General features: G+C 42.8%; 1 protein-coding gene and 1 pseudogene across 3 annotated transcripts; one reads left to right on the plus strand and one right to left on the minus strand.

Moving 5' to 3' along the window:
* Nucleotides 1-23402: 23402 nt before the first annotated feature.
* On the minus strand, nucleotides 23403-25091 carry LOC100403362 (mitochondrial nicotinamide adenine dinucleotide transporter SLC25A51-like; annotated as a pseudogene).
* A 19676-nt stretch (nucleotides 25092-44767) lies between these two features.
* LAMA1 (laminin subunit alpha 1) lies at nucleotides 44768-222423 on the plus strand. 3 transcript variants are annotated; one of them, XM_008979513.5, is made up of 63 exons: nucleotides 44768-44917; nucleotides 82456-82626; nucleotides 82823-82935; nucleotides 110600-110842; nucleotides 112637-112816; nucleotides 115524-115613; nucleotides 117613-117730; nucleotides 118693-118871; nucleotides 119546-119651; nucleotides 121579-121739; nucleotides 123169-123309; nucleotides 124543-124716; nucleotides 126207-126308; nucleotides 127592-127803; nucleotides 129352-129463; nucleotides 130584-130694; nucleotides 136570-136697; nucleotides 138162-138248; nucleotides 139264-139475; nucleotides 145151-145257; nucleotides 145862-146042; nucleotides 146657-146793; nucleotides 148390-148626; nucleotides 150253-150396; nucleotides 150911-151090; nucleotides 152299-152484; nucleotides 153350-153477; nucleotides 154118-154238; nucleotides 155731-155868; nucleotides 160999-161120; nucleotides 163361-163447; nucleotides 163714-163907; nucleotides 165574-165716; nucleotides 167999-168088; nucleotides 170593-170704; nucleotides 171930-172092; nucleotides 177643-177853; nucleotides 178024-178140; nucleotides 178267-178430; nucleotides 180610-180745; nucleotides 181556-181646; nucleotides 183157-183273; nucleotides 185599-185781; nucleotides 186094-186248; nucleotides 187878-188021; nucleotides 189191-189324; nucleotides 191078-191228; nucleotides 192286-192410; nucleotides 196846-196996; nucleotides 197717-197861; nucleotides 198341-198482; nucleotides 201450-201564; nucleotides 201753-201926; nucleotides 204205-204356; nucleotides 205354-205539; nucleotides 206956-207085; nucleotides 208529-208641; nucleotides 212953-213142; nucleotides 214885-215043; nucleotides 215574-215727; nucleotides 216836-216969; nucleotides 220920-221142; nucleotides 222070-222423. In XM_008979513.5, the coding sequence occupies exons 1-63, from the start codon at nucleotides 44845-44847 to the stop codon at nucleotides 222228-222230; spliced, it is 9240 nt and encodes a 3079-aa protein (XP_008977761.4). In that variant the 5' UTR covers nucleotides 44768-44844; the 3' UTR covers nucleotides 222231-222423. The 3 variants fall into 3 exon arrangements, with proteins under 3 accessions (XP_008977761.4, XP_035126483.3, XP_035126484.3); XM_035270592.3 differs by having other exon boundaries at nucleotides 180610-180700; XM_035270593.3 differs by lacking the exon at nucleotides 44768-44917 and adding an exon at nucleotides 80310-80430.
* The last annotated feature ends 2364 nt before the right edge of the window (nucleotides 222424-224787 follow it).

The following is a 224787-nucleotide window of genomic DNA, read 5'->3' on the forward strand; positions in this document are numbered from 1 at the left end:
CACGCCCGGCCGCAAGACTCCTTCTCAAAAAAAAAAAAAAAAAAAAAAATTAGTTCCTCAATCACATTAGTCAAATTTCAAGTGTTCTTGAGCCAGCCACAGGAGGTAGTGTTTACCTTATTGAACAGCACACTTCTAGATGATGTAAAAAAATTTAATAAAATTGTCTTACGTCCTTGATTTTAAAATCTCTGTCCACCTCTCTGGGGTTTCAAGCAGTTCTTTTTAGAAGCAACCAATGTTAACTTAGAGAAACCCTGAGGGAGACATCACTTGTATACTTCTTTTTTCCTTTTGAATTTGTACTAAGTTTATTATAACACATGAAGACAAAATAAAACTAATCACCTTTAAATTTTTTCATACAAAATTTTAACAAAACTTTTCATGAATGTAAACATCTTGGTGAAGAATTTAGTGAGTGCAAATGTCCACGAGGTTTTTTTGCAGGGGTGATAAAAATGTTTTAACAATATTGTGGCAATGATTATGTAACCAGTAAATTTGCTATTAAGTCATTGATTTGTACTCTTAAAAAATAAATGGATTTAACTGTATATAAATTATATCTCAATAAAGTTCTTAATAAGTTTACTCCATATATAGATTCATGTAGATATAGCTGTAACATACATATATAAACATAGACATAGAGAAAGTAACATACAGGTAATAAAAAAATAACTTCCTGATTATCTACTATATATTAGGCACTTATGGATATTATCTGTAATGATGACAACTTTTCCAGACAGGTAATAGGAATCCCATTTTACAGATTAAAAACTGCAACTCAGAGATATTGGGTGTAGCTGACAGTAAGTGACAGGGTGGAGAGTTGAGCTCGGGCCATCCAAGGCGTGTTCTTATCTGGGTCCACTTTATTGCCTCTAGTACGAGAATAACCCCAAATAATCTAGCCTGGAAGCCAGAATACCAGAGCTTCCTAGCGTTCTCTCCTGGGATGCAGGCCATAAAACTATGGCTCACATCTGAAAGGAGGAGAAAGAAGGAAGATTTAGACAGTGGTTCGTGCCTCGGTGTGACTCAGCGGGCAAACATCCCCCCTAGAAACAGTCTCAAGCTCTGAGGAATGTCTGCCCTCCCCCTCCGTGCACAGCCTGGGATTCCTGCTCCCTGGTCCGTCTGCCTCAGTCTCCTGATTTGGGTCTTCCTTCTACTCCCATGCCACCCCCAACATGTTCATTCCAAACCAGCCTTGCAACAAAGCCCTCCAGACGCCACCTACCTGAAGTCATCCCAGAGTTTACAGTTCAGGTAGAACTACAGCAAGCTCAGGACGCAGGGAACTACAAGAGCAAGTTCTCCAAAACTGGCACCTTTTGAAGGGATAAAGGGAATATGTACATGTGATGACTGCTTTTTACAAAGTTCAAAAGAACTTGGAGGAAGCAGTGTGAAAGCAAGAGCTGGAGGCTTTTCCAGAAGGTGGTAAAGGAGTCAATAGTTCCGCAGAGCCCTGCTGGGGCCATCTTCCTGAATCAGCCCACGCCGCCAGAAATCAGAGCCACACGATGCCCCTGGCTGTAGTCTTGATAAAGTTTGCCTTGTTATCTTGAAAGAGAAGACTTTGGGTTAGTTTGCTTTGCTTTGTTAAGGCTTTTATCAAAAGATAAGGCAAGCTGACGTAGGTGGTGGTTGTAGGTTCACCATTGCTAACACTGATAGGTTCAGGCAGACTGCTTGCCCTGACTGCTTCCTTTAGCTGGAAATCAGGGGGCACACTATGAACATGTTCACTGAGGACTTTCTCCTTCCTCCCTCTCTCTCTCTCTGCTCAGAAATGAGTAGGCTATACAATAACAGTATTAGAAGACGGAGAAATTGTCCCAGGTTTGCGCCCAGAATTGGCTCTGTGCAGCAAACTAGGAATCCTCAGGGCTATTTCTTTGCCCGTTTGGAACACTTGGGAGGCCTTCCAAAGAGCACCATATTAGTGCCCTCGAGCCATCTACCACCCTTCTGCGGTTCGCTTCACCTTGTTCTGCTACCTGTCTTATGATTTGCTCCCTTGCAAGGTATCTATTTAGTAATCAAGTGTGAGTTAATTTAATTAAATCCTAGGAAGGGATGGAGATAGAGTTCTTCAGTGGCTTCTTTTCTGTCACAAGGCCCCCAAACGCTCCGGGAAGCGCAGTAGTTAAAGTGGTGGTCTTTCTTGCTTACAGTTTAATCGTTTTTTTCCTTGCCTAATATTAAATAGTACTTTGATTAAAGGTCACTCTTGCACCTCAATAAATAAATAAAACTGCTTGCATTTCCCAAGTATGTTTATATTTCATTTTACATCACCAAGCAACCAAGCCATTTTTTCACGTGACACCCTTTAACTTTCTTTTCTTTTTCTTTTTTTTTGAGACAGAGTTTCGCTCTTGTTACCCAGTCTGGAGTGCAATGGCGCAATCTCGGCTCACCGCAACCTCTGCCTCCTGGGTTCAGGCAATTCCCCTGCCTCAGCCTCGAGTAGCTGGGATTACAGGCACGCGCCGCCATGCCCAGCTAATTTTTTGTATTTTTAGTAGAGACACGGTTTCACCATGTTGACCAGGATCGTCTTGATCTCTTGACCTCATGATTCACCTGCCTCGGCCTCCCAAAGTGCTGGGATTACAGACACCCTTTAACTTTCTAACCAAATGACTGGCATTTTATCCGAAACTTAACCTTGGGAATGGGGAGAAGAAACAATGTATTCATCAATGTGTTGGTTTCTTCTGCTTGATGCACAATCACTAAAAAGTCAGTGATACATGAACTCAAACTTCCTACTAGTCTGTCCTGGAAATCTTAAAGTCTACACTCCAGTGGATAGCATTCTTGTATTTAATGTTATGGGGGTGTCTTAATCTGTTTCTCTTCCTTATAACAGAAAATCTGAAACTGGGTAATATATAAAGAAGACGAATTCATGTCTTACAATTATGGAGGCTGAGAAGTCCAAGGTCAAGGAGCCACATCTGGTGGAGACTGTCTGCAGAGTCTCAAGTTGGGGTAGGGCAATCACCACTTAAAACCCCACCTCTCAATAATGAGACTTTGTGGGGCCAGGTGCAAGGGCTCACGCCTGTAATCCCAGCACTTTGGGAGGCTGAGGAGGCTGGATTACCTGAGATCGGGAGTTCAAGACCAGCCTGGCCAACATGGTGAAACCTCATCTCTACTAAAAATATAAAAATTAGCTGGATCTGGTGGTGGGCACCTGTAATTCCAGCTACTTGGGAGGCTGAGACAGGAGAATCACTTGAACCCAGAAGGTGGAGATTGCAGTGAGCTGAGATTGAGCCACTGCACTCCAGCCTGGGTGACAAGAGCAAAACTCCATCTCAATAATAATAATAATAATAATAATAATAATAATACTCTGGGGCTTAAATTTCAACATGAGTTTTACATGGGACAAATAACGCACCATAGATGGGGGAAAACAGCAAGCAACAGTTAAACATTTTAGTTAAATCTTCATGATTGCCTGTTGGGCTGATTATTCTCCACCTGCCCCTAGCTCCCTTCTCTGTCCTCTTCCGCCTGCTCCCTGCCTCCAGAGGATCCCCATGAATGCTTCACCTGGGCTCCCTGTCCAGCTTGCATCTGGTGGATTTAGCCTGCAGAGACACCAGCAACAGACAGAGGAGTGAGGAGGAGATAGCAGTCAGGGTATGTCTGCCTGGCTCCCTCCCTGCTTTGGCACCCTGTCATTAGCTCTGTCCTCCCATGACTATGCTGCCTTTATAAAGATGAGTATGGCTTCACCAGATGGAATTAGTAGTAGGGGCTTCCCAAACAAAGAAAAAAATAGGCCAGAAAGGAAGAATATAACCCATTGGGCTAAAAGGCATCACAGGCACCGAGGGACTCTGGGAACTGACACCAAAGGTAGGTCAGGCCTGGTTGCTGAGGGTCAGAGCCAGGCAGGAAGGTTTCAACTCACCTGGAAGACTGAGGTGGGAGCTTATTCTGTGGATGCATCTGGCAGCAGTTTAGGGGAGAGATTGAAAGAGATACCAGACACAGGATGTCAAAGAAGTGACTGCAGCCGAGCGTGGTGGCTCACTCCTGTAATCCTGGCACTTTGGGAGGTCGAGACGGGTGGATCACCTGAGGTCAGGAGTTCAAGACTAGTCTAGCCAACATGGTGAAACCCCATCTCTACAAAAATGCAAAAATTATCTGGGTGTGGTGGTGGGTGTGTGTAATACCAGCTACTTGGAAGGCTTAGGTAGGAAAAGTGCTTGAATCTGAGAGGTGGAGGTTGCAGTGAACTGAGATCGTGCCATTGCACTCCAGCCTGGGCGACAAGAGTGAAACTCCATCTCAAAGAAAAAGAAGAGAGAGAAGTTATTGTTGATACCCTTTCTTGAGCAGAAAGACTGAAAAGTGGGTGTTGAGAAGGAGATGGAATGGGGTTACATTATAGGACAAGTCCTATATTTAGAGAAGGGACTTGGAGCTATGGCAGAAACTGTTATTTGCCTACTTGGCAATTATTCAATTATGGCTTAGGTAAGGAAATTTGATTTTACTTGGTGTGAAGAAATTCCCCACCTAAAAAATTACATTGCCCAGCCTTGGAAGTAAACTAAACTGAAGCTGAATCTGGAAGTTATACCTTTTTTGATTTTTCTCCTGCTTGTTGCTTTAGCCCCAAATGCAGATGTGTTGGTTGAAACTCCAGCAATTGTACTGGGCCCTGAGGTGATATTCAGGTGAAGCCTCAAAGCAAGAATGATGGAGCAGAAAGAACGAAACACCCTGGGTTCCTGAAGATTTTCTGGAAAGCCCTTATCAGTCCTGGACTAGCTACCTTTGGTGCTCTTCTGAGTGAGGAAACAGACATGTTTGTGTTTAAGCCATGACTGTGCTGGGTTTTCTTTTACAGGCAGTTGAATTTTTTTTTTTTTTTAGACAGAGTCTTGCTCTGTTGCCCAGGCTGGACTGCAGCGGTGCCACCTCGGCTCACTGAAACCATCATCTCCCAAGTTCAAGTGATTCTCTTGCCTCAGCCTCCCACGTAGCTGGGATTACAGGCATACACCACCACACCCAGGTAATTTTTGTATTTTTAGTAGATACGGGGTTTCACTATGCTGGTCAGACTGGTCTCCAACTCCTGATCTCAAGTGATCCACCTGCCTGGATCTCTCAAAGTGCTGGGTTTACAGGTGTGAGCCACCGTGCCCGGCCTGTGAATTTTATATGAACTGATATAAAACTGAATAGAGTCAATGGCAAAGAAAAGAGAGGCCAGAAGGTGAGTTTGTTGACTGCAAAAAGAGACAAGGAATCAGAGCATGCTTGAGGTTAAAAGACAAACAATAAGGAGGAAAGTATTTTTGATACAGGTGGCTGAATGGCAATCAAGGGGATGTCCTCAAATCCACCACCTTTTTTTTTTTTTTTTTCTTTTTGAGACAGAGTCTCGCTCTTGTTGCCCGGGCTGGAGCACAATGGCACGATCTTGGCTCACTGCAACCTCTGCCTTCTGGGTTCAAGCGATTCTCCTGCCTCAGCCTCCCGAGTTGCTGGGATTGCAGGCACTTGCCACCATGCCCAGCTAATTTTTGTATTTTCAGTAGAGACAGGGTTTCACTATGTTGGCCAGACTGGTCTCGAACTCCTGACCTCAGGTGATCCACCTGTCTTGGCCTCCCAAAGTGCTGAGATTACAGGCGTGAGCCACTGCGCCCGGCCACCCACCTTTGTTTTAAAACCGCTTTGTTTCTTTAAGATCAAATTGAAATGCCTGGGTCCCTACTCTATCTGCCTCACCTACTGTGGGAAGTCTGTGCCTGTCGCCATCTCCAGAGCATCTGCTGGAGGGTTCCACCAGAGTCCCTCCTCCCTTCCTGTTCAGAACCCCTTGTCCTGAGGACCTCTCAGGGTCCAGGCAGCAACTTGCCGCTTTCCTCTTCTTTTCCTCCTCACCCAGGACACCGCCTCCTGCCTCATCTCACAGAGCTTCCCTAACACAAGGTGATTTCAGCAGAGTGAGGTTTTGAAGTGCAACAGAACATACCCCTGTTGCACAATTTCTCCACCTACAACTACAAAGAAATCACATTTGTTTGTGTGTGTCTGTGTGTGTGTGTGTGCGCATGCGCGTGCATGCATGCAGTAGAGATGAGGTTTCACCATGTTGGCCAGGCTTGTCTCAAGCTCCTAACCTCAGTGATCTGTCTGCTTCGGTCTCCCAAAGTGCTGGGATTACAGGCGTGAGCCACTACGCCAGGACAGGAAGTCACATTCTATGCCACTTCCCTCATGGCCCCACCTCCTGCCGTTTTGCTTGAACCCCTCTCTCCCTGCCAAGACCCTGCCCTCTCCTCACTCAGCTCTCTGTTCAGTCAAGGTATCTCACAACCTCATCTTCCCAGCTTCTCTATTAAGGAAAGACATAAGGGTTGCATCATTGCTTTAAAAAATATTCTCATGGGCTGGGCACGGTGGCTCACACCTGTAATCCCAGCACTTTGGGAGGCCAAGGCAGGAGGATCACCTGAGGTCGGGAATTCAAGACCAACCTGACTAACATGGTGAAACCCCATCTCTATTTGAAAAAAGAATTCTTGTGAGCAGGGAAATTTGGTTTTCTTTGTTGTAACCCTTGCCCATGGACATTACCTGAGGGAGAGTTCATCACACCCAAAGGGCTCATATGGTGTTTTACAAAACCAAAGGTACCTGAATACCAGATCTCCATCCTGGCAGCATAAAAAACAGGCTCAAGCTTTGAACTGAAGCTGTCTTTTAACTTGGGTCAGATCTCAGACTTAGGCAGCTTGACTCTGCCTCTAAGTGGAAGGAGGCAGTAGAACACTGCTGTTTTCATATGACCGGAGCAGGGGTCCAGGACTCACGGTTCCTGTTTCTTTTCCTGATACATATGACAAAGTGTTAATATCTCTTATACAATAAACACTTGCACATTAATAAGTAATTTATATCCTCATGGAAAAGTAGCCAAGCAAGTTATTCAAAGAAGAAAACATACATATGGGCAATGAATTTATTTATTTATTTGTTTGTTTGTTTTTGGAGAGGGAGTTTCATTCTTGTTGCCCAGGCTGGAGTGCAATGACAAGATCTTGGCTCACTGCAACCTCTGCCTCCCATGTTCAAGAGATTTTCCTGCCTCAGTCTCCCGAGTATCTGGGATTACAGGCACATGCTACCATACCCATCTAATTTTCTATATTTTTAATAGAGATGGGGTTTCACCATGTTGGCCAGGCTGGTCTCGAACTCCTGTCTTCAGGCAATCCATCTGCCTCAGCCTCCCAAAGTACTGGGATTACAGGCACGAGCCACTGCGCCTGGCCAAATTTATTACTTAACATCTCTTAGCATCATGTAATGACGATGTATACTTTTTATTATAGTGTTAGCAAAGGCAATACTTTAATGTCCACAATATGTCAGCGTGGGTGAGGGTGGAGAGGAAGTGGCTATTCTCATACACTGGTAGTGCATGTCCTTATTTTGGTTTGTCTTCATCTGCCTCCCAGGCCTTTGGCTGCTTGCCCAATGAAAAACTCCTGATACCACAAGAGTAGCTTTGAGTCTTAACACTGGAGATCATCTTGGCTTCCCCTGTGAAGGCCAGTCTTTGGCATGCGAATCAAGCTTCCCTAGCAGCTCCCCCCTACCCAAAAGGGAAGGGAAGTTAGCACTCCATGGCCTGTGAGAGACAACAGCTGGTAATTTCTCTCCCTCTTTTTTCCAGCACACTGTTCCAAGGCGCAGTCGTTCTCTATGACATTTCCAGAAACATTCTCCTTGCAAAGCAACTGAGTTTTTGCAAGAAGTTATGACCAGCTGTGTAAGCCATCTCTTCACTTTGCTCTCTTTCCTTCTGATTTCCTTTTTTCGCTCTTTCTTGCCCTCTCAAGACAGCACACCCCCAATAGAGTATTCATGCAAGCTACATATCAGACTCAGTTTTCTAAAACACTAGAGAGGTGGTAAAGTAGTATAACTTCTTCAGAGGGCAGGTTGGCAAAACACATCAAATTGTAAAAGAATGCATGTAATTGTTTTATTGTGGTAAAATAGAAATAACATAAAATCTACCATCACAACTGTTTTAAGTGTGCAGTGCAGTGGCGTTAAGTACATTCACATGGCTGTGCAGTCATCACCAGCATCCAGAGCCTTCTCATCATTGCAAACTGAAACTCCGTGCCCTCTAAACAACAGCTCCCCTTCCTTCCTTTCCCCAGGCCCTGGTAAGGACCAGTCTACTTTCTGTCTCTAGGAATCTGACCACTCTAAGTGCCTCATATAAATGAAACCACAGAGGGTCTGTCCTGCTGTGTCTGCCTTACTTCATTTGGCATTCTGTCTTCAAAGTTCAACCGTGTTGTACTGTCACATGTGTCAGAATTCCCTTCCTTCCTAAGTCTGAATAACATTCTAGTGTGTGTGTGTGTGTGTGTGTGTGTGTGTTTGTACGTACACTACAATTTGTTTATCCATTACTCCAGCAATGGACACCTGGGTGGTTTTCACCTTTTGACTATTGTGAATAATGCTGCTATGAACATGGATGTACAAACATCTGTTTGAGTCTCTGCTTTCAGTTCTCTGGGGTATATGCCCAGAATCCTATGCTTACTAGAGCACACAAAACTCTATGTTTAATTTTTTGAATAAACACCATTTCATGGTGACTGCACCCAAAAACATGTATATACTTCGTTTTTTTTAATTTGCTTTTTTTTTTTTTTTTTTTTTTTGAGACAGAGTTTTGCTCTGTCACCCAGGCTGGAGTGCAGTGGTGCAATCTCAGCTCACTGCAACCTCCACCTCCCCAGTTCAAGTAGTTAGTTTTCTTGCCTCAGCCTCCCGAGTAGCTGGGATTACAGGCACCTGTCACCGCGCCTGGCTAATTTTTTGTATTTTTATTAGAAACAAGGTTTCACCATGTTGGCCAGGCTGGTCTTAAACTCCTGACCTCAGGTGATCCACCCACCTTGGCCTCCCAAAGTGCTGGGATTACAGGCATGAGCCACTGTGCCCAGCCAACGTGTATATACTGTTAACACAGGAATCACTTCTAGTAAGTTACCCTAAGGAAATGAGAGACATCCGTAGTGCTTCTGCTGGATTAACATTTTAATATTCAATTTTCATTGATATTTGTGTTTCTCTGTTGATGTATTTATATAATATACATTTTTGTATATGTACCTACAAAAAGCTGAATACATTTTTAATGAAAGATATTTGTAAAAGTCTTAAGTGACATTCCAGATAAAATTGATAGAGCACTAACATCTTGTGAAGACATTTTCAAAGTCAAGCTGAGGAGTGTCAGCAAGAGATCTACACCTCACATGTTGTAGGAGCTAAAAGAGGCATCAGAGCAAAATTAGTCACACAGCAGTTGTATTCTTGAATTACCTTCAGAACATAATGTTTTAGGCATTTAATCTTACCCTATATGTAACAAAGAATTAGACTGGTCTTTGTCCTCAGTTCCTAGGAGGTAACTTCTACACTCTTGGAATTTCCAGAGTGATTGGCGTTTCTTTCTTATTCATGGCAGGTCCAAGGGACTACACCTGACAGTTCATGCTAAGAAGGTGACTTGTGGTGGCCCTCTCCATACTTTATACTGATAAGGTGGCTTGGGATGGGGACTGGCCTCAGAAGAAAGACCAACCATGTGATTACAGGATTGGGGCTTTGAGCCACACGATACCAGTGTGACCTCGGAAGAAGGGTGGGGACTGGAGATTGAGTCACATGAGCAACAATTCAATATGAAACACCAGTAAAACTCTGGACACTGAAGCCCAGGTTAGCCTCCCTGGTTAAGAGTACTCTGTCCAGGTCAGGGCACAGTGGCTTACGCCTGTAATTCCAGCATTTTGGGATGCCGAGGAAGCGATCACTTGAGGTCAGGAGTTTGAGACCAGCCTGGCCAACATGGTGAAACCACATCTGTACTAAAAATACAAAAATTAGCCGGGTGTGGCACATGCCTGTAGTCCTAGCTACTCGGGAGGCTAAGGTGGGATCACTTGAACTGGGAAGTGGAGGTTGCAGTGAGCCGAGATCACACCACTGCACTCCAGCCTGGGTGACAGAGTCAGACCCCTGTCTTAAAAAAAAAAAAAAAGACTATTCATATTGTACACGTCAATGTGCTAGATTGTTGGGGAAAAGGTGAGATGCATCCCTGAGGATGACAGGAGGTTTTGCATTTGGAATCCTTCCAGACCTCACCCTGTGCTTCTCTCTCTCCGGCTGGTTTTGATTTGTATCTTTTTTGTTACAATAAAACTGTAATTGTAAATATAGAGCTCTCCTGAGTGCTATGGATCATTCTAGAAAATTATCAAACCTGAAGGAGTCCATGAGGACCCCCAAATTTGTAGCCAGCTGGTCAGAAGTGAGGCAGCCTTGGGAATCCCCAAACTTGTGGCTGGTATCTGAAGTGAGACTGGTCTTGTGGAGGGCTGTGCCCTTACCTGTGAAGTTTGGCTTAATTTTGAGTGCCATAGTAGTTTGCCTTTTCATATTATCACTTTTGCTATTTTTTATTTCTTTTTTTGAGACAGGGTCTTGCTCTGTTGCCCAGGCTAGAGTGCAGTGGCTCGATTTCAGCTCACTGCAATCTCTACCTCCCGGGTTCAAGTGATTCTCCAGCCTCAGCCTCCCCAGTAGTTGGGACTACAGGTGCATGCCACTGTGTCCCACTGATTTTTGTATTTTTAGTAGAGGCGGGGTTTTGCCATGTTGGACAGTCTGGTCTCTAACTCCTGACCTCAGGTGATCCGCCTGCCTCAGCCTCCCATAAAGTGCTGGGATTACAGGCGTGAGCCACCGCGCCCGGCCTTTGCTATCTCATAGTTATATTTTTGATAAGCACTAGGGTTTGATGTTTATATGTAATGAGGAATACTAAGTAATGAGAAATTTATTCCTTGTTAGCATTTTTATGAAAACATTTGAATTTTAGGTCTAGATTAGCCGTAAGTAACGTGTATTTGGAGAAGTGCATAAATGTTTGTTTAAAAACGATGTTCTTCACCAACTTTTTTAAGATCTAAAGTTTGGAAAAAGTCTACAAACAGCTTTTGAAGAAATGCAGATAGTAAATATATACTAGACCATCTCTAGAGGATGTGGGATAGAAAGACATTTCCGGGTGGAAAGGACTGTTGAAGAAATGTGGTTTATTTGTTTATTTATTTATCTTTAGAGATAGGGTCTTGTTCTGTTGCCCAGGCTAGACTGCTGTGGCAGCATCATGGTTCACTGCAGCCTCAAACTCCAGGGCTCAAGTGATCCTCCTGCCTCAGCTTCTCAAGTAGCTGAGACTGCAGCCATGAGCTACCACATCCAGCTCTGGAAATCTGGTTTAGAAAGTCTTAGTTCTGGCTGCATGTGGTGGCTCATGTCAGTAATCCCAGCACTTTGGGAGGCAGATCACCAGAGGTCAGGAGTTCGAGACCAGCCTGGCCAACATGGTGAAACTCTGTCTCTACTAAAAATACAAAAATTAGCCAGGCATGATGGCAGGCACCTGTAATCCCAGTTTCTTGGGAGGCAGAGGCAGGAGACTCATTTGAACCCAGAAGGCGGAGGTTGTAGTGAGCCAAGATGTGCCACTGCACTCCAGCCTGGGCAACACTGTATCCAAAAAAAAAGAAAGTCTTGGTTTCCCAGAAAAAAAAAAAAAGAGGGAGACTTCTTCCCCTCCATCCACCCCTCTTTTTACCCCTGTTCTTCCAGAGCAGGAAATGCCCTATCCCATCAGTCAGGGTGTTGGTTAGGTCCCACTTGATAGTTGACAGGGCCACTGGGCACCAGGGGTCCTGTACTCATGGGGTCTTGCTCTGCTGTGCCCTGCAGTTAAGCTGCTAGGACTCTCAGGAAAACCCAGCTAGGCCTCTGCACTTCTGCTCTCTCTGATTTTTTAAAATATATATTTTATTGCATTTTAGATTTTGGGGTACATGTGAAGAACATGCAGGATTGTAGCATAGGTACATACATGACAATGTGGTTTGCTGCCTTCCTCCCCATCACCTATATCTGGCATTTCTCCCCATGTTATCCCTCCCCAACTTCCCACCCTCCACTGTCCTTCCCCTAATTCACCCCACTACAGACCCCCAGTGTGTGATGCTCCCCTCCCTGTGTCCATGTGTCCTCATTGTTCAACACCCGCCTATGAGTGAGAACATGCAGTGTTTGATTTTCTGTTCCTGTGTCAGTGTGCTGAGAATTATGGTTTTCAGGTTCATCCATGTCTCTACAAAGGACACGAACACATCATTTTTTATGGCTGCATAGAATGGTCTTCTCTTATACTAATTCTCCTGGAGCTCTCCACTTCCTCAGTCAGTGAGCTAAACTGAGCCTGGCTCCGTGTTGGAGGACTGGCCATCTCTTCTCTCTCTCTCTCTTTCTCTCAGCAGGGTGAGCATGCTTATTAATGTGATAGACAGAACTCTAAGAGTAATCTTCAGGGCCCTCTTCCTTGTGCGTGAAAACAGAATGTATTCACTCCTGTGATTACATTATGCTATATACCAAAGAGAGATTATGTGAGTGGCCCTAATCTAATCACATGAATCCTTTAAGCTTCAAAAGCTTTCTCAGGCCAGTCGTACAAGGGAAAGTCAGAGAGATTTGAAGCCTAAGAAAGCTCACTGTTGCTGGCTTGAAGATGGAAGAGATGGTGTATGAAGAGGACCAGAGAGTGGCTTCTAGGAGCTGACAACAGTCCCAAGACAACATTTAGCATGAAAATCGGGACTTTTGCCCTGCAGCCATGTGGAACTGAACTCTGCCAATGAGCTGAATGAGGCTGAAGGCAGATTCTGCCCCAACTCCATGGTTTCCAGAGAAGAGCCCCCATTTTTGAGACCCTAAACAGGGAACCCAAATGAGCGCACTTAGACTTCTGACCTTATTAACTATGAGTTAATAAATGAGTGTCGTTTTAAGCTGCTGGTTTGTGATAACTTGTTACACACAATAGAATGCTAATACAATGACCTCACTATTTAAACAGCATGAGCTACAGGGATTCCACTGAGCCTGTTATCTCGTCTATAAAACAGGAACACTAACACCAGATGCGTTTGTTGTGTGGTTTAAATGAGACAATAAATGTAGAAAAACACTTTGTAAAGTGCTAAGAAAAAAGTGTGTCGTATTATTATCATTACTGAGCATGTGCTTGAACTGGGCCCAGTTGGTGGCTTGGTGTCATCATTTTTATTCCGTTAAGAGTGGGGCAGTGTGGGTGGGACGCAGTGTCTCATGTCTGTAATCCCAGCACTTTGGGAGGCCCAGGTGGGCGGATCACAAGGTCAGGAGTTTAAGACCAGCCTGACTAGTATGGTGAAACCCCATCTCTACTAAAAATACAAAAATTAGCTGGGCATGGTGGCATACACGTGTAGTCCCAGCTACTTGGGAGGCTGAGGCAGGAGACTCATTTGAACCCATTAGGTGGAGGTTGTAGTGAGCCAAGATTGCGCCACTGCACTCCAGCCTGGGTGACAGAGCAAGACATGATCTCAAAAAAATAAAAAATGGAGTGGGGCAGTGTGGAGGTTGTATTTGAAGTCAGGGACAGGAAGGGGGACACTGGCCATGTTAGAAGTCTTTGTAATCCATACTTAAGACTGAATTTAACATATCAATTAATTAATTAATTAATTATTAATTCCAAAGACAAACTGCTCTCCTAGGTATTTTTTTCTTTTTTTTTTTGAGACCTGAGTTTTGCTCTTTTTGCCCAGCCTATGGTGAAATGGCGCAATCTTGGCTCACTGCAACTTCTGCCTCCCAGGTTCAAGTGATTCTGCTGCGGCCTCCCGAGTAGCTGGGATTACAGGTGCCTGCCACCAGGCCTGGCTAATTTTAGTATTTTTAGTAGAGACAGGGTTTCGTCATGTTGGCTAGGCTGGCCTTGAACTCCTGACCTCAGGTGATCTGCCCACCTCAGCCTCCCAAAGTGCTGGGATCACAGGCATGAGCCACCACACCAAGTCTCTTCTAAGAATGTAGTTCACAGCCAGGCATGGTGGCTCACGACTATAATCCCAGCACTTTGGGAGGCCAAGACTGGTGGATTACCTGAGGTCAGAAGTTTGAGACCAGTCTGGCCAACTTGATGATGAAACCCCATCTCTACTAAAAATACAAAAAAATTAGCTGGGTGTGATGGCGTTTGCCTGTAATCCCAGCTACTAGGGAGGCTGAGGCAGGAGAATCTCTTGAACCTGGGAGGTGGAAGTTGCAGTGAGCTGAGATTGCACCACTGCAGTTTGGCCTGGGCAACAAGTGAGACTCTGTCTCAAGACAAAAAAAAAAAAAAGTAGGTCACCTAAGAGGATTACAGCATCCTTTGGAAGTATACTGTTAATAAATGTTTAATTGTCTCATCCCTAAAAAGGTAGGAGGGAGATTGAGGGAGATTGTCTTGCCCTTTGTGTTTTAGGTGTCTGTGTCAAAGATGATCTTTCACAGGCATCTTCTTCCTTGTGTTCTGCCGGCGTTACTCCCCAGATATCCCTTTTCTGCCATCAGCAGGGCTTCTTGTGTCTCAGTGCAAGTTTTCCTTGATTTCACAGGTATGTTAGTAACTCTTTCTCTTTGCCCTCGGGTGTTAAGAGATGGTTCCATTTAACTCATGACTCTGGTGATCTTTCTGTTATATTTCCCACAATCTCTAAAGCCCACGCATAGACATGTTTCAACCAGTTACACACATAATGGAAGAAGGAGTAGCATTGTTAGGATTAGATTTTTGAGACAAGCAAAGACTAGCTCTCATGTTTCTTCAAGCATATTTTTTTCCCAGAAAAGGATCAAGATGTTTTGAAAATGAATTAAATATATAATTGCCCATAGCCTAATTTAGAAAACATTAAGATAACAGTAATAGTTTCTTTTTTTTTTTTTTTTTTGAGACAGAGTTTTACTCTTGTTGCCCAGCTGGAGTGCAATGGAATGGTCTCTGTTCACTGCAACCTATGCTTCCCGAGTTCAACCTCAGCCTCCCAAATATCTGTGATTACAGGCATGCACCACCATGCCCAGCTAATTTTGTATTTTTAGTAGAGATGGGGTTTCACCACGCTAGTCAAGCTGATCTCAAACTTCTGACTTTGGGTGATCCACCTGCCTCAGCCTCTCAAAGTGCTGGGATTATAGGTATGAACTACCTTGCTGGCCAACGGTAATAACTTCTAAATAAAATGTTTCATGCTTGCTTCTAAAAAGTGAAGAATATATAGGATTTTTTCATCAATGGAAAAAAAATAGGCTGGGTGCTGTGGCTCACACCTGTGATCTCAGCACTTTGGGAGGCCGAAGTGGGCAGATTAGGAAGTCAGGAGTTCGAGACCAGCCTGACCAACATGGTGAAACCTCTCTCTACTAAAAATACAAAAGTCAGCCGGGCATGGTGGTGCATGCCGGTAATCCTAGTTACATGGGAGGCGCTGAGTCAGGAGAATCACTTGAACCCAGGAGGCAGAGGTTGGAGGGAGTCAAGATTGCACCACTGCACTCCAGCCTGGGTGACAGAGCGAGACTCTGTCTCAAAAAAGAAAAAAAAAATCGGTAAATCGCGGAAGGAAATACATTTGAGTCTATCTCTCTCTCTAACTCTATATATATGCACTGTCTTTAGCTTTATGAATGTTTCTTTCTGTTATTAGGTCAATGTTTGAAATAAAAATACATTACTATCATGACTAAAATTATTTGGAAAGGTTTTGCTTTTTTGTTTTCTCATTTGATTTTTATTTATTTATAAATTTTGAGACAGAGTCTTGCTCCATCGCCAAGCTGGAGTGCAGTGGTGCAATCCTGATTCACTGCAACTGTTGCCCACTGGGTTCGAGGATTCTCCTGCCTCAGCCTCCAGGGATTACAGGCGCTTGCCACCACACCCAGCAAATTTTTGTATTTTTAGTAGAGATGGGATTTCACCATGTTGACCAAGCTGGTTCAAACTCCTGACCTCAGATGATCTGCTTGCCACGGCCTCCCAAAGTGCTGGGATTACAGGTCTGAGCCACGACACCAGGCCGTCCTCATTTAATTTAAATATACACATTATGTAATAGGCATGTCAAGAGTCTGTTCATTTAAAATCAAGGTTACCTAACATTTTGATGCATTCAGACATTTCTGAAAACTTAACTTGATTCATTTATTCATTAGCCGCCTTTATATTTTCTTCTTTTATTAAATGTGTTCTATCATTCCTTTAATGTGGTTATTGGTTTGTAACCTTGTTTTTTTCTATTTTGAATATAAGTGCTTCAAAGGCAGGCACCATTTAATACCTATCTCTGCATCTCCTATAATTCTTGGCACCATGTCTCACTCACCATGTTTTTATTAAATTCAACTTCAAAAAATCAAATCGGCCTGGCAAGGTGACTCACAACTGTAATTCGGGCACTTTGGCAGACTGAGGTGGGCAGAATACCTGAGGTCAGGAGTTCAAGAACAGCCTGGCCAACATGGTGAAACTACATCTCTACTATAAACAAAAAATTATCTGGGTGTGGTGATGTGTGCCTGTGGTCCTAGCTACTCGGGAGGCTGAGGCAAGAGAATCACTTGAACCTGGGAGGCAGAGGTTGCAGTGAGCTGAAATCATGCCACTGTACTGTAGCCTGGCAACAGAGCAAGACTCTGTCAAAAAAAAAAAAAAATGTGAAAGCAAATTTTGGTAGCATCAAACTGATCCGAATTAATTTAACTACACGCCAAAACACAACCAAAACATATTTAAAGAAGCAAAATAGGCTGGTCTCAATGGTTCACGTCTGTAATCCCAGCACTTTGGGAGGATGAGGTGGGCAGATCATGAGGTGAGGAGTTCAAGACCAGTCTGGCCAACATGGTGAAACTTCATCTAAAAAATTAGCTGGATGTGGTGGTGCAGGCCTGTAATCTCAGCTACTTGGGAGGCTGAGGCAGGAGAATTGCTTGAACCTGGGAGGCGGAAGTTGCAATGAGCCAAGATTGTGCCATTTCACTCCAGCCTGGGCGACAGGGTGAGACTCTGTCTCAAAAAAAAAAAACAAAAAACAAAAAAACGAAAGAAATACAATAAAATCTATCAGAAAACAAAGTAAAAAGCATAGCAAGTACATTAAAAAATTACCAGGCATGCAAAGAAAAAGGAAACTATAACCCATAACAACCAGTAAAATCAATCAACAAAAACAGATCCACAAATGACAAAGCTATGTGAGAATGTGATAGAAAAATGAAATATGTAAAAAAAAAAAATCCAAATGGAGTTTCTAAAGATGAAAAATACAGCGAATGTAATTACCAGCAGATTAGGCACTGCAGAAGAAAAGCTCAGCAAACTTGCATACAAAGCAACAGAAACTATATAAAAATAAGAAAACGAGAAAAAGACTAAAAATCATAAGAGATCAGTGACCTGTAGGACAATATCAAGCCATGTAACATACATATAATTTGAGTCCTGGAAGAAGAGTAAATACAGGGAGAATATAAAAATATTTGAAGAAATAATGGCCAAAATTTTCCTAGTTTCATGAAGGTGATACACAAACAAATCTAAAAATTTCAATGAACTCCAAGCAGAATATATAGGAAACCACACCAAGATACATCCTAGTTGAATTGCTGAAAACCAGCAATAAAGACAGAATTACAAAAGCAGGCAGGAAAACAAGATATATTGCATTCAGGGCAACAAAGGTAAGAGTTACAGCAAAGATATAGATACTCAAAAATAAGAGTTAACACTTTCTGACTCCTCATCAGAAAATATTTAAACTGAAAGAGCAATGTCCTTAAAGTGCTAAAATGAAACACCTGTCAACCTAGACTTCTATTCCTGATGAAAATATGTTTCAACAGTAAGAGTGAAACCAATTTTCCAAACAAGCACAAGCTGAGAAAATTCATCACCAGCAGATCTGCAATACACAATGCATTAAAAGAATTTCTTCCAGCAAAAGAAAAATGAAACAATTTGAAAATTTAGATTTGCACAACAGATTCCATAACCGAAATATGGCAAACTTGTGAGTAAAATAGAGATTTTTTTCTTTCGTTTTAAATTTTATTAGAAAAGTCTGTGCCTATCTAAATCAAAAATAACCATGTATTGAGGTTTATAATATACATAGGAATAAAATATGGGGCATAAATAATTTCTATACAGTGAAACAGCAATAACTAGAAAATCATAACTAAAAAGAAGTAGCATTAATAAACCATTGTTAGACATAAAATAGAATAATGGAGAATGCTGAGTCAAGCCAAGAGATGTCAGAAAAGAGAAAAAGAGAAACAAAGAACAGATTGGGCAAATAGAAAAGAAATAGGAAGGTACTAGGTTTGAACCCATCCATATTGAGAGTTACATTACTTTTAAATCCACAGATTTTCCAATTAAAAGGCAGAGATTGTTAGATTGGATAATAAAGTTAGCCCAACTGTATACTGTGAACAAGAAACTTACCTTAAACATGAAGACATGCCTAGGTTAAAAGTTGCAAACATGAATCAAATGAAAAGCATTTACATTAGACAAAGTAGATTTCAGAACTAGAAATTTGAGCAGGAATAAAAAGGGACATTTCATAATAATAAAGAGATCAATTCATTAAGAGAACATAACCACCACAGAGGTCCATATTTCTAGTAACAGAGTTTTCAACACACATGAAACAAAAACAGAACTGAAAGGAAAAATTGGCAAATCCACAAATATTGTTGGGTACTTTAACACTCTCTTTCCAACAATAAATACAACCAATAGACAATGAATAGACAAGAACCAACCTATCCACCAATGTGACCTAGTTGGCAATCATGAAATACTCTGCCAAACAACAAAATACAAATTTTCTCCAAATGCACACATAGCATTTATCAAAATAGGCCATATTCTGGACCATAAGACAAGTCTTAATAAATTTAAAAGAATTGAAGTCATACAAAATATGTTCTCTGAGTACAGCTGAATTAAACTAGGAATCAACAACAGACAGATATCTGAAAAATACCCAAATACGTGGAAATTAAACAACACACAAAATCAAAACACATCCAAATATGTGAGGTACAACTACAGCAGTTCTTAGATGAAAATTTATAGTGAAATGCTTATGTCAAAAAAGGAGAAAGTTATTGAATCAGTCCAAGCTTCTACCTAAGGAAACTAGAAAAAAAAATAGCAAATTAAACCCCAAAGTAAGCAGAAAAATGAAATAGGTGAAAGAGGACGCAGTAAAACAATAGAGGAAATCTATGAGACCAAAAGCTGGTTCTTGAAAAGATAGATGAACTTGAAAAAGCTCTATGAAGACTGACGAAAAAAGAGTGAGAAAAAATAAATTATTAATATCACGGATGGGAGTGGTGATATTCCTTGAAAACCTGTAGACATCAAGATGGGGCGGGGCACGGTGGCTCACATCTGTGATCCCAGAACTTTGGGAGGCTGAGGCATGCGGATCACCAGAGGTCAGGAGTTTGAGACCAGCCCAGACAACATGGTGAAACCCCAACTTTACTAAAAATACAAAAATTAGCTGGGTGCGGTGGTGCGTGCCTGTAATCCCAGCTACTCGGGGGCGGGGGCTGAGGCAGGAGAATTGCTTGAGCCCAGAGGGTGGAGGTTGCAGTGAGCCGAGATTGTGCCATTGCACTTCAGCCTGGGCAACAGAGTGAGACTCCATCTCAAAAACAAAGCAAGCAAACAAACAAAAAAACTCCTTAACAAAATTTCAGCAAATTGAATCCAATAATACATAAAGTGAATAAACATTATTACTAAGTAGAGTTTCTCCAAGGGATGTAAGGCCAACCTAACACATTGGAAAACCACAAGGCATGAACCCTCACCAGACACCAAACCTGCCAGCTCCTTGACCTGGACTTCCAAGCCTCTAGAACTGTGAGAAATAATTTCTGTTCTTGATAAATGACTCAGTTGGTGGTATTTCATTACAGCAGCACAGACAGACCAAGACAGTCACATTGTGTGATATGGGCTGTGGGTTTTTTGAAAAAGTACTTTATCAGGTTGAGGAAATTCCCTTCTCTTCCTCATTGCCTAAGAGTTTTTATCATATAAATGTTAATTATCCTCAAATACTTTCACTGTGTCTGTTCAGGGTGATCCTATGGGTTTTCCCTCATAGATTGTGCCATCTAAGTGTCCTCCTGTGATGGAACAGCAGAAGACAGAAAATTCACATCCACAAGCCTCCACTCCTCCATTTTTTGTTGTTTTTTTTTTTGAAATGGAGTCTCACTCTTGTTGCCCAGGCCAGAGTACAATGGCAAGACCTCTGCTCACTGCATCCTCTGCCTCCTGGGTTCAATCAATTCTCCTGCCTCAGCCTCCTGAGTAGCTGGGATTACAGGCCCCTACCACTGCACACGGCTAATTTTAGTAGAGATAGAGTTTCATCGTGTTGGCCAGGCTGGTCTCAAACTCCTGGCCCCAGGTGATTCCTCCTCCTTGGCCTCTCAAAGTGCTAGGATTGCAGACATTGAGTCATCGTGCCTGGCCCCACAAGCCCTTTTAGTAAGAGCCCTAATCCATTCATGAGGGCAGAGTCCTCAGAACTTAATCACCTCCCAAAAGCCCCACATCTTAATACTACCAATATGGGGATTAAATTTCAACATGAATTTTGGAGGGGACACAAATATTTAAACCACAACAGTGACTTCCGTCCAAAGAGTATAGTGGGGAAAAGGACAAGAAAGCAAGAGTAACTTCACAGTGGAGAAACCTGACCAACACTACATCAGCCAGGTGATCAAGATCAACATTAAGAGTCACAGCTCAGCTGGGCGCAGTGGCTCTCGCCTGTAATCCCAGCACTTTGGGAGTCCGAGGTGGGCAGATTATGAGATCATCTTGGCCAACGTGGTAAAACCCCATCTCTACTAAAAATACAAAAATTAGCAGTGTGTGGTGTTGCACGACTGTAATCCCAGCTACTCGGGAGGCTGAGGCAGAAGAATTGCTTGAACCCAGGAGGTGGAGGTTGCTGTGAGCCAAGATGGCGCCACTGCACGCCAGTCTGGCAACAGAGTGAGACTCCATCTCAAAAAGAAGAAAACAAATAAACAAACAAACAAACATCACAGCTCATGTAGACTGTGTGTGTGTGGGGGCGGGTATGATAGGATGTGATGAAAATGGCACTTTACCTCTGTCTTCTTCCTCCTAAGACCCATAACCTCAATCTAATCATGAGAAAAAGCATCAGACAAATTCCAGTAGAAAAACATCCTACAAAATTCCTGACCAGTACTCCTCAAAACTGTCCAGGTCATCAAAAACAAGGAAAGCCTGAGAAACTTTCATAGCCAAGAAAGGCTAAATAGATATGATGATTAGACATAATGTGATGTCCTGTGGGATCCTAGAAGTGAATAAGGATATTAGGTAAAAACCAGGGAAATGTGGACTTCAGTTAATAGAAATGTATTGATATTGGTTAACTAACTGCAGCAAATATACCATTCTAACGTAAGGTGTTCATAGTAGGGGAAACTGTGTACATGATGGGAGAGTATGTGAGAACTCTCTTATCTGCTTACTTTTTAATTAAAAAGTTACCAGGGCGGGGCACAGTGGCTCACACCTGTAGTCCCAGCACTTTGTGAGGCCAAGACAGGTGGATCACCTGAAGTCAGGAGTTCAAGATCAGCCTGACCAGCATAGAGAAATTCCATCTCCACTAAAAATATGAAATTAGCCAAGTGGCTCATGCCTGTAATCCCAACTACTTAGGAGGCTGAGGCAGGAGGCAGAGGTTTCGGTGAGCAGAGATTGCTCCATCACACTCCAGTCTGGGCAACAAGAGCAAAACTCCATCTAAAAAAACACACAAAAAAAGTTACCAGCCAGGCACAGTGGCTCATGCCTGTAATCCCACATTGGGGGCTAAGGCAGGTGGATCATGTGAGGTCAGGAGTTCAAGACCAGCCTGGGCAACATGGTGAAAACCTGTCTCAAATAAACATTCAAAAAAATAGCTGGGCATGGTGGTGTGCACCTGTAATCCCAGCTACTTGGCAGACTGAGGCACGACAATCACCTGAACCCAGGAGGCTGAGGCTGCAGTGAGCAAAGATCCCGCCACTGCATTCCAGCCTGAGCAACAGAGCAAGATTCTGTCTCAAACAAAAAAAGTTACCATTAAGAAAATGAAACGACCAGGAGAAAATGGAAAACCATGCCTGATAAAGAATTTACATCCAGAATACATGTAGAACTTTTCTATTTAATATTTTATTTAGGAAGAGTAATAACTGAATTAAAGAGAAAATAGGCAAAAGACTTGAACAGACACTTCACCAAAGAAGATCATGTAAATGGCAAATAAGCACAGGAAAAGATGCTCAGTATCATACCATATCATATCATTTATCATTGGTAAATGCAAATTAAACTTGGATGAGATACTATTACTAGAATTGTTGCTATTTTAAAAAAACTGATAGGCCGGGTGCTGTATGTAGCTCACGCCTGTAATCCCAGCACTTTGGGAGGTCAAGGCGGGTGGATCATTTGAGGTCATGAGTTGGAGACCAGCCTGACCAACATAGTAAAACCCCGCCTCTACTAAAAATACAAAAAAATTAACTGGTCATGGTGATGCATGCCTGTAGTCCCAGCTACTGGGGAGGCTGAGGCAGGAGAATCGCTTGAACCCGGGAGGTGGAGGTTGCAGTGAGCCAAGATCATGCCACTGCACTCCAGTCTGGGTGACAGAGCAAGACTCTTCCTCAAAACAAACAAACAAAAACAAACAAACACCTTTAACAAATACCAAATATAAATGAGGATGTGAAGCTACTCGAAATCTTGGAATTTTATATTGTTGATGGGAATATCGCTTTGGAAAGTACTTTTGCAGCTTCTTAAAGAGTTCATAGATACTTACAGTGCAATTCAGAAATCCAGCTCCACTCGAAGATTTGCATTTGATGTTCATAACAAGTTTATGCATGAAAACCGGTGGGTCATCTAAGTTGATAAATCATTTGAGGTACACTTATACAATGGAAAGCTTCTCAGCTATAAAAAAGAATGGACTACTGACTCACACGTCAGAATGGATGAATCTCAACAACATTATGTAAAGCGAAAGAGAAGATAAAGACAAACACTGTATAATTCCATTTATTGCTTTTTTTTTTTCTATTAGAACCTTTTATTCTGTTTTATTGATGCTTCAAGAAAACAGTTTTGCCCATAGGTCACTGTGGCCTGGAGTCATGACACCAACTTATATTTGGCCAATTAAGAAAGAGGCCCAACTGCATTCTTCTTAGAAGGTCTATTTAGTTGATAAATGGAACTTAACTGATTTTTTTTTTCATGTAACCTTTAACAAGAACTCATAAGTTGCATCGGTTATGACCCAAGAGATAAGGGACTGATGGTAATTCTGATAGGCACCTCCAAAAAGATTTATCAGTTTTTTGTTCAGTTCCAGCCAGATTTTATGGAAAACCTTGGGGAAGGAAAGACTGAAATTCCCCACCAATCTGAGACTGTGTTTTTCAACATTAACTGGAAAAAAGCAAGCATCCCAATGTGGCACCCAATAGACCTCTACAGAGAAAACCATTGACCAAATGAGCACTAGGAGTCATTGCGGTAGGCAGATGCTCCTTAATGGAACCTTAAGGCTGAAAAAAAGATATTGCTGACTCCATTCCAGAATGAATGGGCACCAAGCCTCAATAACATTCTCCAATTCCATGACATTTCAGTACCTTGAAAGCCTCATAAGTACTGGGGGTGGTGGCTCACACCTGTAATCCTAGCACTTTGGGAGGCCAAGGCAGGCAGATCACGAGGTCAAGAGATCAAGACTATCTTGGCCAACATAGTGAAACCGCATCTCTACTAAAATGCAAAAATTAGCTGAGCATGGTGGTGTGTGCCTGTAGTCCCTGGTACTTGGGAGACTGAGGCAGAAGAATTGCTTGAACCCGGGAGGCGGAGGTTGCAGTGAGCTGAGAGTGCACCACTGCACTACATCCTGGCTCCTTGAGACAGCAAGGATCTGTCTCAAAAAGAAAAAAAACGAAAGAAAGAAAAAAGAAAGCCTGATAAGTGCTGGTACATTCGTCAGGATGCTTGTGGTTTTAAAGCAATGTCTGAACTCTTTCCAGTGGAATGAAAATTGCTTCTGTTGTCCCTGCAAGCACTGCCACCACGCCATGGCTTGTAAACTCTGGAGCACTGAACTGTTGTGGAAAAGGTGGGATAAATTTTCATACAGACCAAATGTAAGTGCAAGTGGAGTTGCCTTGTTTTTTTTTTTTTTTTTTTTTTTGAGGTAGAGTCTTGCTCTATCACCAGGCTGGATTGCAGTGGCACACCATATGGGCTCACTGCAACCTTTGCTTTCTAGGTTAAAGTGATTCTCCTGCCTCAGCCTCTCGAGTAGGTGGGACTACAGGCTCCCGCCACCATGCCCAGCTTACTTTTGTATTTTTAGTAGAAACAGAGTTTCAGTATGTTGGCCAGGAGGGTCTTGATCTCTTGACCTTGTGATCTGCCAGCCTGGGCCTCCCCGAGTACTGGGATTACAAGCATGAGCCACCACGCCTGGCCGTGTAGTTCTGCATCAATGGGGGAAAGATTCCAGGATACACGTTTTGAAATCCATCCCTTCTCATCGGGTTTTGCCGTACAGCTGTTGTTGAGAGGGACCTTCTGAATGGGAAATGTGATTGGTACATGTTGAAGGCTGCACAGCAGCCACACAAGTAATGCTTCATTTCACCAACATTTGTAATATAAGGTGATATATCTTGTTTTGAAGATGTTAGTATTGGTGGCCTCTTTTCATGAGCTTCTGAATCCATCATGTTGCTTATGATCTTCCTTTTTCATGAAGGACTTTTTAAAACCATCTGAGCCTGGAGTTTTGCAGGATAATAGCTCTTTGACGATGTTCCCAGTTGCTTCCATTGTTATTATTCTGTTAAGTTACTCTTCTGGAGTCAATTTTGAGAGCTGGATTTCCCATCGCCAAGGCGTCCTGCAGGATGGTGAGTGAGCCAGGGCCCACGAAGGCACCTATAATTCCATGTGAAAAATTTGAAAGGGCTAGCTTGTAGTGACATAAAGCAAGACAGTAATTTCCAGAAAGAGTTGACTGGGAGCTGACTAGAAAAGACAGGAGGAAACTTTTTGAGGGTAAGGAAGATGTTTTCTATCATGAATATGGGAGAGGCTGTAATTGTTTACATTTGTCAATCTTACCAAATTATAAACTTAAAATTGCTTGATTTTCTTATCCATAGAATATACCTCAATAAGGCTGATTAGGAAAAGGAGCTTGTATCTGAGCCAATCACTGACGAACAGAATAGAATTACCTTGATCAACTTCAGTTTATCAAGATTCACTCCCGGGGGTGAGAAAGAGCTCATCTTCCCTCAAAACAGCACATCATCAACCTGGAAGGAAGGTAGGGTTACAACCAGCAGTGTCTTCTGCCCTGGGTCATCTACATGCAGGCTTTGGAGAACACAAATGTCCTCACTGAAATTATAGACTCTTCATCTCATAATTAAAATCCAACCTTTCATGAACAATAATTAACTACTGAACCAAATCTGTGCAGAATGTTAATGAAAAATAGCCATTCAATTAGAAGTCACACATCAAACAAAACCTCCAGCTCAATAAGCAGGCGGCCAAAGAACAGTAGATTAAGCTCCCCCAGAACAAGCTGTGACACTGTGACCAACACATGTGGTATGTGACCTTCTTTTAACTCCTCTTTTCCTTCGCTCCATATGGGTCATTTTATTTTCAGTCCTTGGCTGCTTAGCTTGTCCTTCTGGCTTTGAAGGGAGGTCATTTTTGGCCTAACTTAGAGAGGAAAGGCATATGCTGCTTAGCTCTTGAAATGTTTTTTTCTCCACTACATATGTTTTGTTTCCTTCTCTAACGTCCGTACTGAAATGTAAGAAGTCTGCCTTACACCGATGGATCTCATTACAATGGGCCTAGGCTGGTTCCAGCTTCTCACTAGTGTTTTATGCACGAGTGATAAAGCTATGCATAACTTCTGCTCTGCTACTAGCGATGCATTATTGGTACTTAAGGAATTCAGGCACAGATTAACTAAGACCTGGTATCAGTTCATTTGAAACATCTGATATTTAAGGAAGTCAACCTAATAGAAAAATAATCGGTGCATTCTTTCAGATTCCTCAGGTCCTAGATACTTTAGGAATGTAGGTAATCAAAAAACAAACAAGCCTGGCCTCGTTATCTCAGTCTCTTCTCTTTGTAAAAGCCCTCCATGAGTTAATAAAGACGTAAAGCTATGACCTGGGCTCTAAAGAAGGTTAATATGAGAATCTGTTTGAATTGCACTGTGTCTTGGAAACCTGTAACTAAAACTATTGTCCATTATGCTGATAATCCACAAATATATTCACTCTTAAAATCATTTATGCTTCAACGTTTGTCTTGGCAGATAAATGTCCATGTTTCCTTTCATTAGAAAATGAAAACCTTGAAGTCCTTAGCTGTCAGGAAACATAAAAGCTAAACATCTCGCAGAATTATAATGATGAGTGTAGTGTAGATACAATTGAAATATTTGCTTTTGTAAATGGTGTCCATCAGAGATCCTGGCAAAGGCTCAGGTCTAGAGACCTGGGCCCTCTAGCTAACATGACTCTAGACTCACTTCTTTCTTAAGACCCTTCTTGCCCCTAGTGAAGATCTCATTCCACATCTGGAATTGGTAATGCATTGTCTCAGGACACACTTGGAGAACGTCTGGAGCAGAAGGAAAAAAAACTTCCCCATTCTAGCATGGATTAGAGTTTCCTGAATTGGGGTCCTCAAGAGAACCCCCAAGCTGCTCCAATAATAAGCTTCCCTGTTTGCCGTGAACTCCATCTGAATAAGCCACCTTGTGGAGAGCGGTCCTGATTGTGCTTTGGATGCTGGCACGGCTTGATCTTGCCCATCCCAGTTTCTCTTGCTCTCCATTTCTTCTTCTTCTTCTCTTTTTGATTTGAGACTTGCTCTGTTGCCCAGGCTGGAGTGCAGTGGTGCAATCTCGGCTCACTGCAACCTCAATCTCCCTCCTGGGTTCCTGCAATTCTCCTGCCTCAGCCTCCCAAGCAGCTGGGATTACAGGTTCACGTCACTACACCCAGCTAATTTTTTTGTATTTTTAGTAGAGACAGGGTTTCACCATATTGGCCAGGCTAATCTCGAACCCCTGACCTCAGGTGATCCGCCTGCCTCGGCCTCCCAAAGTGCTGGGATTACAGGCATGAGCCACAGTGCCCCGCTCCATTTCTTCTTCTCCATGCTCACCTGGAGTTCCTAGACCTGAGTTCTGGCATGCATGTGTCTCCCGACAATGTCCTAGCATAGGCTACAAGAATTCCTCTGTGGTCCTCATTAGCACTATTTTCCTAATATTTCTGGTTCTTCTACACTTACAGGCACATAATAGGACCCCACTCTCATGGTTTCTTGAGGTTAGGTATGACCAGGTGACTTGCCGTGGCCTATGGAATATAAACAGAAACTTTAAGAGCCAGTGTGTGACTTACTTCTTTGCTTGCCTCAGTTAGAAGACTATGTTAAAATGAAGCTTCCATCAGCTTGGATCCCTGAGTTACAATAGTGAACAGAGCCCACTGCTAATCCACAATAATGGAGAAAGAGATCTCTGTGGTTTTATGCTTTAGAGATTTGGGACGTGTCTGTTTCTGCAGTATAACCTAGCATATCCCCATGTTATGTCCTCTCCTGGGTTGCGCTTTCATTTTTCTGTTTTTGTACTATTGTACAACACTTTCACATCCTGTATTTCATTGGCTATTTCAGGACTTAGTTTGCATTCTGTTTTTCATTTTACACCTTATTATCCATCATTATTCTTAGAGACATCACTATTCATGTTTACGACCTTTATCATCTTAGACTCATAGTTCCTGACCACCTTACCTTTAGAAATTTTCTTCTTCATGTCAGCAAAATCACTAAATCAAACCTTTCTTGCAAATTCCAAACTCCACACCCCTCTGCCTGGATTCATCTTGATTAAGCTACTCAAGGCATTGCCTGCCTGTTTCCTCACTGAAAAACAATGCGAATCAGTACCTTATCTCCTAGGGCCGCCACAGGGATTCAGTGAAACAATGCATGAAAGCCCTGCGCCTGATCTCTGGCATGTTACAGGTAGGGAGCTGCTGGCTCTAATCATTATTGCCATTATAGTGTGCTGTCAGCAACTGCTGTCTACCACACTCTAAAGACTTACTCTCCATTCTTGACATTTCGGATATTTTGTTCTAATTCTAATTTTGTTTTTAATTTGTAATTTTTGATCTATCAGCTTCGTCTGACAATGGAGGACTCCTCCTATGTTTTAGCTCCATGCATCCTGGCTATGGCTCCCCCTAAATCACTCATCCCTTAGCCTGGAGTTGACTACAGATGCATGAATGAGCCCAGGAAGGCCAGCAGAAAAAGCATTCAACTGAGCCTGTCTAGCTGGCAACTCACAGAATCAACTTGAGGAAAACAAACGATTGTTTATTGTTAAGTTTGAGGATTGGTTTATGAAACACAGCAAAAATGAAAGCACACTTTTTAGCTCTGAAACTTAAGCAGGTTAGCCAGTCTCTCTGAACCGCTGTTGTTTTACCCACAAAACAGGAATCGTATGGTGGGGCGCGGTGGCACGTGGCTGCAATCCCAGCACTTCGGGGGGCTGAGGCAGGTGGATCACCTGAGGTCAGAAGTTCATGACCAGCCTGACTAACATGGTGAAACTGTGTCTCTACTAAATTAAAAAAAAAAAATAGCTGTGCATGGTGGCGCCTGCCTGTAATCCGAGCTACTTGGAAGGCTGAGACAGGAGGGTCACTTGTACCTGCGAGGCAGAGGTTGCAGTGATTGTGCCATTGCACTCCAGCCTGGGCAACAGGAGTGAAACTCCATCTAAAAGAAATGGGAATCATGTTTATCTTGCATATAAGGATTAAGCAACTGGCATAGTAGTGGCTCAGCATAGGGCATGTCACTTATCTTTTCTGTAACTTTCTGGGGTCCTCGTGATGACCATTCTTTCCTCCTTTGTCCTTTCTCCTTCCACAAATGTCCCTATTCCAGCTCTCACCTTCAATGGGTCAATCCTGGAACCCCTTTTCGGGGAAGGCTCCCGCCATCTGCTAGGAGCCCTCTTGCCTTGCTTTCACTTCAGTTCTCCGTGACCTTTCTCTGCAGTCTCAACTTGGTAAGCTCCTGCACACCAGTGACTTTGAGATCCTCTGGCCTCAGCCACAATCTCCATCTGTCTTGAATTTCCAGCTGTTTTTCTAACACTGCCATTTGACTATCTGGTAACATCAAAATGACAACAATCAAACTGAGCTCACGATTTCCTCTCCCATTGGTTCACCTTCCACCCAACCACTGTTTTTTTATTCTCAGAAAAAAAATTTTAAGCCCACAATTTCCTTGATCATCTGCATCCAATTAGTCACTAAGTCATGTTTCTTCTTTTGAAATCTCATCTTCTTCCCCCTTCTTCATGCCCACTGCCACATTCCTCTTCTGTCTCCCACCTCCACCCACATGGCCACTTCCTTTCTCTTCATTCCACTCTTTCTGTTTACTGCTAGCAGGTAGATATTCCTTTTCTTAAAAAAATTTTTCGTTTTGTTCTTGTGCTTAAGAATTGATAATAGGCCGGACATGGTGGCTCATACCTGTAATCCCAGCATTTTGGGAGGCCGGCGGATCACTTGAAGTTAGGAGTTTGAGACCAACCTGACCAACATGGTGAAACCCTATCTCTACAAAAAATACAAAAATTAGCCGGGCATGGTGGCACGCATCTGTAATCCCAGCTACCTCGGAGGCTGAGGCAGGAGAATTGCTTGAACTTGGGAGGCAGAGCCAAGGTCATACCACTGCACTCCAGCCTGGGTGATAGAGTGAGACTCCATCTCAAAAAAATAAAAAGTTGATAATGATTTTACACTGACTCTGCTTAAAGCTCAAATTCCTTACCCCTGGTTTCCTCCTACACATGTGGTTTACCTGCAGGATTCAAACATATCTCCCACCTCTCACTAATTGCTCCATGCAAAGGGTCCTTTCTTTTTTTTCTTCTCTTTTTTTTTTTTTTGGACAGAGTCTCACTCTGTCACCCAGGCTGGAGTGCAGTGTCACAATCTTGGCTCACTGCAACCTCCACCTCCCAGGTTCAAGCAATTTTCTTGCCGCAGTCTCCTAAATAGCTGGGACTACAGGCATGTGCCACCATGCCTGGCTAATATTTTTGTATTTTTAGTAGAAATGAGGTTTCACCATCTTGACCAGGTTAGGCAAAGGGTCCTCCCTCCCTCCCTCTCTCCCTTTTTCTTTCTTTCTTTCTCTTTCTTTCTTTCTTTCTTTCTTTCTTTCTTTCTTTCTTTTTCTCTTTCTCTTTCTTTCTTTCTTCTTTCCCCTCCCTCCCTCCCTCCCTCCCTCCCTCCCTCCCTCCCTCCCTCCCTCCCTCCCTCCCTCCCTTCCTTCCTTCCTTCCTTCCTTCCTTCCTTCCTTCCTTCCTTCCTTCCTTCCTTCTTTCTTTCAGATAAAGTCTCACTCTATTGCCCAGGCTGGAGTGCACTGGCACAATCTCATCTCAGTGCAACCTCCACCTACCAGGTTCAAGCAATTCTTCTGCCTCAGCCTCCTGAGTAGCTGGGACTGTAGGCACGCACCAACACAGCCAACTAATTTTTGTATTTTTAGTAGAGATGGGGTTTTGCCATGTTGGCCAGGCTGGTCTCAAACTCCTGACCTCATGATCCACCCACCTTGGCCTCCCAAAGTGCTGGGATTACAGGCGTGAGCCACTGAGCCCGACCAAAGGGTCCTTTCTTAATACAGTATCTCCATAGACAGATCCTGAAGCAAAGATCAAAATACTGATGCTTTATGCTTTATTTGAGATAGGCAAATCCACAGCAACAAAGAGGAAAATGAAGAGTGAAGGAGGAGAGATGGGGAGAAACCTAGAGTGATGTGTGGCTGCCTGGTGCTGCTTCACCGGAAAGAAACCCAGCACGGGCTTGACAGGTGTGTCTGCACCCTGGACTTGTCCAAATGGGCTGCTAGGAGGAACTGGGCCTGGCAGAGGTACAGAGTAGAGAGAAACAGGAGAAGAGCCTCAGCCTGGCTCTCTCCCTCTTCTATTTCTCACTGGCCAAAATTCATCCCATGGGGAGTAAACTGCTCCCCACTTCTGGGTTTCATCATCTATCCCATTCAGTTGCTACTTAGGTTGCCAGATTATATACAGTGTGACGTGGTGTTTCACCTAAGTCCAGAAGTGTGGGGAGGAGGAGAAACTCCACCAACAGCCAGGAAGAAACCAGATAGAAGAGCCCAACAGCCCCAGGGTGGGGGCCCATCCGGTTTGCATCCCATACATCCTGCCTATAGCTCTGCTGCATCCAGACATTTCCAGTGTTGTCTCTATGCCCCTGCCAAAGTGATTCCCTACAACTTTTTCTGTTTTGTTGTGCCTTTAAAAACTAGACTTACCCAGCAATGACCCACTTCGTGGAGCTCTTCCCTCCCATCCACCTGTGGAAGACAGGTGCCGTCTGGCTTGTGGCCAGCAGCATCCTCCTCCCTCAGCACTCCCTTCTTTGTGTGGGGGAGGATTCCCCATGGGTGAAACTTTGTTTTCCTCTTTCTCACTCCCAGCTCCTATTGTGGAAGAGAAGGGAAGGTCAAGGCTTCTCCACCGCCCACCTGGGGCACACAATATAAGCTCAGCCAATCCGTTATTGGTTCTCCAGGCTTTGAGCCTAAAGCTGGTGAAACAAAGATGCAGTGAACATTTGCAGGTCAGACAGCTCCGGGTGCTGCAGTCTGCTTCAGCTAGACTGTTTTTGGTGGGTGACCTTGGCTGTGGATTCTGCTGCATCGTATCTGTGCCTCTCTTAGTTCCTGTTTTCCAAGCCCTGCTCTCCAAGTTCCCGTGGAGTCTGTGATCCCCGTTCTCCCTGCTGTGCTATCCCTCTGATTGACTTGCCTTTGTTTAAGGTGGCAAGAGGCAGCTTTTGTTGTGTATGACTCACAACTCTTTATACTTAGCAGGTTACATTACTTTCTGCCACCTTGGGACTTCTATACCATTTGGAGCTTAGCATACGAAACATGCTTAGCATAATGCCTGGAACATAGCAAATGTACAACTGCGACCAAACTATATTATTGTCAAAATCAACAAATATTTGTCAAGTTTCAGACACTGTGGGGGAGTGGAAAACAAAATAAACTGAGAAGAAGCATGGGTTTCTTATTTAATAGGAAAAACATGTCTATAAAATCAACAACAGTTGCAGCAGAGACTGTATTACACAGCACGTCGGGGCCACAAGGAAGCAAGTGGTTGGTAAGTTCTGGAACAATCATAGACGACTTCCTGGGGGAGGAGATGTTTGACTTGGGTCCTGAAGAAAGACCAGGAATTTAAAAGTGGGGAAAGGTGGGGCTGGGCATTACAGATAGTGGGAAATGCAGCTGAGCTCTAAATGGATGGGGGACTGCTCAGTGGGAGAGTGAAGAGTTTAGGGTAGGGAGTGTGATTGCCTGGCAATTCTAAGGGCCCCTTGGTGACCATGGAGTTGAAATGAGATGGGTCAGCATGATTCTCTAGTCACCTTCAGTGGCCATGGTGCAGTTGGCCATCTCCCATATTCTGCTTAAATCTCCAACTCCACCATGGTGAAAGTGGAGTTGGAGATTTAAGCAGAATAAGTGAGACAATGGGTGTCAAGTATGATTTGAAGATTCAATACACAGTAACTGTTGTTATTACCACTGTCATTAGAGGCAGTAACTACTGTGACTACTACTTTTTTTTTGAGACAGTTTGCTTTGTTGCTCAGGCTGGAATGCAGTGGTGCAACCTCGGCTCACTGCAACTTCTGCCTCCCAGGTTCAAGCAATTCTCATGCCTCAGCCTCCTAGGTAGCTGGGACTACTGGTGCCTACCAACATGAGTGACTAATTTTTTGTATTTTAATAGAGACGGGATTTCACCATGTTGCCCAGGGTGGCCTCGAACTCCTGGGCTCAGGCAGTCTGCCTACGTAGGCCTCCCAAAGTGTTAGGATTACAGATGTGAGCCACTGTACCCAGCCAGTGACTACTACTTCTAGCAAAAGATGCAGTTATACTCATTTTACAGAGGAAGGAAACTGAGTCTCAGAAAAGGTAATTGACCTGTTGAATGGTCAAATAGCTAACAATTTCTAGAGCCATAATTTTAATTTCAGTCTTCTGACCTTCACATATCCAAGGTATTGCTTCTCAAGATTAAATGAGATCCTTTAAAATGCTTTGTGATAAAAGAATATTGCCTTTTCAGGCAACTGATCCTATTAACTAGTAACATCTTCTACCTAAAATTTGAGTATTGTCCTTGCCACTAAGCCAATGTCAGATTTACAGGTTATTTAACTCAAATTTGGCTTCTTGATCACAGGTCAAGACACAAGTGAGCATAAAATGACACAAGTGAGCATCGTGAGACAAACATGAATAGAAGAAGCTCTTGGAGAACTGAAAGTTAAAATATTGTAGAGTATTTGTCTCCATTGGGAATGAACAGTAGGAGTACTTAGTTAAAAGCTGAAGGAAGCTCCAATAATAGTGAGTAGTGTGATGCAATTGTCACAATGACAAGTATCTTCATAAACATTTTTTTCTGATTTTCTAGATAATTGATGTCCTGCTATAAATTTCTTATTTGCTGCTACTGTTGCAAACTTCACTTTCAAAGTCTGACTTTCCTCTTGAAAGACTGCATTGTTACGGACACCCAGCAGGCAGAGGTGTCCTGCAGAGTCCCAAGGACAAATGCTGTCTACATGTCCGTATGAACAGCTGTCTTCTGGACCCCTCCAACTTGGCTTCCTCTTCCTCTATAAAAGAAAAACACACCCACCAAGTTCCCTAAGGATCGATTCCCTGCCAAAACAATTTTTTTTTTAAGTCTTTTTAGTTTTTGATATAGCTGGTTGCTATTTTATTGTAATCTCCATCCACTCCTTGGCTTTAGGGAGCTGCCCTTTCCTAGCTTGCATCTCCCCTCTGGGTCTCTAGTGCTTCTTGCTAAATAAGTAGACAGATAATTGTCCATCTCTTTGCATATGTCCAACTGCCTTTTGTAACCATGCGTTGAAAAGCTGCCTACCTCCATTAGAGCCCCACGTTATCGTTGGCAATTGTCCAACACTCTTCCTAACCCATGGTGTTGAAGATGATATCCTAGAAGAGACTAATTATTGATGCCAGGAACTACGCTAACAATGCTGTGTTCATTATGTCATTCGATTCTCACCTTTTGATATACATCTTATTTTTATCCCCATTTTATAGTAAAATGGGGATATTTTATAGTAAAGTGAGTAAACTGAGGACAAGAAAGTTAAATAATTTTCCACAAATTATCCAGTCAAGTAAATGTGACAGCTGGTATTTGGTCCCAGGCAATCTTATTCTGCTATTTTTTTTTTAACCACTGCTTTTTCTCATGTAAAATCTTTGTTAAATCTTATTTAAATGCATTTTTAAGATTATGCTCTGGAAATCGGCTATGTAAATGTAAAATACGATAAACCCCTTGAGATGCAAATAAATGTCAAAAATCAAACGCTTTCTGGTGCTGTGGCACATCCTGTAGTCTCAGCTGCACTGCAGGCTGGGTCAGGAGAATTTCTTGGGGTCAAGAGTTCTGGCCTGGAGTATGCTATGTCAATCAGGTGTCCACACGGAGTTACACAGCAGTATGGTGATCTCCCAGGTGTAGGGGCAACCAGTTTGCCTCAGGAGGGGTGAACTGGCAAAGGCAAGAAATGGAGAAGGTCAAAACGCCCGTGCCGATAAGTAGTGGGACTGTACTGTGAATAGCCACTGCACTCCCTCTTGGGCAATGTAGCAAGACCTCATTTTTTTTTTTTTTTTAGACTGTCGCCCAGGCTGGAGTGCAATGGCATGATTTCAGCTCACTGTAACCTCCACCTCCTGAGTTCAAGCAATTCTCCTGTCTTAGCCTCCCAAGTAGCTGGGACTACAGGCACACACCACCATGCCCAGCTAATTTTTGAATTTTTTTTTTTGAGACTTAGTCTCACTCTTCTCACCCTGGCTAGAGTGCAGTGGTGTGATCTTGGATCACTGCAACCTGTGCCTCCCTGGTTCAAGCTATTCTCCTGCCTCAGCCTCCTGAGTAGCTGGTATTACAGGTGCCTGTCACCATGCCCTGCTAAGTTTTGTACTTTTTAGTACAAAATGGGGTTTTACTGTGTTGGCCAGGGTGGTCTCGAACTTCTGACCTCAGGTGATCTGCCCTCCTTAGCCTCCCAAAGTGCTTGGATTACAGGCATGAGCTACTGAGCCTGCCCTAATTTTGTATTTTTAGTGGAGTCAGGGATTTGCCATGTTGGTCAGGCTGACCTCAGGTGATCCGCCCACCACGGCTTCCCATAGTGCTGGGATTATAGCCCTGAACCAACAGGTTGGGCCAGGCTCATCTCTTTACTAAAACAAAAAAAGAGTTTGAAGTAAAAAATAAAAAAAGAAAGCAGATGCTATCTGACATTCTCTATGGTCCTTAATGGCAGGTAGCTATATTAACATAAAAAGGTGCATTAGTACCCAATTTCAAGTGACTGACAGAAAGCCAACTCAAAATAGTTAAAGAAAGAGGAAAGTTTAGTGGTGTGTGGATATAAGGAAGAATTGAAAAAACAAGATGGTGCTGAGGCTCAGATAACCCTCACCTTAAATAAAAGTCTAAGATGGTGATGGTGATTTGCCAAGCCGCAGAGAGAAGTAGCCAGAGTGGGAGGAGTGTCCTAGGGATAAGGTCACATTGTGCAAATTGGATCTTCTTCTTTCTTCTTTCTTCTTTCTTCTTCTTCTTCTTGTTCTTCTTCTTTTTGAGACAGAGTTTCTCTCTGTTACCCAGGCTGGAGTGTAGTGGCATGATCTTGGCTCACTGCAATCTCTGCCTACCAGGTTCAAGTGGTTCTCCTGCCTCAGCCTTCTGAGTAGCTGGGATTACAGGTGCACATCACCACCCCTGGCTAAATTTTGTATTTTTAGTAGAGATGGGGTTTTGTCACCTTAGTCAAGCTGGTCTTGAACTCCTGATCTCAGGTGATCCACCCGCTTCAGCCTCCCAAAGTCCTGGGATTACAGGCGTGAGCCACTGTGCCTGGCCTGGATATTCTTCTGCTAACCACAGAGCCATGGGAGGTGAGCCTCAGAAAGTGTGAGGAAAAGTGGTTAGACCACCCCACAGATGTTCTGTATAACAGAGAAGCTACGAAATTTCAATTAAAAATGTTCTCTAAGAACTGCTGTCAAAGGTAAAGGCCTAAATCAAATGGCAATAATTGTTCTCATTTAATAAGGCAGTTCTGGGCCAAGCAAATGTGAGGCTTCTGATATTAATCATTTTACTCATGTGGTTCTATACTCTTGCAAACAAGTAATAGCAATGGGATTTTGAAGAGTAAAAATTTCCCTGACATTGAAGCAGATATATAACAATGTCTGAGGCAAAGAAAAGCCATGGATACTCAGAAAAACAATTTTGTGAGAAATATTGAAATGAGTACATAATATCTAAATCAAAATTATTTCAAAGTTAAGAAATTTGGAATTAGTTAGAAAGAGGCACTCTATTCAGGACTGGCACGCACTCAGGATAAGATTCAGCTTTGTTTGGTTTGTTTTGTTTTAAGATGAATTCTTGCTCTGTCGCCAGACTGGAGTGCAGTGGTTCGATCTCAGCTCATTGCAATCTCCACCTCCCGGGTTCAAGTGATTCTCCTGCCTCAGGCTCCCATGTAGCTAGGGCTATAGGCACGTGTCACCATGCCCAGCTAATTTTTGTAGTTTTAGTAGAGACAGGGTTTCACCATGTTGGCCAGGATGGTATCAATCTCTTGACCTTGCAATTCGCCCTCCTCAGCCTCCCAAAGTGCTGGGATTACAGGCATGAGCCACCTCACCCAGCAATCCTCCCTCAGCTTTGAGGGAGGATTTGTTTTCTTTTCTTCTGGAGTTGACTCTTGTGGAGTAGCTACTTTATTATTTAAGTTTAATACATTTCTATTTTTGATTTTAAAATATATCATCTGGCTGGGCGTGGTGGCTCACTCCTATAATCCTAGCACTTTGGGAGGCCTAGGCAAGCAGATCATGAGGTCAGGAGATTAAGACCATCTGGGTCAACATGGTGAAACCCCATCTCTACTAAAAATATAAAAATTAGCAGGGTGTGGTGGCACATGCCTGTAGTCCCAGCTACTAGGGAGGCTGAGGCACGAGAATTGCTTGAACCCAGAGGCGGAGGTTGCAGTGAGCCAAGATCGTGCCTTTGCACTCCAGCCTGGGCAACAAGAGCGAAACTCCGTTTCAAAAAAAAAAATATATATATATATATATATATATAATCTGTTGGAAAGCCATGGCAATTACTTTTGTTAGCTGCACAAAGAAAGAGCCTGGTTATTCAGGTTATAGAATATTCTAGGTTGCCATTATAAAGGACTCTATAATACAATGGCTTAAATCAAATACTATGCTTTTTTTGTTTTTTTTTTTTTGAGACAGAGTTTCGCTCTTGCTACCCAGGCTGGAGTGCAATGGCACAATCTCAGCTCACAGCAACCTCCGCCTCCTGGGTTCAGGCAAGTCTCCTGCCTCAGCCTCCTGAGTAGCTGGGACTACAGGCATGCGCCACCACGCCCAGCTAATTTTTTGTATTTTTAGTAGAGACGGGGTTTCACCATGTTGACCAGGACGGTCTCAATCTCTTGACCTTGTGATCCACCCGCCTCGGCCTCCCAAAGTGCTGGGATTACAGGCGTAAGCCACTGCACCTGGCCTCAAATACTATTTTATCTCTTTCAGCCATTAGGCAGTCTAGGCAGCCAGATGGCTCTTTTTCATAAAGTTATTAACTTTCCTCTCATCTTGTTGCTTCTCCATCCTCCAGAAGTGGGGTTAAAGGAGCGTGGCAGAACAGCGTCTGAGTTTAAAGTGAAAGGGGACACACCCAGTGTCTGGAACAAGGAGGTCATGTTGGGTGGCAGGGACTCAAGTTTTACATCTCACCTCTGCTCATGTCCTGTTCTCCTGAACCTAGTCAGAGCCTGTGATGGACCACATGTTTATGTTCCCTCCAAATTCGTGTGTTGAAGTCCTTTTCCCCAGTGTGGCTGTATTTGGAAATGGAGCCTCCGAGAAAGTAATTAAGGTTAAATGAGGTCTTAAGAGTGGGGCTCTGATCCAATAGGATTTGTGTTCTTATAAGAAGAGACACTCATGAAAGCTTGCTCTTTATCTCCACCATGTGAGGTCACAGTGAGAAGGTGGCTGCCTGCAAGCCAGGAAGAGAGCCCTCACCAGAAACCAAATGCTGCCAGACCTTGATCTGGGACTTCCAGCCTCCAGAACTACAATAATACATTTCTGTTGTTTAAGCCTCCCAGCCTGTGATATTTTGTTACCTGGGCAGACTAATACAGATTTAAACCTAGTTTTTACAGACTTAAACCTAGCAGTGCCCACCTGGGTGACTTAGTGGGTGAATAAGTGCTCAGAAGGAGAGGAGCCTGGATTTTGGGAGGCAACTGTCAGTCTGTCACCTAGGGCTATGAACAGAGTCCTGCCTATCACTTTAATTTGACCAAATGGTTCCCAGAGTTTATGGCACTTCTTACACAAAAACCAAAGCTTATAAACCTCATGAATAGCCATTTTGTCCCTCCCTAGATGCCAGGTTCTCTACTGCTGTCCTCTGAGACCTCTATTCTTCCTTCTCTTTTCTCCAGTATTTTAGATAATTTATTATCTTCCTTCTTCTGCTTTTTATTACAGGCACAGATGGAATCTTCAGGCTCTACCTCAGTGTTAATACAGACACTTATTTTCCCCCTTAACTTCATCTCCACTTGCTTCCTGGGCCACAGTCTTTGCCTAATGTATTAGTTCCCTGCTGCTATGTAACAAATTATCACACACTCCTTGACCATAAGACAATACACCTTTATTATCTTATAGATCTGGAATTCCGAAATCCAAAATGGGTTTCACCTGGGCAAACTCAAGGTGTCCTTACAGCTGGTTCTTTCTGGAGGCTCTAGGGGAAGATCTGTGTCTTCACCTTCCCAGGATCCAGAAGCTGCCCACATTCCAGGTCTCATGATCCCCACCCCCATGTTCAAAGCCAGTAATGGCTGGTTGAGTCCTTCTCACATTGAATCACTGAGTCTTCCTCTCCTACTCTCTCTTTCACTTATAAAGACTTCCAGCTACCCAGGAGGCTGAGGCAGGAGAATTGCCTGAACCCAGGAGGCGGAGGTTGCGGTGAGCTGAGATCGTGCCATTGCACTCTAGCCTGGGTAACAAGAGTGAAACTCCATCTCAAAAAAAAAAAAGACTTCTATTGATTATATTGGTCTGCCTGGCAAATCCTGGATAATCTCCCCATCTTAAGATCTTATTTAATCACATTTGCAAAGTGCTTTGTCATGTAATATAACATATTTCCAGGTTCCAGCCATTAGGACATGGGACATGCACCTTTGAGGAACCATTTTTGCCGCCCACCTCTAATTTGCCTTCATTGACTGCTAGTCCTTCCAATCCTCACCCCAGCCTAAAGTTAAGGGTCTCAACCACCTTATTTCTAGCTGTGAGACCTTAAGGAGCCTTTCCCATGGTCAACCCCTCCAGCTTTGTCCTAGATCAGACTCTGACACCATAACCAATTCTAGTAACTGACCTCTTGCCTCTATCCTTGTAACCAAGCCCCTAGCTTTACACTGTGGCTTCCCGCCTGGGTCCTGGTATGATGCTCCTGTGTCCAACTCCCTGCCTTGTATCTCAGTTCCTTTAGAACTAAGAGGCAGCTGGCTGGGTACAGTGGCTCACGCCTGTAATCCCAGTACTTTGGGAGGCCAAGGCGGGCAGATCGCAAGGTCAGGATATTGAGACCATCCTGGCCAACATGGTGAAACCTCATCTCTACTAAAAATGCAAAAATTAGCTGGGCATAGTGGCATGTGGCTATAATCCCAGTTGCTTGGGAGGCTGGGCAGGAGAATCAGCTGAACTAGGGAGTTGGAGATTGCAGTGAGCCGAGATCATGCCACTGCAATCCAGCCTGGCAACAGAATGAGACTCTGTCTTAAAAAAAAGAACTAACAGGCAGCCTTGCTGTACCAACTCTCCAGAGAAGCAGTCCTGTCCTGTATTCTGGGCACCGTCGCTGGATCCCTGCTATGTGGGTGTGAGGATATGGGAAAAACACTTGCCAGGCCGGGCTTCTTCATATGGCCTGTGACCACGCTCCTCTGAACGTGGCTCCCACAGCCTGCTCCGTCCCCAATGACTAGAACCTGGTTTGTCTACATGCAGGAGCAGGTCGGTCTAGCTGTGTTTCTGAAACTTTACTTCACATTAGAATTTGCTGGAGACCATTAGAAATATCTAGACATCCAAGCTGTACCCCATACCAACTGAATTACAATCTCTGGGGGTGGAAACCAGCATCAGTATTGTTTAAATTCTTTCACTGATTTCAATTTTCAGACAAGGTGGAGAACAAACAAGAAAGCAAGCTAAGTGCTGCCCAGTGTGCTCTGCCTGTCCGCAGCATTGGTGTCCTGGGGAGCTTGTTAGAAATGCAGGAACTCAGGCCTCCAACCCAGAGCTACTGAATTAGAATCTGGATTTCAACAGAATCTCTGAAGGGAATTGAAAGCTCTCATTTAGCTCATCCCAATCTGTGTGAGCCCTGGTTTTGAAAATGGTCATAATCAAGCTTTTTTTTTTAATGTTAAAAACATAATAGTATTAGTGAAATTACTGAAATAAGAATTTATACCCCAGCACTTTGGAAATTTGAGGTGGGCAGGTCACTTGAGCTCAGGAGTTCAAGATCAGCTTGGGCAACATGGCAAAACCCATCTCTGCAAAAAAAAAAAAAAAAAAAAAGTAATAATAATAATAATAACATTAGCCGAGTGTGGCCGTGTGTGCCTGCAGTCCCAGCTACTCAGGAGACTGAGGTGGGTGACCGTGGAGCTTAGGAGGTTGAGGCTGCAGTGAGCCAACATCATGCCACTGCAGTCAGCCTAGGTGAGAGAATGAGACCCTGTGTCTCAAAAAAAAAAAAAGAAAGAAAAGAAAAAAAGAATTCATCTTTATTGATCATTTGGCATGTGCTAGGCAGACTACTGGCGACTTCCATACATTGGCTCATTTAATGCTTACAATAAGCCTTCTTAGCCAAACCTTCCCACACTGCCCAATCGGCGCCTGGTCCTCCCATTCTTTATCTTAGCAACCAGATATTTCCCTGATAGCACTTATTAAACTTATGATTATTTTTTCTTTTTTCTGCCTTAACCGTCAGACTGCATGCTCCACATGGGTGAGAAATGTATGTCTTTCTCATTTCATGGTATATCCTTACCACTGGCACTTAGCAGCCACTTAAAACATGTTTATTGAATGAATGAAGTAGGCACTATTGCTATCTCTATTTTACAGATGAGGAATTTACCCAAGATGTCGCTGCTAGTAAGCGTGGGAAGAATGTGAACCATCACTAAGCCAGGCCTGAGCTTTTCTTGACTATCTACAATACCCACAACTGTTTACTTCTGTATGCTGTTTTTTCATTCCTTGTTTGTATATGTGCTTTTTTTTGAGACAAAGTTTCACTCTTGTTGCCCAGGCTAGAGTGTAATGGCACGATCTCAGCTCACCACAGCTTCTGCCTCTTGGGTTCAAGTGATTCTCCTGTCTCAACTGGGATTACAGGCATGCACCTGTAGCCACACCTGGCTAATTTTGTATTTTTAGTAGATATCAGGTTTCTCCATGTTGGTCAGGTCTTGAACTCCCAACCTCAGGTGATCCGCTGGCCTTGGCCTCCTAATGTACTGAGATTACAGCCATGAGGCATGTACTTATTTTCTATATATAATTGCAGTCAGAATGTTCATGTTATTTGGAATTTTGCTTTTCTTACTTAACATATGAGTTTTTTTTAATTGCAAAAGTTTCATAATTTAAAAATAGCTACACAATAGCCTATAACATTGATTTATAAATTACTTAACCATTTTAACTGTTGCTTGGCATTTAGGCATTTTTAATTGTTTATTATTTATAGGTGACTTTGAAGCAACCATCTTTTCGTGTCTAGTTGAGTTGAATTTTTACTTTCTCACAAAACATGAACATTCTTGTTATGCTCATTTTCAGCTTGAACAAGCCAGCCCTGCAGTTTCATGATGCTCTAGGTAATTTAGGTATTTTCCAAGCATGCTAAAGACTGGAAAAATTTGTACCGCAGGGTTTTAAAAGATGTGTAGAATTATGACATTTTGACTGCTGCATTTTATCCAAGTTTGTTCTGAATTCTTTCATTGAAATCTTTCTGTTTAATTCTGAGCAGTGATAAATAATGCCAATTTGCAAATTTGATGCTTCCTATTCACTCCCCAGATGTGCTGACCACTTGCCTCCCTTGAAATTACACATGTGAGATCCCTGCTTGCAGTTCAAAGATAAGTTTCCACTGAATTCCAGCCTGAATTTCTAGGAACCCAAGATATGGGGAGTCCCAGGATATGGGGACACCCCTTGTGATTCCTCCAGTTTGCTTTTGATCAACATCCTCTGTGATTTTAGCGTGGTGTTGTAAAGGGCTATGGACTAGAAACCAGACCTGGGGTCTAGCTCTAGACCAGACATTTGCTGACAGAAGAACTCACTTCATTATCTCTTGACAAGCATCTCAGAGCTGTGAGGATCCCAAAAGATAGTATGCCAGATCTTAAGACACACTAAAAGATACATATCTAGTGTGTAAATGTGTGTATAGTTACTTCAATGCAGAAAGGCTTATAATTCTGCATTTTATTAGCTATGTGCCTAATACTATAATATTTGATCATTTATTAAGTACTAAATTTACTTATTTAATAAATACTTAGTAACATTTTAATAGTTAAGAACATCTGCATTTTAAATTTAGTATTGTACTGTGTACTCACGGAACTATATTGCATCCTTTTTAAAGGACCAAACTATCCTTTTGTTCAGTACTTCCATGATTTTTAAAAATTAATAGATTGTGGCCAGGCGCGGTGGCTCTCGCCTGTAATCCCAGCACTCTGGGAGGCTGAGGTGGGCGGATCACGAGGTCAGGAGTTCAAGACCAGCCTAGCCAACTTGGTGAAATCCCCTCTCTACTAAAAATCCAAAAATTAACTGGGCGTGGTGGCGCGTGCCTATAATCTCAGCTACTCGGGAGGCTGAGGCAGGAGAATTGCTTGAACCGGGACCCGGAAGGCAGAGGTTACAGTGAGCCGAGGTCGCTTCACTGCACTCCAGCCTAGGATACAGAGCAAGACTCTGTCTCCAAATTAAAAAAACAAATAGATTGCCAAGTATTATAACTAAGTTCTACTTGTTAGATGTGTAAGGAAGTGTCCTCAGGAAAACAGGAATTGATAGGAGCTGTCAAATGTATTCACACACGTGAGAGAAAAAAAAAAGACAAAATGAGATCGAGGGATGATAATGAGACATTGTCCCTGTATGTTTATATTAAGAAAATGTGAAATTTGCAAAGTGTGCTATGAATACTTTTTTTGGGGGGACAGAGTTTCACTCTGTTGCCCAGGCTGGAGTGCAGTGGTGCCATCTCAGCTCACAGTAACCTCCGCCTCCCGGGTTCAAGCGCTTCTCCTGCCTCAACGTCCCAAGTAACTGCCACTGCAAACGCGGGCCACCACGCCCGGCTAATTTTTAAAAATATTTTTAGTAGAGATGAGGTTTCACCATGTTAGCCAGGCTGGTTTCTAATTCCTGACCTCTAGTGACCCATCCGCCTAGGCTTCCCAAAGTGCTGGAATTACAGGCGTGAACCACTGCGCCCAGCCAATACTTTTGATAGAATAAAAAAAAAAAAAGGAAATTAAAAATTCTTTAACAAGGACCATAATAGTAAAAAAACAAACAAAAACAAAACAAAAGAATAAAGTTGAAATCGCGTGTCAGGAGCACGTCCTCTTTCTCCAGCGGAAAGCGTATCTAATGATAATAATTAAGTCCAAGCGACCTTTCTTGCCTTCTTTAGGCAAACAAAGTGGGGAACAAGTTGCAACTCATTTTCAGAAAAAAATCCTCAAGTACTCTGCCCACGCGGAGAGGGCGGCGGGTCTGCCGAGCCTGGGTGTCGTCCCGAGGGTAGCCTCTCGCCCAGCTCCCGGCAGGAGCGCGTGGGTCCGGGCCCGGGGACTGCAGGGCCGCGGCGGGGCGGGCAGGGTCAGCAGGGCACATACTTTCTCGAAATCCACCCTCCTGGGCCCCCGCAGCCCAGTTTCTCCTCCCCTCAGCCCACCTTCTCCGCCCAACCCCTACTCGAAGCCGGGCGGCGGCCGCGGTGAGCCCGGCCTCCCGGACCTGGGGGCCGCGAGCGCTGGGTCCCCGCGGCCCAGCTGAGCACCCCCGGGGGAGGGGTCTGAGCAGCCGGGCCTGGATGGGGCGGGGCGGGGCGCAGCCGGGGGGTGTGTCCGAGGGCGGCTGGCGGGAGGGGCGGCCGGGACGCCAGGGGCAGCGGGGCCGGGGCAGGGCAGACTCGCGTCCCGCGGAGCCTTCCAAGCGGGAGGGCGGCTTTCTCCTCGGACCTACCGAGCGGCGGCGGCGGCAAGATGCACGGCGGCGGCTCGTGGGGCGCGCTCCTGGCCTCGCTGCTGTGGGTCGCCGCGCGGTGCCAGCAGAGAGGTGAGCCGGGCCCGGGTCCCTGGGTCCTTGAGTCCCAATACCCGGCAGGCTGGCGGGCTGGGGCGGCTGCAGACAAAGCCTGGCGTGTTGGGGCTGCTGGAGTCCGGGCGCGCATCCTGGCCAGTCTCTCCTCCGACTGGGAGCCTCGGACACGTGGGTCTCCCTCACCGGCTGGGGAGGGCGGGATAGGGGGTGCTTTCAGTGCCCCGGCTGCGCGGCAGGGGGTGGCGGGGCTGCTGGCCGGGAGACTGGAATGAATGGGGAAGGAGCTCTCCTGAGTCGCCCTCATTGTCCGACTGAGCTGTCTGGGTCGCCGCAGCCGGGGAAGGGCGGACTCCTCCCGGCCACTCGCAGCCGGGCTTGCTAGTAGGGAGAGATGCGGAGAGAAGCGCGCCCCTCGCCAGCCGTCCCGGGGAGGGGGACCCGCAGGCGGTGTCCGGGGGGCACTAATGCACCTTCCCGACCCGCGCGCGCTCTTTGTGCTGTCGGCGAAGTGTCCGGACCCGCTCATTCCCCGCGCGGGTTTGACCGTGGGCGCGCCCGGGCGAGGGACCGGAGGAGAAGGGAGCACCTTGTTTGAGCGTTACACCGATTGAGAACAGAAACTCAAAGCTAATTTTCCGTTTCTGTCCTTGCGGCGGCGGGGGAGGAGGTGAGGGGGTGGGGAAGAGAGAGAGAGGGAGAGGATTTTTTTCCCTTTGGGGGGACTATCCCAGTCCCCACGACACCCGCAGAGAGTAAATCTTCGCATAGTGGCTTCGCGTTGGCTAGGCAGTCACAAATATTTGTTGAAAACATCTTAAAGTATGCAACACCATAATAAAGGGCGTATTCCCACAAATACAAACTTCATTAAAAAAAAAAAAAGTACGGGTCAAAAGTAGTGGGCGGAATTCGCAATGCCCTCGTGGGAAACGTGTGTTTGGACATTGTGCTGAGTTGTGAGCTCTGCAGAAACGCGACCATCTCATTCATTGAAGCATTCATGATGGAAGCACTGGACCGGAGCTGGAAAAGCAGCTTTGAATAGCTGCGAGTCTGCTGCGCCGAGCCCGGCTGGGAACGAGGGAATTTACATAGTTATCAGCCAGAAGAAAGGAGCCTTTCGGGAGGGAGAGGAGCCTTTGACTCTGCGAGTGGACTCGTGTCTATCACGCTGCTGAAAGTGAACAAGTCCCGCTTTCCCACAGGGTAGAGAAAGAGCAGCTTGCCTCAGCTTATTGTTCCCGAAATTGAAAGTCTCAGACTGAGGAGATGCCCTGAGGGTTGTCCTGGCCCTTCCGGGCTCCGTACTTGGTTATGAATGGTGTTTGGAGAAAGTGGAACCTCACCGGGCTTTCCTGCTTTGAGATGCTGCGGAAAACCTCCCAGGGAAGGAGCCCTGGAATGTTTCCCTGTTTGCCTTCCGCACCCCACCAACCCTCACCCTTCCTAACTAGCCTCCTTGAGGGAGTTCTGATTAATTTTTATTTATTTAATTATTTTTTGGAGACGGAGAGTCGCTCTGTCGCCCAGGCTGGAGTGCAGTGGCTCCATCGTGGCTCACTGCAACCTCCGCCTCCCGATTCAAGCTATTCTCCTGCCTCAGCCTCCTGAGAGGCTGAAAGCACAGGCGCGTGTCACCACGCCCGGCTATTTTTATTTTTATTTTTTAAGTATTTTTAGTAGAGACGGGGTTTCATCATATTGGCCAGGTTGGTCTCTAACTCCTGACCATGTGATCCACTGGCCTCAGTCTCCCAAAGTGCTGGGATTAAAGGCGTGAGCCACCGCGCGCGGCCTGATTTTTTTTTTTTTTTGAGACGGAGTTTCACTCTTGTTTACCCAGGCTGGAGTGCAATGGCACCATCTCGGCTCACCGCAACCTCCGCCTCCTCCTGGGTTCAGGCAATTCTGCCTCAGCCTCCTGAGTAGCTGGGATTACAGGCACGCGCCACCATGCCCCGTTAATTTTTTATATTTTTAGTAGAGACAGGGTTTCACCATGTTGACCAGGATGGTCTCGATCTCTTGACCTCGTGATCCACCTGCCTCGGCCTCCCAAAGTGCTGGGATTACAGGCGTGAGCCTGATTTTTTTTTTTTTTTTAAAGAAAGATTTTATGCCCCATGAATAACATGAATAACTAGTAAAGTTGTGTGTTTTGGTGATAATACAATAATCCTTACTTGCAAATCACCTGCCAGTTAGCTGTCTGGTGCTTACTTTTTGTGTGACTATCATTTTCAGTTAACGTTCAGATTGTTAGAAGTTCCCCATCATTTTTGCAGCTTCTCTGAGTTACCCTGCAACCCACAGTCTATGACCTGATGGCTCACTTTCTTTTGAAATATAACCTGTTTCAAGTGAGCTCCTCCTAAGTATTGAATATGAGGTATTGTGTTTGTAAAAATAATGTGATAAATTCATAGCTGGCAATCACATAATATTATATTTGCTGCATCACTTTCGTTTGAAACCATCCCCCTTTCTTCCTAAACAAAATAGACAATTCTCAGTATAGAAAAAAAAATCTGTGAGTAAAAGAAAATTCACTTCATTCTCATATATGACAGTATTCAAGTTTAGCAAGTATGTACTCCACAGTAAATTATGCATGCCTGAATTGATTTCGAAGTTGCATTTTTCTTTTCTGTTGCTGTATTCTCTAACTAAGGAACCATGAAAGATATTGATTGTAGCAATTGGAAACAAGCGTACGTGTAATAGAAGCATCATTGCCCATCTCCTGTGTAACCTGGATTTCAGCCCATTCCTTTTTCCCCCTCTTCTTTTGCAGACATTAAATATAAAGCCTACATCTGTAGTTAATCTAGCGTGATTGAGAATTCAGATACAAGATTAGAATAAATAACATATACCGATCTTTAGCGTCTTGTGCCACTCTTAGAATTGCACTGCTTTATAAACTCGTATCATAAAATGTTTCTGGGACCATTTATTTCAAGGTAATGATCCTTGAAACACCGTACCATTTTATACTAATTCATTCATAAAATCCAATGGAAATTCATTTTCATTGGAAATTGTCATGGAGAAATAACACAAGCTCTATCTTTAAGCTTCAGGTGTTTAATTCTCTGGCTTTACTAGCTATGGCAAATTGGGCACATAACCTGTGTTTTAGTTATACCATCTGTAAAATGGGAATTATAATAGTGCCTATCTAGAAGGGATGTTAATGATTAAATGAAATAATGTGAGAAAAGTTCTTAGACCTCAACAAGCATGCTTACCTATGTTCATCATTATTACTATTTTATAAATAACTAATATTTTTAAGCTATATTCTCCAAAAAGCATAACTGTTTAGAAATTTGGAGTCTGGATTTGGAATCAAATAGTCTTGGGCTCAAATGCCAAACTTGTCACTTTGATTAGCCACAGCCACGGCTAAGTTTCTTAGCTTCCCTGAATGTCAGCTTTCTGGCTATAAAATGGTTAAATGATAGCTGAAACATATTAGCACAGTGTGGGGCGTGTCATAGGCATTCACTGCATGATGGTTATTACTGTTATGCCTATTGTACATGCTTATCATCCTTGACATTCTCTCTCTTTCATTGCTGAAATCCATTTGGTCATTAAGTCTTGTTGATTTTACCTCCCGAAAATCTGTGCAATCTCTCTCCCATTTTTTATTCCCACTGCTGGCTAGGCTTAGGAATTGTTTGTTTTTCTCAGGAAGTGGTGTGATGGTACACTCAGCAGGCCAGCAGCCTCACCTCTTCCCCCTCCTTAACCTAGCCATCGCTGAGAAGTTTCTAGAAACACCATTTCGATAATCACTCCTACTCTTGTTTGAAATCCTTTCCATTTCTCACCATTTCTTTATCAAATTACTTAATGTTCCCCAATGTGGCTGACTTTCCTTCCTTTGTGTTTAAGCAAGTGGTCTTCTTCTGTGGTGTGCCCTTTCATTCCACCATCCATCTCCTGGGCCCACCCCATGGGTTTAGATTAATGTGCCCCAAACCCCTCACTTTATAAGATGCACAACATAACAATATTCTGCTGCATCACGTTGTGGGTAAGGCAAGGAGGCTGGGACCCCAGCTGGCCTGCTGTCTCAGAGCTGAGAAGCATTATCTGGTACACAACTGCACCTATTTGTAGCTAACCAGTGTTTCCTGGCACATGTGCTATTAAGTCCTGGACAATTCTTTCATCTGGGTTCTAAAGAACCCTGGAAGATCTTCCCAGCCCTCTCTCTGCTGAGGTATTTGTTAGACCCCTTCCCTGGATTCCCAGGGCTTTCCCTGCTCAATGCTTTTGTCTTGCTTGTCATAGGGTCAATAATTGGCTTGCTTATCTGTCTCACCCTCTTGCTCAGGCTTCTTAAGCGCAGGGACTGCTTTATTCATATCTGCCTGTTCATTGCTTTGCAGTGTTTCTAGCAGCTGGTAGCCACTTCTCATTGTTGAGCTAAGTTGAAATGAATATTTTTATTTAGGAATCAAGTAACTTTAAAAGTATTTTGAATATATAATCTACATTTATGGTACAAAATGGAACAGGTACTCTAAGGTATGTCGAAAAAAAGTTAAGACTTTGTCACCCTCTTTTGAGGTAACCACTGCCTTCAGTTTTTTGGGTAAGCTTCTAAAGGTGTTTCTTCAGGTCACTTTTATTTATTTTTTATTAATTAAATAATTAATTTTTATTTTTTCTTTGAGATGGAGTCTCACTCTGTCACTGAGACTGGAGTGCAGTGGCACGATCTCGGCTCACTGCAACCTTCACCTCCTGGGTTCAAGCCATTCTCCTGCCTCAGCCTCCGGAGTAGATGGAACTACGGGCGCCCTCCACCATGCCTGGCTAATTTTTGTGTTTTTAGTAGAGATGGGGTTTCACCATGTTGATCAGGCTGGATAGTCTCGAACTCCTGACCTCAGGTGGTCCACCGGCCCCAGCCTCCCAAAGTGCTGGGATTACAGGCATGAGTCACTGAGCACGGCTCAGGTAACTTTTCAAAGCAAGCTACATCATAAAACCTACTACTTCCCTAATAGCGTAAGAGGGGCACCAGTGATTTCCTGACAAAACATGGATGCATGGAACAGTATCCCTCTCTCCACTGCCCTCCGCTCATACTAACTTCTTCACTGGACCTTGTGCAGGATATTGAACACATCACTTAGTAAATGTATATATTTGCAAACTTTTGACCTTGCAACTTGTCCTTTGGAGTAGGTCTCTGACAGAAAGGTATTATTAGAGCAGTGTTTTACTAGATCTTTTGGGGTTTAAAAACTTAATTGATTTCATGCCGTTGTACTTCTTCTAAAAGTATTGTTTACCATTGTATTAATAAGCTATTTTTAAGCCCTAGAGAATTTTTAAAAGTATATTTTAGAACCTTATGATTTATGATAGAGGAGTTTGAGAATAATTCTATTAGACGTTAAGGATAAGTTAATATATTGAACAATAAGTATGACTTATTACTGGAACGCTATGGCAGGTACAGAAAAACTTTATTTAAAAAAAATTGTGTGTGTGTTTTTTTTTTTTTTTTTGAGACAGAGTCTCACTGTGTCACCCAGGCTGGAGTGCAGTAGCCTGATCTTTGCTTACTGCAACCTCTGCCTCCTGGGTTCAAGTGATTCTCTTGCCTCAGCCTCCCGAGAAGCTGGGACTACAGGCACATGCCACCATGCCTGGCTAATTTTTTGTATTTTTAGTAGAGACAAGGTTTCACCCTGTTAACCAGGACAGTCTCAGTCTTCTGACCTCAGGATCTGCCCATCTTGACCTCCCAAAGTGCTGGGATTATAGGCATGAGCCACCGTGCCCAGCTAAAAAAAATTTCTATTGAATAAGTCTATACGTTGAATATAAAAATTAATGGATAGCAGCTGGACAGAACTCTGGAACTTAGACCTAAGTTGAAGTTTTTCGTTACATTCTTCAGAAATGTTTGGATGAAGAAGATAAACTGTCATCTCCTAAGAATAATGTATGTAGGTTATTTACAAGTTTGCAAATAATTATTTTACCTTTTTTATTTCAAAAAAGATGAATATGCATCCACAGACAATTGAATAAACCAAGGCATTGCAAAATTAATGAGGAGAAAAAACGCTTCATAGAAGTAATTTAGTTACGGTCATGAACTTTGGTTCTGTTGGAACATGTCTATCAGGGAGCTATTTCAGCATAAAATACCACGCGATAGCTGGGTTCATTGTATTTTCATGTCCTTTATACCAGGGGTGACAGTCAGTGCCCAGAGTAACCATTTGATAATAAATAGCACGGAATCTTCCCACTTGTGTCTTTGTTTTCTCAAGGCTGGCTCCTTTCCTTGGGTTAACTTGTTCTTAGTCTTGCTTGGGGGCAAGAGGCAGACAATGGAGGCAGTGAGAATCCAAATCAGCTTGGTGGTAACATTCTTGCCTAGGTAAGCATTTATCTGGAAGTGTTCATTCAGAAATGGTGGCAGAGAAACAACCCGAAATCAGCAGTGTGATTTTAGTGTGTGTGCACATTTTTTTTTTTAATCAACGATTTGAAGTTTGAATCTCTTCATTCCAGAAGTTATCTTTGAAGTCTGATCTGCTGGCCCAGCAGGCAGTATGACTGACATTCTTGTGCCAGAGAACCTCCTGTATTGCTGGTGGGAACGTCAGTTTTAGATCCATGTGTATTTATGGAAAGTGCCATCTTTTCTCATTCCTGAAAGTATTTCCTGCATCTTGTTCCATTGCTCCATAATTTCCTGCCAGAACCTTAGGAAATTATGTCTCTCTGACCCTAACAGTGTTAAAGAAGATAAGTAAATTTAGCAGATCATTTTTAGTTAAAAGAGAACAATTAGAGGCGGGAAAAAACCCTCGTGCCACTGTGTTGATTATGATACACCATCCTTTTTCCTTTGTTCTTCCTTTGATGTGGAGTCTCACTCTGTTGCCTAGGCTGGAGTACAGTGGCTCGATCTCGGCTGACTGCAACTTCTGACTCCCCGGTTCAAGCGATTCTCCTGCCTTAGCCTCCTGAGTAGCTGGGATTATAGGCGTCTACCACCATGCCAGGGCAATCTTTATATTTTTAGTAGATATGGGTTTTTGCCATGTTGGCCAGGATGATCTTGAACTGATCTCAAGTGATCCGCCTGCCTCAGCCTCCCAAAGTTCTGAGATTACAGGTGTGAGCCACCAAGCCCAGCCTACACCACACATATAGATGTCTTCCAACCTTTTGGTAATGACAGAATTTTACTCACAACAAGTGGAATCTTGTTATCTCCAGCCTAGGACAAGGAATTCGTTCCTTCTCCTGTTGGCTGCCGTCCCTGTTCTGCTGTTCTTGGGATTCTTTCGGTTACATAGTCTTCATCTTCCTTTTCTGTTTCTCTTTTTCTGTACCCCCTTATCCAAATTGTCTCCCTGAATTTTGTTTCTTTCCTTGAAACACTTCCTGTTTTTTTGTTTCACTTCCTCTCTGTTACCACTGCAAATGATCACCAGTTATAGTGTAACTGGCGGCTCTTACTGGGTCTCTGATGCTAGCTCGCGTCCTTTCGTTGAATCTAGTCCTGCACTGCAGTTAGAGAAATCTTGCCAAAATACTGCCTTCATAATGTGCTCCCTCAGCTCCTGCCCACCTGCTGCAGCCCTCCGTAATCCCTCCAAGTTTAGTTAAAGCTACCCTGCCCTTCTCCACACCTTTCTGTAGCTGAACTATTAGCTTCTATTGCAGGGATCTCCTTCCTGTCTAACTGTATGTGGTATATTGACTTGCAGCTGTGTGATTTTGTTACATGACTCTCTCACCTGAAATGTACTCCTGTTTCCCACCTAAAATCTAACCCGATCACTCATACACAGGCTGCGACATACCAACCCTAGGATGGCCTCAATGTGATGGCCTGTTTCCACTGTCTCACTTCTGAATCTGGATTGTATTTTGTGATAAATTTGGGTTCCCACCCAGCCAGAGTTGCCATCTGGTCCTCTTTTGAATGGCATGGAGAACGCCATGAGCCAATATCAAAAAGAAGGGACATTTCTGTTTCGAAGATCAAAACCTTCGCTCCCAGCATTTCTTTGAATTATGCAAACAATTCCAGGGTGGTTCTAGTGTTAAAACCTGGGTCATTAGTAGTGGGAGGGCAGTAACACTGAGAAATTCCCCACAGGTAGTCAGGTTGCCTGAGCAACCACAAAGCCAGTCCCGGACTCTGGATAACAACCCCAGCCCTGGCCTCTCTCTGAGTAGGAGGTCCTTCAGACGCTTAGATTTTGTTCCATCCAATCAAATGGATTGCAGTTCATTTGATCTGGGTAGGAACCAAATCTGTGTTTCAAAAAACCTTTTCTCATACTGTATCCAGAGGTACAAGGGCCTTTCCAGTTGGTCTTCAAGCAGACCTTTTGGGTTTCTAGTTTAAATAGTTGTTTCTAGAACTCTTCTTGACACTGCTTGCTTTCTGTCTCTGCAGCTGTGTCCTGTGCTGGGCTAGCACTCTTTCCCCACCCCTCAAAATCCACAGTCTGTCTTCTCAGCCCTTTTATCTGAGTCTCCAACTCTGCCATTTCTACCTTTGCTTTTTTTTTTTTTTGAGACAGAATCTCACACTGTCGCCTGGGCTGTAGTGCAGTGGCGCGATCTCAGTTCACTGCATTCTCTGCCTCCTGGGGTTCAAGCAATTCTACTGCCTCAGCCTCCCGAGTAACACACACAGGCCTCCCAAAGTGCTGGGATTACAGGTGTGAGCCACTGCGTCCAGCCTCTACCTTTGCTTTTGTACAAAATAAATTTTTCCGACTCATTAGCACTTCACTGCTGGCTTCAGGGGCATACTTTTGTTCCTTCTAGGAGTTTGGAGTGGGGAGAATTGGAGATAATGCATCCACATGTGAATGCTTTGGAAACTCCCAGCTTTTTGGTTTAAAAGGGAGTTAGCATTTTTTTTTTTTTCCTCTGAGATGGAGCCTCGCTATGTCACCCAGGTTGGAGTGCAGTGGCACAATCTTGGCTCCAACGTCTGCCTACCCAGTTCAAGCGATTCTCTTGCCTCAGTCTCCTGAGTAGCTGGAAGCGGCTGCCACCACACCCAGCTAATTTTTGTATTTTTGGTAGAGACAGGGTTTCACCATGATGGCAGGCTGGTCTTGAACTCCTGACCTCAAGTGATCTGCCTGCTTCAGCCTCTCAAAGTGGTGGGATTACAGGTATGAGTCACTGTGCCCAGCTGGGAGTTAGCATTGATTGACTGATTGAGAGTCTTGCTCTGTCATCCAGACTGGAATGCTGGAGTGCAGTGGTGTGATCTCAGCTCACTGCAACCTCCACCTCCCGGGTTCAAGCGATTCTCCTGCTTTAGCCTCCCAAGTAACTGGGACTAAAGGCACATGCCACCACACCTGGCTAATTTTTGTATATTTAGTAGAGACAGCGTTTCACTGTGTTGGCCAGGCTTGTCTGGAACTCCTGACTTCGTGATCCACCTGCCTTAGCCTCCCAAAGTGCTGGAATTACAGGCGTGAGCCACCTCTACTGGCCATAAGTTAGTATTTTAAAGAGTTAACACCTCATTGGAGAGGAGAATAGTATTTCCTTGTAGGATTATTGTCATTTGTATTCAGTTTTTTAAACTTTTTTCATGCACTTGCTCATTCATGTATTCACTCATTCATCCACGCATTGAAGACATGTTGGGACCTTCCTCCACTCTTCCAGGCCCTGGGTCAAGGATGTTCAGAGGTAGTGTGTCTGGAGAACCCTGTTCTCGGCTGCCTTCCTCGCTGTGAATCCACAGCACTTCTTGACATTCTTGGTGTATTTGCTTTTGAAGTCCAAGGAACTGAAAAGTACATATATCAAAAGGAATTTTCTCCATAAGAAATGATGATCAAGGAAGGAGGTAAGGAGTTAAAGTCACAGGAGTGGACATTGCCATCTACGTTCTGCTTGCTCATGTTCATGTAAGTTAGGAGTGAAATGATAGGCCAGGTCTTGGGTGGAGGAAAGCGGGGGAGGAGGGACAGAGGTGTGCAGCACTCACTGGCTGCATTATTGGAGGAGCGGGGTCAGCTTCTACACCAGATGCCACTGTTGGTGAATGGCTGTTTCCCTTAGGCTTCCTTTTCTCCATGGAGAACTCAGAGTCATCTGCTTGGCAAACCCTTCTGTGTCTGTCAGAAGAGCAGACTCAAACGGTGACACAGAAGTTCCCTCTCTGAGCTGCACATTAAATTTCAATAATACCAATACCCAGGTCTTACCCCCAGGAATTATATGTCCTGTCTGGGATGGGGGTCCTATCATTTGCATTTTAAAAACACTTTTGGCCAGGCGTGGTGGCTCATGCCTATAATCCCAGCAGTTGGGAGGCTGAGGCAGGCAGATCATGAGGTCAAGAGATCGAGACCATCCTGACCAACATGGTGAAACCCTGTCCCTACTAAAAATACAAAAATTAGCTGGACATGGTGGTGCGTGCCTGTAGACCCAGCTACTCAGGAGGCTGAGTCAGGAGAATCGCTTGAACCCAGGAGATGGAGGTTGCAGTGAGCTGAGATCATGCCACTGCTCTCCAGCCTGGCGACTGGCGACAAAGCAAGACTCCGCCTCAAAAAAAAAAGAGCTTCCCAGTTGATTCCACTGCACAGCCAGGGTTGAGAACGGCTCAGTTAACATTATAAACTTTGTTGGTGAATGCAGTTTATGCAGCAATGCAAGGAGGCAGGATCTGCAGCCACTCCTCTCTCTTGTCTGTAGGATGCAAATTGTAACATTGATCCTGTCTTGCCTGCCACAGACCACAGGCTAGTTCTCTGTACATAACAGATGTGGGAATACTCAGGCCCCAACTGATTCTCCTCACTTCATGTCAGTTTGAGGATATTCCCACAGCTCTGTGAAGTGGGGATAACAGCACCCACACACCTCAGAGCTGTGAGCAACCCCTGCATTTAGATGGAGCCCACGTTGGATCAGTGAAGTGGCTCAGGGAAAGCCAGTTTCTTCTGTGTCCTCATTGTCCCTTGTATAGTGTTTTTCAATGGGAAAGTTCTCACTTGATGCTTCATTGTCGTGCTCGTGTTTAAATGGGCTTCCCCACACTTTAAAGACTAAACTGCTGACTTACTCATTCACCAAGACCCTTCTTTCTTTGAAAAATACTCCTGATCAAATATGACATTTAGAGTCCTCATGTTTGGGGATAAAGTCTGTTGTTGCAGAATTGGGTGTTGATCTATCTGGTGTTGCACTGAATTGTTCATTCTTTAATAAATTCATCCAAAATTTAATAAGTGTCTTGCACATTCAGGCATTATTTTGTGCCACATCCCTTCTTTCTCAGCACCTTTAAATGAACAGGTCTCAGCAGCCTTTTCTCTGAGATTTTCCAGGCCCCACTGTCTCCCATGATAAAACCTGCTGATCTCCCTTGCACCTTCTCACATCTCATGACTCCAGGGTCTAGCTGTCTTTATTCACCTACTGTTCCTGTCCTCTTCTGCTCTTGTCTTTTTATATTTATTTATTTTTTAGATGTAGTATCACTCTGTCACCCAGGCTGGAGTGCAGTGGTGTGATCTTGGCTCACTGCAACCTCCACCTCCCAGGTTCAAGTGATTCTCCTGCCTCAGCCTCCCAAGTAGCTGGACTACAGGCACCAGCCATCATGCCCGGCTAATTTTTGTATTTTTGTAGGGATGGGGTTTCACCATGTTGGTTAGGCTGGTCTTGAGCTCCTGACTTTAGTTGATCCACCTGCCTTAGCCTCCCACAGTGCTGGGTTCACAGGCCTGAGCCACTGCACCTGGCATGCTCTCATCTTTAATTAATGGTTCATTATGCATTTGCTTTCCTGGCCTGCTTCAGAAGTTTTCCTCAATATTTGGCTTATTATTGCTCTTCCACCCAACAAAATAAGAGCCATTTTCCTTTCTACATCCCTGTCATGCACAGACACACGTGCACACACACCCCCCTCCTACACATCCGTCTATATTGACTTACAGACCAACTGCCTACCTGGCTTCCCTGCTGCAGGCACTTGGAGAGATATTGCACTAACCCCAACAGAGCAGGACGAGAACCTGGGCCTGGGTGTGGAACAGGTTCTTCTGGAAGGACCAGTCCAGCTGCACGTGCTGGGATGGTCTAATGTAGCCCGTAATGTAACAGTTTGGAAGAGCCCAGAAAGATGTTGGCATTGGAAGTTCCCCTGAGTTAATGGACTGTGAGGCTGACTTATCCCATCTCTGTCGAATTGCTTTAATGGCATCCCAGTCTCTACTGAGTGGGACTTCCAAGGCCCTCTGTGATCTGACCCTGCTCAGACCTCTCCACACCACTGCTAACCATATCTTGGCCATTCTGTGATATCTGTGGTTCCACCAGATCCACATTATTCGTGGATAATGTGGCCTTTATTTCACCTGTGGCATTCTGACTTATTCCAGCCTGTCATTCTCCTAATTGTTTCCATAACGATTTTTCTTTACATCTGACTAGTACATCATTTTGCAACTATTTGTTGACTTGCCTGTCTCTCCTTAAGGGCTGAGAATTTTGCCTATATTTCTAACACCTAGCACAGTGCCTGGCATACAATGTAGATTCTGTAAATATTTGTTGAATGAACAGATCCCAATACAGACAAACAGTGGAAATCTATTAATAGTGGGTATTGTTTTGAGACCAGAGAGATGGGCAGAGGGGGTTAGGGAAGTCCCTAGTGAGGAAGCAGAGTGATGATCTCCTGGGGAAGGGCAGGGGCTGGCTCCAGAGGGCTAGAGACCTCAGTGGGTCACACAGGCAGGATTTTTTTTGGGGGGTAGGGGGTGGAGTCTCGCTCTGTCACCCAGGCTGGAGTGCAGTGGTGCAATCTTGGCTCACTGAAACAAACGTCTACCTCCTGGGTTCAAGTGATTCTTCTGCCTCAGCCTCCCAAGTATCTGGGACTACAGGTGCCCACCACCATGCCTGGCTAATTTTTTTTTTTGTATTTTTAGTAGAGATGGTGGTTCATCATGTTGGCCAGACTGGTCTCAAACTCCTGACCTCAGGGGATCCACCCACCTTGACCTCCCAAAGTGCTGGGGTTACAGGTGTAAGCCCCGGCACTCGGCTTCAGGCCGGATTTAAAGACAGGGAATAAGGAATAATCTAGGGAATCAGACTAAGAAAGAGAATGGACAGACCTTTTTGGAACCAAGGCCTCTGCTCACATTCTAAACCAGAGTACATGGTCAGGAGCAAGCCAGCAGCAGAAACAAGAAGTTCAGACATTCTCTGCACTCATGAGTGCAGTCCAAATACGGATACAGAAAATCCACAGAATCTGGTAGCCAGGAGGACCCTGATGACTTGAAGACATTATTAATTTGGCACGTTCTCATCTACCCAAACAATACAAAGGAGAAATGGATTACATTTTTTGTAATGGGATTATTTACTGATGATGAGTATTCCATTCAGCCTTGAAACTTAGATTATATTCAACAAAAACTGATTTCTAGATTTAGAGCCACTGACCTCTAAGCATCTCAAGCCAGAAATTCATCAGTACATGTAGTCAACAAGTATTTGGTACAAGGTGGACCTTGTACCCCAGACCCCATTGCTAGGAGTCAAGCATGAGAAATTCCAGGAATCCTACTAAGTGTGTTCCTCAGTTCAGATTTGGGAGAGATTTCTGTTTCTGAAGGTCTCAAATACCTATATCGCTCCACTTATTTCTGTGGGGTAGTATCATTGTCAACAGAAGGAGAATTCTAATTAAACACTGTGCTTCTACTGCATGAAGTCTCCTTTTAAAGAATATCACTTCAAAATACTCTGTGTGGCTGCAGACTTGTTGGCATTTGCTGAGTAGTGATATTTTTATATATAGTATTTTTTTTTTTTTTTTTTTCGAGGAAACTCTACCTGCATGGCTTTAAAGGACTTTCTTTAAGTGAGAGAACAGCTGTTCTCCTCCAGGCATTCTGGGCTAAGACATCCTCCTCCTCTCAGGAACAGAACAAAGGCATACAGAATTTATGTCACAGATGGATTTTTGTTTGATAAAAATCACTTATTACTGAATGAAAGAATGGCCCATTCTCTTTAGAAATATGAACATAACATCTCCTGTGTCTTTAGTGGTTTCTAACTTTGTTGGTTTAGCTTTAATTATTATAATTGACAGAATTTAAATGGGCCTCATTTTATATGATCAAACTTTCCCTGAAAATTGTGTGTAAGATGGCTTTCTCTAAAGGGAATCAAATTCAATGTTAAAGTAACTCCAAAATAATATTTGAAGGAATCAGCTAATAAAGAAAATAAACAGTTCTTTGCTTGCTATTGTAGGGGCCAGATGTGGTGGCTCACACCTGTAATCTCAGCACTTTGAGAGGCCGAGGCAGGAAGATCCCTTGAGCCCAGGAGTTCAAGACCAGCCTGGGCAACCCCCGTCCCTACAAAAAAATAGCAATTAGCCAGGTGTGGTGGCATGCATAGGTAGCCCCAGCTACTTAGGAGGCTAAGGCAGGAGGATCACTTGAGCCCAAGAGGTAGAGTCTGCAGTAACCTATGATTACATCACTGTATTCTAGCCTGGGCAACAGGGTGAGACCATATCTCTAAAAATGAAAATATAAATAAAATGTGTATCCACTTTTTGATGGGTAATGGAAGCCACTGAGGAAGATGGAGTTACACGAGGATTGGTTAGTCCCTGCAATCTGACCACATAGACAATCACAAGAGAATAACTTGGATCCAACACGACCTTCCACAGTACATGTTATGAACATACAGCAGTGACTAGCATGCAGATGCATAACAAGTTCTAGGCCATATCCTTCAAACTGATAGTCACAGCTTTCTGTCTTTTTGGGTATTCAGACTTCTCTCTTGGTGATTGGCAGCCTTCCTAATGCTGGATACAGGACATTTCAGGGATCAAGCTTTAGGTTCCATCACCTTCCTTCAGGATGTGAGTTTCAGGCTCCATAAATTTACAGCAGGTACTTACAAGAGTGAGGAGAATCTCTGTTTTAACAGCTTCATCGTAATATAATTATATACCCTAAACTTCTGCCAGTTGTAAGCGTACAGTTTAATGTTTTTAGTAAATTTAGAGTGCTGTACAGTTGTCACCACAATCTGGCATGAACACTTACAAAACTGCAGAAAGTGTCATCATTTTCATTTGTACCCAGCCCCTGCTCCCACCCTTACTCTGGCCCCCAGCAATCATCTGCTCTCTGTACTTTGAGAAGTGCCTTTTCTGGAAATTTCACATACATGGAGTCATACAAAATGGAGTCTTTTTTTTTTTTTTTTTTTTTTGAGATTGAGTCCAGGTCTGTCACACTCCAGTTCTGTTGCCCAGTCTGGAGTGCAGTGGTGATCTCGGCTCACTGCAACCTCCACCTCCCGGGTTCAAGCGCTTCTCCTGCCTCAGCCTCCTGAGCAGCTGGGATTACAGGTGTGAGCCACCGTGCCCAGCCTAATTGTTGTCTTTTTAGTAGAGGCAGGGTGTTACCATGTTGGCCAGGGTAGTCTAGAACTCCTGACCTCAAGTGATCTGCCTACCTTGGCCTCCCAAAGTGTTGGGATTACAGGCGTGAGCCACCATGCCCGACCATGCCGTCTTTTGTGTCTACTTCTTTCACTTAGTATTTCCTGGGTTCATCTATGTTTCAGCATATATCAACAGTGTTCTACTTTATTGCTGAATAGTATTCCAATGTGTAGTTACACCACGTTTTATTTATCCAATCACCAGTTGATGGACATTTTGATTGTTTTCAGTTTTTTGGAGCTGTCTGGAATAATGCTGTAAATGTTCACATACAATTCTTTGTTTAGGTATAGGTTTCATTTCTCTCGAGTGAAATTCCTAGGATTAGAATATGAATCGTGTGGTAAGTTTGTGTTTTCCAAAGTGTCTGCACCATTTTGCAGCCCTACCAGCCGTGTCTAATTGCTCCAGCTTCCCCATATTTTTGTTGTTTTTTTTTTTTGTTAGCCCCCGACTCAGACAGGTGTGAATCACCATGGTCTGTGCTTACCGAGCTAATGCTAAGAGTGCTTCATGGCTCTCTGCAGTAAATAAAAGATTTGTTTGGGTGACATATGACCAATGAGAGTTCTGTAAATATGGGTTTTAATGAACATTATGTGGCAATGAAGGCTCTTGTATTGTAGAAGCACATATTCAATGAATTCTATTTTTTTTTTTTTGAGGGAAAAAGAGAAAAAGAAGGGGAAAAAAAGAAAAATAGGGAAAAAGGAATATTACTTCATTCCCAAAATGGGTTTCAATAATGGCCGATCAATATTTTGAGTGTTTAAAGGGCTTAATGCATATTTTATGTGTTTAAAATGGAGACCTCTATTGTGTTTATTTGTTCTGGCTCTGAGTTCAAGTGCTGGATATCGTTATCAATTTGTTGTCTCGTTGAATCTAAATCTCATTATGTGTCTTATGTATCTGGGTGTTAAGATCTCTTATTGTTACATTAATCCTTTTACCCTTGCATCCTTGTAGCTTTGAAATCTGTTTTATTAAGTGTGAGAATTGCAACTCCTGCTTTTTATTTATTTATTTTTGCTCTCCATTTGGTTGGTACGTTTTTTTTTTTCCAACCCTTTATTTTGAGTTTATGTATATCTTTGGATATACCGTTAGATTTTGTCTGTATCTTTTGATTGGGAGATTTGGTCGATTTAAATTTAGGGGTGCTGCCATTTGATATTAACTGGCTATTTTGTCCTTTCGTTGATAAAAATTCTTCTTTATGTTAATGCTCTTTACTTTTTGGAGTATTTTTAGAAAGGGTCATACTGGTTGTTCCTTTCTGTGTATAATGCTTCTTTTAGAAGTTCTTGTAAAGCAGGCCTGGTGGTAATAAAATCTCTGAGTACTTGCTTGTCCCTAAAAGATTTTATTTTTCCTTCAAATGTAAAGCTTAAATTGGCAGGATATGAAATTCTGGGCTGAAAGTTCTGTTGATTAAGTATATTGAATATTGGCCCCCACTCTCTTCTAGCTTGTAGGGTTTCCGTTGAGAGATCTGCTGTAAGCCTAATAGGCTTACCTTTATGGGTAACTTGATCTTTCTCTCTGGCTGCCCTTAATATTTTCTCCTTCGTTTCGATCTTGGTGAATCTAACGATTATGTGCCTTGGGGTTGGTCTTCTTGAGGAATATCTCTGTGGTGTTCTCTGTATTGCCTGGGGTTGAATAGTGTCCTGCTTTGCTAAATTAGGAAAATTTTCCTGGATAATATCCTGGAGAGTATTTTCCAGCTTGAATTCATTCTCTCCGTCACATTCAGGTATACCAATCAAGCGTATATTAGGTCTTTTCACATAGTCCCATATTGCTTGGAGACTTTGCTCATTCCTTTTTATCCTTTTTTCTCTATTCTTGTCTTGTCGTTTTGTTTCATTAAGTTGGTCTTCGACCTCTGATACCCTTTCTTCTGCTTGATCCATTCGGCTGTTTAAGCTTGTACATATTTCACTAAGTTCTCGTGTTGTATTTTTCAACTCCATAAGTTCATTTGTATTCCTCTCTATATTGTCTATTCTTTTCAACATTTCATCTAACCTTTTTTCCAAGTTCTTAGTTTCTTTACATTGGGTTAGAACAAGTTCCTTTAAATCCCAGAAGTTTCTTATCATCCACCTTTAAAGCCTACTTCAGATAATGGAACACAGTCCTTTTCCATCAGGGCTTGTTCCGTTACTGATGAGTCCTTTTCCATCAGGGCTTGTTCGGTTGCTGATGAGTCCTTTTCCATCAGGGCTTGTTCCCTTGCTGATGGGTTCTGATTTTGAGTATACTCGGCCTTCTTAGGCTGTTTTTTTCCCTTCATTGTAGATGACCCGCCTTTCTAATTAGGTTTCTGAGTCGACGTCCGACTTACTGATTTCCAGTGCTGGGATCCCAGCAACCCACTGTGGCGGCCTAAATAGCAGCGATAAGACTGATGGTGCTCTTCTGCCCGGGAATCTCTGGTCTGGCTTCCCTCTTGAGTCCGCAACAAGCGGCTCTGACTTCCCGGAGCTCCAACCTCCGGTCAGTAGGGGAAGCAGTCCCGTTGGCTCTGCATGAAGAGCTGCTGCTCCAAGACTTCGGCAAGACCGCTACGGCGGCCACAAGAGTCGCACTGGCGACCCGTGGGGCTCCTCCACTGGGAATCGGCTAATCCGTGAGTGATGAAAATTCGTCTAAAAGTGTGGCGTCGTCCCGTTCTCTGAGCTTTCACTGGGAGCTACAATCCTGAGCTGTTAGTAGTCGGCCATCTTGGATCGATCTCCGGCTGTCCCCCATATTCTTACCTACACGATGTGTTACCTTTCTGACGATAGACATACAATGAGTTCAAAGTGGTATCTCATGGTATTACTTTGTATTTCTCCAATGATTAATTACATTGAGCCATCTTTTCAGGTGCTTCTTAGCCATTTGTATATCTTTGGTGAAATAGCTATTCAAATATTGTGCCACATTTTTAATCAGGTTGTTTGTGTGCTTAGTTAACAGTTTTGCATACTTTCTGGATACACATCCTTTATCAGACATGTGATTTGAAAGTATTTTCTCCCAGTCTATGATTGTGTTTTTATATTCTTAATGGTATGTTTGGTAGTGCCATATATATATATTGATGAGGTTCATTTTATCAATTGTTTTCTTTTGTGGATTATTCTTTTTGTGTCATATTTGAGAATTATTTGCCTAATCCAACATCTCAGATTTTCTTCTAGAAAGTTTATAATTTAGCTCTTACATTAAGGTCTTATGATCCATTTGAGTTAGTTTCTATGTATGGTAAGGAATCAGGGTCTAAGTTCATTTTTTGCATATAGATAATCCAGTGGTCCCAACAACATTTGTTGAAAATACAAAATTGCCTTTGTACTTTTGCCATAAATCAATTGACCATAAATATAAGTATATATATTATATATATATATATATATTTTTTTTTTTTTGAGACGGAGTTTTGCTCTTGTTACCCAGGCTGGAGTGCAATGGCGCGATCTCGGCTCATCGCAACCTCCGCCTCCTGGGTTCAGGCAATTCTCCTGCCTCAGCCTCCTGAGTAGCTGGGATTACAGGCATGCGCCACTATGCCCAGCTAATTTTTTTTGTATTTTTGGTAGAGATGGGGTTTCACCATGTTGACCAGGATGGTCTCGATCTCTTGACCTCATGATTCACCCGCCTCGGCCTCCCAAAGAGCTGGGCCGAGCTTGAGCCACTGCGCCCGGCCATAAGTGTATATTTTTAGACTCTACTTTGTTCTGTTGATCTATGCATCTGTTTTTATGCTAATGTCACACTGTCTGGACTTTGGCTTTGTAGCAAGTTTTGAAATAGGTAATTGTAAGTCAGTCAGCTTTGTTAACTTTTTCTGAAGTGCTTTAACTGTTCTAGGTCATTTGTATTTCCAATCATATTAGCTTGTCGATTTCTACCAAAAAAAAAAAAAAAAGCCAGCTGAGATTTTGATAGCAGTTGGCTGGAATCTACAGATCAATTTAAGGACAATTGTTGTCTAACAATATTGAATCTTCCTGTCTATGAATAAGACATGTCTTTTTATTCATTTAGATCTTCTTTAATTTCTCACCCCAAATTTTTATAGGTTTTCAGTGTATAAAATTCCTATCATTGAATTTTTCTTGAATTTCTTGAATTTTCTTGAATTTCTTTTGTTCAGTTTTTTGTTCAACTATTTTGTTCCTTTTGAATAGAGAAGACTGGTGTGGATGGAGAGCTGATCCAGCCATTCTGTGCCTCTCCTGTTTCCAGGATTTCGTCATTACAATTTTGGCTGGTCCAGCTATCGGTTGCATGAACCCTAGTGGGACTAAAATCTCAGGCCAGCCCAGCTGTGAGCTATCCCCATTCATTTTCTACCAAGGTCACTTCTTTTGCTGATAAGATCGTTAGGCATGTGCTTTCACTCTGCTCCAAGTCAATCCAGCCGTCTCCATCAGTGGAGCTGCTGGCTTTCACAGCTAGCTCTGCCTTAGGAAACTCCTCTGCGGATGGGCTGGGGTGACAATAGAGACGCCTCTGCTGGAAGGCCGCTTTCTTCCATGTGTCTTACCCAAAACTCTAGCAGCTTTTTCTAAAGAAAAGCTTCCCAGTTTGTTGTTTGTCTTCAGGAATTTTCAGAGCCTTGAAATGGTTGTTTTGGAAAATTTTGTTCACTTACATAATTTTTTGGGGTGGGAGAGAATTTGTCAACTCTTTTATTATGCCATAGATGAAAGTTGCTCTTAAAAATATATATATGTCTATATATAAAATATATATTCAAGAGGGAGAGAGTCAGTCTTGCTCGGTTACCTAGGCTGGAGTTCAGTGGTGTGATCATGGCTCATTGCAGCCTTGACCTCCTGGGCTCAAGTGATCCTCCCCACCTCAGCTCCCTGAGTAGCTGGGACTACAGACATGCACCACCATACCCAGCTAATTAAAAAAATTTTTTTTTTTTTGTAGAGATGGTGTCTCCCTATGTTGCCCAGGCTTGTGATATACTCCTGGGCTCAAGCAGTCTTCCTACCTTGACCTCCCAAAATGCTGGGATTACAGGTGTGAGCCACAATGCCCCACTCTAAAATATTGTAATTGATATAGAGACCTTGACTACCAAGAATTTCACCATTAACAACCCACTGATTTTACTAATATCCCATTGCTATATTCTCCCTGGTAATTAACGAAGTGCTGGTGTCATAGAGACAGAGAGAGCAGGGCGCCTCTGGAATGTGGGCAGTATTCCCAACTGGAGTACCAGCTGACTGCCCAGGAAGATACCTCACCTGCTTTAATTCTAGCTGTTTAACCTGTGTCTCTCTGACACACATATATACCATAGCACAGTCTATACTGAAGTATTTTCAAGCCATTTAACTGGATTTTCCTGTTTAGTCAAACCTCAGTTAATATCCCCAATTTGTAGTTGTCAGCACACTCAAGTAAAGGAGAATTCTGTGGGAATTGCAGTCCCTGAGAGGAAACAGATGCCAAATTCAAAGCAGTGCTATGTGGGCTGCTTGGGCCCATAGCTCCAGAAGCTAAAAGAGAGCTGGCACTCTCCTGGAAACCAGAGAGGCCCTGCAACTTGCCAACCTTCTTCAGAGCTGGAGCCTGGGGGCTGGAGACAGGAAGCGGAGGGCTCCGGGACAAGACGGGTAGAATGTGCGATCCAGAACTGAAACGAAAAAAACTCACTGATCTGTATGTACAACGTAGTGGAGTGTGCAGTGAGGATAGAACATTTGAGTGCTACCTGTTGGTTTTAAAAGAAAATGCGTTAAAGAAGACTCATATAAACGTGGTTTTAAGAGAGTGACGTATTAATGTGGTCTGGCCTGGGTTTTGATTCCTTCATTACCAAAGTGTGGACATAAAGCAAATTTTCCCTCACTGTATTATCATAATAAAAATATAGGGAAGAACTTCAGAAAGCAAAGGAAACACATTTTTAATATTTTATTTTAATGAGAGCCGGGGGTGGGGTTGGGGGGGAAAGAGAGAGAGAGAGAGAGAGAGAGAGAGAGGGAGAGATGTCCTGAGGTAACCAGGGAACAGCTTGTCATTTTCTACAAAAAAGCCAGCCAAGGGATTTTGCCAGAGTTGATGGAATCTATTTGGGGAGAATTGCTATCTCACAATGTTAACTCTTACTATCTACAAAAAAGAATTAGAGCTTCTTCAGCCAGGTGTGGTGGTGGGCGCCTATAATCCTAGCTACTCAGGAAGCTGAGGCAGGAGACTTGCTTGAACCCGGCAGGTGGAGGTTGCAGTGAGTGGAGATCACACCACTGCACTTCAGTCAGGGCGACAGAGCAAGACTCCATCTCAAATAAATAAATAAACAAATAAATGAAAGAACTTTTTAAATTTCTTAGAAAAATTTTTGTAGGTTTTCAGTGTATTGGTCTTGAATTTATTTTGTTAAAAATTTTTCCAGCTGGGCGCAGTGGCTCAAGCACTTTGGGAGGCTGAGGTGGGCAGATCACGAGGTCAAGAGAGCAAAACCATCCTGGCCAACATGATGAAAGCCTGTCTCTACTAAAAAATAAAAAAAATTAGCTGGGTGTGGTGGCGCACACCTGTAGTCCCGGCTACTTGGGAGGCTGAGGCAGGAGAATTGCTTGAACCCAGGAGGTGGAGGTTGTAGTGAGCCAAGATCGCGCCACTGCACTCCAGCCTGGCACCTGGTGACAGAGCAAGACTCTGTCTCAAGAAAAAAAAAAAGAAAATTTTTCCTATTTTACTGTTTTTGAATAAAACTGAGAAATGTATTGCTCTGGGCACTGCCTGTGTGGATGGGGCCTGAGCTGCACTGCTTTGACTTAATAGATTTCCCAGGTTGTTACTGAGTTGAACTTGTTCATATGTTGCCTCTTTAATTTTGGAAACCTTGAAGTTTTTCCTCTTAACAGTCAGCCAAAAACCTTTGTTTTAACTGAAGTACCACATTACCTGTAAACATAGTTGCCAAACGTCTCCAAGACTGAATGAAGAGTGAGGAATCTGGAGTTCTGGTTAGTGACAGAAAGCTGCTGGAAGGAGTGAAATCTTGAGCCAAGTTTGGCTGAATTGATTAAACTCAGGGTGTTTGAGCTGGAAAAAAGGCCTAGGAGATCATCTAATTTTTTGAACTCAATGCAGCATCGCTTAGGAACTTGTTAACTCGAAGCATCTCAGCCCGACTCCAGACCTACTGAATCAGAATCTGCTGAACCAGATCCCCAGGGGATTTGCACCTACTAAAGTTGAGAAGCCCTTGGCTGGGCACAGGGGCTCACACCTGTAATCCTGGCACTTTGAGAGGCCGAGGCGAGTGGACTACCTGAATTTAGAAGATTAAGGCCAGCCTGGGCAACATGGCAAAACTCCGTCTCTACTAAAAATATAAAAAAGTAGCTGGGCATGGTGGTGCACACCTGTGGTCCCAGCCACTTGGGAGGCTGAGGCAGGAGGATTGCTTGAACCCAGTAGGCAGAGGATGCATTGAGCTGAGATTGTGCCACTGCACTCCAGCCTGGATGACAGAGAAAGACTGTCTCAAAAAAAAAAAAAAAGTTGAGAATCCCTGCAGTAATTCTTAACCTCTCTTCCTTGTGCATAAGTAAATCTTAGTTATCAATGCTGTGAATGATAAAGAGTCATCTTCCACCTACCTTAATTTTATGGTATTATTAATGCTAGCATATTTCCTAGTGCTGTTCTCATATTGTGCACACCTCTCACAGAGAACTGTAATATCTTTTCCACCTTTGCCAAGACTTGCTGTGCTTGCAGGTGGACTTTGGGGGAAAAGCAGAAGGTGCTACACTGATCCCTACTAAATGTGCTCTGGTCTTCTTTTGGCCTCTGATGAGATTCCTCTAATTCCATGACTCAGCGTGTGTATTTCTCACACATTTGATGCCTTTTAAAATCATTATCTAGGTCACGATTTAAAATATTGAACAAGGAAGTATTGGGTACACAGAATGGGAAATCCAGGTCTCTGTTCCTCAATTCAATATACTTTATGTTGCTTGTGTCATTTTTAAAGATCGCTATTTGGGAAAATACACTCCTTCCCAGGTTTACCCCATGCGATTGCACCTGTGTGGTGAATGAACAGTGTGCTGTGTCTACAGGAAATCAGTTTATGTGGAGACCTTTGGGATGGGCATAGAAGAAGTTGCTTAAGGGAACACAAGTCGTAGTATGATATATGATGTATGTGTGTAGCAAGATATATATAGCATGGAGATGAAGAGAAATAGGGTTCAAGAAAGAGAGAAAGATCATTTTTGGCAAAAGCTGCTGCAAGTTCAGTACTCTGAAAATAAACTGCTTGTTGGGTTTTCCAAGACAAAAGCAATGGAGACCTTGCAAAGGGCATTCTTTTTATTTTATTTTAGTTTTGAGCAGAGTCTAGCTCTGTCGCCCAGGCTGGAGTGCAGTGTACAATCTTGGCTCACTGCAACCTCCGTCTCCCAGGTTCAAGCGATTCTCCTGCCTCAGCCTCCTGAGTAGTTGGTACTACAGGCACGTGCCATTATGCCCAACTAATTTTTGTATTTTTGGTAGAGACAGGATTTCACTGTGTTAGCCAGGATGGTCTTGATTTCCTGACCTCGTGATCTGACTGCCTCTGCCTCCCAAAGTGCTGGGATTACAGGCGTAAGCAACCGCCCCTGGCCAGCATTCTTAGTGATTCAAAAGAGCAGCTTCTCCATTGGAGCTAAGTGACTGTGAGGCACAGAATTGGAGACATTGAAGACAATTCTTATTATATATAACCTTAATCTAGTAATAGCCTTTTGAAAAAGAGAAACACTACCAAGTTTAATGTATATGTGTTTATAAAGAGATGGCTTAACTTCAGGGAAAAATGGTACTAGAACTGAGAAAATACAGTGTTATCAATCCCAGTGAGAATAATTAAGATAATTTAACTCCATGCACCTGTGATCAGAGGGTTTAGTTGTTAAATATATTTGTCTACCATTGGTGCATAAGGTGAAAGGTAACTCAAATGATTTCTTTGTCTGTAAGATGATCCTCTAGATAAGGACTGCAATAAAAGTAGCTCTAATCCTGTGGATCCAGCCACCTTGGGGTCTTCATGCTGGTGTTCTGTTAGACGTGGTGATGCATTTGACATTTCAAGTGCTAAATAATTTGATCAGAGGTGCTGGTCACTGCACATTTTTAAGGACAATTTCTTCTTGCATCTACCACTAGGCATGTACAGAACCAGTCATGAAAATTGAGGAGCCAGTGCAAAATGAAAATCTGGGACTCTGTTTAAATTACTAAACATTTCAAGACAGTTTCAGCGTAGCACTAAACCAAGAGTGATTGTGCAGGTCACGTACTCATGAAGTGGTCCTCAGCACATGCCCGGGATAGTGAAACAAGGATGCTAAAGTGTTAAAACATAAGCAAGTAAAATCTGTGCCATCAAGTGCAGAAGAGGCAGAAGAAAGGAGAAGAAATAACCAAGACGTTTACGGACTTGTAGAAAAGTTCATGGTCTTTGGATGTGTTTAGGCTGTTAGCAAACTGGTGTTTTAAGTATTTAAATAGAGGATATAAATATTGCAAGTGTCATAAATGAGCTAAGCAAAATTTAATATAGCTGAATTTTAATCCACCAGAGTTGTCATTATTCAACTTAAAGGCTGCACTTGCTTTTTTAGTTTTCACCTGTAAGGATTTAGAAGGAGAGAGGTACAGTAACTTCTCAGGACAATGGGAATGATATGAAATTTTAAATATATTGCATGTTGTGCTGCTATTGTGTTTTGCCTAATTGCAATAATAATTTTAATTAGGTAGAATATTCAAATTGCTACCCTTGGCAACAAAAGAGAAAACCGATTCATGATGAATGAATTAAGGTTCTTTTCTCTGTAACTAAACTTGAAATGAAAAATGAAAATGAAAAATCACAGTGCCATTGAATATGAATGTTTAAATGAACCATTGTGAGAGGAGTAGGTGGATACTGATAACACACTGTTTTTCTGCAGAAAATATTTGTGCCTAAATAAATATTCTTTTCACACCATGTGTTTATCTCATAGTAAAAATCTCTGTCTCTTTCAAGGACACCTTGAGCACATTGCTAGAGAAATGAAACTCTTAGCAAAACCCCACTAAATCCTTTGCTTGCCACCCCCTCTTGTTTTCTGATTAAACTTCTCTTCATCGCCCCACATGAGGGGAAAAAAAAACAACTGTGTTAAATACCAGATTCCCAAGAGTTTGGATTTGACTTTTCTCTCACTGTTTGTATGGGGTCTTTATTCTCTCCCTCCCTCCCTCCCTCTCTCCCTCTCTCCCTCTCTCCCTCTCTTTCTCCTCCCCACCTCCCTCCCCTCCCCTTTCCCTCCCTTTCCTTCCCTCTTCCCCTCCCCCCTCCCCCTCCCATTCCTCCTCCCCTCTTCCTTCCCTCCTTCCCTCCCTCCCTCTCTCCTTCCTTCCTTCCTTCTCTCCTTCCCTCCACCTCTCTCTGTCTCTCTCTCTCTCTCTCTCTCTCTCTGTTCTCTTTCTTTCCTTCAATATCTCTCCCTGTCTTTCTTTGTCACCACCCCCATATTTTCTTGTCCTGTGCTGGAAACGGCTTTGGTGCTTGCCTGGTGGAATCTCTAGAATATCTTAAAGTTTTTCTTTTACTAACAGCCATCAATGATTAAATTGGTTTAGTCCAAAAATCAAGTATTTGCTTTTGAAGAAGCGGGCTATTCTTACCTTAGTGTTTCTACATCAAGCTGAAAGAGCTCCTTGCTTAGAGTGACTCAAGTTACCTTCCTTAAAAAGATGCTCCCAAGTGTTAGAGATCTCTTTATTTGAGTCATAAAATAACTTACTGGTGATTTTGAATAGTTCTCTTTGGAAATGAGAGTCCTGTTGTACATTAAGCAGGTGAAACTTTGATGTATTTCACAAATTTAAGCCTTAGTTTTGATTTTTTAGTATTTAAACATACTGAGAATACTGGTCTTTGAGACCCAAAACAAGTTCATTTAGTAGTGGTTTAAAATAATTTTTAACTTATAACAAATAACTGAAAGTAGAATTTCTTTCAGCAGGGTACAGCTGTTATGGGAACATGTTTGGTGGCAGGTTTCCCAGGGGAGAGGGTCCGGGAATAAGGAAGCGCTTATTGTAGGAGCCACCACCACTTGCTGATGGGTCAGAAGCAGAGCTGAGGCCTTTTGGAGATATGTAGTATTGGGACGCACGTTCATGTGTGCTTTATTTTTAAACACACCTACTATATGACACATGGCTATATTTGTATTGTTTTCTGGGGAAATAAAAGGTTTGAGTGAAGATGAATTTTGCCACAGCTTGTAAACAGCCTCCTGAATCTGTTGGGGATGCATTGCTCTAAATCATCTCAGTTTCATTCTTCCTCTGTCTCCACCCCTCATCCCTTCCCTGTGTGGCCACAGCCCTCAGCATTGAAACGTATCCCTGAAAACATGCTGGAGCGTCAAATGCGAGAAATCAGATAATAACTACATTTGAAAAGGCTGATTTTATTCCCCAGAGGGAAAAAACCTCGCTCAGGCAACAGGGGTGCATTGAGGTTGGGGTTGGAGCAACTGCCGCCAGGCCCACCCCAGGTCACAGGGCCTTCACCCTCCCACTCACCTTCACAATCCACATGGGCAAAAGGTCATGGGCCTCCTGGCTGCCTTGTTCCAGGGATGCATGGGATCCTGGAAGAGGAGGTAGGGCAAGGAGACTAGCAGAGTCACCTCCACCTGGACTTCTTCCTCGCTCTTAACTCCTTACACCTTCCCCACCAGGGTTCTTTTTTTTTTTTTTTTGGCCCAGGCTGGAGTGCAGTGGCATGATCTTGGCTCACTGCAATGTCTGCCTCCTGGGTTCAAGTGATTCTCTTGCCTCAACCTCCCGAGTAGCTGGAACTACAGGCGCTCCACCATGCCTGGCTAATTTGTTGTGCTTTCAGTAGAGATGAGGTTCACCATCATCTCCTGATGGTGGTCTTGAACTCCTGGCCTCAAGTGATTTGCCTGCTTCAGCCTCCCAAAGTGCTGAGATTACAGGTGTGAGCCACCATGCCTGGCTACTACCGGGGTTCTTGACCTTTTTGGTATCAGTCAATCCCTTTGACAAAGCTTGTGTTTTTGTTGCTGTTTTTTTAAGAGACAAAGTCTCACTCTGTCTCCCAGGGTGGAGGGCAGTGTCGAGATCATAGCTCTCTGCAACCTCGAGCTCTTAGACTCAAGCGATCCTCTTGCCTTAGCCTACCCAGAAGCTGGATTACAGACATGAGCCTCCATGTCCAGCCTCTCAGCATATTTTCAAATGCATAAAGAATGTATTAGAGACTAGGCACAGTGGCTCGCGGAGGCATGGCCCCACTGCAAGATTTGTCTACTCCCCCTTCCCTTCCTCCCTTCCTCCCTTCCTCCCCTCCTTCCTCCCTGCCTTTTTCTCTTTTATTGCTCTTGCTGCTATCGGCTTTGCAACACTGAGTAGTTGCGCCCCTGTAAGTTAACTGCACGTTTGTAAATCACAATCTCTTCTCTAATTGTCACAAAAGCCAACAAGGGAAGATCTCAGGAGGTGACATTGAACAGGTTATGTAAAAAATGAGAAGGGGCTAGCTGTGCAGGGTAGCACTGAATTTTAACATACCAGGCTTTCTAACAATTTTTGTTTTAAATAATTATTTATTATTATCATTATTTTATTTTTTGGAGACCAGTTTTTGCTCTGTTGCCCAAGCTGGAGTGCAGTGGTACAGCTCACTGCCGCCTCGAACTCCCATGCCCAAGCTATTCTCCCACCTCAGCCTCATGAGTACCTGAGGCTATGGCACATGCCTTTCCTTTAGGCCTCTCTCACCATGCACATCCGTCTGGGCTAAGAGTGTTTCTTCTGTTTTGAGTTATGTGCTTTTCATACCCAGTGGCCCCTGAAGGCCAACCCACTACTTCTTCTAAAACTTAAGAGAAACAGAGATTCAAATATATAAGCTGTAATCATGAAAGTCTAATTATATTTGAAGAATCGTGTATTAGTGACACCTACTGATGATAGGAAAATCATAGCCGCTATTTGCTGAGATCTTAATACACTGTATGAAACCGTTTACCTATATCTCGTTGATTTGCTAATGAAAACGTTTGCCTGGGTGCTGTACTTCTCATTGCTCAAATAGAGAGACTGGGAGGTAAAGCTCTCGGCCAAGGCCACACTGCTGGCAGCTGGTAGACCTGGAAATTCACACTGGGGGCTGCCTGACTTGAAGCCTGGGTTTTTCCTCCTCACCAATGCCATCGTTCCTAGGCATTTGGATTCCCACAGCGCTGATATAAAATACATGGTTAGAATTAACATTTCCGTTTGAAGCCTTGAGCACACAGGTGAGACACTCAGTATGTCATATTTAAATAGAACTTGCATCTTGAAATAATTCCGCCTGATGTAGACTTACGCATATGCTGGGGAGTGGGCTGGGGAGGGAAGAGCTGTTGCCATGGGCATCGGCTGGAAGCAAAGCTATCCTGCCAGGGTCCTCTGGCTCCCTAAGCCAAGAAGGCGGGGAGCATCATCTGTTTCTCTTCCAGCTCATCTTATGGTAGGAGCTGTACAGGAGCAACTTTCCTGCCAGTGCTCACCCCTTGTTCATCCATTCCTATCCTGGAAGGTAGTGATAAAGTCTGATTCTTAAGAATTGGAAGGTTAACCTATAAAGGGATAGATTTAAAGACTTGATGAACCTGAGTTTTACCTGTAGTACCTCAAGCAGGACTTGTTACTTCTACCAAAACTCTCACTCGTTATGACATTTTTGTCATATTTCTGAAGCCATTACAGGACATTTTCTAGATCTTTCTTTTTTTTTAGATGAAAGCATCTTAATAGCTGAGGAAATTGAGGCTGAGAAATTAACTTGCCCGAAGACGCAGAGTTGGCTAGAGGTGGCACCAGGTGGCACCAACTTCAGTTCGAAGCACAAAGAAGCAAAGAATAATACTTTTTCTCTCTATTTCTATTTGGTTCTTTTGTCCAAGAAGATCAAAGAATTACCAAACTACTTCCCTTCACCTTTGTGCACATCGAATGGAGAAAAGTTTTTCTCACCTCATTTTCCAAATAGTGAGAAAGATCATTGTGGGCAAATTTAGCTGGTAGTTTATTAAGATAAAATTAAGAATCATAGCATCTCTCACCCTTGTACCCCAGCACTTTGGGAGGCTGAAGCAGGTGGATCACGAGGTCAGGAGTTCAAGACCAAACTAGTCAACATGTTGAAACCCCGTCTCTATTAAAAAATACAAAAATTAGCTGGGCATGGTGGCTCGTGCCTGTAATCCCAGCTACTTGCGAAGCTGAGGTAGAATTGCTTGAACTGGGACCTGGGAGGTGGAGGTTGTAGTGAGCCGAGATTGCGCCACTGCACAGCATCTCAGGGAAAAAGGACTCATAGAGGTACTCATTTAAGAGCTGAGGAAATCCAGGCTGAGGAGTTCCCCAAAGACACAGAGTTGGCTGGAGGTGGCACCAGGCTGAAACTAGATTTTAGGTGCTGGGTCCTGTGTGCTCGTGTGGTTCCTGAGGAAGAGGGAGAGGGATGGATCTCCTTCGGCTTACTCATTCTTCTGCTCAGGCATTATTGGCATTCCCTCAAGCCAGACACTGACCTAGGGCCATTTTTGTTTTTATTTTTTGGGAAAGGATAGTGGGGGAGAAGAACTGGGGAGAGACAGGTCAGTAAATTAATGATCTCTGTATGAATGTGTTTGATGTGTACAATGGGGCATGCTGAGTTGAGGTAGAACAGAAGACATTCGCCTGGGGTTCCGGAAATATCTGGGCTTGGCTGGAAGGATGAGTGTGGTGTAAATGGATCTATGAAAGGTACAAAGGGAAGGAAATTTAAATGGATCTCAAGAGCATGGAGAGGAGTCAGTGGAAGATGTTGATCTGTCCCTGTCTGAATGCATGCCCTTCTACTTCTGTCTAGATGATGCCTGACCATTTCTCTTTCTCTAGAATCTCTCCTCAAATCTGTTTTCAAATATTGCTGCAGTTTTACTGTTATACTTATCCACATCGATGAGTAGAAGCCACTCTTTCCTTCTTGGTTGTGAGAACTGTGGGGTCAGGAAAAGTTCGGTCATTCATCATAGTGCCCCGGAGGTGCCTGGCACAGTGCTGCGCACCTAAGAGGTGCTTGTTAAAAGTTTGTTGACTTTAATCAAACATTCATTCTCGCCTGCTTTTTCTGATGAATATGGGCAAATCATGGAGATGTTACTGAGTAGAATCCTGCCATCCTCCAAAATTCATGTCATTAGAAACCTTAATCTTATTTATTTTTATTTTTTATTTTTATTTTTGAGATGGAGTTTCGCTCTTGTGACCCAGGCTGGAGTGCAATGGCGCAATCTTGGCTTGGCGCAATCTTGGCTCACTGCAACCTCCGCCTCCTGGGTTCAGGCAATTCTCCTGCTTCAGCCTCCCGACCTTAATCTTATTAATCTGAAATACTTTATTATTAGGATACCTTGATATTATTATCATGGAATATTATTAAATAGTTCCAGGATTTTTCACTGAATATGTTCTTTGTACTTGTTGGAGGTGCTGTTTTTATTGCTCAGTCAGAGACTACCAGGTTTCCAAGAAGGTACTGATTAACCTCTTTCTAATACCAGCCTTCTGTGATCAAATTATAGATGTTCACTTAGGCGAATGGGCAAGATTAAGAGTAAAATAAATAGAAAACAAAATGTATTTGAATGTTTTTTAAAAAATCACAAATTTCTCCATTTAAATTGAGAAACTTAGAAACTTAAATTCCTATTTTTCCAAATTTCTCCATGGATTGAATAAGTAGCTTTGGTTTTCAAAATAAAAACTCCCAACAGCAGAAGCCACCCTGGTTATTTAATCATATAAAATATTCATATTCTTTTATTTCATTCTAGAAAAAATGATCTGGAAATATTGCCCCAGATCCTCTAGCTAAGAATTGCAAATCGGCCTGGCACAGTGGTCCATGCCTGTAATCCCAACACTTTAGAAGGCCGAGGCGGGCAGATCATGAGATCAGGAGATCAAGACCATCCTGGCTAACACAGTGAAACTCTGTCTCTACTAAAAATACAAAAAAATTATCTAGACATGGTGGCATGCACCTGTAGTTCCAGCTATTCGGGAGGCTAACGCAGGAGAATCACTTGAACTCGGGAGGCTGAGGTTGCAGTGAGCCGAGGTTGTGCCACTGTACTCCATCCTGGGTGACAGAGTGAGACTCTGTCTCAAAAAAAAAAAAAAAAAAAAAGAATTGCGAATCATTGTCTTTTCAGAACATCACATTGATTTTAAGTATGGATCAAGCAAATATAACATTTTATAGAACACAAAAAACTTTTTTTCCCAAAATGGAAAAAAACTCACACTTCACTTACACACAAATGAATTAAGACTTTGAACACTTGGCTTCTGAATTATTTGAAAACTATTGGTGAAGAAGTTGTTGTAATGAGCCTCAGGCCTAGCCAACATTTTAGATACTAGTTTTAAGACAGGGAAAATATATTCTGCTGGGAAGAAACCCAAAAGCCTCTAAAAATGAATTATTAAACTATCTGGAAGTGTCTCAGGTGTGGGAATTATGGTAGTAGCATTGTTGTCTGTCACCTTGGTGGGAATCTTCCAGTAGGTTAACATGGTCCTAAAATGCACTTCAAAAGGCCAAGTGTACTCAGGCTATGAGGAAGGTGTTTAAAAATAAAAACTACTAGTGAATGAGAAGGAATTTATTTCATGCTTGATGGAGTTTGGCTTTATAAACTTTTTAGCTGCTAGTTAAATCCACAGATAGAGAAATGAGTCCATTGTGTGTCCTGAGTGAAAGAAAAAAAGCATAAATTAGTATCACAGTAACAGTAACTAAAGTGAATAACGTTTCTCAACAAAAAAACATGCAGACAAATTTATGAGGTCCTTGATGAAGTAGTGGGAAAACTGTGTCACGCTGTGTAGCTACAGTCCTTGTTCTACCCTTGATTTGTATGTGTAAAACCAGACATTGCTTCTTGGTGTGGTCCTGATCCTAATGCTCCTTCTAACTCTCTGATTTCTTAGCCCTCCTCCTGCTCAATGCTCATGTGCTTCCCCTTTACTGAAATATTTCAGTAGTCTGCAAGGAGTCAGCAACCTGAGGGACTTTTTAAAAAAAAATTCTGTTTAAAACACACTTGTTCTAGTAGACCTTTCTAACCTTTGCTTTTTTTTTCTGTTTTTTTCAGATGGAGACTCGCTTTATTGCCCAGGCTGGAGTGCAGTGGTGTGATCTTGGCTCACTGCAAACTACATCTCACAGGTTTAAGCAATTCTCTTGCCTCAGCCTCCCAAGTAGCTGAGACTGCAGGTGTGCACCACCATGCCCTGCTGATTTTTTTGTATTTTTGGTAGAGATGAATTGGCCAAGCGGGTCTTGAACTCCTAACCTCAAGTGATCCACCCACCTTGACCTCCCAAGGTATTGGGATTACAGGTGTGAGCCCCACGCCCGGCCCCAAGCTTCTTTTCATCTTTGAACAGATGCGTTTCTTTGCCACAAAAGGATAGTGATTACTCAGGCAGGGTGCAGTGGCTCATGCCTATAATCCCAGCACTTTGGGAGACTGAGGCGGGCGGATCACGAGATCAAGAGATTGAGACCATCCTGGCCAACGTGGTGAAACCCTGTCTCTACTAAAAATACAAAAATTAGCCAGGTGTGGTGGCATGTGCCTGTAGTCCCAGCTACTGGGGAGGCTGAGGCAGGAGAATCGCTTGAACCCGGGAGGCACAAGTTGTAGTGAGCCGAGATTGTCACTGCACTCCAGCCTGGCACAGAGCCAGACTCCGTTTCAAAAGAAAAAAAAATAGTGATTACTCTGTAACTATGAAAAGGGAGTAAATATAATATGTAAAGCATCCTTTTAAGTGAAGATTTTTTTTTTTCAAATATTAGTTTATCTGAGAAGGAAGATTTAGTTTTAGTGAAAAACAACCCAGATATTTTTATGAAATTATTTGAAGGTTTTACTTGCATAGGCATGCTAATGAAGTATATTTCTTGTAAATATACTTTAAATAAAAAAAGCAATCTTTCTTTTCATTAAAAGTAAATTTAGGACAGTCAGATAAGAAACCTGTCTAGTGTAAAGACCTGCCTGACACTGATTATTATAATTGAGATATTATTCTCCAAAAACAGTTAAATTTATGTTCATGAGGTATGAACTGCTTTTTCTTGGTGGCTCAGGACAAAGACTCCAGCGTACGGAACGTGTGGTGCCCCCATGACTCCCTGGCCCCCTGCCCTCCTCAATAACAAGGCCCTGCAGTTACTCAGAGTAGGGAGAGGCTCGGGGCAGGTAGTGGGGAGTTCTTTTGATGTCCTGCAGCTGGTGGGGGTGAATAAGAAGAAAGTGGGAACATTGGTTAACTGGTGAAGTATTTGTTGTTAATAGAGAAATGCATTGTTAAGTCAGTTCTTGTAACCTTGGTTTCTTTTTCTTGCTTGACTAGTCTGTGTGAAGGGAATGGATACAGTTGATTGTGCTGTAAATCTTAAATGCATATAATACAGAACCAAAAAAATGTCATTTTAGCTGTTTGGACAAAACACCATAGTTTAAAAGCATATTTTATTTTAAATGATTAGCTCATAGAGAAATTCAAATCAGAATACTATAATATGGTCATAAAGGATGGAGGAAATTATTAATTATCTTAGTAGCAGATAGAATAAATGTCAGTCCCCACTACAGGTAAGTACCACACATAAGAATGTATGTGTTACTGTAGGAGCTACATTATTACATAAAATGTAAGTGTCTTGTTACTGGTTGATAAAAATAATAATTTGGGGAGCTGCATGATTAAACATAATGACTCATATGATTCCTCATAAAGCATTTTTTACTCTTTTTAAATTAAAAAAGAAGTCCCTTTACAGGAATATGATAAAATAAGCATCTTTAGGTTAAAAATGAAAATAAATAAATAAACATAGTATATAATGTAAGTCCATGTAATGTTTCAAAATTGAGAAGCTTTAGAGTACAAATATTAAATAACTGTTTTCTCTTGAGGGGATAAGGACTTATTGCCAGAATGAGTTCCTTCCATTTGAGTAGAATTACTAACAGGTAGTTCTGTTTTATGTAAAAAGTTTTTGAAAGTCTACGTAATTTTTCTTTAATAGATGCATGGTAAGTTTTTTAGTGTAGCAAGTGTTAGAAAAAGAACCATTTTTATTTTATAATTTAAAATATTAAAATGTTTATAATGGAAAAGATCATCGAGCATATTAGGCAGTGCCTAAAAAATAACAATTGAAGCAACGAATTCCTTCTGTGTTACTAAAGTTATACTGCGCTATTTTCAATTTCACTGAAAAATAAACATTTCAGTAATGGTATTTCTATATGGTTTTTACAAATAAAAGATTATATTCTTTGATCTTTTAAGATCAAGTTGTAGTACGTTAGAGAAACGCCACTTGCCTGAGACCCTTCCAGCACGCTCTCAGCTCAGCGTCCGTGCCTGGAGAACGTCTCTTCAGCATCATGTACACCATCGTGTCTAGATCTTTACAGAATCTTCACTGCTGTTATCCCCTTTTACCAAGATAAAGTTAAATCTCCAAAGAACTGAATGGTGGTACTTTTCTCACAGTCATCCGGAGATTGTTTCCTGAGTAGTTTGGACCTTGTACTGATCCCAGCTGCTTAAAGATCAAATCAGCTGAGACAAAGGGACCCTACAAAGGCAGAGATCAATAATGACTTGGAAAGCATTTTGAAAACTGAATTGCTGTGTTCTAAAATTTTATCCACCAAAGAAAACAAGAGTAAAGAAAGAGAAAAGAGAGAAACAAAAACATCCTAGATAATTACAGCAAAGACTGTAAATACTACCAGAGGCAACCGGACCAAAGGGAGAACAGAATAAATGCCCTTCTTTCAAGGGAAAGGTATTTGAATTGTATTGATAAATATATGCATTGGATCATTTGAAACTTTTCTTAAAGCCTGTTTGCACAACATTTTATTGTAAACATTTTCAATTAGAAAAAATTTTACAGTGAACACCCATGCTCTTGCCTTGATTTTTGTTTGTTTTCAGACTGAGTCTCGCTCTATTGCCCAGGCTGGAGTGCAGTGGTGTGATTTTGGCTCACTGCAACCTCTGCCTCCTGGATTCAAGCGATTTTCCTGCCTCAGCCTCCTGAGTAGCTGGAATTACAGCCACCACAGCTAGCTAATTTTTGTATTTTTGGTAGAGACATAGTTTCATCAAGTGGTCCACCCACCTCTGTCTCCCGAACTGCTGGGATTACAGGCATGAGCCACTGGCTGGCCAATTTTTTTCAATTAACATTTACTGTACTTTATTTATCAAATACCTATCCATGTATCTTCATCATTCTACTTATATACCAAGCCAGTTTTTTTTTTTTTCGCTTTTATTTTAGATTCAGGGGCTGCATATGCAGGATTGTTCTCTGGGCATATTGCATAATACTGAGGTTTAGGGTACAAATAATCTTATCACCGAGGTACTGAGCACAGTCCCCAGTGGTTTGTTTTTCAGGCCTTGCCTCTTGCCCTTGCTCCCCACTCTTGTGCCCAGTGTCTGTTGCTGATATCTTTGTGCCCATGAGTACCTAGTGTTTAGCTCCCACTTACAAGTGAGAATCTATAGTATTTGGTTTTCTGTTCCTGCATTAATTTGCTTAGGATACTTGCCTCCAGCTGCATCCATATTGCTACAAAGGATACGATTTCATTCTCTTATGGCTGGATAGTATTCCATGCTGCACATGTACCACATTTTCTATCCAATCCACTATTGGCGGGCACCTATGTTGATCCCATGTCTTTGCTATTAGGAATAGTGCTGCGATGAAAACATGAGTGCATCTGTCCTTTTTTGGTGGGGGGGGGTTGGAGTTTCTCTCTTGCTGCCCAGGCTGGAGTACAGTGGCGTGATCTTGGCTCACTGCAACCTCTGCCTCCAGGGTTCAAGTGATTCCCTTGCCTCAGCCTCACGAGGAGCCAGGATTACAAGCGTGCACCACTACACCCAGCTAATTTTTGTGTTTTTAGTAGAGATGGGGTTTCACCATTATGGCCAGGCTGGTCTCGAACTCCAGGCCTCAAGTGATCCACCCGCCCTCATCTCCCAAACTGCTGGGATTACAAGCATGAGACATCACACCCGGCACATTGTCTTTTTGGTAGAATGATTTATTTTCCTTTGGAAATATACCCAGCAATGGGATTGCTGGGTTGTGGTAGTTTTGTTTAAATTTCCTTGAGAAATTTCCAAACTGCTTTCCACAGTGGCAGAACTAATTTACACTCCTACCAATAGTATTCCTTTTTCTCCACAGCTTCACCAATAGCTGTTGTTTTTTGGCTTTTTAATAATAGACATTCTGACTAGTGTGACATGGCATATGACTGGAAGCCAGCTTACTTTTTGATGCATTTCAAAGTGAGTTGGAGACATAAGTACACTTTATTCCTAAACATTTATTTCCACATGTGCATTGGTATTTTTTAAGATTCTTTTATTTTTTTGAGGTAGAATGTACATAATACTAAGATACATGGATCTACCCAAATCTTAGGTGTACTCATTCTATGATTTTTCACAACTGCGTCTGCCTTTGAAACCCAAAGCTTTATCGAGAAACGAGCATATTACCTTAGAAAGTTCCTCCATCCTTTCATAGTCAATCCCCACCCCTGCAACAATGTTTTGACTTTTCCCCATAGATGAATTTTGCTTCTCTTAGAATTTCATATAGATGAAACCATGCTGTATATTTTGTGTTTGTGTAAGGATTCCTTCACTCAATGCATAGACTTTTAATCTCCTTCTGAGACTGAAAGAAGGAGACTGAAATGGGGTAAGGATGGGGTAAGGATGGGGTAAGCTCATTCTTTGGATTTCAAGTGGCTCAGCTGATTTGGTGCATTTTGATTTTCAGGCCTGTTTCCTGCCATTCTCAATCTTGCCAGCAATGCTCACATCAGCACCAATGCCACCTGTGGCGAGAAAGGGCCGGAGATGTTCTGCAAACTTGTGGAGCACGTGCCAGGCCGGCCCGTCCGAAACCCGCAGTGCCGGGTCTGTGATGGCAACAGTGCAAACCCCAGAGGCAAGTGTCACACGTCCATTTCTGACTTCCGTGGGAATGTGCACTTTCTGAAATGAGGACTGAGAATTCTGTTAGGAAGCCGGAAGCGTTGTGTTCACCTTCACTGCTGTTTGTTTCCACTAGCATTACAGTTTAGTACTTAAGAAATGTAAAGCAAGAGCTAAGAGGAGTTCATGTTTTTCTTTTCTTTTAACAGAACGTCATCCAATATCACATGCCATAGATGGCACCAATAACTGGTGGCAAAGCCCCAGTATTCAGAATGGGAGAGAGTATCACTGGGTCACAATCACTCTGGACTTAAGACAGGTAGGTGAGGCCAGAACCACTGAAGAGTGTCTACGGGCTGCTGAACTGTGGTCTTCTGATGACTTTCGGGAAAGTCTGGCTTCTTTCTGAACATATTTACATTCTGGTCTCACTGTTTTCCACGAGGTGAAGGCAAGTGGTTTACCGAAGGAGTCCCTAGTGCCATTTCTTGTCACTTTTATCATTCCCATGTGTCTTTGGGGAGATGGGCGAAATTGCTTCCATATGGTTGATGCTCTTTGAAGCTGTATCAGCAGGGAACACTCATCTATCCAGGATACTGTGCAGGCTGCTTGTTGGCTACTGACAGATGCATGGAGAGGGAGAGGGGGAAAACATGTTTATTTCCTATCTTTGAGCTTACTGTCTTGCTATTGTCATTGTGCAAGTTATTGTGTAAGGATTATATAAGGCAAGAAGAACAAAAATAGCAAGGCAGTGTTAAACCTCTTGACTGTGTTTCACCTGCCAGATGCAGTCTGTCTGGGCCAGGTAAGCTGGAGTTGCCCCATAGTAACTTAAGCAGAGCCTTCAGCATGAGTTGGGAAAGGGAAGGTATGACTGACTCCAGGCACACCTGCATCCTCTTACCTTGCTTCAAGGCCACATAGGAGAGTGCAGAGAAATATGATATGAGCCCTAGTTGCCCTGATGTTCCTGGGAAAGGAAAAGAAAAGAAAAGGAGCCTGAGTGGAAGGAATGAAAAAGAGATGGCAGGTGTTTTGGAGATGTTGTCTGGGTTCTGATTGGAGCTCTCCAGAAAACTATCTCATGAATTCTTGTTTATTTCCATTCAGTTTCTCTTGTTAGGACTCATAAATTTCATGTAAAATATGAGATTGGTTAAAAGAGACAAATAATTATGCATTGTAGGATTTAAATAGGAATTATGGGGATTTAATGACAATTGGAATTCTTTAAATAAGTGATAGTTTTAAAATATGCAGGATTTTCTTTTATGGAGTCTCTGTCGCCAAGCTGGAGTGCAGTGATGCGATCTCAGCTCACTACAACTCTGCCTCCCGAGTTTAAGCGATTCTGCTGCCTCAGCCTCTGGAGTGCCTGGGCTACAGATGCATGCCACCATGCTCGGCTATTTTTTCTGTATTTTTAGTAGAGAAGTGGTTTCACCATGTTGGCCAGGATGGTATCCATCTCTTGACCTCATGATCTGCCCACCTCGGCCTCCCAAAGTGCTGGGATTACAGGCGAGAGCCACCACACATAGCCAAGAGCTCCTTTTTGACTCTGGCCTTTGTGTTTATCTGAGTGGTGAGAATGTTCTCTGGAAGATTTTGGTTTTCCTAACACCTTTCTAGCATGTTTTCCTTTTTCTAAAGGAAAAGTAAAATTGTGTTCGTTTTTAGGAATGTGATATTATCTGAGCTTGGCCAAGTTAAGACCTGGTGGTGAGTCTGTCCTTTGTCTTGAAATGTGTCATGCTTGACTTCATCCTGAAGGGATGGACTAAGTCAGTCTGAGGAATTCCAGAAGGGAGTATCCATTTTAGATCTGTAAGGCATATTTCAAAAAACAAACACAGACATATAGCTACAAACCGCTTTAGGTAATTTTTAGTGTTTTATGGTAGGCTCTTAAGTAAGATCACTTAAAATAATTAGTCTTCAGAAATTTCTGTCCCTTTTACACAGTATAAAAATTCTGCTGTGCTTTCAGTTTTTTTTTAAAGCACATTATGCTTATATTTGATCAAGCCTTTTTGATATTTATTTATTTATTGAGCCTTTTTATTACAAACACTTTTGAATATGTAGAAAGTGTATTACAGTGAATACACACATACCCACCCCTTGAGATTTGGGGATTTTAAAACAGTGGCCGTGTTCATTTCAGTGAATTGCAGTCATTATAACATTTTACCAATTCTTCAGTTTTTGTCTTAAAAAAAAAAAGACATTTGTTCTAAATAGATACCATGCCATTTTAGCCCCCTTGGGCAAAAGTAACAATAATTTCTTAATAACTCTTTTGCCATCCAGATTCAAGTTTCTCAGTTTATCCACTAGTGTCTTTTACTGCCTTTTTTTTAAAAACCAGGATCCAGTACGGATCACTTGTTGCATTGGATTGTTAATACTTCTTAAATCTCTTCTAATCTTAATTGTCCTTCAGTTAAAAAAATGATATTGAATATGTGACTAGACTAGCCCAGTTGTCTCGTAGAATGTGCCACCTTCTGGATTTGTCAGATTGTTTCATCATGGTTTTATTTAACATATTCTTTTGTGCTTTCTATTTCCTTTACACCAAATTCAGCTCTAGAGACCTGATTAGATTCCAGTTAAATATTTTTTGCAAGAGCACATCACCAGCAATCCCGGCTATATCCTCTCGCCTCACGTCAGGAGGCACCCAGGGCTGGTTGTCCCACCAGTGGTAATGCTAAATTTGAACTCTGTTTGGGTGTTAAAAGTCAGGTTTCTCCCTTGTAAAGTTACCTCCTGTTTTCTACCCCATACCCTCCTTGTTTCTCAGATCTCACTGACATTCAGATCTACAGAATGGCAACACCTTCTGAGGGTATTTTTCTCTTGCCAAAATCTGCATGTTTCCTTGTTAAGCGAGCCATTAGCCAACCACCAGTTATTTTCTAGACTATATACTCCATGAGGGATGGGACCACAGCTGTCTTCTCCACCTTTTCTTTCTCTTCCCTTTCCTTTCCTGGTTATTATTTATAGAGGGATGTCTTGTTGACTCCTACACACCCAGATACTGGCACAGTTCAGGCACTGAGTCAATAATTGCAGTGTGAATCAGTGCTTTTTGGTTGTTGTTGTTTGTTTTGAGATGGAGTCTCACTCTGTCGCCCAGGCTGGAGTGCATTGGCACGATCTCCGCTCACTGCAACCTCTGCCTGCCAGGTTCAAGTGATTCGCCCACCTCAGCCTCCCAAGTAGCTGGGGCTACAGGCACATCACACTGTATCCAGCTAATTTTTATATTTTTAGTAGAGATGTGGTTGCATCATATTGCCTAGACTAGTCTTGAACTCCTGACCTCGAGTGATCTGTCTGTCTTGGCCTCCCAAAGTGCTGGGATTACAGGCGTGAGCCACCGCGCCCGGCCTATTTTTTTTTTTTTTAACACTTTCCCCTTCCTCTTTTCTTATTCACAACCTGATTAAAAAAGAACAAGGAACAAACTTTTTAACTACTTTGTTTCAGTTTTGTAAAAATGTAAAATCTAAAGTATAAATTTCTAAAGTAAAATTATAGGTAGACCTGTTTTATCAAGAGTTGTAAAACCTAATATTACAAATGTGTTCGTGTAACGGTAAATATCAGCTCTTGAGGTTTTATGACCAAATTAGCTGCACTCTGTGTTCATCTGCTAACATTGATCCTGTTCCCGACTCTCTAATTGTCAGTAGCTGTCAAAGTCATAGTGTTTTCAGCCTTTATATATTATGTTTGGTTATCTACAAGACAAACTAAAGAAAAGATTAAAAGTAGTCTTTTCAGAAAGTCCATAAATGTCCTACGGTTTGCAATAAGGTTTAACTACAGAGTGTTTATCTTAGTAATTTATTACAAAAGGAATAATGAGATTTAGGTTTTTGCTTCTTTAAAATAATGTCTACTATTCATTTCTTTCATTGATTCACGATATTTTAGAAGACACACTATCAGATATCTAGCAGTATCTTACTTTTAAAAAATCATGGGAATTTCACGTGTGTGGTAATTTTAAGAAAAGTAAAGCATGGTCATCAACTTTAACAGATGTAAAATTAACATATATGTTGTGGTCTCCATTAATACAATACTGCTCACCATCAAGAGGTTTAGGAACTCATAAATCAGTACTACCATTGAACAGTGATCTTTTTTGACAACTTAAAATTTAAAAGAAATTATTCTGAAAGAGCATGCACGTTTCGTGAATCTTTCATTTATGATTGTCAAAAATCTTACAGGTTCTACAAATTGTATGAAATTTATTTTCTGCGGCAGCATTTCTCAGTAGAACAGCACAAAGATTTCCTATTTGAGAAACACTATTTTAAGAGTTAATACACTGATCAGATGAAAAGATGTTCAACGTCATTATTCAATAGGGAAATGAAAATCAAAACCACAATAAGACACTCCTTCACACCCACTAGGATTGCTACATTAAGAGTTGGAAAATAATAAGTGTTGGTGAGGATGTGAAGAAAGTGGAACGTTTGTGTCCTGTGGGTGGAAATGTAAAATGGCACAGTGCTATGAAAAACAGTATGGTTGATCCTCAGAAGTAAACACAGGATTACAGCAATTCCACTACTAGGGAATGCCCTAAAGAATTAAAAGTAGCGACTCAAACAGATGCCAGTGTTCAGAGCATTATTCACAGTAGCCAGGAGGTGGAAGCAACCCAGATGTCCATCAATGGGTGAATGGATAGAAAAAACAGGGTATGTGCATACAATCAAATCTTAGCCTTAAAAAGGAATGAAATGTTGACACATACCACAGCATGTATGTACCCTGGGAACATTATGCAAAGTGAAAGAAGCCACACACAAAAGAAGAAATATTATATGAATCAATTTGGATGAGTTACCTAGAGTAGTCAGTTCTCAGAGACAGAAGTGGAGTGGTGGTTGCCAGGGGCTGTGGGGAGAGAGGGTGGGAGTTGTTTAATGGGTGCAGAGTTTCAGTTTGAAAGTTCTGGAGATGGTAGTGATGATTGCACACTAGTGTGAATATACTTAATGCCACTGAATTTTACACTTAAACATGGCTAAAGTTGTGGTTTTTATGTTATGTATATTTTTTTTACAATTTAAAAAAAACTTAGGCACTGTGAAATGCTTGGTGTGTTATGTCAGCCAGGGTCCAATCAGGAAAATCGAAGCCATGCCAGTCATTCAAAAGCACAAATTTGGCCGGGCACGGTGGCTTACACCTGTAAGCCCAGCACTTTGGGAGACTGAGGTGGGTGGATTACCTGAGGTGACGAGTTCGACACCAGCCTGACCAATATGGAGAAACCGCATCTCTACTAAACATACATAATTAGCCAGGCATCGAGGTGCATGCCTGTAATCCCAGCTACTCTGGAAGCTGAGTCAGGAGAATCACTTGAACCCGGGAGGCGGGGGTTACAGTGAGCCAAGATTGTGCCACTGCACTCCAGTCAGGGCAACAAGATTAAAACTCTGTCTCAAAAAAAAAAAAAAAAAAAAGAAAATAAAAAGAAAACAGAAGAAAAGGCACAAATTTAGTGTGAGGAATTGGTTTGACAGTGTGTGTTGGGGAGTTGGGTGAGGGAGCAGGAAGGTAACTTGGGGATGGTAATGATGGAGGAGGCAGCAACACAGGAGGGTGGTATTATAGCACCTAGAGTGTGGGAAGAGAGTCCCTTATCTTTCAGGATGTTCTTGGAATCAGCTGCTGCACCCAAGGCAGAGGACTGCTACAGAGCAAGGTTGACAGGACCTGAAAGTAGACAGGGGAGAAGTCCTGCCTTCTTCTGCCAGCCCTCCAACCTCCCACTGGTGTTGCCATCAGGGAGCATCAGTTTGCAGCGTCCCAGCCTCAGCATCAAAAGCTGAGCTGCCAGGTGCTTAGCAACCAGCACAAACACTGTCTTCTTAGCAGGTGGTCACTTGCACCAGTATACTAACAGAAACACAGAGACAGAGCAGCCCTCAACATCCTGGGGCAGTACTTTGTTATTATGGTGGTCAGCCACATCCTAAATATGCTTATGTTAAGTTTTTTAGATTAAATTTGGAATGAAAATGCAAATTTTAGAATTCTCCTGGAGAAATCATGGACTGCTGTCTAATACATTACAGATTTGGTTCCCTTGGTTCTCAGCTGCGAAATGGCATCAGGCTATCAGCTTGGTCCTGAGACGTCCAGGACAGGGATGGATAAAATAAAGAAGCAGTTCCATTTACGTATGGGTTTTGGTGGCGTGATGTGGTGGAGATGCATGAAGTGTGGTAGGGTGATATATACAAAATGAAATCTGATAGCATGAACGATGTAGAGCACCTAACAAACTCATCACAGTTAATTAACCGGAGTTTTCTTTCCCTCTGTCATATTTCTAATCCACAAATTACTTTAGATATCCAAAGATCTTCAGATATCACCAAGGGAAATGTTAAACAAGACCTTAATAGAATCTAATTACAGTTAGCTAACAGGAATAAGGAGTGCAGTTATGCAGATTTTCAGAAAATAAATTCATAACTCAGTAACTATTGTTTTTTTCTGATTAGGATATTAAGATGGACTCATCAGATAAATGGAAGATACAGATAAGTGTAAACAGGCAGAAACACATCATCTCTTCACTCTGCAACAATCGCTAATTGGTATCTTGGGATATTTACTTTGTCATTTGCATAGAATTCTGCGCATTTAATAATGCTACGATAATACCATTGTGTATTACATACTTACTGTGCCAGACACTGTGCTGTGCACTTGATCAGAATTATGTCACTGAATTCTCACAATCGCCTATGAGTTGGCTCCTGTTATTATTCCCTTTTGACAGATGATGAAACTGAGACTTTCACTGTTTAAGAAGCTTACTCAAGGGTAGGACGCCCTGAAGCTTAAGACCGTGGACTCTGCATCATTGCACCACTCTGACCCTCCAGCCAAGACAGATTATGTGACATATAAATTTGTGTTCTAATGTTTTATATAATTTTATAGCATGAACATTTCCCAGTATAACTGAAACTCATGATTGATAATTATTAAAGCTGTGTTAATAGTTTCTATATGGCTTACCCATCATTTGCCTAAGAATTCTCAGGCCTGACATTTTGGTGCTTTTTCTGTTATGGGTAATAACTTGAGCTTTCAGTGAAAAAAGGTTCATTTCATACATACACCAGTGAAGCAATACAGTGAATATAAATCATGTTCAAGGTTCGTATGACAAATTTATGGTTGATTTTGTTTTGAGTGTCTTTTTAAAGAGGAATGTTATTGACAGATACACATATAGGAAGGTACAAGTATAGGTTATAGCATTTTTTTTCCTCATCCGTATTATTTCATCTGCCTTTCCCAACAATTCTGGAATGTGAGTGATCTCTTTGCAGGTACAAAAATCGCAGCACAGAGCAAACGGGTCATAGGCTTGCCCAGAGTCTACAGCTGCCTGTGCTCATACTAGGCCTGGAAACCAGGACCTCTGGTTCCCTCTACACCATGCCACGCTGTCTCCTTGTCTTTGGTCTCCAATTATTGTTTTCATTTGTTCTAACTCTATGGGGAGACTGTCAAGAGCTCTTGCAATTCCCTCTTGATGTTGGGAGTGTTCAGATTCTAGCCCCTTCCTTCTTGTTCTGTTTGCCTGCACCGCCGCTCAGAGGGGTCCTCTCTCTCCCCTGTGAATCCAGCAGGGTATTTACACTTCCTCCTTTCTTTTTCAGTGGATGGTTGAATTGGGTGCTACCTAACATTTTTTTTTTTTTTTTTGGCCAAGAAACAGGAAAGTAAACCAGTATTTTCTACTTTCCTTAAAACAACTTTTAAACTCGGTGGACATTTCACTGGAAGCAAGGGTCAGATTTGTGAGTTAAGATGTGTAATGGTCTTTTAGAAGATAAGATCTGTTTTGTAAAAAAGGAAAGTTTCCTATGGCATTGAAAATAAAGCTGCCTTTTCGAGCAGTGCTTTATTTTATGTGTAGGTTTAATTAGGAAGTAGCACTTTGTTGTGCGAAGTAATCACAGAGGAGCCTTTGTTTTATGCAAACCTTTAGACAAGAGCTGCTTGTTTTCTGGGTTTTGTAAAATCTCATTAATTCAGATGTCAGTTGTTTTTTCCCCCAAAGTTCTAAAAAATTGACCAGTACTGGGTGAGGTTTATTATTATGTCATTCAAATATAAAGTGTTCATTAAGCACATTGACAAGGTCAACAAGAAAATAGGCAAATTTCACATTCTTAAGATAAAATCTTTAAAGACTGATGACAAGAATTGCATGTAAATTGCAGCTTCTCATTACCAGTGGATTTTGGCTGTTCCTGAAAAGAGGGTAGGCAGAGACCCTTCCTAGAAGCACTCAGATAGAAATTACTTTCACTGTATGCTTGTTTGTATTTATAATTATTTTATTCCAGTTTTCTATTACTTCATACTGGCCTCCACAAATTTCAAATATTAAGGTTTCTTTCATTTGCTTGGTAAAATAAATAGATTGGAAGAAATCTTAAGCTCATCATGATTTGGAAGTAAGCCACCCAAAATTCCTGCCTTTCACGCATTTTTATCTTTGTTGTCATGTTCTCTGTGAAGCGGCTACCCTCAGAAATAGGTCTTTCTTTTGTTTTCACATTTTCATTATCTGATTTTGTTTTCTCATGCATAGCTTCTCTGCTGATTATCTATTGTGTAAGAAATCACTGGAAACTTTATGGCTTAAAACAGCAACATTCATTTTATATGTTTCCTGATTTCAGTGGGGTCAGGATTCAGGAAGGTTCTGGCTAAGTGGGTATGTCTATGGCTGCAGACCATGGGGGCTAGAGTTGGAGCAGCTTAGGGAAGAAGGTCTCTGGGGTAGCTGAAGGAAGGGGTTCAGGGCACCTGGGAAAAAGAGTGCTGGACCAGCTGAGAGAAGGTCCCTGGGGCAGCTGGAGGCTATGTTCATGAGAGTTCAGAGTTTCTCTGTGTGGTCTTTCCACATGTACATGTGTGCTTCCTCACAGCATGGTGGCCTTAAGGCAGCTTGCTTATAGGGCAGCCCAGGGCAGGAGGCAGAAGTTGTGTCCCCTCTTAGACCTGGTTTCCAGTTACACAGTGCCAGTTTCCCTGTCCTCTGTGAGCCACCCAGTCATTCAGATCTGCAGAGATTCAAGTTGGGAAAGATAGACCAGCCTCACTTGTCAACGGGAGGAGGGGTGAAGAATTTGAGGCCTGTTTTAAAACTACTACTGCCTCAGCCTTCTGAAAGGGTCTTTCTCTGGAGGCTTTAATCTTTGCAGCCTTGCATATCTTATCTTGTAAGGGCCTGAACCCTTGGTTTTAGGTGAGGTGAAGAACTTAAAGGAACCAAACAGGAATGCACAGATTGCTCTTTTAACAATAAGTGAACTGAATAAGTGAAGACAATTGAGGCCAGGCTTTAGGAACATGATGGAGTTTCGTTTCTTGACAAGATTTATATTTAAGCTTTCTCATTTGTGTATTATCCATGGGGGTTGCCTAACAGTCCAGGATAACCATTTTGCCATTTGGCAGAGCTCAGTTTTCTTTAGGTTTTCAGCCGCCAAGGTTTGGCCGGACTGTTTCAGTGTTTCTACCCAGCAGGGCTTCTTGCACTGGGTCTGGGAGGATTCAGGGAAATCCGTGAAGACGGTTTTGCAGGATTGGATCACAATATGCTTTTCATATCCCCAACTGTTTTGGCATCAAAGTAAAGCTTTTTGTATATTTATGGGGAGAAAAGGGAAGTCTGTTCTGAAATTATTATTTCTTCCTGTTATAGTGTAGCTGAAAAAAGGGATAAGTTGTAATTTCTGAAGAAATATTTCTTTGAAAAATATAGTGCAGTTTGGTATCTATACCAGCTTTTCTTTTCTTTTTATATATTGGCTTAGCTTCTATTCTACTCAGATTGTAGCATTTCTATCTTTAAAAACAAAGCTGTAACAACATTTTTTTAAAAAATGGCTTATAAAAGCCTCAGCTAGACCTCAAAATATCTCTTGTGATTTTAATGTCTTCAATGGACCTTTTCTCTACACAGAACTTCCTTTATTTTGATGTGCTAGTAACACATAATAGCAGAAACTTTTTAAACTATAGAAAAACATTAGAAAAAATTGCTTTAAAACTCACCTGTAATTCTAACAACTGGGTAACTTTTGCTCTTTTGCATCGTACCTGAAAACACTGAATATAGTCAAGAAATTATGGAATGTCAGCTTTGTGCGTACTGGGATCTCAGGATTCATCGAGGAACAAGACAATAATCAAATCCATGTTAAACCCTTAGTGCAGAGAGTGGTTCCTACACTATGTTGGTTCTTAGCAGTGATGAGCAGGGTTGCTTTCATTGCAAGTTTAAGTCAGGCCCCAGCCCTCAAGGGGCTTCTGGTCTGGTGGGGAAGAAGAGGCTTCTGCTGAGTGGTGTACAGTGTGCAGGAGCAGGGGGTGCATGGAGAACACATAGGAAGGACCACTTAGTGATTCAAGGCAACAGTGGGAGCAGGCCCCACTGGAGGAAGGGAGGAGAGAATACAGAAGGAAGCAGCAGGAAAGAGTAGGGTGGGAAAGACCTGGAAATTGGAAAGCCTGGCATGTGTGTCAAGCTGACATAGTATATTCAGTCCTAGAGTAAACATTTTCTCTCATTTTTTTCTATTTATTGAGATATAATTGACATACAGTGAAATGCACAGATCTGAGTGTATATAGTTGGGTGAGTTTTGATAAACACAGACATTTGTATAAGCCATTCCCTTGTCGAGGTACAAAATGTTTCCATCACCCCAAAAGGCTCCCCCACTCCCTTCCCAGCCATTTGCTCTCCTCCCTCCCACCAGAGGAACCAGTCTTGAATTTTTTTTCACTTTAGAAGAGTTTTGCCTGTGAGATGACTTCTTATCAATGGAATCATAGTGTGCCCTTTTTTTGTGTCTGGTCTCTTTCTGTGAGCATGAGGGTTGTCAGACTCACGTGCTATTGCTTATATGAGTGGCTTGTTTTATGCATTTCTGCATAGTATTTTACTTTATAGATATACTAACATTTATTTATCCATTGTCTTTCTGGTTTTCCCAGGTTTTGTCTATTGTAAAAATGCTTCTGTGAACATTCTTATAAAAGTCTTTTTCTGGGTGTGTGTTTTTATTTATATGGGAGTGAAACTGGCCACAAGGTATGTGTATATTTAACTTTATAAAACATTGACAAAGTACAGTCCAGAAAGTTCCTTCAGGCTGAAAGCAAAGCAATCCTGGGCTCTTCTCCCTGGAGTCCCTGTCCTTGTGCTGCCTGCTGTCCAATATTTGAAACCCATTCTTTATATGCTGAGTCCAGAGTTCCAGCTATTTTCCCTGTAGGAGAGCCAGGTGGTACCAGTTTCTTCTTCATGGTGAGCAGTAAAATTCCTCTAGTAATTTTTAATGGCAGAATGATATTTCATCATCTGGCTACACAATAATTCATTTAACCTGTACCCATTGGGAGACATTTAAGGTGTTTCTAATTTGGGGCTATTCTAAATTATGCTGCAACAAATATTTGAATATTTTATAGCTGTTATGGTAATTTATTTTTTAGTGTTTATTCTAAAAATTTAGATTATTTGATTAAATGTTTAAACTTTTTAAAAATGTGATCTCTATTGCCTTATTTTTTTCAAAAACATTGCTCAATTTATATGCTCAGTAACAGTGACCAAGTGTGTTTCACAATTCCTTGGCAGTATGGAGATTAGAATTGTCTTTTCTTTTTTTCAGACAGAGTTTCACTCTTGTTGCCCAGGCTGGAGTGCAATAGCGCAATCTCAGCTCACTGCAACCTTGCCTCCCAGGGTCAAGTGATTCTCCTGCCTCAGCCTCCCGAGTAGCTGGGATTACAGGCATGTGCCATTATGCCCGGCTAATTTTGTATTTTTCTAGTAGAGACAGGGTTTCTCCATGTTGGTCAGGCTGGTCTTGAACTCCTGACCTCAGGTGATCCACCTGCCTCGGCCTCCCAAAGTCCTGGGATTACAGGCATGAGCCACTGCACCCGGCCAGAGTTTTATTTTCTTATTTTTTTTGTCCTATGCTAATTGAATAGCAGAGAATTTAAAAAATTTTATTTATAATGAGTTGTTATGTCACTGTACTGTACGTCTCTTTAGGAGCACTGAGCTAAATTCAGATGCTTAAACAAGGTTCGGTCTGGTTTATTATCTTCACATATATAAATTGTGTCATGATTATTAATCTCTATTGAGGCAATCAAGTTGATATAACATGATGGTGACATTTTTAGATTTTGGATATCAGGAGGCTAGACAGACTTTTCAAGTTATATTCTAACCAAAGAGAAAAAACTGATTTGACTCTAAGTCTCATTATTTTGAGAGGTGCCAGTTGTCATAGAATAACTAGGGAAAATGGGGAAATTGATTAAAAATCTGATAACTTACCTCTGTATTGTGCATTTTATACAGTGCTTTCCTATTCATTGTTTTGTCTTAAACTTACATGAAAAATCTGAAGAATGTGTAGATTTGTATCCATGTCATTCATGAATATGTATGTACTGGGATGCAGAGAACACCTCCTCTGGATTTGTCATGTTAAGCCTAAATGATGGAAAACATTCAATTTAGTTTTAAAGTTCTCTAGACTATAGGAAATTAAAAACATATTACTCACCTATCACTACCTTTTTGCAGAGGAAAATGGGTGATTGTGGAATTCTAACTCTGAAAGCATTGGTTTTGGTGAGATGGCCAGGCTGCCAAAGTGCGATGAGGGTAGAGACTTCTCAGTGACCAGGACAGCTGTCTGTTGATGCCAGTGCACCTCCTCAGACCTGTGGTCTCTGCAATTTGCATGCGGACACTTAGAAAGCAGTGACTCGCTCTGGCCTGTCTGTTTTGGAAATGAAGGCTGGGAAAACCGTGAAGTCAAATTAAAACCTGCAGATTATTAGCTGGATGACATAGCTGTACAAACTGAGGTGGCCTGGGAAATTTGGTAAAGCCTTAAAACTATTAGCTTCTGTTCAGCCAACCGGGCTGTTTTTTTTTTTTTTTTTTTTTTTTGAGACAGTCTCATTCTATCGCCCAGGCTGGAGTGCAGTAGTGCGATCTCGGCTCACTGCAGCCTCTGCCTTCTTGGTTCCAGCCATTCTTGTGCCTCAGCCTTCTGAGTAGCTAGAACTGCAGGTGCATGCCACCACACCTGGCTAATTTTTGTATTTTTAGTAGAGATAAAGTTTCGCCATTCTGCCCAGGCTGGTCTTGACCTCCTGGCCTCAAGCGATTCACCCACCTTGGCTTCCCAAAGTGCTGGGATTACAGGAGTGAACCACTGCACCTGACCATAAGCTTTCTTATCAGTTGAGAATTATTAGAATATGTGTAATTGTTTGTTTCTGTGTTTCAAAAAGTATAGACTAGTTTTTAGAGAAGTTTTAGGTTTATGGAAAAATTGAATGGAAGGTACAGAGAATTCCCCTTACACCCCTCTGTATGATAGTTTTTGGGTCAAATTTTGACTATTACTAATCACCCTTTTAAGAGCAAGTGACTGATCCAGTGCAGTTTCAACAATTTCTTTTTTATTTTTCTTTTCTTTTCTTTTTTTTTTAATTGAGACAGAGTTTCACTCTTGTTGCCCAGGCCAGAGTGCAATGGTACAGTCTTGGTTCAGGCAATTTTACTGCCTCAGCCTCCTGAATAGCTGGGATTACAGGCATGCACCACCAAGCCCAGCTAATTTTGCATGTTTAGTAGAGAGAGGTTTCACCATGTTGGTCTCAAACTCCCAACCTCAGGCTATCCACCTGCCTTGGCCTCCCAGAGTGTTGGGATTATACGCGTGAGCCACCATACCCAGCCAGTTTCAACAGTTTCTAAGACCTTTTCCTCTATAGTATTTACAATATAATCATGAAAATTGTCAATCATATAATTTAAAAATTTTTGCTTTTCCTACTATTTAGTGGTATGTATTCAGAGGATATTTACATGTGTTCTTCCTATGGCAGAAGTGCCAGTTAAATAACTACTTCGTAGGTGTCCATTGGGATGAACAATATTTAGGATCATCTACAACTTTATGCCAGTCTTAATCAGTCTTATAGACCAAGACAGGCAACAAATGGGGCGGCCCCAGGTCAGCTTGCTGTTCAGAAAATACCGCCAAGGAGAAAGCATTGTCTGAACAGTGAATATTTCACTGTAAAGCCCTGAGTTTGGGGCTCTGATTTTGTATTTTTTGAAGTATCATTATGCCTTGCCAGAACTCAGGAAGAATGTGACTGAAATCAGGTCATGAGAAAGATAAGATTTCAGACATCCCCTCGGAGCTGTTTGCTTGACCTTCGCTGACTTAATTGGTTTCTATGGAGTTTGCCCCTGCCTAGAAATACCACATTCCTACTCATTTTCAACTTAGCTCAGTCTTTCACAAGGTTGTGTCTTCATACCATTCACTTCTTATCTCTTTTTCTGGAGGGGGTGTTTTTACCATCGTAGCCTTTTTTTTGTATAAAAGCAGCATATTCTTTATTTTGCATACTGAAATTTCAGAACAAAACAAACCAAACACAATACACAACATCCAATCCTGCTGTCAGCGTAGGGAGGGAATGGGGGCTTGACACCCTTGTTTCCTGTCTTCAACACAAGGACAGGAGAAAAAAAACACTAGTCATCAGTAGGGAGAACCAGGTGGGACAGGGGCCCTCGAGGCTGCAGTGGGAGCCATTTTAACCATTTTTAAGTGTATGGCTCAGTGGCATTAAATACATTCAGGTTGTTGTGAACCATCAGCACCGTCCATCCCCAGAACTTCCCATCTTCCCAGATGGAAACACCATACCCCTTCAACACCAACTCCACGTTCCTTTCGTTCCCCAGCCTGGGGTAGCCTTCATTCAACTTTTGTCTATGAATTTGATTACTCTGGGTAATCAAGCTTACATAACTGGAATCATACTCTATTTGCCCTTTTATGTCTGGACTATTTTATGTAGCATACATAATGTCCTCAAGGTATATCCATGTTGTAGCATGTATCACAATTTCCTTCCTTTTTAAGACTGAATAATATAGCATTGTATGTGTAGAGCACATTTTGTTTAGCCATTCATCCATCCACGGATACTTAGGCGGTTTCTGCCTTTTAGCTGTTGTGAATAGTGCTGCTGGGAACATTGGTTTACACGTGTGTTTGAATCCCTGCTTTCCCTTCTTCTGTATGTACACCCGGAGGAGGAATTGCTGCATCATATTGTAATTCTATGATTAATTTTTTGAGAAACCACCATACTGTTTTCCATGTACCGGCACCATTTTACAGTCCCACTGCATTTTTTAAAAAATAAGCAAAAGCCTTCCTATATATTATATATCCTACATATTTGGATATTCTCTTTTAAAAAATAAGCTTTAAATGTGGTGATTTGTCAGTTAGATACTCAATGAAGTTAGATGTGTCTACAGAAAAAGGAGAATCTCCAAGTAGAATAGAGACCAAGGATCCACATAAAAGGTGAAATTTTACACACACACAGAAAACAATACTTTCTCATCTCTCTAGTGTTGTAACTGTAAACGATTCAGCTAGATTTAGTGACCAAAGGAAAGAAAACACATGATTATTGTTTCTGGGTGTTGTAAATGTGTAACTAATAGGTTAATGTTTAATGGAGTTCGTTAAGTACAGATTCGCACACCTTTTCTAGGCAGTATCGTCTGTTGGACTTTCAAGGCTTAATATTAAGGGCCCCTTTTACTGTCGTCGGGTGCGACGGTCGTGTGTTTTCTCATGATAAGGCATGAGAAGAAGGGATGCAAGCTGTAAGCTCTTCACCATGGCTGCATCAACTGGGGCAAAAACAGGTCAATGTGAGGACTAGAAGAGGTGAAAAGAAGTGGAGTTCTCAGATGTTTTCAGTCAGAAATTCTCTGGGGCTGACGTAAGACAGGGGAAGTGTGGGCTCTGGGGCCATATGAGACGGGAGAGAACTCTGCAGTCTTCCTACAGTGGAGAGAGGGATCTGATCAGCGCTGGAAAGCCCTGCTTGGCCTCTTTGTGTTTTCCTTCTCATTCACAATTTGACCTTTTAGAAAACCCTGTAAGACCCATTGCTTATTTCTCTGCTCTGGTCTGCGGGTGTTTGCAAAGTCAGCACTGCCATCTCATGATTTCCAGGCACCAACATCCAATTCTGTGACCTTCAGCCCTGGTGACCCTGCATCTCCTTGGTTTCAAGTTCTGGGATGGTCAGGGTTTTACCATGGTTTGCAAAGATCTACATGGTGGCCTGCAGCCCTGGCCAGGCCCCTGCTGGCTCTCTCCTGCCATCTCTGCACTCCCTCTGTGCTTTGCACTCGGGGTTCCCCTCCCTGACCCTCCACACCTTTGCTCCAGTTACCTGGATATCTCCCATCTGGCTTCAGAGATGCCTTCAGGGAAGCCTTCCCTGACCATCTGCCTTCTCCAGACTTAACTGGCCTTCCCCTGACACCCAGACACTCCTGTAGCCTCTGCCCTTCTCCCTGGTGACTTGGTTAGCCCCGGCTTTCCCACGAGGGCATTGGGTCGCAAAGACCTCCATCCACTGCCATATTTGTGGCACTTGCTGTAGTCCCTATGACAAAGCAGATGCTCAGTTAACAATGACTGAATGAAGCTTCAATGAAAAATTGTTAGTGGGCATCCCTCATCTGCAGCCTCCTATGTCCATGTGAGGTGCTTCTCTGCTCACCCCTCCTCTGCATCCTCAAGGGAGGAGCAGTCTTTGTCCTAACTAGGAGATGGCTGACTGTCTGCCCCAGGGCAGGCGAGTGCTCTTCTTTTCCTGTTCAGGCTGTTCTCAGATGCACAGGTTCTGAGCCACAGGACAGAGCTTCTGGGGCGGGTCCACAAGTGCCCACTCAGGCTGTGATGCAGGAGGGAGTGTGTCACACAAGCCTCCATTGTGCCCATCTATACCACATCCTCCAGTTTTGCTTTTATCTGGAATATTGCAGACTGCTTTTTCCAATCTCCATGACAGATTTCTGAGCCTACTTCCACGGTCAGAAGAGGAAGGAAGGGATACCATTCACTGTCACCACCGTCCCAACATGAACAAATGGGGAACTGCATTTTGGAGCAAAGCCTAGTGGGATTTCAAAGGCTAAGATACTCCTAGGTGAAACCTTGATAGTTCCAGCCAAGGCAATGGTTAGGAGCTGGAGAATAGAAAAGGTGCCTTTTGGATTTCTCAGTTCTGAGAATGGCCTGTAACTGCGTTTCACACATGGGTTTATAGCATTTTAGGGGCACTTGGTTGTCACATGGAGCTTACAAGGCAGGGAAAAGAAATGAAGATCCCCACAAAGAGCCTTTGGGGACATGCCTGGCTGTGGTTTTGAGGTAGTTCCAGCTAATTTTCTACAAATTTAACAAAATCACCAAGAACACTTGGTCAGCTTGAGCAGTAGGAACAATTATAGGGAGAAATATACATCGAGACTAGGAATGGAAACCAGCCTCTTACTTGTCTGTTCTATTTCTTAGATAAAGTGGTTCAACACTTTTTGTGGGGGATGAAGGACAGGGTCTCGCTCTGTTGTGCAGGCTGGAGTGCAGTGGCACCATCATGGCTCACTGCAGCTTCGACTCCCTGGGCTCAAGTGATCCTCCACGTCAGCCTCCTCATGGCTGGGACTACAGGGGTGTGCCACCATGCCCGGCTGACTTTTTTTGTAGTTTTTGCAGAGACGGAGTTTTGCCACGTTGCCCAGGCTGGTCTCAAATTCCTGGGCTCAAGCCATCTCCCCACCTTGGACTCCCAAAGTGCTGGGATTACAGGTATGAGCCACCACCCCCAGCCTGCACACTTTTAAAAACAACAATACTATTAGTTATTCTCAAATGGAAATGGTAACACCTGGACCGTGGGTCAGCTGGTGGTTGGGCTCCTTTTGAAATTGCTTTTCTTACTGATGGAAGACAGAACTACTTCTGACAGGTGTTTGAAGTATTCCTTTCCTGCCTTCAGATTACTGATTGTGGGTTACTATTTACGTTTTAAATGGGACTGGTATCTCTGTGCCCTCTATTTGTCAGAAATTGTTTCTCTTAGTTTGGCTTTTCCTCAATATCCACTTTAAGTATCTCAGCATAGTTCCAAAGGAGCATTCCTAGACTGTCTGAGACATGAATCTGAAGAATTTCAAGGAAAGAAATCTGCTTGATCTAAATTTGTCACTATTGTCAGCCAGCCCCGCCTCCCCCAATAAAAACAAAAGGCAAAAAGAAAAGGAGCAAAAAAGAGAAAAGTTACTGGACATGGACATGTTTTGTTTTGTTTAATTTGGGACATGTTTATTTTGCACATCTAATGGTAGCACCAAATGTAAAGAGAAGCAAATCATGTTTGATTCTAAAATGTTCTCATTTATGAAGCTGTTTCTTTTTGTCTGTTGAGTGTACTGCCTTAAAATGAGGGAATAACAGTAAAAACTGCCAGCTGAAATATAATATAAACGACATTTCAAGTAATTGCTCTGAGAACTGTATTTAACACGTGCATCGCAGGCATCCTTCCTTCCCTCTCAGCTCCCTAGCCGCTGAGTTTTTCCCAGCTTTTGTTGCCACTTCACACGCTCATCAATTGACTAAGTGCTTTCGTGACTGACATGCCATAAAACTGGAAGTTAGTCATATCTGCATTAGTAATTAGCCTCCCATCAAATAACTTCTTGTTTATTCATGAGTAGTAAGTATTAATTCAAATGGTCACTTCACAGTTGATTCTCTAATAATTTCATGAGACGTAAAGCTTACAGAGCACAAAATCGCCACTTTCACAGGGATAATTGAGCAGTATTATTTATCAAATGCACTCAACTGTTCATCTAAACCTCTTTTGTCTGGGAAAAGTTCATTTCCTTCATGCAAGAGAGAAAACATTCCTTCATTCACTGTTCAGTTACCACCATGGAGGCACATTGGGCCTTCTATGGAGAATTTTCGGAGGGTAGTTGTGCCTGGTATTGAGCCCCGTAGATTTCCTGAGAGCATGCGGAGAACAGCTGCACTGTCTGTGGAGAGGAGAGGCTTCATTTCTCTCTGCACATGGGAAGTTGACCTCTGATGCTGGAAAATTAGGTTATCTGTATTTTTTAGACATCTGTGCCTGAGATGGATTTAATATATTTAAGTTAAGATTGAGGCCCACATGAACATTCCTGTCTGGATTCCTCTTTAGAAAGTGGTGTTTGATGTGTGCCTACTTTATTTATGTGACACTGTTTATGTACATTCCAGTGATCATTAACAAAGGCTACTTGGTGGAAAATCGTGATGAAAGTGGATTTAAAAATGGCTGCATCAGCTGCAGGTTTAGCAAGACTACATTGACTCTGAGTCTAGTGAGAACCCCTGCGTCATCAATTTGTGTTCAGCCAACCTTAAATCCAGAGAAAAGGCAGTTTAGTCAACCATGCAAAAAAAAAGGCAAGAGAAATATTGTGGACTTTACTGGGACAAGGGTTTAAAATTCTATATACTGGCCGGGCATGGTGGCTCATGCCTGTAATCTTAGCACTTTGGGAGGCTGAGGTAGGTGGATCACCTGAGGTCAGGAGTCCGAGACCAGTCTGGCCAACATGGTGAAACCCTGACTCTACTAAAAATAAAAATAAATTAGCTGGGTGTAGTGGTGGGCGCCTGTAATCCCAGCTACTCGGGAAGCTGAGGCTGGAGAATTGCTTGAACCCAGGAGGCAGAGGTTGCAGTGAGCCGAGATTGCACCATTGCACTCCAGCCTGGGTGACAAGAGCGAAATTTCGTCTCAAAAAAAAAAAAAAAAAATTCTGTATACTAACAGAGAATCCTTCAGTTTTTCTACATTGTGTATAAGACCAATTTGTCAACACACGATTGGTGAATTGGGCCTCTATTAATCAGCTTGGGCTATTGTAACAAGTAGCACCGACTGAGTAGCTGAAGCAGAGACATTGATGTCTTCACAGTTCTGGAGGCTGAAGTCCAAAGTCCAGGGTCAGCAGAGTTGCTTTCTTCTGGCTCATAGTGGCTTCTTCTCCCTCAGTCCTCACATGGTCTTCCCTCTGTACTGTCTGTGTCCTAATCTGCTTTCCTCGTGACACCAGAAATATTGAAATAGGGCCATTACAATGACCTCATTTAACTTAATCACCTCTTTAAAGATGCTGTCGCCAGATACAGACATACTCTGAGCTACTGGAGGTTAGAACGTCAATGTATGAAGTCTGGGGGAGACAGTTCAGCCCATAATGGGGCAAAGTGAAGACACATTGTATTTAGATTCTTCATAGCCCTGTTTTCCTCTTTATCAGACTTACCGCTCTCAGGACCCCTAGCTTGTTTCCTGGTCTCCAGTTTGGGGACCTTGAGGACTACTGAGAGATTTGGGGAGCAATGGCCAACATCGTAAGGAAGGCTTTGATAAAGATAAAAGTCGACTAACTCCTCGCTTGAGAGCTCGTCCTGAAGTTTTCACTGTGGTTGCTCTTCTGTTTGGTATCATTTTCTTACCTATGACTAAGCTCTCAGAATAAAAGCTGGCAAAGGGTTGATAAAGTACTGGAACATGGTATGGAAATAACTGTGGACCAGGTGTGGTTCACATCTGTAATTATGGCACTCTGGGAGGTCAAGGTGGGTGAATCACTTGAGCCCACGAGTTCAAGACAAGTCTGGGCAATATAGTGAGACTCTGTCTCTATGAATACAATGTTAAAAAGTCAGCCAGGCGTGGTGTGACTGCTTGCAGTTACAACTGTTGGGGAGGCTGAGGTAGGAGAATCTCTTGAGCCCAGGAGATCAAGGCTGTAGTGAGCTGTGACCATGCCACTGCACTCCAGCCTGGGTGACAGAATGAGATCCTATCTCAAAAGAAAGAGAGAGAGAGAGAGAGAGAGAGAGAGAGGAGACAAAAGAAAGAAAGAAAAAGGAAGGAAGAAGAAAGAGGAAGGAGGGAGGGCAGGAGGGAGGGAAGGAAGGAAGGACACTAGTTGATGTAAGAGGGTGGAAAAACTGGGTTAGGATCCTATCTCAAAAGAAAGGAAAGAAAGAAGGAAATAAAGGAAAGGAAGGAAGGAAAGAAGGAAGGAGAGAGAGAGAAAGAGGGAGGGAAGGAGGGAAGGAGGGAGGGAGGGACAAGGGACAAAGTCGGGGGAGGAAGGAAGGAAGGGAAGGAAGGGCACTGGTTGGAGTAAGAGGGTGGAAAAACCAGATTAGGTCTTATCAGTTGTCTCAGCCTGGGATTTCTTTCCTTTTCTTTGCAATCTATAGAAGTAGTGCAGCACAGTGCTTAAGAGAACAAACTGGCCAGTCACAGTGGCTCACACCTGTAATTCAAGCAGTTTGGGAGGCCGAGGTGGGCGGATCACAAGGTCAAGAGATCAAGACCATCCTGGCCAATATAGTGAAACCCCACCTCTACTAAAAAAAAAAATACAAACATTAGCTGGGCGTGGTGGAGTGTGTCTGTAGTCCCAGCTACTTGGGAGGCTGAGGCAGGAGAATTGCTTGAACCCAGGAGGCGGAGATTGCAGTGAGTGGAGATTGCACCACTGCACTCCAGCCTGGCAATAGAGTGACACTCTGTCTCAAAAAAAATAAATAAATAAATAAAGCACAAACTGCCTGGCTTCAAGCCCTGCTGTATACCATTCAGCAGCTGTGAGATCATCTTGGGAAGATTGCCTAATCTTTCTGTGCCCCAATATTCTCATGCGTAATAGGGGGAAATGACAGTACTTACTTCATAAGAAGAATGTAGTTGTAAGAATTCAAAGAGTTGTCAGGACATGGTGCCTCATGTCTCTAATCCTAGCACATTGGGAGGTGTGGATCACTTGAGGTCAGGAGTTTGATGCCAGCCTGGCCAACATAGTGAAACCCTGTGTCTACTAAAAATACAAAAATTAGTTGGGCTTGGTGGCGGGCACCTGTAATTCCAGCTACTCTGGAGGCTGAGGCAGGTGAATCACTGGAGCCCAGGAGGCTGAGGTTACAGTGAGTTGAGATCATGTCACTGTACTCCAGCCTGGGTAACAGAATGAGACACTGTCTGAAAAAAAAAAATCAAAACGTTAGTAATGCTAATGAAGCATGTGGCACTGGCATTGGCCACAGTAAGTGCTCCATGGCATCAGCAGTCATTCATCTTTGTTTCTTGCACACTCTCCATCCTCTCCCCCCGCTCAGCAGAGTAACTGGAAGAGCTGCCACTGTGCTTAACATATCAACCTGGTCTCCAAGCGAATGTAGGAATCTTTTTGTTTCTTTCTGGGTATTACAAAAAGGAAAGTCCAGTGACTCTAAGTGTGTGTGGACATTTGGGGGCAGGCTGAGGACTCTGGAGTTGACACCACCTGGTTTTTTCGGTACCTGCAACTCAGTACTTTGTTTCTTGACCTCTCTTTTCATCAGTTTCCAAATGTGTCTAATGGGTACAAAAACAATAATGGGGTTGTTTGAGATTAAATGAGATGATTAATGTGTAAAGCTCTTAACGTGCATGTGGTAAACTTGTTAGTTCTTTCCATTTTCAAGTGTGAAACTGGAAGACACAAAATAATTACATTCTGTTTCAGATGTCTTTGTAAATGACCTTGCCTTTTCTCCCTGCCAAATGGGCTGCCTGATAACCCTGGCTCATGTGGCACCTCTACTTTGTAGAGTCGAGTTTCACGTGTGCAGCAGTAATGAATGATCACAACCCACATATTCATAGAGTTCAGCTTTTATGACGCAGACATTTACAAAACGATTGGACAGTAATGAGTAGCTGTGAGGATGTTCTCCGTTGTACTCCTTGTGAAAACCCTGAGTACATTATTTCACTTCTAACGCACTTTAGAAACAGCGGTTGTCTTCGAAAGGAAACTAGCACATGCGCAGAGATAGCCAAAACATCTGACACCCTGAAATCACTCGCAGACTAAAATCGATTGGAGAACGTTTCTGGCAGGTGGAAAGAGTTACCACAATGAGATAGAATTATTACTCCCTATTCTATGGAATTCTAGAAACAGGGAAAATAAAAGCAAATAAATAAAAAACAAGAAAACCAGGCAATTAGAGTAAATTAACAACTTCTTTCGCAAGACATATACACATATGTGTATGTGTGTACATTTTTTGTAGGGGTAGGAGGATGGAGTCTCGCTGTTTCACCCAGGCTGGAGTGCAGTGGCATGATCTTGGCTCACTGCCGCCTCTGCCGCCTGGGTTCTAGGAATTTTCTAGCCTCAGCCTCCCAAGTAGCTGGGATTACAGGCATCCACCAGTATACCTGCTAATTTTTGTATTTTTTTTTTAGTAGAGAAGGGATTTCACCATGTTGGCCAGGCTGGTCTCAAACTCCTGACCTCAAGTGATCTGCCCACCTTAGCCTCCCAAAGTGCTGGGATTACAGGCATAAGCCACTGTGCATGACCTAAATTTTCATGTATATGTATATATATTTACACACACACACACACACGCAATATACACACACATACATATATGTGTGTGTGTGTGTGTGTGTATGTATATAATTGACCTTTAATAATGTGAGAGTTAGGGGTGCAAACCCCCATGCAGTCCAAAAATTCATGATTAACTTTTGACTCCCCATAAAACTTAACTACTAATAGCCTACTATTGACTTGTAGCCTTGCTGATAACATAAACAGTTAACACATATTTTATGTGTTGTATGTATTATATACTGTATTCTTACAATAAAGTAAGCTAGAGAAAAGAAGTTGTTATTAAAATTGTAAGGAAGAGGCCGGGCATGGTGGCTCACACCTGTAATCCCAGCACTTTGGGAGGCCGAGGTGGGCAGATCACCTGAGGTCGGGAGTTTAAGACCAGCCTGACGAATATGGTGAAACCCTGTCTCTACTAAAAATACAAAAAAGTTAGCTGGGCTTTGTGGCGTGCATCTGTAGTCCAGCTATTCCGGAGGCTGAGACAGGAAGATTGCTTAAACCCAGGAGGCAGAGGTTGCAGTGAGCTGAGATTGTACCACTGTACTCTAGCCTGGGTGACTGCATGAGACTCTGTCAAAAAAAAAAAAAAACTGTAAAGAAGAGACAATATTATATTTACTGTTCACTAAGTGGAAGTGGATCATCATGAAGGTCCTCATCCTTGTCATCTTCACATTGAGTAGGCTGAGCAGGAGGACAAAGAGGGATTGGTTTTGCTGTCTCAGGAGTGGCAGAGGCACACAAAAAAATTCGTTTATAAGTGGACCTATGCAGTTCAAACCCGTGCTGTTTAAGGGTCAACTGTACACACACATTTAGAGGTACATTTGCACAAATGTATTGCATATCTGTTTTAAAAATTAAAAGTACTGGACTTTGGTTTTTTTAAAAAGTTACCCATATCCATCCAGGTTAGAGGAAGCCTGGAGTCAGTAGCAGTTCACATGGAGAAAGGCATTTTTTGGTTACTGTTGCTTGCTACCCCAACCTGAGTTAGCAATCTAAGTTTACTCTCAGAAAAGTGAATGTTTGCTAAGGCTGAATGTCTAAAACAAGGGATGTGATATTTTCACTATGTTCTTTACAATTCAGAACACATTTGGAGTTCTCTATTCAGTTCCTGGGAGCTCCATTTTAAAATAAGGTTGTGTCCAGAGCCTTATGACAAGGCGAGGATGCCTTGGTAAATGATGAATCTTTTCAAGAAGCTAGAATATTGAGGCTAAAAATGAGAGACTCTGGAGGTGATGTATGATAGTTATGTTCAGATACTTGAAGGACAGTTACATGAAGCTGGATTCCAAGATCTTTTCTGCATCTCCAGCAAGTAGAATATTATGGAGGAGCTTGAATAATGTCAAAAAAGATTCTCTGGCCAGGTACAGTGGCTCAAGCCTGTAATCCCAGCACTTTGGTAAATCGAGGTGGGTGGATTACTTGAGCCCAGGAGTTTGAGATCAGCCTGGGCAACATAGCAAGACTCTGTCACATGAAAAAATGCAAAAATTATCCAGGTGTGGTGGTGCATGCTACTCTGGAGGCTGAGGTGGGAGGATCACCTGAGCCCAGGAGGTTGGGACTGTGGGGAGCTGATACCGTGCCACTGCACTCCAGCAGCCTGAGCAACAGAGTAAGACCTTGTCTCAAAAACAAACAAACAAACAAAATCCTCTAATGAGGGAGTTGTCAGAAAAAAAGGACTGTCTTAGGAGCTAATGACTTTCCTATCACCAGAAATACTTAGAGAAGGCCTGGGTTTTTGGAAACATAATTCCTTCTCAGTGCTAGATTTTAAGTTAGATATCTACCAGGGTCCCTTCCAAATCCAGGATTTGTCTAGCTAGTCTCCTCCTGCTGGTGATAGTCATCTACATTCATTTTTTCTCCAGTTTGTTTCCTCATTACTCTGACTTCTGTTTTTTTTTTTAATTAATAGACATTTTTGGAACACTTTTAGGTTTATAGAAAATTGAGCAGAAAGTACAAAATTCCATACTCCTCACCCTCTCCCGCCTCTCCAGTTTCACCCACTGTTACCATCTTGCATTAGAATGTACATTTATTATAATTGGTGAAACAATATTGGTGCATTACTATTGTTGAGTCCATAGTGTACATAAGGGTTCACTCTTGGTGTGGTACTTTCTGTGTGTTTAGACAAATGCTTAGAGTATCATGCAGGTGGTTTCACTGCCCTAAAAAATCTGTGCTCCACCTATTCATCTCTCCTTTCCTCCTCCCGAGCCCCTGGCAGCCACTGATCTTTTTGCTTTCTTCATAGTTTTGCCTTTTACACAATGTCATACAGTTGAAATCATATAGTATGTAGCCTTTACAGACTGGCTTCTTTCACTTGGTAATTTTTTTTTTTTTTTTTTTGAGATGGAGTTTTACTCTTGTTGCCCTGGCTGGAGCGCAGTGGTGCAATCTCAGCTCACTGCAACCTCAGCTTCCCAGGTTCAAGTGATTCTCCTGCCTCAGCGTTGCAAGTAGCAGGGATTACAGGTATGCGCCTCCATGCCTGGCTAATTTTTTGTATTTAGTAGAGTTAGGGTTTTACCATGTTGGTTAGGTTGGTCTCGAACTCCTGACCTCAGGTGATCTGCCTGCCTTGGCCTCCCAAAGTGCTGGGAGCTGGGATTACAGGCATGAGCCACCATGCCCAGCCTTATTTATTTATTTATTTAAAGACAGAGTCTCACTCTGTAGACCAAGCTGGAGTGCAGTGGAACAATCTCAACTCACTGCAACCTCCGCCTCCCGGGCTCAAGTGATTCTTGTGCCTCAGCTTCCTGAGTAGTGGGGACTACAGATGTGCACCACCACACCTGGATAATTTTTTCTATTTTAGTGGAGACGGGGTTTTCACATTGCCCTGGGCAGTTCCAAACTCCTGAGCTCAGGCGATCCACCAGCCTCAGTCTCCCAAAGTTCTAGATTACAGGCGTGAGCCACCGTGCCGGGCCAGTAATATGCATTTGAAGTTCTTTCATGTCTTTTTGTGGCTTGATAATTCACTTCTTTTCTTCATAATATTTCATCGTCTGGCTGCACCATAGCATGTGTTTCCATTTACCTATTAAAGGACTTCTTGGTTGCTTCCAAGTTTTGGCAATGGTGGTGCAGGTTTTTGTGTGGACCTAAGTTTTTAGTTCATTTGGGTAAATACCCAGGATCATGATTGCTTAGTATGGTGAGCATTTTTATTACTGAGTATGGTGAGCATGTTTAGTTTTGTAAGAAATTGCCCAACTATCTTCCAAAGGGGCTGTACCATTTTGTATTCCCACCGAAAATGAATGAGAGTTCCTGTTGCTCCACATCCTCACCAGCGTTTGGCATTCTCAGTGTTTTGGATTTTAGCCATTTTGTAGATGTCTAATGGGCTTTTTTCTCATATAGTTAGATGTGTTATCTCCAAATCACTAAGAAAAATACTTTTAACACTATTATTAATGTAACATAATGCTGGTATCTTTCAGAATCCAAATAAAGATATCTTATGTTCATACCAATATTGACGATAATAATAATACAAATTTATTTGTGAATACTTTTTGAGTTTATTCTGAAAACAAATGCCACTAGGAGATGATTCACAAGATACATTTCTGATTAACACGTATAAGCAGTTATATGCCAAAGCTTCGATTTTGGCAATCAATGCATACCAGTTCTCAAGATGCACTTTTGTTTTTGAATAGCTGTTACTGATTCTATTTCCCCCTCTCCCCTCCCTTCTTCTTCTTCTTTTTTTTTTTTTTTTTTTTTTTTTGAGATGGAGTCTCGCTCTGTTGCACAGGCTGGAGTGCAGTGGCGCCATCTTGGCTCACTGCAACCTCCACCTCCTGGGTTCCAGCAATTCTCCTGCCTCAGTCTCCAGAGTAGCTGGGACTATAGCTGTATGCCACCATGCATGGCTAATTTTTTTTTGTATTCTTAGTAGAGATGGGATTTCACCATATTAGCCAGGATGGTCTTGATCTCCTGACCTTGTGATCCACCTGCCCCGGCCTCCCAAAGTGCTGGCATTACAGGTGTGAGCCACCATGCCTGGCCTTGATTTTATTTCTTAAAAAATGTATTGTACATATTTAAAGTGTACAACTTGATTTGATACACGTATACACTGTGAAAGAATCATCACAATCCAGATAATTAATATATTTAGCACTTCACATAGTTACCCTTTTGTGCATAAGACCTACCCTTTTGATAAATAAATTTCGAGTATTCAGTACAGTGTTGTTACCTTCCATTTTATCTCCACAACTTACTCCTCTGTGTTACTGTAACTTGGCATGCATTGACCAATAACTCCCTGTTCCCCTCTCCCACAGCCCGTGGCAGCCACCATTCTACTGATTCTGAGTTCAGCTATCTTAGATTCTACATTTAAGTGAGATCATGCACTGGCTCTCATTCTGTGCCTGGCTTATACTGATTCTGGATTGAGACTTCAGTGTCTTTGTTTCAGGTATTTCAAGTCGCATATGTCATCATTAAAGCTGCCAATGCACCTCGACCAGGAAACTGGATTTTGGAGCGTTCTCTGGATGGCACCACGTTCAGCCCCTGGCAGTATTATGCAGTCAGTGATTCGGAGTGTTTGTCTCGTTACAATATAACTCCAAGACGAGGCCCACCCACTTACAGGGCCGATGATGAAGTGATCTGCACCTCCTACTATTCCAGACTGGTGCCACTTGAACATGGAGAGGTAGGTATGGTGCCCACTGTGGCAAGATCTGTTTCCTCATCAGAGTCTGCCTGCGTCAAATGTTAAGACAGGCATTGTCAGCTGGACACAGTATCTTACACCTGTAATCCCAGCACTTTGGGAGGCCGAGTCAGGCAGATCACCTGAGGTCAAGTGTTCGAGACCAGCCTGACCAACGTGGAAAAACCCCATCTCTACAAAAAATACAAAAATTAGCCGGGCTTAATGGCACATGTCCGTAATCCCAGCTACTCAGGAGGCTGAGGCAGGAGAATTGCTTGAACCCAGGAGGTGAAGGTTGCAGTGAGCTGAGATTGTGCCATTGCACTCCATTCCAGGCAACAAGTGTGAAACTCCATCTTAAAAAAAAAAAAAGACAGCCATTGTCAGAGCCAACATCAAACACTCACAATTGATCTCTGTTAATACAAAGATCTTTAATATAATCATCTACCTCTATTTAAAGTGGGCTTGAATTGTGTCTATGATGAGTATTTTCACGATCAATACAGTTGACCTTGTTGACTTCCTGTCTTCAAGGACGCTGTCAGTCTTCACTCTGCTGTGATTTCATATTATGCCCTCAGATCCTCCTTCAGATCATCTTCCCCACAGCACCAGGGCAAGGTTTGTTAAAATATTAGAGAGCTAAAATGTCCCCCAAAGTTGTAGTTCTCAGTTTTTCAATGTTCTCCTCTCACTGGTGGGTGGTGAGCACTGGAGACTTTTGAAGTCTTGCAGTTGAGTGTCCAGCACACTCACATTGTACGCACTTCCTTAAAGTCAGAGTATAATGAAAAGCGGCTCATTCCTTAGTAGCACCCGGCTGTATGGGATGAGACTACAAAAACTCTCCAGTGCTCTTCACAACGGGAACTCTGCAGCAAGCTGTGCATTGTTTCAAGAGCAGAGATGAATTAAGAGAGCCTGTATCACTCAAGCTTTGTGGAATTTTTTTTTGTTCTTCTCGAAGCCTATTCATAACATTTAAAATTTGCTTCAGAGAAGTTGTACCCTCATGACAGATGCTGAACTATCCTAACCACATGGGGAGAAACGGTCCTCTTAAAGGGTTTTCAGCAATAATGCCATTATGTGATGAATGTCACAGTCTTTGTTCTTCACATTCTAGTCTGGATCCACATCTGATCTTTGGCAAGTGAAGGTTTTCCTTTATATCAAACGTTAAAGTTTGAGTCATAACTTACATTCAGGAAAGTATACAGATTTTAAGTATATAGCATATCTGAGACACTGAAATAGATAACTTCAATAAACTGAAGATACTGAGATCATGGTAATTCACAACTAATTAACAAATCTTAGATGGATTTTTACAAGAAACTAGTTTTTTGTTTTGATTTTAGATAGTATCTCTTAAATATTCTGTCCTGATATTAGACAATCAGGGCTATATTTTTGCATGCTTAAAATTGACGTTTGTGGCTGGGTGCAGTGGCTCATGCCTGGAATCCCAGCACTTTGGGAGGCTGAAGCAGGTTGATCACCTGAGGTCAGAAGTTCAAGACCAACCTGGTCAACATGGTGAAACTCCATCTCTACTAAAAATACAAAAATTAGCCAGGCATGGTGCATGCCTGTAGTCCCAGCTACTCAGGAGGTTGAGGCAGGAGAATTGCTTGATTCTGGGAAGTGGAGGTTACAGTGAACCAAGATCTTGCCACTGCACTCCAGCCTGGGTGACAAAGCCAGGCTCCATCTAAAAAAATCAATCAAACAAACAAACAAACAAAAAAAGTTGACGTTCATTTATTTTGATGCCTTCATCTTCAGATTCATACATCACTCATCAATGGCAGACCAAGTGCTGACGATCTTTCACCCAAGTTGCTAGAATTCACTTCTGCACGATATATTCGCCTTCGCTTACAACGCATTAGAACGCTCAATGCAGATCTCATGACCCTTAGCCACCGGGAACCTAAAGACCTCGACCCTATTGTTACCAGACGCGTGAGTATGGGACGGCACTCCTGCCACTGTGAAAGATTCACTTTATTTAAGAGAACTCTTATTTTTCTTCTTTCCTTTTTGGTTGTTCTTTCCCCCACATGTTGGCCTTGTTTTTTTCCTGGTGGCTATATCTTTATTTCCTGTAAGATTGCTATGCATCATTTGTTACAGATGCTGCCTTTAGGTGATGCCAAAATCATGATCTCAGGCCCCTCACCCACCCCATCCCCATAGTGCCATAATGTGGTGAATCTCATGGTCTTTGTTCTTCACATTCTAGTCTGGTTCCACATCTGATCTTCCGCAAGTGAGGGTTTTTTTTCATATCAAATTTTAAAGTTTGGGACACTTATTTACATTCAAGGAAGCATACAGATTTTAAGTATATAGTTAAGTGTACAAGACTAGTGTGGCAAAAATTTTCTTCTTTTTTTCTTTATGCCTCTTTCTTTACATTTCTTGCTAGCACTTTCTAGTTGGCAAGATGTGGCAAAAATGGTCGTATCCCTTCAATAACCCGGGAGTGGGATTACTAAGTTACAGGGTAGCTGGATGTTTAACTTTAAAAAAAAATGCTAAACTTATATCAAAAGTAGTTGTATCCAGCTGCGTGTTGTGGCTCACACATGTAATCCCAACACTTTGGGAGGTTGAAATGGGAGGGTCACTGGAGCTTGGGAGTTTGGGACCAGGCTAGGCAATATGGTGAGACCTCTACTCAATTTAAAAAAAGAGGAGGGGGCTGGGCACGGTGGCTCACACCTCTAATCCCAGCATGTTGGGAGGCCGAGGCGGATGGATTATGAGGTCAGGAGTTTGAGACCAGCCTGACCAACATGGTGAAACCCTGCCTCTACTAAAAATACAAAAAAAAAAAAAAAAAAGCTGGGTGTGATGGTGCACGCCTGTAATCTCAGTTACTCAGGAGGCTGAGGCAGGAGAATCACTTGAACCCAGGAGGTGGAGGTTGCAGTGAGCCAACATTGTGCCACTGCACTCCAGCCTGGGCAACCTCTGTCTTAAAAACCAAAACAAAAGCAGCAATTGTATCCTTCTGTAGTCTGACCAGGAATATGTGAGAGTTCTGGCTGCACCACACACTCTTAACTATTTAGTGCTGTCAGTCATTTCTATGCCGGCTCTTCCTATGTGCATGCATTGGCATTTTGTGATGTTAATTTGTGTTTCTTTAATCACTAATGTTGACCATGTGCTTACTAGTATCCAATCAGAGTTTTTTTGGTCCGTTTTAAAATTGGACAAAAAATAAGCCTCCTGATTACTAACTTATAAAAGATTTTTATACTGTTTTGTATGAATCCTTCATCAGATATGTATATATTGCAAACACATCCATTTTACTTGGTGCTTGCGTATTCACTTTCCTATGACTTTTGATGAGCAGAGGTTTTGTGAGGAATCCCAATTTATCATTTTTTCTTTTATGGTTAATGCTTTCTATGACCTCTCAAAAAATATTAGCTTATCCCAAAGTTACCAAGATATCACTGTAGGCTTTCTTTTGGTAGCTTTATAGTTTTAGGTTTTACATTCATAATTCATTTCATATTAATTTCTTTTGCTTGGTGTGAGGAAGAAGTGAAAGTCTTTTTTTTTTCTATATGCATATGCAATTGTTCTAGCATCATTTGTTGAGAATATGTTACTTGTTTGTTGAAAACGATTCAACCTTATTATTGTGGGTTTATCAATTTGTCTATTCTTATGCCAATAACAAGCTTTCTTGGTTATTGAAGCTTTATAGTAGGTTTGAAGGGTCAGGTTTCTTGTATTTCCTTATACATTTTAAATCACTTTAATTTCTATTAAAAAATAAAGCCTGCTAAGATTTTCGTTGGGATTCCATTAATTCTTTAGACCAATTTGGAAAGAATTTTAGAAGACATTTTAACAATGTTGAGCCATCCAATCTGTGAACACGCTATAACTTTTCACTTCTGTAAGTCCTCTTTAACTCCCCTTGGCAGTGTTTTATTGTTGATTTGAAAAGGTCTAGTTCAATCATTCTCAATAATGTTCAATAATGAAAAAGTAATCAAAGGCACCCATAGTAAGACTAAACTTATTATTTGTAGATGACGTGATTATGTACGCAGAAAATCTACAAAACAACTACCAGAAATAAGTGAATTTAGCAATGTGGTAAAATACAAACTCAATAAACAAAAATGAATCACATTTTTAGACACTAGCAATGAACAACGGAAAATGAAATCTAAAAAGAAGTCTATTAACACCAGCATGTAAAAACATAGAGAAGTAAGGAAAGCACTTTATTCTGTTAATGGGATTTGCATTTCTTGATTCGTGTGTGGTAAACTAACTTTGCTTCTAGGATAATTCTTACTTGTTCATGATCTTTTCTATAGAGTGCTGTATCCAATTTCCCAATTTTTTAGGGTTTTTAATAATGAATTTTGAAAGATTACTCACTTGGTTTAAGATGCAGCCAAGTTGCGGGATTTTTTTTAGACTCTGTAGGTTCTGTTGAGCTAATTTGAGCATAGTTCATTTTAATTGACCACAGGATTCTTTGTGCATGAAATATAATTGTTAAATGTACATACAATTATATTTTAGATTACCAATAAAAACCCTTAAAACACATGAGATATTTGTTGTTGTGGCAACATTTTCATTTCACTGAAATTGAGGTTTTAATTTTTGTTCATAACTTTTTCCTTAGTATTATTATTCAATAAAGGACATTTCTGTCGGAGGCATGTGTATCTGCTATGGCCATGCTGGTAGCTGCCCATGGGATGAAACTACAAAGGTGAGTTCTAGTATTTTACATTTTACTAAAACTTGAAAACAGAAATTGTAACTATATTTGCATTACTCTTTTTTTATTCAAGGCAAACATGGAAAGGTATAAAATTACATTCCAAAAAAAAAAAACAGATTTTCGGAAATTTAGTGTCTTTTTTAACAATTTCATTTTGCTTTGGAGGATATATTTCTAATTAAGTTCTTAACAATGCTTTTTTTGTTTGTTGTAAAATAGCCCTAACATAAAATTTACCATTTGAAAGTGTACAGTTCAGTGGTCTTATTAATTTTGAAGCTCTTCTGTCTATACGAACGTGAAACAGACAACATATGCAGTTATAAATTATGTTTACATTTTTTAAAAGAAGAGTTTTCCACTTTGGGAGACCGAGGCAGGCATAGCACAAGGTCAGGAGATCGAGACCATCCTGGCCACAGTAAAATCTGTCTCTACTAAAATACAAAAAATTAGCTGGGTGTGGTGGCACACACCTGTAGTCCCAGCTACTCAGGAGGCTGAGGCAGGGGAATTGCTTGAATTTGGGAGATGGAGGTTGCAGTGAGCCACGATCATGCCACTGCACTCCAGCCTGGCAAAAGAGCAAAACTCTGTCTGGAAAAAAAAAAAAAAAGAAGGGTTTTCTCTTCTCATTTTCTCCCCTTCCATTTTTTTGGTACTAATTCAAGATTTAAAAGGGGCGTGGTGGCTCCCACCTGTAATCCCAAGACTTTGGGAGGCTGAGGCTGGTGGGTCACTGGAGGCTAGGAATTTGAGACCAGCCTGGCTAACATGACAAAACCCCATCCTTACTGAAAATACAAAAATTAGTGAGGTGTGGTGGTGTGCAGCTGTAATCCCAGGTACTTGAGAGGCTGAGGCATGAGAATCACTTGAACCTGGGAGATAGAAGTTGCAGAGAGCTGAGATCATGCTGCTGCACTCCAGCCTGGGTGACAGAGTGAGAATCTGTCTCAATTAAAAAAAAAAAAGATTAAAAGGTTTATCTGTTTTAACATAGTGTTAAATGAATAATATAGCATCTTCTCCATTTATTTATTTATTTAATTTTTGAGATGGAGTTTCTCTCTTGTTGCCCAGGCTGGAGTGCAATGGTGTGTTCTCGGCTCACTACAACCTCTGCCTCCCAGGTTCAAGTGATTCTCCTGCCTCAGTCTCCCAAGTAGCTGGGATTACAGGTGCCCAGCACCATGCCCAACTAATTTTTTTTTTGTATTTTTAATAGAGATGGGGTTTCACCATGTTGGCCAGGCTGGTTACATCTTCTTTTATGAAGTTACTCTTATTTTTCTCTAATCTTTGTAGTTTTTTTTTTTTTTTTTTTTTTTTTTGAGACAGAGTCTTGCTCTGTTGCCAGGCACCAGGCCAGAGTACAGTGGTGCAATCTCAGCTCACTGCAATCTCTGCTTCCTGGGTTCAGGCAATTCTCCTGCCTCAGCCTCCCAAGTAGCTGAGACTACAGGTGCACGCCACCCCGCCCGGCTAATTTTTGTATTTTTTAGCAGAGATGGGGTTTCACCATGTGGCCAAGATGGTCTCGATCTCTTGGCCTTGTGATCCTCCCGCCTCGGCCTCCCAAAGTTCTGGGATTACAGGCGTGAGCCACCGCACCCGGCCATCTTTGTAATTCTTTACCTCTTGAATAGGACTATTCTATTATCAATGCTGAAAAATATATAGAAGAATACTAAGAAAATTATTAATAGGAGCTTCTAAACCCCTAATTTCCATGTATCTCTTTTAAAATTTTTTGTTAGCTAAGTCATATTCTGCTTTTGCTTTATTCCTGTTCATTTGTTTGTAACCAGGTTATTTGTATGTATTGGCAGCTAAAAATTAAAAGCCAGTTTGCTTTGATGATAATCATATATCTTCTGTTGTGAGGTCTTGCCACATATTTGACCGATAGGTTCTTTTCATCCTAAAATTGAGAAAAAAAAGCAGATACATTTTCTGACCCAGTTTTGGCTTTCTTATTGTATAGAAACTACAGTGTCAATGTGAGCATAATACTTGCGGGGAGAGCTGTGACAGGTGCTGTCCTGGGTACCATCAGCAGCCCTGGAGGCCAGGAACCGTGTCCTCTGGCAATACATGTGAAGGTTAGTACATTTAGAATCTGAAGGTCAGTACCCTTATCCTCTTAATACGTTTAAGTTTGTGGTGGCTTAACAACTTTTATAGTTAGCAAATAACTTATTTTCTTAGAAATTTAAGTAGTTTACAAAGCTGAAGATTATCTCAAAATTTCAACTGTTGTGGCTAAATATATCTTTGTGGGTTTGCTATTTTATCTAAAAGTCCCCCTTCCCATATAGCTTATTATGCAGTGTTAATTTAATTTTACTTTTTACCATGGGATCTGCCAGGTTGTATATTCTGTATAGATTTGCATTTAATTTTTAAATAGGCAATATATTCACAAGATTCCTGCATCTAACAATGTGTAAAAGTATATAGTAAAAAGCATGACTTCCACTTCATCTCCCTCCTTTACACTTTTTATTATTTTTTAGTATGTCCTTCCTAAAGTTGTTATGCATACAAAGCATACATTAATATATCTCTGCAGCCAATACAGTTCTTACACAGAAGACCATGTACTATGCATGCCATTGTACATATCACTTTTTATATTTAACAATGTATCTTGAAATTCTTTCCACATTAGCAATTTGAAATGCTGTTTTTAAAAACAGTTGCACAGAGTTCCATTATACAAATGTAGTGTAATTTATTAAACAACCACCTATGGATGAGTATTTTAATGGTTGCCGGTCTCTTGTCCACACAAACAATGGTGCAGTGATTAACCCTGTACTTTTTCTGCAAAATATAATCCTAGGAGATACTTTGCTGGGTCAAATGGGTATGCACATTTATTCTTTTGTTATTAGTAGCTCATTCCAATTGTCCTCCATAGTATTACCTGTATCTTATTAGAATTATTTGTTCTAGGATTTTAATTTAGCCTAAAGTTATAGAACTCACTTAGGGAGGTTAAGCATTTTCTTCCTATAAGGCATGCTGTGTAAATAAACTATGTTAAAAAATATTCTTCTAGCATGTAATTGTCACAATAAAGCCAAAGATTGTTACTATGATGAAAGTGTGGCAAAGCAGAAGAAAAGCTTGGATACTGCTGGACAGTTCAGAGGAGGAGGGGTCTGCATAAATTGCTTGCAGAACACCATGGGAATCAACTGTGAAACCTGTATTGATGGATATTATAGACCACACAAAGTAAGAGTATTTCTTTGCCATAGCTGATCTTCATTATCTTCCCCAGGTGGAAAGGAGACTTTGCCAAGTCTTAACCTTTGTATTGGAGACTTTTGTAATATTTCATTTATATTCTTGTTACGCTGGTAGTGTTTTTATATATGTATTTCCTACTCTATCTGTCCTGCTTTCCTTGCTCAAAGTAGGATGTCAGTCATTGTTATTTAACTTGAATTCATTTGTAACCAGGTTATTTGTATATATTGGGCCCATTAGCTATGTAATCCTCAGTCCTAATACAAACTGTAGACATGAAAATTCAGCCATAACTAAACCAGCTGTCTCTTGCCTGTAGGAGGCGTTAATTGACTTGATATGCAGTTCTTACATGGGCCCTGTGGTGGTCTGGTTATAATGTGGCTCAGAGAGACAGGAGAGCGAGGGGGGCTGGTTAGCAGGGATAATGAAAAAGGATGGCACTTTGCTAATGGTACTAACTACTGTCACCATAAAAAAATGTTTGGGCTTCCTGGCTTGAGATCACCTTATCTTCCTGAAACCTACTCCCCACCCCCATGCACAAAATCATTGTAATAGTCCCATCTTGAGTAAAAAGCCAATACCTTCTTATTGATACTATTGTGAACATTGCTGTTATTTCCAGTAAGATAATCAGGGCAACCTCTGCCTTTCAGGTGTCTCCTTATGAGGATGAGCCTTGCCGTGCCTGTGACTGTGACCCTGTGGGGTCCCTCAGTTCTGTCTGTATTAAGGATGACCGCCATTCTGACCTACACAATGGTAAGTACTTGATTCATTTTTTGTGCTTGTAGTTGATTTTGTGTGTGTGTGGAATATTTGCACATACTGGAACTATTACCATTATGAAGGCAGTTGGTTCTTCATTGATTCTTTTGTTCACCAAACATGTATCAAGCACCTACTATGTGTCAGGCAGTTTTTGAGGACCGGAGAATATGTACCTAACAAGGTAGTCAAAGTCCCTGCTCACGGAAACACTAAACAAACAAGTTCATGGGTGATATAATACCAGGTCAAGAGGTATTGTCATGGACATAAAGCAAAATTAGGACTCATGAATGGAGGGTGATGGGGTAATGAGATGACAGTGTTGGGGTGATGCGATGACATTTGAGCAGATAATTGAGCACTGGATGAAAGAAGAAATGAGGCTCATTTTAAAGCCATGTGTGGAACACAGTAAATAGCATTGCTCTGCTTAGCTTTTAGAAGACATTTGGAGGGCTTTGGCATATATCATTTCACAGAGCAAGCAAGCCCTCTGGTTAACTTGGTAAATGTCAGAGTTCTTTCCATTTCAAAAACTGGCAAATTGACTTGCAAATATCAGAGTCTCCTGCATAGGTTGTGTCTGTTCAAAGACTCCTGTAGCCCCATCAAGTTCTCAGCCACTGGCAGTTAAAATGGATATCGACCATCAGGGATGCATAGGGCCCCCAGGAATGGGTAGGGTAAATTGCCCAACTGACTGGATTCTTACATGCAACTGATGAAGGGTTGATGATGATAATAGTAAAGATGATGGTAGTGATAGTGGTGGTAACATTTACCCTCAGTTGAGTTCATTTAAAAATATATATCATTTAAACTTTTCAACCATAGCAGATAGAAATTACTTACCCCACTTTATAGGCAAGGAAACTGTAGCTCAGAGCAGTTCAGAAACGTGGCCGAGAAGACACAGCCGGAAGGTTTCAGAGCTGACACTAAAAAAAAGATAGTACTTGCTGCTCTCTGCCACGTGCCTCTGTGCTTTTCTTTTACAAAACAGTTTTATAATTTATGATACAGTTCTCCCTTTTGAAGTCTATAATTCCTTATTTTGGTGTATTGGTGCAACCATCACCACAATCAGAGCTGAACATTTTCATCACCCCCTAAAGAAGCCTCTTACAAACCAGCTGTCACTTCTTACTTTCCTCCAGCCTCTTCTCCCAGCCCCTGACAATTATTAACCAGCTTTTTTTTTTGCATATTTACCTATTGTGAACATTCATAGAAATTGAACTATATATGTTGGTTTTTGGTGACTGGCTTCTTTCATTTAGTATGTTTTCACGGTCATCCATTTCACAGCATGTATCAGTATTTCATTCCTTTTAATTACCAAATAATATTTCATAGTATGGACATACCATGTTTTATATATCCATTTATCAGTTGATGAACATTTGATTTGCTTCTACTTTGGGGCTATTATGAATAATGTTACTAGGGACATTCATGTACAAGTGTTTTGCAGATGTATGTTTTTATTTTGTTGGGTGTTTACTTATGAGTGCAATTGCTGGATCCTGTGGTAACTCTATGCAAAACATTTTGAAGAAGTGTCAAAGGGTTTTCCAAAGTCACTGTACCATTTTTTATTCCCAGCTCCCTCCATGGGTTTCATCTCTGTTTTCTTTCTTTAAACAAGGAATCGGCAAACTATGGCCCATGGGCCAAATCCAGCACGCTGCCTGTTCTTTATGAATAGTTTTATTGGAATGGAGATATAGCCATTTGCCTGTGTATTCTCTATGGCTGTGTTTGAATAATAATGGCTGAGCTGAGACTGCAAATGAGGCTCTGAGGCCAAAAAGCCTAAAATAGACACTCTCTAACCCTTTACAGAAAACGTTTGCCAACCCCTGTCTGAAACTTCTTTTGCCTTCCTGTTGGGTCATTGCCAATGTTGTCTTTCTAGGGAAGTGGCCGGGTCAGTGCCCATGTAAGGAAGGCTATGCAGGAGAAAAATGTGATCACTGCCAACTTGGCTATAAGGATTACCCGAGCTGTGTCCCCTGTGGGTGCAACCCAGTAGGCAGTGCCAATGATGAGCCTTGTACAGGGCCCTGCCTTTGTAAGGTAAGTGGGAAGTTCAGAGACACTCCTGAGCATCCTTTGAGCTTCTCTGGAAAAGGAGTGTTTTTCATTGGCTCCAATGATTGGTTCTTGAGCAAAGTGGTAAGGTTTAAGCAGAACTCCCCTTGCCCCTTCTGAGATGCATTACAAGCCACACCCAGTCGGCTGTATTGTATATGCTTGGACTTACATGGGCATCTGGCTTGCTTTTTTTTGTACCTCTGGTAATGGTCATATATCCCAGAGGCATTTCTGTGGCTTCTTAGAGGACACTAAACACTGCATACCTTTATATTCCCACCTCCCTCTATGGGCCTCATCTGTGTTTTCTTTCTTAAACCAGGAGTTGGTAAACTATAGCCCATAGGCCAAATCCAACACACTGCCTGTTTGTGTGAATAAAGTTTTATTGGAACAGATCTGTGTCCATTTGCTTATGTATTTTCATTTTCTTTTCTTTTTTTTTTTTTTTGAGATGGACTCTGGCTCTGTCGCCCAGGCTGGAGGGCAGTGGCATGATCTCAGCTCACTGTAACCTCCGCGTCCTGGGTTCAAGTGATTTTTCTGCCTCAGCCTCACCAGTAGTTGGGACTACAGCCTGGCTAATTTTTTGTGTTTTTCATAGAGACGGAGTTTCACCATGTTGAACAGTATGGTCTTGGTCTCTTGGCCTTGTGATCCGCCCACCTTGGCCTCCCAAAATGCTGGGATTACAGGCGTGAGCCACCGTGCCCAGCCTGCTTATGTATTATCTATGACTGTGGTCAACCAATAGAGGCTCAGTTGAATAGTTGCCAAAGAGGTGCTATGGACCCCTGGCTTAATTCTGTGACATTCTTTTCCAGCTTTGTATTTGGAGAACCAGATTAACATTAAATTTCTAAGAATACCAATTAAAGGCAGATATGTTATTTTGAGTTTCTCTTTAAAAGGAGTTGAATAGTCATAAGAAATGCATTAATGTGAAGCCAGTGAGGGGTTTCATTTGGCCTTATAATGATAACAATTTTCTCATAATGCATAGGACATTCCATTGTACCTATGTGTGTATTCCCACCTGTGCAGTCTTAGGCACATATTGTATATGACTGGAAATAATCTTGAGCATTTATGAATAAGACAGAAAATTCTATAGCTCTCTTCAGATTTTGAAATGCTTGAAAGATTCGTGAAAATGGAAGATTTAAAATAAAACAAAACTATTTAAACAGAATGACCGAGTTCTAAGATCTTCAGCCTTGTTCTTGACTACAAAATCAAACGATAGATATTTCAAAATCTCTGTTCTGGAAATACTGACTTTATAAGGCCTCACCTTTACTTTGGACGTTTATTTACCTGTCTCTGTGGACCACTGCCTGTCTTGTTAATGTCATTTTATTCTCTCTGGACACATTGGTTTTGAAAGCTAATCTTTTACCCCAACTTACAGGAAAACGTCGAGGGGAAAGCCTGTGATCGCTGCAAGCCAGGATTCTATAACTTGAAGGACAAAAACCCCCAGGGCTGCTCCGAGTGCTTCTGCTTTGGCGTTTCTGATGTCTGCAGCAGCCTCTCTTGGCCTGTTGGGCAGGTGGGAGGCGCTATCTGTGTGGCGGGATTTAATGAGCAGGTCGTATTGCTCAAGCTCGCACGAGCTGTGTTAGGAGAAATGAGGATGACTTCCCCAGTGACACCACTCTCATCCCTTTGCAGTTACACCAACGTGGGTCAAAGGCAGCCCTCTGCCCCTCAAGTTTCTTTATTGGTCATGTGCTTACTCCCACACACATTTCTCTGTAGAAAAAACAGGATGATGTGGCACTGGAGAACATGTCATGTTTCAGTTTCTTCTGTGGGGAAATGGATTAGGTAGGGAGGTCAGATCTCACCACACCTGCCCCTGTTACTCTCAGGCCAGGAAGCACAGCGGGCCATGGGGCCAGAGACAGAGTTTCACCATGTTGAACAGGATGGTCTTGGTCTCTTGGCCTTGTGATCCGCCCACCGTGGCCTCCCAAAATGCTGGGATTACAGGCGTGAGCCACTGCTCACAGCCTGCTTATGTATCATCTATGACTGTGTTCAACCAACAGAGGCTCAGTTGAGTAGCTGCCAAACTACTCAGTTGAGTAGGGCCAAGGGAGTTTTCCAGCTCAAAGAGCCTAAGGAGTAGGAGGCCCTCCAGTGGCAAGGGTGGGAACAGCGGCAGGTGGTACAGGGTTTATGAATGCAGGCAAGTTGTTTTGGGAAGTTGGGGGATTCTGGGGTGATGGGCTCAGAAGGGGTGTTCAGTGGTGGCTAAAAGAAGTGGAGATGGTGTGATGGCTGCAGGCAAGGTAGGAGCTTCTCAGTAGGGACTTCCCACTGGTGACTGCTGTGGTCACCATACTGAGGGGAGTACCATCAACTTCTATGTAGGTGACACATTGGGACTATAAGATCTAGAGGTTATCTTTGTACATTTTTCAGCATTTGGGTAAAAAGCAGGAAGCAATGAAGAAGAGGGAGTCAGAATTAGCAACAGACATTTCGCTTACTGCATTTATGATGCTCTTTGCTGTTTTAAATCTAAAGTCTATACCCATGACCTTTACAGTTTTGCTCATTTATTTGCTTATACTGGGTCTGGATTTGGGATAGTGAGACTTGTTCTTTACTAGTGGAAGGGTCAAGGGTCATGACCCTGTTCAAGAGCCATTTGTTAATATCATCCCTAGAGAAGCTTTCTGGCCCATCTCTTCATTGTGAAAATATTACTGCTGCACTGGGTGAAATCTAAGGTAAGTTCTATTTCATACTTCAACATTCTTGATTTTTTCTTAAGGTGAACAATATGTCTGGGTGGCTGGTCACCGACTTGATCAGTCCCAGGAAGATCCCGTCTCAGCAAGATGTGCTGGGCGGACGCCACCAGGTCAACATCAACAACACCGCAGTCATGCAGAGGCTGGCGCCCAGGTACTACTGGGCGGCCCCCGAGGCCTACCTCGGAAATAAGGTGTGTGCGTCCCTGCAGGTAGTGACATCTCCAACAAAGATCTCAGGGAACACTGAGAAAGAACTTGTGCTGTTTGCACCATAGGTAGTCTTATAGAGCAACTGAGTGTCGGACAGCATTTCACAGCCTGTGCTTGCATCTGATGATATGCAGGTTTTCTAGCCTTATTAGACTTTATGTTGTATCTTCAAATAAGAACTTCTGCTCTTCTGGTCTGGTTCCCGAGCAGTGTGTGTGGTGAAGTCTCATTCCCATCTCTGAGATAAACTTCCTGGATCCCTGGACCACTTGTTGATGAAGTGTCCATCACATCCCGCTTGGTTTAGTTTGCCATAGGCTCAGCCAAGCGCTTCCAGGGCTTAGTGGAGGGCCTGGCCTACAGAAAACAGCTCAGGGAAGGTTCTAGCAGTGGAACTGCTGTGCTGCTCACTCACTTTCAGTATCGTGGCAGGCCGTGCTCATCTGAAGTTCACATTTAGGAACAGATGCAATAATTTCTGCTTTTGTTCAAGAAAATGCAAAATGGTGCTTCTGCAATGTGGACGTTGGTTTGTAGGGTTGAACCTTCCTTGCAATGATGTGTTCCGATATTCCCTTCCCAGGTATGCCACGACTCTCCAGATTCTGATTGATCTGAAATTTAATTTGAAATTCTCTAGAATCCATCTCAGTTACTGTAGCTCCCTGCTTGCCTTACTGGTTTTTTTTTTTTTTTTTTTTAAAGTGGTGGCACACTTGCATGCTCGTGTAGTCTTGTAGCTTGGAACACTTCTATTTAATTTGATGGTTATATTTTCATTTTAAAGCTTGTTTTATATATTTTTAAGGAGTATTTATTTTTGAAAATGTTTGGTTTTTTCCATCAAATTATAATCCTGCAACACCTGCTCTATTTATATGATTTTATCAGCAAAGTTCAATGATTTTTTTCTCTTGATACCACCTCTCCAATTTTATGGTGCAAAATTGGGTTCCAAATACTATATTGCTGTAACTTACCCATCATAAAGAAAAGCTTTATTTTATATTGAAGGACATCTTATCAGAAGAAATACCTTTAGTCCTTTCTCTAACTAGCAAATCAAACATGTTCTCTATTGTCCTACAGGGAGGATGCTGAAATAAAAATGTGGAGATTGTAGACGTTGGTCAAACTCCTCATCCCCTAAATTACTTAAGTGAAGTAAATCTCTATTGTGTGATTAACAAAAGTTTATAGTGATTTACCTTGTGGTCTCTAACAGAGAGCACATATTTTTCTTCTGTGCTTTCAAACAATGTCCTACATTTTGGTAATATTGATTAAACAAAACGTTTTTAAATATACTTGCCTTTCACTGCCTTTAATGTGAATTTCCTTGCCTGTCATGGCCATGGGGATAGCTGGCAGCCTGGTTGTTTGTAGATGGATCCCAGTGACCACTTCCTCTTACCTGATTGTTGCTGTAATTGTTTTCCCTTTCGTGTTCATTCCCGTGTAAACATTTCAGCTGACTGCATTTGGTGGATTCCTGAAATACACGGTGTCTTACGATATTCCAGTGGAGACGGTAGACAGTAACCTCCTGTCGCACACTGACGTCATCATTAAGGTGATTGCTTTTGCTTTGATTTTGCTATAGAGCTTAGGGCTTAGTGGGATGATAGTTTATGACTGAAAGTGACTAGGTGAGGCCATCCCAGCAAGGAGCTGGTGGCCAGGTGGCCATTCAGCAGAGCCTGGCCTTGTGTAGGGATGACTGAGACGGTGACTGTGAGAATCTGTCTTTGAGCCCATTTCTAGATTTGCCTCAGGACAGTACCTGCAGCTCTTCTCTTCAACCCCAGGGCGTACCCATCTTTTCACATTTAAAAAGGAAAGGGAGCTGGGTTTGGTGGCTTATGCTTATAATATAAATGCTTTGGGAGGTTGAGACAGGAGGATCATTAGAGTCCAGGAGTTTGAGACCAGTCTGGGCAACACAGTGAGACCTCCTCTTCCAAAAAATCTTAGCCAGGTACTGTGGCACGTACCTGTAATCCCAGGTACTCAGGAGGCTGAAGCAGGAGGTTGATTGAGTGCAGGAGTTCAAGGTTGTAGTGAGCTATGATCACACCACTGTATTCCAACCTGGGTGACAAAGAGCCTACATCTAAAAAAAAGAAATTAAAAAGGATACAAATTTTTGTTTTGACCTTGAATCTACTACTCTTTTAAGTCCCCTCTTCCCCATGCCACTTTGCCTCTCAGATGAATGGATTAGGCAGTGCTTGGCAGTAAAGGACAGTTGCCATTTTTGTCTTCAGCCTCTGCCCCCATTCCCACTTCCTCAGTTTCCATAAAAAGACCCAGCTCAGCCCCACTCAGGAGGGATCCCCATGTGGTAATGTCCCGGGTTCGGGGGCACGTTTGGGCAGAAACCACTCCAGGTTCTTGCCTCTCATGTCCTTTCACCTGGACCTATCTGCACTTCCATCTCCAGTCTGAACAATTGCAGATGCACACGGTAAATCACTGTCATTAACAGCAAGCTGATGAAAAGCTGGAGCTGTGTTTACACACTTTTTCTACTTCTGTACTTTAGTTAAAGATTAGAGGTGTCAGATGGGTTGCTTTGATAAAAGCTGTGGGCAACTGCATGACTTTATTTCTTTTTCAAGATCCCAGCAAAGTACAGAGCCTTTAAGTTTATTACCAGAATCCCTCTAAGAAGAATACAATGTAACACCTTTTCTCTGATAATTCTGGGCCAAGAGCTATACTCACCATTACATGTTCCCCACAAGACTATAGGCACCAATGAAACACCATGTTGCTGAATCCAAAATTTGATTTGATTTTTTATTTTATCATTAAATTAAATGACAGATATATTTTCTCGTTTTTAAATGTTAGGGGAATGGACTCACTTTAGGCACACAGGCTGAGGGTCTATCACTGCAACCCTATGAAGAGTACCTAAATGTGGTTGGAATTGTGCCTGAGAACTTCCGAGATTTTAACAGCAAAAGGCAGATTGATCGTGACCAGCTGATGACTGTCCTTGCCAATGTGACACATCTTTTGATCAGAGCCAACTACAATTCTGCAAAAATAGCTCTTTACAGGTATGTATTGAAAATGGAGGAAAAACTTATGGGGAAGGTACTTCAGTTTTATCCTTATTTATTAATATATATTTTAAGCTCAACATATTTTACATTCATCATATTAATGATACAGCTAAAGGAACTGGCTATCTTAAAAATCATTAAGTTTATAAATGTAATTTTATTGAAAACATAAGAACAATTGTCTACAGCAAGCGAATCTGGTAGAAAACAGACTTGGCATTAGGATCAGAAACGTTCAAAGGGGGTTTCTGGGGAATGCCCGATGAGTTAGCAATTGTCTGGACCATATTGCATGTTGCTCCTGGCTCTCACTGTCCTAATGGTAACAGCCTTAATTAATGGTCTTAGTTCTTTTTTTTATTTTGAGAGGGAGTCTTGCTCTGTCACCCAGGTTGGAGTACAGTGGCATGATCTCGGCTCACTGCAACCTCCACTTCCCAGATTCAAGCGATTCTCCTGCCTCAGCCCCCCAAGTAGCTGGGATTACAGGCGCCAGCCACCATGCCTGGTTAATTTTTGTATTTTTAGTAGAGATGGGGTTTCACCATGTTGGTCAGGCTGGTCTCGAACTCCTGACCTCAGGTGATCTGCCTGCCTCAGCCTCCCAAAGTTCTGGGATTACAGGCGTGAGCCACTGTGCCTGGCCATGGTCTTAGTTTTTGCACAGTCCATTTAAGTGAATGTATCCATCGTTGGTCACTTTATTACTTTGAGGAGGGCGATTTCTGGCAATGCTGTGCCAAGCATAAAATTGTATGCAGCTAGGCCAGGTGCAGTGGCTCATACCTGTAATCCCAGCACTTTGGGAGACCAAGGAAGGAGGATCACAAGGTCAGATGATCAAGATCATCTTGGCCAACATGGTGAAACTCTGTCTCTACTGGAAATACAGAAGTTACCTGGGCATGGTGGTGCGTGTCTGTAATCCCAGTTACTGGGGAGGCTGAGGCAGGAGAATCCCTTGAACCTGGGAGTCGGAGGTTGCAGTGAGCCAAGATCATACCACTGCATCCCAGCCTGGACACATAGCGAGACGTTGTCTCAAATCAAACAGTTAACCAGGCATGGTCAGGCATGCCAGTAGTCCCAGCTACTTGGGAGGCTGAGGCATGAGAATTGTTTGTACCTAGGAGGCAGAGGTTGCAGTGAGCTAAGGTCGTGCCACTGCACTCCAGTCAGGGTGTCACAGCAAGACTGTCTCAAAAAAAGAAAATAAAAAAATAGTTGTATGCACCTAACACAAGCATAGCATGACACATTTGAGGATAATCTTTGTATTTGTGATAATTGAATGGACTAATTTTTCTGAGGTGCTTCCACCTCAAATAAACAACACAGTAGTCTGTGGGCAACAGCACGACTCCGAAGGCATTTCCAGGGAATAATGATGGCTCCCTGAGAACATATTATTGTGAAAGACCTTTAGTTATTTACAAAAGTCACATCACCCTTTTATTGGATTTAAATCTTTCAGGAGCCCATATTCATTGAGGGGTGAGATGTGTTTGTGAGCATGTGAGTCACATAACAATCTGTTTGTAGGTTGGAGTCTGTCTCTTTGGACGTAGCCAGCCCTAATGCCATCGACCTGGCAGTGGCTGCTGAAGTGGAACACTGTGAATGTCCGCAAGGCTACACGGGGACCTCCTGTGAGGTGACACTTCTCCTCTCTTCTTTTTCCTTTCACTCCTTCCTAAGGGGAAAACAGTGCACTGAAGGTGATGTCACGGCAAACATTTGAAGTTTGGCTTTAGCAACTCAATGGTTGGCTCAGACTTTTTGGGGCAATAGAAATATTAGAAGTGGGCCGGGCGCAGTGGCTCAAGCCTGTAATCCCAGCGCTTTGGGAGGCCGAAGCGGGTGGATCATGAGGTCAAGAGATTGAGACCATCCTGGTCAACATGGTGAAACCCCGTCTCTACTAAAAATACAAAAAATTAGCTGGGCACGGTGGCGCGTGCCTGTAATCCCAGCTACTCAGGAAGCTGAGGCAGAATTGCCTGAACCCAGGAGGCGGAGGTTGTGGTGAGCCGAGATCGCGCCATTGCACTCCAGCCTGGGTAACGAGAGCGAAATTCTGTCTCAAAAAATAAAAAAAAAAAGAAGTATTAGAAGTCACATTGTTTTAAAAAATCAGATTCCTCCACCAGGGATGGGCTGGGGCACCAGGCAATAGTCTGACTTAGTGCTGCCCTCCTACCTTAGTCGACCGGAAACTTGGAATACCCGTGCCATTGACCATGTTTCTAAGGAGGATGGAACTTGATCGTATTTGAACATTTGAGGATCACCAGCATGTGACCTGGGCAGCTTTAGAGAAGCCAGGCCTACTTGGAGACCTTCTGTGGCCCCTGACTGGTTTACTTTGGTGGGCTCCACCTTCCATGTGAAATAAATGAAAATCCACCTACAGTCCTCGATAAATCTGTTGCTAAAAATACTTTGAAATTACTTGGACAAATGTATTGATACTAATACCATGACAAGAATAGACTGTAAGACTCATCGCCCAGCCATTAAGTGTGTGTGTGTGTATGTTTCTGCCTTTAAAAAGAAATAAGGAACTGGATTATGGTGATGGTTGCACAGCTCAGTAAGTTTTTTTTGCTACAAATCATTGAATTGTACACTTAAAATGGGAGAATTTTGTAGCATGTAAATGATACCTCAGTGAGGATGTTTGAGAAAAAAGAAAGACATTTCTGTACTCATAGGTAACTGAGCAGTTTGTTTATAATGTAGTGGAAGGAGGATAACCTGCCCTTCTCTTGCAGTCGTGCCTCTCTGGCTATTACCGAGTGGATGGAATACTCTTTGGAGGAATTTGTCAACCCTGTGAATGCCACCACCATGCAGCTGAGTGCGATGTGCACGGCGTTTGCATTGTGAGTCCCTCACTGAAGCTCAGGTGCCCTCTCCTCCCACTTCAGAGACGTTTGCTGTGTACAAGTGATTTTTTTTTATTAAAACGTGCTTCCTCCATGGAATAACCCTGGCCTCATAGACCCCGAAGAAAATTTACAGATCTAAGCTCATATCATGAAATGTTTCCTATGTGTTGTTTTTTTTTAAAGTTACTTTGGTAATAGTGGAAAAGGGATATAAAATTTCATTACAGTTTCTTTATTAGAACAATATAAAGTAATTGTATTTGCTGAGGCTATAAAGCAATAAAAAGGTAGAAAATGTTGTCCACATTAAATAAAAAGGATAGGATCTTTGAGATGGAAGTGCTATTAGTTATTTATTTGAGGCAGGGTCTTACTTCGTCACCCAGGCTGGAGTGCAGTGGCACCAACGCTGCTTACTGCAGTCCTGGACCTTCTGGGCTCAAGTGGTCCCCTTGCCTCAGCCCTCTAAGCAGCTGAGGCCACAGGCAATGCTGGTATTTTTTTTTATCATGATATTACATAACACACCTTAGAAGATGAATAAAATATAATCATACTCACTTATATACCATGCTTTTTGGTTAGTTGGGATAAATTCATGAAACAGGTACCTCTTTTACGCAATATGTGTTGAAACAGGGCTTAAGAAATAGGTAGTTAATCTTGAGGATGAACTATGGGGCAGGTATGGGGCAGGACTTGTTTTTTAACTTCAATCAGGAATTCTTCTAAACTGTATGCTTTGAAGCCAGGCCACACTCTGGGGTCTCATGGATTCGATCCTCAGAGGTGGAGTGACTACATATGCTAATCAGCTGTACCCTTGTCACCTGGAAGGGATATGTTTGTGTTTTTTCCAAAAGGAATTAACTGAGAGTTAGAAAAGTCACAGAGTTAGAAAAACTTAATTACCAGATCCAAGGAGAAGATCTCAGAATGATGCCCAGGATGGCTTATTATATCTAGATTAATTTTTCTTTATTCTGTAAGTAAAGTTTTCATTTTGCCCTTTATTCTGTAAGCAAAGCTTCTGTAGGAATTGCGCGAAGGGGTGGTTTTCAGGCAGACTCAGTCCCTCCAGGATTGCTTTCCTCAGGAGCACAGCTGCCAACCGCTTAATGAGGTGGTTGCTTTTTTTCACCTCCTTTCCTTTGCCATTTGGGTTTGCAAGGCCTCCTGCCAGCATTTGGGGTGGGGTGGGGTTGGGGGACAGCAGGCTGTGGTCTCTCATGCATCCATTAATATATGTTTACAAAAATATATACTGATAGTGAAAATGCTGAATAGCAACTGGCCTTAAAGCTTTAATTATAATAAATAATAATTTTGTAGCTTTAAACATGTTCTGGAAATAATTTTAGACTTCCAAAGAGCTATGAAAGAGTTACAAAAGTACAGCGGGTTCTGGGGTAACCTTCTGCCAGTATCCCCTAATGCTGCCATCTTGCATAGCCAGGGTGTAGTTATCAAAATGAAGAAGGGGCACAATGGGAATTACTAAACTCCACTCCACTTTCTGATGTCATCAGTTTTCCACTCATGCTCCTTTCTTTTACTAGGATCAAACCCAGGATGCCATAACATTCAATGACCTTGTCTCCTTAGTCTCTTCTCCTCTGAGACAACTAGTTTCTCAGCTTCCTTGTCCTTCATGACTATGGCACTTTCGAAGAGCACTGGTCATTCTGTGGAATGTCCCTCAGCCAGGGCTTATCTGATGCTTTCCTATGACTAGGTTGAGGTTATGCATTGTTGGCCAGAAGACATGGAGGTGCTGTGCCCTCTCATTGCAACCAGAGGGATATGATATCATTGTGTCTTCTTCCTGGGGCTGTGAATGTGGGTCACTTGAATTAGGTGATCTGCCAGGTTTTTCCACTCTAAAAATAATATTTTCCCAATGTTTAACAACTAATGTTTCAGAGGGGCAAAAATAAAAAAAAATTCTATTAGAATTTAAGGAAATACAAAAAATGCAGTAGCATGATTTATCTGTTTCATCTAACTTTGCCTTTTTTCTAATCAATTGTTAAAAGAAGCCATTAATTCTTTCTTTTATGTATCGGTTCATAGCCCTGGGCCTTGCATATAGATATCCAGCTTCCAGGAGTTGATTGTTTATTTACAGTTCATTAGAGACAAGGTTCCAGTTTCTCTTAGAGCCCCTGTTTTCTCTTTGCGCTCTCTCTGCCCTTTGTTAGAAGGAGAACCCTGTTTCTTTTCCTTGCAGCTTGGCATGAGATAGAAAAGAGAGTGGCATCATGGGAAACTGAGCATGTCTTGGGCCCTCATGTCTTTCTTTCTTCAATCGAGAGATGTTTTTCCTCCTCAAGGAGGGAAACAGTCTTTTTCCTTCACATACCAGATCCACTGACGAGGACAGTCAGGTAAAGGGCTGGTGGCACACACCTGAAAACATGCTGAAACAGACCCTCAGCAGAACTAGATATTAGTTTCCCTGAAGAGAAGGAGCACAATCTGACTCCTTTGTCAAAGAAAACAGACCATACACATCTCCCAAATGAGCATTATCGAATATTTAAAAATGAAATTGCAGTTATTGTGCAGAATACTTTTAGCTCAACCATGTAACCGTTTACTGAGAACAGTTGCATCTTTTTTTTTTTTTTGAGACAGAGTTTCACTCTTGTCTCCCAGGCTGGAGTGTAGTAGCACGATATGGGCTCACTGCAACCTCTACCTCTCAGGTTCAAGTGATTCTCCTGCCTCAGCCTCCTGAGTAGCTGGGATTACAGCATCCACCACCATGCCTGGCTATTTTTTTTTTTGTATTTTTAGTTGAGTCGGGGTTTCACCATGTTGGGCAGGCTGGTCTCGAACTCCTGACCTCAGGTGGTCCACCTGCCTCTGCCTCCCAGAGTGCTGGGATTACAAGTGTGAGCCACTGTGCCCAGCAACATCTTTAATTAATTTGGATTCATTATCAAAATCAAGGTCCTAATAAGGATGGGAAGGAAAAACATCTAAGACCCTGTTGTCTGAGGACCAGCAATGGGGGCATCGCCTGGGCACTTGCTAGAAGTGCAGAAACTCAGGCCCCATCTCAGACCCCCCCCAAATCAGAATCTACAGGTAACCTGTAGATTTGCATTCCAGTTTAGATGCTCTGGTCTAGGGTAACCCTGAGTAAAACTGGTGAAGCCCTGGAGTAAAATGGATGTAATACAAATGCTTACAATTCCAAATTAAATGTAATAGAAGGGAAAACTTGAATCAGCCTGAGCAATGACAGAAATGTATATGGTTTATAAACTGAAAATACTATTTAAATTGCTAGATGAAAACGGACCAATAAAAGTCTGTAAAATGAGTGGCTCTAAGAGTAGGGGACAAGGGAAAGTGCACCCCAAGAGGAGCAGTCGCACAGGTGTGCAGAGCAGCCCCGCTACTCTGGAGCCTGTCACTGCCCCGGGCGTCAGTGCTGCCTGGTCCTGGCCCCAGTGCCCACCTCCCCTCCCCTGCCCTTTGCTCCTGCGCACCTCCTGTCCACCGGGTTCAGCACAACGGCACTTGCTTTCAAAATGTTTTAAGTGAGGGGGAACGTTTTTCATATTTTTTCATGTATGTACCATTTCCAATGCTCTTCTTTCACTGGTACAAATCCATGCTTTCATCTGGTAGGTACCACCTTTCTGCAGACTGGGTTGTTAGCCTTTCTCTAGGGCAGATCTGCTGGTTGACAGATTCTCTTAATGCTCCTTTATCTGAAAAAGGCTTTATTCTGCCTTCAATTTTGAAATTGATTTTTGCAGATTTCTCTTTCAGTTCTTTAAAATTGTTCCGTTAGCCGTGGCTTACATGGCTTCAGTTGAGAAGCTGGTGGTCATCTGTGTATTTCTGTGTGTTATGCTGTCTTTTTTCCCTGCCTGCTGTTAAGATGGTCTCTGTGCCCCTGGGTTTGAACACTGACTGTGTGTTGGTGTGGATTTCTTTATGCTGGGATTTATTGAGCTTCTGGAATTTGTGAGTTTGTAGCTAACAAGTTACAAAAATTTTTAAATATCTTTTCACCTTCCAGTTCCAATCTAATTGCACGTGACATTGATCCAGAGATGATGGAGGCTGGGTTCTTTTAAGTTGTTTTTTCCTTGAATTTGAGTTTCTGTTGTTTTCAAATTCACTGGTCTCTTCTCCTAGGATGTTGACTCTAATGTGATGCCCACCTATTCAGAACTTTGTTTTGGATATGGTAGCTTCTAGCTCTAGAAGTTCCACTTGGTCCTACTTTATATCTTGCATTTCTCTTTTCAAAGTGTTTATGTTTCCTTCAAGACTTTGAGCATGTTTATAATAGCTCTTTTGTTTTTCTTTTGAGACAGAGTCTTGCTCTGTCGCCCCGGCTGGAGTGCAATGGTGTGATCTCGGCTCACTGCAACCTCTGCCTCCTGGGTTCAAGCAATCCTCCTATCTCAGCCTCCCAAGTAGCTGGGATTACAGGTGCCCACCACCATGCCTGGCTAATTTTTGTGTTTTCAGTAGAGACAGGTTTCTCCATGTTGGCCAGGCTGGTCTGGAACTCCTGACCTCAGGTTATCCATCTGCCTCAGCCTCCCAAAGTGCTGGGATTACAGGTGTGAACCACCACGCCTGGCCTATAATAGCATTTTAAATGCCTGCCAATTCCATCGTCTCTGTGATTTCTGGATATGTTTCTAATGGCTGTTTGTTTCTTTTTTTCCTGATTATGGATTTCTTTTTTTTTTTTTTTTTTTTTTGCTTCTCATGTCCAGTAGTTTTGATCCTCCATTTTAAAAAAGAAAACCTCTTTATTTTGAAATAATTTAAAATTTACACACAATTTTTAAGAATAAGAATGGTAGGTAGAACACCTGCCATTTATCTAGACTGCCCTCTTGTTACCATTTTCCCCTTTGCCTTCTTAATATCATTATCTGTCTACCTATCTAATTACAGTATGCTTTTCTAAACTGCTTGACAATAAGCTGCATAGACAATGGCCATTTCAGTGTGCATATCATGAGAATAGGCTCTTCTCTTATATAACCACAGGACACTTATCAACTTAAGTAAATTTAACACTGATACTCTGCTTTTTCTAAGCTACCACCTGCTTCTCAGTTTTGTCAGTTGACCCAATTATGGTCTGTATAGCATTCTTCCCTCCAGCACAGGACCCCGGCTAGGATCAGGTATCGAATTTTATCATCATATCTCTTAGGCTCTTTAATAGGAAATGTTTCTACTGCCTTTTTTTTTTTGTATTTTATGCTATTGGCATCTTGAAGAATATAATCATTAAAAAAAAAACTCTAACGTCCTTGGTTCTGGGCTCTTCTTTTGTTTCTCATGGATGATTCAGGCTAGAATACTTGGTCAAGGATGAGTCTCTCAGAGCGCTGCCAATGGGGGTCCCTGTGTCTGTCTGGCCCTCACTGGTGATGTTAATTCTGATTATACAGGCAAGGTGTTGGTCAATTTCTCCACTAAGTATGAACTATTCTTTCCTTCTGTAAGAAAAAAACAACTGGAGGCAGAGACTGTAAGACCACGTGCACATCCCACTCTTCATCAGAATTTCCGCTTAGAGGGAACAGTCAAGACTGTCTGGCCGAAGCAGCACTTGCTGTCATGTTTGCAAAGACTTGACCCTCCACCTCCACCCGTCATGCTCACCAGTCAGAGAGAAAGTGCTCGGGTTTCTCATTTATGCAAATGACACTTGCTGATATTAATCTGAAAACGGGAGACCTTCCTCATACAGCTTAGAGTTTGGTGACTGGTTTTAGCATTTTGTTTTTCTTTTCCACTTGGACTTCAAGTTGCTTGTAGATAAATCTGAAAATCCTTTAAGACAATCTGAGCTGATTCTTCTGGTGCATGTTCCTAGGCATGTGCGCACAACACCACCGGCGACCACTGTGAGCGGTGCTTGCCCGGCTTCTACGGGGAGCCTTCCCGAGGGACCCCTGGGGACTGCCAGCCCTGCGCCTGCCCTCTCACCATGGCCACCAACAAGTAAGCCTCGGACCTCATCAGCAGTTCCTGCCGGCATGGCCAGGATTCCCACCCATATGCCCACTAATGTCTTCAGAGAAAGACTTTGTGTGTAATAAGTATGTAAATTTTGCCCAGTAGCAATGGATTTGGGTTAAAGACAGAGGGGTGGATTATTTTCTTGTAAACAAAAGTTTGGCATATTAAAGTAGGCAAGAAAAGATGTGTGCCAGCAAGGACATATGTACGCTGTTTTCCTTAGTTCTTCTTGATTATCCACTGGGCTAGGAGGTAGAGCGGATACAGAGAGGAGTAAAACACTGTCCCTCGACTTAGGGAGTTTTTGATCTAATGCCCAAAATATGTACATATGAGGCTAAACAAGAATAGTCTGAATCCATTCATTGATTCAACAGGTATTTATGGAGTGCCTACTGTGTCCTGGGTTTACAGCAGGTGTTCTGAATTGCAAGCTGTTCTCACCTGGCTGTGGGCCCGGGGACTCAGTGTGTTCCTGCCTGTAGTGAGGCCTGTCCACCAAATGGGGGGTGGAGGGAGAGCAGTGTCCAGCCTACTTTGGTGGGTGAAGGAGACTCTTATCTCAGACTTGCAGGAGAAGGAATTCCACAGGCAGCATAGACGGGTATTCCAGGCAGATGGAGCTGGGCGTGCCATGGCATGGCAGCAGGAACAGGCACTGCCCGTTTGAAGAATTGCAGCAGGCCATGGAACAGAAGGCATGGAGGCGGGTGGAAGGAGAGGCAAGGCCTTGTCCTCATGCTGGGACAGGTGTGCCCCACAGGCCAGCAGCTTAAAAGACTCTTTGTCTCTCGCTGGTTTAACCTTTAGAATTCTTCCTCCACCTACTCTCAAAGAATTCCCCCAGGGATTTATATTTGAAATTCCAGTATATGAAAAGGATGCAATCAGGGTTACTTGCGATGAAACTGGGGTGGATACTGTCATCCACCCTACACAGGATCTTTGGGGCTTAAGAATAGGGTCTGAAGGGGCTTCAGTCAGCAGGGGGTCTCTAGAGAGCTGCAAGAGCCTCCTGACCATGTTGGGTTTGGGCAAGCTCACTTTTGCCCTGGTATGAGCAGGGCTCTGAGGCGGGGAACCCAGCATCCCAGGAGCACTCAAACAGCCCTCCTGGAGGAAGCATCAGCTGGGTTGGGCACTGGGGCTAAGCTGGATTAACCCAGGCAGAGGGTGGGAGAAGCAGACCTGCTGTGGGCTGAGAACAACAGGAGGAGGGAGGAGGGAGGGAGGAGGGAGTGTCGGTGCCCGGATCATGGGACCAGGAGTTGGTGAGGGGTGGAGGCTCACAAAGTGGGCTGGGTGACCAGAGGCTCCGGGTTCCAAGCCAAGCAGGTCTCATTGAAAGTTAGTAAGCACAGGAGTGGTAGAAACTAAGTAGTTTAAATATTTAGAAATTCAGCTTCATTCACTGGAAGAATTTGTTCATTTCTAATGTTTTGACAGTTTCAGCCCCACCTGCCACCTCAATGATGGCGACGAAGTGGTCTGCGACCAGTGTGCTCCGGGCTACTCAGGAGCTTGGTGTGAGAGGTATTGTGCATCCACTGGCTTCAAAACACTGCACTCACGTTTTCAAAACTGAATACAAATTCTATGTATCTATTTTTAAATGCATTGTTAAGTGTGGTTTTTGAGTTTTGATGCGTAATTGTTATTTCATAGAATCATTGAGAACAATCAGTATTTCATGTTTTTAAATTAATATTAAATGTTGCTGGGAATTTTTAAAGACCGGTACTCTTTTCCCTGGCTAATCTGACTTTCTCATCAAGAACAATAGGCTGGGACATGGTGCCCCATGCCTGTAATCCCAGCACTTTGAGAGGCCAGGTGGGCGGATCACCTGAGGTCAGGAGTTCGAGACCAGCCTGACTAACATGGTGAAACCTGGTTTCTACAAAAATACCAAAAAAAGAAAACATATTAGCCAGGCATGATGACAGGTGCCTGTAATCCCAGCTACTTGGGAGGCTGAGACAGGAGAATCACTTGAACCCAGGAGGTGGAGTTTGCAGTGAGTGGAGATCCCACCGTCGCACTCCAGCCTGGGAGAGAGTGAGACTCCGTCTCAACAAACAAACAAACAAACAAACAAACAAAAAACAATAGGAAGCAGCAAGGAGTCAGTATCTGTAGTTGACATATTTGAATATTCCATTGCTCCTGGCTGTTCTGGAGATGGCAGGTGGTTTGGTTTAGTAGCAGTATTCTGGCTCCTGAAAGCCAGTGCTGGCTTTCCCACATGTGAATCTCACTGCCCAGCTCTGGCTGAGCCTGGAGGAGGCTGTGTGGCACCCGGAGTGGTCAGGGGTGGGTCGGAGTTGGCCCTGGACATGGGTGCGCGTCCACAGGATTTATGACTCATTTTGGACACTCCCCCTTCATCACGATGGGTAAATGCCCGAGTGTGAAGTCATATCCCTTTCACAGCAAATCTCAGGGAAGAGTTAGCCTGATTTATTAGCCATTCAGGGAGTCCCTGGATAGTGTGGTAAGGCCTTAAGTAATTGCATTTGTCTGATCCCGCTTTCAATCTTTGATACAGATGTGCAGACGGTTACTATGGAAACCCGACAGCGCCTGGCAAATCTTGTGTTCCCTGTGACTGCAGCGGCAATGTGGACCCTAAGGAGGCTGGTCACTGTGACTCAGTCACCGGGGAGTGCCTGAAGTGCCTGGGGAACACAGACGGCGCCCACTGTGAACGGTGTGCTGACGGGTTCTTCGGGGACGCTGTGACAGCCAAGAACTGCCGTGGTGAGTGCGCCAGTGTGAAGTCAGATTGGCTGTTTAGCACCATAGGAAGTCTTCAACCATCTACTTGCCTGTGTCGAACAGAGCCCAGCTTAGGAGGTCTCACTCTCTTGAGGGGTTACTTGGGTTAACACTGGGTCTCTGATCAAATACAGACCCGAGCCCCAGTTCCTCCCTAGATACCCTCTGCTGAGTTTGGTTAGTCACCACCCATAGGGGTCAGTGGCCTGGAAAGGCGCAGCCTGTTTTTCCAGCGGCCAGTATGACTTGACAGAGTTCTTGTTCTGCTCCCGGTGACTGAAATGAAAGTGGGGAAGCTCAGAGCCTGTTACATTCGTAAGGGAGATGCTTCAGGGGTTGCATGAGGCAGATGGGATTCCAAGATGAAGGGTGCGAAATGGTAAGACTGTAACCCTGGAAACCGAGTAAAGCACCCTCTGACGCATCTTAGCCTTCTGCACTGAAACTACCTGACCCCCATGTTGTTCTGCTGAATTTGAGCCTTGAAATTACGGATCATGGAGAAAACTAGATTCTCCGATACTGCAGATGACCTGGCCAGAGGGATGATTCAGCCTTCAGATATTGAAGGAGTGAATGAACAATAGTGGCAATTGTAAATTATTTTGAGTGTTTCATATAAATGCCAAATTCATACTATGATATTACAATGTAGGGACACAAGAGGGCACCAGTGATACGGAAAACGTCCTTTTCTGAGGCACAGGTGGAGAGACCGGAAATGTTTTATAGCCCTGGGCCAATCAAACTGATCTTCAACCGGTGACCACCTTGCCTGGCTAACATACCAGGATAATTATGACAATGGAATTTGTATGTGTCACAGTTTACAGAATGTGTGTATCTTTTTTTTGTTTTTGAGATGGAGTTTCACTCTTGTTGCCCAGGCTGGAGTGCAATGGCACAATCTCAGCTCAAGGCAACCTCCACCTCCCAGGTTCAATTGATTCTCCTGCCTCAGCCTCCCGAATAGCTGGGATTAGAGGCACCCACCACCACACGCGGCTAATTTTGTATTTTTAGTAGAGACAGTGTTTCTCTGTATTGGTCAGGCTGGTCTTGAACTCCCGACTTTAGGTGATCCACCTGCCTCGGCCTCCTAAAGTGCTGGGATTACAGGCATGAGCCACCACACCTGGCCCCTTTGTGTCATTTTCATGTCACTTCTTTTCATCTTTACTGCAAGCCTTAGTGATTCATTCCTCTGTTCATTCATTGTTTATTAAGGGTCTGGTATTTACCAGACACTATACTGTGACAGGTAGTTGGGAAATTATGGTTCAAGTCTGCTGAGAAGCTACAAGTGATGATGGTAGAGGGGGAGAAACACACCTGCGGATCCAGGCATTGGAGTCTGACTAATGTGAGTTTCATTCTAGGACCAACTGCGTGACGTTGGGCAAATTTATTAGCCTCTCTGAGCCACTATTTTGTTATTCATAAAATGGATATAATTATATGTGTGTGCTAAAGCCTTTCTGAGAAGTCAGTGGGATAACATTTAAAGTTCTAGACATGAAATAAATGGTTAACTATTATAATTACTAATAATAAAACAATCATTTTTATTATATTTTCAAACCACTGCTTTCCAATAGAAATATAATGTAAACTACACATGCAATTTACAATTTTTTAAGTAGCCACATTTTTCAACAGTAAAAAGAAGTAGGTGAAATGTATTTTAATAATAAATTTTATCTGAGCTGATATATTAAAAATTAGCATTTTGTCATGTGATCAAGTTTTAAAACTATTAAAGCAATATTTGCTTTCTTTTTTAGTACTGAGTCATCAAAATTAAGTGTCTATTTTATAGCCCTGCTCAATTAGGATGCTAAATTTTCTTCAGAAATATTTGATCTGTATGTTGATTACAGAATATTTACAGTTGAAAAGGTGGTTCAGATATATTTAAAAATTTTCCATCCCATACCAAAAATTTTCTTTCTTTCTCACTTTTTTTTTTTTGAGACAGAGTTTTGCTCTTGTTACCCAGGCTGGAGTGCAATGATGTGACCTTGGCTCACTGCAACCTCTGCCTCCTGGGTTCAAGCAATTCTCCTGCCTCAATCTCCAGAGTATCTGGGATTACAGGTGCCTGCCACCACACCCGGCTAATTTTTTTTTTTTTTTTTTGTAGAGACAGGGTTTCACCATGTTGGCCAGGCTGGTCTCGAACATTTGATCTCGGGTGATCCACCCACCTTGGGCTCCCAAAGTGCTGGGATTACAGGCGTGAGCTACCGTGCCCGGCCAATTCTTTTCTTTAATATTGGCATCCACATTGACAAAACAGCTTCAGTATTTAAATTTAAACTCAATTAGAGATTCGGGTCTTCAGTTGCATCAGCCATATCGCCAGCGTTTCGTAGACACGTGTAGTTAGTGGCCACAGGGCAGGACTGTGAAGGTCAAGGCAATGAATGACTGGCCCGGGGTGCACTTGAAGGCAGACAGGGTGGGCAGGCCCATCAGCCCAGGGCAGCCACGGCTGCCTCTTGAAGGGAGTGCTGTTCGTCTGAGACTTGAAGGATGGGAAGGAGAGTCCCAAGAAGAGTGACCAATGTGGGAAGATGGGCCCAGGCAAGCAGGCAGTCCCTGCCGGAGGTGGAAGCTGAAGAGAACAGTGGCCAGAATGGAAAAGACAGAGACAGAGAGGGGAGGTCTCGGGCTGACAGGTGCAAAGCAGTCACGTCACACCGGAAGGGTCCTGTGTGCAGTGCTGAGATGCTGAGGTCACTTTGTCCTCCCTGTCCTGGGACTTGGCAGCAACTCGTACAGACATGAGTGATTGGAGCTGTGTGTTTAAATATTGCCAGTTTGGAGAGACTGTCTGCAGAAGTGTTGGAATAGGAGACAAGACTAGAAATGAATCATGCTAGAAAGCGTTGATGAGGGCTTCAGGTAGGGCTTTTGCCATGGAGATAAAAGAGAAGACAAAAACTAGGTCTTCCTGATGGGTTGGAGGTGGAGGACGGACAGTTAGAGCGGCTGGGATTTGCGTCTGGCCTGGCCTAGCAGGGATGACGCTGTCCAGGCTGTCTCTAGTTTCTGAGCATCACAGCTTTAACTCCTTTGTCATCCCCTCTCTCGCATCCCCGCGCTTCGATAAGACAAAGTCCTGTGAGCTGTTTCTGTATATTTCCCAAGCAATCTCATCGTTACTAAAAATACAAAAATTAGCTGGGTGTGCTGGTGGGTGCCTATAATCCTAGCTGCTCGGGAGGCTGAGGCGGGAGGATCACTTGAGTCCGGGAGGCGGAAGTGGCAGTAAACCAAGATTGTGCCACTGCACTCCAGCCTGGGTGATAGAGACCCTGTCTCAAAAAAAAAAAAGAACCACAATAATTATTACTACAGAGAGAGAACTGGTAACAGCTGTGTGACCTATGGAAAGCTATCTAATCTTTTTTTTTTTTTTTTTGACACGGAGTTTCACTCTTGTTACCCAGGCTGGAGTGCAATGGCGCGATCTCGGCTCACGGCAACCTCCGCCTCCTGGGTTCAGGCAATTCTCCTGCCTCGGCCTCCTGAGTAGCTGGGATTACAGGCATGTGCCACTATGCCCAGCTAATTTTTTTGTATTTTTAGTAGAGACGGGGTTTCACCATGTTGACCAGGAGGGTCTCGATCTGTTGACCTCGTGATCCACCTGCCTCGGCCTCCCAAAGTGCTGGGATTACAGGCTTGAGCCACCACACCCGGCTTCTAATCTTCTTAAGTTATAGACTTCATACCAAAAATAGAGAACATGATTTCGCCTCCCTCCTTGGTTTGCAATGAAAGTACAAAGAAATACTAAATGTGACTGGCACAGACTGACAACACATCATACAGTGAATATGATTTTTTAAATCATCATCAATAGTTGCATTGATCATACTTGCATTGAACTTTATTCCCCAGAGAAAGGAGGCAGCTTTAAATGAGAGAGGGAGGGGGAGACACCTGAGGAACAGGAGGAAGGGCAGGAGAGTGGGTGTCCCTAAAACCTCAGTAAGAGGGTGATGCAAAAGGAAGAGGGAGGTCATGGGGTCCTTTCTACAGAGCTATGTGGTAAGAGGGGGACGGAAATCTGCTCCCTGAATTTGGTGCCTGGGAAATCCCTGGAGACTTTAGGGAGAACAGTAGTAGCAGACAAGGGGCCAGGAGGACACTAGGCAAAAGTTGGATTGAACAGACGTGCCAGGGAGGTGGGCGCTCCGATGGAGGCTCAAAAGGAGGGAGTGTCTTGTCTTGTGTTTGATGAGGGGGCAGTGGAGAAGGATGTGCTGGGGAGTTAGCAGCAGAGCCCGCATGGTCCAGCTACAGGGTTGATGGAGCAAGTCCCTGAAGGGCGCCATTGAGTGGGGTCTCCTGTGGGACTGCAGTGTTAAGGCACTGTTTCCCACTCCAGGAAAACAGATGGCCAGGCTGGCCTCAGTCATGAAGGAGGTGGATCCCAGTGCATTTACTCTGCCTGCAACCTTCCCCATCCCTTGTCCAGAACTCTTGCTTCTGCCTCCAGGTTGTGTTTGGGCTTTCCATTACTTGTGAAGTTTTTCTCTCTTTTTTCTTGTATCGTTATGTCATGACACACATTGTACATGTTCTGAGTCCATGCATTCATAAACTGTGCCTGGGATATTTTGTCAGGCTACAGATTAAATGTTCTTTTCTTTCTTTCTTTCTTCCTTTTTTGAGATGAAGTTTCAGTCTTGACGTCCAAGCCAGAGTGTAATGGTGTGATCTCGGCCCACTGCAACCTCTGCCTCTTGGGTTCAAGTGATTCCCCTGCTTCCTCCTCCTGAGTATATGGGATTACAGATACCTGCCACCATGCCCAGCTAATTTTTGTATTTTTATTTTCAAGACCAAGACCAGCCTGGTCTTGAACTTGAACCCTATCTCTACGGAAACCCTTTAGGGTTTCACCATGTTGGCCAGGCTGGTCTTGAACTCCTGACCTCAGGTGATCTGCCCACCTCAGCCTCCCAAAGTGCTGGGATTACCGGCATGAGCCACTGTGCCCAGCCAACATATTACATATTCTAACTGAAGTGCTTATTGAAGGTTCCCCTGTGAATATTAATTAAATATATTGTGGACCCGTAAGATTGTATGGCTTTGCAAAGGTAGGGGACTTGGTAGCTTGCAGCATCAGTGTTGTAACTACAGATAAAATGGAGCCATCTGGCCTGAAACTACAATGACTCATGACTTAGAACTGGAATATTGTATTTAATGAATTATGAAATATAATATTAATGTGTATTATGTTTTAACTGAGCTTTAAAATATTAAATATGTACCTGACTGGAATCAGAGTAAATGGCAAAGTTGATTTTGAAATCTCCATTGCATGTTTTTCACGGGAATTTGTAGTTCATTTAAAAAACGTCAAGGAATTTATGAAATTGGTTAAGTAAATTTTCTAATTATTATCTTAACAGCTTCAGTGTTTTTTTCCTGTGATGGATCTTTCCAGCAAACCTGTTTTAGTTTACTCTTCAGAAAAATGCTAAACTTTTAAAGTTATTGCTAATAATATTATTTTTAGTTTTGTGATTTGAAACATCGAATGTTCACATTTCTTTTACTTTGGGGATTGAGGATTTTATGATAACCGTACTAAGAAGTGAGGGTTAATGTGTCTTTGTGTGCATGCATATTAGCCTGTGAATGCCATGAGAAAGGCTCCCATTCTGCCGTGTGCCATCTTGAGACGGGGCTCTGTGACTGCAAACCAAACGTGACTGGACAGCAGTGTGACCAGTGCTTGGTAAGAGGCATGTGACTAATTGACACCTTAGCCTTGGTACAGAGGCAATTGAATCTATGACTCAGAAGGAGCTAAGTCCCCAGGTGCATTAGTCTGTTCTCACACTGCTATAAAGATACCACCAATTTATCAACAAAGGAGGTTTAATTGACTCACAGTTTCGAATGGCTGGGGAGGACTCAGAAAATTTACAATCATGGTGGAAGGAGAAGCAGACACCTTCTTTACAAGCAGCAGGAGAGAGTGAGAGCATGTGAAGGAGGAACTGTCTAAAACCATCAGTTCTCATGACAATTCACTATCACGAGAACAGCATGGGGGAGCTGCCCCTATGATCAAATCACCTCTCTCCTTTGACACACAGGGATTACAATTTCATTTGAGATTTGGGTGGGGACACAGAGCCAAACCATGTCACAAAGCATGGCTGGTGAGTGCTGTGCCTACCTAGAGAGTGGACATTCACTGTAAAGGGAGGGCGATAATGTCATGAATACTTTATGATTCTATGAAATATCCTGTGTGTGTTCTGGAACCTTCTAACATGGGAGTCATTTATTAAAACATATGTTGGTTTCCATGTTCTCCCCCTCTGGTGAAACAGCGTGGCTACTATGGGCTGGACTCAGGCCATGGCTGCCAGCCCTGCAACTGCAGCACAGCAGGCTCTGTGTCAGATGACTGCACGGATGAAGGCCAATGTCACTGCATCCCAGGTGTGGCAGGGAAAAGGTGTGACAGGTGTGCCCGTGGCTTCTACATATACCAGGATGGTAGCTGTACACGTAAGCCTTGATTTCCTTGTTTGAGACTTGACAGTCATTCCTGGACCTTTCCTTGGGCCCTCCCTCTACTTCCAACTAATTTTGGTTAAGTGCCTTTCCTTTTTCTCTTCTTTCCCTGGAGGATTTCATACCTTTTTCCGGTTTCTGATCCCTATCAGGGTACAAGCCAACGTTTTGGTCATGACTCTGTTGCCTACTAATTGTGGGAGCTTAGATTCATTACTTACCTTTGCTTGGCCTCAGTTTCCTCCTCCGTAAAATGAGGATGCTAATGAGAATCTGCATTGAGAGGTTAGTATAAGTGCTGTATATAAAGTCCTCAGCACCACATTTGGCATGCAGTACGTGCTCAGTAAATGTTGGCTCCCCGTGCGCTCACCTAGCGACGTCTTCTTCACTCTTCTATTTCCCCTGTCCTGTCCCCATTTCCCCTCTTCCCCCAGCATCTCCTGACATGGAGGGCTGGCCACCTCCATGAGACATGAGGGATCTTGGGAATTGTGAGGCATCTTTTAGGAGCAAGAAGGTTGGCTTGGACTCTTAATAAAAGGGAAGTAGCAGCATCAGCTCTTAGCCCACCCAGATGTGTAACACAGCATTCATTTTTATTTCAGCCTGTGACTGTCCACATACTCAGAACACCTGTGATCCAGAAACTGGAGCATGTGTATGCCCCCCTCACACGCAGGGTGTGAAGTGTGAAGAATGTGAGGATGGGCACTGGGGCTACGACCTGGAGGTGGGGTGCCAGGTGAGCTCTGTCATCCACACTCTGCTTAACTGAGAGTTGCTTTGCTTTAGCAAGTTGTAGGCCTTTTCTTCTGTGTATTTTCTGGACTTTAACCTGTTGAATAGCTTTGTGATTTTTTTTAATTAAAAAACTCAAATGTAGGCCAGGCATAGTGGCTCACACCTGTAATCATTGTACTTTGGTAGATCGAGTCAGGAGGATCATTTGAATTGTGGAATTCAAGACCAGCCTGGGCAACAAAGAGAGACCCTGCCTTTGCAAAAAATAATGATAAAAACATTTAGCCTGACGTTGTGGCACATGCCTGTGTTCCCAGCTACTTGGGAGCCTGAGGCAGGAGGATTAATTGAGCCTGGGGATTCAAGGCTGTAGTGAACTGTGATTGCACCACTTCACTTCAGCCTGAACGATAGAGAAAGACCCTACCTTAAAAAACAAAAACAAAGCACCTCAGTGCAGATGGTAGGAATCAAAGTGGAAGACACGACACCCTTAAAACACCTTATTCTAGGTTTTCTTCAAGAACCTAGTTGTTAATCTATAGTTAGAAAATCCAAAAAATATTTGAGTGCTCTTTAAATATATTGTGCAATGTATACTATCTTCCAAGAGAAAGTAATAAATCACTTTACTGGGGGTTTATGTCCAACCTGTGGGGCCTCCAGTATTCCATGTAGCTTTCTTCAGTTAAATTTGGGTATAGTTTGTGTTTTGAAAACAATAGGAAATTACTTCTTTTGAGACGGAGTTTTGCTCTGTCACCAGGCTGGAGTGCAGTGGTGTGATCTTGGCTCACTGCAACCTCTGCCTCCCAGGTTCAAGCGATTCTCCTGCCTCAGCCTCCCGAGTAGCTGGGACTACAGGCACGTGCCACTGTGCCCAGCTAATTTTTGTATTTTTAGTAGAGATGGAATTTCACCATGTTGGCCAGGATGTTCTTGGTCTCTTGTTGACCTCGTGATCTGCCTGCCTTGGCCTCCCAAAGTGCTGGGATGTGAGCCACTGTGCCCAGCCAGGAAATGACTTTTTTTGAAACAGAGTCTTGCACTGTCACCCAGGCTGGAGTGCAGTAGTGCCATCAAAGCTCACTGTATCCTCGACCTCTTGGGCTCAAGCAATCCTCATGCTTCAGCCCCACAAGTGGCTGGGACTACAGGCATGTGCCATCCTTCCCAGCTAATTTTTTCATTATTCGTAGAGATGGGATCTCATTGTGTTGTCCAGGCTGGTCTCAAACTCCTGGACTCAAGTGATCTTCCCACCTCTGCATCCCAAAGTACTAGGATTACAGACATGAGTCACTATGCCTGGCCTGATTTCCACAGTAATTTTGTTAGTCTGTTTTGACCCAGTAGATTTAATTTCAGTCCACAATTTTGGCCCCATGCACATGTGCCACTAACATGCACAAATTTTCAGGAACGCAATGCCTATCTCCTGCTGGCACTTGGCAAAGTGAATCCATGGAGCAATAGCAAGAGGGAGATGGTTCATGTGTAGAACTTCCCACATGCAGTGTTTTCCTGTAAATCAAATCTGTGCAGATTTAGAAGCATCACATCTGCCTTTTTATTGAGTTGCTTTCCCGCCTCTCAGGCCTGCAATTGCAGTCTTGTGGGATCGACCCATCATCAGTGCGATGTGCTCACCGGCCATTGCCAGTGCAAGTCAAAATTTGGTGGCCGGGCCTGCAATCAGTGCTCCTTAGGTTACAGAGGCTTTCCTGACTGTGTTCCCTGTGACTGTGACCTGAGGGGGACGTCGGGGGACACCTGCAATCTGGAGCAGGGTCTCTGCAGCTGTGCAAAGGAAACTGGGGCCTGCTCTTGCAAGGTATTTGCCTTCCATCCTCCTCTTTCTTTCTCTCGCTGGCTCCTCATCGTGACTCTTGGGCTTTGACTATTTACCCAATCAGCAAGGTTGAGATGCTTCTCCTAGTGAGTTCACATTCCCTTCCGCAGCTGAGTTCAAAGTCTCTTATGCTCCTCTAAAGTGATGGATGATTTTTGAAATTGAATTTTTACTGTTAAAAGTGTCAGATGGTGGAACTGATTTGAGAACTGCCCTGAGTTTTTGATCATATATCCCAGAGGGTGAGTGGCATGTTTCTTGAGTATGCAAGTGAGGCAGGTACCTCAGGGCTTTGGGATTTGTGATGTGACCCCTGTGAGGTTATGAGGCTCTCGTATGTGCTGGCCACACTGAAGGAAATCAGAGTTTATTTTCCTGAGAGGCAAGATTTCAGCATCATTATAAGTTTTGTGTATTTCCATGACTTTTCCCAATGTGCTTTGCTATTAGGAGTCAGAGCCACTTCCTCTGGTCCTTTTTCCTATGGGTGGTGAGATGGAAGCCCTCTGACTTGATGATGGTAATGGCTTGATGGGTGACTGGAGATAAAAAGGAAAACTCATGTAGATATCATGGCCTGGGAGTAATGGAAGTTTCAGTCTCCCTATTTTCTGCCACTTTTTTTTTTTTTTTTTTTGAGACAGAGTCTCGCTCTGTCACACAAGCTGAAGTGCAATGGCACGATCTCGGCTCTGTGCCACCTCTGCCTCCCGGGTTCAAGCGATTCTCCTGCCTCAGCCTCCTGAGTAGCTAAATTTTTTTGTATTTTTACTAGAGAAGGAGTTTCACCACGTTGGCCAAGCTGATCTCGAACTCCTGACCTGGGGTGATCTACCTACCTCAGCCTCCCAAAGTGTCAGGATTACAGGTGTGAGCCATGGCACTCAGCCTCTGCCACACCTTACAATAACAGTTATGATGAGAGACGATAGAGCTCCAGACCCTGTCTTAATAATCACCAGGTCTGGGTGCGGTGGCTCATGCCTGCAATCCTGGCACTTTGGGAGGCCGAGGCGGGCAGATCACCTGAGGTCAGGAGATTGAGACCATCTTGGCCAACATAGTGAAACTCCGTCTCTGCTAAAAATACAAAAATTAGCTGAGTATGGTGGCACCTGCTTGTAGTCCTTTGGGAGGCTGAGGCAGGAGCATCGTTTGAACTTAGGAGGCGGAGATTGCAGTCAGCCGAGATCATGCCACTGCACTCCAGCCTGGTGACTGCGTGAGACTTTGTCTCAAAAAACAAAATAATAATAATAATAATAACAATAATAATCACCTAGCTGATGGCTTGCATGCCCAGGGATCATCAGAATCACCTGGGGACTCGAAGCAGCTTCCAGAGCTGCCTCAGGACATTCTCATCAGGGAAGCTATTTTCCAAAAGCTTCCAAGATAATTCTGATAATGACCTGTGTTTGAGAATCACTGATTGGGTCTTTGAGAAAACTAACACTCAGAGAGCTCAGGGCCTGGCTGGAGGAAACTGATGCTTGTGCATCTATAATTATTTTTAAAATTATGTTTGTGTTTTATTTTGTTTCTGTTTGTTCAGAAATCACATCTCTTTTCCAGACAAAAACAAATCCTTTACTTGTTCCCTTTTAGGAGAATGTCTTTGGCCCTCAGTGCAGCAGGTGTAGAGAGGGCACCTTCGCTCTCCGTGCAGACAACCCCCTGGGGTGCTCCCCCTGCTTCTGCTCCGGGCTGTCCCACCTCTGCTCAGAGCTGGAGGGCTACATGAGGACCCCAGTAAGTCATACACAACCAAAATGTCCTGCTTCTAACCCCAATCCCCTTGGGAGGTGGTTGAGGGTGGGAGACACAGTCAAGTGTTCACATTAAATTTTGCTTTTATGGCATCAGAAATTCTAGGAAGCTAACTTGGGTGAGAGTGCGAATCAGAGCTTGGCTTCTGCTGGCCAAGGAAGTAAATGGAGCTTGAATGAAAGGCTCTCCATGTTGTTCCTTAGCTAATCTATGAAAAGCTTTCATTGGAGAGAAGATAAAACCCAAAATCTCAGTCGTCTTCTGCATGTCATTGAGCATTTCCTCAGAGGAGCAACAGTTTGGGCCTAAACGCAATAGTTTAAAGCATTTTCTGTTCATTTTCATTCAGATGTTTAGTTTAAAGGAAAAGTCTTCAGTGTTTCTGTTTTAATATTGAAGCTGTTTCATCTGTGAAACAGTGGTGGAATCTGAAGAATGAAGCTGGAGTAGGAAGTTCGTGTTTTGAAGTGCACGTTCTCTCCCTTTCATGGCTTAGGTAATGCTGAGCTCCGATCAGCCTCTTCTGCGTGTGGTTTCTCAGAGTAACCTGAGGGGCACGACTGAGGGGGTGTACTACCAGGCCCCCGACTTCCTGCTGGATGCCGCCACAGTGCGGCAGCACGTCCATGCAGAGCCGTTTTACTGGCGGCTGCCGCAGCAGTTCCAGAGTGACCAGGTGAGGTCTGCGCTTCCTGGGAGATACGGAAATCATTTAAAATCGCCATAGTCTGGGCTGGCCTGTCATTTAAAGAAGTGGTTATTAATTTCCTCTTTTAATTGGGCTCAGAGAAGTTTAATGCTTATAAAAGTCTCAAATATATGGTTCCTTAAAATTTTTCATTAATTGTAAAAGTTTAAAAAATATTTACATTATGTTAATTTGGTTCTTCCTAAAGCAGTCAGTCAAAAAACATATACAGTCATGTGTCCCCTAACGATGGAGATACATTCTGGGGGAATGTGTCATTAGGTGCGAACGTTATGGTATTATAATCTCATGAGACCATGGGTGTATATGTGGTTTGTCATTGACTGAAATGTCATTACGTGGTATGGGACTGTACTGTATTTACTAATATTCTCTCCATACAAACCTGGGTGCTATGGCCTGGGGGGCCTTTTCAAGGAATCATCACTCATTTTGGGGGTAAAAACTACTGTAAAAGAGTCATGAGGCTGGGGTGCAGTGGCTCAAGCCTGTAATCCCAGCACTTTGGGAGGCCGAGGCGGGTGGATCATGAGGTCAAGAAATCGAGACCATCCTGGTCAATAAGGTGAAACCCCGTCTCTACTAACAATACAAAAAAATTAGCTGGGCATGGTGGTGTGCCCCTGTAGTCCCAGCTACTCGGGAGGCTGAGGCAGGAGAATTGCTTGAACCCAGAAGGTGGAGGTTGTGGTGAGCTGAGATCGTGCCATTACACTCCAACCTGAGTAACAACAGCGAAACTCCATCTCAAAAAAAAAAAAAAAAAAGAGTCATGAAAGGGATCAGTTGGATTGTTTGTTTATATAAACATTGGAGTCCATGTATGAATTCGCCCTGATCTTTACAATTTGCAAATAGGCATCCAGTTCTCCTTGAGATATAGAAATTTTTAATTTAAAGGAGCCTGAAAATAAATTCCATCACTACCACATTGATTTGTTACTTTGGAGCTTACTTTTGCTTGTATGCTCAAAAAGAACTGTGTAACTTAGGTCGACTTAATAATCCATTTAATTAAGTGGAATTAGAAGGAAGAAAATTCCAGACAACATATTTCACCCATGTGATGTATTTTTAAGATATAAGATTTCTCTCATCTGGTGGCAGGCTTGGAATAAAATGTTTTTGAACCAAAACTTTGTCAGAGAAGTAAACAACACTTTATTATTTGCTAGCTCATGGCCTACGGTGGCAAACTAAAGTACAGCGTGGCCTTCTATTCTTTGGACAGCGTCGGCATCTCCAATTTTGAGCCTCAAGTTCTCATCAAAGGTGGTCGGACCAGAAAGCAAGTCATTTACATGGATGCACCAGCCCCAGAGAATGGAGTGAGACAGGAACAGGAAGTAGCAATGAGAGAGGTGATAATGGGATCTTTTCATATAAGTTCGTTAAAGGTATCAACTTTGCTATGGATAGAGTGAAAGCTAAAAGCCATTAATAAGAGAATGAGCAGCCAGGCGTGGTAGCTCACACCTGTAATCCCAGCGCTTTGGGAGGCCAAGGTGGGTGTATCACCTGAGGTCAGGAGTTGGAGACCAGCCTGGGGAACATAGTGAAACCCCATCTCTACTAAAAATAGAAAAATTAGCCGGGCATGGTGGTGCACGCCTGCAGTCCCAGCTACTTGGGAGGCTGAGGTGGGATAATCACTTGAACCTAGGAGGCAGAGGTTGCAGTGAGCAGAGATTGCACCACTGCACTCCAACCTGGGCAACAGAGTGAAATTGTCTCAAAAAAAAAAAAAAAAAAGAGAGAGAGAGACTGAGCAAGAAGACCCTGGGGTCAAAATTTCAGTGGGATTAGCAGGATTTCCAAAAACAATTCAAATTTCAAATTCTCAAGAAATGTACATTAGGCTTATGTCAATTTAGTGGGCACTGAATCTTAAATTCTTTATCTTGGTATACTATTTTCAACCTGCATAGTGGTACAGAAGGCTTTGGACTTGCTCAGATTTGGGAAGTGTCTGTTATTCTTCTAGCAGATCTTTATGGGATGTTTGCTGTGTGGCTGGCACTGCCACATGATAATGCATATCTGTTGATAAACGGGACTGACATTGTGCCAGCCCATGGAGGTTTCAGGAGGTCGTCAGTTATACTCAGTGGCATGCACAGAACAGGGCTCATTTCTGGAGAAATTTATAAAAGAATTTATTAATAAGTTTTATGCCTGTCAGAATTTGGCCTCTGAGCTTAATTGAATGTGTTTCTCATTCTACAGAATTATTGGAAATATTTTAACTCTGTTTCTGAAAAACCTGTCACTAGAGAGGATTTTATGTCTGTCCTTAGCAATATTGAGTATATCCTCATCAAGGCCTCGTATGGTCAAGGATTACAGCAAAGCAGGTACGTGGAGCCTCTAGAATTTTGACTGTTATTTTGATATTTGAAAGCAAACTGAAAGATGTTGACTCACTCCACTTCCATTACCTACCACTTTTATTAACATGTATAGTTTAGTTCCCTACCAAAACGTTGTTAAATATTAATATCATTTTGGAATATGTGAGTTATAACTTAAATTATCCACCTACTGTGCTAATGCAGTTATAAAATATAAGAACATCATGGTGGAATCTTGGCTGAAGATAAAATGCAAAAAAAAAAAACCCAAACAATTGCTATTTTCTGCCCGTGAAAACTGAAAGCCCATGTCTTCATAATGAATATAAAGAATGCTGTCACCTACTCATCTAATACTTTAGCCCCTAAAGAAAACCATGAAGTCTTGGCCTCATTGGCATTTCAAGTGGTCTTTTATGTGTACTTCTGTGTCATTATTTTGAAATACTAAAATGTCCAAAATGTGTCCTGACAGTACTGATGTGCTTTACACATTTCACTTATAATCACAAGTGGGAGCTCCTCCAAACAGGGAGCAAAGCTCTGGTTTCTTATATATGCAAATGTTAGGTCACATGCTATGTTTCGAGAAAGTTTTTCAAACGTTAGCATTTTCTCTCTTTTTAACTTAATGGCTGCACAGAATCTCAGACATTTCAATGGAGGTTGCCAGAAAGGCTGAAAAGCTGCATCCAGAAGACAAGGTAGCATCTCTTTTAGAGAATTGTGTCTGTCCTCCTGGCACTGCAGGATTCTCATGTCAGGTAGGAAGATTCTCGTCAAAATCTGTCTCCTGGGTTGAGTTGAACTGTGCAACTTCAAAAGATGAACAGAACTTATGTGTATATACTGTATCACTTTTTCTTTTTTTGAGTTAAAAAAGAAATGAATTTTGGTAAAACGTACATAACAAAATCTGCCATCTTAACCATTCTTCAGTGTACAGTGTAGTCATGTTAAGTATAGTCACATTGCTATGCAGCTGTCACCATTGTCATCCTCAGAATGTTTTTTTTTTTTTTTTTTTGAGGTGGAGCCTCGCTCTGTTGCCCAAGCTGGAGTGCAGTGGCACACCCTCAGCTCACTACAACCTCCACCTCCCGGGTCCCAGTTCAAGCAATTCTCCTTCCTCAGCCTCCCAAGTAGCAGGGATTACAGGCATGAACCACCATGACCAGATAATTTTTGTATTTTTTAGTAGAGATAGGGTTTCACCATATTGGCCAGTGACCTCGTGATCGGCCCGCCGTGGCCTCCCAAAGTGCTAGGATTACAGGCATGAGACACTGCACTTGGCCTATCCTCAGAACTTTTTATCCCAAACGCAAACTCTGCACTCATTAAACACTAGCTCCCCAGTTCCTCTCTCCCCAGGCCCCAATGACCACCATGCTCCTTTCAGTCTCCATGTATTCGACCACCCTAGGGCCCACTTATAAGTAGAGTAATACATGGTGCATGCCTGTAATCTCAGCTACTCGGAGGCTGAGGCAGGAGAATCACTTGAACCTGAGAGGCGGAGGCTGCAGTGAGCCAAGATTGAGCCATTGTATTACAGCCTGGACGACAGACTGAGACTTTGTCTCAAGAATAAATAAATAAATAAGTGGAGTAATACAGAATTTGTCTTTCTATGAATGGCTTGTTTCACTTAGCATTAGGTCCTCAAGGCTCATCCATGTTGTAGTATGCATCAGAATTTCCCTCCTTTTTAAGGCTGAGTAATATTCCATTGTACATACATGCTACATTTTGCTTTTTCATTAATCTGACAATGAATAAACTTGGGTGGCTTCCCCATCTTGACTATTGTGAATAAAATGATGCTGCTATGAACATAGGGGTTCAAATATCTCTTTGAGATTCTGCTTTCAGGTCTTTTGGGTGTGTACCCAAAATTGGACTTGGAGAATCATATGGTACTTGAATTTTCCATCTTTGGAGAGATGGAAATGGTATAGCTGCTGGTTTTTAGTGTACCATTTTACATTCTCATCAGCAGTATACAGGGTTCCAGTTTCTCACCAACACTTATCAGTTTTGTTTTGTTTTTTTTTTTTGATAGTTGATATTCTAACAGGTGTGAGGTGGTATCACCTTGTGTTTTTGATTTGTATTTCCCTGATGATAGAGATGTTGAACTTCTTCTCATATGCCTGTTGGTCATTTGTGTGTCTCCTTTGGGGAAATGTCTATTCAAGTCCTTGACTCACTTTTTAATCAGACTTTTTTGTCCTCCCTTTTGCATCCCTGCAGGACTGTGCCCCTGGGTACCACAGAGGGAAGCTCCCAGCATGGGGTGGCAGGGGACCACGCCCTCTGATTGCTCCTTGTGTGCCCTGCAGTTGCAACAACCATAGTGACACCTGTGACCCCAACACTGGGAAGTGTCTGGTATGCTGGTTTGTGGGGGTGTTTGCCTGAGCTTAGAATTCAAGTGGAGTCTGAATGTCAGATTTCTGGTCTAAGTCACAGCTGTGCCTTGGTTTAGTGAGAGGTTAAATTTAGCTGAATATAAAATATAAGCGTATTTCCTTGAGGAGGGCATAGCTTAGTAGTTCTGACCTTATCAGTGGAAATTCTTTTATAAATTTTGCTTTCTTGATGAATATATTTATGGGCATCAATTTGGGAATTACAGTCATGCACCAAATAACAACATTTCCTTCGGGTCCACAACAGATTGCATATAGGACATTAGTCCTATAAGGCTATCATACTGTATTTTCACCATACCTTTTCTATGTTAGATACAGTTAGATGCACAAATATTTACTACTGTGTTGCAATTGCCTACAGTATTCAGTACAGTAACATGCTGGACAGGCTTGTGGCTCTACCACATGGCCTCAGTATGTAGTCTGCTGTGCCATCTAGGTGTGTGGAAGTGCACTCTGTGATGTTCACACAGTGACAACATCAGCTAGGCATGCATTTCTTGGAAACGATCCGCATCTTTAAGTGACGCATGACTGTACTTGCATGCCTTGTTTTTAATTGCAGTACTGGTTGCCATACTCAAAATGGATGAGAACTGTGTATGCTAAAGTTTGGGGGCTCACATGGGAATTTTAAAATAAGTTAATGCCAGCGTTGAAAAATGTATTTCTCTGTGTAAAGTATTGCCTTCTTGCATTTAAAAAAAAATGCATATTCTTGGCCGGGTGCGGTGGCTCACGCCTATAATCCCAGCACTTTGGGAGGCCAAGGTAGGCAGATTGCTTGAGGTCAGGAGTTTGAGACCAGCTTGGCCAACATGATGAAACCCTGTCTCTACTAAAAATACAAAAACATAGCTGGGCATGGTGGCAGGTGCCTGTATTCCTAACTACTTGAGAGGCTGAGGCAGGGAGAATCACTTGAACCCGGGAGGCAGAGGCTGCAGTGAGCTGAGATCTTGCCAGTGCACTTCAGCCTGGGCAACAGAGTAAGACTCCATCTCAAAAAAAAGAGCATATTCTCTAGGGGGATGATAACACAGCACATTATTCACATGTTAGTGTGTGTTTGTTTCTCAACCACCTTCTCCTAGACCAAGATTGGTCTCAGGGACACATGGAGAGCTCTGAGCACTGTAAAAAGCTAAGCGACCCAGACAGAAGCCTCGCAGCCCTGACTCAGGACAGATTCCTGTGTCCATGACTTTGCTAAAGCCAATGAGGCAGATTACAATAATCTGCTATTTGTTTCCTACTACTGAAGGTTCATGCTTTGCAATAACTCAGGTGGAAACACTGATTACTGGTATAAATTGTTCCAAGATTAACTCGTCTTGGGTAAAATAATGCATTGAAGGGAAATGAGCGACCCACCAAGAACACCCCCCAAGCCTTGGAGATCCTGGGTGTGGCCCAATCACAAGAAAACGCAGGAGCCAGAACAGAGGAATTAGGACTGCGGCCTCCCAGCCTGCCTCCCTCCCACCACATTTTGATTTTGACTCTTCCCGCTTTTTACAGATCTGAATTCTGTGTCTGTCCCTAGGGACTTCTTCATGCATGGTCACCACTTACTGCCAATTCCTGTCACCAGAACCCATTATAAACAAAGAGTGGGTATCTGGGCTTAGCGGATGGGATTTCAGGGTTGCAGTGGTTCTTCTATTCTTGTCAGAGTCCCTTCAGATTTTTTTTTTTTTTTTTTGAGATGGATTTTTTTTTTTTTTTTTTTTAGATGGAATCTTGCTCTGTCACCCAGCCTGGAGTGTAATGGCACAATCTGCTCACTGCAGCCTCTCTTCCTGGGTTCAAGTGATTCTCCTGCCTTAGCCTCCTGAGTAGCTGGGATTACAGGCGCCCCCCACCTCCCACCACACTCAGCTAATTTTTGTATTTTTAGTTGAGACGGGGATTCACCATATTGGCCAGGCTGGTTTCGAACTCCTGATCTCAAATGATCCTCCTGCCTTGACCTCTTAAAGTGCTACAATTACAGGCATGAGACACTGCCCCCAACTGTCCCTTCAGATCTTAAGTCTGAACTATAACATCCATGCCAGGCAGTAATTTAGTGTGCATTTTATATACCTCCAGGCATGGAGAGCTCACTCCCAGAGCTGCACCTTTGGGCAGCTCTGATTCTTCCTGGACCCATTGCCCCTGAACCATACATCTGTTGGTGCAGTTTTATTCTTTGGAACTGTTTAAATAAACCACTAGTTCAGATTTGTCCATGAAAAGTGGTGGGATTTTTTTTTTTATTGAGACGGAGTTTCGCTCTTGTTACCCAGGCTGGAGTGCAATGGCGCCATCTCGGCTCACCGCAACCTTTGGCTCACCGCAACCTCCGCCTCCTGGGTTCAGGCAGTTCTCCTGCCTCAGCCTCCCAAGTAGCTGGGATTACAGGCACACGCCACCATGCCCGGCTAATTTTTTTTTTTTTTTTTTTTTTTTGTATCTTTAGTTGAGACGGGGTTTCACCAAATTGACCAGGATGGTCTCGATCTCATGACCTCGTGATCCACCCGCCTCAGCCTACCAAAGTGCTGGGATTACAGGCTTCAGCCACTGCACCTGGCCAGTGGTGGGATTTTAACAAATACCTTGTGAAACTACTTGATCAAATCCCTCTTTCCCATGTCCAAAGGCCCTGAATCTTCAGCCCTCCCAGTCACGTACCCTCACATGCCTGGAGGCCGGATGGAGTGGTCATGGGTTCATTCACCAGCCTGGGGTGTGCATGTCACCATTCATCTTCAGTATTGTGCCCTGAGCCTAACGCCTTTGCTCCTGGAGTCGGTGGGAGCATCCTTCCCTAACTTGAAATGCTGCGTCCCACGGCACAGCCTGGACAGTGTAGTCGTGCCCACCCTGTCACTGCCGCCTCACCACATTGATTAGACACAAGACCCTTGCACTCTTCCCACCAGTACTGCGCCTCAGTCCCTTCTTCCTTGCTCTTCGAGCTCACGACCTTCCTTTCTGTCATCAGTTTTTCTAATCCTTTTGTGGTTTAGTGCAATTCATTTCCCTTCAACAAAACCTCCTAAGCACTCCCTCTGTACTTACTGTACAGGTGGACGTGAAGACCTTTTGGGATCTGATTTTATCATCAGATAGGATGTTCAGGTCACTGGGTGTTTGGTATTACCATAAAAGTGATTGATTGGAAGCATGACTTGGAAGGGGGTGGGGAGACTGAAGACCAAGGTGGTAGCTTGGGAGCCCCTCTTCCTGGTTATCCCTGCCCTACCACCACCTTCTGGGAGATACAACTGAACCTTTTTACATCAGTGAAAAATTGGCAGGCATTCTCTGTGCATTCCCCATAGCAACGAATTCAGCCCACACGTCAGTTCTCATTAGGCGGTCCTTATTTCCTTGCCACTCTTGGGGAGGCTTGTTTTTGTTTCTCTAGGGAGCCCACAGTCCATCTAGGGGGAGTTGGTGTTAGCAGTGGAAAACCTTAAAATCTTCAATTCTCTCTCATCATCTGATATTTATTCCTTCTCAGGTTTAGGCCATGTGATTAAAACATGTCTTTAGCACATTTACTTTTCTTCTAAAGTAATTACAAATTTTACTTCTAAAGAGATCAGTTTGAGAGGTCAAGTAGATCCCAGTAAAATTTATCTTTATCATGGAAAAAAAAATAGGAATAGAACTGTAAAATGAAAAATACTAGAATTTAAAAAAAATTAAATGAACTTAAATCATCTTTTTTAACATGCAAAAAGATTTGTTTCTGTATCACCTCTCACTGCCAAGGATAAAAATGTGAGTCAGCCTGGGAGTTTGCTCAGGGGCTCCTCAATGATCCTGGTTTTTCTGCCTCAGACATGGAATCTTGTGCCCAGGGGCTGAGTAAAAAGAGATGAATTGAGCAAATTTCAATTTCAAATTGGAATCAGATGGCAAGAACTGCTTGTTCCTTTAGCTTTAAAAATATGTACTCTTGGCCAGGCGTGGTGGCTCATGCCTGTAATCCCAGCATTTGGGAGGCTGAGGTGGGTGGATCACTTGTCAGGAGTTTGAGACCAGCCTGACCAACATGGTGAAACCCCATCTCCACTGAAAATACAAGAATTAGCCAGGCATGGTGGCACACGCCTGTAGTCCCAGCTACTCAGGAGGCTGAGGCAGGAGAATTGCATGAACCCAGGAGGTGGAGATTGCAGTGAGCTGAGATCGTGCCACTGCACTCCAGGCGACAGAGTCAGACTCTGTCTCAAAGAAAAAAAAATGTGTACTTTTTTTAACAGAAAGACCATAGGTCCAAAGGATGATAGAAAATTTAATTGGAAATGCCACATGGGGTGGCTCAGGCATGTAGTTCCAGCTACTTAGGAGGCAGGAGGATCACCTGAGGTCAGGAGTTTGAGACCAGCCTGAGCAACATAGCCAGACCCCTAATCAGTAAAAAAAAAGTTAAAAATTAGCCAATCATGGTGGTGTGTGCCTATGGGCCCAGCTACTTGAAAGGCTGAGGCAGGAGGATCATTGAGCCTGGGAGGGCAAAGCTGCAGTGAGCTATTATTGCACCACAGCACTCCAGCCTGGGCAACACATCTGGAGACCTCATCTCTAAAAAAAAAAAAAATTACCTGGAACTTAGTTGTTGATTGCAGTAATCTATTACTGGTGATCTAAAACCATGAGTTTTCTTCCCTCATTGTCTGTTTCCTAAAGCCTCTATCCATTCTTCAGCTCCTCACATGTGGTTGTTGAACCCTGACTGTGTGTAAAACTGGTGCTTCAGATTTTTTGGGGGTCACTAAATATTTTAAATCTATATTTTAAGGTTCTGCAAACTGCTTTTAGGGCCCTTGTTTCTATTTTCCTTAAGAATAAGGTCCTAGTAATTTATTGACTGTATTGGATGAATGCAGTCTTATGATGAAGGAAAGCCGCAGAACTGGAAATGTATCCAAGATTTTTAAAATATGGAGGAAAATGCCCCCCTTTCCTGAAGAATGTTTTTCAAAGCTAGCTGATAGAAAATGTGGCAGTGCTTAGCTACTACCAGACAAGAATGATTTCTAACAATTTCCCTTTTTTCCCTCTTCCTTTAAATGTGGACTCCCAGAACTGCAGCGATAACACAGCAGGTGACCATTGCGATGTGTGCGCTTCTGGCTACTACGGGAAGGTGACCGGCTCAGCAAATGACTGTGCTCTGTGTGCCTGTCCTCACAGCCCCCCTGCCAGGTGAGCCCCCACAGGTGTAGCCTGGCATGCTAGGCTGCCCAGGGCTGCTTCCAGTTCAGCCTCGTTTTCAAGGCTCTCTGAGTGGTCTGTGTTGATGAATATTCTCCATAGGTTGCAAAAGGCTAATTTTAAGAAAAAGCGTTCATTCTCAAAAGTATTAGAAGAGAATTTTTTCAAAAGCAAAGCATCTGTGTTGGTATTGGATGTTTGAATGGAACCAATTAAAGAAAGGACTTTTAGGTTTTGTTTTTTATGACTCATTTTAGCCCACAGAATATGTATCCAATCTGCATGGAAATGAATTGTTATTAATTTTATTGATAATGATACAAAAGAACCCAATTACCATTTAAGGGTATGGGGTTAGAATTTATATAAGCCGGTGCCTAAGTGCTGAAATGCCACATGGTGATACAATTGGGAATAGTTTCTACCTTGTACTCATGATGTTTATACAGAATTATCTGAATGCAAAAAGGAACCAGAGGTCTTTCAAGTGAGAATCAGAATATCAAAGATTCTTCTTTGGTTCAAATGAAAATTGTAATTCATCAATAATATTTCGTTATCGCTTAGAATATTTGGCAAGGTATTGAACATATAAAGATCAAATGTTGAGTTTTTGTATACCGAAAAGAAGTCTTCCTTTTAATATTTGTTTGAATCTTCTATTTTTTATTGCCTCCAAGCAAACGATGCATGATGGTGAGTACCGAATGAGAGGCACTGTGTACACTTCCCTTGTAGGCTATGAAGCACCCTAAAATTTGTTGTTATTAGTGCTTATCTTTTGTATTAAATCTATATATGTAATTTTTGACTCATCAATTCCATTTCTATAGTCTATGCTATAGAAATACTTGCATGTGTGTGTGAAGATGGATGTGTTTAGCATTGCTTGTACTCATGAGGAATAGGGGAAAATGGAAGTAATCTACTTATAGGGAATTGATCCTATACATTGTGTTACATTCCTGGAGTGAAATATTGTACAAACATGGAGAAAAGAATAAGGCATATCTGTAGGCATAGAATCGGAGAAATGGCCAGTTGAAGTATGTAACTGAATATGTTGTGTGATGCTATTTTGGAAAAAATTCACATCCACTTGTCTATTCATACCCATCTATAGGTCGCTATATGTGCCCAGAGAAGTATTTGGAAGGACATTTTATCCTACTACTTTGCACATTTCTGTACTGTTTGAATATTTTACTTCTTCAGTCATAAAAAGGTTATAAACATCCCCGACGTCCACATTAACAAATTAAAGTCTGTGTTATCAGGAAGAGATTATGAGGGTGTGAACATTCTGTGTGTGCTCTGCATCTGAGATGCCCTAACAAGCACATGCTTTATTTTCTACATATTTTGTTTCCATTGAAGTCTGTCTCTTTACTATTTTAAGGAGGGAAAAGGTCAGAAGTGGTGTGGCACTGATAACTGATGCTGGAAACTTCGCTTTGCTAACCAAAGGAACCAGACTTGGCGCTAACGCATTTGGTTTTTCACTGTTGTCTCCAGTAGTTTGTACACACCCGGCTCAGCCTCTAGATGGCGCCTTGGTAATTTGAAACGTGAAGGCAGAGGGCAGAGGACGTTGAGAAAAAGGAATAAAACAAAAGCAGAAACCGTGAATAAGGAGATCAAATCCTAGTTGATGATTAAACTTTGAGAGGCTCTGTCATTTTGCTTCTGGTAGCCTACCGCATAACGCCCTGCCTGCCTTTAGGTCCGTTGATTCTCTAGTTCTGCCCCATTCCGTTGCCTTTGCTTCCCCGGGTTGCCTTCCTCACCTTTCATTACAGTCAATAAAGTTCTTTTTGTCAGTTTTTGTTCAGCCATCTTCCCCCTGCTGTTTTTCATGCTTGCTCCTTGTTGTTTCAACTCGCTGACCGCCTCATCACCTAGTAAACAAAGACCCTTTTTCCCTGGCACACTCTCTTGTTGGGTAGCTAATTAGTGATAATCCCTAAGGTTAGTGTTCTTCCACTTAACATTCACACGATTGTCCCTGGACAGGGTCTCATGAATGTCTTTTGGATACAAAATGTGTGTGCACCTATTGATTACGTTTATTTTCCTTCTTTTTGCCCAGTAGATTGTAAGCTCTAAAAAGCTATGTGTAATCACGTTAATTTTGAGACCAGTATGGTACATCCTAAGAGTAATGAATAAGTACCTTCAGAAAGATGGAAGCTGTATATCTGAAAATTCAAAAAGAAATTCTTTTCTTCCAGTTTTAGTCCCACTTGTGTCTTAGAAGGTGACCACGATTTCCATTGTGACGCTTGTCTCCCTGGCTATGAAGGACAACTTTGTGAAAGGTACGCAGGTGAATTGTCATGTGGAAATCCTTGGGGTACTCTGTTCCTTTTACAGGGTATCGGGCATATTTACTATCGTGATCTGGGAGTCATTATTAATTTGGATGTTCCTGATTGAAATAGGACCTCATTACTGTTCTGAAACAAGTTTTCCCAAGACGAATGGATCTGTGCTTTGCATTTCATTTGACGGAAATGGTTACTGTCGCAAGTTAGAAGGTGGTGTTGACCTTCCTGTCTGTACTTACATCCCTTCCTTTCTGTAGGTGCTCCTTGGGCTATTATGGGAACCCTCAAACACCAGGTGGCAGTTGCCAGAAGTGTGATTGTAACCCTCACGGCTCTGTCCATGGTGAATGTGACCGCACATCTGGGCAGTGCGTCTGCAGGCTGGGGGCCTCAGGGCTCCGGTGTGACGAGTGTGAACCGAGGCACATTCTGGTGGAAACAGCTTGTGTTTGTGAGTATTTCTTCTCTAAATGTGTAAAGATGGTTTTTCCTACCAAATATATCAGGAAAGAAGTGGTGACGGCATGCTACAGTGTCAGCAGGATACAGAACGTCTGATTTCATTTTATATTTTATTTTCATTTTATTATTTTCTAAGATTGCTGTTGCGTCTGCTGAACTGAACCTTTCGTCATGCATTTTCTAGCTGAGGTCGGAGGTGCTAAGATACCAGTTTATTTCTCTGGCACTCAGAGCAGCACAGGGATTTCAACTTTCTCATTTAGAGGCATTAATAATTCCTTTAGAGGAGCCAGGAGTGACTCAGCACGGGAGAGGAAACAGCTTTTTGGGGTTCTCATTTATGTTGCCGAGATTTCATGATAGCTTCTGCTTTTGGTGATCATGGAATTTTTTTTTCTTTTTCTTATTTCTTTTCTTTTTCTTTCTTTCTTTCTTTTGAGACAGAGTCTTGTTCTGTTGACAGGCTGGAGTGCAGTGGCAAGATCTCAGCTCACTGCAATCTCCGCCTCCCAGGTTTAGGCAATTATCCTGTCTTAGCCTCCCAAGTAGCTGGGATTACAGGCACATGCCACCATACCCGGCTAATTTTTTTAATTTTTAGTAGAAACGAGGTTTCGCCTTGTTGGCCAAGCTGGTCTTGAACCCCTCACCTCGTGATCCACCCACCTCAGCCTTCCAAAGTGCTGGGATTACAGGTGTGAGCCATTGCGCCTGGCCTCTTTTTTTGTTTTGAGACTGAGTCTTGCTCCATCCCCCAAGCTGGAGGGCAGTGACAAGATCTTGGCTTGCTGCAACTTCCACCTCCCAGATTCAAATAATTCTTCTGCTTCAGCCTCCCAAGTAGCTGGGATCACAGGTATCCACCACTTTGCCTGGCTCATTTTTGTATTTTTAACAGACATGGGGTTTCACCAAGTTGACCAAGCTGATCTTGAACTCTTGACCTCAGGCAATCTGCCTGCCTCGGCCTCCCAGTGTGCTGGGATTACAGGTGTGAGTCACCATATCTGGCCTACCATGGATTTTGTTAGTTTCGTTTTTCCAGTTATTTATTTTACCAGTAAGTGCATGATAGTCATCTTGGGCTGTCTTCTCAGGTTCATGGGGGAGAGAAGAAGGCATGTTAGGATCATGGCATTGGAGGCCTTTTTTGCTTTTACTTTTGTGTTAATTATAGGCAGAAACACCCCCACTATTCTCCCCAGTGTCCTTCACTTGTACTTGCGAAAGATGCATTTGCAAACTTTCTGAGGAGGTGAGAGAGCAGGCTGTGGAAGGAAGTGCTGGGATTCAGTGAGTGGGTCCTAGTTAAGATGAGCCAGGCATCATAAAGATGGGGGCAGTAGAATGAAATATGTGCCAGAGCTGGGCAACACTCTCAGCCTTAGCTGTTTCTTTCTGTGTGACTTCAGGGAAGTTACTTATCTGACCTGAGTCTTGGCATCATTATTGAATAGGAGTTTAGCATTTCCTGCCACATGACCCACGGCACAGTTGGAGAATGAGATCAGTTGGGCACAGTTGGTGCATAGGTCTTGGAGTGTACTCTGACCACATATGTCATTTTTACCAAACAGCTTATGCAACCCCATGAAAAAGTGGGCAGACCACATCGCGCTAACTTTAACCCTCGTTTTTAAACATTTTTCTTGTAGCATGTGACGATGAGTGTACAGGTGTGCTGCTGAGTGACTTGGATGAGATCGGTGATGCCATTCTTTCTCTGAACCTCACTGGCATTATCCCTGTCCCATATGGAATTTTGTCAAACCTGGAAAATACAACTAAACATCTCCAGGTAGGTGCTAGAAATACAGAGATGGACAGAAGCTTATTTGTCTCATTCAGGGATATAGTGAGTGGGTGGGAGTCATTCTATGTGTCCTCCCTGATGGTATGAGAGCCCAACTTTCATCGGCCCCCGCTGGCGGGTTTCCAGCCTTTCCTTGACTATGACCAGTGACCAGCACTTGCTTACCTATCTTGCATGCTAACTTGTTTCACAGTGGGACAGCTGTCATTCTTCCCTAGAGGATTCCTTATAAATGCTGCCCTCTGTGGTCCTCGTTCTGCCTTTTGGGATAAGACCAAGTCCACTTGCTCTCCTGTAAGACAACTTTGGCTATTTAAAAACAGCTGCCCTATTATAAAAGCAGAAAACAAATCTGAATAGTATCTTCTTTAAAGTTGGCTCATGCTGAAGATGAACCATTTTCTTTAAATATGTTATTATTCTCTTCACTAGAGTTGCAGGGCACAAAAGTCTCTCCTCCCTGGAAGACTACATTAAATGTCTGTCAGTAAATCAGAATTTTATGTTTTCATCAACAAGGCCTGGGTCAAAACAGGATGAGGAGTTAAGAAATTAACTTAGGGCCAGGCGCGGTGGCTCAAGCCTGTAATCCCAGCACTTTGGGAGGCTGAGGCAGGTAGATCATGAGGTCAAGAGGTTGAGACCATCCAGGTCAACATGGTGAAACCCCGTCTCTACTAGAAATACAAAAAATTGGCTGGGCATGGTGGCGCACGCCTGTAATCCCAGCTACTCAGGAGGCTGAGGCAGGAGAATTGCCTGAACCCAGGAGGCGGAGGTTGCGGTGAGCCAAGATTGTGCCATTGCACTCCAGCCTGGGTAACAAGAGCAAAACTCCGTCTCAAAAAAGAAAATGAAAAAAGAAATGAACTTAGTAGACAGCATCTTACTATAGCACTTTTATTTTATCTTACTTATTTATTTTATTTTTTTTTTTGAGACAGGTCTCCCTCAGTCACCCAGATTGGGGTGCAGTGGCACAGCAATGGCTCACTGCAGCCTTAATCTCCCCAGCTCAAGGGATCCTCCTACCTTAACCTCCCAAGTATCTGAGACTACAGGCACTCACCACCATGCCTGGCTAGATTTTTTTCCTTTTATTTTTAGTAGAGATGAGATGCCCAGGCTGGTCTTGAACTCCTAAGCTCAAGCCATCCTCCCACCTTGACCTCCCAAGTAGCTGGGATTACCAGCATGAGGCACTGCACCTGACCCACTTTTAATTCTAATTGGAAAACAGTGTGATTCTTAAATTTTGCTTTATATATACTTTAGAATTTGACATAATCTATACAGTGTGCCAGGTAGCAATAAAAAGGGTGGCCATTCCTAAATGCCATTTCTTAGGTAAGAGCTTTCCTCAAACTTAACACTTCCTTAGGTGTGTGTGTGTGTTTATGTGTGCGTTGGGAAGGGGTTGGTTCTGTGAGCCCTCTTGATATGCAGTGGTCTTTTCTCTATAATGGTAGTTAAGAAAGATTAGGGACCTCTAAGAGATGTTTTTATGTTATATTTTCCTCAAATGGCAAAAAGTGTTTTTTGAAAAATGAGAACTTTTACATCTATGGAAAAAAAGAATATTTAAATTTTTTTCCAGTCACTCTGTATACAACATATTATCTGCCAATCTGGGTCCCTGGGATATAACTTTTTTATATAGCTTTTTTATCAAGTAAGACAAATATTTGATTTAAATTTTAATTCATTTTGAATGATTTACTCTAAATATGCCAGTTGTCCATTTCCTTTAAATAACTTTTTGTGTTTATGTAGAATATTCATTGAGTTTTAAGGTTTAAATAAAATCATACAAGTAAAGAAATTAGAAGGATGTTGGCATAAATGAAGCACTTTATTTTTAGTATTTTATAAAGCTTTCTTTATTGAATTCTTTGGTAATTTAGCCTAACAGGCGTTTTTTTTCTTAGGTGTTGCAATTATAGTTAAATTTGTGTGACTCTGCTATTGAAACAAAGCCAGACTTTTATCTGAGAATTGCAGCAGTGTCAGATTCTGCTTAGCACACCAGATTTTAAATTTATATCTATATCAGAAATATAATACAAAGGATGGCAGTATAGAATCATGTCACTATAATTGAAACCTAAGTAAATATGATCCGTTTTCTTTTTTTTTAAATGACAGTTCCAAGGAAAGAAGAATTTCTTTCTGTGAACAAAAAAAGAAATAACAAGTGTTTCTTAGTTAAGAATCAGAAGAACATTTTACTTTGAAGCATTGTAATTTGTTTCCTCCATTCTTCCTAGGAATCTTTATCAAAAGAAAATACGCAAAAGGACTTGGGAAAAATTAAGCTTGAAGGTGTTGCAGAAGAAACAGATAAACTGCAAAAGAAGGTAAATTCTCTCCATAATGAGCCAGCTTTCCTCCAGGTGCCTCATATCAGCCCTCCTGAGCAATTGCCTTGGGGCTGTCTGGAAGGTTCTGATTAGATCATGCCAGTCTCTTTATCCCATGAGCTGTGCTCCAGGTACTTTCTCATCAAATTGGTTTTGACCCTGCCAGTTTCTGTGGTTTAGTGGGAAAAGGCTCCCAACTTAATGTCTGTTATCATCTCTGTTGAGGACAGAGTCGGGCAGTCTCTTGGCTCTAACTTTCATCTTCTCCTTTGAAACAAAGGGTGGGGACGAAAAGATTGCTGAGGTTTCTTCCTTCTCCTAAATTCATTCAATAACCAAGCATGCAGTGAGCACAGAAGCACTGATTGAACATCAGTAATGCTCTCCGCAACTCACTGGGCGGAGCAGGGAGGGCACAGACCTCATGATGTAGTTGCCATCTGTGCAGCCTTCGGGTTTCAAGCTGAGGTGGTTCTGATTTTAGGGCCCTGAGTGGCAAGTGAGCTTGTTTTTATGTCATCAGGGAATTATCTATTCTGTTTAGCCTGCACTAGAGGAATGGCATTTCGTGATCTAAAAAAGATCTCCTCTGCAGGTGATGAGGGAGAACTATTGTCAAATTTACTGTTTTTTCTTGTTCTTTCTTTTAAATTATACTCTAAGTTCTGGGGTACATGTGCAGAGCTTTCAGGTTTGTTACATAATTATACACATGCCATGGTGGTATGCTGCATCCACATCGCGCCATCATCTACATTAGGTATTTCTCCTAATGCTATCCCTTCCCTAGCTCCCCACTCTGGACAGGCTCTGGTGTGTGATGTTCCCCTCACTGTGTCCATGTGTTCTCATTGTTCAACTCCCACTTATGAGTGAGAACATGCAGTGTTTAGTTTCTGTTCCTGTGCTAGTTTGCTGAGAATGATGGTTTCCAGCTTCATCCATGTCTCTGCAAAGGACATGAACTCATCCTTTTTTATGGCTGCATAGTATTTCATGGTGTATATGTGCCACATTTTCTTTATCCAATTTATCATTGATGGGCATTTGGGTTGGTTTCAAGTCTTTGCCATTGTGAACAGTGCTGCAATAAAAATACGTGTGCATGTGTCTTCATAATAGAATGATTTATAATCCTTTGGGTGTATACCCAGTAATGGGATTGCTGGGCCAAATGGTATTTCTAATTCTAGATCCTTGAGGAATTGCCACACTGACAATTTTTTTCATTTATGAATTTTGTATGTGCACACACTCTTGAGCGTGTGTGTGTGTGCGTGTACATGTATGTGTGTGTTGTGTACTGTGATGGTATATCTATACATATGGATATTTAATCTGTATCAACATATACAAACATCACCCTAAAATGTATAGTGGCAGGGCATGGTGGCTCATGCCTGTAATCCCAGAACTTTGGGAGGCTGAGGCGGGTGGATCACCTGAGGTCAGGAGTTCGAGACCAGCCTAACCAACAATGTGAAACCCTATCTCTACCAACAGTACAAAAATTAGCCAGACACAGTGGCAGGTGCCTATAGTCCTAGCTACTCTGGAGGCTGAGACAGGAGAATTGCTTGAACCCAGGAGGTGGAGGCTGCAGTGAGCCGAGATCACGCCACTGCACTCCAGCCCAGGCGACAGAGCAAGACTCTGTCTCAAAAAAAAAAAAAAAAAAAAAAAAAAAGCATAGTTTGGCTCCTGTTAATTTAAAATTAACGATGTTTAAGGGTTTAAGTTCGGGCTTAAGTACCTCATCAAGCAAACATTTGATTGGAAGCGAAAGGCTGATTAAAATAAATTCTCTCTATCCATTAAAGAAGATTCTCTTTGGCCTTGACTAGAAGATACTTTTAGACCCAATCTGAGTTACTTTACATTTATGGAAATTATAAACAACCTTTCCTTTTACAAATAGTAAAAATCTCAGTAAACATAACAGCTGGGGACAGCTAAATGTCAGGCTCAGGCCTGCTGACGTCATGGCCATCATCTTGTTTCATTCTTGTAACAGCCTCAGGAGATAAGCATCACTGTTTCTCAGCTGTTACCGGCAGTGCTGGGGGTGTCTGGGCCTATCCACTGCCTGGCGGAATCAGGTCTAAAACCAGCTTGCCTGATTCCATGTTCTTAACTCCTAGACACTAACATCTCATAGGCCATACAAATGAGTAAGGTTTACTTTCTATGTTCTGTATACTCGGGTTTTAAAGTGAATTGAGGGCCCTCACAGTATAGGCATAGAAGAACCTGTAGTTTAATAGTCAATTAGGCTGCTTTTTAAGACATATCCATCTTTTCTTACTCTGAGTGACTTGTATATTATTTCATCAACTAGTTTACTTCGAACCCCAAAATACTAACCTCAGCTTGTGTGATAGTGCTCATCTTTACTCTATATTCTGCAATATATGCTGTTGTTTATAAGCAGCAACAATGGAATACTGAAGCTTGCATTTTATTTAAAGTCAAACTAACCTGAGATTTTATTTTTCCGCCAGCTCACTAGAGTGGTAGCGAATACCCAAAAGGTGAACAGGGCAACTGAGAGAATCTTCAAGGAGAGTCAAGACCTGGCCATAGCCATTGAGAGGCTGCAGATGAACATCAAAGGTAGTGTGGGCCGTGTCTAATTTGAAGTGTCTGTGCTTATCTAGTAAGAAGTCACCATTGCTTTATTTTTTTATTTTATTTTATTTTTTTGAGACGGAGTTTCGCTCTTGTTACCCAGGCTGGAGTGCAATGGCGCGATCTCGGCTCACCGCAACCTCTGCCTCCTGGGTTCAGGCAATTCTCTTGCCTCAGCCTCCTGAGTAGCTGGGATTACAGGCACACATTACCATACCCAGCTAATTTTTTATATTTTTAGTAGAGACGGGGTTTCACCATGTTGACCAGGATGGTCTCAATCTTTTGACCTCGTGATCCACCTGCCTCGGCCTCCCAAAGTGCTGGGATTACAGGCTTGAGCCACTGTGCCCGGCCACCATTGCTTTATTAAACATATGAATAGATGTGTATGTCTTGCATTGGGCTTTCTGGAACCAGAGGGACTTGGAATAGTTTGAGGTTTCTGAAGTGTGCAAGCTTTAGTCTTTCACTGAGAGTTTTAGCTTTAAAAAAATGCGTATTTCTCTTTATTTTCTGCATCATGCCTAAAACTTAGATCCTGATTCTCAAGTCCTGTTATGGTAAAGTTGCTATGGTACCTCCCCCTTCATTTGCCCAGAATAGGAGCTGACAGGATTTGGGACTTCAGTTTGGTACCAAGTATATTCATCATATTTGAATAATTTAATCACTTCTCAGTTGGGTGTGCTCTGGCTTTTAGCATGCTAGTTTCAGTTTTCTGGCTACCAGAAACATATGATCACTTTTGTCTTTATAAGGGCTTAAAAAAGTAGAGAATCCAATGCAAATTAGACTTTAAAGGGCAAAAGGTAAAGAAATTATTAGAATAAATTATGTTTAATAAAAAGAGTAAGGTCAAGCACTGGTGGTTTATTTATGTAGTAAATATTTATTGAGAACATTTATTTTTCATGCCCAGGTGTCTCTGCAGGTACAAGAAAATGCTAAGGTTGACACGATGTCCCTGCCCTTAGGGAGTTTATTGGTGCTTGGGAAGACTGAAATAGACTAGTAATCCCAAGTTCATGAGTGTTTAGTTAGGGAATGTGCAGAGTACATTGGGATATGCCAGGTGGCCTGGTTTGGCATGGAGGTCCAACTCAGCTTGGGTAAACAGCAGTCCTCAGCAGAGAAGGTTCTAAGTTTTTCACTTGGTACTAGCCACTTTTGAGAGGCTTATTAAATGATTGATACATTTTCTCCATAGAAATTATTGAAAAGGCAAAGACTTTAAATCAGACTTTGGATGAAGATTTCCTGCTACTTGATTCCACTCTTCAGAACATGCAACAGAATGCTACGTCTTTGCTAGAAATCATGCAGATAAGAGACTTCACACAGTTGCATCAAAATGCCACCCTTGAACTCAAGTAAGTTCCTAATTACCATTCACAATGCAACCAAGTAGAGAGAGAAACTTGGATGCTGTCTCCAAAGGAGAAGGAGGCATCGTGGAGGGAAAGCGCTCACTGGGAATGGAATATTCTAAGAGAAGAGAAGGGGTCACGTGGTCAAGTAAATGATGGGTACTGACCCCTCCAAATATAGAAAGGTGTAATCTGTGCATTCAGTATAATCTATCTTTGTGCTATCATGCAATAGCTTCTCTTCTTTTTTTTTTTTTTGAGACGGAGTTTCACTGTTGTTACCCAGACTGGAGTGCAATGGCATGATCTCAGCCCACCACAACCTCTGCCTTCTGGGTTCAAGCAATTCTCCTGCCTCAGCCTCCTGAGTAGCTGGGACTACAGGCGCGTACCACCATGCCCAGCTAATTTTTGTATTTTTTAGTAGAGACAGGGTTTCACTATGTTGACCAGAATGGTCTCAATCTCTTGACCTCGTGATCCACCCGCCTCAGCCTCCCAAAGTGCTGGGATGGGAGCCACCACGCCTGGCCTAGCTTCTCTTCTTCTCTGTGATTCTGGGACATTTCCACCTAGCACAAACAGCAGAGCCTCATGGTACTCTCTATTGCAGATCAAGTATAAGGCAGTGAACTCTCATAGAAAAAAATGGTTGGTGGCCACCCGTACCATGAACTCTAAGACAGGTCAACATTATGCCAGAATAAATGAGCTCAGTTACATGAAAAAGTACAGTTATGTTGAAAGCCATGATGTGAAGTGACACAGAGACCACAAAGCATTCTTACACACAGTCATAAGGAGTTTGGAATTTCCTTTCCAGCTTTTTTCTTAGCATTTCCGCACAGTTAATTACTTGAAACACTAGCACAAGCTGTCTCTCTGCCAGGTTGTGATGAATGTCTGAAGTGCTGTTATAAATAGTTACACAACACTTCATTAAAACTCTGTTCTTGATAGTGAGATATTGAAATTATGTTGTGATGGGCTTCTTTTGCAAATGTTTTATATATTTTTCTAGGTTGAAATATTAAACATTTGTCTACGTATACTGTATATCTCTCTTATTTTTCTGTATTTCAGATTATTATCAGGGTAGATATAAAGAAGTGGAATTATTGGCTGGGCACAGTAGTTCACGCCTGTAATGCCAACACTTTGGGAGGCTGAGGTGGGCAGATCACCTGAGATCAGGAGTTCAAAAGCAGCCTGGCCAACAAGGCAAAACTCTGTCTCTACTAAAAATACAAAAATTAGCCAGGCATAGTGGTGGGTGTCTGTAATGCCAGCTACTTGGGAGGCTGAGGCAAGAGAATCACTTGAACTTGGGAAGTGGAGGTTGCAGAGAGCCAAGATCATGCCACCGTACTCCAGCCTGGGCCACAGAGCAAGACTCCATCTCAATTAAAAAAAAAAAAAGAAGAAGTGGAATTATTTAGTCAAAGAATTTGGATTTTGAGGATTCCTAACATGTGCTTCCAAATAATTTTTTTAAACATTTTTTTAAAACAACATGCACTGCCACCAGCAACACACTAGAGGGTTGAGTATGTCTTTTTCATCATAGAGCATAATTTTTGATGTTGTTGATTTGTTAGGTGAAAAGCAAAAGGAGGTGCTTACAGTTGGATGGAGTTTGGAGAGAGGACCAGTAATCTAATAACTAGAATAATAGGGCCTGGAAGGGCTCTGAGAGAACTGGAATCTAATGATTGCCATGGCGGGGAATGAGAGGAGGGCGCGGTCCTGGGAGATGGGCGTGAGCGGCTGTCTGTGGAGCCCCTCCTCTGTGCCAGGAGAGTGCTGGCTTCTCACACTGTGTTCTGTGATCATCTCAGTCTTTCCAGGTAGGGGAGAATCCAGATGGGGAAACTGAAGTCCAGAGACTATAAGTAACTTGCCCTATATTAAGGATAATAAGAACCCTGATCACAAATCTGACAAAAGGAAGTAGCATTTGAGACACGGTCCATTAAAGATGGGCAGGGGGAATTTGGACAGTCAGAGACATCGAGGGCCTTTCTGGGACAGGGAAGTGAGATCTTCATCTAGCATAGGGGGCCAGCCGTGGAGTGAGGGAACACTGGAGCCAAAGAAGCCCAGCTGAAGTTTGCATCAAATTTGAGAGGCAATGGGCAGTGATGACAGAAGCCGAGTTTCTTACGTTAGTCCTGCAGCCCTGATTGCACACTGAGGCTTCAGCTGTGCTCCTCTCAGGCATCTCCATCCAGGGCTTTCCAGGACCTGCCCACCCTAGAGGCGACGCCCCTGGGCTGGCTCTGCTCCCTAAACTTCTTCAGCCCAACCCCCACATCTGAGTTGGTGGGGAGCATGTGAAGGTTGGAGATTCCCAGGCCCACCCTGCAGATCCTAGGGAATCATTTTGTGGGGCTGTCCCTTCCCACCATTACCCTTCCAAGGTTCATTCATTAATTCAGCAAAATGACCTGAACCCCAGCATTGTTCAAGAAGTTGGGGACATGCAAGAGAACAATAGAGCCTTTGCCCACTAGGAGCTCCTGGTCCATCTGGGGAAAGTTTATTTTCTGAATATGCATGTTAAATACAATATCTCTGTAAAAGAGAGGTAAAATTTTCATCTATAGGATGACATTATTATCTACACTATAATCAGATGAAATGATTTAGTCCTCAATGACTTAGACAAGATTAACCCCCTCCCAAAAAAAAAAACCCACTCAGCACTCTTCATTAGCTTCCTCTAGCTAAAACTGACAGAGGAAACTGGTGTTTCTCAAGCTATGTTCCTCTACAACACTAGTGTCCCATGAACTGCTAGGCAGACTCCGTGAGCAAATATTATCCTTCCTAGGATCTGCAAAGTGGGCCTGGGACTCTCCATCCTTAACAAGCTCCCCAGCGACTCAGATGTGCAGGGGGCTGAGGAAGGTTATGGAGCGGAGCCTAACCCTAGGGTGCCGTCTCTAGGATGGGTGGGTCCTGGGACGCCCTAGTTGCAGAGGTCTAAGAGGAGGGGGAGAGGCAGGGCCAGCCCCCAGCCCCACCTGTTCTTCTCAGAGCCTCCTGAGCTTTCCCTTTACTGGCGAGGGCCTCCAGGACCCCTTTCTCTGTCACTGCCATTCTGGTTTCACTTGGAATAAAGTTATTAATAAGATTCCTGATCTCTCTGGTTTGTAGGTAAAAGTATTACTAAAGAGACCTTTTATTTTAAAAAGCAAGGGTCTAAAATGTATTCTCTGGCTTCCACTTTCTGGTTTTTCATAGATAATCCCTATATAGATGCCATTTAAAATTACATGGATTATTTTAGGAATTATCTGCTTTCTAATTATAATTCTTAGAAAATTGGTGGTTCGTGCTGGAGCATGGCAATCATACAGATGAGAAGTTTAGCACACAGACTGATGGCTTTTCATGCTGTGTCAGGGGTCTCCAGAAGTACCACCACATTCAGAGTTTCAACAGGACCCCAGGATTCAGCATAAAACTGTACTTATGACTAAGATTTATTAAGGAGGTACAGCCAGATTGGACAAAAGGACACAGCAGAGTCTGGAGGGATCCATGAAATCTCCCCATGTGGGATCCCAGAGAGCACTCCTCCCCCAGCAAGAAAAATGCGGCAGCACGTGTGCAACGTTTCTGCCCAGGGAACTGTCGGAGATTCAGGACCTGGGGTTTTTATTGGAGCTGTACTGGTAGGCACCCTCCGCCTAGCACATAGCTAAACTCTACACTCCCAGAAGGAAAACAGGTGTTCAGCATAAATTATGTTGCTTGCACAAACAGCCCAGCTAGTGAGCTACTCTCAGCAGTGAGGGATCAGTGGGAACAAACCTGCCTCACCAGCAGGGCTTTCGAAGGAGAGCAGACTCCAGCCTGCCACATTGACTCTTTACTGCACATTTCGGATTACTATGTGTAGCTGTTTTTCAAGTGTTTTCCATGCTGGTATCCCAGACCCATTAAAAGATTTTTCTTTCTTTCATCTTTCTTTCTTTTTCTTTTTCTTTCCTTCCTTCCCTCCTTTTTCTTTCTTTCTTTTCTTTCTTCTTTCCTTTCCTTTCCTTTCCTTTCCTTTCCTTTCCTTCCTTCCCTCCCTCCCCCCCTCTCTCCCTTCCTCCCTTCCTTCCTTCTTTTCTTTCTGATGGAGTCTTGCTCTGTCACCCAGGTTGAGTGCAGTGGCGCCATCTCAGCTCACTGCAACCTCCACCTCCCAGGCTCAAGTGATCCTTCAACTTCAGCCTCCTGAGTAGCTGGGACTACAGGCACACACGCCACCATGCCTGGCTAATTTATTTTAAACTTTCTTAGAGAGATATCCTATTTAATAATAAATTGTAATAGATTCATGAGCAGACAATAGAAATATATTGGATTTGTTTGTGTTTTTTATGTATGTGTTTTAGTCCTTATTGCCTACTCAAATGCAACATCTTCATTATCATTAAAAATTATACATATGTTTAAATAACTCCTGATGTTATTCTAAAATTTATATCCTTGAAAAATGTTTTTGATCGTGTCTTAACCTGGTGACCTGATACCTGTGAAAGCTGAGGGCATTTTCCATAGAATTTTTCAAAGTTCTTTTGACAAATTGAAATGAAGAGTTAATAGGATACATCCAACCACTGCAAGGATTTGTAGTGTGAAATTTTATTATTCTATACAGCTATAAATTCAAAATTGATTTGAATAAGCAATTTGATGTAATTCATATTTATAAAGATATAGGAAAAATCTTTTGATATTCTAAAGCTTGCATTTATCCATGGTACAAATTATATCTTTTTGTCAATTTGAATTTGAAAGCTTTTATGAAATCTGTTTCTTCTTAACTAGCTGCAGAAAATCCTTTTATCATATAAATTAAATGATAAATTCATAAGAAATCACTGAATAACCTTCTTTCAATTTCTTGCTATATGATATATAATGAAAGATTGCAGTTCCCACTAACACAGAATGTTGTCCCAATTTCCTGAATCCAGATTCACAGAGATGATCTTTTTAAATTCCATTGCTAAAATGTATTAGAAAGTTTGTGTTGGGATCCCCACAAAGCCCACTCTACCCAAGTTTACCAGGAAATTTTGGGAGGAGAGGTTTAATGAGCTCCGTCATTTATAAAATCGTCAGTGCTGATAAAAGAAGGAAAGCTTTGAAAGCTTCAAGACTTATACCTGCTCATGGTCAGCCTAACTAGCTTAACTTGAAATACACATGAGATGAAAGGTCACTGTGCCTGTAAATTTCAGCAAACTGTATAGGAACGTGAAACATCATTGTGCAGTTATACAAGTACTGTTTACTTCCTGGCATGAATAAATGTATCTGTGAGATGCACCATTAAAAAAAAAAGATAATTTGTTAAGGATAAAATAGAAACCTGCCATACCTGTAGCTATCTTGGAAAAATTGTTTCCACTCTTAAGAAGTTATGATGTATCATTTACAGTTTCAAAAGAAGACTAGGCATAAATATGTAAAAAAATTTTTCACTATTATTTCAGAGATAGGAGCTTTGTTGTTCATTTACTTACTATGTGAACCATTCATATTTATCAGGGCTGCTGAAGATTTATTGTCACAAATTCAGGAAAATTACCAGAAGCCTCTGGAAGAATTGGAGTTATTAAAAGAAGCAGCAAACCACCTCCTTTCAAAGCACAACAATGAACTAAAGGCGGCTGAGGCGCTTGTGAGGGAAGCCGAGGCAAAGACCCAGGAAAGCAACCACCTGCTGCTCCTGGTCAATGCCAACCTGAGAGAATTCACTGTGAGTCTGACTCGCTCTCTCCTTCTCAATTAGAACAGGTAACAAAATACTTCAATGTAAGCAATTAAAAGTGAGCCTGGTGTACTAACTTCTGCTCATAGCATTAGGCACAAAGCTCAGAAGCAGAGTTGCTTTTATGAAGCATCCTTAAAAGACCATTTCTGCTGTAGGATAAAAAGCTACATGTTCAAGAAGAGCAAAACCTGACCTCAGAGCTCATTGCCCAAGGAAAAGGATTGATAGATGCTGCGGCTATACAAACAGATGCTGTGCAAGTTGCTCTAGAGGTGAGTTACAACTCAGCACAGCCACCATACAGTTTTTAAAGAAACTTCACACATCTTGTCTGTATGCACACATATCTGTTATTAAATAGATGTGCATATATTTACAATATTAATTTCTCCATGTAGCACTTAGAGCGTTACCAGGATGAGCTATTTTTATGGACTGCCAAAATCAGGCACCATGTAGATGACCTGGTCATGCACATGTCCCAAAGGAAAGCACTCGACCTGGTCTACAGAGCTGAGGATCATGCCGCTGAGTTCCAGAGACTAGCAGATGTTCTGGACAGGTAGGACCACATCCTTGTGGGAATGTGAGCACTTGCAATTTCTTGATCAGAGAAAATAAAGTTGGATGTTTTTATCACAGTGATGGGTCACTCTTCTTCCTTTGTGTAAGAATGAGCACTGCTGTTTTATTTACCTGGCAAGTTGGATTTCCTCGTATCTGCTAACATAGCTACCATTGACATACATATATGATGGAAAAATGCAAATAATGGGACAGGACTTAAAACACATAGTATGCTACAGTATCGAGCCATCAAGGCTTTGTTAAGGACCTACTGAGTGCTCAGGGCTTTGTTAGGTTACAGGTGGGACAGAATGAGGTTATTAATTTCTTTACAGATCTTGCCTTTTTGGAGTATGATTTGGGTGGAGGATGTGGCTGCCCACTCTCTACCTACAGAAGTGTTAAGATTGTCTTTTCCAATCCCTGAGAGATAGCACCTCCAATTATTTTCTACTGCCTCAAAGTCTGCCATTGTAACACAATTACTTTAACTTATATTTTTTGGATATTTAAAAAATATGTACTAAACTTGCTAAAAGTGCCTTTATACAAGAAGCACAATTTTAGGCCAGTTGTTTCAAACTTGTCTGCACATTGGAATAATCTGGGGAGCTTGGTAAGACACCGATGCCTTTGTCCCTTAGCCACTGTCCTCCTAAAAATTGTGACCCAGAGGGTCTGGGATGTAGCCTCAGTTTTTTTTAACCCTCAGGTGATTCTCATGTGCAGCAAATGTGGGAACCAATGTTTTGGGTGTTATTAGTGATTTACACAATACTGTGAATTAATTGGTAAATTTCTTTTTTTTTTAATTTGCTATGCATTATGGGTGGAAAGTCTGACCACACTGGGAAGATGTATGTGTCTGTGTGTGCATGTTCTGTGGAAAGGGAAAGATGAGTATCTCCTTATTTGAAAAATACTGACATAAAAGATAAGTTTACACAACAAAAACAATTAAAAATGATAAAACATAGAATATTGCATAAATTACGTGCTAGACTGAGTACTGTTTCCTAATATGTCATAGGGCTCAGTAGTGGAAAATGGCATTAGATACCAGCTCTTTTCATAAGCTTTCATCCTTTCCCCCAGAGAGAGAAAAATATTCTGACCATACCTAGCTAAAACAAGATCTTTATTACTTCATATGAGTAGCAGACGCAATTTGGTGTGATACACAAAGTTAAATTATTATCTTTTGTTTATAAGTAACAGAATTTTGCCAGTCCAGTAGTAACAAGCAGTAACTGCCAATACTCGGTCCGGGAATTGCAGTTCCCACTAACACAGAAAATTGTCCCAATTTCCTGAATCCAGATTCATGGAGATGATCTTTTAAAATTCCATTGCTAAAATGTATTAGAAAGTTTGTGTTGGGATCCCCACAAAGCCCACTCTACCCAAGTTTACCAGGAAATTTTGGGAGGAGAGGTTTAATGAGCTCCATCATTTATAAAATCATCAGTGCTTGGACTCAATAACCTTGGAAAAGAAAATGAAGTGAATTACTCAGCAGGCAAAAATGAAGTGAATTACTCAGCAGGCAAAGACGTGCCCATTGCCAGACTTCATTTTCAAGATAGAGAGCACCGACGACATTGTGCCTTTACCAGTTACCAAGTTTCTAAGCAATGTGCCTGCTTGTTAGAATGATGTGCAGCTGGTTAAAATACTAGTTGATCCTCCTTCACAATCTCTAGTGAATTTTGTAAAATTGTCATATGCTGTTTGAAGGATAAGATTCAGTGGCCTCAGGTCTGCTTAGGAATACTTGTTGGAGGTTAACAAGTACGTTGCAGGGAGTTGATAACCAACGCGAACATGAAGTGGCACCCTAGACACACACAGGATTGGAGCACGGATTGGGGAATGCTGGGGGCAGCTGGTGGAAAGGGATGAGTGGTTGTCTAAGGGAAACAGCAATAGTCTCTTCTTTGGTATTGGTTAAATAGCAGTTTTGAGTGTTATTATGACAAAGGGGCTATGGTGTCTCGAAGATTACTTTTGAAGTTACATGGGAACCCATAGGTTGTTATTTTTTACAGATGATACTTTTCTAAGGGGAAAGAACAAAGGATGCTTTCAAAACTAGTAGGCACAGGATTTTTGTGAGTGAATCGGCAAGTTTGATTTAGTTTATCATAACGTTTCTAAATATGCTGCTTTAATAGTAACCTTGAAAATGTCAGAGATGTGTCCCTGAATGCCACCAGTGCAGCCCATGTCCATTACAACATCCAGAGCCTGATCGAAGAATCAGAGGTACTGGCCAGAGATGCTCATAGGACTGTGATGAAGATAAGCCTGGTAGGAAATGCTGTGGGCTTCTTTTTCTGGGCTCTGTGGGAGATGGTTCTGTACCAGGTTTGAGCAAAGACTCAGTGGCCCCAATTTCTGCCTATTAACGTTCATTTCTGGTGGAATCTGTGTCTGGCTTATGTCATCATGTGATCTGTGTTTGAATTTTTTAAGGTCTTAAGTACTTCTTTAGGCAGACTAGAAACCAGTGTAGAAATGACAGCAATCTCACATTTCCTTGCACCAAAAATGATAATGCTACTTGATATATACTGGAGACATTTTTCTTTAACCATGGTGAAAATCTCTATTGGATGGCTGGTTTCCTTCCTTATCTACTTAAAAATGTCTTTGTGGCCAGGCGCAGTGGCTGAAGCCTGTAATCCCAGCATTTTGGGAGACCGAGTCAGGTGGATCACAAAGTCAGAAGTTCAAGACCAGCGTGGCCAAGATGGTGAAACCCCATCTCTACTAAAAAATACAAAAATTAGCCAGGCATGATAGCACATGCCTGTAATCCAGCTACTGGGGAGGCTGAGGCAGGAGAATCACTTGAACCCTGGGGGGCAGAGGTTGCAGTGAGCGAAGATCACATGCCACTGAACTGCAGCCTAGGTGACAGAGTGAAATTCTGTCTAAAAAAAAAACTGCCTTTGTGTTCTCTCACCTCAGTCATTTTAAATTGCTGTATGTGGTACCTGGCTGACTTTCTTGCTGGGAACGTGGCTGGGGTCTACTCTGATCGAGTCGCTTCCTCCATCCGCAGCAGGACTCCACTGTGCCCTGCTCTCACCATGCTTAAGTGGTTCTGTTTTCCAGTTCTCAGAATCCCTCATTTCTAATGGGAAAGCGACCATGCAGCGCAGCTCCAAATTTCTAAAAGGAGACAACCTCAGCAGGAAGCTTCCAGGTCAGTGTGTGGCTCGGGCAGTTTAGACAGGCAGAGTGAGCATGAGCATCTCACTGAGCATCAGCCTCTAACAATGTTTTCCTAGTGTGAAGCAACTTGAAACTTAGCATTTCTATGTCCCATTTCTATTCCAATTTCCTATCATATAAACTTCCTATAATTTGGCATTTTTATTCTAGTGATAATCTTTCTTTATTGTACAGTTGCCTCTATCTTTAACCTGTCCTTAATGATGAAATCCTCCACTCATTGCCTGAGCTTGGAACCTTCACTGTTCTTCCTAGTGTTTGTTGGGTTATCTTGGATTGCATGTGTTCCCCTAGTTGTCACAGTTCCTTAAGGAGATCACTTATGCTTGATATTTCTTTTACCTTTCTCATGGGACTAACATCATGTTAGACTCATGGTAGGTTCTCATTTAATAAGTATTCAATTAAATCGTAATTGACTTACCCATTTTTCAAAAAAATACCTATGCAGCTTAGTTTCTCCTAAAGTTTCAAGAAAGAATGACTTGGCATATGTAAGGGCGATTTGTCCAATCAACATAAACCAAAATGGCAGCAGGAATCTGTTGTGTAAGAGAAACCATGTAGTTATACAATTTTTGTAACAAATAATGTGCTTTTCACCATAATACATTGTAATATATCAAAAATACCAAGATTTCTGGAGGAGCAAATAGTGGACCGTACACGCAGCTTATACCCTTTACAGATGACTTACTTCCAAGTCTTAATGCTGGATCCTTCCACAGCTGTCTGAACCAAAGGCCGGATATGTGCATAATTTTTTTTTCTGTTTGAGTGACACAGTTTAGAATTTATGTTGTCATCTCACAGTGTCAAAAATGCCTATTGGTGTTGATGGGCTGTAGTTTCAGTCTGTACAAGTAGAGGTACTTCATAGGTAGTGAAATTGGGAACTTGTTGGCAATTAAAATGTCCCCCTTTAACCATGTGCTCAAAATCTAAATGTGATTGTATGTTATGAACAGAAATTTTAAAAATAAAAGCTGTGATCAAACTTGAGAAGGAGATTGAGTTGAGTTCCAGTTGGGTGGCCAGAAGGGAATAGAAAGGGAAGAGGATCGGCCAGAGACACGGGTCGGAGATTGTGAGGAAGACTCCCACCTTAGGGGTTTTACAACCCCGAGGAGAAAGGTGGTCAAGGTTCAGGTGGGGATAGGAAGTTAGTGCATCTGATTAAGACTGAGTGACTTAAACACAGCTCTTCATCCTTGAGCTCTGGTAAAATCAGACATGAAACTCAAGTAGAAATGTTAGTGAAAAAGTCAACAAACAAACTAGAGAAAATGATGTATCAAGCTAGAAATACACTCTCAATTTCTATAATGAATGGTGCTCAGTTTTGCTGGGAAAACTGTCAATATCCGGAGTCTCTTTAGAAAGCTATGGATTCTGTAGATGGTCAAGAATGATAAAGCTGTTGCCTAGGCAACTTTTTAGTAGGCTAACCTCAAAGGAAACACTTTTCTCCCTTTAAATAGGTATTGCACTGGAACTGAGTGAACTGAGAAATAAGACAAACAGATTTCAAGAGAATGCTGATGAAATTACCAGGCAGACCAATGAATCACTCTTGATACTTAGAGCAGTTCCTGAAGGTAAGTGGAAAGGACTTTCTTGCTTTAAATAATGTCTTCTCATTGTAAAAGCGTCACCCAGGAGCATAAGGAAGTCCTGCCTCAAGACTGATCAAGGCTCTAGCTCAAAAAATCAGACTAAGATTGGCAGAATTTTTACTTGCAAAGGAACATGATTTAGAAATGAAAATCACTGCTTTTTAAAATAATGTCACAACACATGCATCAAACTACTAGAATTATAGGCTTAAAAGCAGAGATTGCATAGTACCATCTGAGTTGCTTACTTTTGAAATGGGCTTGACACATTGCTTAGAGGAAGAAGGACCATTGAAAGTCAGCAAGTGAAGAATCTGGAATGTGCTTTACCTGCCTTAGGGGAAAATGCCAGTTTCATTATAAACGTGGCAAACTGAAGACTGCTTGCTTGACCATCTTCTTTGGTGAGGCAGGAAAACATCGGGCTCACTGATCACTTTCACACTGACGATTTAGAAATGTGGTATTCATTAAAATTGTAAATAGGATAATTTTTTACAGTGTTATACAAATGAATTATTGTTTTTTCCTTTTTTTTGTCTTTGAGATGGAGTCTTGCTCTGTCACCCAGGCTGGCATGGAGTGGTGCAATCTCAGCTCACTGTAACCTCTGCCTTCTGGGTTCAAGCAATTCTCCTGCCTCAGCCTCCTGAGTAGCTGGGACTATAGGCATGCACCACACCCAGCTAATTTTGTATTTTTAGTAGAGATGGGATTTTGCCATGTTGGTCAGTCTGATCTCGAACTCCTGACCTCAGATGATTCACCCACCTTGGCCTCCCAAAGTGCTAGATTACAGGCATGAGCCACCATGCCTGCCCTGTTTTTTACTTTTAAAATTGTTGTTGTTTTGTAGAGACCAGGTCTCACTTGTTGCCCAGATTGGTCTTGAACTCTTGGCCTCAAGCAACCCTCTGGCCTTGGCCTCCCAAAGTGCTGGGATTACAGGCCTGAGCCACTGTGCCCGTTCTTTTTTTCTTAGTATCTTTTGAAAAAGTCTTCTGAAGTGCTCAAAGGAGCACTTTAAAATGCTTTAAAGCCATTAAAAACAGGAAGCCTCAAAGTCCTTCTGTCTGCAGGGTTTTTGTTTGTAAGCATGGAAGTTACCTGGGGAAACTGGGCATGGCTGTATTGGCCTTACTTCTTACCTTGAACAATAGAGCATTTTCTGATCTGGAAGATTTTTTTTTGTTTTCTTTTTTATAAGGACACTATGGTATATTTTGACTAAATGCTTAATAACGTTGTTATTTGAAAATAATTTCAAGTTTATAGAAAAGTCGTAAGAAAAGTGAAAAGGCCACCCGTATACTCCTTTTTCAGCTTTTTCTGCTGTAAATGTTTTGCCCCACTTGTGTGTGATTTAATACTTCAAAAATGAATAATAGTGCCTTTTAAAAATCCTCAGCCAGGGCCGGGCATGGTGCCTCATGCCTGTAATCCTTGCACTTTGGGAGGCCAAGGTGGGCAGATCACGAGGTCAGGAGTTCAAGACCAGCCTGACCAATATGGTAAAACCATGCCTCTACTAAAAATATAAAAAAATTAGCCAGATGTGGTGGCATGTGCCTGTAATCCCAGCTACTCAGGAGGCTGAGGCAGGAGAATCACTTGAACTCGGGAATTGGAGGTTGCAGTGAGCCAAGATCTCACCATTGCACTCCAGCCTGGGTAACAGAGCAAGACTCTGTCTCAAAAAACAAACAAACAAACAAACACAAACAAATCCTCACCCAGATTTTCTAGAGTAACCGAATTCCAATTTACCTTGAGTGGGTGTGTAGGCGTTGTTCTGCTATTACTTCCAGCAGTCAGTTAATGTGGGCAAATACCTATTCCTCTAACCTAAGGCATTTTCACCATAGTTGCAGACCTAGGATCCAAATATTTATTATCCAGTCATGAAAGGATGTGGAGAACATGGTTCATGAAGATGAGAAGGGGGTGATGGAAAAGGACTCAAATAAAGAAGTTTAGCTAATTAACACGTAAGACCCTGATCACACAGTGATTGGCCATTGCTTTTGTGATCCCACTGTGTATTGAAATAATACTCTAGAGCATTATTAACAAAAATTATTTCATTTGTACCTAAAAGGGGAGCCTTAATATTGATATGCAGCTTTAATATTGCCATTAAAAACGAGAAGCTCTTAGGCCATTGACCACTGCCTGAAAGAAAAAAAAGCAAACAATCAAGTAACAGGACAATAATATATTTCTGTGTGAAATTACGTTTGGTGTAATTTTATTCTTTTCTCTGTGTGTAAGCACCGAAGTGCGTGCTTATATATATATTTATTTTAGGTATAAGAGACAAAGGAGCCAGAACCAAAGAGCTGGCCACGTCTGCAAGTGAGAGTGCGGTGAGCACGCTGAGGGACGTGGTGGAGCTGAGCCGGGAGCTGCTGACCACATCTGCCAGCCTGTCCAGGGTCAACACCACGTTGCAAGAGACGCACCAGCTACTGCAGGACTCCACCATGGCCAGTATGTCAGTGCCCTTCCTTCCAGCTGTGACCGTCTGCATCATGCAGATGTGGAGCTAGCTAAGCACACACAGTGGTGCATTGTTCACCACGTTTCTGAGAAGTAAAAGGATGCCAACATCTGGATTAGCCTGTATAAAGAGAAGGGCCATGGGCAGTGCATGCTACTGGTGCATGTTTTATCTATGTACGAAATGTCATGGATTTGATTATTAGGGTGCTGTTTTACCTAGTGCATTGTTAATGGAGAATTAATAATCTTTTCCCCCCTCTCCAACTTCCTTGCCACCCCTTGCCTTCTTGTATTTGTTAGCTCTGTTGGCTGGAAGAAAAGTTAAAGATGTGGAAACTCAAGCCAACCTTTTGTTTGATCGGTTGAAGCCTTTGAAGGTGTTAGAAGAGAATCTGAGCAGAAACCTATCAGAAATTAAACTGCTGATCAGCCAGGCCCGGAAACAAGCAGCTTCTGTGAGTTTGGGGCCCTGTGTCTTTCATAACTGGGCTCTCAGTCATGTGTGGTCCCCAGGAATTCATGCAGACACGGCTTTCAGTCACACTGGGTCTCTTAGGACTCCCAAAGACCCAGATCCCAATAATCTGGGCTTCCTCACAGCCCTGTCTAGGTATATTTAAAGCCAATAACTAGCTTCATTTTCTTTGAGTTCTGCTTTTATTCATCATACTTCAAAATGTTGTTAGCAAAGAGATCTCTATGTCTGTATGGAGATTTATCATTGTAGACTAAATTTAAAACTATTAGCCTGGATGATGTGGAACATGTCAAATCTACAGGTTGGCATCACTCTAAGTTTATGGGTTGCATGTGGTGATATTTCTTCATTTTACCAACTTAGTTTTGATGCTCCAAGTAGTCTTTAAAATGTTTGCATAGTATGAGCCTTATCCTGGAGTTGTCTGAGAAAACAGTCTGTATGCACATGAAGGCTGCACAAATCCATGTCACTAAATGCCTAAAGCACTGGACACCTGGAGTGGTTCAAACATGAGAAAATGTTTTACCCACAGCACATGGCACTGGCTGTGCTCTAAGGGAAAAAAGTTTCCTTTTGAGAGAATGTGTAGCTGTCATGTGACTGGGGACTTCGAATGCAGCCTCTGGACTTGCATTTGTCTGCCTGAGTCTTTCTAGGCAAGAAAAAGGAGCACAGGGTTCTCTCTTTTCCCCTCAAGTTTCCTTGCTGTTGGCAAAAGAATGTTGGTAACCGTGAGCTCTGGCTTCCATCTGTTTCAGTTACAGTTGCTAAATACATATAGGCTGGGCATGGTAGCTCACACTCATAACTCCCACGGTTTGGGAGGTTGAAGTGGGAGGATTGCTTGAGACCAGGAATTTGAGATGAGCCTAGGAAACATAGTGAGACCCTGTCTCTACTAAAAACAAATGGTAATAATAATAATAATTATAATTACCAGTCTTAGTGGTATGAACCTGTAGTCCCAGCTGCTCAGGAGGCTGAGGCCAGAGGATGGCTTGAACCTAGGAATTCAACGCTGCAGTGAGCTATGATCACACCACTGCACTTCAGCCTGGACAACAGAGCAAGACCCTGTCTATAAATAAGTAAATAAATAAATGTAAGCCCAAGGAATGGTTCTTGATGCTATGGTTAATACCAAACTTAGACTCTTTAAGACTAATGTAAGATATATATGCAAAGAATTGCTACTCAAAGAAATATGTAGTAAGTGCAATAATTTCTCTGTAAATATTTGCCGAGTGAATAAATGTGTTACCTCTCCATTGGCCTAATGATGATCAAATATCCTCTCTGTGTCAGGCAAAAAGATTCCCAGGTGATAAGATCCTTGTCTTTAAGGAATTAAATCTCATGTGAGCAAGATGATTTCCTACATAAAATAACTTATTAAAAACTAACACTGATTTTCTCATGTTTAAACACTTGACTAAATGAAATCATTTATATTACCATCTGATATGTCACTTTTTAAACATGAATCATTGTGTATTATCAAGAGAAGAAACCTGCCTCAGTGAAAATTCATTACAGAATAGCATTACTGAGCTGCCGGTGAGTGTCACTAAATGATGGGGACACTTTCATTTTCCTTCTACAGATTAAAGTTGCTGTGTCTGCAGACAGAGATTGTGTCCGGGCCTACCAGCCTCAGATTTCCTCCACTAACTATAACACCTTAATACTAAATGTTAAGACACACGAACCTGATAATCTTCTCTTCTACCTGGGTAGCAGCACCACTGTAAGTTATGGACATTTGAAAGACAACACTGAGTCTTTTATGCATTTCTAGATTTTTCTGAATTTTTACTTATTTGGTAAAAAAAAATAGTCCTTAGTGAAATCTCTAAATCTCCCATAGGGACTAATCTTTGTTAAAATGGTAGCATTAGATTAAAAATGAGCAAACGACGAAATTGAATGCCTGTTAGAAGGAAAGTGACATTTCTGAAGGATGCCATCTTAATCCCAAGCCCTGGGGATGGAACTTTTTTGTGATTCCCCTGTGACCCCTGGAGTGACTGAATATCAGAATCATTAAACTTCCCTCAAGTTTTTCTTGCCAAGGATTCCAGTGGTCCCCAGATGGCAAGTGCCTATGAAAGGTCTTTGCCAGCACTTTGGGAGGCCGAGGCGGGTGGATCACAAGGTCAAGAGATTGAGACCATCCTGGTCAACATGGTGAAACCCTGTCTCTACTAAAAATACAAAAAATTAGCTGGGCATGGTGGCGCGTGCCTGTAATCCCAGCTACTCAGGAGGCTGAGGCAGGAGAATTGCCTGAACCCAGGAGGCAGAGGTTGCGGTGAGCCAAGATCGCGCCATTGCACTCCAGCCTGGGTAACAAGAGCGAAACTCCGTCTCAAAAAAAAAGGTGTCTTTGATACCTTGGGTGTGCCAATGAGAACAGAAGCCTCGGGTGTGTAGGGCAGAAGATGTTCACAAGCACATGTAGCATCTGAAATGTCTTCTTAGGAGATCAGATGCAAAGCACACACAAGTCTATGACAGGGGTGGGGTCTCATGGCTCCTGTCTTACTACGTATTTCACTTCTGTATCTTACCTTGGAGACTGGGAAAACGAGCAAGCTCAGCGCCTTCCCTGGTGCTCCCTGTGGACTGCCTGTGACCCTCAACAAATTTTCCTGGGGACTCTATGGGAGGCATTGAGGAGGGCCATGCCAGGCACACAGTGAGGCGCAAATGTCCCTAGGTCTGTGAGTCACGCCCCAGCTCTAGGGAGGGGACCATTTCAAACAAAAGAAAATAGATTGTGCAGTTTCGCTTTTTATTAATTCATTTATTTTTAAGCATAGAGAAAACACCATAAGAATTGAGTCTTTAAAGTGTTCTGGTGATCAGCAAACAGTCCACTGTGTAAACTGATCCCCGCTCACGCCCTGCCCCCAGTCTGATTTCCTTGCAGTGGAGATGCGGCGAGGGAGAGTGGCCCTCCTGTGGGACCTGGGCTCCGGGTCAACACGCTTGGAGTTTCCAGACTTTCCCATTGATGACGACAGATGGCACAGTATCCATGCAGCCAGGTGGTAGATAATGTTCTCTCAGAGCAGCTCTCTTTTTAAAAGTGTGTCTTGTAATAATTATATGCTTGTAACATCATGTAATAGGCTTTGAAACTTCTGGAAAGTCAGCTTATAACCAAACAATACTTAGTTTAGGTTAGCTGTAGAATTAAGCATTTGTTACAAATGACAGAACTACTTCTTCTTTAAGGCTGAGTAGTATTCCATTGTGTATTTGTGTATAAAATACATTTTCTTTATCCGTTCACATATTGATGGTTAATTATTCCACATCATATCCAAAAATCATAACATCCTTTTGTACCTCAGAAGTATGTACAACTATAATTTGTCAATATATAATAAAAAATTAATTCAAGGCTGGGCACAGTGGCTCACACATGTAATCCCAACACTTTGGGAAGCCGAAGCAGGTGGATCACCTGAGGTCAGGAGTTCATGACCAGCCTGGCCAACATGGTGAAACCTTGTCTCTACTAAAAATACAAGAAAATTAGCTGGGCATGGTGGCAGGCACCTGTAATCCCAGCTACTTCAGGTGGCTGAGAATCGCTTGAACCCAGGAGGTGGAAGTTGCAGTGGGCCGAGATCACACCATTGCACTCCAGCCTGGGCAACAAGAGTGAAACTCTGTTTCAAAAAAACAAAATAGTTCAAAAAATGTTTTAAAAAGAAATTAAGGTATGGATTATTTTTCTTGGTACAGGAGAAACTAACTTGTTACCAAAATCAACAATTAAAAGAAGAAAAAACTGAGAAGCTTAGGTTACCTCTAGAATGCCTAAAATGTCTAAAAGTTTAGGTTACCTCTAGAATGCCTAAAATGTCTAAAAGTTTAGGTTACCTTTAGAATGTTACCTTTAGTGACCAGGAATGGTGGCTCACTCCTGTAATCCCAGTATTTTGGGAGGCTGAGGTGGGAGGAGTTTGAGCAACAAGGAGTTTGAGATTAGCCTGGGCAACATAGTGAGACCCTGTCTCTAAAAGAATTTAAAAATGTATCCAGGCACAGTGGTGTGCGTCTGTAGTCTTAGCTACTTGGGAGCCTCAGGCAGGGAATCACTGGAGCACAGGAGGCCGAGGCTGCAGTGAGCTATGATCACACTACCGCACTCCAGTCTGGGAGACAGAGCAAGACCCCGTCTCTAAAAAAATTAAAAATAAAGAATATTACTTTTAGAAAGTCTATATGTAAGGCAGCCAACCTGGTAAAATGTTTATTCCCCGGGAAAGAGGAGTAAAGTGTGGCATGATAGAAATTGCATGTGGCTGACAGTGCATTGCATGTAGACAAGGACAGAAAATAAGAATGCAGGTGGGGGGGTGCATTTTCTTAAAATTCAGGCACAAAGCAAAATTCTTCCTTTTAAAATCCTTCTCCAGAGGTAATCACTTTTTGAGCAGCTTTAAGTGTATGTTTTCTTTTCACTTTTCCATAATGTTATGGTGTGTTGGGAATTTTTTTATCTACAAAATGGGATAATATTTACAGAGTAGACATATCTTCAGATACAGTTTAGCTCAACTCGAATGTTTTAAGCAGGGAGGCAACATGATGAAATTTCTGTTTCAGAAGAGCTACTCTTTAAGATTTTGGGGTAGCAGGCAAGACTGGAAGCCAGGAGACCAGCAGGGGGTGCTGTTGCAGGGCACTCTGGGAGAAGCGGATGGTGGGTGTGCAGGAAACATGGGGATGTATGTATGCCAACTTGAAATTCTGAAAGTTCCTTTTGCAATTCTTTGTGACCCTTAGATTTGGAAACATGGGTTCACTGAGTGTAAAGGAAATAAACTCAAATCAAAATCCACCAACAAAAACAAGTAAATCCCCTGGGACAGCTAAGGTTCTGGACGTAAACAATTCAACACTCATGTTCGTCGGAGGTCTTGGAGGACAAATCAAGGTAACATTCTGAGAATTCTTCTGAACAGGACTGATTGGCTGATTTTTATCTATATATAAAAGTCATGAGCCGGGCAGGTTGGCTCTGGCCTGTAATCCCAGCACTTTGGGAGGCTCAGGCAGGCAATCACCTGAGGTCAGGAGTTTGAGACCAGCCTGACCAACATGAAGAAACCCCATCTCTAATAAAAATACAAAATTAGCCAGGCTTGGTGCTGCATGCCTGTAGTCCCTGCTACTCAGGAGGCAGGAGAATCGCTTGAACCCCTGGAGGCGAAGGTTGCAGTGAGCCAAGATCACACCATTGCACTCTAGCCTGGGCAGCAAGAGTGAAACTCGGTCTTAAAAAAAAAGTAAATAAAAGAGTCATATGTTTAGATGGTGGAATATATCCTAGGCAGATGAAGATGTTTCTGCTCCTGCTGTTTTGCTTCCTGACAGTTCCTCTGCAGAGTTGGGTTGGTTTTGTATAGTAAAGGGTGATGCTTAATCTGTAGCATAAATGGAGAAAAAGCCAATGGCTCATCTTGCTATTTGGGTTTCTTTCTGAATGATTAACAGGAAATTCAATGCTCCATGTTAATTTCTGTGAAGTTTCTTTATCTCTAGTCTAGCTCTAGTTGGTAGCTGATTAATACTAATTAGTGTTTAGCAAAAATGCCCACCATATTTATTTTATTCTATCGGTTATTCTCTCACCAAACATAATTGCATTTATTTGGACGTGGTTCAATGCTCTGAAGTGGGAGTCCAGGTCTCAGGTCCCACTGGGCCCTCTCTACCAATCACACTCTTGGCTGGCTGTTTTTTCATCTGTACAACACGCTTTTCTCTATCAACCCTGGTCACTGAGATGATCTTTAAGATCCTGCCCAGTCATCACTCATTCCACTTCATAACTGGAAGGAAATCCAGTGATTACAAATTGGCATTTTTTCTAATGTTCTCTCTAACAAATTTGGATCTGTTAGACTGAAGCTCCCAGGGAGAAATTTTGTGCACTTGGAGAATTTATTTCGCTTTGTCAGCTATGTATTGGTTATGTTTGTTTGCATTAGAAATCTCCTGCTGTGAAAGTTACTCATTTTAAAGGCTGCTTGGGAGAGGCCTTCCTGAATGGAAAATCAATCGGCCTGTGGAACTATATTGAAAGGGAAGGCAAGTGTCGTGGGTGCTTCGGAAGGTAAGAAGTCCATGATTTAGAACATAGTATGTCTTTCTGTTAACATCTGAAAAATGCTGAAATAATTTATTTAAAAAATGCACATCAAGAAAGGACAGAGTTTGTGATATTGCTGGTCTTATTGCAAAGGATATAATGTGGATTAGTTACTGAGAGCAGCACGGGTATCATTTTTAACCCTTTAAAAAGAAGTAGTCTTTTTCCTATATCTTGTATGCTTTGATCATGGATCATAAATCCTAAAAGTTTCAGACAATTTCTCAAACGACCTTCTGTCTCAGAGAGCCACAGCCAAATCTTCAGTAAATTATTGTACATTTTTATTTTGAAAATACCTCCAAGGATAAGAATTTTTTCATGTGTGGTCAATTTTTACAGATAAGTACTTTTTAATTCCAAACCAAGTTCTATAATTCCAGAAATAAAATGCATTCAGAAATAGAGAAAAATCAATATCTTTTTGCATATATTGATATAAAGACATTTAATGACTTAATCTTACCGAGTGAAGCATCTTCCCCCCAAGCCCTGTTATTTTATAACAAAATAACTGCAACTCCTTAAGTATGTAAGACCTGTTTTCCATCACTTTAGTAATTAAGACAATAAATCGCCTTTTTCCGTTAGAGAAATGTAACATCTGATATAATTTATCTTGTCTAATGGGCTGCTCTGTCCAGATGGATATCTGTAATTAACAGTGAGCAGTGACAAGATCAGATAAAGCAACTCACAGCACATTTAGAAATTCACAGGTGAATTTTCATTTTGTCATTGTCAGGTCTATTATGCCTTCTCTTAGCTATTTTCCCCTCCCTTTGCTTGTTTAAAAACTTAGGACCAGAGGCTTGGTGATTGTGGCCTTAGGATTGAAAAAAATATTGGGTTTAGAGTCTAAGTTTCTTAAACTTCTGGCCCAAGTCCCCCACCAAAATTTTTTTTGGTGGCTTTGGATAGTAAGTCTCTTCACCTCACTGAGGTTTGGTTTCTTTTTCCAGAAAAGAGAAATGATCATACTTGTCTTACCCACCTCTAAAAACTATCGTGATGAACACACAGCATGATGTGTATGAAAATACTTTATAAACTTGAAACATTTTATCAGTGTTTATCACTGGTCTCCTACAGTGATGTGGCTTTACTTTGTAGGTAAATGTCACAGGACTTGTTTTTTTTTTTTTTTTTTTTTTACAATAAATGTGTGAAAAAGCATCGCTTTGTAATTGGCAGCTATGATTAAAAAAAAAATGTTATCGCCTCACAAGGTAATAATAGGCACTGCTCCAGAGTTGCAGTATTTCCCGAACTCACTTGACCTTGAACCCTTTTGGAAAAGGTGCCTCTAGATGAGGCTCATGCCTATAATCCTAGCACTTTGGGAGGGCCAGGCAGGTGGATTGCTTGAGCCCAGGAGTTCGAGACCACCTTGGGCAACATGGAGAAACCTCCTCTCTATAAAAAATACAAAAATTAGCCAGTCATGGTGGTGTGTGCCTGTAGTCCCACCTACTCTGGAGGCTGAGGTGAGAGGATCACTTGAGCCCCTGCACTTCTGCCTGGGTGACAGAGTAAGATCCTGTCTCAAAAAAAAATGTGTCTGGAGTTGCTTTTGTTTCATACAACATACTTTGTCAAGTGCTGACATAGGCACAGACTGGCACTTTATGTCTGTTTGTAAATTGATTGAACTGTCTTCATTTTAGGTAAAGTCCCCCTTGCACCCCTTCTCCTGTTAGACAAAAACTTTAGTTCAAAGAGTTAAAACCTAATTCTAGTAACAATCAATTTTAGCAGACTTAGATGGTAATTCCTTGACCCTTTCACGTTTGTGTACCATTTGCCATTACTAAATCATTAGTACAGTCAATTTATGTCTTCTAGATTTAAAAAAAAATTTTTGTGTGTTTACTCTTAAATGTGATTTATATTACCAAGTAAATGAACTGAAAGTTTTTATTCCTCTTTGAATGTATTATTACACTTGTACATGGTATCACTGTTTGTAATTACAAGCAATCACTTACATTCTCAAAGGATATTACAAAATTAACCACTGATTCTAACAATCCCATCAAAAAATATGGAAAGACCCTTTATTTAATTAACAGGCATAATCCTTGCATTATTTACAAGTGGACATTGTGAGAGAGTGCTGGCTATGCGGCTGGTTTTTGACACAAGTCAGTCACCTGTGTTCTGGGCCCTCTGCTAGGTACCGGCCATGCCCACATGCCTCACATGTGTCCTCAGATATCTCATGGCTCAGATATCTCATGACTTAGGGGAAAATGCCTGTATAGAAAGCAGAAAATGCATGGGCTGTGGCAAGGGACCATAGTTGGAGAAGTAGCATCCTAAGCCTGAGCCAGGGTTAGCTCACGCCCTTGCATGACAGCAGCAGGGCATGCTAGTAGGTCAGATCAGGATTATCCGGATCTCATGACGGAGCCCTAGGAGGACCAGGGAGGTCTGGTGGTTCTTCCAGACTCACGGGGCTGAGCACTGCGGAGGACGGGCATCACCCCGGGCCTGCCTGATTGCAGGCTCCCACTTGAACCTGTGGGTAATGAATGGGGCATTTCTATGGCTGGAACAGAGCTGTCCATGAAGTGCTGTGATGAATCAAGCTTTCATTTGTTCTGGGCCTTTACGGAGGCAGGGCCCACTTGGGGAACAGGCACCTGGGCCAACTGTTGAGGCACATATGCCTCTGGTCACAGTTGGGAAGCCAGTATGGGGCTCTGGGAGAAGTTCAGGGAAGTAACTGACATGGGGACAAGTCTTCGATTGTGTTCAGTCATCATTTCATTTAAGGTCCCCCTCTTCATGGCCACCGCACTTCAGCAAGTCATGTTGAGGAAGAGAACCCAGTAGCAGAGCCCCCAAGTTCTTGAGAGAGGAGGACTCATGGGCTCTGGGGAGGGACAAAGCCCCCACCTTCTTGAGAGAGGAGGGCTAACATACTCTGGGGAGGGAAGGGCCGTGCACTGAGCACCAAGACAGATGTCTGGAGTTTTGCTTGAAACCTAGCTTTATGATTCCTGGGGGTGTGTCTTTGAACAAGGTACTTTAATCTATGAGGCTCAGCTTTTCATAGGCAAAAATGGGGACCAGCCCATGGAGGACCTCTGAACACAGCAAAATAATTAAAGAACATCTGCTGTGTGCCGGGCACTGTTCTAAGAACTTTGCCTGGGGTAGCCCTCCCAGAGAGGTTTTATGGTTATTCCGGTTTTATAGGTGAAGGGAAGGGTACACAGAGAGGTTAGGTGACTTTTCCAAGTTCACACAGCTAGTATGTTGGGGGCCTAGGATTTGAACCCCAGTAGTCTAGAGCCTCTATCCTTAGGCACATGCAACTGTGGATGCCCAAGAGGTAGAGCAATAGAACATATGGCTAGGAAGCCACAGGCTTAAGAATTAAAGACTGAAGAATTAAACCACAATTGAAGAATTTATGCAGTGCAAATCTTAAAAGAGACTACATGATAGAAATTTCTGAAAGAGCAAGCGTGCAGGTAATTTATACATTTGAAACTTCAGGTTTCATAAAGCACTATTTTTTGTTTTTCTACTTTGTTTTATCATCCATGGAAACAATTTTACTGTTTGGTTAGACTGCCTTGCTTGGAGATGTGGTACTGAGCTTGGTTGTTACACCTCTAACTGAGAAAAGTTCAAACTCCTACCCCAAAACCATCCTCATCCAAGTTTCACTCTCAAGCCTTATGATATTCCAGAAAATTATTTTTGGAACATAATTATGATCTGTTCCAGATGAATGGCTTTGTAATTAACTAGTGAGTTAAGACAGCCCTTTGCTGTGCTGGAGGAGGAGACCAGGAAATGCACTCACCTGAGAATGTGCTGTGCTACGTTATAAACCTCCTGTAACCCATGTGTTCCTCTCTAAGTGTGAAATGGGTCTTTAAGCTCATCCTGCAGGTTTTTGAGGATGTCAGTGATTGTTTTGTGAAATGATGCTTCTGGTATATGGGCACATACTTGTATTTCATCATAGCTCTAGTTTACCTGAGGTATTAGTTAAAATCTCATCAGCAGAGTGAAATGTCAATATAAAAATTATTCAGAAGGCACCAGAATTAGGAAACAACAGTTACATTCAAGGAGATTAGAGTAAAGAAATCCAGTTGATAAATGAAATATTTATAGCAGTTATCTTCCTGTAAAGAAATGTCTTTTTACCACAATGAATACTGCCTACATTAACCTTATTTTCCTTATAAAGCAGCTGGGCATTTGTCTTGCATCTTCTCATGGCAAGCATATTTTTAAATATTATCATCTACACTCGATAGGAAATTATGGAACTAATAGCTCTACTGTAATCTTTGTGAGAGAGAGCTCAGTAACTGCATTGTTGGTTCTCTCTACCCTCCTGAGAATGGATTCTATTTCATCTCTTCTGTTGCAGCTCCCAGAATGAAGACCCTTCCTTCCATTTTGATGGAAGTGGGTACTCTGTTGTGGAGAAGTTACTTCCGGCTACCGTGACCCAGATAATCATGCTTTTTAGTACCTTTTCACCTAACGGACTTCTTCTCTACCTGGGTTCATATGGCACAGTAAGAGTCTTCATGGGGCCCTAGGTCCTACTGTGTACACATATTTAGATTGCTATGAGGTTGTTTATGTTTAATGAGGATTTACTAGTTAAATATGTACATATGTATACCATACAATTTTTGTGAGCATATACTAGTATTAATATGTATATGTGCTAAACGATTGCTTCATTTTAAATTATTTATTATGTTAGTACAAATTGGTTGCAGACCCTTTAGAAAATATAGAAGAACATCAAGTAGAAACCAGCCTTCTAGTCTTTACAGATATTGATTAGACATTAGTTATTAAAATTTGAGCTCGAATAATATGTCTTGTTCTGGGTTCACTGTGACCACAGTGACATAATTTGAATTCCATCCACGGGACTTTCATGTTCTCGTTCACATCTCATGTGCTGGTGGTTCTTTCAGTCTTCTGGTTTTATTTTTTAGGACTGGCCCCTTGTCAGTCTAAATGAAAAAGATGCAAGGAGATTCCATTTCTCTTACTGAATTGTTGATTTTGGTAACAATGAATAGTGTCTCATTTCTATTAGTATAGTGTCCTAGAAAGCTTTTTTGGGCGTTTTTGGTTTCATAGCCAATACACCTCTGGCTGTGGGGCCAGATCCAGTTTTCTCAGTTTGACTTTAGAAGATTTTGGGCATCCCTGACGTGAAGAGAAAGTGAAACTTGGGATAAAGCTATAACTGGGGAACTGTGTTCTCTTCTTTACAGAAAGACTTTGTATCCATCGAGCTGGTTCATGGCAGAGTGAAGGTCATGACTGACTTGGGTTCAGGACCCCTTACCCTTTTGACAGACAGACGTTATAATAATGGAACCTGGTACAAAATTGCCTTCCAGCGAAACCGGAAGCAAGGTATGGGCACAGATGGAGTCACCAGATGTTGGTCACCCTCATAAGAATAGAAATCTTTTCAAAATCAGCAGTCTTTATTCCACAGTAGTTTCCTGGGTATTGAATGATAGTCTTCTTCAAAGCCGTCGTTGTCTTTGGAATACTAACCAACAGGATTCCCATTTTGCTGGAGGAGTGTTACATGTGCATTTGCCTGTGATTTCCAAGTGTGTTATTTAACATGAAATGCTGAATTGGAATCAGGAGTCAAATCCACTCTATTTTCTTCCACACGCATACTGCTCTCATTTAGCAATGTGTATTGACTTTGGCAGAGAGGATTTTTACTTGTCCTTCCATAGCCAAGAACATTAGCTGATCATTGTAGAATCTAAAAGAATATGTCTTTGTAAATGAACTCTGTTGTCAGAAGTTTGCATTTTACTTTAACGTGGAAAGGGATTTTCCTTTTCTTGTCTCTTGACTGCGCTCTCCTTTAGGAGTCCTAGCAGTTACCGATGCCCATAACACCAGCGATAAAGAAACCAAGCAGGGCGAGACTCCGGGAGCATCTTCCGACCTCAACCGCCTAGACAAGGATCCGATTTATGTGGGTGGATTACCAAGGTCAAGAGTTGGAAGGTATGATATTAAATTGCAGAAGTTTCATGTCCCTGATTTCCAACCATATTAGCTTGCTAGAGCTGAGAATGGATTATATCACAAACCTGGTGGCTTGAACGACGGAAATTTATTCCTTTCCAGTTCTAGAGACTGCAAGTCCAAAAGCAAGGTGTTGGCAGGGCTTTCCTCCTTTTGAGGGCTGTTCCATGTTCCTAGCTTCTGGTACCTTCAGGCATTCCTTGGCCTGTGTCCTATGCCCAAATTTCCCCCCTCCCTTTTTTTTTTTTTTTTTTTGAGACAAAGTCTCACTTTGTTGCCAGGTGCCAGGCTGGAGTGCAGTGGTGTGATCTCGGCTCACTGCAACCTCCGCCTCCCGGGTTCAAGAAATTCTCCTGCCTCAGCCTCCTGAGTAGCTGGGACTGTAGATGCGTGCCACCATGCCCAGCTAATTTTTGTATTTTTAGTAGAGATGGGGTTTCACCGCGTTGGCTAGGATGGTCTCGATCTCTTGACCTCGTGATCCACCCGCCTCGGCCTCCCAAAGTGCCAAATTTCCCCTTTTTATAAGGACAACAGTCATGTTGGATAAAGACTTACCCTAGTGATCACACTTTAACTTGATTATATCTGCAAAGACCTTTTTCCATATGAAGGTCACATTTGCACATCAGAAAGATCAAGACTGCCCACATCTTTTGGGAGAACACAGCTCGGCCTGTAGCATCTGCTTTTATTTGTTCAAAGTAGTCTGTGTCATATGACTTGAGAAGCAAAGCAGGCCTTCTGCAGAAAAATTAGTGATTTTATATGTACTGCCTTTAGAACATCTAAATCTTGTTACTGTGCAATATTTGGAGACCCCACTTGCTGTCACACTTCATCCCCCTCTCTAGACATTTTTATAATAGTAGAATGTTTAAAGGCAAAAAAGAGAAAAGCAATCATGCTTTCTGCAGACTCTTCGGGATTAGCCTTTGTGCGGTTAGACTGAATAATGTATGTGCAACTTGCAAGACCAGCATCAGGAGTGGGATGGAACGGCACAGGACGTACAGTGGAATCCTGTGGAGACTGATTCATGTTGATCTTTGTGACTTTACCGATTTACAGAAACTTTGTGTGGCTGGTTCATCGTCCTCAGTTTTGTAATTTTTGTTTGTAATTAAGCTCTAAGTTTCTTTCACACCATTAAAAAAAAGATACTTATGAAAGTCCAATAGTCAGGGCAAGACAGCTTGCAGGGAGTGGGGTCAGCAAATGTGTAAAAGGGGCCACTCGGCTTAGGGTCAGCAAATGTGTAAAATGGGCCACTCAACTTAGGGTCAGCAAATGTCTAAAATGGGCCACTCAGCTTAGGGTCAGCAAATGTCTAAAATGGGCCACTCGGCTTAGTTGTCAGCAGATGTCCATTTGTAGCCATGCTGTCTTTAGGTCAGGTTCTTTTAGAGAATCCTCTTACATGGCACAGAGATGTAGCCATTCAGTTGCAATGATGAGCAGCCTTTTGTAGAGAGATCCACTTCTCCACTGCCCCCCACTTCTCTTTACCAGGAATCTTGGAAAGTCCCAAGGAATATAGTCTGAACCACAGGCAACTCCTGATCTTAGAAATGAATCCATTTAAACCTCAGGGAAGTTAGTCGCTTGCAAAGTCTTACCTCCCTGCCAAGACAGAGGCAGGACTGGAAGCTGTCTCCAAATTCCGTCCCAGATTCATGCCCTGTCATGCTAGGACCAGGACTGAGGCCTCCCTGTGGTCACGGCTATGTCCTAGTACATCTGGACTTTGCCCAGATAGCCCAGTGTAGACAACGCGGGAAAGGGCAGATACCCAAATCACAGATGTTCTCAGCAGAAGGGACTTGGGTGTCATCAAAGCCAGCCTCCTCGTTTACATGGACAGAACTTGAGATCCAGAAAGGTTTAAATTTGCCCCAAATCATATAATTGCTTAATGGTTCATAGCTCATTGTTTAACATGAGAAAAAAATGAGGTGTCACTGTAACAGGAAACCACGTTATTGCAAAGCTCTCCTGTCAAGAGCTGGTACAGAAGAGTGCAGCTGGGAGATGTATGGCCCCCTATATTTTGGAAATAAGAGCTGGACCATATCATAGCCTGACCTCAGCCAGGAGGTCACTAGTAAGAAAAATATGATATTGACTTGAATATTGAGAAATAGGGTTTGGGATAATCCCAGACTTCACCAAATGCAGTTACTTCCTTTAGGACAAAGTTCGTGGATATGCATCATAAACAGCAGCCAATGACTGCCCTTCCTAGCAGTCAGATCCTGGGAAATGGCATCACCTGCACTTGTCCCCATGGGAAGCAAACATTCTACTCTACATAGAGACTGGGTTATAATCTGTGTGCTGCACTTCCCTTGTGACTGTGCACTGTCTTTCTTATTATTGGCCTGTTTTTTCTGTAGGTGGCCATCAAAATAGCCAGACTCACTAAGTTTGTTCCCTTTCTCTAGTCCTGAGGAGAATAGGAGAGTATTTGTTTGACCCGAAGTTCTCACGATCAAGATTGTTCTTAGAGGGAGGCTGAGACATTTCAGCAGAGTAACACATGGAAACAGGTTTTCTGGAAATACAGGGTTGTTCTGTTGTTTTTTTTTTTTTTCTTTTTCTTTTTTTGGGGGGGAAGGATCTTGTTCTGTCACCCAGGCTGGTGTGCAGTGGAAAAATCATGGCTCATTGCAGCCTCCAACTCCTGGGCTCAAGCAATCCTCCTGCCTCAGTCTCTGGGACTACAAGTGCATGCTACCATGCCTGGCTAATTTTTTATGTTTTGTAGAGACAGTTGCCCAGGCTGGTCTCAAACTCCTGGGCTCAGGTGATCCTCCCACCTCAGCCTCCCAAAGTGCTAGGATTAACAGATATAAGCCACTGTGCCTGGCCCAGCTGTATTTCTTCTTGCAACAATGGAATTTAAAAATCCAAATCTTTTGATTGTTCTCATGCCCTTCCCTACAGGAAAGGTGTCACCACCAAAAGCTTCGTGGGCTGCATCAAGAACCTGGAAATAGCCAGATCGACCTTTGACTTACTCAGAAATTCCTATGGAGTGAGAAAAGGCTGTTTACTGGAGGTAGGAAGCATTGTTATTAATATTCAAATGAGTTTCCATAAATGTCCATTGATTCATCAACATCATAACTTAACAAACCAGTAGGATGGATAGAAAAGAGATGATCGGGAAACCAGCAGTGTCCTCCCCATGGAAGGTTTGGCCGCCGCTGGGAACTCACCATACTGTTTCATTTCCTCTGTGACCAGCCCATCCGGAGTGTTAGCTTCTTGAAAGGCGGCTACATTGAATTGCCACCCAAGTCTTTGTCACCAGAATCGGAATGGCTGGTAACATTTGCCACCACGAACAGCAGTGGCATCATCCTGGCTGCCCTCGGTGGGGATGAGGAGAAGCAGGGTAATCGGGAGCAGGCATACGTGGTGAGTAGGGCTGGTGCTCCTGAGCCCCGAGCTCAGGAAATAATTTTGGGAAACGAAACGATGAATGGAAAATGACTGACTCATAAACATTTATTGTCGCTGTGTTCCTGGTTGTTTATGGATGTGCATTTTCAATAAGTAAAAGTTATTATTGTTGAATGTCATCCCCTTATGAATCAGTGATTTTTTATATTGCATAATCCATCTTCCTTGTCTAGTGACTGAGGAAAGAGTTATTTGCTGTCTACCTCTAATTTTTAAAAAACTCATTCAGATAACATGTACTGAATTTTCTTCCCCTTCTGTGGTCATTTCTCTTCATCCCAAGGCTAAAACAGCAGTCCTTAAATTCTGTTCAGGTCTTCAGTCTACTGCTGGACCAAGCAAGATTTTATCTATTACAGGATTGAAAGGAGCAGCAAGAGGAATGTGGCCTATGATAAGCACAGTAAACTCACAGGGGGAGAGGAGAGAAAAGATGACAGTTTCCCTTATTCATATTCCATTTCAAGAGCCTAGGTGATATTTCTGCTCAAACTTGTATCTATCACATAATTTGAAGAGACTTAACAGAATGTTAGCACACCGTCTTAATGAAGGAGAGTCCATGCAGCTAAAAATCTATAGAATGTCATCTTCTACTCTGCAAGACACTTTATAGACATTGCTGTGTCATGATCACAGCCATACTGCAAGCGGAATGCTGCTTCCTACATTTTACTGAGGAAGAAATGGGTTCAGAGAGGCCAGACACAGTAGCTCACGCCTGTAGTCTCAGCACTTTGGGAGGCCAAGGTAGGAGAGTTGGTTGAACCCGGGAGGCAGAGGTTGCCATGAGCCAAGATCGTGCCACTGCACTCCAGATTGGGTGACAGAATGAGACTGTCTCAAAAATAAAAGAAGAAAAACAGAAAAGAAATGGGTTCAGAGAGCCTGGTAAACCTGACCAAGGTCACACGGCTGGTATGACTCAGAGTCAGAACTGGAGCATCAGTTTGCAGAACCCAAACATGTCACGACATACTTGGGGAAGGGCTGACAGTGACTAAGACTGGTTAATGGGCTCCATTAATCTTTTTTGTTTGTTTGTTTTTGGTTGAGCCAAAATTTATATAACCTAAAATCAACCATTTCAAAGTGAACAATTCAGCAGCTTGTAGTGCGTTCACAATGTTGCAAGGCCACCTCTTCTATCTAGTTGCAAACATTTTCGTCACTCAAAATAAAAGCCTATTCCATTAATTAGTCACTCCTCAGTCCCCTCTCTCCCTACCCCTGGCAACCACCAATTTGCTTTCTGTCTTTATAGATGGATTTACCTATTCTGGATATTTCATACAAATGGAATCATACAAGATATGATATCTTGTGCCTCTCACTTAGCATGTATTTGAAGTTCCTCCCCATTGTAGCATGGACCAGTACTTCATTCATTTTTACGGCTGAGTCATATTCCACGATATGCACATACTACAGTTTGTTCATCAGTTACTTCATGGATGAGCATGGGGCATTTCTGCCTTTTAGCTATTACGAATAATGCCGTGAACATATGCAGATAAGCATTTGTTTAAGTCCCTGTCTTCAGTTCTTCTGGGCATATACTTAGGAGTGGAATCACTGGTCATTATGCTAATTCTGTTTACCTTTTTGAGGAACTGCCAAACTTTCTCTCCATTAGTCTTAGTAAGGTTACTTTCAAATCAAAGTGTGCTTACTAAGTCAGCAAAAAAGGATAACGTGAGTCATTGCTGGGAGGGTGTTGTGAGATGCTCACATTCCAGTCCTCCTGGTGGCACTATAAACTACCTCTTCAGTGTGGCCAAAAAAAAGTAAGGGCTTTAAACATTTTCACGTCCTTTAAATGTTTAATTCCGCTTTTCATAATGTGAGAAACACCATCACTGGAAAAACAGTTAAATATTCGTATGTATGGTAAGAAGTTAGAAACTACTTTCAACTTCATTGATAAAAAGACAAATTACAATGTATCTACTTATTGGTATATAATGTAGCAATAAACAATAAATATGAGGCCATGCAGAAATGGAAATCTTTAAATCTTTAGCAATAATAGCATAATGCAAGATATAAATTATATGAACAGAGATTAGAAAGTAATATAAAAATTTTTTAATTGTGGCAGATGAGGATATTCTTAAGGAATTGCTCTACTCACTTGATGTTAATCTTTGCACATTATCTTCATGAGACAAAAGTTTTCTAAATCATATAGTAATGTGTTTTTTCTGGGAAATTCTCTGTGCAACCTTCCTAGCCCTTCTTTTCCATCATGCTGATCGGAGGCAACATTGAGGTACATGTCAATCCTGGGGATGGGACAAGCCTGAGAAAAGCTCTCCTGCACTCTCCCATGGGCACATGCAGCGACGGACAAGCACATTCCATCTCCTTGGTCAGGAGTCGGAGGTACTTAGACACGGCAAGGCAGTGTGTAATGAGGGTGTGGTGAGCTCAGAGGGAACACGGGAGGAACTCCGCGATGGTACCCTCGGCAGCTAGATGACTGGGATCATCAGCATCCAAATAATTCTAGAACCTTGCTAGAATTCCTCCCTGGGAATCAATTTCATCTGCTTTGTAATAAGATACTTGTAGAATTTTTATAATTAAACAACTTTAACTCTGCCCTTTGCTGGGGCCCAGCATAAATTGTATTTACGTTGGATTAATTCTGTGGCAAATAGTACTACAGTATTAGTACATAGTATTATGTCAATAGTAAATAGCATTTTATGAGCATTCCTGTATATTTACCTCCAAAACTGTAGACTGAATGCTTTAAGAGTACACTGGGCATTTTCATCATAGGTAAAGAGGAAAGAAAGAAAGAAAGAAAAAAAAACCTCTCCAAAAAGCAATCTAATTTAATGGATATTTAATAACATTCCATTCGTTTCTGAAAAATGTTCAATTGTGAGTTTTTTCTTTCTCTTTTTTTTTTTTTTTTTTTTGAGATGGAGTCTCGCTCTGTTGCCCAGGCTGGAGTTCAGTGGCACAATCTGGGCTCACTGCAACTTCTGCCTCCCAGGTTCAAGCAATTCTCCTGCCTCAGCCTCCCAAGTAGCTGGGACTATGGGTGCACACCGCCACACCCTGCTATTTTTTGTATTTTAGTAGACACGAGGTTTCACCATGTTGCCTAGGCTGGTCTCAAACTCCTGAGCTCAGGCAATCCGCTCACCTTGGCCTCCCAAGTGCTGGGATTGCAGGTGTAAGCCACTGTGCCCAGTGTGAGTTTCAATTTTCAAAATTCACCTTTTTGGTTACAGATAGTATCTTGTTAAAATGCACCTTTAGGGAACTTTTTTATTCAGTAAGAACTTCTGGGAATTATGGACTAAAATGGAATTATTATCTCATTATATTTAAAGCTTTTCATTTATTTTCTCCTTTGGTCTTTTAGAATTATCACTGTCCAATTGGATGAGAACAATCCTGTGGAAATGAAGTTGAGCCCCTTAGTAGAAAGCAGGACGATAAATGTGTCGCATCTGTACATCGGGGGAATTCCAGAGCGAGAGGGGACATCACTGCTCAAAATGAGAAGATCGTTCCATGGCTGTATCAAAAACCTGATCTTTAATTTGGAGTAAGTGTATCTGTTCTCTGCATGTTCTTGCATTTTCTGACTTTCCATGGTGAGTGCTAACACTGATCTGAAATCTAACTTTACTGTTTGAGATTGAAAATTTTGCAAGTTCCCGAATAATGAGTTCTATCATGAAAGTCTCCCCAAATGGATTTTATTGGATTGGAATGATAGACAGATCTGGTCATCGGACTTTAAAAACCATTGCTGAACGTTAGCCCCCTGTGACTGTCCATAAAGAGCCAGGATTTAAATATATTTCTGATGTGCATTTGAAGGAACATAGAGATTTTGTGATGTAAGTCTCTTGCTGTCTTGAGGACACTAATTTGAAGAAGCTGTTTACTACTGGGCTACTAGCAGCTTCAGGTTATTAATGGCTTCCCCAAAAACAATGACTGTATAATTAAGACCTAGAAGCCTCCGTTCCCTGTGTGGGGCTCATGATGAAGAAAAGAACTGACATGTGCCCATAGGCAGTTCATTCCTCCTTGCTCACCCCTGCCTCTGGACAGGGTGCTGATGGGACAGAAGCAGTGCTCTGCTCTGTGCGACCAGCATCTTCCCCGGAGAACCTGGACATGCCCTGGGCACTAGGAGACTGAGGCTCCCTCCTGGCTGGGTCACTGACTTGGCTAGTGACCTTGAATGAAGTATTGGATCTTTCATGGTCACAGTATCCTTCTCTGTGAAATTACCTCTTAGGAGTCCCTGAAATTTGCAAGAATAAAACATAGCATTGGGTTTCAATACAATCATGATATCAGAGCTCTGGTTTAGATTTTTGTACATGTTTATGTATATTTTCTCAGTTGTCATTCATTCATTCGTTTATTAATGAGGCATTTTCATGCTCCTGAAAGTCATATGGTTGGGGACTCGATAGAGCAGAAATGTTTCTGTGGAGTTCCCAGCTGTGCCCTGGGAAAGTGCCAGGGGGACCTGTGTGGGCAGAGGATGCAGCCCAGGAGCTGCAGAGGAAGGTGCATATGACAGGTGTAGCCCACAACCTCCTGGGGAGCGGAAGCCTGTAAACTAGAAATCAGTGTTTAGTGGAGGTCACTGTGCAGTGCTTGGTAACTAGAGACAAAAACGTGTCCCTCAGGCAGCCTAGTCAAGACTTCGGGAGGAGGTGATAACATCTGAGCTGACCTGGGGGGTGCTCAGGAATGGCCAGGGTCTAACACGGGGATATGCCTGGCTGGGTGCCATTGCAAGCAGAAGCATCAGACAAGAAATATCGAAGGTAGTGTGTCTGGACTCTGAGTCATAGTGAAGGACTGGCACTTTGGTTACTCTAAGAGAAATATATACATGGTTTTTAATTGATTTTCATTGTACAGTAATCAAGTGACTTGGGTTCTTGTACTGGTTTGTGATATCCTAATTTGAAAACACTGTCTTGTTTCTACCTAGACTTTTGGATTTCAACAGTGCAGTTGGCCACGAGGAAGTCGACTTGGACACCTGCTGGCTGTCAGAAAGGCCGAAGCCAGCTCCCAATGGAGAGGACAGTGAGCTCCCGCGAGAGCCCCGGGCTTTTCCAGTAGGAGCAGCTTCCTTTACTATTAGTCAGGTCCAATGAGCAAAAAAGGGTCCAGAACAGAGGGAGTTAAAATGGGGCCTTGAGGTAAAGGTGCTGCAAAAGCTGGAGCTGGAGCTGGGCTTAAAATCAGAGCAGGAACAGGATGGGGAAGGATGCCCAAGCGACTGGATGACACGGCCCAGCATTTACGGATTGCAGGCCCCAATGCCTAGGCTGTCCATCAGGCTGACGTATAACATGCTTTTGGCAGAGTTTCTATAAGGACTCATTGTCAATTTACATTTAGCCGGGAGAGCATGAAAATAATACTTCATGTAAAGCCATTGTGCACATCTTTGTTGCTTTAAAAAAAAAAAAAAAAAGCCAGGCATGGTGGCTCACACCTGTAATCCCAGCACTTTGGGAGGCCAAGGCAGGCAGATCACCTAAGGTAAGGAGTTCAAGACCACCCTGCCCAATATGGTGAAACTAAAAAGGCAAAAACTAGCCAGGCATGGTGGTGTGTGCCTGTAATCCCAGCTACTTGGGAGGCTGAAGCAGAAGAATTGCTTGAACCTGGGAAGCGGAAGTTGCAGTGAGCCGAGATCACGCCACTGCACTCCAGCCTGGGCAACAGAGCGAGACTCCATCTCAAAAAAGAAGAAAAAGAGAGATTTGATTTATTTAGGAAAAGCCAGTTCTGGCCAAATATTTTGAATGGCAGCCATTGTTATTTTTCATTTTCTCCCCCTCTGCTGTTTTCCTGGTTTAGAGCATGCACTCTAATCATTTAAAAGATGGCAGAAGCATCCAAGAGCAAGACCTTCTGACCAGGGCCAGTCTTTGAGTCCGGGGCTGTTTTCATGGTAGCATCTGCCCATGTTGAGCCAGAAAACAGTATCTGGGACCCCCGTGACTTGGGCATTATCAGGGCAGCCCGCAGATGGTTGCACAGGGTGCAGGGGCCCTTCCCACCTGGCTCCTCTTGCCTGCACCTTGCCCTGTCAGTATGGACCTAGGTTCACACACTGAGGCCCTGAGAGACATGTCACCTGTGGGCACCTCCAGTTTTCCAGTGCCTGGGCCGCAACTGATCTCTGCAGCTGCATCCTCGGGGCCATTCCCAGAGCCTCAGGTCATGGCACGGGCCTAGGGAGACAGCAAGGCCTTTGTGCCTTAAGTCTGATGAAAATTCGTAGGAGAGACTCCAGTGTCTGTGTGAATTTCAGTGAAGTTGAGTGGGATTAAAGTGAAAAGCAAAAGCTCTAAGTGCCTTCTCAGGGAGATAAAGGGCTGGTGAGGGCAGCATTTAAACCAAAGACGGAGTGAGTGCCAACAGGCATTGGTGGTTGTTGCTGCTTTAATAGGATTGCTTTGGAGATGGCTCTTCACGGTGGAACACGTGTGTGTCAGTGGGTCTCGGGCTGCGGATGGTAGCTGAGTGTCCCTGCGTGTCTCTTACAGGAACAGTGCTCGGCGGATGCAGCTCCGGACTATGTTCCCAGTGCTCACCAGTTTGGCCTCACACAAAACAGCCATTTAATTTTGCCTTTTAATCAGTCGGCTGTCAGAAAGAAGTGGGTATTGTTCTAAAGTCCTTATGCGGTGTCTGGTTGCTAGATGGGTGGGGATGTTCTCCAGCCACAGAGTCTTTTCCAAAAGAAGCTGCTTTTATTTTATGATGAAGTGCTTGACTTGCAACCAAATGGCAGAGAGGAGGCAAAGGGATGGGAATTTAGCGTTGGTGCAAATCATACCCTTTCATGGTAGTTCACTGGAGTCTGGTTTCTGCCTTTCCTTTTCTGGAGGTGGCTGGCTGCCCATCTGTGTGTGCATGTAAGGAAGTTGGGGGGGGGCGTCTAAATCAAGTCTCCTGATCTGATTTTGGACTTTCAACCCCATTCCACTTTAAGCATTCACTAGTCTGATATCTTTGTGTACCCAAACTCTTTCACTGTGGGGGCCAAATCCCAGGTGCCACACACACCCCTCTCTGCACCTTCTGTCCCTCATACCTACTTGTACCTGGGACCCTTCTGCCAAGGGAAGATCTCAAGGCCTGGAGCTTGGGGCTCCCGGACACCACGTTGCTCTTTTCTCCTCCTTCGGTCCTCCAGCTTGCCTGCCAGGCTTGCCTTCAGACTCTGCCACGCCTTGCCCATCCTGTCATTGGCTGTGAGTGGTACCCTGTCACACCCCCCTACACCTGGGCTCCTGTCTGTCTTCTGCAGCTTCTGCCATCACTCTGTGAATTCAGCAGCCACCTAACACCTGATCTTTCCATGTTCAAACTGTAATCTGTGGGAGGTCTTTCCCTGCCTCCTCCTCCGCCAGCCTCTCCCATGGTCATACCCTTGCTTTCTCCACAGATATCCATCCCTCTTACCGTCTCAACTTTAAAAGCCTCCTATTAGCCAACCCCTTTCTCCTCAACTCCTCTGTGCCTTCCCACTCCTGCAGGTTTTCAGCTGCATGGAGACCTCTCAGCTGCTAGCCCTAATGCCCTTCCACCACCGTCTCCCCTCTTCTCTAGCCCTACATCACAATTCATCCTCCCAGATAGGTTCTAGGCCAGGGTCACAGGTGTTCCTCTGCAAACTCCCTTAACCCGTTGTCTCTCCCACTCCTGCCAGCTCAGGTCAAAGCCAACACTTTGCTGTCTCTGTGCCAGAATCCACACAGGAGACCAAGGCTGGGGAGATGCACGTCTCCTTCCTAGCTGGTTTGACTTGCATAGCATAGCCGTCAGTCTCAGATGGAGCCTCCAAATGACATGGGGAGCCAGTGGATCGCTCTGCTATGTTCACGGTTTCACTTTCTGTGATGACTTGCTCATAGCTGCTTGTAGCTCAGAGCCCTATGCACCGCAACCTCTCTTCACACCCCAGCTGATGACTTGCCTCATTGAGAAGAAAGAGCTCCTTCATCCAGCCGGGCGCGGTGGCTCACGCCTGTAATTTCAGCACTTTGGGAGGCCGAGGCAGGCAGATCACAAGATCGGGAGACTGAGACCATCCTAATAATATGGTGAAACCCTGTCTCTACTAAAACATACAAAAAAAATTTTTTTTCATCCAGCCAGGCGTGGTGGCTCACGCCTGTAGTCCTAGCTACTCAGGAGACTGAGATAGAAGAATCGCTTCAACCCAGGAGGTGGAGGTTGCTATGAGCCGAGGTCACACCACTGCACTCCAGCCTGGGTGACAGAGCGAAACTCCATATCAAAAAAAAAAAAAAAAAAAGAGCTCCTTCATCTGTCCACCACCAAAAAGACCAGCCCCTGCCTTTGTTCCTGACCCTCTGTCTCTTCTTCTGCTACCACAGATGAAGGGTCCTTGTTCCTAGCAAAGCCCACCCAGCCCCAGCTTGTCCTCTGGACCCCATCAGCTCTCTCCTCCCTAGGACATGCGCAGCAGTTACTCCTCACTCCTCAGTGCACACTCCCTCCAGCACACAGACACCATCGTTACCCCATCGTCAGCTGTGACAGCAAGAGCAGCAAACTATTGTGCGGAAGGTTGACACAGAGATTTTACACAGATGACCTAGTTTACTCCTCATAATTCTCCTGTGAGGAAGACATTGTTATTATCTCCATTTTACAGATAAGGAGATTGAGGTATAGGGAGCCTGGGGCATCTGCTCAAAGTCACACCACTGGTAAATGGCAGAGCTGGGATTTGAACCCAGGTCTTGTGGCTCCAGAGTCTGTGCCTATACAGTAGTTTCCCCTTGTCCTTGAGGGATACGTTCCAGGACCCCAGTCATTGCCTGAAACCTTGGCTAATACCCAAACCTCATATACACTGTGTTTTCCTATACATGCATAGCAATGATAAAGTTGAATATATAAATTAGGCACAGGAAGACATTAATAATAACTAATAATAAGACAGAAGAATTACAACAATATGCCAGCACCACTCCTCTTGTGCCTTGGGAGCATTTTTGAGTAAAATCAGGGTGACCTGAACACAAGCCCTGCTATACTGGCACAGTTGCTCTGCGAACCTGGATGGCTATGAAGGGACCAGTGGGCACATGGTTCATATGACGTGAATCTGCTGGACACAGGCAGGATTCACTTCCTGGGCAGGACCAAGTGGGATGGCATGAGATCTCATCATGCTACTCAGAATGATGCCCAATTTAAAACTTTCTCATTGTTTATTTCTGGAACTTTCCATTTAATATTTTCAGACCTCAGTTGACTGCAGGTAACTGAAACCTCAAAAAGTGAAATCTTGGAAGGCAAAACCACAAATAAGAAGGGACTGCTGTAACCTCTGTGCTCCACTCCCTGTCTCACTTTGCCTTCCACAGCAGAACCACTCCCCCCGCAGGAGATGCTACATCCCCCTCACACACATGCTCAGTACCTGGCTCTGTTTCCCAGCAAGGCGGCTTGAAAGCTCTGCCCTTTCCTTAGAGACTGTTTCCTCCTCTAACCGTCCAGTCAGCCTCCTGCACACCCCTGGCTGCTCTTGAGAGAGTTACTTGAGACTCACGTATAGCTACATCATGATCTTGCGGGGCTCCCAGCAGCCCCTGAACTTCCTTGGCTGCCGCAGCCCCACACTCTCCTGGTTCCCTGCTTCTCTCTCGGCCCCACCCTTCCTCAGTCTCCCAGCTGAGAGTGCAGGGCCCCTTCCACATGCTTTCCCAGGTGATCTTCTATGTTCCGATTGCTTTAACATGCCACCTAGATATGGCAGCACCCACCCGTGTTGCTCCGGCCTCCAGTTAGAACTTGGGATTCGTGGGCCCACCAGCCACTCAAGATCTCCGTGTGGACTGGGACAGGTTCCTGGGTCACTCGGCATCTCTGTGTAGACCGGGACAGGATTCTTGGCCACTTGACATCTCTGTGTGGGCTGGGACAGGTTCCTCAGCCACTCAGCGTCTCTATGTGGACTGGTGCTCATCACCTGAAAGGAATTCACAGGTTTCCTCAGTCCTGCCCTCCTGCTCTGTCATTGCTACAGGCACAATCAGCATTCACCTGGTTGTCCAAGGCCCAAACCTAGAGGCTGTTCTTTATTTTATTTTTTTCTCACTCTGCAAATCCAGTGCATTGGCAAGTCCTCGTGCTTCTTCCTCCAGAATATTTCCTGAATCTGTTCTGAGTCCCCGCCACCACCCTGATCTAAGCCACCCACTCCTCCCTGTGGGCTGTAGTAACAGCCGCCTGACAGGGCATGTTTCACCCCTGGCTCCCTGACCTGTTCTTAAGGATCTCCTAAAGGGATTCTCGGCCACTCCCACTTACAAAGCCCTCCTGTGACTTCCCACTGTGCTGAGAATCCAAACACCCTCAAAGCCCTCCTCCCTATGATGGAGCCATACCTGCCCTGTCTTGTCCCTGGGTGCTCCTGTGACACTGGTCCCTCTGACAGGACCTGCCCAGGTGCAGCCTTCCTCCACATCTGCAGTGGCTCTGGCTCTCGGCGGCCTCAGGTGGGCTTCCTGCTGCCCACCGTCACCAAGCCCCTCACTTTGCAGGGGCTTGTCCCTTTCTGTCATTCAGAACTCAGCTGAAATAGCAGCTTTGCTGAGTTATCTGCATTGACTACTTAAGGTAGCCACACTGGTTGGCCTCTGTAGGACCCACTTTAACTCTCTGATGTATTTCTGAATTAGTTTCATGAGCAAAGGGATCTTCCTCTTTGTTGAGGGCTTTATCCTCATTCTAAAACAGTTCCTGCAGACAGAGGTAGGCAGTAACAACACATTAAATGAATGGATTCGTAAATGAATGAAGGAATGAGTGCCTCTCCCTCCTGAGGTTCAATATAAATGTTGAAACAATTGTTGGGTCCTCTCTTTGAGGTTTTAAAAATGAAAAGTAGAAGCTTCCTTTCTCAACGCTGAGCCCTTGTTTTCCCCAGGCTCTCGGTTCAGCTAAGTATCCGCACGTTCGCCTCCAGTGGCCTGATTTACTACACGGCTCATCAGAACCAAGCAGACTACGCAGTGCTCCAGCTGCACGGGGGCCACCTCCACTTCATGTTTGACCTTGGCAAAGGCAAAACACAGGTCTCTCACCCTGCACTGCTCAGCGATGGCAAGTGGCACATGGTACGATCTCAGGAGGCTTGTGGTGGCTGCTTCTGAGTTCTATTCAATCTATCACAGGGGTTCACTCCATTTCCCAAAGGCACATTATCCCCATTAATCTCTGCCTCACCCTGTGTGTCTGGTATCTCCCCCAGAGACTGCAGGTCTAGAAGGCAGGGTTCTTTTCTGCTTCTGAAATATCCCCAGGGCCTTGCTTAGTACCTGACATGAAATAGACACTCAGCAGATATTGGTGGGATGAACAAAAGGTACTAGACATGTTCTTGGCTTGGCAAGGAATATGTAAAGCCCACTCATGGCATGAAAGGACCAGGCCTGCCCTCATGGCATTTGCTTTCTGATGACCAGGACTCTGGAGCATTTTCTGGTCTGCAGTGTGCTTTATCTGTGCCTGTAATTAGCCAGCTGGGTTGTCCTTGCCCATTACTCAGAAAAGCAAATGCACTGAGAACAGCAGGTTTTGCAGCAAAGAAAGAGTGATTACTGCAGGGGCAACTTGCCAGGAGACAATTCGCAAAGCCACCTCCCCAAGAATTCAAGGACTAGGGTTAAAACCTTGTGTAAACAAGGATAGTTTGGCAGCCAGCAGGGGATAAGGACTGGCACATACTGACTGATTGGACTGGGGAAGAAGTCATAAGGGGTTTGAAGTTGTCTTCTTGTGCTGAGTTAGTTCCTGGGTAGGAGTTGCTGCTCTAGGTGGTGCCAGTTGGTTCATATTGAATGCAAAGTCTGAAAAATGTCTCAGATGCCAGTGTTAGATTGTACAATAGCAATGTTTTCTATAGGGGCAACTGGGGAAATTATAAAGCTTGTGACTACTGGCTATGTGATTCCTAAGTAATAAGTAGTTTAAAAAGGCAAATTATAAAACAATGACTGGTTAGAGTTTATGCCTGTATCTTAGCAGAATTCAGGGCCCCATCACAATTCCAACCTTGTGGCATTTCCTTAATTTTACAAAGCGATTTTGGTCCCTGAGCAAGGAGTTAGTTTTGGTAAGAGACTGTTATCATCTTTGTTTTAAAGTATCAACTAAATCCTCTCATTTAAGGAAGGGATTGTTATCTTTGTTTTAAACTATCAATACGTTCCTCCCATGGCGAGACTGAATTAGCAAAGACAGCTTATGAGGTGAAAAGCAGGATGGAGTCAGTTACGTCAGATTCCTCTTTCTGTCATCCTTTTACTATGTCAGATTTCTTTCACTGTCATAGTGTTTGCAAAGGTAGTTTCCTGCCTGACTCCTTTCTTCTGCCAGATTCTTCAGCCACTTCTCATCACCAACTGTCTAAAAATTTGAGCCATCCTTTAGGATTGCATTCAGGTTGTTATAGCTCTCAGGAGCAGATGTTGCAAGCATACATCTGTTAAAGTTTTCTCAGATTCCTTAAAAAATGATGCATGTTTTTGGGCTGGGTGCGGTGGCTCACGCCTGTAATCCCAGCACTTTGGGAGGCCGAGGCGGGTGGATCACGAGGTCAAGAGATCGAGACCATCCTGGTCAACATGGTGAAACCCCGTCTCTACCAGAAATACAAAAAACTAGCTGGGCATGGTGGCACATGCCTGTAATCCCAGCTACTCAGGAGGCTGAGGCAGGAGAATTGCCTGAACCCAGGAGGCGGAGGTTGCAGTGAGCCAAGATCGCGCCATTGCACTCCAGCCTGGGTAACAAGAGTGAAACTCCGTCTCAAAAAAAAAAAAAGAAAAAAATGATGCATGTTTTCACTTTGCTGTAGGTCAAGACAGACTATGTCAAAAGAAAAGGCTTCATAACTGTTGATGGCCAAGAGTCCCCCACAGTGACCGTGGTGGGCGATGCAACCACACTGGATGTGGAGGGGCTGTTCTACCTAGGAGGGCTGCCCTCCCGGTACCGGGCCAGGAACATTGGAAATGTAAGCAGCACTTTTCGTACTCACATTTTACCTTCATCGTGGTTGTGCTTATTTTGTAGAAGAGCATACCTAGCTCATCACATCTCTGTGTTTAAATTACCTTGTTTGAACCTGGGGCTTGGCTGCATGAGGTTGACTTTGCAGGCATGTCCACAGATCATGTGCTAGGGCCACCCCTCAGAACCCGATCAGTCTTTCCAGCCTGTTAGTTCATGAACGTTCCCCTTCCACAGCCACATGACCACAGCACTATTCAGGGAAGCCCAGCAAACGCATATTTGCACATTAATTAACTCAGCATTTTTTTATTTCCACAATATTTCCTAAAATAATAGAAAACACTTCCACTGCATTATTAGCAAAGATACTCAAACATTCACATGGAGTATTGTGGCAATTAAAGTTTTAAAACAAAAAATGACATTGTAATGTGTTTTGTTGAGACTAGTCTGATGAAGCGGAAGGAAAATGTGTCTAAGCCCTTCTTGTTAGAATCACCACCGTCTACTCTTGCATGTCATTTGGCTTAGATCACCCACAGCATCTCTGCCTGCATTGGGGACATGACGGTTAACAGCAAACAGCTGGACAAGGACAACGTGGTATCTGCCTTTGCCGTGAATAGGTGCTTCTCAGTGGCCCAGGAAGGAACATTCTTTGACGGAAGCGGATACGTAGCTCTTGGTATGTGTTAGCAACACTCTGGAAAGCAGTCCCCTGATGAGCCTGTACTCTGATGAGCCTATACTCTAAAATGACACGGATCCAAGAGTGTAAGACAGGACCCACTGGACAAGGCTGCAGGAAAACCACACTGAGTTCGGTATTCCATTGATTCCTAATTTCTTGGCATACAAAGCTTTCTCAGGTCTTATGCTATCTGGATGGCCTGACAAAGTCTTCTCCCGCCAGGAGTGGTGTGACCCCTGACAGAGGCCAGACATGGGGTGCTAGTTTCATCTGTACTTTCCCCAAGTTCTGGAAGGCACACTCACTGTCCAAGTTAAGAAAGGGCTTTGAATTAAAACTCAGCAGCGTAAAATGTCTAGCCGGTTCCAGGAAGGCTGTGCACAACTTTGGGTGGAGAAGAGGGGGAAGCCAGCGGAACATCTCTCGTTCTCTCTGTGCTTCCTATCTCCTGTTCCTGAGGCTCAGGCTCCAGCCCTGCAGGGCAGCTCCCTCTGTGGTCTCAGCTCCCCTTGCACCCCCCAGATTGGGGCATACCATCTTCTCCCCTTTTCCCTTCATCACTGGGCATGGTAACAACTGCCTGCTGTTGCCAATAGCCCCAATGTCGCTCTTCAGCTTTCTTATCACCTGCATTAAAAATCATTCCATTCCATCCCCATCTTTAACAAACTTAGTATGCACTCCGATACATTCAGTAAATTATGATTTGCCCAGTACACAGATACTAGGAAAATAACGTGGACTATGCTCGGATGATGATAAAGGGATTCCAGGAATCAAATCCCAACATCCCACGGGAAGGGCAGGGTGGACATGTCCACGGGGTGAGGCAGGGCCATGTGCTTCTGCGGCCAAAGATGAAGGAGGCCCCTGCCTCTGCTCTGGCCTGGCTGACGGCATATATCTTCTTTAAAAGCTCTATGTCATCTCCCAGATATGGAAGCCAAGGGTCAGAGGGCCAGAGTGACCTGCTGGTGGGGATGGAGCTGAATCCAAAGGAGGAGCTAGAGCCAGGTCCCCCTAACCCCAGCCAGGAGCCCAGATGCGCAGCCTGGGCCTGGCAGCGTTCACCCCTGACTCAGGCTGTCCTTGTGTGTTACAGTCAAAGAGGGCTACAAAGTCCGGTCAGAGCTGAACATCACCCTGGAGTTTCGAACTTCCTCACAGAATGGCGTCCTTCTGGGCATCAGCACTGCCAAAGTGGATGCCATTGGACTAGAGCTCATGGACGGCAAGGTGAGTGCTTCCTCTCCATGGAGTCTCCCTCCCCCAGTGTCGGAGACAGCGCAATTGAAAAACAGCAGATTCACACTCACGACTATCCACTTTCATGGAGTCAAACAATGGTCCCATTAATATTTAAAAAACAAATATTGCTAAAAAACCTCTTTTGTTTATTTTTTTTTAAAGGCTTTTAAAAAATAACCTTTTATATGTTTCAAATTAAGCTTTCAGCAAAATTGCAACTATAATACAAAGAACTTGTTTTCCTGAAACATCTGAGAATAAGCTGCTGATCTGATGCCCTATCCCTTCTAATTTTCTAACTTTTTATTTGGAAATTATTACAGATTCATAGGAAGTTGCAATGAAACATACAGGGAGGGCCCATGCACCCTTCAGCCAGGTTTCCCAGTGGCAGCATTATGCTTTTTTTTTTTTTTTTTTTTTGGAAACTCAACAAGAGTTGAGTTTTACTCTTGTTGACCAGGCTGGAGTGCAGTGGTATGATCTGGGCTCACTGCAACCTCCGCCTCCGCCTCCCGGGTTCAAGTGATTCTCCTGCCTCAGCCTCCTGAGTAGCTGGGATTACAGGTGCATGCCACTACGCCAGGCTAATTTTTTTTTTTTTTTTTTAGTAGAGATGGGGTTTCACCATGTTTATCAGGCAGGTCTCAAACTCCTGACCTTGTGATCTGCCTGCTTCGGCCTCCCAACGTGCTGGGATTACAAGCATTATGCATTTTTCTAGGACAACATCAATTCTGTGCCATGGACATCAATACAATCCATAGAGCTTATTCAGTTGCACTGTTTATGCAGGCACACGTGTGCACGTGTGTGTGTCTGCGGGCATGAGTACGTGTGTGTAGTGTCGAACAATTTTATCACATGTAGCTTGTGATACATATGTGTAGCCATCATTACCCAAGATACTTAATTGTGTCAGTATCACAAGGCCCCCCCTTAATGCCCCTTCATGACCACACCCAACCCCTGCACGCCTAAGCCCAGGCAGCCAATAATCTGTCATTTATCTAATTGCTGTTTCTCCAGTGTTAGGCATCCTTTTGAGATCAGCTTTTCACACTCGGCCTGATTTTGGGAGGTCCATCTGGGTGGTTGTGCATATCATCAGTCGTTCCTTTTTTTTTTTTTTTCTTAGAAAAGGAGTCTCACTCTGTCACCCAGGCCGGAAAGCAATGGTGTGATCTCAGCTCACTGCAATATCCACCTCCTGGGTTCAAACAATTCTCCTGCCTCAGCCTCCGGAGTAGCTGGGATTACAGGCACCTGCCACCATGCCCAGCTAATTTTTGTATTCTATTTTTAGTAGAGATGGGGTTTTGCCATGTTGGCTAGGCTGGTCTCGAACTCCTGAGCTCAGGTGATCCACCTGCCCTGGCCTCCCAAAGTTCTGGGATTATGGGCATGAGCCACCATGCCCAGCCAGTCCATTCCTTTTTGTGGTAGGGTATTACTCCATGGGATGGACATACCACACTATAATTTTTTTATGTAAAACATGTTATTTTTCTATGACTATTCTGCTCTTGCTTTTCAACTTCTCATTTCCCTCTCTTGCTGGCAACAAAACGAACTCAACAATTTGCAGTACTCGTACTTTAGTCTCGTGCTTGAAAACTGCCTCCTTCATACAGTTTCTCCCAGTTCTCTTTCTCTTTCCTCTCCCCTTTGGGGCTGTCTGGGTGCAGGCAGGATGCAGGGAAGGGAGTCTTAGTTGCCTTTTCCTTTCTGTGGGCTCTCCCATGGACAGCAGTTGAACCATAGCTCAGTCTCCTGGCCTTCAGTCTTCAGGGCAGCCTCTTATAGTCAGTGGTCTCTGGGGCCTCAGGGTTGCCCCTGCGATGGGACTGCTCCTGGAGAGTTTGGCCAGTGTCCCTTGCGGATCAGGCTTTCCATCCTGGCATGGATAGTGCTACCTCTTCGTCTTTAGCCACCTTCCCCCTTCCGCGTGGGGTCATGTGCAAACTTGTGAATTTCTGCCAAGCCGCACATAGACCATGGGGAATAAGTGATAGGGTCTCTCTGGTCCTCTCTCTACCTAACTACATTTTACCAGCATTTCCGCAGCACTGAAGTTAACGATTGTTGTTGGTGGGAAAATGCTTGCATTTTCCAACACTAGTGCCTTGGAAGGCAAGAAACAAGTCTCCATGTTCTAGATTCCCCAGGACTTACCGGTTGTTTCCAGCATTTCCCTACTTATTCCCCGCTGAGTTTTGACCTCCCCCGCCAGGATATCCTGGAGTGGGGGTGGGGAGGATCATGTCTGACCTCCTGCCCTTCACCTCTTTTCCAATTCATGTCAAAACAGACACCTTGATGTCATATTACTGACTTATAATGATGTCATACACTGACTTATAGCCAACTTTATCCCTCAACTATACTTTAAAAACTTTTGTATCTATTTGCATGTTTTTGTGTGACATCTAAAAAATGTTATTGGGGCCAGGTACAGTAGCTTATGCCTGTAATCCCAAAACTTTAAGAGGCTGAGGCAGGAGGATTGCTTGAGCCCAGGAGTTTGAGATCAGCCTGGACAATGTAGCGACAATGTCTCTATTTTTGGAAAATATTTTATTTAGATAAATAAAAAATTAAAAATGCAATCAGAAGTGTAACTGCTGCAAACAGTGTAATTTTCTGTTGTATGATTCATTTTACCTCTTATTGGATTATTATTTATAGTTCTTTTTTTACATTTTTAGTTGTTGCCTAAGGGTTTATGACTTGTATCTTCAATTTGTCACAGTCCACCTTGAAATAATTAATACTGAACAGTTTCGTATATAGCATAAGAATCTTCAAAAAGTGCACTCGAAATTCTTTCCTCCTGGTTTAGTCAGCTTGGGGTGCCAGAACAAAGTACCACAGACTGCGTGGCATAAACAAAGGAAACTTACTTTCTTGTAATTCTAGAGACTGGAAGTCAGAGATCAATGTGTCAGCAGGGTTCTTTCTTCTGAGGCCTCTCTCTTTGACTTACAGATGCCTCCTCTCCCTGTGTTCTCACATGCTCTTCCTTCTTTGCATGTCTGTTTCCTAATCTCTTCTTATAAAGACACAGTCAGATTGGATTAGGGCACCCCTAGTGACCTTATCTTTACTTACTTACCTCTTTAAAAGTTCCATCTTCAAATATAATCACATTCCTGAGGGTTAGGACTTCAGCCTATGAATTTGGGAGGGGCGGTCTTCAGCCCATAACACCTCCTATCTTTTGCAAAGCTGAGATCTTTTTACTTGCTGTAGGAGAGCATCTACAGCTCATCAGAAGAGAGTTAGTAAATATTTGCTCATAGGTGCTGTCAATAGGTATGACTGGGCAGGGCACAGTGGCTCATGCCTGTAATCCCAACACTGTGAAAAGTTGAGGTGGGCAAATCACCTGAGGTCAGGAGTTCTAGACCGGCCTGGCCAACATGGTGAAACCTGTCTCTACTAAAAATACAAAAATTAGCCAGTCATGGTGGCGGGCACCTGTAATCCCAGCTACATGGGAGGCTAGGCAGAAGAATCATTTGAACCTGGAAGGCGGAGGTTCCAGTGAGCCAATACCACACCACTGCACTGCAGCCTGGGCAAAAAGAGTAAAACTCTATCTCAAATATCAATAAATAAATTAACTAAAAAGTATGACAGGCACCTCCAGTAAGGCTATTAACTCCTAAAATATCCTAAAAATGAGGGCCTCATTTAAGTATGCAATGTGCTTGGGCTTATGGTCATGAAGGTGCTTATTTGCCCTTTCTGGAATTTGGGGAATAGTGTAACATCTGAATCCTTTAAGAAGCTATTTTTCAAAACCATTTTCTGTTTTTCAAAGTTAGCTCTTCTTTTAAACAGAATGCTGCGATTTTATCCACTCCAAGAGCTTATACCAATGGACTGCGTTCCTTAAGTACAGGAAAACTCATCAGGATATTTACTTTGTTTAGATCTTGTTCCATGTCAACAATGGTGCTGGCAGGATAACAGCCTCATATGAGCCCAAAACCGCCACCGCGCTCTGTGATGGAAAATGGCACACGCTTCAAGCCAACAAAAGCAAACACCGTATCACTCTGATTGTCGATGGGAATGCAGTTGGCGCTGAAAATCCACACACCCAGTCTACCTCAGTGGACACCAACAATCCCATTTATGTTGGCGGCTATCCTGGTACGTACAGATAACCTGCTCTTCCACTCAAAAGGGGCACTGTCCCTGGAGGCAGTCTTGGTTCAGGTAGATATAGAATAGGGATTGAGAAAGGCACGGGTTTGGGTGACAAATCCTTTACCATTTTAGAAAGGCTGTTTCAAATACCTAAGAATTCTTGGAAAACTTCGAATGATCTATATACAAAAGTTAATCATTGGTTAAGACCGTGAGAACATTGGATCGGATATAAAGGCAGCTGGATGACTTTGCTGAGGGAAATTACATGACTCTCAGAGCTGGGAATCATTTTAGGGTTGGGGAACCATTTTAGGGAACAAACTTGTGGCTCATCTCTCTGGTCAATTTCGGATTAGAATCATGCATTTTAGATGTTCCAAGGAATTGTTGCAAATAATAAAATAAACATATGTTGTATGCCTTTTCAACTAGGCCTTAAAATTTTATATATTAAAAGTTTCAGCCAGGTGTGGTGGCTCACACCTATAGTCTCAGCACTTTGGGAGGCCAAGGTGGGCAGATCACTTGAGGTCAGGAATTTGAGATCAGCCTGGTCAACATGGTGAAATCCCATCTCTACTAAAAATACAAAAATAAGCCGGATGTGGTGGGTGGGTGCCTGTAATCCCAGCTACTCAGGAAGCTGAGACAGGAGAATCGCATGAACCTGGGAGGTGGAGGTTGCAGTGAGCCCAGATTGTGCCACTGCATTCCAGCCTGGGCTATAGAGCGAGATTCCATCTCAAAAAAAAAAATGTTTTCTATGAATTCTGCTATTCATTGACACCACATATGTGGAAAATATTCATCTAATTTTGATAGTGAAAAATTAAAAACCCCACTTGAGATTATTTCTGTTCCTTTTGTGCTATGGGTCGAATTTCAACAAAATTAAGCAAGATTTGTCCTCTCTTCTTTCCTGAACAGCTGGCGTGAAGCAAAACTGCCTGAGCAGCCAGACCTCGTTCCGCGGGTGTTTGAGAAAGCTAGCACTGGTTAAGAGCCCGCAGGTGCAATCCTTAGACTTCAGCAGAGCATTCGAAATGCCAGGAGTTTTCCCTCATTCCTGTCCTGGGACCGAGTCCTGAACTTCCAGAAGAATCCTCAGTTGGAATCACTGCTAATATTTTGAGGAGAAATGTATGTGTGAATTAAGAATCTCTTCAGTTCATATTTCATTTCCAACTCAGGTTAAGTGTTTCTGGGGAGAGATTTTGTGTTTATGTTAAACTAAAACCACATGTGCAACAAATACCTCCATTAAATGGTCTACAATGTAAATTGAATTCTCTGGTTCTCTTTTTTAACATTAAAAAAAATAAATCTCTGTACACATTGATTGTTCTGTTGATTACTTGACAATATTTTATGTTTTTCATTTTGAGCTTTAAAAAAAAGGGTCACTACAGATGATACTAGATTAGAGCAGAGTATGAAGCCTTTTATTTCTTCAGTAAAACACTAAGCTCCAATTTCTACAACAGACAAGCGGTGTCATTGATTAATTCCAGATGAGCACACCAGGTTTTGCCACATAACCCTTTAAGGAGGCTCCAGCAAGTCACAAGGGCAAAGGGAGTGAAGGAAGGAGCTGGACCCTCCCTGGACATGGCTTCGTGCTATCAGGACCTCACCCAACAGCGCATTTTGCAGGATGGAAAGAAAAGAAAATATGGCATCGTTTTAAGTTAGTGCTTCCTTTATTGTCAATTTTATTTTCGCCACTTGGAATGAAACAGTTTGCCTTAATCAGCTACTTTTCTGGGATAATGTGTGTAATTTGAAAAGAGGGAACAATTTAAAACCATCTAAGTATATTCTTTGAATGGACCAAGCAGCTGTAAACCCAGATTTCTGAAGTCACATTTGGTCCCCTCCATGTGTATTTTAGTCCTGCTCTGTGGCTGCGGCTCCGGTCACAGCAGCCGCTATCCATGTCCTTCAGAAAAATGATCCCATTTTCCAAATGCTTATTTGAAGAGTGGTCTCCTCCTGTCTTAGCCATGACCTGCTTTTCCAACATGGAGGAGGCCAGAGTCAGTGTCTGTGTCTCTGACAGATTTTGAGTTGTTAAACAAGGTAGCTGTGCTCCTGGTCCCCGTCCCTGTTCTGTGCCTTGCTTATGTGGGGATCCACACCTCTTGATGGGTATATTTGAAATCTGTGATTCTTTCACATTTAAATACCTGCATGAAGATGTTTATTAGAGAAAGGTAGCCGCCAGTTGTGGACGTGCTGATGGTTCTGTAGCACCGGACCATGGGAGGAATGTGGACTCCTGCTGTCAAAGGCAGTTCCTGGGCAGCTGGGCTCAGAAGGGGCACCCACCCATCTGAGCGGCAGTGCACGCGCCCCAGGGACCTCTTCACTGTGCCGTGGGTGGTCTTTGGTTTCTTGTTTCTGTGGAAACCAGTGACAGTGGGAGATGAAGGCTCAGACCTTCCAGATCTTGGGTCTGCCATGTTGGGTGAGGAAGTGACCAAAACCAGACACAGAGCACAGGCTGTCGAGCTGCCTTGAACTTTGCACCCCAGCCCTGCCTCCACCGCCCTGTTTAACAGAGTTCAAACGGAGCAGGGGCTTTTCATGGGTACAGCTGTTCATAAGGTCTTTCTGAAAGGATCCCTCAGGGAAAAACCCACCAGCTCCCCACTGGCCTTTCACAAGCACAGAGTAGAGTGAGCTGCGTGTTGATGTGTCCCCGGGACCTTGAGCCTGCACTCCCAGGTTGGGCTCCAGGTCAGACACCAGCTCTGGCTCTCACTTTGGGTTCTCACACTGATTCCTTAACTCCTCTTGGCAAGTCTGGACTCAGGCTCTTAGAGAGTGTTGCCAGATAAAACAAAGAACCTAGGGAAATTTGAATTTCAGATAAACACCACAGACATGTTTTTAGTGTAAGCACATGCTAAATATTGCACAGCATCCTGTGTTTTTCATTTGCTAAATCTGGCAGCCCTGCTTTGGAGGACCAAGGGCATAAAAAGATTATGATACCCTTTCCCTCACTGTTGATTCCACATAAAAGCAAATCTATGTCTTAAAGCACGTGCAACAAAATCCATTGAAGATCATATGTTTTTCATGATGCCTTTACTGTGATACCCAATTTCTTTCCAAACTCTATTTTTAGTGCCCAAAGTCCTTGTTTAGTCTGTCAATTAATCTAGTACATTTTTTTTACTGTGGCAAAATATAGAAAATATAAAATTTACCATTTTAAGCCATGTTTAAGTGTACGTTTTCATGAAATTCAATACATTTATCATGTGCAACCACTACCACTCATCTCCAGAATTCTTTTCCTCTTGGAAACCTAAACCCTGTACCAATTAAACAGTAAGTCTCCGTTCCTCCTTTCCCTTAGCCCCTGGCAGCCACCATTCCTTCTGTCTCTACAAATTTGACCTTCCTGGGTACTTCATGTAAGTGACTTACCACAATAGCTTCAAGGTTTGCCTGTGTTTAGCATGTGTCAGAATTTCCTCCCTTGTAATTCTGAGTAATAGCCCATTGTGTATGTATAGACATTTGCTTATTCATTCATCCCTTGATGGGCACCTGGGTTGCTGCCATCTTTTGGCTATTGTGAATAGTGTCGCCATGAACATGGATGCACAAATATCTGTTCAGAGTCCCTGCTTT

The sequence above is a fragment of the Callithrix jacchus genome, chromosome 13, assembly GCF_049354715.1.
Source record: "Callithrix jacchus isolate 240 chromosome 13, calJac240_pri, whole genome shotgun sequence".
Classification (NCBI taxonomy): Eukaryota; Metazoa; Chordata; class Mammalia; order Primates; family Cebidae; genus Callithrix; species Callithrix jacchus.

Excerpts from the sequence above, each read along its gene's own strand:
- LAMA1 (XM_008979513.5), top strand. The coding sequence starts at position 44,845 with ATGCACGGCGGCGGCTCGTGGGGCGCGCTCCTGGCCTCGCTGCTGTGG. Across the intron at positions 123,310-124,542 it reads TCTCTTGGCCTGTTGGGCAG|GTGAACAATATGTCTGGGTG; the intron begins GTGGGAGGCGCT and ends TTTTTTCTTAAG. Across the intron at positions 146,794-148,389 it reads ACCTGGAGGTGGGGTGCCAG|GCCTGCAATTGCAGTCTTGT; the intron begins GTGAGCTCTGTC and ends CCCGCCTCTCAG.